Source organism: Camelus ferus, chromosome 3 (assembly GCF_009834535.1).
Source record: "Camelus ferus isolate YT-003-E chromosome 3, BCGSAC_Cfer_1.0, whole genome shotgun sequence".
In the NCBI taxonomy this organism is placed as follows: Eukaryota; Metazoa; Chordata; class Mammalia; order Artiodactyla; family Camelidae; genus Camelus; species Camelus ferus.
Genome location: NC_045698.1, coordinates 106397825 through 106658238, shown reverse-complemented (window position 1 = coordinate 106658238; position 260414 = coordinate 106397825). Strand labels below are relative to the sequence as shown.

At 46.6% G+C, this 260414-nt stretch overlaps 6 protein-coding genes and 2 long non-coding RNA genes across 20 annotated transcripts in view; 5 read left to right on the top strand and 3 right to left on the bottom strand.

The window, feature by feature from the left end:
• Positions 1 to 17066: 17066 nt before the first annotated feature.
• CCDC69 (coiled-coil domain containing 69) lies at positions 17067 to 56116 on the top strand. The gene is made up of 10 exons (XM_032468730.1): positions 17067 to 17070; positions 18095 to 18333; positions 32947 to 33016; positions 35623 to 35729; positions 36240 to 36327; positions 44971 to 45044; positions 46060 to 46161; positions 46674 to 46793; positions 47674 to 47771; positions 48460 to 56116. The coding sequence occupies exons 1-10, from the start codon at positions 17067 to 17069 to the stop codon at positions 48635 to 48637; spliced, it is 1080 nt and encodes a 359-aa protein (XP_032324621.1). The 3' UTR covers positions 48638 to 56116.
• A 9079-nt stretch (positions 56117 to 65195) lies between these two features.
• ANXA6 (annexin A6) lies at positions 65196 to 112126 on the top strand. 3 transcript variants are annotated; one of them, XM_032477132.1, is made up of 26 exons: positions 65196 to 65350; positions 74158 to 74204; positions 79518 to 79608; positions 80316 to 80410; positions 80971 to 81084; positions 82053 to 82143; positions 83069 to 83148; positions 84977 to 85033; positions 85866 to 85959; positions 86383 to 86478; positions 87424 to 87482; positions 88502 to 88624; positions 89767 to 89825; positions 91157 to 91235; positions 92905 to 92986; positions 94240 to 94334; positions 94585 to 94698; positions 96010 to 96100; positions 96879 to 96958; positions 97564 to 97617; positions 102018 to 102035; positions 102793 to 102886; positions 104057 to 104152; positions 106828 to 106886; positions 108149 to 108271; positions 111345 to 112126. In XM_032477132.1, exons 2-26 carry the CDS (start codon positions 74187 to 74189, stop codon positions 111402 to 111404), a joined length of 2022 nt encoding a protein of 673 aa, XP_032333023.1. In that variant the 5' UTR covers positions 65196 to 65350; positions 74158 to 74186; the 3' UTR covers positions 111405 to 112126. The 3 variants fall into 3 exon arrangements, with proteins under 3 accessions (XP_032333023.1, XP_032333025.1, XP_032333024.1); XM_032477133.1 differs by lacking the exon at positions 65196 to 65350 and adding an exon at positions 65407 to 65425 and having other exon boundaries at positions 111345 to 111763; XM_032477134.1 differs by lacking the exon at positions 102018 to 102035.
• A 9615-nt stretch (positions 112127 to 121741) lies between these two features.
• Positions 121742 to 169207, top strand: TNIP1 (TNFAIP3 interacting protein 1). 8 transcript variants are annotated; one of them, XM_032477120.1, is made up of 18 exons: positions 121742 to 121760; positions 140454 to 140625; positions 141811 to 141945; positions 143325 to 143410; positions 144855 to 144935; positions 147290 to 147481; positions 151029 to 151123; positions 152735 to 152855; positions 156562 to 156651; positions 158313 to 158378; positions 158542 to 158673; positions 161004 to 161132; positions 163348 to 163479; positions 164686 to 164811; positions 165336 to 165401; positions 165742 to 165933; positions 166788 to 166878; positions 168430 to 169207. In XM_032477120.1, the coding sequence occupies exons 2-18, from the start codon at positions 140490 to 140492 to the stop codon at positions 168462 to 168464; spliced, it is 1905 nt and encodes a 634-aa protein (XP_032333011.1). In that variant the 5' UTR covers positions 121742 to 121760; positions 140454 to 140489; the 3' UTR covers positions 168465 to 169207. The 8 variants fall into 8 exon arrangements, with proteins under 8 accessions (XP_032333011.1, XP_032333015.1, XP_032333010.1 ...); XM_032477119.1 differs by lacking the exon at positions 121742 to 121760 and adding an exon at positions 127359 to 127509; XM_032477122.1 differs by lacking the exon at positions 121742 to 121760 and adding an exon at positions 127359 to 127509 and having other exon boundaries at positions 166792 to 166878; positions 168371 to 168646.
• A 517-nt stretch (positions 169208 to 169724) lies between these two features.
• GPX3 (glutathione peroxidase 3) lies at positions 169725 to 178051 on the bottom strand. Its single transcript, XM_006174625.3, has 5 exons — positions 177883 to 178051; positions 173026 to 173179; positions 171722 to 171839; positions 171180 to 171279; positions 169725 to 170781 (listed from the first exon to the last, which is right to left on the bottom strand). Exons 1-5 carry the CDS (start codon positions 177967 to 177969, stop codon positions 170560 to 170562), a joined length of 681 nt encoding a protein of 226 aa, XP_006174687.2. The 5' UTR covers positions 177970 to 178051; the 3' UTR covers positions 169725 to 170559.
• Positions 178052 to 199570: 21519 nt separating this feature from the next.
• Positions 199571 to 204464, bottom strand: LOC116662780. Its single transcript, XR_004318829.1, has 5 exons — positions 204335 to 204464; positions 202531 to 202575; positions 201671 to 201797; positions 201043 to 201127; positions 199571 to 199753 (listed from the first exon to the last, which is right to left on the bottom strand). It is a non-coding gene; the product is annotated as an uncharacterized LOC116662780 (long non-coding RNA).
• Positions 204465 to 204540: 76 nt separating this feature from the next.
• ZNF300 (zinc finger protein 300) lies at positions 204541 to 233474 on the top strand. Of its 4 annotated transcripts, none has more exons than XM_014567314.2 (8): positions 204541 to 204673; positions 219479 to 219629; positions 223070 to 223365; positions 224121 to 224247; positions 224811 to 224985; positions 229475 to 229601; positions 229832 to 229927; positions 231124 to 233474. In XM_014567314.2, exons 5-8 carry the CDS (start codon positions 224971 to 224973, stop codon positions 232680 to 232682), a joined length of 1797 nt encoding a protein of 598 aa, XP_014422800.1. In that variant the 5' UTR covers positions 204541 to 204673; positions 219479 to 219629; positions 223070 to 223365; positions 224121 to 224247; positions 224811 to 224970; the 3' UTR covers positions 232683 to 233474. The 4 variants fall into 4 exon arrangements, with proteins under 4 accessions (XP_014422800.1, XP_014422802.1, XP_032333016.1 ...); XM_014567316.2 differs by having other exon boundaries at positions 229832 to 229954; XM_032477125.1 differs by having other exon boundaries at positions 223070 to 223430; positions 229832 to 229954.
• Positions 233475 to 248812: 15338 nt separating this feature from the next.
• LOC102514673 (cytochrome b-c1 complex subunit 8-like) lies at positions 248813 to 249085 on the bottom strand (the record flags this gene model as incomplete). Its single annotated transcript, XM_032477131.1, has 1 exon — positions 248813 to 249085. A coding segment is annotated over one exon (273 nt), but the record flags the coding sequence as incomplete, so codon positions are not given.
• A 9008-nt stretch (positions 249086 to 258093) lies between these two features.
• LOC116662779 overlaps positions 258094 to 260414 on the top strand; it is a 15079-nt gene continuing 12758 nt past the window's right edge. Inside the window, exon 1 of the long non-coding RNA XR_004318828.1 lies at positions 258094 to 258947. This is a non-coding gene — a long non-coding RNA (uncharacterized LOC116662779). The remainder of the gene's footprint in view (positions 258948 to 260414) is intronic.

The window sequence follows — 260414 nt, the reverse complement described above, 5'->3', positions numbered from 1 at the left end:
CAAGGAGAAACTGGCATTGATATATTACTATTAACCAAGCTCCAGACTTTACCTGATCTTTTATTTGCACACCTTCCTCCCATACTGATCACCCCCTCTCTCATCTAGTGCAGCCTCTTCATTATACACAAGTGCAGTTTCAGGCCTTGCAAGGCAAAGGACTCGTCCAGTGTCACACAACAGAAGCAAAACTAGAACTCACTTCTCCCAAGGCTGACCCCGCAGAGGTATGAGAGGTATCCTTTTGGCTGTGTTCTTTGGTCAGCGTGTCAGTGGGGAAACTGGATGCTGACACCCGTGTGCTCCGGAGCCTCACTGGAAAATAGGAAGGGGGCTGCACAGCTCCCTTCTAGCATCGTTCCTGCTTCATCTTTGCACCTGCCAAGGCCTCTCTACCCTATTACCCACATGTATGCTCAGGCCCATAAGATGGCAGCTCTCTTGCTCTCCATACATCCCCTGCCGAAACTGGCCCTGCCTCACCCGGCCCTGCCTCACCCCTACCTTACACTCATGATTGCCTCCCCTACAAGCTGAAAGTTTAATGAGAAACTACCTGCATGCCTGGCCCCCAGCTATGGATTTTTATAGCCCTCAGACGAGAATGGCTCCATTATGTTTGTTCATCAACAGGAAACTGCCCCCTCGTGAGGGTTACTAACCCAAAGATCTAGGGGTGGGGGATGCATTCCAGCTGTGTCCCTGGCAACCAAGGAGCCCTTGTGGCATCATGGCCCTGTAACTAATAACCTCCTCCTCCCCTGTGTGGCAGAGATGGCAGCACAGTCCGGTCTGCCTCCATCAGTCTACATGGCAGGGAGTCAGGAGTCCCTTCAGGACTTTTGCCTCTGACTTTTCAGATTTCCTGTTCAGTTGTTGAGGTCTCTGTCACTGACTCCTTCTGGGTTCTCTTCAGTCTTACAGCTGGGCAATCACAAGAACTGCAGGACTGAGGGGCGCAGCCCAACACCATTTCCTCCCAGTTTCTAAATACTCCATTCTCTCAGCCTCAGGCACACTTCTTTACACGAGAAGGATTTGATTTTAGGCAGTAAAAGATTAAAGCTCCTCGGGACCTTGGAGAAACTCTTACTGTGTGGGCACATTCCTTGGAGATTATAGTGTGTAACACTCTCCCTGAAGGGCTTTGGAGGTGATTCTGGAAGGTCATAGATACCATGACCTGGAAACCAAAACCGTGAAATTGCCAGGTAGAAGAGGAGAGTGGCGTGTTCAGACCACTTGCTTCCACTCACGCAGGCCCAGGCTTGTGTCCTATGACAGCCTGGGGAGGCAGAGGCAGAGGTGGGGGCTGCTTAACCTATCTGGGCTCAGTTTCCTCATTTGCAAAACAAGGATATAATAATAATAATAATAATAATAATAATAATAATAATAATAATAATAATAATAATAATAAACTACCTCCCAGGCTAAGCTGTTCACTCATTCGACAAATACTTACGGACTCAACAGTTAGACAAAATAAAGGCCCTGATCCCATCCCTGTAATCCCACCCCCAGCCCCACAAAGACTAGGGTCTATTCAAGAAAAGCCATCAGCAAGTAAAGACTAAAACAAAGGATGTTGCCTACTTTCCAGTCATACCTACAGTACAGCCTGATAGGAGTTCAGGGCAGAGATCAGGATGAGGCACTCTGTGCTTTGGGAAAACTGACAGAATAAGCCTTCAGATAGTTAGATATTTTCAGGAAAAATTTTTATGAAAGTGGATTCTTACATCTTCCCATACTTAAAAAAGCACAGAAATCATTAAGTTATCTGTTCCTCATGACTAGCAGCAACCTTCTACCAAGAACCGTGTTTGATTGCGTGGACCCCTTGGCCAGAATTACCTCCCCCACCGACCACTTCGGAGCAGCTCCTCAGAGCTACCTGAGGAATTGTCTCCTGGGTTAAAGTTCTTCTCTACGTCCTCAAGTAAAAGTGTAACTCACAGCTCTCACATTGTGCTTTTTGTTGTTGTTGTTGTTGTTGTTGTTAACAAGACATAAACATGATATTATCCAAGAGTATTATTACCAAAAGACAAGAAGTCAGGTTAAACTCATACAAAGTGCAAGTGGGCTACATTTTTGACTCTGAGAACTCTCAGAAGAGGTGGACTTTGACCATCTTTGGCAGAAACGGAAATAGTTGGGAGAAGAGCCCGTGTGAAGTGTTAAGCGGTCAAGACCATCAGGGCTGCACAGTGCGGTTCTCTGGGGAGCTTTTAAAATTCCCAACCCTCAGGTCACGCTCCAGGCCAACTCATCTAAATCTCTGGAGGTAGGACCCAAGGCTGGTAGGTTTTTTTAATCCCATGTACTTCAAATATGCAACCAAGGTTGATATCCAGCCACGTAAAGCGCCTGGCACACAACAGGTGCGCACAGACATAAAGGGGACAGTTACTAAAACAAGGCCCTTGTCCTTGAAGATCCCACATGCTAGGAGTGACGGTTTGCAACTTTGGAAATTGTTGTCACTCTAACATATATCACCATGGACTTCCTGGAGGAGTCACTGGGTCTGAGCCCCGGAACAACAGAGCCCAGGATGACCTCTCAGCCGTGCTTGTACTTGGTGGTTGGAAACCCAGTGTATATGGGATTAAAGGCTGGTGTGAGAAGTGCCCTTGTACCCAAGGCCATGTACCTGACTCACAGTGAGGCCAAACAAGCCCAGCCATTGGAGTTGGGAGCAGAGAAAGGTTTATTGCAGGGGCCGAGCAAGAAAAGCGGGCTGCTCCTGCTCAAAAGACCAGAACTCCCCAACGGTTTTGGGTGAATAGTTTTTAGAGGCAACATTTGGGGGTGCTGGCCGCAGGGTGCATGACCTTCTTCCGATTGGTTGGTGGTGAGGAATCCGGGTGGTGTTTCAGGAATCTCAGTCATCAACTTTCTGATTCTGGCCGGCCTGGGGTCTCAGCAAGTAGTTACCACCCTCCACCTGGGTAGGGGCTTTCAGTTCTGGGAGAACAACTCAAAGGTATGTATCAGATTGTTATATACATCCCCGAGGAGCTAGGACTCTTGTTTCACCGCTGAACTACTGCTTTTTGGCTGCTTTTCCTTTGTTTCTGCATTTCCTCAGTTCCCTAATTACTAACTGATTGAATTCTTTGGAATTCAGGGAAAGTCTAGAAGACTAAAACTCTTTTCCAACGAACAAGAAACTGGGGGACATGGAAAAGTTTTCGTATCCAAGAAATTCCCACAGGGCCCTGCTCAGTTTTGCCCTCAGTATAGTGAGGAATGTTTAGCACCTGAGTGTGAAGAGGTCACAGGCAGCGACAGAGGCCTCCAACATCATTTGTTGGTCTACATGGTGTTTCTTAGAATGTTTGCTTGGGTTTTTTGTTTGTTTGTTTTTTATTGAAGTATAGTTGGTTTACAATGTTGCATTAGTTTCTAGTGTACAGCAAAGTGTTTCAGTTATACATACATATATTCTTTTTCATATTCTTTTTCCCTGTAGGTTATTATAAGATATTGAATATAGTTCTCTGTGCTATATATTAGGACCTTGTTTATTTTATATATAGTCATGTATATACTTGGTTTTTACTTGGTTGCCAGTGTATACTGGCAGGTGGCTTCTCATCAAATTATGGATTTCCAGCTTTCCTGAAAAAAAAATCAGAGAATCTGGAGACACTGGCCTGAATTCCCACCGGACAGCAGTCTGTTGAAGCTGCTGAGGGTTTGCTGCCGGGGATCTGGGCTCTGCACTCCCCACAGCCCCTGTGGGCCATGCGCCTGTCACTTCTGTTACCGCCTGGTTTCTGTGGGTTTCAATCCCAAGTTTAGCCTGGACTTCTGCTTTTAAATCTTGACTATTCTTGTTATTAAAGGGTAATTTTCAAAAAGAAGGCCAAATCATAACCCGTGGTGAGATGAAATGAGCACGCAATAGCAATTTCCTTGTTAACTCCTTCAATTAGGGAAACGGTGAGATGTTACAACCAGCACAAAGGAGAGTCCAAAGAATGGATCAGGAATGTGGAGGTGAGTGTATCATTGGAGGCAAATGGGCCTCTCCCATTGTCAGGGAAGGAAATCAATCCTTTAACCTCCACAGGAATTACACGTCTATAGGCAAAGATTATTTTCCATAGTTCTGAGTTATCTAACACTTCAGAGGCAATGACAGGAACAGAGTGCCCAGAGAAGCATAAGCAGATACGTAGAAGGGTATGCTGTGGATGCCAAAGAGTTTTCCACTGATGCAAAAATTGTTCTCTAAATCGGAATGGTATTTATGACTTTGAACAATGCCTGTAATCTCACTGTGCCTCAGGGGCCCCTGTCTGTAAGAATGTAGAATCAAAATAGATGATCTCCAAGATTCCAAGTCTTTCAACTTTCTGTCTGTATGTGCAGAAAACTAAAAGGGACACTGGAAGTTATTTCAACTAGCCCATTGTAGAGAGCAAGAAACTGAAGCCCAGAGCGGGACAGACATTGCCCAAGGCCACCCAGCAGAAGAGGGATAAGAATCCAGGTGTCTGTCCTCCCAACTCAGAGCCACAGCCCTAAGCAGCATTGTGGAGTAATAGGAGCTGCTACCCTTTTTCACCTCTCTGAAACCAGAGAGCAGCTGGACACCCAACAGTGCCTTGGGGAGCAGGGGTTGGACTGGTCAGACGGGCCCGGCAAGGCTGGGGAAGGTGCCTTGGGAGGAGCCTCCCCGATCAACCTGAGTCCCGAGGGCCCAGGATAGGAAGCCCTGTCCAAGTCTGCGTTGCTTTGATTTCCCCTAAATTTTCATCTCATTAGAGCCCTCACCTAGAGCTGTGATTTCTCAATGCTGGCTACTCACACTGGAATTACCTGGAGAGCTTTAAACAAATCACCTGGGAACCCAGGCCCAGACTGCACCCCAGGGTGGAACCCGGGCATCAACATTTTTTAAAGTACCCCCCCCCCCCAGAAGATTCCAAGGTGCAGCCAGCTTGGAGAACTACTGGACCAAACAGCTTTACTCTAACTGGAATATGCATACAAAACACCTGGGATCTCGTTAAAATGCAGATTATGATTCAGCAGGGCTAGGTTGGAGCCCTAAAATTTGCATTTTCAAGAAGCTCCTGATGTGGCTGAGGCTGTTACCCAGAGGACAACAGAGTAGCAAGAATCCAGACCGGACACTTTCTCCACCACTGAGTGGCAGGGGTGGGATACAGATGGAGTCACTATTTCCTCCCAAGGAAGGCATCTGGTGAGCTCTCCCCTCTACCTCTGTTTACTGAAACAGAGCAGGAAGGACAAAGCCTCAGCTGTTCCCAGGTTGTCACTCTATACCTCATCACCCTACTGCATGTAGGGGCGGGATGGAATCCATGATGTCTGAGGGTCAGTCCAGATGCAGCATCCTTTGATTCTGTGAAGCGTCTAGCTTCAAGGAGCTGCCCAAGGGGAGCTGGGTGACAGCTGTCGTGAAGTCTGTTCTTTGAACAGCTCTGCTCAACCTCTCCTGTCCTTCTTCCCTCCTGCTTCCTTCCCTGCCCCTTTGCTGGCCTCCAAAGTGACTCAAGAATAATTTTAGTTTAACAGACCTTGGCTGTTTCTGCCAATAATTGTCCAATCTTGGACAATCCCACTGACTTATCAGGAAGGAGGTCCAGCAATGCCTACTTAATTGTCTAATGACTCCCAGCGAGGGTGGAGTCGAGGGGAAGGGAATGAGGATCTTGTCCTTTCTGGGAGCTTGGAACCTCAACTCCAGGACAGGGGTGTTGACTGAAAAACAATACACAACCTACAAGTTGAGAGTTATGTTTTATTTGACGGACTTTCTGAGGACTCGAGCCAGGGAAAAATCCTCTTAGATCTCTCTGAAGGACTGCTCCAAAGATGTAGGGAGGAGCTAGGATATTGGGGAGTTTTTGCAACAAAGGCCAGGTAGTCAGAATATCAAAAGATTACTGTTAGACTGTTGATTAAAGAAAACCAGATATCTCAAGTTCAGGACTTTAGCGCTTTTCTATGTATAGGAAGATGCAAAAGTCTGGGCTCTTTGAAATCATTCCTTTGATATTCACCTTTGGTATCTAAGGATGGTGTCCTGTTCTTTCCCATCCTGAGCCCCCTCTGGGGGACACTGTTGGGCGTGCCTGCAGAGGCTGAGGACTTGGCAGCAGGCAGCCTGCTTGTCTCCATCCTGAGTTCCCTCCAGTTTACCATGGGGCGGTGGTAGTGGCTGATGACTTGGTGGCCACAGCGTCCTTTGTTGGCAGGCAGCATTTTTTATTCACAGGGGCTAGCAATGCACTGGAAACACATTTCAGATGGGCAGCATCATTGTCAGAACTCCATCACGGGTCCTTTAGAGTTGAAACCGAGTTCCCCTAAATCTGAGTTCCCTTTCTGGCCAAAACTTTATTCCCTTTCTTGTCCCCTCTGACCTCTATCCTGTGCTAACTGAAAACTAATCAACCAGAGTCAGATAAGTAAAATTGCTGTTGCCGGTAACATCGTTAACGTAATAAAATTGCTATTATAGCTATCATCGTTAATGTACAAACACAGGTTGTTTCTCCAGGGCAAGATGAGCTAACAGACCCCTGAGCCATGGACCACCTGGCCAGATAATCGTAAGCCAGAGACATCCTAATTCCCAAAACTATGATTAAGAAATGTCACAAGAGGATGATTAATCCCAGCCTCCTTGTTCCTCCCCTTACAAAAATCCCTAACTCAAAACCAAGTGGAGTGGATCTGAGGCTTGTCTCCCACTCCCTACCTTGGTATCCTGCAATTAATGCTGTTCTTTCCTTCACCACAACCTGATGTCACAGTATTGGCTTTCCTGTACTTTGGGTGAGCAGACCCGAGTTCAGTTTGGTAATACAGTTTCCAAAGCATTCTGTTAGCTGTCTCATTCATTCATTCAAAAAGCATTTGCTGGGCAGAGCAATGCCAATGTCCTGGCCCTGGGAGGCAAACTGAATCTGCCTGCACTCAAGAGTACTCACTCCTCTTGCTCCTTGTGCCTCTCACCCTGCAGCCCACAGAGCTGGGCGGAAATGTGCCACCTGTAGTACGTTCATACCGCCGGCAGGGGGCGACCACTACCCAATTCGGGCTCCTAGTTTGACAAACCGCTTATGTACAGACCTGATTGTTCAAGAAAAGCTGGAAATCCAGACTTTTATGTAAATTTTTCAAATCGTTAAGGATGGGCAGCTAATTCAGATCCTAATAAAGACCGCGTGAGTTAAAAATGAGTCTGCAGGACAGACATACTCTACAGAACCCCAGTGGGTACATTCTAAAGTTTGACCCCAGAGTGTGGGATCCTGATTTCATTCAAAATGCCAGCGGTTTACATCATTCGTCTAACACCTGCATTTCACATGTGGAGAGACTGAGGGTCAGAGAAATGAGGAACTTGCCCAGGTTTGTTAGGTCAGAGCCAAGACCGGGGAGTTCTGGTCCAGGTCTTCCTGCGGTGGGGAAGCATTTCCACCAGAACCCTGGGGTCCTCAACGAGCCGTGCGTGAATCGTGATTCTACAGCTCCGGGGAGGGCGTGCTCCAAGAGCTGGTCCTGCCAAGGGGAGCCCTGACGGGGCTGGGGAGGTCGCCAGAGCCCAAGGGCAGGAGGGGGAGCCGGAGTTTATTTTTAGCTCCCAGAATGTGCCTCTAAGCCTTATTTAGACATCAGGCGACAGGGTGAGCTGGAGGCAGCAGGGGCGGGGGAGGAGATAGCCCCCTCCCCCTCCCGGGGCTCCTCTTACAACTGCTCTTCCCTGCCCGCCCCCTTACCGTCCCTTCTGGGGGCTCTGGGGCTGCTCGAAATAGCAGCCCTTGCGGCGTGGGCGCTGTCCTGCTTCGGCTGGCTTGCTTCCTCCTCCACCTCCACTGCTTTCTCCCCATTCCCCACAGTCCCACAGAGAGACAGAACTCTAGGACCCTGGAATATTTTCTCTTCACCTCCTGGGGTCACATCTCTTTGAGAGGCTATAGTCATTTACGACGGTGGTTTAGAGCTCAGGTTGTGAAGTCTGATGGACCTGGGTTCAACTCCAGCATATGACCCTAAGCAAGTCCTTACACTCCCAACCTGATTTTCCACTTTAGTACAGTAGAACTAGTAACCCCTCCAATCTCTCTCATGGTTCCTGAAGATCAAGTGTGATAAAGTATGTATAGACCTTGTCATATAATAACAAATCCTCAATGAATGATGGCAATGGTGATTAAAGCTACAGATGCTCTACGGAGAAAAAACTGAATCGCTCACACATGTGCACAGTTGTGACTGTACTTCCAGAAGGTTCACGTAGCCTCTGAAGCCTGCTGATCCAAGTCCACCATCACACCCAATCCAACCAATTCATCCATTCATGCGTTTGTGCAACAAATCTTTGCTAGAGCTTATTCCATGCCAGGCACTGGGTAAAGTGTGGGGTGGGGATGTGAGGCCAGAGAAGTGAACATATGTGAAATATTCAGGGTCAAAATGCAAATCAGTAGCAAGCCAAGGATCAGAGTGAAAGTCTTTCTCTTTTCTAAAACAACTTTCTTAAGATATAATTGATATACAAATAACTGTGCATACTTAATGTGGATTGGATGAGTTGGGACATATGCAAGCACCTCTAAAACCATCACCACGGTCAAGGTTATAGACATGTCCATCATTTCCAAAAGTTTCCTTGTGCCCCTTTGTTTTTTGTTTTTGTTTTGTTTGTGTGTGTTTGTGTGGTAGGAACACTTAACATGGGATCCACTCTCTTAACAAATGTTTAACTGCACAATAAAGTATTGTTGACTGTAGTCAAGATGTTATACTGCAGAGTTCTAGAACAACTTTTCTATTCTCTGCTTCTAAAAGACTATTTGTGATATCTCATATAAATGGGAAAATGTAGTATTTGTCCTTCTGTGATTGGTTAGTATAATGTCCTCCAGGTTCAAACATGTCACGAGTGGCAGAACTTATTATTATTATTATTATTATTATTATTATTATTATTATTATTATTATTATTATTAATTATTTTAAATGGAGGTACTAGGGATTGAATCCAGGACCTCATGCATACTAAGCATGAGCAATACCACTGAGCTATACCTACCCTCCATCTCTCTTTTTAAAGGCTAAATAAAATTTGGTCATATGCATACACCACATTATCTTTAGCCGCCTATCTGTCAGTGGACAGGTGGCTGTTTCCATATCTTGGCTATTGTTAATAATGTTGCAATAAACATGAGAATACTGCTGTCTCTTCAGGATCCTGATTTCAATTCTTTTGGATAAATACCCAGAAGTGAGATTGCTGGATCAGATCACCGTATTTTTAATTTTTTGAGAAACATCCACACTGTTTTCCATGCAACTGCATCATTTTACATTCCCACCGACATGTACCAGAATGAAAGTCTCTTGAATCCCAATCTCGATGCCTTTGAGGAATAACTTCAGTCTCGGAAAAAGGACCACAACAAAGATCCTTTCCAGTCACAATCAAAATGGATCTGAGTATCCATTCCCTCAGGACCCCTCCCCCAGCAGGCCCTTGTATGCTTTCCCCAGCATGCCCTACCAGTGTTAGCCTCTGCAGTGTTATACCTCCTGCAATGGGGCACTCACTCCCTGTCAAACTGGACTCTGAATCTTGGACCAGTTAAAAGATCTTTTCTCCCAAGGAACTGGCCCCCACATTCGTGGGCTATGCTACCCACTGCTTCTAGTTTTCCCGGACAGCTCAGAAGATTGATATCTCCAAGTGCCCCGGATGCAAAAGTGCCCTAGGAAGGAAAAGGGGGAATGGAGTGAACTGGAGATCTGCTATCCTTTCAGCCTTGCCCATCATCCAAGCCCTTCCTGAACTCAGGCTCTCCCGGCAATCCACCTTTCTGTGGCTCCTTCCCTCTGCAGCTGCTTCTTTAAGAAGCACCATAGGGGCTGGTCCTCGCTACAGTCCTTGGATCCTGTCCAGGGCCCAGATTTAAAAGGTATTGCAACGTTTAAAAAAAAAAAAAACCAAACAAACATGTGTTGTAACCCAAGGCCCTGGTAACCACAACACTGCCGGCTGCTAGTTGCCACCTCCCAGGCCGAGGAGAGGACACTGCTCTCCGCCTACCCTACCCGGGGGCACCCACACTGTGCCGTGCAGTGCTCGCTGCAGTTACCATATTCTTTCAGGCTGGGGGCTCAGTGGGGCCAGGGCCTGAGCTGTACCAGGGGCTGCAGGCCTTCAGGACCCAAGTGCCTCTGGGACCCACAGTGGTTCCCCCTGAACCCTTGCTGGAGATGTTTGATGGCTCCGGGATAGCGCTTTCTGTCCACCCTCCACCTAAGCCCCAGAGTGACCGTGAAGCATGCCAGTCTGACGGTGCCACTCCCACTGCCCACAGGAGAAGGTAAAAAATGTCTTGGCCAAGTCTTCAAGGTTCTCCTGTCTACCTGCATCTCCTCCCTCCCTGCGTTCACCCAGCCCTCCAGCCACACAGAGGCGCTGAGCCCCCTGAAAACCCATGCAGTGCTGGGCACTAGGCAGAAATGTTCTCCCACACTTTCTTTTTTTAGTTTGAATTCTATACATGTATATGTTGCAAAATGATCCCCACAATAAGGTTAGTTAACACATCCATCCCCTCCCTGAGTTACACTTCCCCATGTTCTTGACAAGAAGAATCCCTGCTTAATCTACACAACCCAGGTCGAACATCACATTCCTGGGGAAACCTGCCAGTCCCTTTCCTCCCGGATAGAATTTGTGGCTCCTTTTCTGCCGTGGTATTTTTCCATACCCCTTGTTATATTGTCTACCTTGACCAGTGGCGACATAACCTCCTGCAAATATTTTGTTTAGCTTGCATGATGGTGTGTGTATGTGTGTGTGTGTGAGAGAGAGAAATTATACATTAAAAAAAAAAAAAAGATTTCCAGTTTCTCTTCAAAAATTAGAAGATCAGGCCAGCTTGTGGTTTCAGGCCAGCTTGGGGTTTCATTTCCTTCTCGTGCTCATCCAGAGCATCACATCCGCTTGTGCTCCTTTTAGATGACTTTGTGGTCCCCAGTTTAGACCCAGCCCTATCTCATGCCCTCTCCTCCTTTGTGTACCTACGCAGCCTTGCAGGCATTTAGGTTTCAAGCCTTGGACTTAGACCATACCTCTTATGTGTTCTGGGTTGCTCCCATTTACAAATATTCTGCCTCCTTGTCCCCACAAACCATTTAGATGCCCCAGAAATTCCAGTATGTTGGCAAAGAGTCAATGAGTAGAATCTGGTCAACAAAAATATAAACGTCACAGATTCCTCTGCTAAATCATTTGTTCCAGTTTTTGACTCAGAAAATAACAGTCCCTGCCTCACTGTCTTCCAACTCCCACTCCAGCTAGTTCCCTGTGAGACTCTCCCAATGGAGCAGAGCAAGGATGGCAGCATCAGGGTGGGAAATATCAGATTTTCTAGAAAGGAGGGATTTAGGGACGCTTTCTGTTAGAAAAGTGTTGTTTAAATTTTGATTACATATCAGGTAACATTGTTAGGAAAATACTCATTTTTCAAATCAAAGAGTGAGGCTGGCTGCTGGAAACTGAGATCACACTGGGCGTATACAGTAAATATGTTTGGAACTGAATGGAATAGGGAACATGATGTCTGGTGGGAACATGCAGAAGGTGCCAAAGGTCCTCTGATAAGGGATGGGGGGGGCATTTGGAGAGGACAGGGAGATGGCTGACTTAGGTGCAGCCAGACAAGTCGGTATCCAACCCTGATCTGGGCCTGGGAAACCCCCAGCTAGTGTTGAAGTTCTGTTCATTGATTAAACCAACAAGCTGCTCTTCAGAGGACTCTGTCCAGAAGGACTCAGCCTTAGCTCCCAGATGTGAGACAGCTCAGGGCCTGGCTCAGAACCCACGGAACAGTCCCCTGTGTTTCATGCGGAAGGCACAGTAGGAGTGGCCTAGACACGGGACACTTGGCTGCCAAGGATGTCTCAGGCGTGGATAATGGGGCTCACCTGTAGACTCACTGAACCCTGGACCGCACTCTATCCCTCTTCTCTGTGCCCGTTAAAACATGGCTGCCAAGAGGACATAAAGGTTGAAAGCAGCCCAAATGTAAGCACAACTCAGAATTACCTGGAGGACTTATAAAACAGATTCCCGGGCCCCACACCCAGCATTTCTGAGGGAGCTGGTCTGGGGTGGAGCCCAGTCATTTGCATGTCTAACCATTTCCCAAGAGATGCTGATGCTGCTGATCCCCTGACGTAAAGAAATGTTGGCTCCTGTCCATTCCTAGCAGCCTCCAGACCCTAGAGCCCACTTAGAGAGATGATGTGCAGTGTCCCCTGGAATCCTTAGGAGATACTCTGTACCCTCGTACTCTGCATCACTGTAGAAGCTCCTTGAGAAACTCCTCAGACCTTGAAGGACCTGAACATCATTGAGCAGAGAAAGCATTAACCAAAGATTATTGACATGAATCTACTCTTGGTATAAAGAAAGTGATTAAGTGAATCTTGTCGCCTCTCCCAAGGCAGCCCCAAGTCCCAAACCGCAAGTCTTCTGGGAAAATAGTAAGGGATGTCTTCTTGCTAATTAGCAATTCTCAAACTCAATGCACCTTTCCAGGGACTTCCCCATTAATTCAGTTCAACACAATGCAACATAATTAGTGTAGCCATTTGATTCCCCGGTGAAATGGCCCACCACAACCATTGGAGCAATAAGGCTAAAATTTTAATGTGAAAATTGCTCAGACTCAGTCCTCCAGGGCTGATCCAAAAAGTGAAAAAGGAGAGAGGACTCCAGCTGATTCTATAGCAAATGAGCCTGCAAACTCTTTGAGAAACACTCCCATAGACGCTCAAGATTCAACGACTTTATGTTACTTCTCATTTCCTTCTCTCTTCCTTCCAAGAGGAAGCTGTCAAAACCAACATTTCCATCAAGAGTCCGGTGAAACCAGGGTATCTTTCTCAGCAGAGCCCTGTGTCTCACCTCCAGAACTGAAGCTGGGGTGAACATAGTGTCTCCAAGAGTAAATTATTCTAACTAAATGCAGTAGAACAAACCTTAATTAGTGGCCTAGGAGGTGGTTAGATATTGTGCTCTGCTGCTAGTGACAGAATTTCAGTGGCAGGGTCTTAAACAAATTTGTTTGCTACGTGAAAATACTAGGAAGTAGTTGACCAGAGCCGGTATGGAGTAGGTGGGTACAGCTCAGTGGTAGAGCACCCGCTAAGCAAGCATGGGGTCCTGGGTTGAATCCCCAGTATCTCTATTAAAAAAATTTTTTTAAGCTGATACTGGGGCTCCATAAATTCATCAGAAACCAAGGCTCCTTCCATATTTTTGCTCAGGGTAATAAAATGGCTACTAGAATTCAACCATCATGTATGTATTCCAGGCATGAAAAGCAGGGGCAAGGAAAGGAGGAACCCTGCTCCCAGCTGAGTCATTCTTCTGCTGAATGTTTTCCTGGAAGCCCCAGTGCGTAATTTCCCCTTCCACATCCCCGGCCACCCCCGATTCAAGTGAAGCTGAGTAAGTAGCCTGTTAGCCCACCACCCTGCTGTCCCAGAGAAGATCAGGATTCTGTTACTAAGGAAGAATGGAAGTTGAGTAAGATGACTGGAAGCCTCTGCCACAACCTCCTACAACCTACTAAGGACCAGGTGGGGTGAGGAGGGAGGAGGCAGAGCTATGTAACCCTTAGTCCACTGGGGAGGACTCACAGAGCGCACAAACAAGTAAGAGAGCTGAAGAACAGGCACTGCAGGGCTTTGGAAGGAGAGGGCACATGATTGCTTCTTGATGTACAGGTAGAATTACAATCCACAGAGATGGATGGTGAAGAAAGTCACTCTGGGCAGACAACATGTTTGGGGAACGACTGGGCTAAATCAGGACCCGAATGGAGAAAGCTCTCAGGGCTAGAAAGATGTTCAGTGCCCACTGAGTTGACAGGTTTTTTTTAAACTTTATTTTATTATTATTTTTTAATCTATTTTTATACATAGTGGCTAACATTTGCAAATCTCAAACTCCCAAATTTATCCCTTCCCACTCCCTTTTCCCCAGTAACCATAAGATTGTTTACTATGTCTGCAAGTCTATTTCTGTTTTATAGATGAGTTCATTAGTGTCCTCTTTTTTTTTTTTAGATTCTACATATGAGTGATATCATATGGTATTTTTCTTTCTCTTTCTGGCTTCATTTAGAATGATGATCTCCATCCATGTTGCTACAAACAGCATTATTTATTCTTTTTTATGGCTGAGTAGTATTCCACTACATAAATATACCACAACTTTTTTATCCAGTCATCTGTTGATGGACATTTAGGTTGTTTCCAGGTCTTGGCTATTGTATATAGTGCTGCTATGAATATTGGGGTGCAGGTATCTTTTTGAATTAGAGTTCCCTCCAGATATATGCCCAGAGTACGATTGTTGAATCATATGGTAAGTCTATTTTTAGTTTTTGGGGTTTTTTAAATTATTGAAGTATAGTTAATTTACAATGTTGTGTTGGTTTCTGGTGTACAGCTAAGTGATTCAGTTATATATATGTATGTATATTCTTTTTCATATTCTTTATCATTATAGGTTATTACAAGGTATTAAATATAGTTCCCTGTGCTATACAGTAGGACCTTGTTTATTTTATAAATAGTAGTTAGTATCTGCAAATCCCCAACTCCCAACTTATCCCTCTTTCCCCCCAGTAACCATAAGATTGTTTTCTACGTCTATGAGTCTGTTTCTGTTTTGTAAATAAGTTCATTTTTGTCTTTTTTAAGATTCCACGTATAAGTGATATCATATGGTATTTGTCTTTATCTATCTGACTTCACTTTGAGTTGAGAGGTTCTTAACCTGAGATCAACACACAGCCTCATTTCATGGGCAGCAGGGGACTTCCTGAAATTCTAGGCAAAACTTTTATGTATGAGTATATTGTACTTTTCATATGAGAGATGTTCAGGATAATTCCCATATTTCTTTCCAGTCTTTTCCCAAAAAGCCCACCTCATCCTCCACTTTTGTCCCTTTACACACAGCCTAGTCACCAACACTAATTCCTCACTCCCCAACGTTCCAGCCTCCACACTCTCCCCTGGCTTGGCCCATGCTGTTCCCCACTCTGATGATTACTCCTCCCTGTTTCTCCTCTTCCTCCTAGATCTGGAAAGGCAGGTAGTGATTTCCCCACTACTGGAAGTAGTCATACATAGACTGCACAAGCAGAGTAGGAAGGGGAATTATAGAAGGGAAATTACAAAAGCGATTTACCTTAGTTGCAAGCAACAGACGCTAAACATCAGATCCCACCCCAAACTGAGATTCTCAGATTCCTTTGGTCGTGAATGGCCTTTGGTTTTAGTATTTCTCCAGGAAGTCCTCCCTCCCCACCCCCATCCACCATGGCCTCTCGTATCCTTTTAATACTAATACTTGCCACATGGAATACACAACTTGACATTAGCTTTATAACCTGTTTTTGTAAGTTTTGCATCTTTTCCGATGTATAGGTCTAACAGCAAAAAAAAAACAGATTATAGCCAATTCAAGACAAGAACTGAGTCTTCACTATGCCTTGCCCATAGTGGCCAATCATCCCAGTGAGTCTAGGAGTTTCCCGGGACATGGGACCATCAGCGCTGAAAGTGGGGAAATCCTGAGCAGACCGGGATGAGTTAGTCACTCTACTTGCCCAAGAAATGGGCACATCATAGCACCTGCTTGTTGATTGCTAACTATGGTAGACATGTCTGCTGTTCACCAGTACTTCTGCTTCTCCTCTCCTTCTGGGTACACAATGCACTTCTCCGTCCCCTTGAACTTGGGCATGACAATGTGAGTTGCTTTGGCCAATAAATGTGAGTGGACTTGCGCAAGGACCTAAGGCCCCATGCACCATTCTCTGTACGCTGTCTTCTCTTGACCCGGCGAACTCCAAAGCCATGGTGTTGGGATGGCAGCATCATAGGGTGGTGTAGAACGTCTCTGTGAAACGGAGCCCTCAGCCTCCCTGTGCTGGACAGACACATAGTGTGAGCAAAACTTATCTTCCCTCATGATAAGTTGCTGAGATTTTTAGGTTTTTCATTTCATAGAAAAAACTCACCTAACCTGACTGGCACATCAAGTACCAAAAATCTCATTAACAACTTATTCACAATCAAATTCCTAAAGCAAAAACAAAACAAAACAAAACAAAAACCTCCTTAGGTTTTTTTCCCCCCCTCAGGCAGAAACTTCAAAGCACATAACCAAAAAGCCAGTTGTGTGAAAGTAGGAAACCTGAGCCCCGTCTCCCAGGAAGCTTAAAGAAGCTGGAGACAAGAGCTCCTAAGACCGGAGGCTCCGGGAACAGAATTTGCCTGCCTGGTTCCTACTCCCAAGGCTAAATGATTGATTTGAACTGCTGACATTAAAATTCGAGATCAATTTTAGTTCTTCAGTATTCAGATGGGAAACCCTCCAGAAGGAGAGACAGCAGGTTGAAGATCACACAGGGCATTACTGGCTATGATCCCCCCACACTATTTTTGGCCATGTTTACCTGTTAAGTTGCTTTTCTATTTAGTTAATTCTCATTGTCTATTTCTTTAGGATTTAATATACTTACCCACTTGATGCTGAAAAACTAGTCTCAATGTACGGGTTTAAAAACTTTTTTTAGAAAACTTATTCTTATTACAACAGTTATTTTCTTATTACAATAGTATAGACTCATTTTTTAAATATAAGAAAATGAAGAATAGCTTTAAGTGGCCAAAATCTCACTCATCCAGAAGTAATCACTATTAATACTTTTTTTTTTTTACATTTTATAACATTTTGAAACTTCATTTTCATCAGTATTTTTACTGATTATATGACATTCTAATTTTACGGATATAGCATAATTTATTTAAACAAAAATCATTTTTTGGGGTATTTAGGTTGATTTTTTAAAATTGGTGGTTTGGGTTTTTATTCAATCTTGAGCACTGTTTCATAATCGTAATCAGTTTAAGCAGACACTCTTTCCTTGTTACCTGTTCAGCATAACCTACAGCAGTGGTTCTCAAACTTGAGCATGGGTCAGAATCACTTACGGGGGCTTGGAAATTTGAGATTCCTGAGCCCCACCCCCAGAGTTTAGGATCTGTCGGTTTGGGTGGGGTGTGATAATTTGTCTTTCTAACAAAGCTCTCCGGTAGCGCTGACGCTGCTGATTTGGGACCACACTTTGTGAGCTACCTTCTTATATTATGCTTCTTTCCAAGAACCTAAGATCACCTGTGTCCTCAGTTTCCTTTCTTAGAACCTGTTGTAATTGGTCTTCTACTCTGTGAAGGGGGAAGTTCTTTTGTGGTCTCACAGTCTTTTTCCATTCGCGCGCGCGCACACACACACACACACACACACACACACGGATAGCACACTGATTTTTCAAAGTTAGTGTCCCAGAAACTTCAGCCAGTAGCAAAGCGAGGGTAACTAAAAGTTCTTTTTCCCAGGCACTGATGTTTTATGTCCCTTGTTCTCCCTGCATCTGCCTGTCTGCCTGATACAGTTGTTGTGATGGGTAACATCTATTCAAGATGAACAGAATAGAATATTACAGATGCTTGTGAGCTGGAAAGAGCTATGGACCCAGAAGTGAGGAGGCATTACAATTAAACTTCTCATTGTTACGAATTTGTAGGGAAGTGGATGGAATCTTATTTGTAGGGAAGTTGATGGAGTCAGAACTGAATTTTATCTGGTCTCTGGTACTTACTAGCTATGTGAGCTTAGGGAAATCACATCTCTGAGCCTCATTTTCCTTACCTGTAAAATGGAGGCAATAATACTTTTGTTGCAAGGAGATGGCAAGAAATAGATATAATATGTGCAAAGAAGCTGGGACAGAAACAACTCTCAATAAGTGGTAGCTGTTGTGTTTATTAAAGAATTGTTTTAATATTTTTTTCTTCTAGCCTTTTGTCTGCTGAGGGCCTGGAAAAGCATCCATTGTTCCTAGGCATCTTTTCTGCCATGGCTCGAGGTTCCTATCATTTACAAAAATTCTGGTCACCTGCCTCAGGCGGCGGCGCCCAAAGCCCCACGGGCATCGCTGAGGCCCTGCTTTTCGGGTATTTACGGCGCGCGGCTGCCCCAGCTCCGGCTCTAGTCTGCGCTTCCAGGTTCAGTTTCAGGGTCTCGCCCGCGGCCCCGACCGGCGGGCGCGGAGCGGGCAGCGCGGCCCGGACAGCACAGTCCGCTGGGGGCCGCGGAGTTGGGAGGCGGCGTCCGGGAGCCCCCGGAGGAGGATGGGCTGCGGACACAGCAGGCTGAGCTGCTGCAAACCCCCCAAAAAGGTAAAGGGCGCCGGCGGAGAAGTTTGCCTTCTCAAGGGAAGAGGGGCGCGGAACGGCTCCGCCGCAGGGCACCCTAGGCGCCCCGGCTTGTCCCGGGTTGGCCGGGGACGCCGGGCGGAGGACGCCGGGCTAGAGGCAGGCACGGAGGGACGCGAGGGAGGCTCGGCCGGGCGGCGCTCCCTCCCCCGGCCCTGGGCTGAGCCGCGCGGGGCAGCCGAGTTTACCAGCACGGCCCCAGGGCCGGGAAAGGGCAGCTAATTCTGGCTGGCGGACTGGGGAAATGTCTAGTGTCTATGGCAGGTGCCCTTTTCCGTCGGTCTGGGGCTGCTGGCTGTATGGCCTTGGACATGTGACTTGAACTCTCTGGGCCTTGGGCTTTCCCACCAGTAAGGGGCAGATAATCTCTGGGGCTGCTACTCGCAGAGTGGTCCACGGATTTACATCATTGGCGTCACCTGGGACCTGTTAGAAAAGCAGAATTTCCGGCCGGCCGTGCCGCAGACTTGCTAAAACAGAACCTCCCTTTTAACAAGATGCCCAGGTGATTACAATACTCTTCAAAGTTTGAGAAGCTCTGGTCTAGAGCCTTTTCAGGCCCCAGAGCCGGTGCATTTGGGCTGTCCTGGGGGTAGCTGGGAGGGGCCGATGAGGGAGGAGACCTACCGCCTTCTGCTGCCCTTCCCTCCCTTCCTGTCCCTCCCTCAAGGGGCCTCTGAGCTGGGTTAGGGCCCAAGAGACGCTAGCTACTCGGGTTTCTTGCAGTGGGACCAGCTGCCCCTTGGGGTCTGACTTCCTCACAAGGTCAGAGCCTGGAGCCGGAGGACAACCTCCTCAGGGAACAATCTAAGGCACAGAGAGGGCAGGGAGGACTCTCAAGTCCTGACCCTTTTCCTACTACTGCCTGCTCTCCAGCAGGGTGAAAATAGGTGGTCCTATAAACTTGATGACTGGTCCCCTGGAGATGCTACACTGTGACACTAGTGATTTTTCAGTGGACTTGAGTGCCTGTCTCTCTGCTGCTTTGCTTGTGCCTGTGTACAAGCTTTTCTGCCTGTTGAGTATGGAGTTCTGTCCCCAAGCTGGGTGATTCTATTCCATGCCCTGTGCCTAGTCCAGGGAGACGAGTGTGGGTCCCAAGTTCAATGCTCCCCACTTTCCTTGCTCCTCCTTCACTCTCCATTCAAAAAAACTTCACCAAGCTCTGATCTAGAAACCCTTGCGTGTTCCCTGGCTCCAACAGGGAAACTGAGGCTTGCCTCTCAGCGGAAGCAGAGTGCTGGCTGTTGGGATGATGCACAGGTGAACCTGTGCCTGGCTGGAGCCTTACAGCGAAGCTGGTGATAGTCAGACATCGATCCTCGGTGTTAATCCTGGCTCTGCCACAAACATGTTGTGTGACCCCAAGCAAGCCCTTACCGCTCTCTGGACCTCAGTTTCTCCCTCTTGTGTGGAGAGGGAGGGGGCTGAGCAGGACGATTGCTAAGAGTCTGAGAGTCTGTGTTCTCTGCACCTGTGTCAACCTCTCAGCCTGCAAAGTGGGCCAAGGGTGAATTCCATCTATGCAGTGGCAGGAGGAGAGTGGAGGAGGAGCCCTGTTCCAGGCCTTGACTCTCCCGTAGTCTGGAAGAGGAGACCACAGTGAGCATGGGTTCCCCTGCCTCCTGGCTTTTCTGAGAGCCTCGCCAGCTGTCTCTGTCTGTCCCTGGCACAGCCTGAAATGGACCACCAGTCCCAAGCTGTGAAAGGCAGGTTAAGTCAGCACAGACTCTCCCATTGGGAAAGGGCCTTCGGTACCACCTGGGCTGATGCACCAACATATAGGTGGGAGGTTAAAGCCCGGAGAGGGAAGGGTCTTGACTGAGGTCACAGAGCAACTTGGAGCAGAACACAGGCACCCAGTCCCCGAGCCCAGTGTTCTTTGCTCTGCCCCTACTCAGTGCTTCCAGCGGCTTCTTGCTGATTTCAAAGCCCTTTGGCGTTAACGCCTTCACTCTGTTGCCTCAGAGCAGTCCGGCCTGCCTTCCTTTCCCAGCAGCACCAGGCCCTTGCCCCTGTGTGGAAGGATTTATAAGCTGGTTTTGTTTAAAGCTCATGCCTGTTTCCATCCCTCTGGGCTGTGCTTCTGCCCAGGTGTTCATCCAGATGCCAACCCCTGGAAGGTGTGAGCTTCCAAGCCCATCCTCAGGAGACTCTCAGCCCCTGGGGGCCTCTGAGGATGGGATGTACAAAAGTGAGCTCACCCCGCGGGAGCCTCCGGTCACAACAATGACTCACCCTGAGTGGCAGTTGACAGAGTACTTTCACATCCTGCTGACCTCACAGAAGCCTGGAAGCCAGGCTGAGCTGCTGAATCTCCCCCACTCTACAGGCAAGGAGACTGAGGTTCAGGAAGGAGTGATGTGTCCAAAATCATAGAGCCAGTTGATGGCCAAGCTGTGCAGCGAAGCCAGGATTTCTGCCCTCCCCAGCTAGCGCTCACCGCCTCACGCAGAGCCCAGAGCAGATGCCTCATGCATATTTGAGGGCGTGAAGGAGGGCCCCAGGAGAGCCAGAGCAGGGGTCAGCCCAGGATGCAGCATGGTGCCTCAGCCAGCCTTGAGAGATACAGGGAGGCTTCTCGGGTGAGGAATGGGCATGCCTCAGCTAAGTGTTGTGGGTTTGGTGGGAGTTACCCAGTTGAGGCAGAGAGGACAGCCTGTGCGGAGGCTGAGCCTGAGAAAACACAGACTGACAGTGCTTGCCGTGGAGGGAGAGGTGGCTGGCAGTGAGGAATGGGGCCAAGACTGCCCTGCCTAGGGACAGTGGCTTGACCACTAGGGCTTTTCAAGGTCCCTCCAAAGGCCAGGACCTAAGGGTTTGCTGAGTCCTGCAGGTGACAGTGCCTGGTGGCCTTACAGAGAGGCCTGACTGGGACCAAGTGTTATTGGAACTTTTGGGGACAGTTTGAAACCCCAGTAAATGAATGAGTGGGGATCCCTAGCAGACTGGGCATGAATGCTGACAGGCCACCTGCATGGTGTGGTTCTTCCTAAATGCTTTTTGGCAGAGACTGTGGCTGATGTGACCACATCCCCTGGGAGGACTTGGGAGAAGGCCAGACAGAAAGGGAAGGGGCCAAGGAAACAAATTTAAGGCAAAGTTCCATTTGGATTCCTCTGGAGCCAAGGCCTGTAGGGTGACGTGGGAGTCCACAGGGCCTTCCGTCCCTTATAGGTTACCAGCTCCCTCTGGGCAGTGATGGGGAGGGACAGCAGTGCCTCATGGTCACCCCCCGTGCGTGTGCCTGGTGTAACACCTGGACCCCCAGTCCCCAGGGCTTCCACTCTGGCCACAGCACTCAGCCCTGAGCAGGGCGTCTGAGAACCTGGCTCAGCACTGCTCCTGCTGGGCCTCAGGCAACAGGTTCTCACCCGTCAGTCTCTCAGTAGCCCTTCAGGAACACGTCCAGGTGGCAGGCCAGGTGAGAGAGAGGTAGAGATGCAGAAGTAAATGGCATGGAAGAGCCTGGCATGGGCATGACTAATTCTAATACAAAACCATAGACCCTAAGGGCATGGCCTTTAAAACTGGATTCACACACTCATTTATGAACTCAGCTCACCAGACTCTGGGCCAGGTGCCACTTCAGTCCTGGCTCCATTGTGGATCCATTAAGTGACCATGGAAGGGACTTGGCTTTTCCGGGCATCAGTTTCCAAATCTATAAAATAGGTGTGATGTTAGCTCCTGGGCCACAGGGTGGTTCTAAGATGAGACGAAAGAATGCATGTAACAGAATCCCTGATCCACTGGCTGGCAAGTGGCACACACTTGATAAGAAGGCATGTGGGGGAGGATATCGCAGCCTGGATGTACCCCAGGAAAGCAAACAGGGATGCAGGGGACAGGAGGCATTCATGTCCTTGGAATGCTGTCAGGGTTGGGAAGATGAAGCCTGGAGCCTGGCCGCTGCTTTTGACCTTCTGAAGTGTTGTCAAGCAGCATCGGTGTGGGGAGCAGCCTTGTCCTCTGTTGTTCCAGAAAGCAGAAGTGTGGCCAGTGAAGGGACACTAAGGGAGCCAGAGCCTACTTCTCATGAGGAAGAAGGGTTGTGAGTTCCCATCCTGGAGGAGTTCAAGCAGAGGTCAGGTGAGATTTTGGCAAAAACAGAAGAGGAGGGGGTGCAGACCTAGGACTAGCCAATATTTAGGATCCCAATTAAACCATCTAATTATTCTGATTATTACAGTGTTGGAGGCAAAAATCTCAAAATTTGGAAAAGTATAAAGAATTTAAAAATGACTTTTAATCCGATCATGAATGTGCATGTACATTCCGGTGTACATTTCAGTGTCATTCCTTCTATTCTTTGTCTGTGTATGTGAGTGTGACTGTTTATACAGAAGTGGGAATATATTCTAAGTGGTTATATTCTAGTTACTTAATATTTTGCTGGGAGCGTTCTCCCGAGTTGGGTAATCCCCGGAAATGTGATTTTTAATGGCCACCTAGTGTTCTGCGGACTTTCTGTGACTCACTTAACCAGGCTGGGTACGACTGATTATGCTCCCCACGCCTACCCTTGTTATTCCGGAAAACCCTGTGTTTTCATCCTTACCCAGGAAGCGCGTGCCTTAGAGTCCAGAGGGGACCGGAGGGTGGAAGGAAGGCCTTCAGAGAGAGGTGGCACCTTGGCTGGGTTTTGAAGGTGGGTAGGGGCCAGACACTTGTGTCAGGGTGAGTGGGGTACAGGAGGCAGGGCCCCTGACACCCGGTCGGTAGGAGGGAGGTAAATTTGACCTTTTAACTCGCTTTGCTGAGATAGAGACAGAGGGACTGTGAAAAGAGGCTGCCTTTCTTGGGCACTGAGCCCTCCGTCCCAAACATTGTGGGGACGTTGGTGCGTATATGGCCTCTGAGCCTCTGGTTTTTGCTCAACCCACAAAATAATGCCTGCCCCTCACCAAAAAGAATCATCCCAGTTAAAGCCAACACAGGGGGCCATACATAGGCCCTCTGAAAACCTCGTGAGGTTGAGCGCCAGATTTCTACGGTATAAAGGGACATCTGTGCCCTGTGACCTAAAACCCATCAGAAGAATTTTTAATAATCCTTGCCTTGGAGACACATCCCTTGGTAACACATTTTCTGCACATGTATAAGTCTTTAATTCTGTTCCTTTGTAGTGGAATGCCCAGGTGACTTGCGGTGTTCCCCAGCCACCTCAGGATGGCCTTCGTTGCCTCAACTGGGTCTTGAGTTTGGGGCCCATCTTCACATAAGCACTTGTATTTTTTTTTTTTTTTTTGGTTATAAAAAGGGCCAGAAAGGATAAAACTTCAAATTAGTGGTCCACAAGCAGACTGCTGAAAAAGTCAAGATGGTGACACTCCTGGTAGGGAGGGCTGCCATCTGACAGCTCAGTGTTGATAGGTTGGTTAGTAAGCAAAAGTCTGATATCTGCCTGAAAAAGAGCTCCAAGGGGCCTCAGTATAAAATTCATGAACATTCATGTTCAAAAAATAAACTTGGAAAAAGTAGGGTCGCCTCTCATGAAAGGAAGAGTCTAACAGATGGCTGAGTTCTGGCTCTGACATCTCAGGGTGCTCTTGGGTTTCCATCCTCAAGGCCCGTACCTTGTCCTCAGCGTCCACCACCTTCAGAGCCTTGTGAGCCACCTCAGATGGAACAGGACCAGCAAGAGGGGGCAGGAGGAGCTCCTGGGATCCCCCCCCCACCGCGGGCAGAGAGAAGGAGAGAGAGGAAATCCATCCATCTTGAGCGCAGAGAGGTCTAAATCTGTCCATTACCTGGAGACAGGCTTCCCGACTTCTCTCACCAGGTTGGATCTGAATCCCTAAAAATCATTTATCTTGTGTCACTTTGTTTTCAAACCTGAACCCTCCAGAGCATCTAGGCCAAACGCCTCACGATACTGCAAACGCCCATCCCACATCCATGCTCTGCCCCCGAGATAAGTGTTGTACAAACTGACCTACTTGCAGTTTGCCCTGCTCCCCAGCAGTGAAGCTCTTCTTCAGAACGTCCAGCAGACCTCGTAGACCTCCTTGTTGTTTCTCCTGCTGCCCCGTGCCACCCCATCCCTGCCCTCTCCTTGAGGAGACAGCCCCAACAACAGAACAGTCACCTGTAATGGGTTGAATAGTGTCCCCCCAAAACTCACGTACACCCACAACCTATGGATATGACCTTGTCTGAAGCAGGGGTTTTGCGGATGTAATCTGGTTGAGCTGAGGTCATGCTGGAAGACAGTGGGCCGTAATCCGATGGTGTGTCCTTGTAAGAAGAGGGGAAGTGGACAGATGCAGAGGGAGGAGGCCATGGGATGGCAGAAGCAGAGACTGGAGTGATGGAGCTGCAGGCCCAGGAACACCGAGGGTTGCTGGTGGATGGAACAGAACCCGAAGGACCCGACCCAGCTGATACCCTGATTTTGGACTTCTAGCCTCCATAACTGTAAAAAAAATAATTTTCTGTTGTTGTAAGTCACCAATTTTGTGGTGATTTGTTACAACAGTCCTAGGAAATGTATGTTTTAAGCTTAGCGACTCCCCACCCTCTCTGGCTCCTCCCCTACCTTGCCACTGGTTGAAATGGGCCAGAAGAGCTCAGGGCCTCCCCTGTGGAGCTGGGGCTTGGCGGACGAGTGGGGAGCCCTGCAGACGAGGAGGTGCTGGGACAAGGCCCACATGCTTTTGGACACCAGCTGCCGCATCTGCAGAGGAAAGAGCGCTGGACCCGGGGGCAAGAGTGGGCCCTGCTCCCGCCTTTTTCACTAGCTTGCTGTTTGATCTCAGATTGCTGGTTCTCGCCCTGGGCCTTGATTTCCCCACCTGTAAAATGCCTGCCTTGGCTGCTTTTAGGTCCCAAGAAAGGTATTTGTTCTTCCTGTTGGTGTGAATTTCTGGGTACACGAATCAAATTTGAATACACCGTTGTTTTAAAATGTCTAAGAATTTAGGTAAAATTGAACATTCCCCTCCTTGACCACAACAATTCTAGTGTCTTCTCTAGAGATGACAACTGACTGCCATCAACGTGTGCTTTTCTAGATAGCTTTTCCTGTGCGTTTATATACCAACTGAAACAGTTTCTTTTGCATATCGATATTCTACCAAATGCCTTTCCACCTGTGTATGTAAATGTCTACTTTGTTGTTTTAAACATTGAAGTCGCATTGCCTGTTGTTATATGTCCCTTAGTGTATCAAGCCAGTTCCCGGTTGTGGACATGAAGCTGGTTTCCATCGTTTCCCTGTTCCAAGTGATCCCGCCCTGAGCACCCTGGAGATGCCCACGCCTGTCCTTACTAATGGTGCCTCTCTGCGGGCAGTGCCATTGCGGGGCGGGGAAGCCCATGCTGTGTGTACCTTGGGAGGTGGCTGCTGGGCTCTGTCATTCTCTGCTCCAGGCAGTCCTGCCCTGCCTTTTACGCCCTCCACACAGGGGCAGCTCAGGAACGGAGGGTGGTGTGAAGGGATCAGGACCGCACCCCCCCTCCCACCGACCCCAGCCCCTCCTGAGCAAGGATCCCTCCTTTCTTGTCCTCCCCAGAAGCCCTCTTCCTGCGGAGCTGACAGCTGAGTGTGTCCAGCCGCCAGCCCTGCCCTGCCTGGAGCGTGACAGGACTGATAGCAGATGAGGTGTCAGGATGACCTCACCCTGCCTGTTCTTTTGCATCCACAGCATACCAAAACCAGAAGGGCCCTGATGGATCCCGTTGCCCAACTCCATGCCCTAGAGAGGAGGAAACAGAAGCCCAGAGAGGGGAGGGCACTTCCCCAAAGTCACACAGCAAGCAAGTAGCAAGCCTGAGCCCCAACTCTGGACTCCCCCTGGGGCTTTTGCCTGGGTTGGGGAGACAGGTGGTTATCTGGTCGTGTATCTGTGCCCTCAGCCTATCTCTTCCCTCACCATGGTCGCTGACACCATTTTCTGTTCCATTCCTTCAGGGTCTTTCTGCCTGACAGGCTGACCCAAATGCCGGAAATGGTGCCGAGGGCCTCTGCCAGCTCTGGGCCCTCTAAGGCAGACCCCCTGGGAAGCTGATATGGAGCAGGAGAAGGTGGGCTGTAGGGAGGAAGGAAGGAAATCTGGTATATTGGAAACTCTTTCACAGGCTCAGCCTCTCCATCTGTACCCAAGGGGTCGGACCCGGCACTTGAGGCCTTCCCTACTGCCATGGTCGGGCCCAGCAGGTGCATAGGAAGGAAATTGGTTCTGTCCTCTGCTGAGATCTTTCATTGAGTGGTCGGATAGGAGAGATGGAGACCACATCCGCCCCTGCCTTGGGGTGCTCTGGGGACATTGCAGGTGTTCAGGGACTTGGCGGGGCCCCCCTTACACAGCTGAGTGGTGCCGGCTGGCGCGCCTACCTTTCACTGGGTTACATTGGTGTAACCTCCGGCAGGCACTGGATGATGTTGAGGCCACTCTGTAAAATGAACGAGTTGAACTAAATCTTCAATGTCCTTAGCAGTGTGAAAATAAAATTGAATTCAGCCATTGATTTGGCAGAATACTCTGCCCATCCTAGAGATGGAGAAGCTGAGGTTTGTGATTATGGTGTTCTTACATCTGAGCCTCTGTAGTCTGGGTATGAATGCTAACATTTCTCCATGGCCCTGACCATGGAGGCCCTGCCTTTCCTCTCTGTGAGGCCCCGGAGGGCCCCTTGGGCCTCCGCCCCCACCTCCTTCCTGTCTCTACCCTCAGCCAATGGGCTCTGCCTGTGGTTGTTCATGTCCCAAAACTGCTGGTGCCGGGGCCCCACCCACGCTGAGTCCAGACACCAGAAACACAGCTCTGATACTGCAGAGGGGTGTGACTGCGTCCCTTGAGGCTGCAAATCCTCTAACCATTCAGCCATTTGGATCAATCTGGTGTCCGCACAAAGGAAGCAGAAGGGACTCTAGTCTCTGCCTTCAATCTGGATTCCCCAGTGGAATCTCTGCTCCCCTGCTCTGTGGCCTCGGACAGGCACCATCCATCCCACCTCTGGGCCTTGGTTTCTCCATCTGGAAGTAGGAGGTGGGAATTAGAATAAACTGTCAGCAGGGGCCCTTCCAACTCTGTCTTCTGGGTCCCAGTAAACCCTCCTCAGCCACAGTGGGTGTGACAGAACTATATGGCCAAGAGAAGCCAAGGCTGTGGTCGATGGGGGCAGTGGAGGGGCTAGGTGAACTCTTAAGGGTCCTTTGGTTACTAAATATTCAAAGCAAAGCAGGAATAATAAGGATAGAAGTCACACCATTCAGAAATACACAGAGCCCGAAGGCCCATGAAAAGGATGGAGTGATGGTCTCTAAAGCGAGGTTAGACCAAGTGTCTTCAGGAAAGGCTGAGCCATCCTCAGGGCTACTCTTGGCTTCCGTCCTAGTAGGATTCCCAAGGGGAGGAATAGCTGGGCAACCTCTATCCAAGTTGCTTCTGCCTTCCTCATTCTTTCCTGGTGAGGCTCGGAACTTGAGGGAAGTCAAGGAGTCGATCCCAGATGCATTAGTATGAGACTATGAAAATTCACTGCAAAGTATTACAACTTGAATAATACTCAGCAGAGCCCCCGAAACTGTTAATGTTGGTGGGTTTTACATAGCACCTGCACTAGCTGAACACTTGATGCTTCCTGGAGGTCTTGCTGGGCATCAAGGATACTTCATAGAGCGACTGACTGTTGGAGTTGAGGGTCCTCTGAGATCATTCAATCCAACCTGCAAAATGAAGTCTGCCTCTTCTTGCCTGCTACCAGTGACGGAAAGCTCACTACCACCACCCCATCCCACTCTCCAGTAAGGCAGCCTGTCTCTGTTAGGGGCAGTTCTGAAATTCTTTATGTTGCCCTGAAAACTTCTGGAGACTTCTAGTCTTTAGCCACCATCCTGCCCTCCAAGACTGTGGACCACACACATGCACCTTCTACTTCATGGCAGGGATTTGAAGACGGAGCCCAGGTGTGTTTTGTTTTGTTTTTTGGCCTGTTCTCAAGGCTGACCAACTGTTGGTGACAGTCCCTCCTGTAATTTGGTTTGAGTCTCCTACAGCATCCTGTTGGTTCCTTCCAGGTGGCCAGTTTCCCCTCCAACATGCGAGTACAGTCGAAGGGATCTCCCCGGGACTAGTCTGGGCTTGTCTGCCTTCCCCACAGCTCTGGCTCTGTCCTCCCCTCTGCCGAGACTCTGTCTGCTTTTGGTGGCCCGGTTCTACCAAAGACCAGGTTTGCTTCTTCTGGCTGATCTCGTAACAGGGCTCTGGTCGGCTTGACGAGGAGTTGGGCCCTAGAACTATGCGTGTTACCAAGATATTGGGGCCCTGTTTCTGGCCTTCTTAGTTGAAGGGCTGCCCTGGAGTCCAGAAAGACTGAGGAGAATGTCTGTTCTCACCCTGACCCATCAGGGATAGGGAAACTGAGGTCCAGAGAGGGGCAGGACTGCCCTAAGGTCACACAGTAAAGCTGGAGCCTCGGTCTCCCGGCCTCCCCTCCCAGTCCTGGTTCCCCCTCCATCTGGTGCTGCTAGCTCCCGCCTCATGGCTTGCTTCTCCCAAGTTTCCGTTGACACAGGAAGCTGCCATCCCTCTTCCAGAGTTCAGTCCGGATGCCCCTCCCAGCCCGAGGCCTCCCCACTCCACTTTTGGAAGGGGAAATTCTTGTGGCCCCTCCTGGCTCCTGTCCTCTCCCGCTGCAGGGTGGACTCTGTGCCATGACCTCTGAGGAGGAAGCAGCCAAGGCCCCAGCACGGGAATTTTCCATACAGTGGTTGCTTATCAATTCCTGCTCAGCTCTGGACTGTGTGTCCCCAGGCTTTGGTGCGCCTCCAGGTCAGCTGGTTGGATTGGTAGATTGGAGGTTGGCGCTTCCCAGCACACACACACCCGCCTTGGATTCCGGAGCTCTAGGACTCGGCCTGCGAGCTATGCTAAGTAAGCGCTCCAGGTGGTTCCGATACAGGAGGCCCTATCTTAGGCCAAGAAATACCTAGAAAGACTGTTCTGGGCATCATCACAGACACTGGGGCAAATCCAAAGTGGATTTCAAAAATAGTCCCTATCATCAAGGAGCCCCCTTGGAGCAGCAGGAGAAACACAGGTGACCAGGTCCCTGCTTGCATAGGTGTCTGAATAGGCCCCAGAGTGTAGAGCTGACAGGAGCCCTGGGACAAGACCAAGTAGAAATCATACATGAGCCGGGCCTGGAGCCTGAGAAATGTTGACCGAATGCCATGTCGGGGTGCTCTTGAGCTCATGGATGTGCGTGTTGGGGCCAGGAGTCCAGCAGGTTGTTTTGGTTTGGTTTCGGCCTAGCCAATTTGGCAACATTAAAATAATAATAATAATAATAATAATAATAATAATAATAATGATAATAATAATGATAATAATAATAATAATAATAATAATACTGCTGCTGCTGCTGCTGCTGCTGCTGCCAGTCCAGGTTGGCAAGGCTGCAGTCAAACTCGCCTTCTTGTGTGCTGTTAGTGGGAGAGTTAATTGGTAGAAACTTTCTAGAGGGCAGGACCAGTAATTTCAGATGTGTAAAAAAAATCTTGTAAATCAGTATGTTCACTGAAGCATGATTTGAAAATTAAAATGGAAATAACGTAAACATTCCACAGTGGATTACTGATTAAGTGGTGAAATTCATCTAAAATATTTAATGTCATGTAGCATTTGCTCATATTTGAAAAAAGTAAGATATACAGAAGTATATATTATTCCAATAATAAATAAATATATATTAGTCACTACCGCTATAATTGGAAAAAGGTGTTTGCAAATATTTAAACATTAAGAAAATGGAGAGGAGGCTGTTAGAGTGAGGACAGACTCTGATGGGTCTTGAATGTCATTCTGAGGAGTTATCCTGGGTAGGGAGTGGGTCTGTCAGGATCTGGAGACTCAAGCCCATGGCCGTGTCCTGCTAAAGGTCTGGAAGCTGTTAGTGGAGAAGTTTTTCACTTTCTGGGATTGTTAGTTGGGAGAAGTCAATTTCACATGAGTTTTATGATCTTATTTCAGGCAACATGAGGCCGATGGCAGCCTAAGAAATCTAGCAAAGCACTGTGGGTCTTTGTTCTTGCCAGATTTTTCAAATATAAATTAATAAATGTGTACTATGTTTGAGCCCTAGAGTGTGCCAGACTTTATAGATGCCTGATCTCACCTGCATCCTTAAAACAGTCTCAGGAGGAAACCAAGGCTCGGGGAGGCCGTGTAGTCACGTGGTGTTGGATTTAGGATTTGAATCCAGATCTGGGGGATTTTAGAATCCCAAACTTCGTAACCATACTGTTCCAGTCTCTAACCTGCTGAGACCTGGTTCTTACACTGATGTTGACGTCGAGGCACCACGTGACCGTGTCTCACCTCCCCGACCTCCAGTTTCCTCCCTTGTAATAACCCTCACCTCACAGTGTGGCTGAGAGAGGCTGAGATCACACAGAGTTGGAACGCCATGAGCCTTGTTGGGTGAAGCCAAGACCTCCTCGCCTCCACTGCACAAAGGAGGAAGCAGGAGCCCCAAGGAGGGAAGAGATTTGTCCAAGTCGGTGGAAAAGCTGTGACTGGAATTCAGGACATCTCACTCCCATAAAAATGTTGCTCAGATGAGTGTAACCAGTGGTGATAGCAGGGACAAGACGACCACTGACGTTTATCTCCCTCCTTCCTCCCACCCCGAGGGGGAGAGGCTGGCTCCTGTCACTTCCCAGAGGTCTGTGTTGACAGCTTGCGCCTGGGCCAAGCATCCCCTGCCCCCCTGGGCAGGAGGGCTGAGGCTTCCCAGGGCGGGTAGAGGGAGGGCTCAGTTGTCAGGTGTGCCCGGGGGAGGCGCTGGGCCTCGCTCAGGTCTCCAGGGTTCACGCTGCACCGGGCTCTGTGCCGGGCACTTTGAGACAGGAGCACGATGTTCTGGAAGCCTTCCCTTCTCTTCCCTCCTCAGCCAGAAGTGTGCCTTCCAGCAGCATGTCAGTCGTTCTCGAGTTCAGGAAATTGTTAATTTTTATTCTAATAATTACTTAATCTGTTATCATAATAAAAAGTGAAGTTTTTCTTTTACAATGATAATTTACAATTGAACACTTTCATAGCCTTTTCATAGGCTGACTTAAGTGCTTTTTAAAAAAAATGGAGCCTAGAATACCTTTTTTTTTAAAGAACACTATTTTGAGGTATAATTGACATAAAACATTATACTAGTTTTACACATACAACCTAATGAGTCAATACTTGTGGACATTGTTAAAGTCTAATTACAATAAGTCTAGTTAATATCTGAGAATGTTTTGAAAAGTATGCAGAACGGCTTAAATATTTTTTTCTACCCTGGATGCTGGTCCAGTGGCCAGTGCCAGACTTTGGCCAACTTCTCACCTCTCTGGGGTGAAATAAGAAAATTAAAGGTGTGAGTGTGTGTGGAACATCAAGTAAGGATTTCAGTTCCCCTTTCCTGGAAGAAGCATCTTGAGCTCCCTCAATGTATTTTGGAAAGTTAAGGTGTCTTCTATTTTATGAAATGTTAGTTAACAGTCTATAAATAAATTTTTTCAGCATCCTTGCTTGTCAGCCCATATCAACTCTCCTCTTTAAAAATATTATTTATAAAAACTGAAATGTGGGAGCCACTGACACTGCTTTGGGGGATAGAAGCCCTTTTGCCTCAGTTCTCTCCTTTGATCAGATTCAACCTACCCTGGCCAAGGATGGTTAAAGCACCTACTAGGTGTGGCTCAAATATCTGCCAATTGTCCCCTGATCTTGTTTTTGATTGAACCCTAACCTGCCTCATCCTTCTCATCTTTAAATTGGGGGATAATCATATTTCCCAGGGTCCTTCTTTTTTAAAATTTATTTTTTATTATTTGGGGGTGGAGGTTTATGTTTAGAGGAGGTACTGGGGATTGAACTCAGGACCTTGTGAGTGCTAAGCATGTGCTCTACCACTTGAGCTATACCCTCCCGCAGGGTCTTTCTGAAGATCAGCTAAGATAGTGTAGATTAGACAGCACAGTGCCTGGCACATCTTCATTATATTATCTCAGCCCCATTTGTCACGGTAAGTACTACTGCCTCCTTGTAGGTGGGGGACAGCGCCTCGCAGCAGGAAATCAGCACAGTAAAACCATGACTCGAACTTCTGATGCTCTGCCTTCATTGTAGGGAGCTTGGCTGGAAGTTGTGGTAGATGCAGGCCCTGAGAAAAAAGGAGAATTGTCTCTGAACTGGGGGGTGGGAAGTTTTAGGACACTTGAAGGCCATAACAGGGGGGAAGGTGATAGCAGAAGGTCTGGCCAAGTCCGTGGAGAAGGAAGAGGTGGCCGTGGTTGGTGGCAGGAGCCAAAACACAAGAATCTAAGGAGAGGTCACCCAGCATCAAACTCCCCGCCAAGGGTTTCCCTGGCCAGGATGAGAAATCCTGCTCTGGGAACCCCTTCCCTGCAGAGAGAGTGCTGCCTTGGGACGGTGAGGGAAGGAGCCTAAGCAAACTGGGCACAGGGTAGGGGCTGGCACAACTGGAATTCCTGTCTTGCCTTTGGAAGAATCCTGCCCTAGCATCCATCCTCATGCTGACCTCCTACTTTCTTTTCTTTCATCCTCACTGTTGTTTCATTTCTTCCAGAGGTGCCAAGGACCGGATCAGCCACCCAGACCAGAGCCGCAGGAGCTAGGTCCCCTCAATGGTGACACAGGTGAGTAGCCAGCCCTATAAATGCCCTCCATGACATCTGTGAAGTTTCCTATTTTATAATCAACAGATGAGATATAGCTATTTAACTATCTCACAAGATCTCAGTTGGGTTACATTAATAGGAGTGTTACGTCTAAAATCAGGGAGGTGATAGTTCTTCCCTGTTCCCAGCTATTGATACCACACCTGGAGTGCTGAGTTTATTTCTGGAAAGTACATTTTCAGAGGAATCCAGAAACACTGGAGGGAATAGAGTGGAGAAAAATCAGGCTGGTAGGGAATCTGGAAACCATATCCTTTAAGCAGCAGTTAGAGAAACAAAGGATGTTCTACCTGGAAATGTTGCAGGAAAACACATCAGTTTTCTCCAAGTGACTGAAGTGCCCTCATGGAGAAGACAGATGAGCCTTGTTAATTGTGACTCAGAGGTCAGTACTAGGGCACAAGATGGCAAGAACAGGCAGGCAGAATTCAGTTCAATCTCAAAAGATTTTTTTACTGTGCTTGTTGGTTTAAAATCATCCGAGCTACCTCGTAAATAGAATGAGCGCTCCATCTCCAGAAGTGTTTAATTACCACCTGGGGGCTGTCAGGGAGATTGTATATGAAGTTCCACTGGGCCAGAATTCAGAGGTTCTCCAGTCTGGCTTACATAAGAATTTCCCGGGGGTTGGGAGGTAGGATTTCAAAGATACACACTCTAGGGCTCCACCACAGACCAAATAAATAAGAATCTCCAGGAGTGGGAGTGAAGGCTCTGCCTTGTAAGTGATGACAAATTTTTTTAATAAGCTCCTCCCCAGCTGGGGTCAGGCTGGTACTGTGCTTGTGGACCAATGTTTGGGACCTTGAGCCTGGAACTCTCTGATTGTGACCACTGCATCCCCTGAGGACCCAGAGCACTGACTCAGTCCTCCCATCCTGATGGGCTGGCCACAGCCTCTGTCCTCACATTTCTCATCATACCCTGTGCCCGGCCCGGCCTGTGGAGTTCTGTAATATTATCACTACTACAGTTATAATAATACTAACAATGCAAGGAATTAGCCTCTAATGCTTGTCACAGGTAGTGAACAATGAAGAGCATTTACTGAGTACCTCCAAATGCCTGGCACTACACTTACTGCTTTTTAAATTCATTTGTTTGTTTTCTTTTTTAGATTCCACATAAACATGATAATGTACAGTATTTGTCTTTGTCTGACTTATTGCATTTCACGTAATACCCTCTAGGTCCATCCACATTGTTGCAAATGGCAGAATGTCATTCTTTTTTATGGCAGAGTAGTATTCCATTGTCTATGTATACCACATCTGCATCCATTCATCTGTCGATGGACACTGAGGTTGCTTCCATATGTTGGCTGTTGTACACTTACTGTCTTTTGTGTGTAAGCAGGCAGGACAAGTTGGTAGTTCAGAGTGTTTGCCATGGAATTAGGTGATATAGGTTGACAACCCTTTCCCTGCATTGTGCACTGGATAATCTTGGGCAACTTGAATAATTTCTGTGTCCCTCAGTTCCCTCATCTGTGAAATGGGGGTAGTCATAGTGCCCACTGCACTGGGCTGTGGTGAGGATGAAGACACTTGGAACAGAGCTGGGCATGTCCCTGAGCCATGGTAAGCACTCAGTATTCCTCACCTGCGGCTATGATTTTGATTGCCATTGTTTTCTGATAAAATCATCTCAACAGCCCCATGAGGTAGGTGTTATTATCCTCCCAATTTCACATATTGGGTAACTGAGGCACAGAGAGGGTGGGTCCCTGCCTAGGTCAGACCCAGAGCCTGTTGGACTCAGAGTGGCATCACCTGGCCTGTTTTGGAGTTTCCCTAAACAGGGGCTAGACTTCCTGCTGGCCCCTCCTCCCCACTCACAGCAGCCCCTCTGCCTTCAGCTGGAGAGATGCTAACAGTGAGGGATCACACACTCAGACACAGGACCCAGCAGGTAAAGGATGTGACAAAATGGCCCATAACCATATCCTCTGTAGGGAGAGATGAGAACTGTGGCAAACAGCAGAGCCACGTCCTGGATGGATGGGGAGACACCTGCTCCTCAGCTCAGCTCCTGGTTGACACTAAGGCACAGACTGCCATTTCTTTGACTTCTTCAAGAAAAGTTTGGGGGAGGGTAGGACAACTCAGTGGTAGAGTGCGTGCTTAGCATGCATGCAGTCCTGGGTTCAAATCCCCAGTGCCTCCATTAAAAATAATAAAATTAAAATTTGAAAAAAGAAAAGTTGGAAATCAATGTATTAAGTAAAAGCTGTCCAAGTTATTAAGGTCACAACTTTTTTTTTTTTTTAATTTAGATCCTGGGATAGAGCAGACAGACCTTTATGGGCCGAATCTGTCCTGTGAGTTACCTGCTCTGCTGTAGATCCGGGGGCACAGTGAGACCACTGGCCCCTGCACTTCATGAAGGAGGGTCTCCAAAGCCAGGGAGATTTAAGGGGCTGCCTCTGGAGGCTGCCCTAACTGAAACCATGCTCCAGCTGGAGACCAGGCCCCCCACTGCTTAGCTCCAGCCTCCCACACCCTCTTTGCTGGGCCGTGACCCAACCTCCGCTCTGAGATTGCTTTTCTCTTTCTCCCCTGTAGCCACCGCTGTCCACCTCTGTGCATCTGAGGAGGTTGAGCAAGACCAGAAGGCTATAACCAGAATTCTCCAGCAACATGAAGAGGACAAGAAGAAATGGGCGCAGCAGGTAAGTCCCAGCCCCTCTCTTTCCGTCTGCTTAGTTAACCTTATTAAATCCCAGACCGAGGGCCAACTTTCGGTTTTATTGTTGTTGTAAATATCTGTCGACTCCCTTTGCCAAGAAAGGGGCCCTTTATCTATTAAGCAAATACTTGAAACTGCTGGCATGTGATTCATTATATTCATTCCAGGCAATAAAAGGTGGGGAAACAGTAACACAGCAGAGGGGCCTCCAGCCGGGAGTGGCATCAGGATTGAAAGATTCTGAAATCCTTTTCTACCTGATAATTCTCTGGGAACCTCCCCCTAAGCCCTAAAGAGGGCCAAGTTGGCCACACCTGCTGTGTCTTGGAGGCCTTGTGCCCTCTCCGGGCCACTGTCATTCTCATCACTCAGATAAGTGGGTGGGACTCTGATCACCAACCTCTGCAAAGCTCCAAGGGTCAGTGAGCGGATAAGAGAGGCTGCCCTCCTGAACCTACTCAATCTCATCCCGCCCGGGACACTCCGCCCCCAGGTGGAGAAGGAGAGGGAGCTAGAGCTCGGAGAGAAACTGGATGAGCAGCGAAGAGTCCTGGAGGGAGAGCACAAGGAGGCCCTGCGAGGTAAGGACGAGGTGCACCGGGGAGGGAGTGGAACAGGCTCTTTCTGTTCCACCTGCTGCGTTCACTCGGGGACGCCCATGGGCCCCTCCCTCCCACCTCTGGTCCACGCGCAGTTGGTCACTCAGGGCTGGAGTCTTCAGGTCCTTGGATTTGTCCTTTCAGGCATGTAAAAATCTGACCCCACGTTTTGTTTTGTCTTAGTTGAGAGCTACTTTTTTCTTTCCATTTTAAAAGCAGTTCGTATCCATTATAGGAAATTTGGAAAACCTAGCCAAATAGGAGAAGTTTTAAGTGTCTGTTTTGTTTTCCTTTCCGACTGTGATGACATCTCTTAAAATTTATGGTCAGGTTGATTTTTTTTTTTTTAAGTAAGTTTCTTTCCTTTTAAAAGAGAATTTAGAATGTATGGATTAAACAAAAAGATATTGTAGCACAGTGGTTGGATCTTGACTCTGCAGCCACAGTCCCTGGATCTGAATCCCAGCTCCACCAGGTACCAGCTACGTAACCTTGAAGAAGTTAGTTACCCCTTGTTCATAGGGTCTTTATGAAAATTAAATGATTTAATTTAATGGATAGACTCTAGAACAGTCCCTGATATTTCACAAGATACTTAGCAAGTAATTATTAGCACTTATTATTTTATTACTGAGAAAATTTAAATTGTGTGTAATTCCACCCAGAACTAGTCACTGTTACCCCTTTGATACAGGTCCCTGTCATTTCTTTTTTGTGTGCTTGTGTGCATACCTAGGATATACGTCTATACACACTCACACACACTTTGAGGGGAGGAGATAAATTGATTTTTCCCTTTGAATTGTATTAACACCTTGTCATTGAACTCCTGTAGCACAGGTTTAGTAACAACGTGGCATTCCACTGGGTACCTTGTTCATTTAATTGAGCCCCTTTGGTTAGGCATTTCAGTAATTTCAGACTTTTGCCCTTGTTTATAACAGCAATGATACATACACAGTGAACCTCATTTTGTACAATCTGTGCCATATTCATGATTTTACCATTAAAATAACATCCTAATAGAGTTGGTATAATAGAGTCTATGAACATCTATCTTTTATTTTGGTAGAATACACACAAGATTTACTTGTAGTGACATTTACTCCATTCACGGTGTTGTGTGACCATTACCACTGTCCACTTCCAGAACACTCCCATTGCCCTAAAAGCAAACCCCATACCCGCTAAGCAGTTCCCCCCTATACTCCTCACCTTCCAGGACCTGGGAGCCACCAGTCTGCTCTGTGTCTCAAGGCTTTGTCCACTCTGGACACTCATGTAAGTGAAATCATACAACCTATGGCCCCCACATCTGGCTTCCTTCCTCCAGCACGACATTTCCAAGGCTCATCCATGCTGCAGGGAATATTTGCACTCCATTCCTCCCACCCCCTGCCCATTTAAAAAATTACTCCATTCCTTTTTATTTATCCATAATATTCGTGCATGGACACCTCGTGCATTGTTATTCATTCAATTGATGGACACCCAGGCTGCCTCCACTTTTTGGCCACTGTCAACAATGGCACCAGTATAAACACCTGAATGAACATCTGCTTTCAGTTCCCCTGGGCTGTACGCCCAGGACTGGAATGGCTGGGTCACGTGGTAATTCTATGCTTAACCTTCTGAGAAACCGCCAAGCTGTTTTCTACAGTGGCTGCACCACTTTTTAGTCCCACCAGCAGTACATGAGGGTTCCAACTACACCACATCCTTGACAACACTTGTTATTTACCCTTGTTGTTGCTGTTATTATTATTGCCCTCCTAGTGAGTGCAAAGTGATATCTCATTGTGGTTTTGATTCACATTTCCTTAATGACTAATTTTGCTTCGCATCTTTTCATGTGCATATTGGCCATTTGTATCGCTTCTTTTGGGAAAGTTATCTATATTTTTGATGCTATGAAAATTCACCTTGAAAATGTCATATCAATTTCGCCTTAATCATCAGTATTTGCATGACTTTTCCCCAGAATTTTACATCTTTTTTTTTTTTCAGAATTTTACATCTTTTAAAACAGCTAAGGTTATTTTATATCCTGTTCTTTTTATTTAATATTGTATCAAACATGTTTCCAAGTAGTTCTTCTGCTACTAAAGTGTTTATGAAGGCTGGACAATTACGTACATGGTTTTCCTTATTTCCTGTGAATCTAGACATGGAGATTTTAATTATTGTAAGAAAAATTGCACTAAAGTTTTTTTACATAAAGATGTGTCCACATTTTACAAAATATCCTTAGATTCCCAGAAATGAAATAACTAGAACAGGGGTCTAAACAGTGTTAAGAATCTCGATACATATTGCAACATTAGCACAAAACATTTTGAAATAGAACTGAAGCCCTTGCCCTGGAAATTTGAAGGGTTGCATTTTAATACTAATACACCCTGAGAAAGTGGGCCTGTTACTTGACCTTAGTTAACTTGCTGTATGTTTAAAATCTACCTTGAATCTCAGTTCAATATCTATATCTCTAAAATCTACCTTCCCTCCCTCACAAGGCTTTCATGGGAAAACAGCTTTCTTCTCCAAGGAAAGCGTAGCTTTGATATTTTTAGTACTGTAAATATATTGATGAGAAAATTTTCCTGTTGTGTAAACTCCGGAGGTGAAGGGACTGCCTTCACCTTGAGTTCTTCCCATCTGTCAGAATTCTTCCATAGTTATTTTTAAATTGCCTGGCATGTATTGAGTGCTGCATGTATTCAATGAATGAATGAAAGCATAGCATAGGAGGAAGTCTACGGGCTTTTATTTGTTTGGGGGAAAGTACACAAATAACTGGGAGAGGCTAGTGGTGATTTTTCATGTTTGATGACGCTTTCTTTTCTTTTTTTTTTCATTTTTAAATTATACATTAACATTGACTTTTTTTGTCTCTTTAAAATATTTTGGGGGGGTAGGTAATTAGGTTTATTTATTTATTTTTTTAATGAAGGTACTGGGGACTGAACCCAGGACCTCGTGCATGCTAAGCACACACTCTACCACTGAGCTATACCCTCCTCCGCTAAAATGGACCCTTTTGGATGTACTGTTTTATAAATTCTAACACAGGTATGGATTCATGAAACCATCACTGTAATCTAATACAAAATAGTTCCATCACCCGCGTAAGACTCTCTCAGGCTGCCCATTTGTGCTCACATCCTCCCCTACCCCAACCCCTGGAACTGATCTGTTCTCCACCACCGTGGTTTTGTCTTTGGGACTGCTATGCAAAACAATGATACAATATAGCTTTTGATATCTGCTTCGCTCCCTCAGCACGATGCCTTTGAGAGTCATCCAGGTGGCTGGGTGTGTCACGAGTGCTTTCTTTTTCACGGCTGAATTGTAATCCAGTGTTTACTCATCCCCTTGTCCCAGGACATTCAGATCATTTCCAGCTTGAGGCAGTCAGGAACAGAGCTCTTCTAAACGTTTGTGTACACGTTTCTGTGTGTGTTCATAAATTTCTTGGGTAAACACCTAGGAGTGGAATGAATGGGTCATATGAGAAACGTTCAGCTCTATAAGAAATGACTAAATTGCTTTTCTGGGGGACCGTCATTTTACATTCCCATCAGCGATGGACGAGTTCCACTGTTGCTTCTCGCCAGCACTTGTCAGTAATTTTTATTTTAGCTCTTCTAATAAATAGGCAGTGATATCTCATTGTGGGTGTAATTTGTGTTTCAATAATGACTAATCATGTTGAACATCTTTTGTTTCTTTGCTGTCTGTATATCCTCTTTGGTCAAATGTCTATTCAAAGCTTTTGCCCATTTTAATTAACTTGTTTGTTCTTACTCTTGCATTTTGAGAGATCTTTATATATTTTGGATTCAAGTCCTTTGTATTTGCAAATATTGTCTCCCTAGTCTGTTTGGGTTTCCCCAGCCCCATATTTCCTTATTGTCTTTCACAAAGTGAAGTCTTCAATTTGGTAAATAATGAGTTTTTAAATTTTATTTATTTATTTATTTATTTTATTTGGGGGGGGGTGGATAATTAGATTTTTAAAAATGTGTTTATCTTTAATGGAGGTACTGGAGATTGAATCCGGGACCTGGTGCATGCTAGGCACGCACTCTACCACTGAGCTATACCCTTCTCCACCTGGTTATTTTTTCTTTTATAATTGTGCTTTTGGTGTCATGTCTCAGAACTCTTTGCTGAACCCCAGGTAACAAAGATCTTCTATATTTTCTTCCACATGTTTTATGGTTTTAAGTTTTACATTTAGATCTATGATCCATATAATCATGTAATTTTTCTTTAGACTGTTAACATGGTAGATTACATTGAATTTTCAAATTTCAAATTTTGAGTTTCAAAATTCAAATTTTGAACTAGCCTTACATTCCTGGCAAAACCTCCACTTGGTCTTTTTATATATAGCTGAATTTGATTTACTAATATTTTACTGAAGATGTATATATTTGTGTTCATAACGGCTACTGGTTTGTATTTTTCTTCTACCATCTGGTTTTCATATCAGGGTAAAGCTGGCCTCATGAGATGAGCTGGGAAATGTCCCTTCCTCTTCTGTTTCTGGAACACATTGTAAAGGGATGGTACCATATCATTTTAAAATATTCAGTAGAATTTGTCAGCGAAACAGAAAGATTTGAACAGACATTTGACCAAGGGGGATATACAGAAAGCAAATAAACAAAGAAAAGATGTGCTTGCACATTTCTTTTCCAGGAAGTACTTAAGTACAAATTCAACTTCTTTAATAGTTACAGGATTTCCTTGGATAAGTCTTGGAGTTTAGTTTTTCAGGAATTGGTACATTTCATCTAAGTTTTCAGGTTTTATGTGCATAGAATTGTTCATAGTGGTCCCTTACTACTGTTTAAAGTATCTTCTGTGTCTATAATATCCTCTCTTAAGTTTCTGTGATTGGTAACCTGTGCATTTTTTTTCTTTGTCAAGCTTGCTTGAGGTTTATTGATTTTATTAATCTTTTCTAAGAAGCAGCTTTAGGTTTCATTGATTTTTCCCCCTACTTTTCTATTTTCAATCTCATTGATTTCTGCTCTTATTTCCTTTCTTCTGCTTGCTTGCTGTATATTTTGTTAGCCCTTTTTTTTTTCTAACTTCTTAAACCGGAAGTTTATTGGTTTGAGATCTTTCTCCTTTTCTGACAGAAGCTGTTAGTGTATAAATTTCCCCCTCAGCTCTGCATTATCTTCCTCCTACAAATTGATGTTTTATATTTTAATTTTTGTTCAGTTCAAAATATCTTCTGATTTCCCTTAAGACGTCCTTTTTGGCTCATTGAATACTTAGAAGTGTATTTCCTTCTAAGTGTTTGGAGATTTTCCAGTTCCCTTTTTGTTATTGATTTCCAGTTTGATTCTGTTATGGTCAGAGAACATAGTTTATATTTTGTTCCTTTTATAATTTGTTAAGCTTGTTTTATGATTCAGGATATGGTCTATCTTGTGATTTTCCTGTACACTTGAAAAGAAGGTTTATTCTGCTTTTGTAAGGTTGAGTATTTTATGCATGTGTCAATTAAAGCAAGTTGTTGATGGTTTTGTTTAGTTCCTCTGTATTCTTGCTGATTTTCTGCTTACTTTTTCTCTTGAATACTGAGGAGTCTTGAAATCTTCAGCTGTAACTGTCTATATCTCCTTTCAGTTCTGCCAGTTTTTGCTTCATATGCTTTAAAGAATGATTGGAGGTTGTGACGTCTTCCTGGAGGACTGACCCCTTTGTCATTATGCAGTGCACATCTTCATTCCTGAGAATCTTCTTTCTTCTGAAATGTTACTTTTCCACTCATACACTTGTAACCTACCTCTGACATATTTAAAGTGGGTGTCTCATAAATAGCACATAGCTGGGGTTTTCTTTTAAAACCTATTCTGACATTGTCTTTTATTAGGAGTGTTTAAACAATTTAATGTTATTGATATGGTTCAATTTAGGTCTATCATTTGTATTTGTTCTCTTTCTGCTTTTTATCCTCTATTTACCCTAACCTGCTTTCTTTTGGAGTATTTGAACATTTTTAGTATTCATTTTAGCTGTTGTCTCTTTTAATTACCATATCTCTTTGTGTACATATATATGTATGGGTGTGTGTTTATATATATATGCATGTATGTCTGTATATATATCAGTGATTGCTCTAAGAATTACAATATGCATAATAGTCTACCTAGAATTTGTATCTCTTCCCTTCAAGTGAAATGTATGACCCTTACTATCATACAGGTCTCTATCCTCTCCTCTTTCTGTTGTGCTTAGTCTTATGTATTACCTCTACGTATATTGAATACTCCATGCACCCCATGAGACAATGTTATAATTTTTGCTTTTAACCATCATGTTTTAAAGAGCTCAAGGGAAGAAGAGCAGTCTTATATTTACCCAGGTATTTACCAGCTCTGTTGCTCTCCCCATATTCCTGAAGTTCCAAGTTCCTCTCTGGTGTCGCTTGGCTTCTGTTCACAGTTTCCTTGAGTAATTCTTTTAGGGCAGGTCTGTTGGTGATGAATTATTTGATTGGTTCTTCATCTAGAATGTCTTTACTTCACCTTCTTTCCTGAATGATATTTTTACTGGATATGGGAGTCTGGATTTACAGTTCATTTCAGCAGTTCTAAAATGTACTTCTAGTCTCCAAGGTTTCTAGTGAGAAATCCACACTAATTCAAACTGTTACTTCCTCTATGTAATGCATCATTTTTCATCAGTTCTGTCCCGGATTTTTTCTTTGTCATTAGTTTTTTTAATGATGTGTCTGGGTATAGACTTCTTTGGGTTTACTTTGTTTGGGGTTCAGTGAACATCTTTAATCTATAGGATTACGTTTGCCAAATCTGGGGAGTAGTCAATTCTTTAAATATTTTGCAATGCATCCTTTCTGAGATTCCCATGACACAAAAGTTAGACATTCTGGAATTATCTTATGGGTCTCTGAGGCTCTGTCCCATATGTTTTCTCTGTTGTTCAGATTGGATAATTTCTGTTGATCTTTCTTCAAGTTTACTAGCTCTTTTCTATGTCATGTCTATTTTGCTATTGAGCCTATCAGGTGAATTTCTTACTTCATGTAATTTTTCCCCCAAATTTCACCTTGGTTCTTAATATTTATTTATTTACTAAGACTTTTTGCTTTTCCATTCTTTTCAAGAGGATTCACCCTTCAGAGCATTTTTATAGTGGCTTCCTTAAAAGTCTCTTAATAATTACAACATCTGTGGCATCTTAGTGTTAGCATCTGTTGAATGTCTTTTCTCAGGATAGTTGAGATTTTCCCCCTTCTTTGGATGCTGAGAAACTTTGGATTTGTATGCCGAGCATTTTAATTAATTTATTTACTTATTTATTTGCCTCCTGGACATTTTGAATATTTGGATACGAGATTAAAGTTCTTGTTTAAATATAGTGATTCAGTGGTACTTCGAATTCTGGTCTTCTTGCCCAGTCTGCCTGTTACCATTTCTCTTTCAGAGTTTGAAAATAGTTGTTCCATTCATGCTGTCCAGGTTTTATAGCTATATATTCAGTAGGAGAGACTGGATGGAGTGTGCTTCTTCCATCTTACCTGGAACCGAACCTTCCTTGATAGGCAAATTCATTCAGAAAATTAGGCTCATAGTTTATAAAAATCAAACCTGCAATTTTTCAACTTGTGACAGCTCTATCACATTTCCATCACTGAATATTATTTCCCTGTGTCACTGCCCACTGGGACACAAGCCCACCGTACGTCTGCGCCTTTGGCTGCATTACACTCTCCTGTCCTCTGTCTCATTTCCCATCCCATCCACTGGTCCATCATTTCCCTGTTATCTCCTTTCAGCTGAGACAAGGTTGGAATTTTCCAAAAAGAACTTAGTAGACGAGGCGGGATGAAAAACCTAACTCTGTGGATTAGGGGGATGGTAACAAGTCCAGCTCTGCACAGCACTGCCCAGCCTGGAGAGCCCTGCCGTGTCTTTTTCTCATCTCTTACAGACAGCTAGGCCTGGCTTGTTTTTGACACTTTTCACAGTGGAGGCACTAGGGCCTTTTAGGTATTTCAGATGATCTCCTCCTGGTTTCCCAGTTTCACAGAAGCAGAATTAGGACCAGGTAGATGCTCTGGCTCCAAATCTTAAGTACTTGCCTCATTTATTTTTTTATTTATTTATTTTTTTATTTATTTATTTATTTATTTATTTATTTATTTATTTATTTATTTATTTATTTATTTATTTTTGGGCCACATTTTGACAACTCACGATTTAATGATTCCATGATTTGGCTAACCCAACTGACAAAACACGGGATCTGGGCCTTTTCCACGGCATGCTGTGATCTGAGATGAACCAGCTTGCTGCAAGATGTTGGGATCTCAGCCTTAACAAGGTGTGGATGGCACCTACAATTTCCTAGGGTTCATGGCTCTTCCCAGAATGTAGTTTGTTGCCATTTGTATGAGCTTTTATTAAATATTTCTGGCACAGCCCCAATTCCATAACGCACAAGGATAAATAAAAGCCTCCTCCTCAGACTCCTGGCCCCTGTGGGCGCCACCTGGGCAGTCTGGTCTTCACGGGTCCTGTCAGAAGGCTTGAGGGGGTGTATCTGGGTGTCTGAGCTCACAGAGGCCTCCTTTCCCTGCAGTCCTCCAGGCCTCCTATGAGCAGGAGAAGGAAGCCCTTTCCCACTCCTTCCAGGAGGCCAAGGCAGCCCTGCAGGTAAGAAGCTCTGGGCCAGGTCGGCCTCTCTGAGAGGAGGGGCGGACCTGCAGGAAAGCAGCATGGAGCCCCAAAGCAAACAAACCTGAGGGCTCTACCTGGGTGGGAGGGACAGAGGTGATTGTCTTCCATGGGTCCCTGTCCCTCGATGTGACAACCAGACGGTTAGCTCAAGAGGAACTGGTTTGAGATGAGAGTTGGCCTACTTTTCCCAGGAGTGTTGGGAGGATCTTGGAGACTCCATGGCCTGGTGCCATCGTGTGATTAGAAGGATGGATGGATGCACAGGGACCTGTGGAAGCAAAAAAGAAGGCATCTGACCCGATGTGGCCGGTTAGGGATTTCCTAGAGGGTGTGAGATCTAAGATGGGCCCTCTGGGTGTGTTAGCATTTTTCAGATGAAATAGAGTAGAAAGGGTGCCCTAGGTAGGGGGGGAAAACTGTTAAAAGCATGGAGAAAAGGAGGGAAAACAGAATACCTGTGGAACTGAAAGAAATCCAAGATGCCTGGATATAGAGTATGAGTGGGAGAGAGCTGAGGCTGGAGAGGCAGGCAAGACCAGATCGTGGGAGCCTGGGAGCCACCATAAGGGGTTCCGCTATCCTGAAGGCAATGACAAGGTTTAGATGGAAGAAATCGTTGGCAGGGGACAAGTATGGAGACAAGAATGCACCTTGCATTTGAAGGAGTGATAACGATGTTTGGTTGCAGGAAGAGGCATGTAGCGGGCAGCAGCAGGGAGAGATGAGACTGGGAAAGACACTGAGCCTAGTTGGTGTATATTTTGAATGTCGGGGTGATGCCGGCCTGGAACACCCTGACTTTGTCCCCACAGGTATGGAGAGGTGGGGCTGTATGTTTCAAGCAGTAGCTGAAAGAGATTAAACCTGCGTTGTCGGGTAGAGCAAGGACAGACTGAAGAACCCAAAACTGATCCCTCCGTGGGATGTGGAGAGGTCCATACAGCATTTATGAGCCAGGCTTTCAACCCCTCCTTCCCACTCCCTTCTCCAGGAGACCATTGATGGGCTGACCGCACAGCTGGAGGTCTTCCAGGCCAAGATGAAGAGGGTAGAGGAGTCCATCCTGAGCCGAGACTATAAGAAGCACATCCAGGTAGGTGATAGAACACCTGGGGCCTCTTCTTCTTGAATCTCCAAGGAGGTCAGAGTCTAGGCAAAAGGAAAGGCCAATCCCTCCTCAAGGTCAGGGCTCAGACCTGACACTCTTACCATCATGAAGGCCTGGGATAAACAGTGTCCCCATGTCACTAAGGGGCGAAGTAAAGCCAAAAGAGAGACATGTGAGATGGTAAAGTTCTTAGGCTCTGGATTCAGAGAGAACTAGCTGCAAAGAGCAAACCTACCACTTAGCACAAGCGACTTAAACTCAACCGCTGTGAACCACAGGTTCCTCTGTGAGGTTACTAGCGTCTGCGATGGTACTAATGTCAAAGGGCGCTATTAGATTAAAATGAGGTAGAGCACACTATGCACTTGCCGTGGACCAAGAAGGGGAGGTGGCTTGGGAAAGTCAAACAGAGTTGGGGGCAGAATAGGGAGGAGGGAGGTAGCCCAGGCCCGCCTCTGCCTGCTGGTCTGCTGAGGTCACTCTGTGTCCCTGTCTAGGATTACGGGAGCCCCAGCCAGTTCTGGGAGCAGGAGCTGGAGAGCTTACACTTTGTCATCGAGATGAAGAACGAGCGAATTCACGAGCTGGACAAGCGGCTGATCGTCATGGAAACAGTGGTCTGTGGCTGGCAGCAGCTTGGGGGAGGCAGCCCCACCTACTTTCTGGGCATTTCCTCGGTCATGGGTGCAGGGGGAGGTACTGGAGGGGGGCCCAGCCTGGTCCCTTCTGGGCCTGTTCTGACCTGCCGCCCACGCTGGCCAAGCAGTGGCTCCTCTCATCCAGGTCCTGCACTTTTCTTGACTGCTCTTAGCTGTGATCTGGGTGACACTGGGGCAGGTGGCCTGGCCAGTCAGGAGGGGTGGGCAGATATCACATGTCAGGTGGGGGTTGAGGAAGAGGGCAAGGCTGAAAAAAAAAAAAATCAGACAGATACGGGAAGCCACAGTCAGCAAGGACAGGCCTGGGCCATGGTGAGTGTCGAGGGCACGGGTGGCTTTGTCTCCAGAAGGGCGGCCTTGGGAACCTCGGGTTGAATCCAAACAGATCATGTGATGTTGCCCGGGAAGACGTTCCCTGGCCTCCCGTGCACCACACCACCTAGTTTTTAAATCAGACCATCTCAGATGTTCCCTGTAAATTCTGTTCCAGCATTTTTGTGAAATGGGATAATAGAAACACTGAAACTTATATAGATTCTATCCTTGTGACTTTTGGAGAACTAAAAATTTCCTTTCTCTTGTGAACTGATGGAGAGCTGAGATGGTAGTGAGTGGCTGTCTTCTTTGTGTATTGTTCTCATCTGGCAAAGTGAGAAGTTGGCAGCCCTGTGTTCACTCCTTAGTTGTAATTTTCTAAGTAATCTTATTGCTCCATGAAATGTAGCATTTGGTCTAGAGTGATTCAGTGTTTTTGGTGACCACAGATAAGAGGGAGGGGATGGCACACATTGTGCCGGGTGAGCTGGGGGCTTTCTGAGCTCTCTCCTATTTGTTACAGAAGGAAAAAAACCTGCTGTTGGAGGAGAAAATCACTGCCCTGCAGCAGGAGTATGAGGACCTCCACGCCCGAGGCCGCAACCAGATGGCTGTGTCCAGGTAGCTGCCCCTACCCCATCTCCTCCCATCCCCACCCTTTTTTGCCAAAATCTCCATTTGGCAGAGAGACCCAGGGAATGGACTGACACATTCCCTGTCTGGGGAATGTGGCTCCTCCTTGCTTGGGAGTTGGGAATCCCAAGGCACCAGCTTGGCCCAGAAACCTACATCTCAGTGCTGATTAATATCTGTCTGTCCCCATCCTGGCTGTGTGGGCTCCATGGGACGGCCCAACCCAGGAAGAAGGAACAGGAAGCTTAGAGTTCAAGAGGCCAAATGAATGAATGAACATACACAAATAAATAAATCAGTTCTGAGGGCTCAGTAAATGAGAGCTAAGATCATGTGTCAGAGGTAATTGGTTAAATACCCATTACTTCATCTAATCCTCATAATTACTCTAAGAGCAGAGTCTTCTTGTCACTCCCATTTTACAAATTTGGCAATAGTGAAGACCTTTTCTGGAGTTACATCTAAGTGGCGGAGCAGGTCTGAACCCACAGCTGTCTGCCTGTGAGGGTGCACTCCTTGGTCAACAGCTAGAATTGCCTCTTGGGGACTGGGTGGCTGGGCCTGCTGGGGCGCATTGCAGGAAGGCTTCCTGGAGGAGTGGGTTGGTCTCTGCAGGGGCTGAAGGTCCGGAGGGACGGTTCCCCACAGGCAACCCTGGTCTCCTCTGCATCCACAGGCAGCTCTCGGAGGACCTGCTTATCACCCGCGAGGCCTTGGAGAAGGAGACGCAGTTACGGCGGCAGCTCCAGCAGAAGAAGGAGGAGCTGCTGTACCGGGTCCTCGGGGCCGACACCTCCCCCGCCTTCCCCCTGGCCTCCGTCACCCCCACTGAGGTCTCCTTCCTCGCCACCTAGGGCCTGGGCCGCCCTGACACCTGTGTTACAGCTTTTCTCTCTCCAGGACCGGGCAGAGAAGACAGCAGGAGCCCCTCGTCCTTTTCCCAGGAGGGGACGAGGGCAGGAGTGAGAGGGGGAGCCAGGATGTGTGCCCAGTGAGCCCTGGGGGCTTGGGCCACGTGGAATCACCTCCAGGGCTTCCAAGGGCCCGAGCAGCACCAACCCTCGAGGTGGCCCAGGCGACGAGCAAGAGGAGTCCTTTCCTCGTGCCCCCTTCTCTCTGTCCAACTAAGAGAGTTCTGGGGCTTTCCCCAGGGGCAGCCCGTGCCACATGGGTCATCTGACCAAGAGGAGACCACCCCCTGGTCCTCACATGTCAGCTTCGCTGCCAGCTCGTCAGTGACCTAACTTCCCCCAGACGCTCCCCCCACCCCCGCCCTGGCCTCCTCTCAGCCTCTAAATTGGTTGGAGGTACTGAACAACCAACCGGCCCTCAAGTCACTCGGTGTCCCATTCTAGGATTATCTGAAGGTCAGATAGGGGCTGGCAGACAGGGGCCAACCGTGTGAATCAAACTGGGAAAGGTGAACACTGAGAGGGCTGCTGGTGCCAGGAAGCCAGCTCAGCCATGGCCAGGGGGCTTGGCAGGGCATCGGGCATGCCACTGGTTCCCAGAGTCTGATCAGCCGAGGGGTTATGTCCGGAGCTGCTCCTCCTCCTGCACCTGGCACGGCTCACCCCTCAGCCCTCTGGTCCCTTAGTCTCTGTGCCATCTGGACCTGGGGGCCACATAGCAGGTCTGGGTACCCACAGCTGGAACCTCATCCCTGTACAGATGGGGGAACTGAGGTGGGGAGTGGGACCCACAGAGCCAGGACTAGGACCTCATCTGTCATCTAGGTCTCACCTTACTGTGCTTGTTCGTCCTTCCCAGGCTCTGGGAGAGCAGATCTGAGACTTCATCTTTCTCCTCCTTCCTCTATCTGGCCCCCACCCCTTGCCAGTGTCTCACTCCTGCTCGCCACTTAATTCCTTCTACCGCCCCTGACCCCAGGCCCCCAGTACCCGGCCCTCAGCCTCCATCAGTGCAGAGGGGCGGCTGGAGTCACTGAGCTCAGCAGGCCTGGCCAGTCCTGACTGACTGCGGACTCAAGATTCTTCTCAGGAAGCTTTCCGTCATCTGAAGACAGAAAGAATCCCGCCCCTGTATAAGCATTTTAATGAAATGCTTTCACATACACCTCCCTCCCTGGATCTGCATAAGTTCCTTAAAGCAGGTTCTTATCTGGCTTTAGCAGAGAGCAAACTGAGCTCAGAGGAGCCAGTGGGCCTTGCCTGAGGTCCCCCAGCCCTAGGGCCTGGGCCAGCATGGAGGAAAAGTCCTCACTGGAACTGAGGCTTCCTCCATCATCTGAGACTGCCTTCCTGAGGCCCCCAGATCTGGACTTCGTCCATTTCTAGTTCTAGGATTTCAGAGGTGGCGCTGCTTCTCCAGCCCTGGGCACACGGATTCTCCAGGAGCCTTGGGGACAGCTCTGGAGTGAAACACACACATACGTCAAGTTTTCTCAAAGCCTCTCTCTAGGATAGGGTAGTTCATTGGACGTTAATGGGCACGACCAAGAAAAGAATGGACGGTCAAGTAATCTGGGAAACTAGGTTCCCTCAAGTTCAACAGGTCTGCAACCTGCAAGACTTCTCTGAACCGTGAATATGCTGGTGTGCACTGCAGATTCCCAAGAAGGAAGCAAAGTGGCCAGCATCTCCTCAACATCTTGACCCAAGTTTCTACCCCAATCTGAGCACTTCAGACTGCAGATGCACTTTAGAAAACACCTTTTTAAATCAGAGGGGCTGGGCTGGAGAAGGGACAGGTTGTGGGAAGGGGCGTTTCCTGCATGTAGCCTGTGGGGCTGTGAGGAGAACTGTGGTCTCACCCGCACCTGGGGCATTCGAGCTCTGGGAACCGAAAAGAACACATTATTCCACGTTTATTTGGTCTCTCTGTTTTCCTGGGAGAGGGAGGGCTGGGTCCTCTCTCGGGGCTGGGATCCTGGAGCAGTAAGCAGTAAGAGGACTCACCAGCAGTTCGGGGCTCGTCCTCAGGTACTGGTGCCCCACGGGCCGTAGCTTTGCCCAGCCTTGATGAGGGGCCTGGGGTTGGAGTCAAGACTGGCTTGAAGGCTGGCAGAAGAGATCAAGACTCGGAGTGAGGCCGAATCAAGAGGTGAAAGCAGCGAGGAGCCGGCAGAGCGTAAGGGGTGAGTGCCAACATTCTTTCTGCTTTGTGGGGGCGCCTCCTGGCATCAAAATCAACGAGGCTCACACAGTTACCTACCCCTGCTTCTGCGCGTTGCTCCAAACCCAGACTCCAGGGAGCAGAGGAGGGGAGACACAAGGGCTTCAGGTCACAAGGACACAGGTGGTAGCTGTCCCCGTGCTCTGAAGGTTGATGACCCAACAGGTATAGCTGGCACCATCCCGGCCGGGGCCTCTTCCACTTACAGGCTGCTCCTTGTCTTCTGCTGTGCCTGGCTCTCCCGGCGCACCGTGTCCACATCTTGTCGGCCTGCTCGCTGACACCAAGGGGTGGGCCCAGCTGCAGGGACAAAAAATAACTGTCCATCAGCTGCCCCAGGTGTGGTCTCTGACTGGGGCACAAGTGGCAGGTAAGGGGCACAGCGTATCCCTTCAGGGAAAGAAGGAGTGTCTTGGCCAAGGCCACACCTGAGTATCAGAGCACCGGAAAGGCCAGGTTCTTTGAGGGGAAAAGATAAGCCCCTTTTCAAGTCCCGGGGGGGAGAAGCCGGGGTCTCCTCTACTCACGGAGAGGCAGCAATAACTCAGCATTTGCCAGTGTGGGTGTCGTGGCTCTCTGGTTCTGTGGGCATGTTAATGGGTGATCCCTCCCCAAAGGCAGCAAAGGTGTTTGGGAAACAGTCAAGCAGAGTTAAACTGGGGAGACACACCACCAAGTCTATCACGTGTGGATGTGCATTTTGAATCTCCAAAGCAGATGCTAATAAGAGGCAGTGTTTTCTTAAGAACCTGCTTTTTGGAGGAGGGGGTGGTGACATTGTTTGGTATTCTACCATTCCAAGGGGCATGTGGAGGAGAATGCTGGCCTAGCGGAGCCGGTGTCTCCCAGCCACCTGGGTGTTCTTTTCCCCCTTGTCGGGTCTCAAGTTGCCACTTTTGACAAGTGGGACAATGATCCCTCACTCTTTCTCCCTCCTAAGGCCTCTGGGAGGCTTACCTTCATCACGTCTTTGCTGGTCCAGCCCTTCCTACAAGGCTCTGGTCAAATCCCAGCCCCTCCAGCAAGTCCTTTGATGAATTCCTAAACTCGTCGGGGAGGGGGGTAGCCTACTGTTTCGCACAGCTGTTCTCCAGATGTTCAAGGTTATGGATTGTTTCACTGAGACGAAAGAACACGATGACCACCACCTGGGGAAGGTCTGGGACCACGGTGCGTGGCCAGGAGACACTTACTAATGCATTTGGTCCGTTTCCCATCACATACACACCTGGCCACTGGGCCTGAGCGTTTGTCCAAGCCCAGCTTCATGTGCTTTGGGCCAGTCTGGTCTCAGCTTGAATGTCACCTCAGAGAAGGCGCGGTCACTGCTCTATCTCAGACCCTATTACACTGCCTCATTTTATCCTCGATGGAGCACTTTGTATTGTCTAGATAATCGGGTCTGTTCATTCCCCCATCTTCCTCCCCATTCAGACTATGAGCTTTCAGAGAGGCAGAAGTCTCATCTCTTTTTAAATCACTGTAGTCTTGGTACCAAGTACAGTGTCTGGTATGTAGTGGGCACTCAATTATTGGACAAATGAAAAGGAACAAGTTACTCATTTTTATACACTAAACTGAGAAGTAGCTCTAACGGACATAGGAGAAAACTGAGGCCCAGAAAAGAGAGTGACTCACCTAAGATCACTCAAAAGCAGCATCAGAGTTTGGACTAGAGTCCAGGCTCCTCAGGTTCCCAGTCACCTAGTGGTCCCCTCTGCCGAGACGGCTCCTGGCCCTCGTGCTAATCCTTCCCTCCCATGGCCCCGCCCCAGCCCACCACCCCCGCTTACACACCCTGCCTCCTCTTGCCTTCTGCCCTGGGTGTTCCCGACGAGTCCACAGCCACCTCTGGCTCACCCAGAACCATGCACATCACACTGAAGTTCTCTCTCGGTAGGAGCAATGTTGCCAAAGCTTGTATGGTGGGACTAGGGGAGAAAGGAGGGTCTGCTGTGGAGGGGGGGGGGGGGACAAACATGGTGATTGGACTGTAAGAATGGTTGGGATAAGAATCTGGGTGGGAGCCAGATCAAGATGGTGGAATAAAAGGACGTGGAGCTCACCTCCCCCAAGAAACACATCAAAAATGCATCCACATGTGGAACAATTGTCACACAAAACTAATTGGGAACTGGAAGAATTCCTGTGTCACTAAGGGTGCAAGAAAGGTTGAGTAGGACTTGTTCCCCTGGGAGGGGACTAAGGGGAAAAGGGAGATTGCACAGGCAGGCGCTCACCCTGGGGAGTGAGTGGGTTGAACCACAGACTGGGTGTCTCAGGTTTGGGGTCCTGTGTGGAGGAGATAAGCCCCCTTGGCTGCTTAGAGAACTGCTGAGACAGACAGAAAGGCTGGAGAAGCCTTGACTCCACTGGTGAGGAGCGCACTGCTGCTGGCTTGCCACTGGACAGGGCAGACGAGTGTGCCCTAGTGGCTACTGCCTCACCACACTCCTCAATCCAGGAACACCCCAGCCCCACTCACTCCACACCACAGCCTGGCACTGGACCTGGGACAGCCAGGACCTGGGGAAAAACTTGCTCTGGGGATACAGAGGCAACCCAAATGCCTGGGGGGTGGTCAGCTTGTGATGATGACGATAATGATCACAACTAAAAACCACTGGGCACCCAGGCACTTTCCATGCACTATCTGATCTAACCCTCATAAAGCCCTACAGGAAGCATTCACTACTGCCCCATTTTACAGATGAGGAAACTGAGTGGCCCCTAAGTTACATAGCTTGCCCAAGATCACCAAATTAGAGGGGTCCTGTCTGATGCTACTTTGTATTCTTCACCTTGCTGTCCCTGGATCTCGGTTTTTGCATTTATAAAATGAAGAGGTTGGACTAAACCAAGATTTTCAAGTTTAAAAGCAAACCGATCAATACACAGAGTCTAGATAACAGAATCCTCTCTTGAAATGTTGAAAAATAATAGTTTTTGTTCTGGTTGAAGGGAACAGCGGGGCTGGAGACCCACCCACCTAGCTTTTCAATTGCTCCCCCTGCTCTCTCCTACCGCAGGGCAGGCAGTAAGGGCAATAGAATTAATTCCTCGGAGCATAGTTTTTAAATTCCTGGACTAGAAGAGCTCTCAAGGATCCTACTCAGTGCCTATGCTCTAAATGTGTGATCACATCACCCCAGTATCCCCCATCCTCCAACTCCTTCTCCTTCAAATCAACCCTCAATTTCAACCATCACTGCTGTGACAAACTGTTACCTTCTTATCAGGAAGGTGCCTGCCCCTTCCCTCCCATCTGAGGCTCCCTACAGAGATTCTAACAGCACCGAGTGGGAAAGTGAATTGCCAGTGGATGGACAGATCTGGAAGAGGGTGTCTGGGATGACATCAGATCTCTAAATCCTGCTTCAAGCACAGCTATTCTCTCGCAGACATTATTACAGCCCCAATTGCTTCCTGGGATGGATGGAAGAAGAGAGATGGAGAGTCTGTCTCCTCCAGGAATATATCTACTGTCTGGTTCTGGGCTAGAAATCCTTCAGGCTGGGCCCTTGATGGAACCCTACAGCTGCAGATCTTTGCAACAAAAACCGTAGATTCTTAGAGTCAAAGAATCCGGACATAAACACTCAGACTCTTGGAATTATATAATCTTGGTAGGATCAGGTATAGTCAGATTCTTTTAAATTAAAATAATAACATGATCACTTATTGTTAGTGAAGTAGGCTCCAAGCCAAGTGTCTATATGTATTACATCATTTAATTGTCAACCCCCCCCTATAATTTTAGGATTACTGTTATCCTCACTCTACTCCTAAGTAAACTGAGTCTTAGAGACTTAGTTTTATTAGATCTTGCCAGTCACTGGAGGAACCAGGACGTATGCTGTCAGATTTCAGAGTTCCACACACTGTACCATCCGGTGAATCCCAGATTGCTACACTTAAAATGATAGCCTCTGACTTTCAGATCACAGAGGCCTGTTGGGTCTGGAAAGGACTTGGGAGATAATGCACACTGTTTGTCCTTGTCATTGTAAGATGAGGAAGCTGAGCTCACAGAGGTGACAGGACCCAGCCACGGGGGGAACAATGAGTGGAGGAGCTGAGCTGAGTGCTCAGTTCCAGGGGTCACTCCCCGTCCCCCTGCAGGTGACAGGGCATTCCTGGGAAAGGCAGAGGCAAGGGGGGTTGGTCCAGGTGGACCCCAGGAATCCTAGAGGAGAAAAGAAGATGGAAGGAGATGTCCACACCTAACATGACACAGACGAGCAGGCACCAGGGCGGGAAGCACAGGGCTCTGGGGTCCATGGCAGAGCCACCTGGAGCCGAGATGCTGATGGCGGCAGAGTTGCAGGGGAGAGAGATTTGGGGCCATCAGGGTGTGACCAGGGAAGTCTCGAGGGACCCCTGGGAATGGGAGGGGAGGGGGCCTGATTTCAAAGGCAAATCAAAGTTCTGTCTTCTCCAGGATGCCAAACAAAATTCCTTTCTCTGGGTTCCCCCTGCCAAGGTGAATGGAGCCATTCAGAGCCCTGTTCAGGAAAATAGTCCTGCAGCCCAGAGTGGAGAATCCCCAGGGGCACACAGGTGGAGCTGGGAGGCAGCCAGAGGGGCCACTGCAGATCACAGGAGGCTCATGAGGGGGCCCTGCTCTGAAGGACAGAACACTTGAGGACCAGATAGGTGAGTGTGGCCAGGAGTGAGGGGCTTACATTGGACTTAAAGCAGGATTTGACTACTCCCTGGGGCCAGAGCTACCAGCTGCCTGCTTCTGGGGGGCCGGTGAGCTAAGAATGGTTTTCACATTTTTAAATGGGTAAAAAAAATTTGGTGACACAGGAAAATTATGTGAAACTCAAATTTCAGTGTCCATAAATAAAGTATTGGAAAAGGGCCCTTCTTGTATGTGCTGTCTAGGGCTGCATTTGTAACAGGACAGCCGACATGTGGCCCACGGGGCCTAAAATATTTACTGCTGCCCTTGGCAGGAAAACTTCATCGACCCTTGCTCTAAAGAATGGTGTTTCTACAAAATACTTTCACTTAAGTAAATAATACATAAATAAAATTTATTCTCCAAAAAAAAAATTAAACTGAAGTTCCATTTGACAGCCCCTCCCCCAATATATGGCACCATCCCGTTTCCTCAGAGGTTATTGCCTTGGTGTGTGTTTTTCCAGATTTTTCCCTGCATTTATATAAACACATGTGTATCCATAGAAAAATACAGCATTGTTTTGTGAGTTTTTTTTAAAGATGGTTTCACACTCTGCATATATTTCTTAAACTTGCTTTTTTTAAAAAACAAAAACAACTCAACAATGTGCCATGGCCCCCTATAGACCTGCTTTAAAAAAAAATTTTATTGAAATGTGGTTGATTTATAATGATAGTTTCAGGTGTACAGCAAAGTGATTCAGTTATACACATACATACATATATTTTTTTCTTTTCAGATTCTTTTCCATTATATGTTATTACAAGAAATGGAATATAGCCCCCTGTGCTGTACAGAAGATCCTTGTTGGTTTTCTATTTTATATACAGCAACGTGTTAGACCTACTTTTATACTTTCAGTTGCTCCATAGTGTCCTGTGGCTTGGCTCTGGGCTCTAGGCCCTTCATCCGTTCCCTGACCAAGGGACATTAATTAGGCTGTTTTGGTAAAGGTTGTTTTCATTTTTCACTATTGGAAACGATGCCACAATGGGCAAGAACTAGCATTTCAAGGCTCAAATACCTACATTTCCTTGAAGACAGTGTTTGTTAAATGAAAAGTATGGTTTCAGCGCAGGCATGGGTTTTCACTCATGTATGATTGTGACCTAAGTGAGCGCCGCAGCGCAAACCCCTCCGAACAGAGCCAGGAGCTCTTGCTCCCCCGCAGAGTTTGGTCAGCACCCTAGCTCTTGCTAGTAACAGATAGAAACCCTCCAGGCTCCTGGTTGCCACAGGATTCTCCCTGTATAAACCCTATGGTCATTCTTGGAGGGAGGGAGGGAGGGAGGGCAGAGGGTGGCGGGCAGCAGAGAACAGGGAGCCTGGGGGTTTGGGGTCTGGTCCTCGCTTTGCCACTCACTGTGTGGCCCCAGGCAGCCTCCTTTCATTGGGTCTCAGTTTCCCCATCTGTCCCAGGAGGGTGACGTACACCTAGAGCTCCAGCCTTCCGGAGCTTTAGCATTCTCTTTTCGGTGACCGAGTCCTGCAAAGAAGGGCAGGGCTCTGAGAGCTGATGGTTTAGCTTCCAGCCTCACAGGTGTTGTGTTCCCAAGGGAGGTGCTTGGGAGCTGGGCAGGTCACTTCTTTGGACCCAAGTTCTCACTGCATGTTCCCTAGGGGAGAGATTTCACCAGGAGAGCAGCCAGGTGTTCAAGACAATGGGTGTAGGGGGCCCATCCAAGGTCCTGGGTCTGGACTGTGGGCTGTTACACACCGAGAGCATCCTGTTCCTTTCAGTCCCACAGCACTTACCACCACTTGTAATTTTATGGGAATCTGTGTGATTGTGCCGTGAGCGTCCACCTCTGGCCCTCTAGGGTGTGAGCTCTGTGAAGGCTGGGACCAGCTCCTGCTTTGTTCCAGTCCCCTCGCACAGTGCCTGGCACTTGTGGGCACTAGGCAAACATTTGCTGAATGAATGAACTACTCCAGGCTGGTTTCAACAGCAGAGACATAGCCCAGACTTCTAATCCCAGAGCTCCTAAAGAGGCAAATAAATAATGGAAGGGAGGGGAGCGGAGGGAGACCAGACACAAAGGGTCCAGTCAACACCATGGAATTGGAAAGGTCACTCCCTTCCCGGGAGTCAGCCCTCAGGTGGGTGAGGGGGCAAGGAGTGTCTGGAATGGTAGACCTTGGGAATAAACACTCACGGAACCGTTGAACTGTAGAATTCATTCATTCAATTATTTTTCATTTATCAAATATTTATTGAGAATCTACTTTACCAAGCAATGGAGACACGAAGACAGGCATTAACCAAAAGCACACAAATAAATATAAAAATACCACCTGGGACCCGTGTTATGATGGAAAGACCAGCATTCCAGGAGAGGCCGTGGAGAGGGGTGTAAAAAGTGCACTAGAGGAAGGACTAGGAAGGAATTTCTGAAGAAGGGCTATTTAAGGAGAAACCCACAAGAATAGTAAGAGCTAGTCAGGCAGGCTTCTGCCAGGCTTAGAAGAAGAGCTCTCATTTCATGCAAATGGAATCTTTCAATAGAATTTTGAGTGAGTCATGGGATCTTGGAGTCCCAGAAAGGGGATCTCAAGGTTAGAGAATCTTAATCTCACAGAATATTGAAACAAACACAGATTCTTCGACAGCAAATGGGATCTTAGGATGTTAGAGACCAAAAGTCTTCATATAGGAAACAAAGAACAAAAGGAATCTTAGAGGATCATCTAATCCTATCCCCTTCTCTTTACTAACACACAGATAGGAACAAAACTACTGTGCAAAACCCCATGACCCAGCCAGCCTAGCTCTCGCCTCTTATTATTAATAGACCAGGACTCTATCCACGTAATAAATAATAACAATGCTTATGTTTATTATCTCATTACTAAGCACTAATTGCTGCCAAGTCATTTATATCATCATATCAGTAAATTCCAACAGCAAACTTGTGAGTACCCACGTATTATAACTGAGAAAACAGAATCTCAGAAAAATAAAGAAATGGTTCATGGTGACTCCACTAGAATGTGGTGAAACTAGCCCCTAGGGCTTATTTGCTTTTTAATGTAAAGACTGTGCTCTACAGCGCCGCACAACGCAGATTTTTCTAATTACAGTGGTTTTCAGACCTGCCCCTTTCACCATGACCCCTGCCTTCCTAGAACTTTCTCCTTGGGGATCTCAGCAATCTCTTCTTTGCCCTACTTTGCTGTGGGGTGATGAGCTGCCTGGAAGGTCCACAGTACACTCTGGTGTCCAAGAAGCCTTCTCATCTCTATATGCTGTTAAACCTAAAAGAAGTGAGTTTGTTTAGGAGACTCAGGAGACAGCTTGAGAAAACCTGAGTTCAGGTCAGACCCTAAATAGCTGTGTTATGCAGGCTCGGCCGTGGAACTTCCCTGGGTCCCAGGTTCCATGTCTTTTAAATGGGTTTATAGTGCCTGCTCCGTCTCTCTCAATTGCGAAGGGATAATGGATGAAAAAAACGTTTCATGATGTATGAAATATATGTCATGATTCTAAGGTTCAGTGGTTTCTCTTCTACCTTGCGAGTGGCAGCATGGATTGATTTCCTCTCAATGGAGGGCAACTTGGCAATATTTATCAGAAGCCTCAAAAAATACTCCTTACTCTTCTATCCGGAATTCAAGTTTCAGAAAACAATCTCAAAGCCTTGCTGAAAAAAATCAGAATCAACGAACATCCCAACAATAGGCAGTTAGATACATAAGCTGTACTATTACCATGTAATGGAATTTGATACAGTTACTTTCAATGTCTTGAATAAGGACATTTAATCATATTTAAAATGTTCACAATAAATTAAGTTTTATAAAAGATAAAATGATATTTGTAATAAGTTACAATTTTTTTGCAAAGAAAAGAAAATGCCCCATAAATGCTGCTATTATTATATTTGTTGTTGCTATTATATAATAAAGAATGAGTTGTTAATGTAGGCTCTCTTTGGCTTGTAAAATTATGGCTTTAAATTGTTTTTCCTTTTTCGATTATCTCTAATGAATACCCATTATTTTTACAATAAGAGAAACAAAGAAAATCATGAGAAAAGTAGTGTGATTTTTAAGCCTGCCCTTCGTTTGTACACTGCTTCTCCATCTTCCACCCTCTAAGTGACCTGCCTGCCCAAAACTAAGTGCCCTTATGTTGCTGAGAATTCATAGTAGAAAATAATCCACTTTGTGCCAAGTGGTTAGATTCTCCTTATGTGCCCTCCCATAGGCAGGAGCAATCCTCAAGTCTTAAGGAGAAATGCCAGGCACTGAAACTGAAACGGGCCCTAAGAGGGGTTGTGGTGGAGGAAAGGGGTCTTCCAGGTGGTCAGGCGAACTGTACAGCCTGAAGCTCCTTCCTCTAGTGAATTTGAAGTGAGACCCGTCTGGGACCGCCCAACACCAGGCACCCCATCCCCACAGGGGCCAGCAGAACTGGGGTCTGCCAGTAGGTGGCAGTATCTGACCATTTCCAGATTCCCATAGGGCAGCCTGGAGATTTTGAACTTCTCTTCTCTTAAATCAGAGAAACTACAGCCCAGAGGAGGGAAGTGAGAAAGTCTGGAATCCCAGTACATTGTTCTGGCCCGCGTCACAATAACACACTGTCTCTCTTATAAACTCTTTCAGAAGGGCCCCTCCATGGAGGACGGAGCTCGGGACAGCACCAAAAGGATGAAGTCACCTTAGCCTATTTCCATCCTGTTTGTCTCCTTCCAGGTTTTGTGTATCCTAGCCAGTGAGGCCGTGTGACATATGTTTACTTGCTATCCCACAGTCCCTGTATGTTCAGGTTGTTTCCTTTTTGCGTTTTAAAAAATACACTGTCAGGCCTGAAAAAGCTTTCTCTGTATTTCAATCTATTTTCTTAGGATGGATTCCCAGAAATGAGATGATCAGCTCAAAAAGAATAAGCAGTATATTAGACTTTTTTCTGTAGCTCAGGGAATAAGACCCTGGGCTCTGCAGTCAGGGGACTCAGCTTTCACTCCTGCCTTAGTCTCTTGGGCTGACTTCGGGCAAAGACCATAAAGTCTATGAATTCCAGTTAACTTTACCACAAATTAAGGATACTAACAACCCCTACACCTGCACATTAGATCCCACTCTTTCCCAACCTTCAGTGTTTCCCCTCTATCTGACCATTCCTATCAGCATACAAATATGCTGTGATGTCTCCAGTCTTGAAAAAACAAAAACAAAAACCAAAAAACAAAACCCTCCTCTCGACCTCAGTCCTCCTGCCAGACACTGCCCCATTTCTTTGCCGCCTTTTGCAGCAAAACTCCAGGAATAAGTAGTTGATGCTGGTTATGCTCAGCCCTTTCCTGTCAGGTCCTCACCCAAAACCCTCCACCGAGTGGGCCCTTCACAGCACAGAAAACAATGCTTCCTGTGTAATAGCACATATCATGTAAGTCTCATTGGTTTAACTCCTCCCTTTGGAAAGGAGCAAGAACACATCTTCGATAACTTCAGGGGCCCTTTGAAATATTTCAAATCTCAAAGTTAGTTCTGAGTTCAAAAAGACTTCATTTAGAATTTTTTTTTAGATAAAAGTTTTCACAACACTTGGTCAAATAGGGTCAGAGGTCACTGTGAAAATATGCTTAGTTTTCCATTTAAACAATATAACAAAGACTTTGTGAAAGAAAAATACCGCAAGTCATAGAAATGAACAAAGAATGCTGTGGCCATCAAGGCATCAGCCAACTTAGGATACAAATGCGCAGGGAGCTCGGCTTCTGCAGCCGCCCCCTATGGTGCCCCCTGAGGGACAGGAAAGAAAGGGACACTGGCCCTAGATAGCTAAGGTGCATATCAAAGGAATGATTTCCATGAGCCCAGACATTTGCTTCTTCCCATACATAGAAAAGCGCTAAATCCTTTAACTTGACATTGGTTTTCTTTAATTAACAGTAACATTGTAATGTTCTGACTACCTGCTCTTTGTTGTAAAACTCCTATGTGTCCTGGCTCCTCCCCTACCTCTTCGGAGCAGTCCCTCAGATCGACCTGAGAGGCTGCCATCCCAGGCTGAGTCCTCCGAAATTTCCACCGAATAAAACATAACTCTCAACTTTTAGGTTGTACATTTTATTTCAGTCAACAATCACATATATTAAAATTCCTAACCTTTAAAAACTTCAATTTCTAGTGAAAACTAAGAAGTAAGCAATTATGAGCTGTCTTTTACAATAGTTCTCTGTAGGATGGCAAACATACTTTTTTATAATTTCTAGAAACATGTGCTTTCTCATAGAAAATGTTCTCAGTGTAGCACCAAAGATATTTACTAATAGTCCCAAATATGTTAGTTTCTCTGTTAAAGGATGCCAGTGTTCAATAATTAACATCTCAGTATCTTATTTTATTTGGGATTGATCTAGATATTTAATACATTTCAATCATTTAACTTAATTTAGCAAAACCCTGTTTCAAGTTACCAAAAAGATATAAGAAAACAATTTAAGTAGACATATCATAAAACATAATTATTCTAAAGAGTTCACCTAAAAACTCTTGACATTTACATTTAATATGCTTATGAAAATTTTATCATACCAAGTTATTTTTCTTGCTGACAAATTTTGTAACAGAGATAACATGAACTTACTTGATTTTTAGTAAACGTATGAACGATTGAATTGGCCGATTTGGGTCTATGGGGCCATATTTTTTTTTCTTTTTCGTATTCTTTTTTATCATAGGTTACCACAGGCCATTGAGTATAGTTCCCTGTGCTATACACGAGGGTCCATCGTTTTTGTCAAAAACCCAATAGAAGCTGCAGAAGGAGGATGCTCTACAGCCTTACCCTTAGAAAGTGAATTTTCCGTTTTTCCAGGAGTAATTACTGTCCTGAAAACAGAAGCCAGCATAGACGACACCAAAATAAAGTATAACCTCTATCAAGGTGGGAGGTTCAGGAACAGGAGGACTTACCACCACCATCCAGGACCACCAAAGAAACACAGAGCAGGTATCTTACTGGAATCCATGGTTGTGCTGGAACGAGGGACGAGGCAGGTCACTCTGTATCCCATTCGTCTGACACCATGTAATGTCAACTAAAGAAATGCAGACAGCTGCAAATAAGAGTCTACTTGGGGTCTTAAGAATTGCAATTTGGGAGACACAGATTCTGATAAAACTGAAAGAGTGTTCCAGGGAAGAGAAAGAGCCAAGGGCTTTTAAAGGCAAAAGCCAGGAGGCTGGACTCTGACACAAGAAAGTAAAGTTTGTCCTTAAGGGATGGCTGTACAGGTTACTTTAGGGTAAGGGTCTGATAAATACCTTGAGGTTCTGGCAGGTGTTCTGGGTGACAATAGATGTTCTGGAGAACAATCAGTGCTCAAAAGGTCAGATTCCATCCAGGCTAAGACAGACACCAGTCACTCTTCCTCAGTGGCCTCCAGGCTCCATTTTAGAGAGCTCTCAACAATCCCAAATCCATTTTGGTTTTCCTTTCACAACGGGGCTGACCAGAGAGCTAGGTAAAACATGATTTCTGGGTGTATCTGTGACAGTAAGCATTTGATTAGCTATGAGATTAGCATCTGATTCAGTAGACTGAGCAAAGAGGCTGGTCCTCTGCAGTCCATTGAGGACCCAAATGGAGCAAAAGGCAAATGAAGGGCAAGTTCAGTCTCCCTCTTCTGGGGCTGGGACATCTATCTTTTCTTGCCTTCAGACCTTGGAGCTCCAGGTTCTTCCCACAACCCCACCCCCTCAACCTCCCCGCCCCCTTACTCTCCTCCCTGCTCACTGGACTCCAGCCACACTTTCTGCTGTTCCTCCAACACTGCAGGCCTGCTCCTGCCCCGGAGCATGTGCTCCAGCTGTTCCTCTGCCTGGAGCACTCTTCCCACAGGTCTCCCATCAGCTCCACTACTTGCCTCACCTGCTCCATGTCTTTGCTCAGATCTCACCCTCTCACTGAGGCCTCTGCCAAACACCCTCCATAACACTACAGTGTCCCCTGTCATCCTGGGACTCTTCATCTATTTTGTCCATGGCACTTGTCACCTACTAAATATTGTCATGGTTGCTTGTTGTGTGTCTCTCTCATTTCCTGATGGAAATGCGGACTCCATGAGGGCAGAGATCTGCATGTGGTTTGCTGACAAAGCGCCTAAAATAGTGCCTGGCACAGAGTAGGTGCTGAATAAATACTTATTAATGAGCTGTGAGGATTCAATGTGACATTGCAAGTAAAGCGCTTACAGCAATGCCTGGCTCCTAGAAAATGCTCAACACATAGCAGATACTGTAATGATGCTTGAGGGGACCCCCACCTCCTTCCTCCCTGGGGTCAGCCCTTCCATATTCTATCTCAGAAGGTATTGCTACCACTGACAGCACATCTTATCTTAAGGTAATTGTTTTAATTTCTTCTTAGTCTCCTACTAGATTCCATTCATCTTTTGTTTACAACTTAACATCACTCTCATCCAGAGGTCTAGGTTTGGCTGGGTCCATCTGCTGTGGCCATCAGAGCACTTTATAGTTTCCAGATTACAGCTGCCTAATTCTTATAACAATGACCTAAACATCTGTCTTCCACAAGAGTGGAAGCTCCATGAGGGCAGGTCAGGGCCTCATTTTCCATCTGCTCCCTTCAGCCTCCCAGCTCAGTGCCCAGCATGCAGCATATGCTCCATAAATGCTTGTTGGGAAATGAATAAATGAAACAACATACTTTCCAACCAGGTCCCCTTGTTAGAGGCTTAGAGTTCTCTAAACTAGTGACAGATTGAGGACAACCTTTGGAAGAAACTTTGATTATCCCTGTCTTTTGGATGAGCAAATTGAAAATCAGAGCGGTTAAGCGTCTTGCCCATGAAGACTCAGCAGCTGAGTGACAGCCCAGGGTTGCTATCTTTCCACCAAAGCAGAATTTCTAAGGGGTGGGAAAGTACTACTGAACTTACTGCAGCATCACCGCCTCCAGGAAGTCTTTACAAATCCTCTCTCATCCTCTGGATTCCCAAAGACATTATCAGTTTTTAAATAATTCTATGGTTTTACCCACAGCCCTAGATTATAACTGCTGGTCTCTTGGTCTCTCCCTTTTCCCTGGACTATGCACTCCCCAAAGTCAATCTAGAATAAACGCACTCCCTGGAGTCACCTGGCCCAGGTTCGAATCCCCGCTCCACGGCTTACCAGCTGTGTGATTGTGGTTAAAAAACAGAACTTCTCTAAGCTCTCCTCGGGAAAGTGGCTAAGACCTGATGGGGCTCTTAAGGGTTGGAATCTCATTAGGCAGATAAAGTGAGTGGCCTTAATTTGGTCAAATCTCAAGGTTCTATTTCCCAACAAAGCTTTGGGGAGCAGTAGGAATTTGGAGGAAAGTGTCCAGAATTGGGTGTCAGGCAGGAGCTTTGACTTCTAGCCCTGACTGGCCGATTGACCTTGGCCAAATTCTCCCTGCTTCTCCAGGTCTCAGATCTGGGGTCTGAGCACAGATGGCGGTTCTCCTGGCGAGGCCCCTCCCGACTGATGACATTCTAGGATTCCCGGAGCAAATGAACTTGGGAGGTGGGCAAGGGGGGGCGGGGAGGGGAGGCGGGGCGAGCCGGATTGGCCCCTGCGCGCCACGTGTCCCGCCCAGGAGCTGAGGACTGTCCTCCCAGCCCGCTCCAGCGCTGCGGCTGCTGCTGCTCTGCTAACGGGCTCCGACCCAGCGAGCGCCGCGTCTGCGCGTCCCTCCACCCGTCTGTCCGTCTGCTCATCTGCGCCAGGAGGCCTCCGCCGCGCGGTGAGTGGGTTGAGGCCATAGACAAGATCGCTCCATGGGACACCGCCCGCCCCGGGGGGCTGCAGGGACGCGGGGGTGAGCAATAATCGCCCCGTCATCGCTGAGCTACCCCTGCCGCCGCCTGCGGGGAGGGGCGCCCCGGAGCGGGAGGGGCGCGGGGGGTGGCGGCCGCGGGGACCGGGACCCCCGGGGCGCGGTAATCCGAGAGGGTCGCGGGCAGGGCGTGTCTGGGGCCGGGCGGTGGAGCGAATCCCCTGCCGCAGGCGGAGACGCGGAGGCGGACGGCGCGCGGGCTGCGGCCGTGGAGGGGGTCGGCGGGCGGGCGCTGCGGAGGGTGTGGTGGAGGGGCCCGGGGCGCCTGGCCCTGCTTTGCAGGGCTGGAAAGACTCGGAAGGCCCGGGGTTGGAGGCAGCTGGACGGAGGTCTAAGGACCCGCAGGGAAGGGTGTAGCTGAGGCCGAAGAATGAGGGTATAAAGAGTCAGACCCTCCGGCCGCACCTGAGACGGCTTGTGTGTGTGGTTGGGAGAGGGCTCTTTGTGTGCAATGCTGATGAGGGACAGGCTGTCCACACCTCGGGACCCCGATGGACCCTTCCGTCCTCTTGGGACCACTAAGGGAGACTCCCAGCTGGGCTCCAGGGGCCTTGTGGTGGGACAGAGGCCCCACCCTTCTTCCTGCTACGCCTCAGCCCAGTTTTGGCCTTTCCAAAGTTTGGAGGCTTCAGATGACTCCCCAAAAACTAGCATAAGAGTAGAATACCCTGAGTCCGAATCTCAGCGCCACCAGCAACTTGCAGTGTGACCTTGAATCAGTAGCTTTCCCTCTCTGAGCCTCAATTTCCTGCTCCAAGTCCAGAGCTGATAAACCCAGCCCCCTCAGAGGAAACAATGGCTGTAAAAATTGATTTATTTGCCAGCTGCAAGGAATGATTAAAGGCTTGAGGAGCGCGGTCTACCCTGGTAGTCCCTGCAAGGGAAGGGAGGGGGGTCCTTTGTGAGGATAATCCACCCGTTGCTTCCGCCCTCCCCCTCCTTTTCTCTAAACCCTGGTGGGTCTTCCCCGAAAATGCCAAATTTGGACATATGGTTCCTGGGTCAGTGAAAAAACTCTGGTTTCCCCCGAGTCCGCCCTTTCCCCTCACTTCTCCCTCCTCCTTGCCCAAAGCACACCTTAAATTGCTGGCCTCACTGCCCCAGATGGAATATCCTGACCTGCCTGGCCTCCCTTTTGAGGTGAATGACCGCCCAGCCTCAGCTCCCATGGACCCTGTCCTTCTGGCTGGCAAGGCTGCACCATTGCCAAGGGCACTGGCCTGGGGGTCAGTGGAAAGCTGGGTTACAGTTCCACGTGCTGAGGGTCCTTGGGCGGGGCCTTCCCTCTCTGGGCCTTAGTTATGGTCTCTAGCAAAGTGTGCTGAGCTGGCTGCTGCTTCTAGGATTCAACTGTTTTAGACTTAGAATTGTGGAAGTAGGGTGGGGTCGAGGCCTTCATCCCCCTTTGCAGCTGTGACAGCCACTCACCCATCTTCCTTTGTCTTCCTCCCTTTGTTCCCAAGGCCCAGGCTGCTGGGATACAGAAAATATTTGCGGTTTCAGGATAAGGGCCACAGCTGTTGGTGGGGCAGACTGCGAGTGTGCAGAGGAGGGGGCTGCCCCTGGGAAGTCGGGGCCCTGGCCTCTTGGGCTTATTTCAGGGACGGGGTCGGGGAGCTCTGCAGTACTGGGCAGCTGCCAGCGTCTGGAGCATCTGCACTGCGGCGCCACCCGGAGGGAGTCTGGGGCCACGAGGCTCTAGCCACACCCAGTCCCAGCCTCTGCCCTGCCACTAACCAGCTGGGGCCCTGGGCACAATCCTACCCCTCTGGGCCTTAGTGCCTTCCTCTCTAGAGGGATGCGAGTTGGTAAAATGGGGCTGCCTGGCTCTTCTTACTGTGCCATTCTAGGATTTTCTGGGGAGGTCTAGTAGTGTCACCAGCTTCACCCCACCCAGCCCCTCCAAGATGCTTCTTGGGTGGGGACAAAGCACAAGGTGTGGTCTCTACCCTGATTAGAGCATGCACTTCCCTCCACCTCCCTCTCAACCGAGGAGAGGAAGTCTTGGGTGGAGATGCCGTTATCTTTTTTAAACTTCTTGATTTGGAATCCAGCCACACTCCCTTTCCTCCTGGGGTTGAAAAGTGCCCACTGAGACTGGCTAAGGAGGAACACCTGTCCTTGGGTTCTTCGAGCCTCAGACCACCCCCACCCCCATGTGTAAGATGAGGATGAGGTTGATGTATATCCTCACAGGACTATAAGATGGCATTGTGAAAAAGTGCCTTGCAAACTATCGAGTGCCGTGCCCAGAGAATCAAGAGCTACTGCTGTAATCTCAGAAGGGTGTGGCGCTTGAAAAGGCAGGTGGCCTAAGCTTCAGGTTCCTCATCTGCAAAACAGTGTCCTGGTGAATAATAATGAAATAGTAAATTCTATTATTTGTTGAACCCCTCCAACTTACCAGGCCTTGGCTGAACCCTTGATATGTTAGATGCTGTTACCGTGCCCATTTTGCAGATGTGGAAACGCAGCCCTCAAGAGTTTAGGGAAGAAAGAATATTAACATTGACATCATGTGTCCGGTATGCCAGGGCATCTTCTAAGCACTAGGTGTGTCTTAAGTTTTTTTCATCCTCACCACAATTTCTCTGAGGTAGGTGCTATTTTCATCTCCCATCCTGTGAGGTTAAGTATGTGCCCGAGGCTACACAGCTTCTAAGTAGCAAGTCAGTCTTCAGTCTTGGGCATTCTGGCCCCTCCCTTTGCACTGGGGGACCCTTCGCTTTGCCGTGACCCGAGCTGGGATTCAAACCCAGGCCAGTCCAATTCCAAACCTGGGACGGCCTGATAATCTCCTGGGGCCTTGTCCAGTCTGAGGATCAATGGTTCTGCGTCAGGAGAGGGAAAGACACTGCTCTCCAAGAAACCGAGTGCTCAGAGCTGGGGGGTGTGCCCAGGCCCAGGGCCAAGAATGGCATTTCCTCTGGCTTCATTAAACGCAGACCCTGGAGGGCAGAGGGGCTGGTCCTGGGTGTTTCCCTGAGGGTTGGGGGAGGAGCCATCCCAATAGGGGAAAGGAAAGGATCTAGATTTTATGGGCCAGGGGCCTCCGAAGTGGGGTACACTCACCCTGGGAGGCACTAAAGATGATTTTCTGGGGTACAGGAAGAAGCTGTTAGACCTCTTATGTGTGCTTCTAATCTGCTTAGAAAGTATATTTTTGCTTATCATGATGAACGATCTTTTTTTCTCTTTTGTTACTGGTGGTATACAGGGTCAGAGAAATTTGCAGATCACTGCGCTAGACTGTCAGCTTTATGTGGGGGCGGGAGACTCGTCTGTCTCATTTTCTGTTCTGCCCCCAACTCCTGCCGGTGGGCATGCAGAAGACGCTCAATAAATATCTTTTAAAAAATGAGCTCCTGCTTAATCATTAATTTTCTTCATGAGTTGGGCAGGTTACTTAACCCGTCAAGTTACTTCCTCTCCTGGCTGTACAATGACTTTGAAAACCAGTAGGCCAGATGATTCTTTTTATTTTGCGATTTTTCAAGGGAGTCACTAAAGAAAACATGAAAACCATCCCATACCTTTCACCCAGCAATCCTTGCGGGTGCATCAGGGAAACACACAGTAATTTTCAAGAACAGGTAAAATCATGACCTACACAGATATAAAAATGATCATGTACTAAGCATTTTATTCTACTTATTCTATTCAGGCAGCTGTTAGAACCAGCTCAGAAGAGAGTCAGTTGCCGCCTTTACACTGAAAGGAACGGAACGTATACATGGAGGCAAACTGGTTTTTCCACCAGAGGTGGGGGAGGGAAGGGAAGTCCACTGGATCTTTATCAGATAGGGCAGAACAAGCATATCTCTAAGAATTATTGTGCATATTTAAAGATTTTTTTCCCTCAATACCTTGGAGACAAGCAGCCTCCATCTAACTGAGGAATGATATATCCACCGAAAGTTGACCCAAGCCTTGGAGAAGTCCCTCCTGGTTTCCTAGAAGAGTTAGCGGAATCACCTAGGAAAGTTTTTAAAAGTTACCAAAGCCCAGGCCTCATCCCAGAACCATTGAAATCAGAATCTCTGGGGGTTGGCCTTATGCTTTGGTAAGTTTGAAAAACTCCCCGGGTGGTATTAATGAAGCCAGAATTGAAAAAAGCACTGGTTTTGATGCTAGAAGGCTGGATAGAAAATGCTGGTGGAAGAGACTCCTGGTTTAGGGGGTTAGAGGGTGGGTGTGGTGGTGGGTGAAAAGGAGGGAGGGGAGGGCAGATACATAGCAAGGATGTCAGGGGCCTTGAGTGCTGAGCTCAGAGGGCCTGCATTGAAGTGAGTATTGTAGCTGAATGGGCACAGCAGTGACATCAGTCCCTCACTCCTGGGGCACCGAGGTCTGGGTGATTTTTTGCATAAATCTCCCAGATTGTGTTTTTTTTCTCTCAATTTGCCCTTCCTATACACATCTGCTTGTATTGTTTGTTTTATGGGGGGGGGGGTCGATATTTAGGTTTCTTCATTTATTTCTGCTTGGAGTGGGTACCGGGGATTGAACCCAGGACCTCTTGTGTGCTGAGCATGCGCCCTACCACTGGAGCTATAACCCTTCTCCACCATACACATCTGAACTCACTCCCTTATACTCAACATTCCCTCCATCCTCTCCAAAAGTGCTCTGCATTCCTCCAAAGCACACAGGCTGCCTTTTGAGGACAGAAATGCTTTTTTTTTCCCCCCCACTGGTGCTTCTTACCCCCTCTTTCTTTTCCTTCCTCTGCTTCATCCCATTGAGTCCAGACTCTTGATTGTGTACTTCTATCAGCCTGAACCCCTAATATGGTGTCTTTAACTTTATGTATGTGTAGCCAATATCAAAAATGGAACCGAAAAGGACAATTTAAGCAAATGTAGAAAGTTGTAATAATCTCATAGATTTCCGTGCCCAGTACCCCACGACCCCACGTTGGAGACCACGGCTCTAATAACGGTGATGGTGGTAACTGAAGTCACTAAGCATTTAATCTGTACCTGGCCCGGCTAAGTATTTTACCTGCTTTACGTCATTGAATTTTCACAAAAACTTTTTGAGATTGTCATTTCAGAGATGAAGAAACTGAGTCAGAGAGAAATGAGATAACTCACCCCAGGTGATGAGCCCTCAGGATTTGAACTCAGGCCATGACTGCAAAGCCTGCATTCTTTATTACGATGCCACGCTGCCTCCCTTGTGAATGCTTGGGACAATAAAAGCCACCATGTATTGAGCCGTTCCTGTGTGCCAGGCCCTGTGCTAAGGGCTCTTCATCCATTATTTCATTTATTTCTCAGTACACAGGGAGGTATTTTTTATATGCATTTTGCAGATGTGGAAATTGAGATTCATCATTTAGGTAACTTACAAAATCACAAATTGGTGAGGGGCAGAGCTGGGACTCTATCTGACCTCCAAGCCCGAGCCTTTTGCAGGACTGGGAAAAGACCCTTCTGTCCCGCTCTGAGTTTCCCCAACACTGCATTTGCGCCAGCCCTGGCATTCTCTACCCCGGAGCATTCTCCTAGAGTCAGTCCTGAGCTCCCAAAGGGGGAGGAAGGAATCATGATTGCTTGCAGCCTCAGGGACTGAGGTAGGAGGTGGCCACAGCAGCACAAGGCCACCAGGGAACTCTACCCTTGAATGGGTTTCTGGAATGATCAGCCACGGTGAGCCCGCCTAGAAATCCAGGTCAGAAGAGATCCAGGGTTCCTGGGAGGAGAGAGGCACTGGTCTAGAGCTACCATACCTGCCAGCCTTGAGAAGCTATTTCAACCAAGATGATGAAACTTGAATATTGAGGGTGGGGTGGGGATAGGGAGGAGTCCTGTGGCCTGGGGGCGAACTCTCCTAGGACTGATACTCTGTGATTTTGCTGTAAGAATCCCTAACTGATAGCTACAAAAGCCTCTCACATCCACTCTGGGCTTCCCTAAACAGGGAGTGATATTATCCACATTATGCAGATGAAGGAACTGAGGACCAGAGAGGGAATCTGGCTTGTCTGAGGTTACAGAGGGTAGGTTGGGAAGCAGAGCCTGGGTCTTTTCCTTTGACCTCTTCCTAGCGCCCCACTGCAGCCAGGGCCAATAGCGGTGTGGGGGCTTGTTATGACCGGGGGCTGGGAGGCAGGGACGTCGCCGTTGTCGGGGCCTGGCTCCCTGAGACGCCTTTACCCCGCCTAGAAAGTGAGGGGCTCGGAGTAGTGGAGCGTTAGGGCCCTCTGGGGTTCTGAAACATTGGATATAAAACATGTATTCAGGCAATTTGAGAAGTGGGGTCTGGATTGCTCTGGGAGGGATCAGAGCCCCTCGGAAAGCCAGGGTAGATGGCGCCTCTGTGATTCGCTCCAGAGCTTCCCCGTGTTCTCAGAGGGGGGTGCTGTTGGCGCTCAGCCCCCTGAACTGCAATCAGAACATCAAGTTCTGGAAGAAGTTTGCTTTCCATGTACACACGAGACGTGCACTCACAAGAGGCATACGTGAACTGCTCTCAGAGCTCAGAGCATTTTCCCGAAGACTTGGAGGCTCCTCCTCTGAGCCGTCCAGATGGGCCTGGGCTGCCGCCAGCAGCTGAAGTTTCCAGCAGCAAGGCCAAAGGAAAATGCTTCCAGGCCGCAAGTGCAGGTTGACGGGCTTCAGCTGACTTTCTGGGCCTCATGAGGTCCCTGTTTCTCTGCTGGCCTTGGAGCTCCCTCACCCTTTACCCACACTGGCCCCCAGGCCTGGGGAAACCCAGAGCTGGCTCCTGGCCAGAGCCGGGGGGAGCTGTGGGCGCCCTCTTGCCCCATGGGGGGGGGGTTTCCATTTCCTGAGGAGAGCTGCACATTCGTACCAAGGGCCCCTGGTTGTCAGGGAAACTGCAGGGTTTCCTCAAGCTCTGCAGTGAGCTCGCTGCAGTCTGCGCTTCACTCCCAGCCCATCTCGTGTCTGTCTGCTGACTGATTTGGGGGACCAGGCAGACACAACCAAGCCTGTGCCTCACAGCTTCCTGCTAGTGCCCTGAATGCTCCCACCTGCTGAGACCATGTCTCTGCCTGGCCTTGACCTAGTTAGGTCCTCTCCTCCAACATCCCTCCAAGGCAGGAAAGGGAAAGCCTCGGTCTTATACTTGAGATAACCTTGAATGCAGAGATGAGCAATATGCCCAAGGTCGCATAGCTAACCAGTGACAAAACCGACTTGAATCCAAGTCTCTCTGCCTGACTCCACACCTGTGTTCTCCCACCATGTCGCAGGGTCTTCAGTGGCCCCAGAGTGAGAGCAGGATTATGTGCTGAGGACAACAGGCGCTCATTTCCCCTTAGATTTTTATTTTTTGTAGGGGGATTGGTATTTGAAGAACTAGGAAGCGCTGAGGTTAAGTGTCTTCCTCGCTTCTACTCTCTTTTCTATCTAGTTCAGCAACTCGTAGGTCTTACTAAATATAAATCTGACAGAGTTTGTTATTTCTGCTTTTAAAAAGTAATACATAGACATGGTTAAAAAAGATCAAAGCGTGCAATCTGGACTAGAATGGGAGGTGCTGGTCCTTTTTCTCCTCTTATCCTGGGAAGATCTTTTCTCTTGCATCTCTGCCTTCCTGCCCGAGCGCTCAGTCACCCAGCCCCTCCCCCTTCTCTTCCCCTTTCCAAACCAGTGACATCCTTTTTTGCATGTCTTTTTAGGTAAGATATCTTTGCTTCTTACTCCTTTGCTGTAGACCCTGTCCCTGACACCTCTTTCAGTGAGGTCGTGTGTCCTCTGTTTGTTCAGTCCCCACCCTGACCCATGACCTCTGTCCCATCAGAGAAAAAAGACCCAGTCTTCCCAGTGGCCTTCGGCACTGGTCCCCGACCCCCTCATCCTGCCAGTGTCCCCTCCCCATTCCCGGCCGTCACGTCAGCCACACTGAACTCCTTGACCGCACCGCCCCCGGGATCCACATGTTTCACGGGACCCCTGACTACTCCATCTGGGGTCACGCCCCTTGTCATTCTCTCCCAACCAGGCTTCATCGTTTCTTCTTAGTACTTGTCGTATGCATTTGTTACTCTTCCTCATTGTAGAGTAAACTCCAGAGAAGCACCTATTTTAGAAAGTCTCTTTTATTCACTGTTGTATCCTCAGTGCCTAGAGCAGTGCCTAATCAGAGTAGATGCTAAAGAAAGCATAGCCCTTCAGATAATTGCAACAGGCAACCTGGAGCCCCTTGAGTGTGCTCGTCTGCAGACCTGGAACCGTTCTTGGTGACCTGGGATGAGAGCACGCCAGGTGCAGATGGCGTGGACTCCGGGATCTAGATGTTGAATTCAGTTTTAAGCTGCATGATCTTGGGCAAATTATTTAACCCCCCTGAGCTCCCATCCTCTGTTTCCTCCTCCAGAAAAGGGGAATCTGATTCTGGGAAGGATTGCTAAGAGGATTAAGCGAGACAGCATCTGGGAAAGCACGGCCTGGAGGGATGTCATGCTGGTCGGTGGTCGTGCTTTCTCTCCCTCTCAGTTCCAAGTCCCTTTCCCATCCTGGTGTGAGCGTCTGGACACCAGCTCGTCCTTCCATTGTCCTCCAAAAAAATCTGGCCCTGAGCCAGGTCTTTGGATGTGATTTAACCTGAAGGGCTGGCAGCAGCTAGAAAACAGCAGGGGTAGCAGACTCTCCCTTGGGAGGAAGGAAGGATGAAAGAATTGAGGGGAAAGTATGGAGGGGAGCAGAGTGCGGGGAAATCTCATGGCTTTCCTTTCTCCACAGTGTTTTGTGCTGCTGCAGAACCTGAGACCATGGCCAAACCAGCACAGGTAAGGAGCCTCTCCCCTCCTGAAGTACTTCTCTGGGACTGGGCTCCTCCTAGAGTCCCTGGGCCTGCTGTACAGATCCCTGATTCCTTCAGTATGAAAGGAGCTGGAGAGGTTCTCAGGCTTTGCTCATTCCTGTTACAAGTCACAGCTCTTTCAGGTGCAAGTGGCCAGTGACAACACACAACATCCTAAGCAGAAAGGATGTGTACTGGTGCACATGACTGAGAAGTTCAGGGCTTCAGGTCTGGCTGGATCCAGGGGCCCACAATGATATTGTCAGGATTCTGCTTGTATGAACTGGGCTTCCTCTGGGTGGCTTTATTCTTGGGCAAGTTCTTCCTTCATTTATCATGCTAGCTACCAGAATCTCCAGGCTTCCATTCTGTTTCTTGGGCAGCCTACAGAAAACAACATAATTTATTCCAAATGATTCCAGGAAAAGTCCTGGGTTTCGGTTTCACTGGCTGGGCCTGGGTAATTTGGATCCAGGCAGTGGAGTTGGTCCCACCTGAACTGCGTGGCTGAAGAGTTGTTGTCCCAGGAAGGGAGATGGATACTGAACAGGCAGAAGCAGTAGAGGGTCCTCTCTGCTCTGGAGGCAGAAATGTTCCCCGTCACATGCATTTGGGATTAAGTTTCCCAACTTGGGAGACCCCCACCCCCACCCCACAGCTTTCATGCTCTGTGAGCACTTTGCTGGGCTGTAGAACTTGAAGTGTATTGGAGCTTTTACTCCTGTGTGTGGCCAGGATTAGGTTCTGTCCTTGGTCAGAGCTGAGTGTCATTCTGTGCCAGGTGAGAATGATCCCTGTTGTCTGGCCTTAGAGAAACAGACGTGGTCACTGCAGTGATGGAGCTGAAAAGGGAAAGTAGAACTAAGGCGCGCCTGACTTGGCCCCTTTGGTCCCTCACGTCCGTCGCACAGCTGTTGTCCACAGATATAGTACAGGAGCTGTGTGATCTTGGGTGAGTTCTTTACCTTCTCTGGGGTCCCAGTTTCCATTACGAGGTGCTTGAGCTCAGTGATAACTAAGCTTTGTCCCCATCTTCATGACTTGACACCCTATGAACAAGAGCCTTAAGGACGTCTATTGACACTGTCTGAAGCGCACAGTGTGTTATGTGATACAGGGTCCATACTCAAGAGTCTTACCCATGGCCCCCTGTCAGCCTCTGAGGAGTGTACTTTGCGCCAGTGGCCTCTCTGACCAGGAGGAGAGTGCTAGTGCTTATAAGCAGAGAAGTAAGGCATAAATCTTGCTGCTCCCCATTTCCCATCTGTAATCATCCCAAAGCTACTTCTTGAGAGGCATTCGAATTGCAGGGTTCTGCATGACCCAGGTGGACAGATCAGGCTCTGGGAGACCAGAGTGGCCAGAACCTAGGGTGCAGACCTCTGGACTCCTACTCCAGTGCTCGCAGACCATGCTGTCTGCCTGGCTGACCTGTGGTTTCTTGTTGCCATAGACCAGAGGCCAGTAGATATCCTAAAAGCAAGAGTCCCGGGGTGTCAGGGCCTTAGGGGGTCCCTTGTCCGTAAGGCTGAGTTGGTTGAATTGGATCCTCCCCATTCCCAGTGCTGATGTTCTGGTGGGGCCAGTAAAGGAGCCCTGGGGGCACGCAGTTTGAGGGAACGGGGAAAGCTGCCTGGAGTGAGCGACTCCGGGAAGAGCAAGAGGGCTGAGAGTGGGCTAGGTAGAGGGAATGCTGGAACAGAGGGTCAGAGGAGAGAAAATGTAGTGTGTTCAGGGCAGTAAAAGCAGTTTGGATGCCTGGAGTGCAAGGGTTGGAGTGGGGAGGAGGATGCTGAAGACAATACAGATCTTCCTCGACTTACAATGGGGGTTACGTCCCCATAAACCAGTGAAGAAAACATCGTTAAGTCAAAATGTATTTAATAGACCTCACCTACTGAACAGCATAGCTCAGCTTCACTTTCCTTAAATGTGCTTAGAACACTTACAGTAGCCTGCCATTGTGCATGAAAAACAGAGTGGTTGTATGGGTACAGAATGGCTGTCAGTGTATCGGCTGTTCACCCTCACGATTACGTGGTTGAGCGGGAGCTGCAGCTCACTGCCCCTGCCCCTCACTGCCCCTGCCTAGCGTCCTGGGAGAGGATTGCACCGCGGATCGCTAGCCCAGGAAAAGGTCGAATTTCAAAACTAGAAGAACGGCTTCTGCTAAATATGTATTGCTTTTGCTCCATCATAAAGTTGAAAAATTATAAGTCAAACTATCACCAGTCGGGCTGTGCTAGAGAAGTGTGAGAAAGGTCTTCCTTCCCCTGAGGATGAAGTTTGTGATGAATGCTCCCAGTCATTAGCTTCCCACTTCTGCTCATAATGTGTCCCCTTCCAAACACACACACACACACACACACACACACACACACACACACACACACACACACACACACACACACACACACTATGAACAGAACAAGTCGCTCCCTCGTTTCTCTGGGCCAGATCACCCTCCACCTACTTCTACTGTGGTAACTGTGTTATTTTCCCTATCTTTCCCTCCAGAAGGGGGTAACTGGAGGCCCAAAGATGTAAAGAAATGGTGCAGTGTCATAGGATGGGCTGGAAGCATGGCTCTGCGGCCTCTGTTTCACAGGGATGTTCTGGGTTTGAACGTGAGGATGGGCATCAGAACACTTTAGGGATAGTGCAAGGAGGGCAGGTGCTGGTGCCTGGAACTCCAGGAGTGGCAGAGATGAGACCCTGGGTCTGGCCGGGCAGAGGCAGCTCTTTGGTAGAGTCCTGGCCAGGCAGCCATCTCTCTGGGTCATGTCGCTTCAGCTCCCAAGAGGCCTCAGGACTCCTGCTCTAGCAGCGGCCTGGGTGGGGCCCAAGACCTCGGAGCCCCGGGGTCCAGGCTGCTCACCAGCTGGCATCTGGACCTGCTGAATATTTCAGGGTGGAAAGTCCCTTCTCTGCTCACCCCTCCCCTCCATCACCAGTACTTGAGGCCAGGAACCTGTCTGCCAGGGGAGTGGCAAGCAGACGGGGTGAGGAGAAGTGGGGACAGCTGCACAGGTGGTGCTTGGAGATGCAAAATTCACTGATTTTGTGACACTGACCGATGATGGGAAACCTGGGTGATTTCAAGGACTGTCTCTACATCTCTAAATGTGACCAGTGCTGAGGCTCCCTGCACCCACTCCTCCTGTGCCTGTGATCCTGAAGCATCCTGGGATAACTAGTCTGTCAGGCAGCCTCCTAGAAGATTTTATTATCGTTGTGCTAAGACCAACGTAGTGGGGAGGTTGCCTTGCTGCTGGCCAAGCTGCTAAGGAAACGTTTTGATCGAGCATTGTGTCAGCAGTTAGACTTCCTTTCCTCCAGCATGGCTCTGCCTCATCTTTCAGCTGCAGCTTCTTCCCCCAACCCTGCCTCCACCCCTGCACTGGGTGAGGAGAGGGGAGGGTGTCAGCTTGCTGCTGGGACCTCTGCCCTTCCTCCTGGGGCTACGCTTTCATCTTCCCCTCCGCTCCTCCTGCCCTCCTGACCACTTACAATCCCACGATCTTGGCAACTTTGGGTGACTTTGGGCATCCGGATGAGCCCTGGAGAATCTGGGCTGGCTTCCCTGAATGTTCTTGCTTGCTCTTGGCTCCAGGCCTTGGCCATGCTGTGTGCTCTGTCTGAAGCCCTTTCCTTCCCTCTCCCACCCCTTGGGCCAGCTGTTACTCATCCCTTAGGACTCAGCTTAGACTTCCCCTCCAGGAAGTCTTCTTTGATACGCTCAGGGTATTCATAGTCCCGTCTCCGCCCATGCACCTGTCCACCCAGGAAACAGACAGTGAGTGCGTGTCTCACTGTCCCGAGCTCGGTGCTGGGAACGCAGCAGTGAACAAGACACACACTCATGGAGCTTTCTAAAGGGAGGATCTGTTTTCTGGTCCAAGTATTTGGCATGTGTTACTCTTTCCTTCTCTGCCCAGGCGTGTGATCAGGTTGCAGGGGATTCACTGGTGGCGGGAAGAGGGCCATGTCCCTTTCTGGTCACCCGCCCTGTTAGAACTTTAAATAGCAACGCGGCACCCACGCGTGCATACCTAGGAGGAGCCAGCAGTGGCGGACGTAAACCACAGAGCGTGCAGTGCGGGCCCTGGGAGACGTAGGAGATGGGCGGAGACTCATTTCACCTTTGCACTTCCTACTCCTTTACGGCACGGTGATGTGCGCCATCCCACCCCTTCCGTGAGGCCTTCCCTGGTTCCCTCATCCAGCTGGAATCACCCTCCACTGTTTTCCCTTGTTACTTTGCATGTTACGTGGGGTATTTATTACAAGCTCTATGCTAATTTGTATGCTAGTCTCTCCCCTTCGCTGGGTCAGGAAGCTCATGAAAGTCAGGCTCAGGTCCTCTTTGTTCCTGAGTCTTCAGCCCTTTGCACCAGGCCTGGCACAGGCTAAGTGCCCTGTCACTGTACTGTGCGCTCAGTGCCTTGGGCTCCAGCATCCTCAGCTCTCCTGGGCCCCATGCTTCTCCAGGCCATGCGGCTGACCCACATCTGACTTCTCTGTGAACCAGCCCATTGTGCATTCAGGTTTAATGTCTAAGATTCTCTGGCTCTGCCTCTCCCCGCCTTCACCTCAAGGACCCAGCCTGCTTGTCCTCAGATGCCAGTTCACGGCTCAGTTTACTGGCCCCAGAGGGGCAGCACCTTGTCTGGGCGTTGATTCTGAGGGTGGCTCTGGTCCCCTCCCAACTCCCGCCTCCCAGGCCAAGACTCCACCCTCGGAAACTGGCAGCTGCAAGGTTTCTGGAGCTGGAGAGCAAAGGGGAACAGGCCAGAGATCTGGGTTGTGTGTGACCCCAGCAAGAGGCGTCCCTTTGTGGGGCTTGGTTTCTTTATTTCTATGATAGAGATCATCTTAAGTGCTTTCTACAAGATGGTCAAGTAGTCGCATTTCATGGAGGTGAAAGGGCTTTGTGCTGGGGTGGCGGGGAGGTGAGGGTCGTTACTCTTGCAGGAATCGTTTCCACCCCTTGTGCTCCGTTTGGCCTTTGTCTCTCCTGAGTCCTCGGAAAGTGGTGCAGAACCATGGGCTTGGCTGAGCCACCCTCCCGCAGGGGAAGCGGCACCATCCTTGGGGCAGGTGGGGGCAGGAGGTCCAGGGAGAGTCCTCCGTATACCTGCCCGGGCTTCCTGTGGTCAGCGCTGCATGTTAGGGGCCGGGCTGCTCAGCATGGACTCAGCCTCCGGGCAGGGCTGGGGGTGTGAGCTGGGGCTGGGGCTGAGAGCCCCGTGCGTTCAGGGGCCAGGTCAGCAGCCCACCTGTGCTCTTCTCTCTGCAGGGTGCCAAGTACCGAGGCTCCATTCATGACTTCCCTGACTTTGACCCCAGCCAGGATGCCGAGACTCTGTACAACGCCATGAAGGGCTTCGGTGGGTGCCGGCGCCGGGGGTGGGGCCCGCGGAGCAGGATTCACTGGGGCTCGGGGGTGTCCCCACACGTGGGCCCAGCCCAGAGCCCTTTCGGTCACGGGGGATGAGATGGTGACACATACTCACTCATTCTTTAGTCTCCTCTTTTATTATTTTTCATAATCTTAAAATGAACTATTCCAGACCAATAAAAAAAGATCTAAAGAGCAGTAGAAGCTTCACCCGTAGACCTGCCGTCCATCTTAAGAAGTAGAACTTGCTTGCTCATAGAGTTGAAACCTCCGTGGTTGGTCTCCCTCCTGATAACATCATCCTGCCGTTGCTCCCGGGGGTAACCACTGCCTTGAACTTGCTGCTTATTATTCTCTTTTGTTTTCCTTGTCACTGAAAGAATCTCGTCCTGTGTGTTAGGACACCTGGCTTTTTCTAAGCCAGGCCCATTGGGATACCTCGGGTGAGTCCTGGCCCCCCTCTGCGCCTCATTTTTCTTACTCACGTGATGAGGAGCTGATTCATGGGCTCTCCGAGCTCAGATACTACATGTGCTAGGAACCCCTCAGCCGGGGCTTGTCAGATCCCTGTAGATCCTCCCCTCCCACGCCGCTGCCTCACATGCACAGAAGGCTGATGAGGACTGTAGGGAGCAGCCCTGGTGGGCTTCCTGGAGGCAGATTGGGAGGGGGTGACAGGTGCATCCCCTCTTCTAGGCAGTGACAAGGAGGCCATCTTGGAACTGATCACTTCCCGGAGCAACAGGCAGAGGCAGGAGATCTGCCAGAACTACAAGTCCCTCTATGGCAAGGTAACCATGGCAACCAGAGGATTGTGGGATGGGGACGGGGGAGTGATTGCATTCAACTGTGTGTTCATCCAGGGCCTTTCTTGGAAATTTTACCCCAGGTCAGCCTCTGTGCCTTCACTTCTGCCTTCCTTTTTCCTTCTCTCAGTCAGGCAGGGACCACTGAGCCACAGATAACATCTAGAGCACCGGCTACATGCTGGGCGCTCTGCTAGGTCTTAGGGCTACACAGGTGAATAATACACGGGTGGGTGTCAACTCTGCAGACTCACAGATGGTGCAAGAGATGCACAATAAACAAGCAAACAACAGTGAGGAGGAGGCACAATGCTGTGCACTTGGTCCTGCCATTTGCAAGCTGCATGCCTTTGGGCAAGTTACCTGGCATCTCTAAACCCATGTCTTAAGGGTGATGTTAATGCGTACCTCCAGGAGTGATGATTAAATGAGATTACTTAGCCCTAGTGCCTGTACAGAGTAAGTACTCGTTAAATGTAATTCTTATCATTATAACTGCTCTTCCCCATCCTCCTCCATCTCCTCCCCCCTGCTCCCCCCACCAGGACCTCATTGCTGACTTGAAGTATGAGCTGACGGGGAAGTTTGAACGACTGATTGTGGGTCTGATGAGGCCACCTGCCTATGGTGATGCCAAAGAAATGAAAGATGCCATCTCGGTAAGAGGCGTGGGTCTGCATGTGTGTTGGGGGTGGGGAAGTGGTTCATGGGGAGATTTCAGCCTCTACAGCAGGTCTTCAGTGAGCCCTACACACCCCTGGCACGTGTGCCCTGCCTCATGAGGCAGCTTGCCCGCATCCCATCCCAGAGGCGTGCAGTCTCCTCCAGGTGGACAGAGGTGGGGCAGATGTCAATGTGGGGCTCACACCCGCTCCCCCCAGCAGCTGACAGTCCTGAGGAAGCAGGATTCAGGGATGTGGAAACAGATTGTATCCAACACCCAAGGGCCAAGGGCATCCTAAAGGAATTTTGGAGAGCACTCCCTGGGCTAGGGTGGCTGGAAAGGGCGTCACAGAAGATAAGAGGATGGCTCTGGGCCCAAAGGCTGGAGATAATTTGGTTGGTCAGAGTGGGCAGGTCACTGCAGATTGGAGAGGAGATGGCAGGAGCTGGGGTGGGGGTGTGTTCAGGATACGAGCAGCCAGCTCAGTCTGGTGGAGTTGGAGAGTTGCTCCCTACAAAGCAGGGAGAGATTCAAAAGCCTTTGAGTGTACTGAGCACTTTACAGTTTCTAAAGTGCTATGACGCTTGCCTCAGATGAGCTATTAAACATGAATTTGTTTCATAAACTAATAAAATTAGCAGTGTTGGAGATGATTACCTTCTCAATCTTCATGTGAGTTCAGCAGAGCAACTAGTGTCATCTCCATTTTACAGATGTGAAAACTGAGGCCCAGAAAGATACAGTTTTTTATGAAAGGTTACAAAGCAAGCTGCAGGCAGAGGCGAACCTAGAATCCATGTCTTTTGATTCTCTGGGCAGCAGCTCCAGATCGGTGCCTGAGAGCTCTGGTCGGAGCCCCCTGTGTGCTGGGGATTTCCTAGCTTGGCCACCCCAGGTTCCCACCTTGCGGCAGGTGGCCTCCCATCCCAGCCCTTAACTCACATGGCCTTTCTTTTCTCTCAGGGCATTGGTACCGATGAGAAGTGCCTCATTGAGATCTTGGCTTCCCGGACCAATGAGCAGATCCACCAGCTGGTGGCAGCGTACAAAGATGGTAAGATGGGTGGGAGGGGCCATGCAGGTTTTTCACATACTGTATGAGGATGATTGCAAGAGTAGGGATCTTAAGACTCTATCCATCCATCTTTCCTTCTTCCCTCTGATCTGTCCTTCCATCCATCCGTCCATCCAGTAAGTTCCAGCTCTGTGCTGGGCAGTGTGCTAGGTTCTCAGGATATGATGGTCCCTGTGTAGTCCCTGCCTCTGAGAGCTTCTAGATTAATGAGGTAACGGGGGATATAGACAATTAAAGAGGCAAATAAAGAAACATGATGATGACACGTTGTGGTGAAGAGTTATGAAGGAAACAGATGAAAAAACAAACATCAGGTTTTAACTGGGGAGGACATGATTCAGACAGGTGATCGGGGAAGCCTGTCTTGGGAGGAAATGAGAAGGAGCCAGCTGTATAGAGTGGGGAGAAGACCCAGGCAGGAGAGGGAACAGCAAGTCCAGACGCCCTAGAGCACAGTGAGCCTGGTGTGCGGTGTGAAGCTAGAGCGGTAGAGGGTGAGGCCAGGTCACACGGGGCCTTGCAGACCAGGAGAAAGAGATGTGTATTCCAAGTCCCGCGCGAAGCAGGGGAGCCCGTGATCACTATGGGCTTTAAGACGGTCACTCTTGTTTCTGTGGATTGGAGAAGCAGAGAGAACGGTCAGAAGGCTGTAGCCACTGTCCACGTGAGCGATGGCCGTGTCCGGAGTCAGACGGCACAGGTGGGCATAGAGAGCGGTGGGCAGATTCCAGTTCAGTACAAAGAACTGTGAAAATACACCCTGGGTCTTGCCATGGCCGTCCTGGGGACTGGGTTTCGGGATTTGTAACAAATACCTGATCATTTTAGGGGCAGCAGGGACCTTTCTCCTGGGTCCCTGCGGCGTCCTGGGGATGAGACTAGAGGTTGTGTTCCTTCCCTGCAGCCTATGAGCGAGACCTGGAAGCTGACGTCATTGGAGACACCTCCGGCCACTTCCGGAAGATGCTCGTGGTCCTGCTGCAGGTTGGTCCACCCGTCCCCAAGCTCTCTGCTGGGTTACTGAAGGCTGTGGACACCTTCTCCCTGTTTCCCTAGACAAGGGTGGCTTCTTGGGAGTAAAGTCCTCATTGTTTTGGCTGTCCCTCCCTCTCTGCCCATTTGATTATCTTCAAACTTGAGATGGTTTCTCTCTGGCTCACCTGGGTGTAGAATCTGAGCATCCAGGGTCTCTTCTGTCCCCCATGGTTTGCACCAGCAGGTGACCGCGTTTCCTTCCACACACCTTGTCTCTCTGTGCCCAGGAATATCCTCTCCTGTGTCCTCTTCACATGCACCCCTTCCCCCTCCTCTCCAGCCTCCCTCCTGCCATGGCTTCCCCAGCCACTGCCTGTACCTGAGGACGCCAGCAGGGGCGCCAGCAGGGCCGTGGCATTTCTGGGGCTGCCTGCCTTCCATCTCCCGCAGCCGGGCCCTGCTGCTCCCTCCCACCCAAGGAGGACGTAGAAAAGAGCCAAAGAGGCTGCACACTGGTGTCCACGGCTGGATTCCACTTGCCAAGTTGGTTTTTTTTTTCCATTGTTCATTTCCCCTACAGTGTGTTTTTTAAAGAAACACTGAGTTCGTGGCTACCATTTAAAACGAGGGAGATTTTGTTCGAAAACCAGATCTCTGGATTCTTTTGAATAATCGAAAGTTCTGGCCAGAGCAGGCCTCCCTTCTGCAGTGGCCTGGAGCACACCTCCCACCCTGCCTCTTCCCCTCTACCTGCCCGGCCCCGCAGGAGCCTCTGTGACTGCGGGCCCCGTGGGAACAGGCACTGAGGTGTCTCAAGCCCAGCTCCAAGGACCAAACCTTTAGAAAGGTTTATATATGAATTAAGCCACCTCTTAATTTATGTATTCTTTCACTCCCTTCACCTCCCCCCACACACATGTGCCAGCAGCTGCTCCCAGTCCTCTTCCTCCCGTCACCATAACAATCCACATTCCACATTAAGCAGCCGGGGAGTGATCAGGAGAAACTTCAGGAGTGGGAAAGTGTGAACTTTGCCCCATTTTCAAAGCACATGTTCCAGACAGGAGTTCCAGCCCGTATCTTGGAGTCAGGATGTGGCCTCCTCAACATCTAACACCTTAGCGGGGACCGTAAGCGTGCAGGCTCTGTGACCTTAGGCTCAGTCCCAAAGAGAGGCGGGGTGGGATTGAGATCCTGGAAAGCACATCCTGGGGAAGAGGAGATACGCATAGGCTTGACCTCTTCTGCCCAGGTAACCTAGGAGCCCAGGACAGCTGGCGCCTGGCCCCTTGGGATTCGCCTCTATCAATGGGGCATCGGGTGTGGGTGGAGCGACAGGAACACCAGTAATAGGATTTGGTGCCTTCACAGTTTGTGAGCTCAGATCCCAGGGCCCAGTTCTCACTGGTGAATTCTTTGAGTTAAGGTACAGGAGCCCCTAAGAGAATGCAGATAAGCAGACTTTTTTATCTCTTATATTGTAGGGGGCTTCATGGGCCATGCCAGAACTTGTGCAGGAGTCCTGACCTCAGAGATGTTCTCAGTACAGGGCTCTGGGTCCTTTAGGATTGGGACACCTGGAAAGACCTTGGTTATTCTCAGGACTCCCCTGTTTGGTCCAGGCTCCAAGGATGAAGGGAGGAGCCAGTGGGAGGGACCCTATGGTTCCCTGCAGAATAGATGCTGCAGTCTTGATCCAGTAGCAGCTGAAAGTCACTCCTCCTGGATGCTTCTGGGCTACCACGGCTTTCCCAGTCTCCCTTGTCTCTACCACTGGCACCCAGGCTTTCCCCTGGCTCTGGCATCTGAACCACATGTCCCTTGTCTCTCCGCCCAGGGAACCAGGGAGGAGGACGATGTAGTGAGCGAGGACTTGGTGCAACAGGACGTCCAGGTAAACAAGCACGATGGAGGTCCCCAAGGCACAGCAAGGGAGCCCTGAGAGAGGGGAGAGGTTGGGCATCTGGGGAAGGGCTGGAGGCGAAGTAGTTCTCATCAGGTACCAGAAATAACTGACTCACGGCCATCATTTATACGGTGCTTTGTTGGAGAAAGGGCTTACATTATCTTTCAAAGGTACACGACATATGTAAAATTGATGAGATGTATTTTGGAGCTTTCATCATTTGTTCATTAGTTCATTCAGTTAGTTAATATTTATTGAACAATGACTATGTGTTGGGCACTCTGCCGAGCATTGGGGAATTACTATTGAACAAAGACGGTACTGGGAGAAATAGGCATGTATTAATCACACAAACGCCTTCTCTGTGGATATAGCATACCTTCCGGGTGTGTTGAGTCCCCACTATGTGCCAGTAACACAGCAGGGGTAGATACAGAGAATGTAAGACATAATTCCTGTTGTTTGTGGGGAATATAGTGGGGAGCCAAGCATAGAAACACTATAATACACAGTGGATCAAAGCCATAAAGAAATAGAAAGCTGTAGAAGCCTAGAAGAGGGAGGGAGGGAAAGAGAACTCTGCCTAGGGGCATCAGGAAGTGCTCTGAGAACAAATGGGACATTTAATCAAGGCGCTAAAGGTTGAATAGGAGTTTCCCCAGACAGAAAGGGAGAAGGCAATCAAGGTGTATGCAAAGGTCCTGAGGCTACCAGTTACTGGCAGGTTCAGGGAACCGGCAGCAGTTGGGAATAGCTTGGCCTGTGAGTTCTGTCTCCTGAGGTTTCCTCTTTTAGTTAAGTCCCACTTCTTCCCCTTCAGGACCTGTACGAGGCAGGGGAATTGAAATGGGGAACAGATGAAGCCCAGTTCATTTACATTTTGGGAAATCGCAGCAAGCAGCATCTTCGGTTGGGTAAGCCCCAGAGAAGACCTATAGCTGCCCCCTTGGGGTTGGGCCAAGCATCCCTCTCTCTTTTCCTTTTCTGCTAATGGAGCATGATAGCTGCTTCATCTACAACCCAAGCACTGGTCCTGATGTTATAAGACAGGGGTTTGTTTAGTCCCTCAGTGAGGCACTCACAGGGTGTTCGGCCCTTCTGTCTCAGCACCGGTCCCGTCTTCACGTTGGAGCGGGAGGCACACACAGCCCCTCAGCAGGCCCATCATGACTGCACAGTGGCTGTGACGCGCACGGCCTCCCTGCCACCTCCTAGGTGCCAGCCCTGCCTTCAGGGTGGCACTCCGGTCCTGGCCACTGTGCCTCCCCTTCTGCAGTCCCTCTTCCTTCCAGTGTTATGGGGGCATCTCGACACCCCTGTCTCTCTGTCTGGCCCAGTGTTTGATGAGTATCTGAAGACCACGGGGAAGCCGATCGAAGCCAGCATCCGAGGGGAGCTGTCCGGGGACTTTGAGAAGCTGATGCTGGCTGTGGGTACGTCCCGACGTTGCATTCCCAGGGCCTTCGAGGGATTCAGGGATTCTGGCCCAGGAGTAAGGGGCTGAGAATGGGTAAAGGGGGATTAAATGGTAGGGGGATGGGAGGAGGAAAACCAGATTGTTTGCCCTCAAGCCAGACATTCCAGGAGTCAGTATGTCTGAGCCTGGGGTAGGCTGTGTGTCTGTGCTTTGAGGGGAGAGCTGTGGTCCAGCCCTCATCTTCAAGCCCAGAACTGTCCCCCACCAAGACTATTTCAAGTAGCCAGGTCCTGGCCTGCTCTGCCAGCAGGATCCAGAGGTTCAGCCAGTATCTTTCTGTCGAAGCAGAATCTAGAGAAACAGCTTTCCCAGCCCCACCCCAGATGCTTCCTGGGCCCAGTTCCCTGTGAAACCCTAAAGGTCTAGGAAGATGAAGTGGGTCTTTGCAGTGCCCTGCCGCATTACAGTAGGCCCCCCTTCTGATTTCTCTAGCTGCTGGGTTTGTGATTAAAGTGGGTGGGTCTGAAAAAAATAGCAATTAAATTTGCTCTGGAGGAGGAGAAGGGATGGAAAAGTACCAGAAATAAATAAGGATAGGTTGAATAATAGGATTTTATAGAGAATCATTCAGGGATTTAAGGAAAAAGCTCTTATAGCTGAAACGGTAGATAATGAAGATAGCTTTAGAAGCCACACTTAAGAATGATTAAATTAACGCATAATTATAAAGAGATTCCTTGTTTTCCTTTTAGTTATTCTGTTTATTTTGTAAAGGAAATAAATATTTAAGGAAAAAAGTGGGTGGGTCTGGGGTGCTCTGGCCTGTGGGTTATCAGGAATTAAGGTTCTTCCCGGGTTTGAACTCGGTGGCCCCCAAGGAATAGAAACAAAGAAGGGTTCAGGCCACCTCGTCGTCCTTCCGAGGCAGCCGGAGTAACTACGTCTTCCTCCCTGTTCTCAGTGAAGTGCATCCGGAGCACCCCCGAGTACTTTGCTGAAAGGCTGTTCAAGGCCATGAAGGTGCGTGGTGGGGTTGATGTGAATGAGGTTGGGGGAGGGGGCTTGGCCCACCCCCACAGGCCTGCCGGGACTCTTTGGCAAATTCTTGGGGTCCATTAGCCAAAAGGAGCCCTCAAGGGATTGGCCACAGGACAGGGTGAGGGGACTTTGACCCCGGTGAGCTCCAGAGCCTGGGAGGCTGCCTGGTCACACACCTTCCCACCCAGATACCTGCCCTGACCTCACAGTTGATCAGAGCGTGCAGTGACAGCCAGCCAGGTGGGTTGGAAGCCCATGCACTTAAAAAATACTAATTAACCAGAATGTTTATATATAGTGTACGTAAGTAAGTAAAAAATTATTGGCGTTGTCTGCTAAGATTCGTGATGTTCATCCCTGGGACCCAGTGATTCCACTCTGGGCGTCGAGTGCTTCCCAGGGCTCGACACACACGACACCCAGGAACTCATGATGTTTCATAGCACCCCGGGGTAAACGAATGCAGTTCTTTGCTGCCAGAGGTCGTAGGCCCGAAGTCCCTGCGTGGCCATCCCACAAGGTCGAGCGGACCGCATGTAGCCCACTCCCCGTCTTCCAGTGCCAGTGTGCGCTGGACATCGTCCCTGCAGAGATGTCTGTTTGTATGATGTGTTCATAGGAACATTCCTAGCACCATTGTCCATATTATGAAAAAACTAGAAACAACCCAACATCCTTCAGGAGTAGCATGGAAAAATAAATGCATTGTGGTATATTTACAAAGTTCCAAAATGTGCAAATCTAAACGATATATTGCTTAGAGTTACAAAGTTAGGTAAAATTATAAAGGAAGTCAAGGATGGGAATGACATGAGCAGGGAGGAAGGAGATGAGAGCGGGAGGGCCCCACAGGGAGCTTCAGAGGGTTTGGCAACGTTCTGCCTCTTTTGTTCTTAATTTTAACATTTTATTACAAAAATTGTATTTGCAACTGAGCTCGGGGCTGTCAGTATTCCAGCCTCCTCTCAACTCCCTGTCCCCCAAACCTACTTGTCTTCCAGGGCCTGGGGACCCGGGACAACACTCTGATCCGCATCATGGTCTCCCGCAGTGAGCTGGACATGCTGGACATCCGGGAGATCTTCCGGACCAAGTATGAGAAGTCCCTGTACAGCATGATCAAGGTGAGGCGCTCACGGGGGGTGCTGAGAGGGCTGGGGAACCTTGAAGGAGAGAAGGCGCTGGCCTGGAACGCTGGGAGTCTCGTGGGAATTCCAGGAGCCTCTGCCTGTGGCACCTTCAGGGAATTTAAGGCAACTCAACAGAGAAGCTAGGGTCCAGGGTCCTGGTAAGACAGGAGGCACCTCTTGAGAGGAAGGCAGGGCTGGGTCATGACGAGCACGAAGCTGGATCCCGGACGAGGACTCCATCCCTAGGGCAGTGAGAGTTCAGTCTCCCAGAGGCAGCGGGAGGCATTGAAGACCACAAAGGAGGGTCCGCTTGGGACCCGTTGGCCCTGGGCCGGGCGATGACTCTGGGCGCTCCAGCCGATGCGGCTTGGTCAGAGACACACGTAGAGCTGCGTTGTTGCTCCTTGTTTTGGGTGACTGGGATAACGCTTTCTGAGTTCCTGCTGTGCTCCCCAAAGTGTGTTTCTAAAGAGGAGTTTTATAGGCATTACAAGCAAAAATGTCCCATGGGAAAGTGCTTGGAAAGAACTAGAATAAGCAAAGATAAGTCAGTTTCTTCAGCTCAGAACTTCTCACAGCCTCGACTAGGGCATGTCCATCACAAAGCTCCAAGAGGGACAGAGAGTGCGGCACGTCTGTGAAATGCACATTTGCTTGTTTGGTTTTGGCATTTCTCAGGGTTTTTGGTCATAGAGCCCTGTTTTCATGGACTGTTTCCCTTGGGAGGACTGGGCTGGGGATTATCTGGTGGCAGGGGTGTGCTGGGGCCAGCTCGCACTGGCTTGGGAAAGCATCTCTTCTTAATTCCACGTTCAGTGAGATGTTGGTAGCTTGGAATTGTCCATTGAAAGTTTTACACCATGGAAATTGGCAGGTGCTACAAATCCAGGCTGTTGGCTTGCTTGCTTTTCTTCTCTCTCTCTTTCTTTCTTCCTTTTTTTCCCAAAAAGCCAGTTGTTAAATAGTTACTGGCACACCATTGTTTGGTCTCAGTCGCCTCCAGACAGGGGAGAGTCGGGGCTGCTGTGAATACGTGGTCAGCCTCCCCCTATTTGGGGCTATGCAGAGCCTTCCCTCCTTGTCTGAGAATCTCGGCGCTGGGCGAGACGTGGTAACCTTTCTCTCTCTCTCCCCAGAATGACACCTCTGGCGAGTACAAGAAGGCTCTGCTGAAGCTGTGTGGGGGAGACGATGAGTAAGTGGCCGCTTGGCCCTGGGGGGCGGGGAGTGGCCTCAGGTGTGGCGGGCCGGATTCTCCTGGCCTCATCCTGGTGAATGGGTGGATGGACCGGATGGGCTTGGGGATTCCTCGGAGGCAGGAGCAGCGCAGGTGAAAGTGGGAGTGTGCGTATATGTGAGCGGGAGTGTGGTCTCCCTTACGTGGAGATGCCTGCTCTTGTGAACTTGGAAATCAGTCCGGAGGTGTGGACCAGGAATCAGAATATGAGGGTCTAGGCCCTGCTACTTACTGCATAGCTGCTTCTCACTTTTTCTCACCCAGTAAATGGATAAAATACAGATGGCTGCTCTGGCTACTCATTTATTCAGCCTGCCCGTATGAAGTGCTCCCCGAGTGCAGGCGTTGTGGGGAAGTCATGATGAAGCCCGCAGCCTAGAAAGGCGGACAGACCAGGGCGTGCATACAGGGCAGCCCTGTAACCAGGGAAGGTACACGTGCCTCTGAAAGCACATGCAGGTGGCAGGTGCACTATGCCAGACTCGGGGGAGGCTCCCAGAAATAATGAGGCTGAGGCGAGGAGGAGGTGAAGGCGGGGCCTGGAGGGAGAGTGTTTGGGGTGCAAAGAAGGCCTAGAGGTGAAAAGGCACAGCCTGGCTCATGCACGTGACTGAGGTCACACTTTTGTAGCATGCAGGGAGAGAAGAGGCCAAGAGGTACAGGGCCTGGGGCCCCTTCCTGGCATATGAACCTCACCTAAGTGCATCAGAGAGCCATTGGGGGATTAAATTGGGGCATGACTTGACCAGATCTGTGTGCTAGGAAGGGAATTTCAGGTACCCTGATTTCCCTTCTCTGAGGCTTGTAAGGATCCAGTGAAGTAGGAGATAGGAGAGCCTCCTGTTTACCTTTGGTAGATGCCTGGGGCTGGCTCAGCTCAGCAGAGAGTTCCCTAGGGACTAAAACACCCAGGTGCTTTGCAGGAAGACAAGGGGAGATAGCATGGCCATAAGCTGGTCTTGGTCATGTTTGAGAGGGGAGACTGGGATGGAAGTCACTCAAATTGTAAGGAAGAAAGGGGAGGTGGAAGGATTGGAGAAATCCTCTCCTGCGTGGGACCTGGGGTCAGGAAGACCGCTGGCTAGAGCCAGCATTGCAGAGGGTGGACGTTCCTCGGAAATGGAGGGAGGGCTCTGGTGAATGGGGGAGGCTCAGGCTGGAGAGAAGATAAAGCCAGATGGATTTACGTCAAGTGTGTGTTGGTGTGTGTGCGTATGTGGGTGTGTGTTGGTGTGGCGTGGCCCACGATGACCTTCCCTCCTGTCCTCTCCGTAACCCCTCCATTCCAGTGCTGCTGGCCAGTTCTTCCCGGAGGCAGCGCAGGTGGCCTATCAGATGTGGGAGCTTAGTGCAGTGGCCCGAGTAGAGGTCAGACCCTCCCCACCTCCTGCTTGACCTCTTGACTACAAGCTTCCACTCTTCTGCTCGCACCTTGCTGCTGCTCTGGTTGGCACCCAGCTGCCCCCTGGTGGCCAACCTGAGACACTGAGTCTCTCGTCTTGAAGCTTCCTGTTCTCCGTGGAGTGATGGATGGGTGGGCGGGCACTCTGGTGTCGGCATCCGATTCTGCATTAACCTCTAACACGCTGGGAAGGGTTCTGGCCCACTAACTACTAACAGGCCTTGCTGAATGGAGACCTGGGTTGGTTCTTTGCAGGGGCCTATCCCATCCTGGGTTTGGAGGCATGGAAGCTGAGAACAGATGGGCACCTCTGGGTGCACTGGATTCTGGGTCCCCCTGACCAGCCTCAGGCCCAGGGTCCACAAAGGGCAAGAATGAAAGTTTCACAGACGTACTCAGGGCAAACCAGTCCAGGGACGAATAGTACTTGGCCCCTACAAAAATGTTTGGTACCTCGGGCTGTGTCACTGACTCGCTGTGCCGCCTTTGGCCAGACTCCAGCTCTAAACTGAGGGAGTTAGACATGCCAGCCTGGATGGCCTCCAGGATGCTCTAGGATAGCGCTTCCCAAATCACAAGGCAAGGGCCGTCATTGCAGACCGTCTTAAGACACATGAGAAATGAATTGAGTTTTGGCGGGGGGACATCGATGGCATTAGGTAACACTGAACCTCACACAGAGAGAAAGCTACTCCTCGGGGATTCCATCAACCTTGCTGCTCATGTCAAAGAAGGAGGCTCAGTTTGGTGCCACATCCCTGCCACAGTTGCTGGTTTTCCTGTTTCACAAAGAGCTGAGAGAGCTAGCTTCAAGTTTAGAGCTTCTGGCTAGCAATGGTGTCTGTTAAATTTGATGATATTTTAAAATATGGATTTTTTTTTTTTGGTTTTATGACATTTAGTTTCATGGATTGTTGTCTGTTATGGTGCATGACACCAACTTTCTATTCATGATAGTGAAAGAAAGTTGTTTTCATTCATTAATTCATTGAATAAATATTTTTTGAGTGCTTACTCCTGTGTCGGGCACTGCTGTGGGCACTTGGGAAATACCAAAGAACAGGACAAAAATCCTTGCCCTTTAGGTGTATTTAAATGCACTTCAAAATGAATGCATTCAAGTAAAATAGAAAAGAAGTTGAATTAGCTGAATCAAGTTAAAATATTAGAAAACAGCATAGAGTGCACACAAATATGGAAAACTTTACAAAGATCATTCAGGAGTGATTGAAATTTGGGCAGCTCTGTTCTGGTATTTGAGAACATTTCAGTTGCCTTTTCAGGGAGAGTGTTTCTTTGAGAGTCAGGAGGGCCTTGGGGACAGGGCAGGGGTCTGAGGGGCTGGGAGCCAGTGGAGCCAGATGAGAGCTGACTCCTGGGGCAGGAGCCCGGCCACTCTTCCCTTGACAGTGCTTGCCCTGCTCCCAGGCCTGGGCCCGTCTCTCTCTCTCTCTCTCTCTCTCTCAGCTCTAGGCAGGGGTCTGTCTGCTGTGCCTTCACCCCCGCCTCTTTCCCCCCAAGCTGCTTGGTTTGGGGCTCATGGGGACAGCCCCCTCTCCCTCGCATGCTCCTCTCTTGGCCTGGCCCCCTGGGGGGCCCCCAGACACTTGCTGAGTCATCTTCTGCTTCTTGCAGCTGAAAGGAACCGTGCACCCAGCCAGGGACTTCAACCCCGATGCAGATGCCAAAGCATTGCGGAAAGCCATGAAGGGGCTTGGTAAGGGGCCCGTGAAAGGGGCCGGGCTGGCCTGTGGGGCAGCAGCTCTGGCAGTGGGCCCGACAGGGGCAAGAGCTGAGGCCTCAGACTGGGGTCTGCAGGATGGCGAGGACTTTTATTTGCTTTGAGTCTCCACCCTCCTGGAGCCTCCCACTCCCTGAGTATAGGGAGGAGGGGCATGAGGGGGTTTGTAAGGAAGTTGGCACCAGCCCTTCCTGGAGACCAGGGTGCTCCCAGGCTCTCAAGAGCATTGTCCTGGTGTAGAGGAAAGACTGGCTGATAAGGCCTGGGGTTTTGCTCGGGCTTTGCTGCTGACTCACTGTGTGACTTTGGGCAAGTCCCTTAACTCACCTGGGTCTCAGTATCCCCATGCATAAAATAAGGAATGTGGACCCTGAATCTTAAGATCTCAAATTCGGGGGGGGGGAGCGCCCCCTGCTGGTCACCCATTTCCAGGCCTCCATTTGTCCCTGGTGAGAAGACCTGCGTGTGGGTGGATGGCCGTCCTCAGGAAGGCCAGCGGGGACAGAGCATCTGGGGTTTGGCCTCCATTGCCGTCCCCGCTCCCCGCTCTGTCTAACAGCACCTCCCAGGGGGCCTTGGGTCAAGTCCTTTACCTTCCAGGCCTCATTTTCATTTGTCTCATGGGAATACTATTATCTACCAAGCACATCTGGGACTGTAAGGAGACAGGGCTAAAAATGCTCTTGACGCATCGAGTTCTGTGCCAGGTCTGAAGCTGATGGCATTAACCTGAGGGGCAGGGAGTGGTACCCTCATGCCTTCCAGAGTCAACCTGCTGTGGTTAGAGGGGCTTTCGAGGAGTTGCAGAGAAAGGACATAGGGTTCCCAAGGGGACTTAGGTTGTCTGGTTGGAAGAATTCCTTAATAACCCCCCAGCTCTTCACGATACAGGTGTGGAAATCGAGTCCCAGAAAGAGGAGGGGGCTTGCCCAAGGGGACAGCCATTTTCAGAGCCAGGACTAGAACTCAGAGGCCCTGACACTCAACCCAGTGGTCTCTGCTCCCCCAGGGGTCTTTTTTCTCAACCTGTGGCATGACAGAAGGAAGTACAGAAAGGAATCCAGGGGAAGTTAGTGGCTTGGGCCAGAAGCAAGGCTCTTGCAGGGGCTTGGGGACGAGGCTGCCTAGCCTGGTCTCTCCCCTGACAAAGGATGGATGGGGCCCATTCCTGGGGGAGATGGGGAAGCTGGGCCTAGGCCTTCCTCTGAGCTGTGGCTTTGGGGACTCAGGGACTGATGAGGACACCATCATCAACATCATCACGCACCGCAGCAACGCCCAGCGGCAGCAGATCCGGCAGGCCTTCAAGTCTCACTTTGGCCGGGTAAGGACCTCCAGCCCTGCATCCATGCTCCTCCTCTGGTGGGCTCAGCCTGTCACAGCTAGCTCTGCGCCTGCGCCTTCATGGCAGTGGGACCTCCTGTGGCCCTGTGTTCCTGGAGTGTGTCCAGTGCTGGATTTGGGCTGCCTGTACACCCATCTCCTCCCTCCTCGTTCCTTGTGATCAGCAGCAGCTGTGTGACTGGCTCCGCTTGGGGCTGATGTTGGCATGACTTTGGCTCCGCCCTTTACAGGACTTGATGGCTGACCTGAAGTCTGAGATCTCCGGAGACCTGGCGAGGCTGATTCTGGGACTGATGATGCCACCAGCCCATTACGAAGCCAAGCAGTTGAAGAAGGCCATGGAGGTAAGGTGTGGGCACCAAGGGCATGGGGTCCAGACTGTGCAGGTGCTGGGGAGGAACAGGCGTGCCTCCCAAGCCCAAGTGGGTTGGCTGTAACTCCTTGGTAGAGCCCCTTCCACATCTATCCTGGGTTGAGTTAGTTAGCTCAGTTACTTATCTCGTTAAGCCACCAGGCAGGACTTCTATTTTGTCCCCATTTTACTGAGCCTTGGGGCTTAAGTTACTTGGTCAAAGTCACAGCATTAGAAAGTAGCAAAGCTAGAATTTGGACCAAGTCTGTCTGACGCCAGAGACTGAGTTGACAACCACATGAAACTACTAGAACTTTTGGCTCCTAAAGGATTAAGAGGAGAACAGACGTTCCCTGGACAAAGCAAATTGAGACTGTTGTCCTTTTAAAGTTCCTGGACAAAAAAGTAAATGACTTAAAAACATGGAATTAGGAGAAGGATGGGGTAGACCGTGTGTCTCAGGACACTCTGAGGATAAGGCTGTCCTCACCACATGCCAGCTTTTAATAAAGAGACCATTGAAGATCTCCTTCAGATCGGAGAACCTAGGGACTGCTGAACACTGGGCAGTCACCTCCCAGGACAGAGAATGTGTCTTACTTTTTTTTTTATAGTCGTCAACCCAGCAGCTCGCAGAGACTGGCATGTAACGGGTGTTTAACAGATACGTGAATCTATGAATCAGTCAACCAGCCTTGTTCACCTCTCTCCCCTCCCACAAAGTGGGGACCTTAGAGTAATGGGTTCCCCAAGCTGCCTCAGTCCACATAGCATCCATTAAATCCAACAAATATCACTTGTTGTTTTCCTTAAAGCCCAGAACTTTGTTTCTTCCGACAAATACGTTTTTCACCAGGAAAATATACTCAAAGCAAAGAAGGAAATAGAAACCACCCGTGACCCTTCACCCACCCAGAGACCCCAGCCACTGTTACCTTGTGATGTGTGTCCTCTGTCCTTTTTATGCATTTATATATATAAGTGTTTATACTCAGATACATATATGTATATGCATTTTTATAAATGCATACTCATATACAATATATTTTTTTTAAATTTTTATTCCAAAGCATTTCTCATGGGAGGGTCTGGAAATCTTGACAAGCTGGCATGGTCAGCCTTGATTGTGCCAAGATCTGGTCTGGGGGCCGTGTCTAAGGGTAAAGAGAAAATCCAGGAAGGCTTGGCCTGAGTTTTCACCTGCGCAGTTTCTTGGAGCAGGGGTCTCCTTGGCCTGGGCCCCTCAGGCCTCTGCACGGGGATCAGGGCTGTGGTTCACATCCTCTGTACCGTGATCTTCTAGGGAGCTGGCACAGACGAACAGGCTCTCATCGAAATCCTAGCCACTCGGACCAATGCGGAAATCCGGGCCATCAACGAGGCCTATAAGGAGGGTGAGTGTTGGGGACAGTGCAAGAAGAGCCGGGCCCTGGCTCCTGACCTCACCCCACAGCCCTGCCCCGTCTCCCTTCTCCCAGGCCACGAGGCTTTGATAAGCCCCTTGGCTGTGTATCTGGGGTAAGGGTGCCCCAGACAGAGTCCCAGCAGGACAAAGGCCTGGAGGTAGATGAGGGTTTGGCTGGGAGTGAGGGAGAGAGCATCTGGGCTGCTGGAGAGGGAGGGCGGCTTCGTGGGCGCGCGGCCTGTGTGGTCACACAGGGCCCACGCTGGCAAAGCCCCATGCCTGGTTACGTGCTATGCTATAGCCATCTTGAAATTCTAAATAATTTTTTTAACGAGGAATCCCATATTATTCTGGAACACCTTAGTGTCAGTCAGAAACGTTTAAGCTCTTTCGTTTATAAGCAGCTTTAAAATGATAGAATCTCTGAGCAGGGCAGTGACATGATCAGAGCCGTGCTTCTGGGTCTAGTAACTTCCCTGCAGGAGGGAAGGTGGGAGAGGGAGTGAAGACAGGGAGGCTGTTGTATGGGAGGGGGGATTGCAGTGAGACTGAGCAGGGACAGGAGCTCAGGGAGGTGATGGACCGGTGGGCACCTCACCATCAAAACCAATAGCAAGATGGCTAGGTGCCCCCAAGAACCAGCTACAAACTCCTTCGTTCCCGCCACCCCAGCCAACACTGGTCTGGCTTAAGTCTGAGCTTCTAGGACCCCCTTTCCCCACGTCCTTCTTGACCAGCAGCTGCCCACACCCCTTTCTCTGTCTCAGACTATCACAAGTCCCTGGAGGATGCGCTGAGCTCAGACACATCCGGCCACTTCAAGAGGATCCTCATCTCTCTGGCTACGGTGGGTGAATCACGGCCCTGGGCCTGCCTGGCCCTCTGGGGCCCTGGGAGTAGGGGAAGGATTGCTGCAGGGAAGGACAGGGAGTTCAGAATCTACTTCTGATGAAGAGAGGATGTGTTGCCCTCCTGCCTCCTCAGAATCTCATCACTGAGACAGTTACTGCCTTGTGCAATGCCTTTTCCCTTGTTCACTTTTCAAAGCTGGCTTAGTGTCACCTTCTCCAGGCAGCCCTCCGTGATAGCCCTCAGCCTGACTTCTTTTGGCCCTCAGCTAAAGGGACAAAGCCACGTGGGTGGCTTTTCCCTGTGTCATCATCTGGGATCTTCTGTTACCATCTCTTGAATTCCTGCAACCCAGATGCTGGGCGCTAATGCACAGCTACTGCAAGCTCACTGTGTCTGAGTCGGGCCTTGGGCTAAATGCCTTCCCGGAGGTCGTGTTAATGCTCGTGACTGCCTACCCTATGGAGGCAGGATCCTTGTCCCCCTGTTACAGATGAGGGAGAGGGTTCAGAGAGGTGAGTGTCTGAGCAAGGTCCTATGGTTACTGAGAGACAGAGAGGTTGAGTGTTTTGGGGCTGACCTTTCTTCCTTGTCCTACTATAGGGGAACCGTGAGGAGGGAGGAGAAGACCGGGAACGGGCCCGGGAAGATGCGCAGGTGAGACCCCGGCCCCCCACCCTCTCCCCAGGGACTCCAGCTGACATCTGTCCTTGTGGGGCCCTGGCCTTTTCTGAGTGGGGAAGGCGTCTGGCAGGGGCGTGGCAGGTTTGACTGGCGGACACTTAGACTCTGGGCCCCTTGCACCTCTCTACCCTTAGAAGTGAGACGATGACGTTTTCCAGAGCTTTCAGAAAGATACTTGGGAGGGTGGCACTGATCCTACTGACATTTCCTGTGCAAAGAGCAGACCTTGAGCCCTAGACCCTCAGAGCTAGCAGGGACTGACGGATTGTCCAGGCCATGTTACATTTGGATAAAATGGAGGCCCAGAGAGGGTGAATGACTTCTGGACGTCACACAGCAAATCAGTGGGCCAGTTGGAATTGACCTAGAGGGAGCAGGTCGGGGAGCTTGCTGGGAAGGGAGTGAATGTTACAGCACCATTAGAGCTAAAGGATCCTTTGCTGTAACCTGACCACTACAAAACTGCTAGAGTGTCTGAGCACTGAGTATGATGCTGGGGCTTCTTCATACTTTGATATGCCCCCTTTTTCTTACTTCAGGAAAATGAAGCTCCTTACCTATCCAAGGGTACAGTTCCCACGTGGCCATGGTGTGATTTGAACCCAGGCCATACTTAATACCATTTAATATCCTCCGGGACCCAGTAGGCTAATTTCTCTGCGGCTTCCAAACAAGGTAGCTGCTGGTGTCTGGTTGTCCTGCCCCTGGTTTGACATATGGTTGTCAGAAACTGCAGGATTCCATTCAGATAAGGTGCTGCAGATGCGTTATAGTTATGTTTATGGGGGCTGGCCTGGGAACACAGCCCCCTGGAGTGGCTTGCTGAGGTCGCATTTCATTCACTCATTCAACAGATATTTTTTAAGTACTACTATGAGCGGCCCCATTGTGCTGTTGAGGGTCTTTGAACCTGGCTTCTTCCTTAGAGCTCACCCCAAATCCGTCCTGCACCCTGAAATTCATCCTCCAGGGAATTCTGCCTGGTGCCTGGTCTACCTATAAGGCGATGCTTCTAGTTGCTGCCAGCAGGGGGCAATGGTGGGCCTCGCTGGTGGCTGCTTTTCTCGAGAGAAGGGCAGAGAGAACCTGGGTGGAGTCAACCAAGGGAGCAAAGCCGCGCCCTGCCCAACTCGGCTGCTTCTCCAGATTCAGATACTAGACCCTGATTTTAGTGTGGACTCATTTTCTTATTAGAAATATTTTATTTCTCAATAATACATATTTTGTAGAAACTTTAGAAAATAGACAAGCACCCCCCCAAAAAAACCCTTAACCTACTAGTTGTAATTATTGGTACTATCTTAGAGTATATCATTCTAGTTGTCTTATTTACATATATAAAAATGGATTTCTGATTTGTGACAGGTAAAAATGAGTATTCAGTGAATACGGTTACATATCATTTAAAAAAAAATCAACAGCATCATTTAATGGCTAAATACTATTTCATTTAGAAATCTACCAAACTTTTATTTAACCAGCCCTCTCCCTAGTAACAAAGTCTTATCACATTCATGATTGTTTTTTTTTTCTTAGAATAAATTCCTAGAGGTGAATTGAGAATGCTGGAGGAGAATGTTTACAAAAATTGAAGACATTCGATGTGCAGAACTGAGTTCCCCCCTAAAAAAATACTGCACATTAGTGCTTGGCCATGCGTGTTTGCTGGTCTTACACCTCCTCCTTCCCATACTCTCACTCCGGCATCTAAACACCCTCAAGCTCTTGGAAGTCTGGGTCTGTTGTGAACAGGTGACATATATATGTTCAGTGTTCACCTGTTGTCCCACAGTACTTACAAATAGCTTCCCTTTCACTCTCAGTGTCCCAGTGTGAGTAATAAATAACATAGGTGATCTCATTATTATAGACCCAGAGTGAAATGAAGAATTGTGACCATTTATAGATATTTCAATTGCCAGATTATTTATTAACATAATGGCTTTACTGAAATATAATTCATATCCGTACTGTTGACCTACTTAAAGTATACAGTTCAGTGGTTGTTAGTGTCTTCACAGTCTTGTGCAACCATCACCATGATAATTTTAGAACATTTCATCACCCCAAGAAGAAACCCGTACATATTGTAGTTCCCTCTCGTTTCATCCCAACCCCCCCCCAGCCTTAGGCAACCACAAGTCTACTTTCTGCCTCTACAGATTTGCCTATTCTGGACATTTCATATAAATGGAACCTTATAATATGTAGCCTTTTGTGACCGGTTTCTTTCACTTAATATGTTTTCAAAGTTCGTCCATATCATAGCATATATCAGTACTTCATTCCTTTCCATTGCCAAATAATATTTCATTGTATGGATCTATCACTTTAAAAAAAAATCCATTCATCAACTAACAGACATTTGGGTTGTTTCTGCATTTTGGCTATTATGAATAATGCTGCTATAAACATTTGTGTACAAGTTTTTATATACACATATGTTTTCATTTCTCTTGGGTATATATCTGGGAATAGAATTGCTGGGTCAGATGATAACGCTATGTTTAACTTTTGGAGAAACTGCCCAGATTAATTTTGGCACGAAGTAGCAAAGCTAATAAAGGAAAGCTTTGAGTTGAACATCTGGAAAATTATTGTAGTAACCCACTCACTTTTCATATTACAAATACTATAAAGATGCTTTGAAAATAACAAATATATCTGGGGGTTCTCTGATCCAAATAAGTGAAAAATCTTTTTTTTGTTTAATTTTTAAAAACATCTCCTTTTTAAATAATAATACTAGACTTTTTAGCATAACAAGAAAAACGGTGGTAAAATACACATAACACATCATAAAATTTACCGTCTTAAGCTTTTTGTAGCGTACAGGTCATTAAGTACATTTATGCTGTTGTGCAACTGTCTCCACCATCCATCCACTAAAGTTGTTATCTTGCAAAACTGAAAGTCTGTGCCCATTAAACAGTAACCACCCATTCCTGTCCCCCCAGCCCCAGCCCCCGGCAGCCACCATTCTGCTTTCTGCCTCTAGGAAGCTGACTGCTCTGGGTATCTCCCATAGGTGCAATCGTGTAGTATTTGTCCTTTTGTAACTGGCCTATTTCACTTAGCATAATATCCTCAAGGTTCAACCAGGTTGTTTTTAATACGGAAAAGTATAAATAAGAAACAGAAGCATCCCATAATCCTAGTAGCCCTGATAATGCCTGCTGGGCTTCAAAACAAAAAATAAAAATAATGTAACTTAAAATTTCAGGAAAAATAAAATGCAAAAGCTCTTCCCCCGAGTCCTTCTCCTTAAAGGTGACCACTGCCAGCAGTATGTTGCCTGTCCCTCTCGTGCGACTTCCCAGCAAGTGTATAAGAGGAAGTGTGCACTTACCTTTTTTTTCTAGAAGGAGCACCGTTGTATACAACGTGCTGTGCTTGACTTTTCTGCTTAGTTTAAATGGACACTCTCTCCTTATGAGCCCTGTAACCCAGTCTAATTCTTCTTACTAGTTGTGTGGATTTCCATTACTAGACGAACCATAACCTGTTTAGCAAGTGTTTTCTCTATTACAAAGCATGACGCAGTGAACGCCCTGTAGTATATCTTGGAAGACTTTCGCCAGTTTATTTGTAAGGGAAATTCCTAGCAACATAGTTTCTTGATCAAGTGGCAAGTGCATTTTGAATTTTAATAGACACTAATTTATATAAGGAAAAAAAGATTTCTTAAGCATTCGCTTTTTGAGAAGTTTATAAAGAGGATGGTTTCGATCTGCCCAAGAGAACAAAGTGGTCGGCAGAATTTCAGGGAAAGAGGCAAAGGCGGGACTCAGTCCGGTGTGCGCAGGGCTGGCTACGTTTTATCCCCGGGCCCTCCAAGTCACAGCTATTTGCCTAACAAAATAGTGTTCTAACCTCAGAGTTCTGTGCTCGGCATAATGTGGTGATGAAAATCCACCCTTGTGAGATGTCTTGAACAGCTGGCACTTCCCCCCCTGATTGGCTGCATGTCCCATCCCCTCCAGGCCTCAGCTTTCCTGTCTCCCGTCTGTAACACAAGGGGGTCCGTGACAGGTCTCCTGAGGACCCTGCAACTCTGAACATGGTAAAGGGTGCAGGGAACTCGGCACGTCTCACATCCAACTTCTTGGCGGCTCTGAGGGGGTCTCCCTAGGTTGCTGGATGTGAGTGCTCTGTCCTGGGTCCTCTTCTTACCCCTCCCGTAGACACTTTCACCATTAAAACCCAGGCCTGTTCCCATTTTGAGCTCCAGCCCCGTCCCTGTCCCACATGGTGGGACCTCTGTACCCTGAGCCAGGCTCCGTTGCCTGTACCCCAGGGCCCCCAGACACCCCGTCTCCAGGCCTCCTCTGACTCTTGCCTTCCCCTCTCTCCTCTCTCCTCCCTGCTCTCAGGTGGCTGCTGAGATACTGGTGAGTGCCCTGTTCTGCACGGATGCTCACGGCCTGAGTGAAGTCTGAGCCTGGCTGTGCCTCTGGGCGGGGCTGAGCAGGCAGAGTCAGGCAGTGATTTGGGGGCGTCCCCCCCAGGTTCTCTCTCTCCCTTTCAGGGCTTCCAGAGAACCCTGCTGGGTAAAAAATGGGCCAGGCGAGTGTTTCCCAAACTTCACCACTCACCCTCTATATGACTTGTGCAAAATACGTAGTTTAACCCCAAATGAGTTATTTTAAAGGACATTTAGTATCTATGTGACTAGGACTGATAGCTTGCCAGAAGATCATTGCGGAAACATACATACGTGGTGTGTAAAAATATGTTAATTATGTTTGCCTGCTCACCACGCTGGGGGAAACGCCGGCCAGGCCATTTTTCCTTGCACATGTGCACAGACACACTTCCCCAGAGGGGCTTTCAGAGGGGTTTAAAGACCGAAGGAGAACTCCCAGTCCCCGTGCCCAGTGCCTGTTTGCCCCTCCCCTGGGCCCAGTCCCGTGACCCTGAGGCCAGGGTGGGAGTCCCCTGTGCTCAGCTCCTGGGGGTGAGTCCACAGGGTCCCTGGGAACTGGAGGGGGTGTGGGGCTGAGGCAGGGGCCAAGGTCAGCCTCCTCGTGTAGCTGGGTTAGCCCAGCTTCTAACTGCCCTCGGCCCAGGCAGACGTGAAAGTCAATAACGACCACGGCTTTCTTGTGTCTTCCCTCCCAAATCCTTGTCCCCACCCTTGGTCTGCAGGAAATAGCAGACACTTCCAGTGGCGACAAGTCTTCCCTGGAGACACGGTTCATGATGATCCTGTGCACGCGTAGCTATCAGCACCTCCGGAGAGGTGAGGCCTGACTCCCCCCCTTTCCCAAGGCAGCAGGAAGATCCCCAAGTCTTAACAAGAGTGGCTAATTGCCCACTCGCCCACTCCTTACCGCAGCAAGGGAGTATTGTGGCCCCTGGGGATGTAGGACCCCCAGCGCCTGGTCCTGGCTCTACTGCTAACACCTCATTCGGCCTCGGGCCAACTCCCTCACCTCTTTAGCAAGCATGTGGGGTGCCTGGGAGAAGGGATCAGGCGGCTTTTGCCTCTAAAGCCAACTGCAGTGGGTTGGTAGTGGCTGCCTAGAATGCTGTGTTGAGAAGGATTCGAAGATTCTGTGTCATGATTCTTTGGCGACGTCTGCCAGGAGCAAGGCAGTGAGGAGTGGATATGGCACAAGAACCACATACATGTCTCTGAGCCACAGGCTGCCACGTGCACAGGGCACGCCTGCATGCAGTGGCCCTGACACTAGGTGATGGTGAAGTGGCCTTACCACTCAGACAGTGACGTTTTAATAAGCATGTGCCTGGCACACTAAGGTGCTTTAAAAGAACCGTCTTGGGAGCTGGGCTGCCTTGATTCGATTCTCCCACTTATCAGTCGTGTGACCCTGAGCAAGTTACTAACTATCTGCGACTTCATTCCCTTACCTGCAATGTTGGGATGTTAAATCTACCTTACATGACTGTGTGAGGGTACAAAAAATAAATACACAAAAAGCACTTAGCACAGTGCCTGGCCCCTGGTAACTTCCTCAGTTTATCGTTGTGATTACTTAACGTTAATCTCTATCCCACCTTGACTCGGGAGGAAGGGGAGGCCCAGAAAGGGGAGGGGTTCACCCAAGGTCATTGGCTGAGCCTGGGGCAGAGCTGTGACTAGGACGCATGCTCCTACTCCCCCAGCCCGGGTCCCTGGAACTTGTCTGAAGCTCTGGGGCAGTGTATGACTTGATACAGGTTTGGCTCTGAGCCTAGGGAAGGCTTGAGGTCAGAATGTTCCTGTGACAATAGTCCTTCCTGCCCAATTAAAGCATTTAAGCCTGGGCTGTGGCCATACCTGTTGCCCCTTTCCACTTTTCCAGGGCACAGCCTCTGGGTAAAGCTGGGGGTGGGGGAGGGGAGAGCTACCCACACCACCTCAGAGTTGAAGCTCACCCCCCACCTCTGGGGCTTCTCTTGGGGACAGTCTTCCAGGAGTTCGTCAAGATGACCAACTATGACGTGGAGCACACCATCAAGAAAGAGATGTCTGGGGATGTCAGAGACGCTTTTGTGGCCATTGGTAACTGGCGGGGACCACAGGAAAGGGCTGGGGGGCACAGGGAACACGGCCACATTCCCTGGATGAGTGTGGCCTTTCTAGCATCCTAAGCTACTCTAGCACTGGAAGGTAAACACTGCCACTTCTCAGGGTCTGCCCGTGTGTGATTGGCGGAGTCACAGGAAGACTTGTTCCAGGCTCGGGGCAGGATGAGGAAATAGCTCTCTAGGGCAGTGGCTAGGGGGGTTGGCAGGGTTGGGTAGGGTGCAGTGTCCTGCAGGACTAGGGTGTGTACACACACACACACACACCCTTCCCTCCTCCCAGCACTTAGATCCCTCTGGTTACTCTCTTATTGCATAATTTGGGTTCTTGACTTTGAAAAAGTCTTTCTCCTTTTGGATCTCAATTTCTCCATGTGTACAAACGGATGAGTAGATATGAGCAGAGGTCGAACTGGTTTTGATTAGCATTAGTGATCAGCAGTATCTTATTTTATTACTATAAAATACATTGGATTGTTGCATATTTTTAAAAAATCTTATCTGGAGATGTCAGTGGAAGGTTTTCACATAACTGCTGTCAATTATAAGATGCATCTTGATTTCAGGGACTTCAAATGCGGGGAAAGGTGTTTTAGAACAGACGAATCAGTTGTTAATTGTTGTGATATTGCTGTTTAGCACTCAGTGCATCTTTACCACCTGGGGCAATACCCAGGAGGCAGAGTAGCATAGTGAATCTAGGTAGGATCCCTGCTCTCCCACTTACTAGCTGTACAGCTGTGTCCTTGGGCGAGGCACAGAAAGCTATGCCTCAGTTTCCTTCTCTGTAAAATGGACATAATAATAGTATCCAGATTTAAATGAGTTAGTTACACATAAAACAGAACACTGCCTCCTGGCGCATGGAGTGCACTGATAAATGTTGCCTTTTATTATTTCCTGCCAGGCCCTGTGTGAAGTCAGTTGCACGTGGCTTTGGTTGAATCCGTACCGGCTGATTTTATCAGTTTATTTTACACAGTGGGAGGCTGAGGTTTGAAGAGGTTACGTGTCTGTAGTGGGACAAGACTCACATCAGAGGCTGCCTGAGCCCAATTCTCTTGGGTGTATTAATCACCAGAATTATTGGTCTATGGAGACACATTCAGATCTTGCCATCCTTGTGTTCCTCCCTCTGTCCTCTCCCCTCCCACCTGAAACATGTACATGTGTGCTTGTACGCATGCGTACACACACGCACTCACACACACACACACCCCCCACTCCACCTCACTCCATCCTGTGGCAGGCCCCGGGGTCCTCTGAGGCAGTTGGGCGGCCTTCAGGTTCTGGGGAAGGTTTTCAGGGTTGGTTGCAATGGATGGAAATTTCTGCCCAGTCTGTTCCTTACCTAGACTGACCGAGCTCCAGGCTTGGAGTCAGGGCAGGCTCCTTGGAGGAGGTGACACAACTGGAGATGTGGATTTGGGGAGGTAAAGTAGTGGAGGGCAGACAGGAAACTTCTCCTTACTGGGAGGACAAAGGCACAAAAGAATTCATAGAATGTTAGGAGAATAGGGGAACAGAGGCAGTGAGAGAGCAGAGGGAGACAGGAGCTTTGATTTCCAGGCCAAAGAGCTTGGAGTTAGTTTGGGAGCTACAGCAGGAGGAGGGAAGGTTGGTGTACGGTGTGATCTTTCTCACGGGTTCCCAAGTCTGCCACAGGTGGGTTACATGCCTGTCACCTGTGTGGCTCTGCCCTTGGGATCCACAACGCCAGCCTCACCTGCTGCCCTCCTCATAGAGACACTTTTACATCCAGAGTCATTCTGGCTTCCGGGTCCTGGCGTCTAATTCCTCCTCCTGAAACTGTCTGAGACACCCCTACTTGAGGTCTGTAGCCTGGGAATCCAGCAGCTGCTGAGGGCTCAAATCCACATCCTTGAGAGCCCGGTGCTGGGGTTGGTACAGCCAGGCCGGCAGGATCTGATACGGGGCTGGGTGGTAAACAGGGGCTTCCAATGAGGGAGGAGTGTGCAGCCCAGGGATTGGCACAGTGCCCTAGGTTATACTGACAGACAGTCATTCTCTGGCAGAGTGTTTTTCTCAGTAGTTCTCAAATGTTAAGCTGCACCAGAGTGGGGTGGCCACCATCCAGGTTTGTACTAAAACCAACAGTGTCCCAGGCAAAGTGGGGTGAGTTGGTCACCCACCTTCAGAGTCACAGATTGAGCACACCCGGGGTGGGCCACGAGATTTTGCTTTTCTACCAAGTTCCCCAATGATACTGGTGCCTTCTAGGAACTATACTTTGAAAACTGCTGCTTGAAACATTTCTTGAATCTGAGTCTCTAGGGTGGAGCCTACAACCTGAGTTTTAAACAAGTTCTCCTTTGATTCTGGTGCACTTAGAAGTCTGAGGCCCTGTGCCTTGGCTTCACCGGCGGTTTCTTCCCTTTGAGTCCTCCACCAGCCTTGGTTAGCTGCAAGCACCGTAGCAGGAAGCGAGTCGCAACCCAGCGAGAGCCAGGCCTAGAGATGAGACAGAGGAGGCGGCATCAAGAAGGGGGAGTGAAGGCGTGGGACACGGGTGTGACCCTGGCCCAGGGTGCGGGGAGAGGGGGTCCTACCTTTGTAGCAGCAGCAGTTGCCCGTGGTCTAGGCACACCTCCTCTGACTGAGCTCCTTGCATCTCTTTCCTCTTCCTACCAGTTCAGAGTGTCAAGAACAAGCCGCTCTTCTTTGCTGACAAACTTTACAAATCCATGAAGGTAAGAAAACCTGCTTGCTTGTTCCTTTCCCTTTGAGCATTTCTGCCCCCACAAACAGATGTGCTCCATCCCCCAGATCAAGGCTTGTGGCTGCTTCCACCCATTTGATATTTACCAGCCTCCGCCCCACGTCTGGCTCTAGGGTAGTAGTTCTCAGTGGGGGGTGACATTACCTCTCTAGGGAACATTTGACTACGTTCAGACGCATCTTGGTTGTCACAGCTTGGGGAGTGTTGCTGCTGGCATCTATCTGGTGGGTGGAGAGCAGGGGTGCTGAGCATCCTGCAGTGCACAGGACAGAGCCCCACGCACAGGATGATCTGGCCCCAGATGCCAAGGTTAAGAAACTTGTTCTGGGGACGCAGAGCTGAGTAGGACAGTTTCTGCCCCCTTGGAGCTCACATCCTCCTCGGTGACACAGTGTCTCCTGTGACAGATGATCACAAAAGGAAGCAAGTGCTCAGCTCTGGGACTAGCCCTGGCTTCCTGAAAACCCAGGCCACTCTGGCCACCCTGCCAGCCCTGCAGGTGGAGTTCTAGCTGTTGAGAGAGCCCAGGCAGGCTGCCTGGGACCCCTCTCAGCCTGCTGTCCCCAAACATGACAGCCCTCACTGTGTGCTGGCTCTGACCCTTCAGCTGGTGTTCCAAGCCCCCTGGGGACAGAGGTGGGCCATGGCTGCCCGTATGTTCTTTGTCCCTGTATCTCCTTCTTGGGCCCTGTAGTAGTTTCCCAGAACTGCTGTCACAAATTGAGTGACAACAGAAATGTGTCCTCTCATGGGTCTACGGGCTGGAAGTCCAAAATGAAGGAATCAGCAGGATTGGGTCCTTCTGGAGGCTCTGAGGGAGCCTTTGTCCCAGGCTCGAGTGGTTGCCTGGAATCCTTGTGTTTCTTGGCTTGGATGCATCCCTCGGTCTCTGCCTTTGTCCTCACGTGGCCTTCTATTTGTGTGTGCCCTTGTGTCCTCTTCTTACACGGACCCCAGTCATTGGATCCAGTGCAGTATGACCTAAACTAATGACATGTGCAAAGACCCTGTTTCCAAATTAAGTCACATTGGAAGGTTCCAAGTGGCCATGAATTTGGGGGGCTGTTGTTGCCTTTCTTGCCCAGTCTTTGGGACAGGGGAGTTTGGGACAGGACTGTTTGTGGAAGATTGGTTTTGGAGGGAAAAGGGAGGGGGCAGATGGACACCCATGAGTTCCTGCCTGACCTGGTTCCTCCTCCTGCCCTGTGTCTTCCTCTCGGTTGGCACCACCAGGGTGCTGGCACGGATGAGAAGACCCTCACCAGGATCATGGTCTCCCGGAGTGAGATTGACCTGCTCAACATCCGGCGGGAGTTCATTGAGAAATACGACAAGTCTCTCCACCAAGCCATTGAGGTAAGGGGTGGGCTTAGAGGTGAGTGGGGGAGAGGTGAGTGAGAGAGAGATCCCTGAGTATAGGTTAGAAGTCTTTTCTATTCCCAGTGAGTCACCTCTTAGAACAGTCAGGATACTGCTAAGTAAGAGGAGGCCTGCCCCACTGCTTATACCAAGATAAATTCCAGATGGATCAAAGGTTTATAATGAAAGATTTCTAAGTAAAACAAGAGCCTTATTTTTTATTTTTATTTTTTTTTTTTTGCTTTTTAAAAGCAATTTTATTGAAGTATAATTTACATCTATAAAATTCACCTGTTTTAAGGGTATAAGTCAATGATTTTCAGTAAATTGAATGAGTTGTGCAGCCACCCCCACAAGCAGTGTTAGGACGTTTTTTCCGCCAAGATCCTTTATACTTGTCCACCTATTCACGCCCCCAGCCCTGGGCAACCTTCCGGTGGCTTTCTGTCTCTGTTGCCTTTTCTGATTATTTCATATAGATGGAATTATGAAATATGTGATCTTTTATGTCTGATTTTTTTCATTTGCAAAGCCCGTTTTATAGCTTTGAGACTGGCCAAGATCTTAAAAGTCTGGTGCTGTACGTGGATGGCAAGACCCTGGGAAATCTCACAGGCCGTCTCACACAGACTTGGTGGAGATGTAAACTGATAGCACATATTTATTGTTTTTCTCCAGTTTTATTGAAATATAACTGACACGTAGCACTATACAAGTTTAAGGTGTCCAGCATGGTCATTTGACTTCTATACATCATGAAGTGCTTATCACAGTTACATGAGTGAACATCCATCATCTCACGCAGACACAAAACTAAAGAAATAGATTTTGTGCGTGTGTGATGGGAATTCTTAGGATTTACTCTGTTAGCTTTCATTCACAACATACAGCAGTGTTAATTATAGTCGTCACGTTGTACATTACACCCCTAGTACTTACTCATTGTACAGCTGGAAGTTCATACCCTTTGACCACCTTCATCCTGTTCCTCCTCTCCCATCCCTCACCTTCTGGTGACCACATATCTGATCTCTGTTCCTTTGAGTTTCTATGTATGTTTGTTTGTTTGAAGTATAGTTGACCTACAACGCTATGTTAGTTCCTGTTACACAACATAGTGATCGTTTTCTATACATTTCAAAATGATCACCAGGATAAGTCTACTTATGCTATGTCACCAAAGAAAGGTATTAGTTATTGACTATATCCATACACTGTACATTTCATACCCATGACTTATTTATTTTGTAACTACAAGTTTGTAGCTCTTAATCTCCCTCACCTAGTTTCTTTCCTCCCCTCTCCCTCCTCTCCTCTGGCAACCACCTGTTTGCTTTCTGTATCTATAACTGTTTCTGTTTTGTTAGGTTTGTTCATTTATTTTGTTTCTTAGGTTCTCCTGTATAAGTGAAACCATACAATATTTATCTTTCTCTGTCTGACTTCGTTCACTTAGCAAAACACTCTCTAGGTCTATCTTTGTTGTTGCAAATGGCAAGATTTCATTCATTTTTTCGGGCTGAGAATATTCCATTATATATATATACCACACCTTCTTTATCCATTCATCTATTGATGGGCCCTTGGGTTGCTTCTGTATCTTGGCTATTGTAAATAATGCTGCAGTGAATATAGCGGTGCATATATCTTTTCTAATTAGTATTTTTGTTTTCTTTGAATAAACACCCAGGGGTGGAATTGCTCAGTCATAAGGTAGTTCTATTTTCAATTTTTTGAGGAATCTCCATTCTGTTTTCCGTAGGGGCTGCACCAATTTACATTCCCACCAAGAGTGCACGCAGGTTCTCTTTTCTCCACATCCTCACCAGCACTTGTTATTTGTTGTCGTTTTGATAATAGCCATTCTGACAGGTGTGAGGTGATACCTCCTTGTTGAGTTAAACTAGTAGCACATCTTTAAAGGGTAGTTTGGCAGTCTCAAAATTTTAAATGCATATACCTTGGACTTGATAAGTCTACTTACTAGGAATTTATCCTCGAGACATAGCCACATGTGTTCTCAAAGACATGTAAGAGAATATTTATGCCAGCATTTTTTATAGTAGCAAAAGATCGGAAGTCCTTCACACAAAACTGGTTAAATAAATTATGGTACATCTATATGATAGAATACAATACAGCCATGAAAAAGTGTGAGGAGGCTCTATGTGCTGATTTGGGATCTTCTCTAAGTGAAATTATGGCCCAGAATAATATGAATGCCATGCAGAGAAGGAATATTATATACATATACATATTTGTATATGCATATGGAAATTTACTGCTAGAAAATCATACAAGTAAATGTAACAGTGGCTACCTCATGATTTAGAGAATTAGGGGGTCAGGGGTGGGAGGGAGACTTTTATTCTATAATCCTTTGATTTGAATCATTTATAATGATTATATATTTTTTTAATCATATATCAAAAATTACAAAAACAAAAAAATAGAAAAAATATATGATAAAAATGACAGGTGCCCCTCTAAAAAGGAAGTCTGGTCCCCCCCAGCCCTGTTGTATATCAGACATTATGATATGTCATAAACCCAGTGATGTTCACATAAATTCCTGCAAAAGCCTGATACCTAGTAAGTGCTCGATGATGTTTCTCCAAATAAGGAATGTGTTACAACACATGTGTTAATGGGGAGGGTTTTAGAGTACAGGGGAGCCAAGGGAGGAGGGAATTCACCCTAGGTTGAGGCAAGAATAGAGCAGGAACACTTCACAGAGGAGGGGGCATCCGATGGCAGACAGGAATACAGGGCTGGTGCAGAGGGCGTGCTGGACGGAGGAATGGTTTGTATAGGCAGAAAGATGACCATGATGCTCCTGGAAGGAAAGGGGCAGATGAAGCCACAGAGCTTCACGAAGGTCAGACCACAAAAGGCCTTGAAGCCAGGCTGAGAGCTTGGACATTTTCCCTGGGGATAGCGAGAGCCACAGAAGGGACAGAGCCACAGTTATGTGTTAGGGAGATACCCAGGCTGACAGCAGCTGGGAGGAGGGGGAATTGAGGCCATCAGGATGGTTTCACTCACCCTGCTCTCCCTCTGCCCCTTCCAGGGCGACACCTCTGGGGACTTCCTGAAGGCCTTGCTGGCTATCTGTGGAGGCGAGGACTAGGACCACCGGCACTGGCGGGCACCTCTGCCGAGCGACGGTCAGCAGCACCACCCGCCACCACCCAGCCTGACTGCTCCGCTCCAGCTCCAGAGACTAAGGAAGGGATGGGGCGGGGGCGGGGTGGGCTCTCGTCTTCAACTGGGGTTTAGGAAAGGCTGCTGCTCCCATGAGCCACTGAGGGCCCAGCACAGTCGCTCTTGCTCACCTCTGAGCGGCTGAAGAACCGTAACCATTGATCCCGTCCGCCTCCGCTCCCCATCTTCCTCCTCACACCTTCCTAGCTTCTGTGCCTCATCACAGCCCCTGTCCTGGTTTGGGCTTTGTCAAATTCAAAACCATACTGAGCCTTTGTCTGTGAAGTGAGTGATGTGTGTGCTTCGCATGGTGGGGTGTGGTGGCAGGTGCCAGTGGAGTGTCCTGGGGGAAGGAGGGAAACAGTAAGTGTCTTCCAGCAGTTCCGCTGCCTCCGTCCTGGTTGCTAGAGCCCTGAACCCTGGGTCCAAATACCTGGGTTCAAATTTGCGTCCGCCACACACTTGCCTTATGACCTTGAGCCAATCTCTTTCCCTCCCTGAGTCTATTTTATTATCTACAAAATGAGAGAGTTTGACAAAACGATCCGGGCTTTCTCTTCTAACACTGACGTTCTAGGATATGCCTCCACACCATTCCCTTTCCATGTCTTCTCTCTGTAAATAAAAAGAGACATGCAGACACATAAATACATTTCTAAGGGGGATCTGTTTTTGTGACCTAGAGCCTGCAGCCTGGATTGTCCTCGTTAGACCCTGAGGTGTTAACCTGCCCAGGAGGGAGTTCTGTCTTCCTACCCCTTCTGGGAATCCCAAATGGGGGTCTGAGCTTGGGTCCAGCCTGGGAGGCCTGGCCCAGCCTGCTCTCTCCCCTCTGCTGCCTGGATGTTTCTCTGTGCACCCTGCGTCCATTACAACCGAACCTAGACTTCCTCTTTTGAACTCTTCAGGGGCGCCAGATGCGATTGTGATCTGGGGAGGCCTGTGGAAAGTTTCCACTTGGTGAAGATTGGTGATAAGCAGGCGATCAGCCGCAGTTTCTCTGTCTCCCTGGCCCCAGCTCTGTTTCTGCTTGAGACTCAGATCTAAAGTTCCCCAGCAACCACGGCACGTGGGTGCCTGCCGGCTGGAGGGCTGCGCTCCCCACCCTGGCTGACCTGCCCTCTTCTGCAATTCAGAGTGTGTTTATTGCAGTAGCTGAGCCGAGAATGAGGTGGGGAGGTTGGGAAACGTGCTGTGTCTGGCCTTGCATGACCTTGGGCCAGCCACTGCCCTCACTGGGCCTCAGTATCTCCATTGGTACAGTGAGGGCTTGGACCCAGGAGTTTTGAAATGCCTTCTCTTCATCTCTGACATAACGAGTCTGAAAGTAAGACAGTCACCTTGTGTCTTCCCCACTTCCTTCCCTCCACCAGGCCGTGAATTCAAACCCCGTGAGGGTCAGCTGAGAGCTAGTTTGGGTATTTGCCCAACTTGATTTAACTGTTACCAAAGATAAATTAACACCATGGTTCAGAGCTGTGGAGTCAGACCTTGGCCACTGACGGCCCGTGAGCGTGCCATCTCTCCGAGCCTCAGTTTCTTCATCTGTAAGACAAGGACCAGTTCCACCTAGCTCACAGCCTTCGTGGGGTACGGGAGATGACCCGTGGAAGTTTGCAGTGGGGGCCTGCCTGGCTTGGAGTCAGCTGCCAGCACCACCTGCCCTGAGCCAGGCCCAATTGTAGGAACCAGGAGGTGGCCCCCGAGATGTTTTCTTGAGCTTTGTTTTCAAGAATTTGTCAGCTGCAGATCACAGAAGCATCCAAAGACATATGAAAGTGCCTTAAAATATGCCCTGAGGGAAAAATAGGCTGGAATGGAAAGGAAAGTGATGGAATCCAAGGCAGTAGAAGTGGGGAGGCCCCATGAGGCCAAGGGGGAACATACAAGTGGAAAAACCAGGAATTTCTAGAATTCCGAGAAACCAGGAAAGAGGATAGTTCAAAGGGAGCACCACTGTGTATAAGACATCATTCTAATCCCTCAACATGTGGTTTTCTCTGAATTCTTAAAGTGTATTGTGTTCTGGGCTTGGTCAGTAATAGGAGGGAGATGAGATTAGAAAGGGGAGTTTGCATCCAATTATAGAGGACCTTGTATGTCAGGATTTTCTCTTATAACCCAGGGTGAGCCTTTGGAGGTTCTTGGGTGGGGAAGGTATACATCTAAGCATGCATTTAAGGCAAGCCCATGAAGGAAAGTGGCCAATTGGGAGGCTATTACAGTAATCCCACGGAGTCCCAGGTGCCTGCAGAACAAACCACATTTTTTTCTTGGAGCTGTGGCAGAGGAGGGACTAGCCACTATTCTGAATCCAAGCCCTCGCATTCATTCATTTATTCATCCATCCATCCACTCATGCAGCCCCTTGTTGAATGCCTTCTACGTGCTAGATGCTAAAGATATAAAAAGTTAGACCATCGTGGTCCTAATCCTTAAGAGCTTCTGTTCCAGTGTCCCTCCCACTCAGCTCTCTGCAAAACACATTAGATGACACTGGAGGTTGTTTCTGTGGCCAAAGTTCAACTGAGAAGTGGTGGGGACTAAATTAAAACTAAAAGGAAAGGGAAAGCAGAAGCCCAGACTGCCACTGTCTCAAAGAGGGAGGACAGGAGGATGGTCCCGATGCTCTAAGTGTCGACGGGGCTTCAGGAAGTCTCACCTCCCTCAGCCAGACTGACAACTGCCACCTCCCGAGAGAGGAAGCAACTGGCCCCAGGTCATAAAGCCTTTCAGCGGCAGACAGAACTGGAGCCCTGCAGTCCTGGCTTCGGTCCAATGCTTTTATAAACACCATGTACGTCGTTCCATTTTGTTCACTCCTCCCCTCTGAGAGGGCTTCAGCCCACAGTCAGCCTCCCTCCAGCTCCTCACTGCCCCCCTCCCGCCTGGAGCTGTGCCTCTCCCGTCGGGGCAAATGCTTTTCAGCAGCTCTGGACTGAGATGCACCCACCTTGGTTTTAGGGCCACGAGGACGTGTCTAAAGGAAGTGGCTGGTTGGGAAGAGGTTGCCCTTTTAAAACCCAAGCAGAGAGCAACTATTTGGGAATTGCCACTGTTACATTTCCTGCTGTTGGAGAGCATTGTGGGAACTGTGGGCTATTTAAAACACGCTGATGTATATACTGTGTCCCGGTTCTGCTGAGAACATGCGTCATCGCCAGAGTAATCCCGCAGGAGAAGCTCCCCCCCATGCTAATCCTCTGCTGCAGCGCAGGGGTAGCACCCTCTTCCTAACAACGAGGCAACTGAGGGTCCAAGTGGTGACACAGATGGCCCGAAGATAGAGGCAGCACATCATGGACTTACTGAGCTGGATGTGGTCTTAGAGGAAGTGGTCTTAGATCCCAGCCAACTCTCTTATTTCATAAATCTGGAAATTGAGGCTCACAGAGCAGGACCATGGCCGTGGTTTACTAAGGGCTAGATCTGTGACGAACATCTCGTCTCCTGATTCCTACTCTGCCGTCTCCGCTGACATATCCTCCTCTTCCCTCTGATGGCAGAAATCAGACTGAACGAACGGGAGGGAGAAGTGTCAAGTTGCCCAACCCGAATTTCAGAACCCAGAAGCGGTAAATCACCACTCCAACATGCCTCCCCACTCCCCTCAGACCTCAGGTTTCCTAAGGGCACTTCCCCACTTCACAGCTGGAGTTAGGCAAGCGGGAAATTCTGGTTCTATCACGGAGCCCTCTACTCAGTAGTTAGATCTATGGGAAGGAAGTGGGCAGGCCGCCCTGGATTTGAATCCCAGCCAAGCATGGGGTGAGTCACTGGCCTCTCAATGCCTTGACGTCTCCATCTGTAAAGTGAGGATGACAAAGGCTTCTATCTCACAGGGTTGTTGTGAAGACGAAATAAGGCAATGTGTGTGCATCTGTGTGGCACACTGTCCGGGATACAGCAAGGACTCAATACATATCAGCTTTGTTATTAATAAACAGGCTGGATTCCATTTCCCAGCAGACGAAGGCTTAGAGAGGTGGAGTCTTAACAGCCTCAGATGATTAACTGAGTCCCTCCCTACCCTCGAAAGCTAAGGGGGGAAAGATTAGAAAAATTCAAGCACACAGTAGCAAGGGGTACCAAGTGCAGAGGCCACAGATTAACCACAGAGAGGCCTGAAAAAGACTCCCTGGAAAGAGGGCACATGAGAGGCACCTCAAAAGATGGGTAGAGAAGCTCTCAACAGTGAAAGATGGAAGGACGAAGAGAGTTCCAGGCGGGGCCCAACTTGCGTAAAGGCACAGAGGTGGGAAGCGGAGGCAGTGGGATGTGCTCCTGGGGGCCCTGGGCCCCACATCCAGTGTGAGGACAACATCTGGGAATGCCACAGAGAGTCCAGGCTGGAGTGTGGCCTTTACCCTCGGGGTCCTGGCCAGCCCCTGAATGGGCTAGGGGTGGGAGTAGCACGAGCAGAGATGTCCTTTAGAAAGCCATCTCTGGGGCCCTTGGCAGAGGAGGAGACCAGCCCAGTGGCTGGGAGACCATTGGACAGGCTTGCAGCTCTTCCCCGGATGCGGAGGGATGGGGATGTGGGCCAGGGTGGGGGAAGCAGAGATAGAGAAAAGAGAAGAAAGACATCGGGGTGCAAGGGACCCAGGAAACTGCCTGACCTGCTGTGAAGAACAAGAAAGGGAGGCCACAGTGAAGTCAGGTGTCATCACCTTGGAACCGAGAGGTGAAAAGTGCTTTAGAGCAGGAAGAGGACCCCGGTGCGGGCCATCTCATCACCCACTTCCCTGCGTGGTGAGGACTGAGGAGGCCCTAAACCAGAGCCGCCTGGGAATGGGCCCTTCCCCCGGGCCCAGCTGTTGCAGCAGTTAACAGAACAAACAATTCCCCCTGTGGGATGGTCCCCCCGCCCCCCTGCCTGTTGTGCTGCTGGCTGCAGCCAGAACCCCCCCCCCCCTCCGCGGCTGCCCCACTGGGATGCCATGGACCTTGACCTGGAGACAGCCCTGGGCGGGGATGGGAGGGTGGGGGGTGACACAGAGATCCCAACCTGTGTAGGGCCAACCATTTCCACTCCCACTTTCCCACACATCTGGTATCCACTCAAAGCCCCTAAGCACTCCTTACCACACACACAGAATTCCAAGTCACCACCTGGCGTCCCCACAGAGACACACACACTGTGTACCCAGAACCAGAAGCACATGCTGACGCCAGAAAGAAGAATGATTAGGCCTACAAATACACTGGTCACAAACAGAAAGACAGACTGCTGGCCATAGACGCACTGCTGGCCACACAGGAAAGGCCTCACACAAGTACTCAAACTTGCTTTTCACACCCACTCCCTGGGGTGTGTTCACGTTCCTGCTTTTCTTGGCACACAGCCTTGGTGTGCAGCACACAGCTCCCGGGACCTGGGACCCGCCGGCCCTGTGTCCGTTCCTCCTTCTGTTCTTCCACAGGAAGAGACAGACTTTGAGCCTAACTGCCCTGATTTGAGCACTGGGGAAGCTAGACCAGCTCCCCGGAGAAGCAGAAGCGGGATCAGCCTTGCTTTGGAGCAGAATCCCCAGGGAAGGCTTCCGGGGAGGCAGTGAGGCTCACGGTGAGTGAAACATACAGATGCAGGAGGGAGAGAGCTTTTCCTCCAGAAGCCCCTGTCTCACCCTGTTCGCTTTTCTCGGAGTGCTCTAGAAGCTGGTGGTGGAAGCTGGTGGTGAAAGGGTTAACAGCGCCACCTGCCACCCCCAACCTCCCACCGTTGGGCCTGGGAAAACCTGAGCCCTGGGATTTGCCCATGGGGAGTCAGGGTAACTATCTCTCGATAACTTTTTGCTGTTCCAGGATAAAACTCCCCAGGTGAGTGAGATGGAAACCTAAAATGAAACTTTGCCAGGCTTCTCAGACGCAGGGCCCCTTACTGTCACCCTGGTCAGTAGCTGTAGCACCAGATCCATCATCATCATTGCCTCTGTGTGAGGCTGGCTCTCCACGTGGGGTGAATTTCTCATTCTCATGGGCAAATGCGCCTTCCTCTCCACTAGGCTTCAGGCTCTCAACTTTCCTACCTAGGAGGGTGTTCCCTGAACAAAATGAGATCAAGCAGCCAGAGATCCCAGCACAAAGCCTGGTACCCGGGAATTTCCTATCACCTGCCTTCCCCACCTCCTGCCTCTCCCAGGGTGCCCGGTCCCCCTGCCCCTCTCCCGTGCGGGGTCCAGGTTAATTGCAGTGCAGCATTTGCATAGACATGAGACCTCACCCGGGGAAATTCCCCCTGGTGACCAGGCTTCCTTTCTGAGGTCGGGCCTCAGACACTGCTCCTTCCTCTCCGGATCCCCCCCCCCACCGCCTCCCGCTGGCTCTGGTCCCTGTCATCCAGCTGGTGTAGATCCAGGCTCGCAGATCTAGTCCCATCCTTTGATCCTGGATGCTGACCAAGAGGGTGTGAGGGTGGAGGGTGGTCTGGGGATCTGGAACAAAAGCGGAAATGATGAGTTTGAGAAACAGAGGAAAGATCCGCAGGCGAGAGGTGAAGCCTGGGTTGTGATGTTAGCTCGTCAACAACTCCCTTTCCTTCCTTGGGCACATGCCTTCCCCTCCCTGGACTTTAGTCTCTCCTGTCCAGTCAAGGGGTGGGTCTGAAGAAGCTTTGTTCCAGGGCTGATAGGCCAAGAAGCCACTTCTTTTAGCAGCACAGTCTTGCAACACTTGTCCTTGGATCTTTTTCCTTTGACAAGGGTCTTGCAACATACCATCCTGTATCTGTTTCCTTGGAAAGCACAATTTTGCAAAATGCGTTCCTGAATTTCATTTTAAGATGTTGACAGAATTATATGTATCTCCTCTACTTGAAGTGAGCTGGTTTGAGTTTTAATTTTTCCTTTCACATTCACCATGTATGATGTCCTGGGACCCACAAAAAGTGGAATAGAGCTCTCTCCTCTCCAGATGCTAAGATCTGTTGTCTGCATGGTCTCTACCCTGGTACTGAGAAGGCACCTTCCCTGGTACAAAAAGGGAAAGAGCGAGGTCCTGGGACCACCTGCATCAGAACCAACTGTCAGAAAGGGCCTTTGAGAGCAGCAATCACAATGTGATTGGCTCAGTGCTGGTCACACAGTATCAACAAAACCAGAGATGTCAGGGTCGGAGGGTGCGGTTGGATAATTAAGTAGCAAAGGAGTGGGGCTGTGAGATTTACCCTATGTGTATCCCAATTTCACCCAGCTTTTGAAGTTCAGCATAGGTCTCATCTCCCCCAGGTGAGCTCTGAAGACATTTATTACCTGAGTTTGAACTCCAGCCATGCCTCTCAGTAGCCATTGGCTTAAACCACTATAAGCCTCCTCTATAAAATATCCTCATCTATAGAATAGCGGTACTGATATCATAAGGTCCTGATAAGGAAGGCATAAAATAATGCATTTAAGAGCACTTAGTCCAATGCTTGGTACATGTTAATTTTAAGAATTAGCTATTAGTGTTATTATTTCCTGACCATCTTGGCTTACTTTGATTTCTCAGACTGAGATGCTCTGAACTTTCGGACTTCCTTACAGTGTCAGCATGGAAGGTCCCTTAATGATCATCTAGCCTGATTCCTTCACATTATGGAAGGGGAAGCTGAGGGCCAGAGAGGGGAAGGGACTTGACCAGGGCCACACAGCAGAGCCAGAACTCAAACTCAAGTCTTTTGATATCCAGTCTTCTTTTTCCTTAATGTCTATGCCTTGGCCTGAACAAGGAAGGCATTTTCAGGGAATCCATGGCTCGAAGAAGGAAGAGGGGGAAGAGAAGGTGGGAGAAGCTGACTGCTCTCAGCATTTCAGCAGCTAAAGCTCAGAGCTAATCTTCCTCCAGGGTGCGCAAGCCAAGTGTTCTAACTGGAGATTCCAGCTCTTTGAGCCTCCTTAGCCCTTCAAGTTCTTTCTGCCATTTAAGACTCCATGAGCAGGAACCAGTCCAAGCTGTGCTTCGTGGATTCACAGAGGATCAATGACGATTGTGGCCTCTGGAGAGAAACTTTCATGTACAGGGGAAATATTGCAATCCAGGAGCAACAAGGCTGAATTACACATTCTACCGATGAGGAATCTGAAACTCCATTTCCTAAAGGAAGAGACATTGCTGAATTTCACTGGAAGGCTCTGGCTGACTCAGGGGGCTTATGCCAGGCTACCAAGAGGCTTCACAAAGGGAGACAGGGACTAGATCTCTCTCCCTGGTGCTGAGTCTTGCCACCATCCCAAATGCCTGTTACTGAGCTGTTGGAGACATGCGCGAGGGAGGCCTTGCAGCTTGCTACAGGAGGGCAGAAATGGCAGCATCTGACAGTGTGGGTGTGAGAAGGTATATTTTTACTCCCTGCAGAGAAAAGGGTTTCTGAGCAGGGAAGCGTATCGTCCTTTGAGCCTGGTCTAGCGCGAGGACCAGTGTCGTTAGTCCTGTAGAACTTTCTGTGCAGTTTGGTAAGGTAGCTGCTTGCCACGTGTGGCTGTTGAAACATTTAAAAAGTGGCCAGTCCAACCGGGGGACTGAGTGCGGTGTGAGAAAGAGCACTGGACTAGGAGTCAGGAAGTTCCTTGATTTACTCACTTGGAGAGTCATTTCCACTGTCTGGCCTTGACTTCCACATGCGTACAGTGAGGCTGTGGGGCCAGGACGTCTCTCTAGCATTGCCTGGGCAATCCCAATCTGAGGGACACAGAGGCAGTTGAGGGTCAGATTCAGTGGACTCCCCCTCTCTCACCCCCAGTCCACTGCCTCCCAATGCTCTGCCCAGGGCTGATGGGGCCCCTTGATATCTGACCCTGCTTATTTCTCCAGATCCACCTTTGTTACTTCCCCTTGCTTGCTTCAAACTCCATGGTCCTCTCAGAGTGAACAATTTTCAGTTCCCTGAATATACTCTCTCTTTGCATATTCTATTCCCCTTGCTGAGAATACCCTTCCTTATGCTCTTGCTTGGCTACTTCTGGGTCTCAGCTAAGGTGTCTCTTCCTATAGAAAGACTTCCCAGTCCCAAATCTTGGCCAGATGCTCCCTTGTCCAGGCTCCTATAGCTCCCTGTGTTTCTCCTGCCAAAATACATCTCTACCACACTTTACTGTAACTACCTAGTTAATTTGCCTACAGCCCCCAGAGCAATGCTATCCAATAGAACTTTCTGTGATGATGGAAATGTTCTATACATGTGCAATCTAATGTGGTAGCCACATGTGGCTACTGAGTACTTGAACTGTGGCTGGTGCTATTGGGGAACTGAATTATTAATTTTAACTGATTTGTATTTAAATAGCCACATGTGGCTAATAGCTACTGTGCTGGACAGGGCAGCATCAGAGTCTGTGAGCTCTGAGCGGGCAAGAAGTGGATCTGACTTGCCCATTCCTATGTCTTCAGTGGTCTATAATATTGTGTAAGAATGAAGAAACTCCAGAACTAGGAATGATGGAGAAAGGCCAGCTCATTCAGATGGTCCCCCTCCATCCCCTCCCTAGGCATCTTTTCAGCAGATGATGAACTGAGTGAGCCCTTATGTTTGTAAAGTGGTCAACAGTTTACAAAGGAAGTCTGTAAACTATCATTTTGTCTTAATCACTGTTGCAGGAGGTGTGCAAAGCAGGACTCCTGATCCCCACTCTACAGCTGGGGACCACTGAGGCTCAGGATGGCGAGGTGAGGTGCAGGAGCACTAGCTGGTTGGTGCCGAGCTGGGCTGCTCCGTGGTGGATAGGACTCTGAGGCCCCAAACTACATCCAAGAGACCCAGCACAGAGGGAAGGAGTGGGCTTTCCTCTTCCCTGTGGACAAGCCACAGAAACTAAGTGGAAACAGATGGGATAGGACTGGGGGCAGGAGGATGTGGGCTGGGTGTCTGGTGATTTCCTCAGGACCCTGGGCGCTGGAATCCCCCAGCTTGGGCAAAGGAAGAGATGGAGGTCCTCAGGAGAACCTGGGGGTGGGGTAGGGTGGGCTAGCTGGGTGGCCTCTGCCCCTGTGTCAGTTCCCAGCCCAGCCACAGAACCGTCAGGCTTCCGGCTCTTCCCCGGAGCCCCCTCCCCTCCCTGGAATTCACAGCAAGTGACAGCCAGTCTGGGAAGTGACAGGTGGGGAACTGACAAAGAAGGGCCCTGTGCTCTGCCAGGGGGCGGGATGGGGCCTCAGCTGAGTCTGCGGGGCTGCGTGCTCCTCCATCTCGGGGAATTCCCCTCCTGCCTAAAAGTCAGCCCAGCCCTCCCTCCCTCCTTCCTGCAGACAGTCAGCGGAGGAGCCTCGAGCTGGGGCACAGACCCTGTCTTCTCTTGCTCTTCCCCAGGTGAGTGAGCCGGCGGGGGACGGGAGCCAGGACAGGGAAGGGCTCACTGCACAGGACTGCGGGGCCACCAGGCCCTCCGGGCTCTGGGCCACGAGCTACCTGGCCTCCTGCCTCCCTGCTAGCTGGGATCGGGCTGCCAGGCCCAGCCCCCTGCCCCCAGGCTTGGGCTCCGGCCTCTCTCACTCCTTGCCTGGCCTCATTCTCCTCTTGCTTCTCTCCCTCTACTTCTGATTTTGTCTTCCTGCCCTCCTCTCCTTGCGCTGCCTTCTCAGCCAGGCCTTTTCTCTCTGGTGGCTGCTGGTTTTTCCAAAGAGAAGGAAAAGAAAGACCTATTTTTTGTTTTATCCTTTTCCCAAGACAAGGGAGTAGGTTCATGAGTTTGAACGCAGATATGTGTGTGTGTGTGTGTGTGTGTGTGTGTGTGGATGTGTGTCTCTGTGAGCGTGTGTCACACCTTACATCTCCTGACGTGACCGTGTGAGCGAAAAATGTGTGAGCATGTTTATGTGTTTGTGTGTGAGTGTGTCTGTGGGTGTCTTTGAGTGTCTGGGTCATTACGTGAATGTGTGTCGGTGACTCTTTGAGGGTGAGTGTGTGGGCGTGTGTTGGGCACTTTAGTGATCTAAAGCTAGACAGGAAGAGAGCAGGTGGGAGTCTGCCCCTGCCTCCCTTGGGAACACAGTGGAAGGCTGGGGCCCTCCCTAACCCTGGGGCAAAAGGACCTCTGGAGGGCCCTCCCACCTGCTCTCCTCCCAGGGCCAGCTGGACCTTTCTGTGGTTGAGCCTTTAACAGAGAGAGAGCCTGAGGCACTTGGAGTGGGTGACAGGCTGGCAGACAGTGGTGATGCGGTCTCCTCTTTGATCACAAACAGTCCAGATTTTCCAAAGCTCATCAGAGGCCCAGCCCAGGGAAGTCCCTGGCTAGGAGGGGCAAGGAATGGAGGCCAAGTCACTGTCACAGTGGCTCCTGGGCTGGAGAAGAATGGAGGGGGAAGCGGGAGGGGCCCTGGAAGAGGGAGCACAGGAGAGAACTTGGGGTGAGGCGGTAGGAGGGCTGCTCTCAGGGCCCTGAAGGGCTTCCCAGGATTAGGAAATGCTCTGGTTCCCACGGGTCTGCCTCCTTCAGGGGCTGGGCTGGGCCTGACTGACCTCTCCCCACTTCCAAGAGGATGACAAGAGGCAACTTTGGGTCCAAACCCAGATCAGCTTGACACTCTGAGCTGGAGACAGGGGGGCCAGAGGGAGAGGAGCTGGAGTAGGGGAGGCCTGGGCTCCTAGAGCTGTGGGAGGGGCCTGGCCAGGCCACGTATGCTACAGGCCAGGGCCGGGAATTTCCCCCAGTGTCACTTTGCCCTTTCCTCCCATGCAGCGGGGCCCTAGAAAGCTCAGAGTAACAGGCAGGCCCAGGGATGCAGGGGAAGCAGCTAGGATGGAGAAAGAGGAAAACAGGAAAGACCCTGGAGAAAAAGTCAGGAGGAATGCCTTCTAGGCCTGGTGTTTCCGAGGACGCTTTGCGATGTCTAGGGCTAGTTCCTCCACAGCTCTGGGCCCTGAGGTCCTCACTGGAAAGAGGAGATTACTGATCCCTGCCCACTGCATTGGGTGGATGATCACTGCCATTGCTGCCTCTCACTGATGCCAGGCTCTGGGGTGTCTCATTCTTTCTACCCTGTGCACTGGGCACAGTTCTAACCTTCATGTTACTAATGAGGAGGCCAGGAGGGGCATCGTGAGGGGTATGTGGCAGGGCTGTGATCTGAGCCCAGGCTGTCTGACTCAAGAGCCCACATCCTAACCCTTGGTATGACATGCCTCTTGGAAGTAGGGCAAATTGTGGATACGAAATGGTTTAATTCAGCTTAAGGTGCTGAAAAAGTCTGAAAAGTTATGCATCTCTTACCACTGTGGTATGCATCCCCTTATGCAGTTATTGGGAGGTAGATGGAATTAAAAATGCCTTCTCAGGCTGAGGGTGGGAAGCAGGGACCATAGTCTCTGCTCACTAATTTACTTCTTACCCCAAAATACGATTACCTAGTACAATTTAAGTCAACGGCATGTACTTGACATGCATTTCTCATTTATCACTGAAATCTCTCATATAGACACACACCCAACACCAAAAAAACACCCAGAATCCACCGTAGGGCTTTACATTCCTGAGATTGCCTCTGGCTATGGGGATGTGAGACTGCATCTGAGGAAGGGACCCAGACCCAGGACTGCTCTTTCCTCAGTTCATTAGCTGCTTGCCCTGAGTTTCATTCACCCCTAGCCAAGAACCCGACTTGACTAATTCACTACAAGTGGGGCATATGCTTGTTTGCTTTAGAAGCTCCATTTCCCATCACTAGGGTGTGTGACAGTAGCACTGCTCTGGGAGCAGGAGACTTAAGTACTATCACAAACTCGCTGGAAGACCTCTGGCAAGTCCCTGCCGTCAGTGGCTTCAACCCCATGAGAAAAAGGCTGGGTTTGATCCCTTCTAAGGACCCTTCAAGGACTGGCATTTTGAGTTCTATGCCTTGCCAAGCTGGCAAGATTCCATAGCATGTAGCTTAAGCGGGTTAAGAGTTTAAGAGCCTGGATCTTCACGTTCCAGTGACCTGGTGCTATTTAAGACCTTGAATAAGTCACCTAACACCTCAGAGCCCCAGTTTCATGTGTGAAGTGGGGAAGGGGATGGTACTGACCTCAGAGGTGGGTTGGGAGATACATTATGTGAAAGTGCAGACCTAGCACGCGGCAAATACCCCACAAACGTCACCTTCTGATGTTTGTCACATGCAGCCTCCACTCCTCTTCAGGCACTGGATTTAGAGCTCAATCATTTACACATGGAATTTGGGTTTTGTTGTTATGTTTTTTATTTCCCTCAAATGCGGATTTAGGTCTGACTTCCGAGCAGCCTTGGTGGAGTTGGTAGAGAGAGAAGGAAAGGTAGAAAAGATACTGGGAAGTTTTGTGTCTCAAAACAAAACAAAATGAAACAAAAACACAGGCCTTTTGATTCTCCTCCCAGGTAGGGCTTTGTGGGGTGCTTGTCGTCACCCTGGAAGAGCAAAAGTTTCCCGGTGCCTGAGTCACCCAGTTTCCAGTGTCAGTCCCAGCTTCTCAGCTTGGAAATCTCCTTCCAGCTATGGGCGTATCAGGGATGCCAGGCTCTAGGGGGGCTGTTTCCCACTCTGCCAGGCCCCCAGAGTCTAGGGTCCCACAGAGGATGTGGATGGTGGGATGGAACCTAGGGAGGCTGAATTCCTGGGTTTAACAGTGAAATTCTACTCAATGCATGCAATCCACATCTACAAACCACTACCATTTCTCCAATGCCTACTGTGTGCCAAACTTTGAGCTTTACTTGCATTATCTCATTTATCTTCATGATCACCTAAGAGGTAGGTAATTATTATCTCCATTTTTTCAGAGAGGAACAGAGGCTTAGAGAGGCCACCCAGGAAGTAAGCGGTTGAGTCAGGGTGAGAACCCCATTAGTTAGATCCATAGCCTATGTTCATCATGAGTGTTGAGTTTCTATAAGAAAGAAAGAAGAAAAACCAGGACATTGTAAAGACAACATGGTGCAGTGGAAAGAGCACATATGACTGGGAGCCAAGGTCCAGGGTTCCAACCCTGGCTGCATCACTCAACATGCTTGGCCTTGAGGAAGTCCTTTACTACACTGAGGACTCTGTCTACCAATCTGTCAAATAGAGGGTTGTAATCAGTGGTCTCCAGGGCCTCTATAACATGATGAAATGCTCTGAACTCAGACTGAAAACGATGAAACAGGTAGGTGTGGTCATGACTTTGAAGAGATGAGTGTTCTCACATACTGTAATTGTTAAGAAGAAGTATCCACAAGTAGGCAATCAGGCAAAAAGACAGCTATGTGAGCTTTTTATGCCATGCTAGACCATTGTTCAACAAGCCACCTCTAGGAGTCATCTGGCACTTTGGGGAATGAAGCTATTTGCCTAAGTCTCTAAGATCAGACCTTTACAAACACAGCTAAAACAGTTTGGGGAAAAAAATGCAAATAGTTGGAGACTTCATTTTTTAAAGTAAATTTCAGGCATGAGAAGAGTTGGGTTGGGATTAGAAAGAGAGCATTCTAGGAAGAAGCAAACTAGGAGTTTCGGACAAGAGCAGGAAGGAAACTGGACTGTGGGGCCTGATGGGTGAGGTGATACCTGAGAGCTGCGGTGAGAACCAGCCCGAGATTCTTATCTCCCCATACCTTCCACACTGGTAACGCTCAGTGTTGCTATGGTGTTCAAATCCCTTTCTCCCTCCCTCTCTTCAAAATCAGGGTATGTGTGTAATTATTTTCATAATTAAAATGAACTAGAATTGATACTGTTTTGAGAATTTGATAACTCCTTTGAAGTAAGTGAAGGCATCCCATGATGTCACAAAGCCTGAGAGTCCTTGGATTACGCATACACGTGGGTAGGGACGTGTGTGTGTTTTCATATAGTCACAGTAGATTGACAGATTTCTCCTGTGAAATGAGGACCTATGTCGAATAGGTCCCCAAATCCTTTCTGAGAATGAGGCCCTGTCAATGACTAAATTTTCAACAGTTCTAGTGAAACACCTCTTTTGGAGTAAGGTTTTCATAAAACTGTATTTACCCAATTTAAAGAGCTGTCCTTTAGTCCAAGGTTAGGCCTTTCCATTTTTTGAAATAAAAACTCAACCTCTTTCAAATAAAACGGTGAGGTTAAAAAAAAAAACCAAAAAACCAGTGTTCCCAACCTTAAATCAAGCTCCCGCTCCTTACTGGTCTCGAAAATCCCACAGTGTGTTTCCATGGTCTGGGCCACATATAAGTAGGCAGGGTAAGAGGTGGGCTCTAGATTTGCCTACTTAGGTTTGAATCTTAGCTCAGCCATTCACTAAGGTCATCTAGCTTCCTTGTGCCTTGCATATTAATTTATTTATAGTAAAAAAATGATAAAACCATCTCATTACGGTGGCTGTGTGGATTAAATAGCGCATGCAAAGTGTCTACCAAGTCTGGAGCAGTAAGTACGCAAAAAAAATGTTAGCAGTGACAGTAAGATTCTTTAAAGGTCCTTTCAATTCGGAATTTCCATGAGCTCTGATAAGTCCAGGAGCGCCGTGGAAGGAACCCTAGGGCCCTGCGCTCTAGCTCTGGCTCAGCTCCAAATGCTTACGTGCATTTTGTCAAGTCCTCTCCCCGCGCTCTAGCCTGCGTGCCCCTGGCCCAGAGAAGGGGTGGGTGGTCTCCGCGGCTCAACTCTGCTCTGAAACTCCGGCTTTTAGGGTGGCCCCAGCCTCATTCCGGCGCCTGGAGTTTCCGGAGTAACGAGTGCCGCGAGGGGCTGCCCGGACCCGGGAGGTCGCCGCCAGAGGCAAAGCCTACCGAGGGGCCGGCCTGCTGGACGGGACCCCGGCGGCCATTCCTCACACCCCTCTGCTCTCCAGGCCCCGGACCTCCGGCAGCTGCTGTTTACCTCCTCGCGTCCCACCCCAGCGGCCGCGAGCCCGACTAGACGGCGCGGCGTGATTGGGCGAGCTGCCTATCAATCACCTGGGACTTTCCCAGGGGTGGGGCTGTCCAGCCCCCGGCACTTCCTAGTCCCAGGCCTCTTCCCCCTGCCCTGGCCTGGGAACCCGCGGAGTGCTGCCGGGCCAGAGCCTTGCCTGGGCCTCTACCCCCGTCCCTGGACCAGGGGCTGGACGCGGAGAGCGGGGCATTATCCCCCAGGGCCCCCACCCTCGGGTAAGCCGGCCGGGCCGGAGCTGGGATGGAACGGGAAGAAGGGAGTCCGGTACTGGGCCGTTCGAGCCTCGGCAGTGACTGGCTGTGGCGGGGGGCGGGGTGGGGAGGGGAGAATCAGGCCCGGCCAGGTGGCCCAGGCTTCTTGGCTCCTGGGTTCTGGTACGCGAGTTCCCCGGGCACGGGGCGCCCCCAGGGGCGGCGGGGTCCGGCTGAGCGGGGAATCCCTGACCCGCGCGGAGGGTGGTGGGCGCGCGTGCGCACTGCGTGGGGGAGCCCGCCTGGGAACGGCGTGCATGTGTTGTGCACAGCGTGCAGACCAGCCAGGTGGGGGTGTGTGCGCGGGCGTTGGTCTGTTTACAGTGTGGGAGACCGGTTTTGGAAGCAGAGTGCGTGCATATGTAATGAAGAGGAAAATAACTCTTATTGGGCGCTTTCTAAGTGCTGATCTAAACCCCTTACATATATTAAACTCATTTAATGGTCACATATCCATACTCAAAATGAATATGATCATTATTATCCGCCTTTTACTATCCGCATTTTACAGTTTAGGAAACCGAGATACTTGGAGATTGGGGTCACACAGCTAGGGAGTTGCAAATTCAGGATGTGAACTCACGTTTGACTCCAGACTCCCTGCTGTGCTGTTGAACATATTTTGTCCGCTGTTAGAGACAACATTTGTGTGCATGTGCACGGTAGCTGTAGTGAGTTTGTTTTGTGGAGTTATTCTATATGTGGGTGAGTTTTCCACCGTATAACATTTGTCTACAAGAGTGTGTGAGGTTGTGTGTATGTGAAAGTGATTGTATTATGCATTCATTGTGTCTGGGAGTGGGTGGGAATTTTGTGTGACTGGGTGAGAAATTGTGTTTTGGTTGAGGGCAGGGGGACTTTTGTGGATGATGCAGAAGAACCAGCAACGTCCGTCCACGCCCCCTTGCAGAATGACAGTGCAGGGAAATCTGTAGATTCCTAATGCATCATTTTTATTTCACAGTATTGTCAAAATGGAATTTAATCAGCTCTTACTCATTTTCCAAACAATGGTGTATGGTAGAGGGGAATTTGGCATCTGATGCGAGGTCAGGAAAGGGGACTCTCAATTTTTTTTTTCATTCGTGACAATGGATATTGGATTTAGAGGCTGGAATATTTATTGGCACAAACTCATAGCAATCCTGTGATGTATTAATATCCCTATTTTACAGCAGAGAGAACTGAGTCAGTGAAAAGCCAATAATGGCAATAATAACATTTTAAATATGGTAGCTTACATTTATCAGCACTTACCGTGTGCCAGGCACAGTGCTTTACATTTTAGTATCTCATCTTTTCACCAACTCTAGGAGTTGTTAGTAGCCTCAATTTTCAGATGAGAAACCTGAGCCCCCAAAAGGTTAAGACTTGTCCAAGTCTAGTAAGCCTTGAACCCTGGGCCTTGTTTCCTTTCCACCATCCTGGCTGTGTCCTGGGAAAATAATGTGATCAAGGCTTGGCACTTCACAGAAGCACTTGATCCTGTGTCCCTCTAGAGGCTGCAGCCATGAGTGTCCTGTGTTCTGCATCCTTACATGACCCTGTTTTCCCCCACCCATGGGTACCCATAGGTAAGGCTCATGCTGAGGGTTGCTACCTGCCCCTATGCCCACACCAGGTCCTTTGGGGCCCCAGGAAGCTGTGGGGTCTGACTCATACCCTTACCCCCAGTGCTGCCTATAACTTGGGGCCCAGATGTCCTGATTTGGGTCTGCCGACCTGATTTGAGCACCTCAGTGTTGCAGAAGGTTGGCTGTCTGCCTCCCTCTCTGGGTACTATGGGGTACTACTTTTACTTCTGCACTCACTGCGATTTAACCACTGCAGTCTGCTTCTCTTCCCCCTCCAACATGCCAAGCTTATTCTTGCCTGAGGCCTTTGTACTGTTCCTTCTGCCCAGAACGTCTTTCCCCAGCTCTTTCCATGGCTGGTTCTTCCTTATCTGCCAAGTCGCAGCTCAAATGTCACCTCCTCAGAGGGGCCTTCCCTGACCTTTCTATGCAAAGTAGCCCCTTTTTTCACTTTCTATCATATTACTATTATATTTTTTTCATACATTCATCACGCTTTGCAATAATCTTGCTTATTTGCAAATGAGAAAGTGTATATGTATGGAGCTTAGTGTCTGGCATATGATAATTTTTAGTGTTTACCTGTTTGTTAGCTTTCTCTTTTCCTAGAATAGGAAGGTGAGAGCAAGGACCCCTTTAGTCTTCACAGGTGCATCCCTGATACTAGATAAGAGTATCTGGGGTCAGGGTCTGCTGGGTTTGTTCAATGAATGAATAGAATAGAAGAAACCAGGATGATGGTGCATTTCACAGATGAGAAAACTGAGGCCTAAAGATGGGAAGGCACTTGTCCCAGAGAGGTAGTGGCAGAGTCAGGGGGAATTGCTCCCTTGCATTTCCAGTAGTCAGCAAACATTTTTGGTCACGCTTGTGTCTGTTTCTCAGGGGAATAAGGTACTGGCTCTGTCCAGGAACTTGTAATAGAATGGGCAGAAATGTGCCATGGGCACTAGCTGGAGGGCATTGTGTGCCAGCAGGTGCTCGGCAGTGAGTCTCCCTGGGTGTGGAGCAATTTGAGGGTGCCAGATGGTCAGGGGGCTTCCAGAGGGAGCTGATTTCAAGGCTGGGCCCTCCAAGATGATGAGGTGCAGACTGGGGCCTAAGCCCCTTTTGGAACTTAGTAGGCCAGGTAGAGGATTTGGGGTAAGGCTCTGCTGGGTTGGGGGAGCTGACCAGCTGCACTAGGAAAAAACCCTAAGCTCTTGACTACCAGGCAGAGAAGTGTCAGCTGTTCCTGGTCAGTCGGCAAGACTTGGGAGTGATTAGAACAGTTGGTTTGCAAACCCGAGAGTGCATCAGAATCCCCTGGGTGGCTTGTTAAACAGATTGCAGGGTTGCACCCCCAGAGCATCTGATCCAGCTGGTGGTGGTGACGCTGCCAGCTGCTCTTTGAGAACCCCTGGTGTAGCACGTATGCTTTAAAGTTCGGCACACCTGGGTGGGTGCTGTGTCTGCTCCCTCATCTGTAAGATTCTGTGACGTAGGTGCTACTAACAGAGTGGTATGAATTAATGAGACGGTGTGTGTCAAGCACTCAGCACAGGGGTAAGCAATGAGTAAAAGCTGCTGAATATCATTAAGGTTAATGATGCTAATCATGAGGGTATTGAAGGAATTTCAGTAGATGATGGGGATGGTCTGATGTTCCATGCTTTGGAACAGCTTGCCTTTAACCCTCTGCCACCTCTGGACCAGGCTGTGCCTTCTCTGGACGGGTCATCCTTTACTTTGTCTTAGATTTCGTCTTGTCCCTAATTGGAATAATGAAAAGTATGCATGTGGGTGGGCCGCAGAGGAATCTGGCCCAGATTTCGTCAACAGCACGCAGCACCCCAGCAGGTGATCATCTAGCCCCTGCTTGACCCCCGCCCCAGGATCAGGGAGTGCGCGCCCTTGTAGGCAGCCCGTTCCAGTGTTCTTACAGGTGGCTTGCTCTTGTGGGCCCACCTCCTTCCTCACCCCCTCTTTTTTCCCCTCACTGCTCACCAGCCCACTTGGAGGGAGGGGTGGGGAGGGCAGTAGGAGGTGTGGAAGAAGAGCTCACAGCTGGCCACCAGAGGACTGAATTTGCCTCCCCTCTGTGTCACTACAGTCCTTGCAGCCTTGGGCAGGCCCTCTTCTCTGCTGGCTTTGGTGTCCCAGCTGCTAAACGAAGGGGTTGCACTGGCTGGTGTCTTAGGGTGTCCTCTTCCAGCCCTGATTGGGTGTCCTCTTCCAGCCCAGTGATTGGGCCGCCCTCTCTCCGGCTCCAGCAGTTTCTGAGTTCTTCCCGCTGGGCCAGGCCTTTCTGTGCCCACCCTCCCAGCTTCTCGCTGCTGCACCCCAGCCCCAGCACCGGCCTGTCCCTCCTTTTCCTGTTCCTCTTTGGAGAGAGGGTATCTGGGACCCCCGGAGAGTTGCCAGAAGGAAGGCACAGGGAAGCAGGGAGAAGCACCCCGTCTCCTGTGGGGAGCAGAGCCGCCGACCTGCAGAGACAAACCTTGGCAGGCACCGCAGCCTGGCCACTTGCAGGAAGTTCTGGGTGTATTTCCCCCATGACTGGCCTGGGACAGTCACCCTTCCGATAGGAACATAGGAACGGATGACTGGGCCGAGGAGCAGCTGTCTGTCTGTCTGAGGGCCGTCCCCAGGCGGGGCTGAACTCTTCTCTCCCCAAGGACCTCACCCAGAGGCTGTTCGCTGTGTCGTGAGCACCTGCTGCGTGGACAGACCGGGCGGCCCAGGCAGATGTGTGTGTGGGGGGGGAGGGCGGGGGGAGCTGTGGGAGTCATGCCACCAGAGACTCATGCTCAGAGGCCAGAGCTGGTATTTTTAGGGCGGGCGTGGGGGGGTGGCCCATGAGTCAGGGGCCCTTGGTTTGGTCTCCACCCACACTGGAGCCTGCTCACACCGCCCTCGGCTGGCCGGAGACCACGGTCTGCGCCTTCGTCACGGCCAGCCTCGTCAGTGGTCTGAGGAACCCTGGTCCCCCCGCCCCTCCACTTTTGCCTCTGCAGGTGCTCCCCCCATGCCGACCTCTGCAAAGAGGAACGGGGGTCTGAGGACAGCAGCGTTGACTTTTAGAAAGTCTGAGGGACTCTTTCAGACATAGAGGGGAATGTGCAGACAGTTGGGCACCCACCCACCCGACTTAAGAAATAACGTATTTTCTATACACCTGCAACTTCTCCCTGATCATCCCCACCCCTCCAGAGGGAACAAGCGTTCTGAGTTTATTCTCTTGTATCTCTCATTAGTTGTATTGTAAATGTATGCATCCCTAAGTAATATGCAGTATTGTTTCATATGTTTTAAAACGTTATTTAAATGCTGTCATACTCTGTTCTACAACTTGCTTGTTTTGCTTAATATTTGTGAGATTCATCCTCGTTTATATCTCTAGCTCTGGCTCATTTGTTTTTCACAGCTGTATAGTGTTCCCTGATGTGAAATGGCCCTGGTGGATTTATTCATTTTCCTCTTCATTAGGGTGTTTCTAGCCTTTGCTGTTGAAACAAGACATCTTTGGCTTTTATTCCCTAGAATAAGGAACAAGATGCCCCTCTTCTCCACTTCAGCTCAGAGGAGATTTGGAACCTGCAGTGTTCTCTTGGAGCGGCTCAGCCCGTGTTGCCTGCATTGTTCCTTATAGGGATTGACTTCCAGACCCCTCCCGACTCACCCCCCCCCAACCCTCCACCCCTACCCTATCTGTAGCTGGTCTTGAAATTGGACACCACACCCCAGGTGTGGTCTGTCTCACCCAGCAGAGGACCTTTCACCTCCACCCTTTTAGGAATCATGTTTCTATTGATATAGCCTTGTGTACATTTGCTTTTCTTATGGTTAGGTTTCCCATAGTAAAGAATGTCCTTTCTCGATGATGTCAGCAATCAGGCTTTTATGCCTGGCTGGCCGAGAACAAAGTTCTCTTGTAGAAGAGCATGCCTGAGGAGGTTTCAATTATCTCCAAGGCCAGAGGTAACTGATTCGGTAATCCCCTATTTAAGAAGCTAGAATCTTTGTATCACTACACACAGGGGCTAGACAAAGATGTGCACTGCCACATGCTTTGTAACAGCAAAAAAAATGTCCTGAATGTTCATCAGGAGGGGACTAGTTTCATAAACTAAGGGACCCCAGATGATGGAGTAAGGGCCAGTGGGAGCAGAACTGGGAGTAGCTGAGCGACAGTCAATGCTGGCTGCCTAGTGAGGCTCCTTGAGGAGGAAGTTGGTCTGGGTCACCAAAGGTGGTCAGCTGGAGTCCGTTGACTCTCCAGGGACTGGATAAGCACAGGACTGAATTTCCCGAGATTCTAAGCCCTGGTGACTTCAGACAGTCAGGGGCAGACTGGTACCTGACAGCATGCAAAGGTAGAGACACATAGAGGCAGGGGCTGGGAACCTGGGGGCTTGTTCCAAGTAGTGGGACAGTAGGACGAGTTTCCTCCCCTTGAGCCTCAGCTGAGTCCCTCTCAGGCAGTGGAGGCCACTGGAAAGGGCAGCAGTGTTGGAGTCTCACAGATCGAGGCTGGATTCTTTGTTCTGCCACTAACCAGCTGTGTGTCCTTAGACCAGTGACTTAACCTCTCTGAGTCAGCTTCCTCATCTGAAAAATAAAGAGTGTGCTACACAGCTGAGAGAATTGGTTTTCTTGCTGGAAAACAGGGATAATAATTTTTATCTCTGTGTGGTGAGAAGAAAATGAGGTAATTGTGTAATGATACAGCCTGGTATACGGTAGCATGCAACTGTTAGGCCCTCTCCCAGCTCTAGTTAGTTGGTCCTTGGTCTTCTTTTGCAGCGTTTCCAGCCAGCTGATGGTCCTGGTCCTCCCGACTATCCCTAGTCTGATGGTGTGGAGCCTGGGTCTTGGAGGCTAAGTGGAAGGAATGGGGCTCCCTCTGGGGGTGAATCAGTGGAGGGGAGGGGAGGAAGAAGGACACAGGAGATGCATGCTGTCTTTGAGGGACACAGTCCTCATGCTGAGCTGAAGCCTAGGTGCAGGCCAGGGAGGAGGGGGGTACCTGGGGAAAGACTGCAGACATCATCTAGGGGTTTCTGCTTACTCTTGGGGAGGTGATAGAGCTTATGGGAGGACCGCTTGGGCGTTAGGAGGGATTGGAGCTGGGGAGAGTAGCCTTTTCAAGGTCAGAGGGTTTTAGAAACTGTTGATAATAAATTGCAAATTCTGGGGGAAGGGTATATATAGCTCAAGTGGTAGATCTCATGCTTGACATGCAGGAGATCCCAGGTTCAATCCCCAGCACCTCCTCCAAATAGAAATAAATGAATAACCCAATTACCACCCCCTCTTAAACAACCAAAAGAAGCCAAACATGTGCTTTGGTATAAAAAATAAAAAATAAATTGCAAGTTCTGGAATGTTCGAACTAGAAGGGGCCTTGAAGATTGTCCAGTCTACCCCGTTATGTTGTATTATTGCTATTGTTGCCAACCCCTCCCTTTAGAAAACTGAGGCCCTGTGGTGGAAGATGTTTGCCCTGGTGTACCTTGACTTGATCCCCCGATTCCAGTTCCTCATCTTACACCCCAGGCCTGCAGCCTCTTTATTACGGAATTGGTTGGAAAGACTGATTAAATCTTTGGCTCCTCACTGGTGTGGATGCCAGGACGGGCTCCCTGAGTACACACCCTCTAAAGTAGGTGCTGTGTCTTTGCTGACAGTCATCGAGAGGGCACCTTTGGCGGGTGGACCAGGAGCCACAGTTTCCCTGATGGTGAAATGGGCGGGGTGGACTGGAGGTCATCACAAAGTGCAGATGCGGACAGATTTTTTTTCTTTAGTTTGCGAGGTGCTTTTGATGCCTCACTTCCAGTCATCTCTCAGGGGAATTGCTGGATATTCCCATTTACAACTGAGAAAAATGAGATTCAGATGATTCTTAATCTCTCATGAGCGTGGGCTTCTCGTAGCTACAGCTTCACCAGCTGTGGTGTTGTCCCAGTGTCCCTTCTTAATGGTTGTTTGCAGATACCAGAAATTGAGTAGATGCCACGGCCAGTCAGCTGGGCACAGTTACGGGGCTGTGTCAGCCTTTTAGTAAGAACCTACTACGTTCGGGGACTTAGTGATGTACTATTATTATTGTTGTTTACTATTATTATTGTTTTGGAAATTTTATTACAAAATGAGTACATTTCTTTGTTAAATAGATCAAAAATCAAGAAGTAGAAAGTGAGGACTCCCAACTGTACATATATTGTTTCATTTCATGTCTTTAATCTGACATCCAGTGGATTCTATTATTATTCCTATTTTGCAGATGAGGCAGCGGAGGCTCAGAAAAGGAGAGGGGCTGGTCCAGTATCATACAGCCCGCGGGGGTGGGCAGAGCTGAGACCAGGGCGAGGCAGGCGCTGGTGAGGCCCCAGGTGCAGCAGGTGAGGCAGGCCCCCATCAGGGTCATGTGCATGCACTTGGGTGCCCGCTTCAGTGTGGCACCCTGTCTGCCTCACCTGCTTCACCCCGGATCCTTTTTTTCTTGACTCCAAGGCTGTATTATCTCCAGTGTGCTGGGTCCTCTGTCTTTCCTTGCTTTGCTGCTGGCTCCCAAGTCTTGGGTCTCTGTCGATCCTTAGGCCAGCTTTAAAACATCACCCAGTTTCTCTCTAGTCCAGGCTCCTTCCTGTGCCCATGAGAGAACTGAGGTGCAGGGAGTGGACAGCTTGCCCATGGCCATGAGAGTGGGCATCAGAGTAGATGCTTGAACCTCTGACTTTCTGTCCTGTGCCTTCTTCCCAGAGACCCTGTCCCTTCACCACACTGCATTCCCCACCCACCGGCGTCCCTGGCGGCCCCTGCCTCTGCCTGAAAAGGTGACCACTGGCCATCATGACCTCCCAACTCCCAGGATCAGAGATCTGCTCGGGCTTTTCCCTCTGGGCCATGGAGAACATCACTCCCCAGAGTTGCAGGGTCTAGCTGACCCCAGGGTGCAGCCAGTGCCCAGCAGCATTAGATCCAACGGATTAAATTCCCAAGTAGGCCTGAGTTTCCTCATCTGTCCAACAGATATCAGCCCTGCCTTCCTCCCAAGGCTGTTGTGACAATCCGATGGGGAAACAATGCTCAGAAAATGCTAGGTATTTTGTAGATGTTCCTGGCTATGCAAATTTATATCATCTAGGGGACCCAAGAGCCCCCACTCCTGGCACCAGAACATGGGCTAATTGCAGGACAGTCTCAGATGGGCAGCATTTCAGCACAGAAGTTGAAATAGAATATAATTCTGAATCTGGCCTTTTTCAACCTTCTTCTTGGGGAGAGGCTGCAACTTGGGCCACGGTCCCAACACCCCCCCACCTCCTTAGCTGCTTGTCTGTCATCCTGTCTCACCACCTTCTTCTCCTCTTTCTGCTGGCGCCTCCTTCAATTTCAACAGCATCACCTCCATCTTTACTTAACGCTCTATGGTCGCTGCCTGGCCTGCCATCTGTCTGATACCTTTTCTGCCCCCAAGCTGGGCCTTTCTGGTTCCAGCAGGCATCCCCAGGCCTCTCAGGGTGTGCTGTGGGACCCCACCCCCATCCCCATGGAGCCAAGATCTTGTTTTGGAACAAGGTCTGAGCTGGTGGCCTCTTCCCCACCGGTTGTTCTGTTTTTGGAAGGCAGGTTGGTGTCCATTGCTTGTAGGTCACCTGATCTGCAGCTGCTGGAACCAGGCCCAGGTGGATATGGAATTCAGGCCAGACTTGGCAGGAACATGGATGGGACCTCTGCTTGTGGTGTGATTGCAGCACAGGAGCAGAAATGGGGGTGAGGACAGTGGCAGCCTGGAGAGAGAGCTGGGACCTTCTGGTCCAACTCCATCCTACATTTTGTGTAACCTTGGTTTCCATGCTCTGGGCCCTGACTGCTGTCCTCAGACTGTAACAGAGAGTCAGATGAGCTCATGCCCCAGGATGCCCAGGCACTGAGCTCTGGTACTGCCCCGTGCGGGGGTGCGCTCAGCGCCTTCTTCCCCTCTCCACACCCACTTGCCGTCTGTGACGTCTGTGACTTGGGGGAGACGTGCCATCAGCCCGGGAGGCAGGTCAGTGATGCAGCCCCTCATTCAGAGAGCCTTGGGAGCGCTTGGTAATGGGGTTGGCCTCATTGCCCTTGGAGATTCCTATCCAGCTTTGTCATCCTGGGAACGAGAACCCTCTCCAGGAAAGGAACTGATGCTGACCATCTGGGCATGAGGTCAGCAGGACTTGGAAACTCCCTGTTCCTCTCTTTGTGTTTCTTTCCTCCGAAGTCCAGGCCTTCCCTTGGGTGGCTCCTCTCGTCTCCAGAGAGACTTTCTCATAGTAGACTGTTGGGTCTGGTCTCCCTCTGCCTGCAGCCCATTCTCTCTCCGTGTCCTCAAGCTCTGCCTGCCGAGGCTGGAGTCGGGAGAAGAGCCCTGCCTGTCCCTCCGCTGCTTGCCCGTTGGCTGCCCCGTGCTGAGCAAGAGCATGTGTGGCATGGAGGGCATGGGGATGGGGTTTCATTTCCTGTATCCTGTGTTCTGCTCTGTCGCTTGGGCTTACCTCCGGGCATCTCTGAGGGAGCATGGCTGTGCCAGCCCCGATTCTACAACCGTATGGCTATCAGGTGCCTCTGGTCAGTGGGTCTCAGTCAGGCATTAGGGATGTTTGCACTTGGCCTCTCAGGAGGCAGAGTCAGGGTCAAAAAAAAGTAGATAGAGAGAGATGAAAGGCCCCTCTGGTTCTTTCAGCCTCTCTGCTCTGTTTGGAGGTTTATTGGGGCTTTATTCTGGACCACACTGAAGATACCCTGGTAGACCAGATGGACTCAGCCCCTGCTCTCACGGAGCTTCTAATCTACTGGGCAAGCCAGATGTGGAGTAAAAACCTACTCAAATCATCACATAGCGTCAACTGTGTGTTCTGTGTAGGGTGAGTGTGGACTGGTGAGCAGGAACTTGGACACCTCCTGTCACTTTGCCTGGGAGTGGCTATAGCCCCTTCCAGCTCTCCATCTCCCGGTTTGTAAACTCCATTCAGCTCTCAGTCATGGCTCACCCGCCAGGTGCCAGGCCTGTGTTGGCAGCAGAGATGAGGAAAACACGCTCCCGCCTCCAGAAATTCTCAGTCAGATGCGCCAGTGCTCGTACCAGTCATATCCACGCCTTACTGGGCGGTGAGTGCTTGCTGGAGAGGCACAGGAGGAGATGGGGAGCACAGAGGAAGGACCCCCCGCCCACGTCTGCTAACATTTCGAGCTCCTTGCTATATGCGAGTCGTTGTGCCCAGTGCCCTACCCACACTATCTTTTATTTCAATTCCGTGAATACATCAGTGCTTTGTTGCTCTGTAGTGTAAAGTTGACCTTTCAAGTTAAAAACAACCAAAGCTGACTGGTGACTTTTGTGTTGAGAGTGTGGGCGACTGTCCTTTGCCTCCGTGGGGCTCAGCAGGGCGTGGGTGCCTCTCGAAGCATGTGTTTATCTTGTTTGTCAGTCTTTGAGGGAGAGGTCCCACTCACTAGAACTTTGTTTTTGTTTCTGGCCCGTGGCATCCCAGGGTAATGTAGACCCTCTAGACGAAATCTTTGTTATCTCCTATGCTACAAGGCAGGGGAATCAGCCCAGCGGGTACCCAATACCTAGCGTCATGTTACCTTGCAAACAGGCTTGAACTTGCATTCTGCCTCTCTGGCCTGAGTCTTGTTGGGGAGCTGTGTGAGGATAGCAGGGATTTAGCTCAGCCTTCTTAGTCAGGTGGAACTGGATTTGCATTTCGGCCCTTACTTGCTGGCTGTGTAATCCCGGCTGAGTTACTTAACCTCTCTGAGCCTCTCTTATAAAATGAAGATAATTTAGCACGTATCTTAGGGTTGTTGTGCAGCTTCACTGAGATAATGCAGCTGAAGCGTTTAATGCAGTGCCTGGTGAGTAGGTTAATGAATGGTGGTTGTTATTATTAGTTCTTTTTCACACTTGCTTTCAGCAAGCACTGTATGGGTGATCAAAGGGCCTTTGAGAACTTGTAACTGAAATGGTGATCCTGGGAGGGAGGTTTCAGGGTTCCAAGTCCTTCCGAGGTCCCCAGTGGGGGCTTTTGGAGATCTTTGCTGGTTGATGAGCTCTTGGTAGGGCTGGGGGCTGAATCATTTCTTCAGCCTCAGGGCCTTTGCACTTACTGTTCTCTCTGCCTGAAATATCTATTCCCCTAGATGTCCGCGTGGCTAGTTCCCTCACCTCCTTCAGGTCTCTGTTAAAAATAACTCCTCTGTGAGGCCTTTCCTGACAGCTCCATTGAAAATTGAAGTCCCTGCCTCACATTTCCCTGCTTAATTTTTGTCCATAGATGTTTTCATCATCCCTAATACTGTGTTCATCTCTCTCTATCTACTTTATCTGCCTCCACCACTAGAATGTAAGCTCCATGAGGGATTTTTGTCTATTTTGTTTGCTGATAATTTCCTAGCACCTAGACTAGTACCCAGCACAGAGTAGATACTCAGTAAATAATTGTTGAATGAATGCAAGAAGGAAGTTTCTCTACTAAGTCACAGAACTGGGATTCTGAAACCACTTTGCAGTGCGGTTTCAAGTGAAATAAAGTAGGGGAAATTGAACAGAGTAATGCAGAGCACTTGCTGCATAAGTAGATGGTGGTTTGATGGAAAATCCATCTGTTCATTAGAACTGGAAGGGACAGACCATACATGACACGAGACTGAAGGAGGAGGTTGACAGTGTCAATTCGTATATTAAATATTAGTCAGGGGGTTTTCTTCTTGGTCTTTCTTTTTTAAAAGATAACATACATATAAATGGAGCTTTGGATTGGATTGACTTGCTTATCCCTCTGGGCACAAGTATTTCACTTTAAAGATCACTGATTTAGTGTAAGACTTTCATTTCCCCTCCTCAGAGAGGGGAGGGGACTGCCCATGATCCCGCAGTGAGTTAATAGCTAGATCATGTATTCATTCAGTGTTTGTTGGGTATTCACGTCATAGCTGATACCGTGCTTGGCACTGGGGGTGCAGTGATGCAGGGTCCCTCTCCTTCTGGACCCGGTCAACAGGCCACGAGCTCAAGTTTTTTGACTCCAAGGCCAGTGCTCTCAAGTACTCCCCATGGCACCTCGCAACTGGCTGCTGTTCCAAATGAACCAGCAATGCAGTGAGCTGCTGAAAGAAACTGATGTCATTCGTAGGTTGCGTTAATAAAGGCAAAGTGTCCAGATCAAAGGAGGTGACTGTCTTGCTCTCCTGTACCACGGCCAGACCAGCCCGAAGTGCTGTGTTCTCTTTTGGGTTATGGGGCCTTGACTGACTAGGATGCCTCAGTGGCTTGGCCAGCCCCCTGACATACTGCTGTTGTCCTTACAGCCAGGCGGGCACCACGGCAGGGGCTGAGCCACCCTCATGGAAGGGAGAGGACCATACCGGATCTACGACCCTGGGGGCGGCGTGCCTCTGGGAGAGGCATCCGCAGCTTTTGAGCGCCTAGTGGAGGAGAATTCCCGACTGAAGGAAAAAATGCAAGGGATAAAGATGTTAGGTAAAGCAGACTCTGTGCTCTCCCTGCAAGCCTCTTCCCTGCAGCCTGCTGTGCCAGCTGGCATGTGCCTCTGCCCGAGACATCCCTCTCCCTCCTGGTCCACAGCTGTATCTTCATGCACTTCTGTACATGGTGGCTGCACTCCCAGCCCCAAGTCCCTAGCACCCCAGAACCATGATGACAGACTCAGAAAGCCTTGGGGGACTGAGAAGGAGGCATGGGGTGGGGGAGAGGGAGCTGAAAGGCCCAATTTGTGGGCATGGAAGTAGAATGGTCTGTCTTCCAGAAGCGCCAGAAATGGGGAGAGCTGGCATCACCAGGGCAACCCAAGAACGGTCCCCAAGTGTTGGAGCAGGGAGCCGAGCTTGGCTTGAAGCAAGGTGGGAGGAGGCCCCTGGATTTCTCTGTTCCTGGCTTTTGCTCAGTCTGCCACCACTGCCTAGAACAAGCCCGCTGACCTCCACATGACTTAACAGTCCCTGTCCATCAGCCGCCAGCTCAGGTGCCCTCTCCTCCTCCAGGCGAGGCATTCACTGACTTCCTCGTCCAGAGGGGGTCTCTCTTTCCTCCATACTCCTAAAACTCTTCCTTTGCCTTGCTGCCATCTTCTCAGGGCTTATTAATCTTTAGGGGCGAGCACAACTCCCAATTTTCCGAATGCTTTTTCCTTGCTTGGCGAGTCTCTGCTTAGAATGGCAGATTGGGGAAGGAGGACTGGAGTTTCCCTGTCTCCACCTGTAAGAGAAGGAAAATTGAGGCCCAGAGGGGTGGTTGATGTTACAAGGGTCTCCTCCCTTCAAGCAGGCCCTGACTGTGGGCCGTAGGCTGTGGGGAGCCCCCCGGGGACCATGATGGTGGGCTAAGAGAGCCCCTGGCTCTGTGCAGTTTCCAGCCTGTTGTGTCAGGAGTGAGGAAGGAAGCAGGGGCCAGGGGCCAGGAGTTTGTTCTAGACTCCCCTCTGCTCCTTTTTCGTGATTGCAAGACCTCTTCCTTCTCAGGCCAGTTTCGGGTTGTGGGCTAGAATGATGTGTGCCCCACTCAGCCCACAAGGCGATGGGGGAGTGAAGCCCAGGGCCTGGAGCATCAGAAGCCAGGCAGAAGCAGGCTTAGGAGCCTAGGGCAGGAGAACCAGCGTACTGAGCTGAATAATTCCTTTTGCTCCTCCCTTCCTCATTGTCCCCCCAGGGGAGCTTTTGGAAGAGTCCCAGATGGAAGCGTCCAGGCTGCGGCAGAAGGCAGAGGAGCTGGTCAAGGACAGTGAGCTTCTCCCACCGCCGTCTCCCTCTTTGGCCTCCTTCGACCACCTGGCCGAGCTCACAGGTACACAGAGAACCCAGGTTGTCCTCTGCCTTCCCTGATCTTCTACCTCTCTAATCCCTTAACCGTGGACTCCCTCCTCAGTCACAAATCCACATCTCCTTCATTCATCCCTAGGCCGCAGGCCATCTTCCCAGTCATGTTTTAGCTAAACCATCCCCCAAAAAGTCAGATGTGCAAGGGACTTCAGAATAATCTTGTCCCAAAGTGGCTGGTGATTCAGCACCCCTGAGGCCCTGGCAGATGTTAGAAATGGATCACCACACACTGCACTCAGAATATGGACTCAGGATCTTTACCAGCACACTTAGCAAATTTTTAATGAGCAGCTACTATGTGCCAGACATCATGCTCCAGGAAGCTACTTTGGGTCGCTCGAGTTGGCATCTGAGTCAAAAGCTCTGTGGTCTGGCCCCCTCCTTCCATTTTACAGCTGGGGAGGCTGAGGCCCTTGGAAGAACTGGACTTGCCCATCAGCCTGCTGCAGTGTCTGTCAGATGTCAGGTTTCACATGCTACCTAGTAAAGGAAAGCGTTGACTGTGACTAAGGGTTGAAGTCCTGTGTGTGGTCACCGTGCATTCCTCTGGCATGTCTCCAAGTCCAGAGCAAGGTCTGGGACTCAGGAGGAGAAGGTTCCCACGCATGGGGCTCACATGCCCCCTGCTACGGCTCTGCCTTATGGTCTCAGCCCAGGCCGATGTGCCTGCCTTCTCTTTGGCTGCTGGTTACATTTGCTGAATGGACACATGGAGGAAAGCGATGATCTCAGAGTCTGCTGGGCTGCCGGCAGTGGGCATTTCCAGCCTCCACTTGTCCATTGACCAATGTTTCCTGAGTCCTGGGTGGGTGTTGAGCCCACCCCCAGAGGCAGACGTGCAACTACCCTCGAGGGGCTCCCTGTGGCAAGAGCTGCAGGAGGTCATGGAGGGAGAGCCAAGTTCAAGTTCTGGTTCTGCATTTGCTGGCTGTGTGACCATGGGCAGGTTGTGACCTTTGTATGTCTCAGTTTCCTTACCTTTAAAATGGGGTACAAAGCTGTCCTGTGAGTTGGCTGAGATGATAAATATAAAAACATTTCATTAATTGTAAATTGTCGTACTTGTCACATTGAGGCAGGTCCAGGGTAGCAAGGAGCAGTGACCACCTTGGGATTTTCCCAGCAAGTCCAGGGAAGATGGTCTCTCTCTGCCCAGGTTCCACCCCATCATTCCTGAGCCAGTTGTTTTCCCAGGCCCCCTGGCCATGCTGGGACCCCCTCCCAGTTTCCTGGACTCGTGTAGTGAACTCTGAGAACTCCCCTGGCCAAGGCTATCCTTAAGAAGGTGGCATCTGGGCTTTTCTCTTTTCCCTGCTGCTTATCCACGTTTTCTCAATTCTCCAGGAAAGGATGCAGATGTCCCAGCACCTCCCGCTGACCCTGCACACCCCTGCGACAAGCCAGAGCCAATCCCCAAACCTCCATCCAGTGTAAGTTGTATTTGGAGTCATGGCTGAAAGTCGCCTGGATTTCAAGGTCCCATGGGCAGAAACATGATGAGAGAGGGCTGGGGTCAGGAAACCTAGCTTCTTACTTGCTGGGTGATATTGGCAAGTTGATCTCAGTCTGTCTGGGGCCTCGGGTTCCCCATTTTCAAGTGAAGGTTGAAGTTAAATCTTACCAGGAGGACCCTGATATGCACAAGGAGTGCCTCCCATTTGCTAGGTTGCATGTTGTTCTGCAGGAATGGACTGCACAGTGCTAGGAAAGCAGACAGATGCGACATGGAACTCACATTCTCAGCAGGGGCTCAGCAACTATCTTCTGCAGATTTGCCTTGAGAAGTTTTGCTTGGTATCGTAGGACTGGAGGGGACCCAAGTGGTCATATCATTTAGAGTCTCCATCCCACAGATCAGATCCAGAGAAAGAAGAGCATTTTCCAGGGTCACGCAGACAACTAGCAAAATGGAGAGGTGAAAGGGAAACTTTCTAGGGTGGTGCCGAGATCCAGAGCTGGGTTCTTGGTGGCCATGAGGCTCAGCAGAGGCTGAGCACAGAGATCCTCCCACCCCTGCCCTTTCCTGGGACCAGGGAAGGCTGAATTAGCCTTTGTTAGGTTTAGGAGCAAGTCCAGAGCCAGTTGCTGTTCAGAGGGACCATCGGCCCATCTGTTGGTTGCACAGCCAGTACCTTCTACTTGGAGTGGCTGGGAGGCGTGGGAAAGCCTGGAGTCCTTAGCCACTCTGGATTTGGGTGTGTCTTGAAAAAGTCTCTTCAGGTTTGTCAGCACCTCTCTGGGACTTATCACAGATCAGTCCTCTCCTCTGGGATCCCTGGGACTGGGCTGGGAAGGCTAGCACGGGACCATCGTGGCAATGGCCATGCTAACTGCTGTCTGTGACCAGTTGGAGACACCCGGGCCTAGGCGATAGCCCTGGTGCCACAGCAGGAGTGCTGGATTTGCAGTCCTTACTTTTGCATTCAGTAATGATATATCCTCAGTTTCCTCCTCTGTCCAAAGGGGATGCAACCTTCTGACCACTCCATGGGTTGCTTTAAGAAAAACTGGAGTTCAGGAAGACATTTTAAAAGTGCAAGGCATTTAAAAAAGATACGATCCTGAAGTGCTAAAGCGATCTGAAGTCAGGTAGTCCAGTATCCCTGTTTTACCGATGAGGAAACGGGCAACAGAGGGATGTGACCTCGACCCACACTGTGGGTTGCGGGCGGACTTCCCGGGATTCCCGCTTCACGGTCTCTGAGCTTTTCCTGGGCTGGCTGCCCTCACACGGAGGGGCGCCCAGGGGACTTGGACATGATAAGGGATTTTGTCCTTCCATGTCTACCCCTCGATGCTCTCAGCCTCGGGGCCCAAGAGGTGGGGTGAGGTGCTTTTCTCTCAGGCAGCCCCTGGCTCCCTTCTTCTGCACAGGGCACCTCCTCTGAATTTGAAGTGGTCCCCACCGAGGGGCATTCTCCACCAGAGAGCAGTGGCCGCACCAGAGACCCGACGGTGAGTAGACGGCAGGTCCCCTGGGCATGTCCCCCGTCTCCTCTCTGTTTCAATCACCTGGCTCCGGGGAAGAGGCATAGGACCTGCTCTCGTCCCCTGGGCACCTTGGAGTCACCTGGGGACACGTGAGGGGCCAGAGCAGGCGGGGTGGCGTGTTGAGGGGGGTGCTTCCTGCTCACACATGCAAATGCCTGGCTGGTGACTTTCCCATGGGCCGCACAAGCAGACAACATTGTGAAATCCTGGGCACCTTGCCAACCCCGCTGATTTCTGCCGAGCACCGGGCACCTCCACGTTATGACTCAGCCTTTGGGCCTGTGGGCTCCTAGCCCGGGCAGAGTAGAAAGGGTCAGAGAGGCCCAGACTGGCTTACAGCAGGTGATTGGCCCTTCTGTGCAGGCTCCCAGTCCCCCCCCCCCCAGGCTCCCCTTCGGGGCACACAGGGAGGAGGGTAGACCTTCCACTTCCACACACACATGCGCACACACACGCACATACACACATACGCACACACGCACACACAGCCCCCCGGCCCTGGGGTGTCCACCCAGCATCCTCATCCTGTACCTTATCCTACTTGCTGCCTTTACTCCAGCTCTGTCCTCCTGCTCTCTCTTAAAATGGCAGTCTTTTGGAGAACCATTGCAAAGGTCTTAAAGACCTTCAAAAGTCTTTAAGTCTTAAAATAGTCTTAAAGACCTATTCTCCTCCCTCCCTCCTCACTTTGAGATTTTTTTGGCTGTTACACAGGCAGTTTGTGGTCTAATCCTTCACTGTTAACCTCGGTCTCCACTGCCTCCTTCCACCAAGGATTTGGGACATAAATGTTGCTCTTTAGTTCACTGATTGCCTCTGTGCAATCAGTGCAGTCCCCATGCAAGGTCGTCCCCATCACATGGTCCTCCAGCTTGCACTGGCATACCTTCAGTGACGAGGGGCTCACAACCACATCAGGCAGCTCTGAGTATTAGAAGGGTCTGTGTTTCGTCTCCTGGAAACTTCAGTCCCTTGTCCTGTTGTGTCCCTGAGAGCTCTGCGGAGCTGGTCGAGGACCGCTGCTCAGAAAGTATTTCACTCTTATAACCTTGGGCCAGTAACTTCATCTCATTAATAGGTTCCTGCTTAGCACTATGTGCGTAATCTGTGCTGAGCAAAGACAAGACAGCCTCCATGCCCTCTGGGGGCTTGTAGGCCAGTCAGAGAGGTCAGAGGGATGAGGCAATTTATGAGGCTTAAATAGAGCATCATTTGCCACCTCAGATCCTTCGTGGAAAGAGGCAGTGGGGAAGGAAGGCAGAATTGAGGAAGCAGCGGTATCTGTTAGAATAAGGCGCTAACAATATTATCTAGGCATTCACTGAACACCACTGTGGCTGTCAGGGCATTTCCACTGCTGCAGAGCTCAGATGCGGGAAGTCACTATGAGACAGGGAGTCAGGAAGCCCAAGTTCCAGTCCTGACTGACTCACCGGGCGACGTTGGACAAGTTCCTTCTCCATGTACATTGGTTTCCAAGCCTGAAAGCGGAGGCTCCCCATGGCTCTCACTTCCTGTGGCTCCCATATATGTTTAGGGGAGGCCTGCTGAGCAGCTGAAACGGGCAGGGCTGGGAAAGACGAGCAGATGGGACACAGTGGGAATGAAGCACAAGGAGGTGTGGGGGCTCCTGCAGGGGAAGGTGGGGCCTCGGACGCCTGGGAGGTGAACTGAGCTCGATGCCATCAGCTTCAGGTGCCCCTGTGGAACCTTGGGCCCTGTCTATGGTGAGAGTGTTCTAGAAAGAGGAGAGATGGAAAGGAGAGAGACAGGGAGAGAGAGAATGAATTCTGACTGGACTATCTGGCCCAGGGTTTGCTTCTTTTCTTCTATTTTCTACTAGTTTGGGGTCCTTTGAGCTATCTAGAGCTAGGATTCTTAACCTGGCCCGCAATCCCTGAGCCAAAGGAGCAGGGCTGCACGTGGAGGGGTACCCTTTCCTGGGCCCCTGCTTTCTCATGTCAGTTCACCTGCATGAGGACCCTGTGTGGTCAGAGGGCAGAAAGGGGGCGTGGACATTTAGTAACTGAGGATTCTGAGGCCCAGTGGACAAGTGATCTACCCACAGGCACTCGGCAAGGCCTGAATGTGGGAGGCAGGTGGCTCCACGACTGGTAAGCCAGCCAGTGGCCTGGGAGTCCCAGGTCCTGCCCTGTGACTCAGCCCCAGACAGGGAACCTGCGTAACTGGAGAATTTCCCCGGGCTGAGCTGGGATGGGGGGAAACTGAGTCATGAGGAACGGGGAAGTGGAGGGGGAATGGCTGGTGTCACCTACTCAGATGGTGCTGAAGAGCAGTCTGCATTCCCCACCCCGCAGTACCTGGGCCCCCTGCCCCACGAGGACAGCAACCTAATGCTGCACCTGCAGCGCCTGGAGACCACCCTGAGCGTGTGTGCTGAGGAGCCGGACCGCAGCCAGCTCTTCACGCACCTGAGCCGCATGGCCCTCGAGTTCAACCGGCTGGCCTCCAAGGTGCACAAGAACGAGCAGCGCACCTCCATCCTGCAGGTGAGGCCGGGCCGGGGAGGGTGGCCTGGGCTGCGCTGGGCTGTGTGGTTCCCCTTCCGCTTCCTCCAGCTCTGCTGGGGAGTCCAGGGTTCCTCGGGGAGTTCTGAGGGTGAGGTTGGGGGCCCGACCTGGGCTTCTTGTTCAAGATGGTGAGCAGGGTAAGGAAGTTGTGGGAAGGGACAAGGAAGAGGAAGGAAATTGGGAAATAATGGGGTGGACGATGCAAATTTCATGGTTGGGTTTACCCGTGAGGCTCTGGCTGTGGGTAGGTCGGCAGCAGCTCGGCCCTTCTTGTTCTTCACATACAGGTGGGGAGAGAGGGGACAGAGGATGGCCTCTCGTATGTCTGCCTCACCCCTGAGGTAGGACCATCATTATTCCCACCATAGCTCTCAGAGGTGATTTTTTTTTTTTTGCCTGAGGTCACCCAGCTAGTAGATGGTGCAGCTGGGATTTGAACTTTGATCTGTCATGTCCCAAAGCCCATGCTCTCAACTCCCATCCCAACCTGCCTCCCCAAGAGAGGGAGCTTTCTTTCATAACCCTCCCTGTTACGAAAATGGGAATGAAGTCAGATTTTCTTCCTAGACCAGGCCAGGCCTTGGGCCATTTGGTCCTTGGTTCCAGCAGTGACTCTTTGTTGCTCTCTGACCTTAAACAAGTCACTTATCCTCTCTGTCCCTCAATGTCCTCATCGGTAACATGGGTCTGGAGCTTCCTCCCTCAGGGAACTGCAGTGAGTATTAAATGAAGCCTCTAGTAGCGTTGAGAACATAGTAAGTGCTTGAAAAGTGGTCAGTGATATTGTGGTGATTGGGCATCCACACTGGGAAGGGGATCTGAGCCTCGAGGGCTTGGGAGTAGGGAAAGGTTCACAGGTGGTGAAACTGAGGCTCCAAGAGGGCCTGCTTAGGCCCTGAGCACTTGTCCCCTTAGTGACAGAGCTGTAACTGGAAGCCTTCCTCCCTCCTCTGTGCCAGTCACCGCCCTGTGGTCTCACTCATGTCTGTAACATTGGAGTGACCAGTTGATGGGTGGTGGGAGGTGTTAGCTGTGTGCAGCCTTGGGAAGGGCCTGGGTCGGCAAGAGCAGGAGGGGTGTCCAGGCGGAAGACAGATGAGGGGCTACGCTGGGAGTGGTGACTGGAGCCTGGAGGGCCAGGCTGAGGGAGACAGCCTTCAGTTGTCTGTCGGCGAGGCTCGGGGATGTCAAGGCTGAGCTTTGGGCAGGTGAACCTGGTGCACTGCCCAGACTTTGAGTGTCTCCTTTTCAGCTTTGAAATGAGGACTGATACCAGGCCTCATACAAGGGGTCCTGCCAACCCGTTATTTTTATACCAGACTCCCGTTTGTTTCCTTCTTAGCTCTTCTCATAGTTTGTAATAATTTTATTTTATTAAGCGGTTTACTTACTTTGTGTTTTTCCCCTTGTGCTCCCTGCTAGAATGTAAGCTCACAAGAGGGGCAGGTACCTTGTCTGTGTATTCACCACTGTACCCCAGCGTCTGGCACTTAATACGTGCTGAGTGTGCATTTGGTGAATGAACGAATGAATGAATGTGAACAAAGGAACTCACAGAGGAGCTCTCTTAGCCCCTTTGGTGGAAAGTGATGACCTTTGTGATGTATTCTGTCTATCAGCTGCTTTGTGCCCAGGACATTTGCCCAGAGACTCGGAGGAAGTAGCCCTCTAGCCTGGAAGGGCAGAGAGCATGTGAGGCCTTGTCCTGGCCTCCTGTAGTGACCACAGCAGGGCGTTCTGTTCCCTGGAGGCCCTGCCCAGGGCCATGGCATCCTGGGTATTTGCCCAACCTGTGGGTGGAGGCAGATTAATCCGGTTCCCCCTCATTCATACACTGATTGGTTTCTTGGTTCACTCAGCACTTCCAAGGCCAGGTTTGGCACAAGGCCTCTGCTGGGCACTGCAGCCAGTCACAGTGGTTTTCTCTTCCTTCGTGTCTGAGTCCCCACCAGTTCCAGGCTGTCTCCTTCATTCAGCCTTCCCAGGTCTCTCCTGTGTTGGTCAGGAGGGGCTCGGTTTTACTGTGGAAACAAACAACTCTGAAATCTCCCTGGGTAACATAAAAGTTTTCCCTCACGTTCTGTGTGGCTGGGGCTTGTTTCTGCTCCACAGTCACATAGAGGCCCACTGTCCTGTGCCCTTTGGAATATGAGGCAGCCTCTGGGAAAAAGAGACCAGAGGACTGTGCATGGCCAAGCCCAGAAGTGACACTTGTCCCTTCCACTCACCTTTCATTGGCCAGAACTAGTCACACGATCACGGCGAGCCTGGGAAATAGATGTGGGAGAATGTCTGTGCCCCCAGCCCAGCTTACAGGCTGCCGTCTCCCTTCCCTGCTCCTTCGTCACAGGGGAAGGAGGCACTGTTCAGGGTCTGCCAGATGGAGTTTAAGCCCAGTGGTGATTCTTAATAGCGGTACAACCTCCTGCAAATTATTTCACCTGCATTTAGCCTCCCTTTAAAACAGAGTCAAGTGTGTAGCTTTGGTCCCTGTCTTCCATGCCCCCCACCTCGTTGCACTCAGGCGCGAGTCCTCAGGTGTTACCAAGTGCCTGGCAGCTCACAAGTCACTTGCACTCCTCCTGTCTTCTTCGTCCTCACAGCTCCTGAAAGGGGGGAGGGAAGGAGCAGGTGTTCCATTTTGCAGGGGAGGGAACTGTGACTCAGAAGCGAGGGAACCCTGAGCCACACCGAGGAACTGGTGAGGTTTTGACCAAGTGCCCTGTCTTCCGACTTGCCGTCTGACAACCTCTCACCCCGGAAGCCTCGCACGCTCTCCAAATTCACTAGGCTTTAGGCCTCCTAGGACTCGGGTTTTCCTGTTTCATTTATTCATTTAGCCATTTAGCCATTCAGTCTTCCTGCAGTGGAGTTAAATGACAAGCTGTGCTGGGCCCTGGGCTGGGGATCTGGCAGAAATCCCTAGGACAAGAGAGTGGTGAGGGGGTCCCAGCCCTCTGGGAGTTCATGGACTAGCAGTGGGTGGGGGGTGGGCATTAAGAAAGTAGCACCACCACTGGTTCTTTAGCTCTAATTATCACAGGTACAGAGAAGGGTGAGAGCAGGGGCTGTGAGTGAGGACAGTGGAGGTGACCTGACTCACTTGAGATGTGGGAGTCAGGGAGGACTTCTCTGAGGAGGTGACATTTAGGCAGAGACTTGAAGTAGGAGTAGAAGTCAGTCAGGGGAAGGCTGGTGGGGAAGGGCATTTCAGGCTGTGGGAACAGCAGTGAAGGAGGAGGAGGGTTGATGCTTTTTGCCTTGGGAGTCCAGAAGGCCCCTAGGCTGATTCTTGATCAGGCATCCTCACGGCTAGCTCCTGACGGAGAGGATGCATAGAGGAGCCTGGATGGGCCTCATGGTATGGCTCCTGCTGTCCCACGAGGGATTGGCTGAGGCCATGCAAAGGGGATGCTGTGTTGGGACCTGGTGTAGCTATGATTCCTCCCCTGCCCTCCAGTACCAAGCTGGATTTGGGATGCACCCCTTCCCTTACCTTACCCCCGTCTCCCTCTCTGCCCCGCAGACCCTGTGTGAGCAGCTTCGGAAGGAGAATGAGGCCCTGAAGGCCAAGCTGGACAAGGGCCTGGAACAGCGGGATCAGGCTGCTGAGAGGCTGCGGTGAGTCCAGGCTCCTCAGGGAAGGGGTGAGGAGCGGATGGGCAGGAGGAGGGCGGTGGTGCGTGGCTCTGGTTTCTGGGCTGAGAGCTCTGAGGTCTGTGCCCAGGGCCCTGCTTTGGATGTCAGGTCTCTTGTTCCTTCTCCTTGGGTACCTTGGTGTTTCGTCTCTGGCTCTTTTAATACCTTGGAGAGTACCTGTTTATAAAGTGCCTTGAGAGTTTTAGAAGGTCTATACAAGGTACACTCCATCCTTGGGAACTTGCGCCCTCAGCCTGTTAACCGGGCGGGCTGGCTGTTGGAGAGAGGGCGCAGGACTTTGCTGCCCCCTGCCGGTCACCATCCTGTCTTGCTGTTTTCCTGAGAACAGTCAGGGGTTGCTCATCTAGGCTACTGGGTCTTAATTGTGCATCAAGACCACCGAGGGTCCGGGAAGGCATTACAAGTTTGCCCTCCCCGCCCCTTCCTCCTGTGCTGAGATTCTCGTTCAGTGAGCCTGCGGAGAAGCCTGGGCATCTGCATTTTCCAGTGGGCCTCCGTGATTATGATGTGGGTGGGCCCAGGATGGCACTTGAGAAGCACTGATCTTGACTGTCAGAGCTCGGAGGGCCGTTTGAGATTATGTGGGCCAAACCCTTCATCATGCAGAGGGAGACCGAGGCCAAGGGAGGTCCAGAGGGAGTCGTGTGAGACTACCACTGTGCGGTTTCCAGGCCATATGTGTTGATTGACTCCTGGATGGCCAAGCAGTTGGAGTTTTATAGCCATAATGACTCCACCAAAAACCAGGGCTGGAGAAAAGACTCATGGTTAGGAGGCAAGAGGGCCAGTCCCCACTGTTTGACCTTGGGAAAGCCACTTTACTTCTCTGTTTTCCTTTTATTGTGTGGGAACCCAGCTGACAAATAGAATATGAAGAAATAGTTTCTATATTTCAATCGTACCTGAATCCACATCACCGTTTTTCTTATGCCTTGTATCACCCACCCTATTATTTACTCAAGAATTCACGTTAATTTGGATCATGCTTTTACTTAAAATTATTATAAAGAAAGCTTGCACTAGAGTAAATGAAAACCAGCATGACCTGCAGTAAATAGAAGATAACTCCAACAACAAATGCAGTGAAGTTGGAGGGATGGTGGTTAGTTCTGGCTGATTGCCCACTGAAGTCTCTGAGCCTGAAACCTGCGCTTTCTCTGTTAACGCAGGAGACTAGCAGGTACCGGAGAGGTGCTCCAAACCTGCAGCACCAAACTGAGACTTGGCCTCGCGTGCTCTACACAGGGAGTCTGAGGATCGTTGGAAAGGGTGTCACTTCTTCAAGGAGTGTGGTCCAGGGTTATTTAATGCAGCGTGGGTGCATCCTGAAGATCTCACGTGTTCAGACATCCCACAGTTGGGGAAACCCTGTGGTGAGAATCAGAGGCTTCTAGGGAAGCCCTGCAAAGTGGCTTAAGGATGCCCTTTGTGGTTGCGCCTAAGGGGCAGATTTCAGGCACTTGCCTTCCTCCCCAGGACTCACCTGCAACTGAGATGAGTAGTAGGTCCGAGGCCCCCAGCCCCCTCAACTCAGGGCCAGCAGTGTGACCTCTCTGTCTGCCTCCAACCCAGGGAGGAAAACCTGGAGCTCAAGAAGTTGTTGACGAGCAGCGGCAAAGATGGTGCCTCCGGGCGGCCAGGCTCACCAAAGCTGGAAGGTGCGGGCAAGAAGGAGGTAGCCCCACAGCCACAGGTATGTAGGTCAGCAGCTCCTTCCTCAGCACCCCGACTGCCCAGCCTCCAGCCACGTGAGCTCACCTCCTCCTGCTGCAGCCACTTCCACTGTTAAAAGGTTCTGGTCATTAGTCAGCCTGACAGTCTGCCTCCCTAGGTCTTACACTCCTCGGCCCTTATTCTGCCATCAGCCACACAGAGCATCCCATCCCCTGGGGCACGCGCCCAGGCTGCTGGGGACTGTGGCTCCGTGGCCCCCACAAGCCTTTTCTTCTCCAGGCTGAGTAGCTGCAGTTCCTTTGGTCATTGCTCATAAAGACACGTCATTTGTGCGATCTGGGCATATCCCCTAAACTCATTCCAGTTTGTCAAGATCTCTTACAGGGTGGCTGTAAATAACAGTTTAACTCTGATTCTCCTGGTGGAATTAGGGTGTTAGGTTGAGAAAGCCCCTGAGGGGACTCTGTTAAGCTCCTGTGATTGCGCCCTGGGGCCTCTGACATGCAGGGAGGAGGGTGTGGGCCAACTTGCAGGGCCTGTTAATGCCTTGGGCTGGCTGACTTGCCCCCTCTGCGTGGCTGCTCCCAGCACTGGCTCACATCCAGTTCCTGAGCAGGAGGGAGCTGGCTGTCCCCTTGCCAAGTCTGTGCCTTTCCCCTTCCAGAGCTGAATCTCAGCCTTTTCACTGATATGTTTTCCCCCTTTAATGAGGTTTAACGGCTGCACAGCAGGATTCAGCGTCTTTAACAAACCCCACATCTATGTAATACTAACAATTATCCTAATAACTTAATTATCCATGGCTATGTGGCAATGGAGAGTTTACTTAGGATTTGCAAATCCATTATCTGATTTGGACCTCCTTCTGCATGTCAGGAAGGCAGGGCTGGGACTCTTGCTCCATGGCAGGAGCTTTGGAAAGGGCCTGTGACATCACATCATCAAGATTCCCATATCCACCTGCTCTCAGGCAGACTGGGGGTGGGTGGGCAACATGCTGATGAATGGCCTCCTGAATCCCAGCCCATGAAGCCCCTCTCCTCTTTCATTTACCCCTCAACTCAGAGCCTGCTTTGCCTGCCTTCTTGTGGAGGTGACTTGCCGACTCTCCTAATCACCCCTGGCTTCTCGGAAGTCTGTGGGCAGGCCCCTTCTCTCACCCAAAGCCCTCAACATCAGCTCATCTCACTGGACTCCTTGGAAAGGCCAGATGCTCTTATCGCCCTGCCAGGGAGGAAGGCCCCATAGGGGGCGTGCATTGTGGGCGGTGGTGAAGCCCATACCCTGGAGTGTCATGAGTTGAATGCTGGCTCTCCCTCTTGTTGGTGCGTCTGTCTTGGACAAGTTGCATAAACCCTCTGGCCTCAGTTTCCTCCTCTGTAAAATGAGATAATAACACCTACCCCAGAGGGTGATTAGAGGATTCAGCGATGTGACATTTGTAAAGTAGATCTAACACTTGGCATGTGGTGGACAGTGAGCATTGGCCATTGCTTTTAATGGCAGCTTTGGTGCCGGCAGCCAGGTTGGCAGACTCCTCTTTTTTGTGGAGGTTAGGGATGCATCCCCAGGAGCATGACACACCTTCTTCCTCCTCCTCCAGTAAGGCTAAGCACAGCTCTCCTCCAGGAGGCAGCTGGCTTCTCGGGGCAGGCCCATCTCTCACTTTCTTTAAAAGAGGTAATGATCCCTGGAGGGCGTCCCCCAGCCCTCCCTCTCCCCCTACTCCCTGGTTCTGTGATGTGCTTACAGACCTTAGCCTGTAGGGGGCACTTGAGCCCCACAAGTTCTGCACTCAGGCCCCACCAAAGCCACAGAGGAGTGTGGAGGAGGTTGGGAAGGCAGGACATAGAATGTGGGCAGTGACTCTGGGACAGATGCTGTCAGGCCCTCAGGCTGTCAGAGGTTGGGGCCTTCAGAGCCCATCCTGACTGGTCTTCCTTGTGCCTGAGGCCCAGAGAAGGTGTGAGTCTTGGCCTACATCATGCAGGGCCTTGGAGGTAGAGCTGGTGCTTAATGTCTGGATTGCTAGCTTCGTTCTGCCATTTCACCTCAATAGTTCTTATTTTAAAAAATATTTTTTAAACTTTGTATTTTGAGATAACTTTAAACTTACTGAAGAGAGGCAAAAATAGTCCAGAGGGTGCCCATATCCCCATCCCCTTAACATCTTACGTAACCGTGGTTCAGTTAATCAAAACCAGGAAAGGAACACGGATGCAGGACTGTGAACTGAGCTACAGACTTCATTCGAGTTCACCAGTTTTTACTCATGTCCTTTTTCTGTACCAGGATTGAATCCAGGACCCCCCATTGCATTTAGTTGTCATGTGTATCTTTGGCCTCCTCTGTCTGTGACAGTCCCCAGTGGTTCTTATCTCTCACGTGCTTGAGGCTTTTGAGTTACACCGGTCAGTTACTTTGTGGGATGTCCCTCAGTCTGAGGACCACCTGATGTTTTCTCATGCTGAGGCTGATGTTTTGGACTTGGACGAGCAGACTGTGGGAGTGACATCTTGCATCATGTCAAGGGTACATGACGTCACTGTGTCTATTTACTGTTAATCTTGGTCGTTAGACTAAAGGAGTGTCTTGTCAGTTTTCTCTGTAATAAAGGGATCGATTTCCCCTTTATAATGAACAGATACTTACTCTTTTAAAACAAATACTTATCTTTGAGGAGAAACTTGGAGGCTGCAGGTGTCCTCTGTTTCCGTACACTAATTTTGGCATCCCCTGGGGGATCTCACTGGCGGTGATTTTTATTACGAACTATTCTAATGGCGATTTTGTATTTCCCTCATTCCTTCTGTTTATTCATTGGAACTCTCCTGTAAAGAGGAGTTGTTCCTTCTCCCCCATTTATTTATTTATTCATCTATTTCTTTCTATTAATACGGACTCAAGGATATTTATTTTGTTCTTTGGTTTATAATCCAACACAATCGCGATTTATTTTCTCGTTCACGTTTTTCCAGCTTTGGTGATACGAAGCTTTTTCAGGTTGTCCCCTTTGCCCATGTGACACGCCCATCTCCTTCTTAATATTATTCTGATGACCAAGCACATCCTTACTTTCTGGCCCTGTAAGGTGTTTCCTACTCACTGTATTTTCCCTGCCCCAACCCTGAAATAGACCACTTCTCCAGGGAGCCCTGTTTCTTTTAGTTGGAGAATGGCATTTAGAAACCAAGATCTGTGCTCACTGCCATTGCAGTGACGTTGCTTTGGGTCCTCTGAGAGGTCAGAGCCAGGAAATCCATGTATTCATCACCCATGCACACACATCTTTATTTGTGTATCTTTTTAAAAAAAAATTAAAGAGCAAACATTTTGTAAAATGTTTAAAAAAAAAAAAAACATGTAACACTGGCCTCCTTGGCCAGAGGATTTTTGGCTGATGGGAGTGGAAGGGGAGGGCAGCTGGCAGTGCTTAGAAGCTAGAGCCTGGGCAGGGAAAGAAGTGGCCATCAGGGGGGAGGGGGGAGGGGGAGGGAAGAGCCTAGGCGGCCCTGCCATCAGGGGTGGGGAATAGTGATCTCCATGTCTTCTGGAGGCACTCAGTCATGGCTGGGATGTGTAGCAGTGTCCTGATGGGTGGGAGGGTACAGAGGCAGGAGACAGAGGGCTGGGTCTCAGGGCTGGGCAGCCTTAAAGGAGCACTGAATGGGTGAGAGAATTGTTATTTGAGGCTTTGCTGAAGGCGCCTCTGTGCTTCTCCTCAGGCTAGTGTGACAGCAGGTAAAATCTCAGAGGTGGGGGCCTTGGGTGCGGCTGAGAAGAAGGTGAGGATGCTGGAGCAGCAGCGCACTGAGGTAGGTGGCTGGACGGGGTGGTGGTGGTCAGGAAACACCCTTCCTGCCTCCTGGGACCAGCGGGGCAAAGGCCTTCCTTGGCCTCCTGGCTCCAGCTAGTTCCAGGTCACCATGACCGGTTGCCATGGTGACCGCTGAGCCATCTGCCCACAGGTGAGACATGCTGCCTTGCCCTGGGCTCTTGTCTCTTGATAAGTCCCCCTGCCTACAGGAGTCACTCTGAGGAGGAGGCATTTGGGACATGGTCTAAAATTGTTGAGGGGGTAATTTAGAAAGGCTCCTGTGGTAAACCCTGGATGGTGGAAAGAGGTTGTGATAAGAGGCAAGTTTCTGCATCAGGAAAGGGGAGTCTGGGGTTCATCTGTCACCACACAGCTGGTTCAGGGAGAGACTGTCACAGACAGAGAGAGCCCATGCCTACTTGTAGCACTGCTTCTAATCAGCTGGGAGTCTGCAGAAGTTGGGGCTCTTCCCTTGTATCTCCTGCCTGTTCCTCCTCCGTCTCCCAGCACTGGTATTTCTGGATCAGGGTGGAGGCCTGGTCATCTCTGTTCCCTGAGCCCCTCCTCTCCACACGGCTCAGGAGCTTGTCCAGTCCCTGGGCCTTTCTGCCCTCCCTGGTCCTCCAGCACATTTGAGAGTCAGGTTCTGTTGGTCTTTTGTTTATGTGCATATTTATTTTTATTTTATTTTTGTATTGCTGTTAAGATATTTTTTTCTGATTACTAAAGTAATATAATGCTCATTATAAAAAGATCGAGAATCTCACCTGCTGGGGATGACCACAGTTGAAAAAGTTAACTGCATATGCCTCAATTTTGGCTATGTACTTACTAGTGTATAATGTTTGTAAAAATGATATCACACCTACTGCATTACAGATTGCTTTTTCCTTTCTTTTCTTAGAATTAACTCTATCTTTGAGGATATTTATATATAAAACATACTCTCTGTTCCTTTAATTCTGAATACTTTATATCATATATTAACGTTTCTGAAATTGGAATACCCTTTCCCATTATTTTATCTATTTAATGATGTTAGGTTCTTTTTTCTTCCCTGAAGGATTGTTGTTATATCAAGATTATGGCAAATACTTAGTGTCATCCTAGAACAGAGGCAATGTATTAGACACTTGACTTTCTGAAGAGCTCCCCAGTCCTCCCTTCTCTGTTTATTCTATAATTTCCTTAACTTATTTCCAATGCTCACGTTGGCCTCTAGGTTTTCTTGTTTTTTGCAATATAAACATTGCTGAGATGATCAGCAATGCCCGTATTTTTTACACACCTGTGCAAGTGCTTCTCTTGGTTACGTTTTTCAGAGTGGAATTATTTGGCTAAATAGAAGCAGAACTTGATGTTTTAATACATGGTCCCATATTACCCTGTACATGAGTGTGTGTTCCATAATTCTACACCAAAATTGTGTACTGCTTCTGTGCCTTGGTGCTAGTCTTCCTTTCCTGGCAGTGGTAGAATGTGGTGGTTGATAAAAGTGACTCCCTTTGAGGCAGGTTTTTGAGAAGCGCAGGATGGAGGCAGTGTGCATAGCCACCGTCCACACACGCTCCATGCACCTGGGAAGCTGGTGTGGGTGGAGTTGGCTCTCTTTGGTCCTTCTCTGCTCACCTCCTGCGCACCCCAATGTCTTCCCCGCAGCTGCTGGAAGTGAACAAGCAGTGGGACCAGCATTTCCGGTCCATGAAGCAGCAGTACGAGCAGAAGGTAGTGTGGGGGTGACGGGAACTCAAGGCTTGGCCCCCTGCTTCTCAGCTGGGCTCTCGGGGCCTCCCCAGCGTTCTGCATGCTGCTTCCCTCACAGCAGCCATTGAACCTTGGACATTCACCCCGGCCCTCACACGCTCTGTCTCTCTGCCTCTGAACCCAGATCACCGAGCTGCGCCAGAAGCTGGCGGACCTGCAGAAGCAGGTGACTGACCTGGAGGCTGAGCGGGAGCAGAAGCAGCGTGACTTTGACCGCAAGCTCCTCCTGGCCAAGTCCAAGATTGAAATGGAGGAGGCAAGTGTGACTGCTGGCCCCGCAGGTTCAGCTCCGGGGGCCTGCTGTCCCCTCCTTGTCATCCTGGAGCTCAGTGGAGTCAACAAGCAGGGATGGGAGGCGGGGACCGGGCTTCCGGCTCTGGCTCTCGTGCTCAAGGGCTGTGTGGCCCAAGGCAAAAGCATGTCCCTTCCCTGTGCCTCAGTTTCCCATCTGAAAACTGAGGGGGTTCAATTAGCTATTCTTTTTTTTTTTTCTTGTTTTCATACAGAAGAGCTCTTTGTTCGATTACAATCTTTAGGGAACTCTAGAGGGAAACACGAATGTAAAAGGGATTCAGCTGTTACACTTGATGGGGTGGGTGCTCTGGGTGTTTTCTGTGGGGTCTGCTGTTTGTGGGGGAGGGGCTCCAGCACTAGACAAGCTCCCTTTCATCATTCAGCAGATCATGCACCGGCGCTGTGCTGGGCACAGAGACTCAGCGGTGAGCAGTTCAGCCCCGCTCTCAGGGGAAGAGATGTGGAACGTTTAATTACAGAAGCAAATGAATAGAAGTGTGTTAACTATGACACAGGAGAAGTTACAGGGATCAGGGAGAGGGCATAAAGGGGGACCGGATTCATTCTGGGGGGGTGCCCAGGAGCAGGTCCCCTGAAGAAGTAGCATCTGACCTGTCCTGTGAGTAACTGACACCAGCCAAGGCCCTTCAGGAAAAGCCATTTGGCCTCCAGACTCTCTGGAGATTTTATTTATGTCACGATGTCTTCTCCTTCATGAGAACTGGGCACCGGCCGGGCTTTTCCCTGACTTAGAAATGGCCGTTTCCAACATAGGTTGCATTTCAGAGTTCCCTCCCGTCAGCATGTGACACCCAGGGGCCTTATCACCCAGCCTGCCTTGATGACCGCCCCGTCCCTTGGAGAAGCATGTTCGGGAGGACACTCCCTGTCTTTTCTCACGAGTATACAGTCACACCTTGGCCTGTCAGCCGGGCTCTGGCTCACGCCGGGTGTGAGACAAGTCCCTGGCACCGACACTTCCCTGTCAGCTGGGGGAAAGGTGGGATGTTTCACGACAAAGTGTGGCCCTGTGGATAAGGATACATGGTGACAGAGGCCACATTGACCCGAGAGCCTCTTAACTGGGGAGTCAGCAACGACTCCCACAAGATGGGACCAAGTCTGCCCTGAGTGATCTCTGGCTGGAAGCACATCACCAGCTAGCTTGCAGAATATTGACTAAAAGTCACAGAAGGCTGGGATGAAAACAAACCCCTGTGGCCACCTCCTAGTCCACATGCTGTGAATACATAGGTATGAAATGTCCACATGATACAGGTACAGTGAGAGGTTCCCTGGGCCATCTCCTCTCATCACCTCCATCCCCCAGTTCCAGGCCCTCCCCAGTGGTAACCACTGTACCATTTCGGTGTCTTTCTTGGCCTCTTATCTCATATACACACAAAAGTAGACGGTTTAGTGTGGGGGTGCAGCGTGCTGCCCTCTTCTATTTTAAACAATTCCTTTGGCTTGCAAGGGGGGAGAGAGCCCCGGAATTAGGAGACCTGGGTTCTTGCCTAGCCCCAGCTACTGTGTGGCTTGAGTAAGTCACTGCCCCTCTCATTTCCTGTTGTATAAAAGGGCTAGGACTTGATGCCCTCTAAGGGCCATTCCAGCTGTGGCTCTTTGCAGTGAAGCACTTTGATTGTTCCATAGTAGGTATGGAGTCAATGCTTCCACCTTGAAGCCTGCCCTGGTTTCTTTTCAGCTTAGTGTTCTCTCTGTAACCTCACGGTACTTTGCTTCTCTGTGGAGGAACCCTTTTTGCCTTATGCTGTGTTTATTTCTTTGAGGGCCTTTTCTCCTCTGGGCTCAGAGACCGTAAGAGCTGAAAGGACCTTTGGAGACCTTCGGTTTATCACTTTCTGTGCATCATAGAAGACCCCTGTGTTAATCTGGTGGAAAGTATGGCTTTTTTCTCTAGAAAGTTGCACAAAATTTTGTTCTTAGTTTGGGAGCTCACGGACCTCCTGAAGCCCATCCATGACTCATGTTATGAGCCCCTTGTCCATGGCAGATAGGTGAGCTTAGGCCAGAAAGGGCTGTGACAGTGCCTGAGGGCTCAACTCGCTGTGAGAGGAGCCAGTGGCGGAACCCAGGGCCTTTCACTCAGCTGAGCGGCCTCTTCCTTGAAGACAGGACTGTGCGGACATTACCGCTCTCACCAGAGCCTTGTGCGTGAAATCTTGGGGACTGTGGGGTGAGAGCGAGGAGAGGCATGGCTGCATTTTGGGGTGAGGCAGGCAGTCAAGAGCCCAGGGCCGCTGCTTACCAGCCCTGTGTTCCCTGCAGACTGACAAGGAGCAGCTGACAGCAGAGGCCAAGGAGCTGCGCCAGAAGGTCAAGTACCTGCAGGATCAGCTGAGCCCACTCACCCGGCAGCGGGAGTACCAGGAGAAGGAGATCCAGCGGCTCAACAGGGTGGGCACCTCGGCCCTGCTCCGTGAGGCAGGCAGGGCTTCCCCAAGCCCCGCTGCAATGCCCGCCCTATGGCGGTGTCCCCGGACCCTCAGCTCAGGAGGGCTGATTCCTGGGTCAGGGCGCGGGCACTGAGGGCCTCGTTGCAGCCCTGCGGTCCTCACCATCTGTCTTCCCCCTCCCGCATGCTGAGCCTGGTGCTCGCTCCCCTGCAGGCCTTGGACGTGCTATTCACCCCCAACGTGCCGCCTGCTCATCGTTCAGGTTTCACTTTGGTGCTGCTTCCGCTGTGAGGCCTCCCTCCCCACCGAGTCTCCTTCGGGTCCCCCCGCCTCCCTGTTCCATGTGCCTAAAGCACCAGCAGCTCCTTTCACACCCCTTCCAGCACTTCCTTGTGATGGTGTCTTGATGGTCTGTCTGCCCGTCCAGCACTGGGAGGTGTGCTTCTTCACCAGGGCACCGCCCCGGCGTGTGCTCAGGAAAAGCTTGCTGAAGGGGACGGATGAGCACAGGCTGGGGTTCCTGCCCTTGAGAAGGGGGATCCAGGGTTGGTGTGGGGGGGAGCCCGGTAAAGCAGAAACCCTCTGCTCTGAGCCAAGGCAAAGGGCGGAAAGGCCGGGCCAGGCTGGGGCTGGTTCTGGTCCCAGCTTATAGCCCCTCAAACCTCTCTGGGCCTCAGTTTTGCCATCTGAACCCTAGTTGGGATCAGGCTAGTCCTGCCCACCTTCCATTGCAGGGGTTAAAGAAGCGAGCTGACAGGAGGGGCTTTAAAAGGAAACATTCTCCAAAGGCTCAGCTTTTCCTCCTTTGAGTCGGTGTTCAGCTTTTCCTCCCTTCCTGTGTGTCTTACCTTTCCCCTCTGCCTCCTCATTTGCATTCACTGGGCCCCAGCCGTGCTGGCGTAACCCTCTCTGTTTGGTCTTGGTGTTTGATAAGCATTGATGATGCCAAGTCTGGGGCCTTGGGACCTGTTTTCAAGAGAAAAGAGTGACCTGTCCCAAGCTGGGGGATTTAGGGGTGTAAATCCAGGCAGAGTATTGTACGTGGTGCTGGTTGTAGAGATGCCCCAGGCAGGTTTGCTGCCCTCCAGGTTTCTGTGGCGTATCTGGGGCAGATGCCGGTGGGGATGATTAATGCAAGGCTTTCCCTGTCCTTGGACCTCAGTCTTCTCATCTAAAAAACAGGGCAGATGGAGGAGGAGGAGGATAACGTGGAGCCATCGCCTCCCCTCACAGCATCCTGAATTTACTCTTGGCTCAGCAATTTCCTCGTGTTTCTGGGGACGTTGAGGGACCAAGTGGGGCCCAAGTCCAAGTTGGGGAGGATTTCCTTTATCTCCCCCACGGTCCAGGGAGGCACTGTGAGCAACGCTGACGCGTGGCCAGCAGAGTCCCCTGTCCAGGGAGTAAAGTCCAGGTGGTGATGAGGGTGGCCGGTCTGTAGAGGTGTTCCAGAGTTCTCAAGCACCATGTTAACAGGGTTGAGGGAGAAACCCAGTTAATGGAAAACTTTTAAGAGGACGTGAGCACACTGTTTACGTAAGGAAAAGTATTTTGTGAACATGATAAAATAGGGGTCCTTTTTAAATTTTCAAAATGTTATTTAGTGATGTTTCAGGCCATTTTCAGGGTTGGAAAGGTAAAATATTAAGTCAAAATTAAAATCCATTCTAATCTAACCACAGAAGAGGTGGAGATGGAGGGGTTGGCTTGATGGGAATGGGTTGCAGAAGCTGAAGAATCTCAGGGCAGGCAGTTGTCAAGGCGACTGACACTTCTGCCCCCAAAGGACTTAGTATTCTTTCTAGGTCTGGATGCTGAGAATTGAATCACACCTTTTCAGAGAGGGGGAGATTCTCCTTTCCACATAAAGACCCCAGTTCAGACTGCTGGTTAAGAGCACATGCTGGCTTTGAATCCATGCTTTGCCACTTACTGCTCTATGACTTTGAACAAATCACTTGAAGTCTCTGAACCTCACTTATCACATCCATAAAATGGGGATGATGGTCACAATCTTTTCTTTAGAGGACTATGGAGAGGATTCAATGAAATGATGTGTGTGTACAAACAAGGTAGCACTTACTAAATAGTGGTGGTTATTGTTATTGTTATTGTTATTGTTATGAGGAAGGGGGCCCAGAGGATGACCCTGCCAGTGGGGCCTGACTTCTAGGGGCTTCTGGTGATGAGTTCATCTCCTCTCTTCCTGATCCCAGGCCCTGGAGGAAGCACTGAGCATGCAGGCTTCCCCAGCATCTCCACCAACAGCATTTGGGAGCCCGGAAGGAGCTGGAGGCCTGCTGAGGAAGCAGGAGCTGGTCACACAGAACGAATTGCTGAAACAGCAGGTGAGGCTTAGGGAAGAGGGCAGGCAGGAGGTGCTCAGTGGAGCTGGAGCATTCCTGAGGGCCCAGGATGGGCCTTGAATCACGTGGAAGCTGTAATCTGTAGTCCACTTTCTGGCCATCGGCCAGGACCCCTGTCTGGTTATAGGTTTACCCTTCTCATCATTTAGATCATTTCCCTACCACCTTCATGATTTAACCATCTCTGTGTTCCAGCTGTGCTGTTATTTACCTAGTATTTTAAAAACAATTTTTAAAATAAATTTATTAAATATATTTAAAAGGGAACTTCAGATTTCTTCTATAAATGGGAAAACCTGTTTATTATCTGTCATAAATAGACAGTAACTGGGAGGAGGGTAATAGCACAGTGGAAGAGTAGAGCGCATGCTTGGCAAGCGTAGGGTCCTGGGTTCAATCCCCAGTACCTCCATTAAAAAAAAAGAAAAAAAGTAACTACAAGCAGTAAATGCAGTAAAGACAAAATAGTGCTATTAAACTCTAACTGGATACTCTTGCCTGATGAAGACTCTGAACTTGAGTCTTCTTTCCCTTCATTTAAGGGAAATTAACAAGTACTAGAAAGCTGTCAAAGACATAGTAGCATAAAATGGAGACTTTGTCCTTGAGGGACACTGAGGATTGAAAGGAAATGGAAGAGGTCTTGGCTCCCTCATGTGTTTCTGTGCTATTTGGTGCCATGCTTTGGGTCCTTTTAAATCATCTCGAACCTGGTTAGCATCTCCCTGATCTGCAGTAAAAAGTGAAACTGCAGAAGCGGAGACGGGGCTCCGCGCCAGGGCACCCCTCAAGCCTTAGGACAGGTGTGTGGGTCCCCTGCTCTCGGAGCCAGGATGCCAGTCCTCCGCTCATACCTGTTTCTGTGGCCTCCACCTCACTGTGGGCCTCGGCAGAGTGAGAGGATTGGACTGGTTGATGGCTATCAACCTTTTTTTTTTTTTGTAAGCCATGGATCCTTTTTTCCAATAGAGCCCCATGTTGAAGCCCAGAACATAAAATAGAGGTACCCAGAACTACTGTCTAAAGTTGAGAGTGGGGGGCTGGAGGTGCGCCTGTTCCCCTCCCCACAGGGATTTTTGAGATGGGGTGAAGCCAGCTCTGATGTCTGACACCCATCAGGAGGCTTGGGGTTCCGGGCCTTCACCCAGAGCTGCCCCTCCTCCCCACCCCCCACCCCCGCCCCTTCAGGTGAAGATCTTTGAGGAGGACTTCCAGAGGGAGCGCAGTGACCGGGAGCGCATGAACGAGGAGAAGGAAGAGCTGAAGAAGCAGGTGGAGAAGCTGCAGGCCCAGGTCACCCTGTCGAACGCCCAGGTGAGAGCAGCTGGACCACAGAAGGGGCAGCTGGCTGTCCTCGTGGGGCGGGGGCCCTGGATTGGAAGGTCCCTGGTGAGACTGGATGTCAGGACACTCACTCATTCTCCTTCCAGCTCTGCTGCCACATTTCTCTGTCCCTCATAGAGGCCCTTCCTTTCTCTGACCTCTAGCTCTGATTTTCCATCATCAGTTTTGATGCCTCAAAAGAGCAAATTTAGGAATTAACTCCAAGCCACCCACTCTCTCCCAGATTGGAACCAAAAGGTATTAATATGGAAGCACAGGAAGCCCTCCTGACCTGTGTTCAGACCACGTACAAGGAGCAGGCCTTACCTGCAGCCCCCAGCCTGGGCTGCACTCCGCCCCCCTGGGCCCTTTCCCAGGGCTGGGCCAGGCAGGACAGCCCAGAGTGGAGGCCTCGTGCATTGGCCGGTCAACCCTGGGGCTGGCTAGGCCTGGATCCAGGCCTGGCTAGGAAGTGCCTGTGCCAACAGTCTTCTCCCCTTCCCTCCTTGTCTCAGCTAAAAGCCTTCAAAGATGAAGAAAAGGCAAAAGAAGCCCTCAGACAGCAGAAGAGGAAAGCAAAGGTGAGGAGGCTTGAGGGAGAAAGCAGCATTTAGCTTGTCTTACCTTCTCCTGGAAGCTACAGTCTGATGGGAGAGGTGTTGTTTGCACAGGTATCCAGCTCACTAACGAGGTAATGCAGGCAGAGCTTTTAGAACAGTGCTTGGTACAGAGTAAGTGCTCAGGACGCATTAACTGTCATCATGGTTGATGCTCTGTACCGTGTGCCAGCCTTCCATGCCCACGTGCCAGTCTTCAGAGAACTGAGATTCTAAGTAGAGGTGGGGAGGTGGGATGGGTGTCACTGGGGATGGCTTGTACAGCCTGTCACAGCCCAGAACCAGATGTCAGTCTTTCTTGCAGACCTCAGCAGACCGCTACCACGTGGAGCCCCACCCGGAGCACCTCTGCGGGGCCTACCCCTACGCCTACCCGCCCATGCCCCCCATGATGCCGCACCACGGCTTTGAGGACTGGTCCCAGATCCGCTACCCTCCTCCCCCCACGGCCATGGAGCACCCGCCCCCACATCCCAACTCGCGCCTCTTCCATCTGGTGAGTCTGTGCCCCTCCCTCACTGCAGGATACACACAGACCACCCAGACACACTCCAGAGGGAAAGGGCAAGTGCCGGGTCAGAAAGCGCATCCTTGGCCCGGCCCATCTGAACATCACTGTGGGGTGCGGCCTGCTGTGCAGGGGCAGGACTTCCAGCCCTGGGCTGCTCTGGGTCACTGGTGTGGGACAGAAGAGGTCGAGGAAGGGAGCGGGGCAGGAAGGAGGGCTCCCTCCAACCAGCCAGGCCCGGGGCACCAGAGCACGTGACCTCCACCTGTGACCAGGTGCCAGGCCCCCACCAGCCATTCTCTCCCTTTGCTTCTCCTTCTCTTTTCCCTTCTCAGTTTCCTTTCCTTTTCTCTTTTCTTCTATTTTTTTTTTTGCTTTTTTCCCCCTTGCTTATCATTCTGTCCCCAGTGAGCTGCTGTCACACATCCCATCCTCTCTGGTGCCTCTGCCACAGCCCCTTCAGGCTTTCCCACTCTTACCCGGACAACAACCACTGCCTCCAATCCGGCCTCTCCCCCAGCTTCTCACCCACGGCCATTCCTTCCACGCATCTTCTTTAAACACTGGAGTATCGTGTGGAACTTAAGCGATCTGCTCCGGGGTTATGAAGACCTGGACTCAAATCAGAGCTTGGCTACTTGCCTAGCTGGACAAACTTCTTCAAGTTACTCAACCCCTCTGAGCCTCAGCTTCCTTTCCTGTAAAGTGGGGATGGCAGCCTGGGTTGTTGTAAGGACTCAGTGATACTTGATTAATGTGGACTTAGCACTGTTCCCGCACGGTGGCTGCTACCATACTTTTCCAGTATGGTTTTTGATTACTAAGTGCTGGTTTTGTTGCAGCCAGAATACACCTGGCGGCTGCCCTGTGGAGGGATACGGAATCAGAGCTCCCAAGTGATGGACTCGCCCGCAGCCAGGCCTGCGGAGCCAGGTGAGCCGGATCCCCTGGCCCTGGGTCTTGTCTTCCACCCGGGGAGATCATTCTTATCTGCCAGGGTCGCCCCGGTTTGGGGACGCTGTTGCTACCTCCTGATCTGGGTGGAGGATAGGCCCAGCTTTCTGAAGCAGTCTTCTCAGAAGGGGATGGTGACTGCAGGGCGAAGGGATTGAAACCATTCCTTCATTCATTATAGCTTACCGTCCACCTGCCAAGCACTGTGCTGGCCAGGACAGAGCAGAAGCAGATACGGTCCCTGCCCTTATGACCTTACTGTCTACTGAGGAGGGCAGAAATGAACAGTAAAGGTCACACCAGTGGGCGTACAATTGCACTTGAGCACCCTGGGGGAGGAAGAGCAGGTTTCTGTGAGAGCAAACAGCAGGGGAACCCGGCCCAGCCTGGAGGCAGTGGCATTTGTGTTGAGACCCTCGGAATGAGCAGCATTAACGAGTGAAGAAGGAGAAGCAGAGGATGTTCTTGCAGAGAAAGGACAAATGCAAAGGCCTCAGTGGGAGGGAGTGAGGAAGTGTGGCCGACTTGAGGCTGGAGAGAAGGCCGGTGTGGCTGGAGCCGGGAACAAGGTCGGGGAGGAGATAGGGGCAAGGCGAGGAGGTCAGGGAGGTCGGCGGGTCCCGGCCGTGAGGGCCTTGCAGGCCACGACAGAAGGCTGGTCATTATCCTAAAGAGGATGTGCAGGCCTTGGGTATTTTAAAATCAGAGTGGCATGACAGGTTAAATTTGCATTTTAAAAAGCTCCCTTTGGTCATGGTATCCACCATAAACAGTTGGGGACTGGAGGTCTGTTCGCTAGTCATGAAAGGACCCCGGCCCCTTAGCCGCTCTGTTCACTTTCTGCGAGGCTCTTGTGGGGCAGAAGGCACTGCCTGGCCTGTGGGGCTTCTGGGAACAGGATTGCGTCTAGCGGGTAGGCGATAGGGAGGCCAAGTCCATCTCAGCAGAAAGAGGAGTTTTGAAAGCTGTGCAGAAATGAAGCCAGCTCTGCCAGGAGGTGGAGGGCCTGCCACAGGAGGGGTGTGAGCAGAGGCTGCAGGGCGACTTGGAGGGAGCGTGGTTTGGAGGAGCCAGTGGTTGGAAGGGGGTGTTGGGTTGATCAGTCATTTTTCTAATGGTTCCTCGCAAAGTCCTGGAGGTTCTGTGGCGCCCCTCGGAGGCTGCTTTGATGAGGACACAGGGTGGCCAGATGGGCAGGGCAGTCCCCTCCCTAGAACTGCTCCGCTTCTAGGGTCCAGAACTGACTGACTAGGCTCCAGCACTTCCTAGACCTGGGGCTTCAGGCAAGTTCTTTAAACCCTCTCTGTGTCCCAGTTCCCTCCCCCATAAAGGGATGACAGTCTGCCTGCTTCCTAGGGCCAGGGCAAGGACTGAATGGCAAACGTACCTATGGCACTTTGCCCAGAGCCTGGCACTCGGTGACACCCAACAACCCTGTTTTTCTCCACTCTTACTCTGTTGGTTTCCACAGGACTTTGAAACCTACTGCACCACATCATCTTTAAGTCCTCAAAATTTTTGTTTATTTAGAGTCTACCAAAAATGACCGCGAGGGGCCTCAGTGAGACCAGATTACGTCACTTGGCTCCACCTTCGTCTTACAGAGCCAGCTGACTTCAGACTACCGAAAAACTAGAGGCCACGTGCTCTGTGTGGCCAGAGCCTCAGCCATCCAGGAGGCTGAGATGGATGGCCAGCTTGTGCTCCGGCCCCAACCCGAACTGTTTCCAGACTGGGGAGGCTCCATCCAGAAGGCATCCATATGGGCCTCTCCTTTGGAGTGATTGGGAAAAACTCACTACTCTGCCACTGAGTGGAGAGAAGCGTCATGCGGCCTTGGCCTGCCATCCTCTGCAGGAGCTGCGGGGGGATGTCAGTCTTCAGTGGGGTGCAGTCAAGACCCCTTCGTTTCAAAACTTCCCCAGAAGTGTTTCAGCAGCGCCTCTGGGGACCACATTCAATTCACGTGTTTTATTTTTGCTTCAAGCTCTGCTGTAGCAGGACCTGCCCCATGCACACCCTCTCTACTCCGAGGGGCTGCGGGAAGAGCAGGTTTGCCTCCAGGAGCAGAAGAAAACCACAAGTCATCCTGCTGCTGGGCCCCCGCCCATGGCAGCCTCACCAGTGCCACTGCAGCCCGGGATGAAGGCCATGCCAGCCACATCTGCCAACGGCCCCAGCCTGAAGCTGCCAGGCCCTCGGCCTGTAGCTGGAGGCCTGTGGTCCCAGAGGCCTGGCCTGGGGTGGCTCTTGATCCCTGGGCAGCTGTTTGCACGAATCTTGGACATAAATCCAAGTTGAAGATCAACATTTTGTGACTGGTGTTCTTTGATGCCCTGGCTAATGTTCCCCTCCCAGTCAACCAGAGTGTGGCTTTCCTGTTGCCTCCCTCGGTGCTCTGTTCCTTCCAGACCCCCTGAGAGCATCACCATTACTCTTGGCAGATGTCTCCTGGGGCCCTGCTCAGAGCCGCCATGAGCGTGGGGCGTCCAGGGCCTGGGGCAACCTGGATTTATATTTGGTCCTTCCCCTCACTTGTCAGGAGACCTTGGACAAGGCCTGGCCCTTCTCTGAGCCTCAGTTTCCTCATCTGTCGAACGAAACCACCCCATCTCAGCCCTAGCTGCCTTAGAGAACGGTGGGATGAGAGGAGACATGGACTGGTCTTATAAACTCCAAATGCTGACCGAGGAAGCAGAGCAGGCCTAGGTAGAAACCAAAAACCAAGGGTCCAAAGCACTGCCTTCATTTTGTTTTCTCTTCTCCTCCCTGCCTCCTGTCCCCGCTGGGGCGGCCGCTTGAGGAAGCACCACAGGAGGCTGAGCTGCTGCAGAAAGGCCTTTACTAGGCACACAGGGGTGAGTCTAACGCCAGTGGGGCAGGGTGAGGGGAGAGGGCACGTCCTCCGAAGGAGCGGGGGTGGCATCCCTGCCCGGGGGCTTCAGCCTGAATGCACTAAGGGCTGGCCCCTCAGACAGGCTCAAGGGAGGCCCGCCCACTAGGGCTTCGGGCCCCTCCTTCATTCAGATGCCGCCTCTGACCCGGCGAACGTGGTCCTTGCTCTCACAGCTGCCTTGGCCACTCTCAGGGAACACTGTGGGGTGGGTAGGGGGCTTGGGAGGGCCCTCAGGAAGGAGAGGAGGGAGGTTGGGCAGTGTGGCAGACCCAGAAGCTTCCAGGCACTTCAGTGTTGGTGTTTAGAGGCAGTGGGGGATGCTGGCGCCAAGGGTTGACGTTTAGGTAGGAACAGAACAATTGAATCTAGAGCTGGTTTTTTCCTTTGGGCTCAGCTGAAAGTGAATTGGTATCATTGGAACAGAGAGCCGGAGAGAAAAGGGAGTCATTCTCTGGTACTCTCCACGGCATACAGCTGTGGGCACACAGACAGTACACATTCCTGGATATTCGTGCAGGTCAACACATATGGCTGTACACTCACATGTGTGCACACACGGTCACACACACCCATAGGCATAGAATGCAGACACCCACGTGCACAGCAGTACAGACACAAATCGTATGCGCACGTTCGTGTCAGGCTGGGGCTTTGTGTAACAGGGTCTAGAGTGGGAGTGTGGTGTGGTTGGAGAAATGGATTCCTTCCTGCACAGGGTCCTCCCCAGCCCCTGCACGGTGGACATAGGTTGGGGTGGGCCTCAGTTACTTCCCCTTGGCCTCCAGGGCCGCCCGCCGCCGCATGTAGGCCAGGATGTCCATCTTGACAGTGTTGACCGTGGTCCGGTGGTACCAGCGCATGATGGGTATACCGTCTGGCCCCACCAGGAACTTCTCAAAGTTCCAGCGGATGTCGTGGACCTTCATGGGTTCCCAGAAGAGGCGGCCAGGTGAGCCTAGGAGCTCCGAGGTGGGAGGACAGGAGTTCTGGAGCGGGCATGAGAGTAACGTTAGCCTTGCTTAGGGCCCCTCCCACTGCCTCCCTAGGCCTTTTTGTGGGTAGGGGAATAGCCTGGCACTGGGAAAAGAACACCAGTTTGAGAGTTAGAAAACTGAATCCCAGCCTTGGCTCTAGCAGATTGTGAGACCCTAAGCTTGTCCCTTTTGGGGCCCACCTGTAAAACGGGCTGGTGAGACCCTAAGATCTGCAAAGCTTTCTAGCTGGAATAACAATCAGATGCCAAGAAGTTCCCCAGGAGCCCAGGAGCAGAGGAGGTTGGCACGGCCCTTGCCTACATGGGCTGGAGCCAGGAGCAGCTGCAGCCCCGTCCAGAGCCAGCATCCACCGGGCAGAGAGGCTCCTGCAGAGCTGGCTGTGAACTCACCTTCAGGAATGTGTAGAACTTCTGCTCTTTCTCCCCGTTCACATCCCCTTTCTCAAAGAGTTGGAAGTTCGGAACGAAGCCCCCACCTGGTCGGACATACCTACAAGGAATGTTCTTATGTGGGTCCCGGGAAGATGGGCACAGGGCTCAGAAACGAGAGGAAGGGCTAGAACAGGGGAGGGGTGTTGGGAATCCGTGGAGTTTGCTCTATAGTGGGCAGTGGGAGCTGATGAATATTGAGTGGGCAGAGGCATAATGTGGGTCTGCAGTCTTTTTCCAGTTTGGTACCGTCTCAGTCACCCCTGGCCCTCACTGTCCTCCCTGATCCTGGTCATGCAGTCACAACCAGTCATCCCTGACCCTGTCCCTCTCCTGTCCCTCTTCCACTCATTCCACTAATCGGGGTTCCTGGAAGGGGACAGTAGTTCTTGGTGGCTTTCATCATGAGTAGGGGTCAGTGTAAGAGATGCCTGGAGCCTGGGCTGGGGGGCAGGGTGGGATGTGCTAGCGGAGCCTTCTCCAGACACCGAGCGAGCACTCACTTGAGGCTGGATAGGATCTCCGAGTTCTCTCCTGGTTCCTGTTTTCCGAATTGGTTGCAGGGGAAGCCCAGAATGACCAGACCAAATGGCCCCAGCTCTTCCTGTAGTGCATTCAGTTCTGGGCCAGGGAGGGAGAGAGCAGAGATGAGGGGGTAGCCTGGCACGGAGCCCTGCCTGCCGTGTACCACTCCACCTGCTCACCCACTGTACAGATGACGTCACTGAGGCCTGACGGGAAGAGACTTGCCCAAGATCACCCAGTGAGTGTGGCAATGCAGGGACTCAAGTCCCAACCTCCTGGTTCCAACGTGGATGGGCTGGAGGTTGGGGGTAAACAGCAATACGCTTCCTCATGTCAGTAGTCAGTCACCCACCCACGGCCAAGGTCCACCCCCTAGGCCCGCAGGCTGAGGGCTCCTTCAGGCCCCTCAGGATTGAGTTTCCTGGAGCAGGAACCATCCACCCCTGGGCAGAAGGCAGACAACTTCCCTGGGGTGGGGTGGAGTGGGGCCCTCACAACTCTCCTCTACTCAGAATTCAGGAATCCCAGGGAGGTCGTGCCCAGCTCCCCAGATCACTTTGCCTGCGATTCTCAACATTCTGGGTCAGACTGCCTTTGCCTGTCCCCCACTCCCCACTAGCAGACTGTGTGCTCAACCCCAAAGCACTTTCTTGTGGGTGCTGTCAGGTGCCTTTGGCCTGGCTATTCCCTCAGGCTTTTAACTCTGCCCCAGCTAGGGAGAAAGGAGTGAGGACTAGGGATCGTGAAACCTGGGGGAAATGCCCGGTTCTGCCATGAACACACATACTCTCAGGCCCCTGCGGGGGCGGGAGGCAGGGGGAGAAGAGAAAACAAAATGAAGGGAGTGCTTTGGATCCTTGGTTTTTGGTTTCTACCTAGGCCTGCTTTCCAGGGTCCAAGAGAAGCACTAAGGCAGATGGGGCCGAGGGCAGGTGAGAAATTCTCAGCAAGCTAACGCTATTATTTCTTACTCCAGTGAAAGGACGCTTAAGGCACAAACCCAGTCTCCCCCACCCCTCTGCTTTTAGGGCTATTGAGGTGCCCAGGGATGAAGGGTAACTGGGAATCTTCTAGTACACGTTTGAAGGCGATCAGACTTCAGGCTTATATAATAATCATTTTCACAGAACCGTGGAACACTGCGGAATTGGGATACAGGGTTTGGAATCTCATGATCACCTTCCCCCTTCCCCCTTGCACCAGAAAATCTCCTGTGATTGGAATGTACCCAACTGGCAGAAACAGCCCCAAATAAAGCAGGGGAGGAGGGATGGGCTCTTACCAATGTACTGGCTTGTCAGGCCTCAGTAGCTGGCCACGTTGACAAAGAGGATGTATTTGCCAGCATACTTCTTAAAGGGGATGTACTCCTCCCCGTCGATGGTGAGGGCTCCGTACTCGTAGATGGTGCCGCTCGCTCCAGCGTGGCAGTCCATCTGGAACAGAAGCCAGGGAGCGGTCAGAGCTGGAAGGGAACTTGGATGCCAGTTTTCAAGATAACAGGGAGAGGTGGAACTGACTTTCCCAAATGGTCTTGACTCGCCCAAGACCACTCCAAGAATTAGAGCTGGACTAGCACTGAGGTCTCCTAATTCCTCGTATAAGATAATAATTTTGAAAGCACTTAATAAGCTGGTGAGTGCTATGGAAACTTGGAGAATTACTCACTACGGCCATTATACTTCTGGGTTACACGTCAATTAATCAGCATTCAGCAGGCAGGTTCTGAGGGAGACGACCGTGATGCTGGTGGTTGTGTTGTTGGATGGGCTGGTGGAGACTGCCTGGGGGGCTGTTGCAATGACGCAGGCAGGTGATGATGGGAGCCTGAACTACAGCATTGTGAGGAAGAACCGAACCGAAAGTGGTGATTCAGAGGTTCCAAATCTGGAGGACTGGAAAGCTGAGGCTGTTGGTGTAAAATAGGGAAGTAGGACCGGGGCCAGGACTGGGGCCAGGACCCGGGCGAGGCCTGCCGTAAGGATTTGCTGATGGTCACGGTGAAGCCCCAGTGCCCAGCAGGTGTTCCCGGTAGGTGAGTAATTGTGACGATGACCATGATGCCTCTTCTTTGCCTAACTGCTGCTCCAGAACTCGTCCGGATGGTGTACAATGGACTGCGTGTTAGGGGACCTGGATTCCACGTCAGCTCTGCCACTAAGTTCCTGTGTGGTCTTGGCTAGCCCTTGCTCTTCCCTGGGTCTAAGTTTTCTCATTTATAAAGTGAGCACCTTGAACGGGACCAGCTATTCTCCACGATGGCTGGACAGCTTCCCTCTCAGGGGAAGAGGAGGAGATGGATTACTGCTAGCAGGCGGGATACTGCCTTTGCCCCTACTCAACCTCTGCCTCGTCTCTACCATTTTTGGTACAGACTCCAAAAATCTGGGTCTACTCTTGAAAGGGTCTCATGGCATCAGTACCACAATCAGCAGGTGGGTCGGTTGTGATGAGGAGGGAAAAAGCTTGCCACCCCGGTATCAGAGGATCTCTAAGGTCCTTTCTGGCCCTGCCATCCGATGACAGGTAGAAAAACAGTGAACAAATCGAGTGCAAACTAGCATTATAGCCCAGGAAAGGCAGAGACAGGTGGTTGGAATTAGAGAAGCAAATTGACGCCCTCTCTTCCCATCAAGTCGGGAAATCCTGTTATCGAGGCAGGACACCTGGGCCCAACTATGTGAAGCGTGAAGCGTGAAGCAGGCTGGCAGGGCGGGGCCCCAGGAGGGTGTAGAAAAGCAGCCTCTGTCTTAAAGATGCTGCAGGCCTGTTGAGCCAGAAGAGGCTGGGCTCCCTCAACAAGGCCATTCCCTGACAGCCGCAAGCTCTCCTCTTGGCTCAGGTACATAGTCCCTGCTTTACGTGAGTAATACTCCATGCCCCATGACTTGTGGTGGGTGCTGGAGGCAGGCCTGAGCCCGAAGCTCAACATTCCTCCAGCCCCTGAGCCTCCTTGGCCCCGGCGGCAGGGGTCAGTTCCACCTCCACATACAACCGGGACACAACAAACACACCCCAGCTGGCCACAGACGTCTAGCAGCCAGAAAGCAAGGCCTTTTGCATGCCTCTCCACCCCCTCCACTCTGCCCCACCCGAAAACTGTGAAATGGGGATAAAAAAGCCAAGAGGTTGCTCAAGTAACAGAAGCTCAGAAGCTTGTAAACAGCAGGAGGATCAGCTTCTGAGCAGTTTCAGGGGGAGTGGCGGGGGTGGGGGGGTCAGGGGAATCTCCTCATTAGATTTGAGCCTCTGCTGGCTGTGCGGCCCTGGGCAGTCGTTCTCTGAGCCTCCATCTGCTGACAGGTGAGGATAATATCACCTGCCTCCCAAAATGGCTGTGAGAATTAGCTAACAGATCAAAACTGTCTTGAAAGCCTCCTGGAAACAAATCCCCCCATTAAGGGATAGTGAGGATTCTGCCTGCGGCCAGGATAAAGGGTCCTGACGTCCCTACCTTGTTGTGATAGAGGAGAGGTGATACTCTTTGATGTTCCCCAGCCAGTATGAAGAAGATGATGCTCTGGGCAGGGTGTCTTCAGGAGGAGACGTGTGACAAAGCCTCCACACTTTCTACTGGGGCCAGTGCTGTGAGTTCAGACCGAGGTGGGTCAGAGGGTACCCAAGGTGGGGGAAGCCATGGCCTGCGTTCACCACCGAGCATGCAGCCCAGTCCTTATGGGAGTCCGCTTCCCTCTCCTGGGCCCATGGAGTCCCAGAGCCATTGCACCTTAACCAGGAGGCCAGAGGGGGAGGAAGGGACAGGCAGTGAGGGTGCCTCAGTCCTCCCACAATTAGGCAAGATAGGTGAGTTCTGATGGCTTAAGAGTGGGAATGGGGACACAGCCAGGACCCCGGCTTGAGTTGCTGGTCCTGTCTCTTTCTCCTCACCCACCCTACCCCTCCCATCAACGTGAAGGTGTGAAAGGAGAGCTAGACTTGGGGCAGGAGCCCTGAGTTCTGGGTCTCTGATCCTGTGTGACCACTCCTGTCCCCTCTTTGGGGCTCTGGTTCCCCACTGTGAGATGGCGTCAGATTCAGTGCTGTCTTAAGGGCTCCTCAGCTCTGTCAGCATGTGGTTCCATGATTCTCTCTGCCTGGTTTAGTCACCTAGAAACCAGCAGTTACTAGGATCCCACGCACGTCAGCAGTTGTTACTCTCTCTAGCCTCCGCAAAGTCCTTTTGTAGAGGAAGGACAGGGAGGCCGGGCAGCCTTAAGCTGGACTGGAGAGCAGACGCAGCAAGGAAAGGATTCCTTTTGTCTCCCAGCCCCTCCCTTTGAATTGAGAGGAGACAAACATCCCTCTGGGGCTGTTACCCTTTGTCCATCCCATTTTGCACCTGCCCCTTGCCCCACCCCAAGTTGCTGGAGTTGGGGATAAGGGGTTGAGTCCTAGAACCCAGGGCTATGACATTTCGACTCTCTAAGGACCTGGGAGGAGACATGGGCATGCCCAGGCTGACATTAGCTAGCAGGTCCTACTGGTTGCAACTGATAGGATCATACCTCACTCTAAGGCTTTTCTAGACTATACCCATTCTGTTTTCTCTGAATCCATCTGTTCCTCCCCAGAGTTCTACAGAGAACACACAATGATGATGAGTTATTCATGGGATCCATGTTCTTATGTCCAGCCTTTTTGAAGCAGGGCCCAATCTTCCCTTCTCCGCATCTCCCAAAACTGAGGTTACAGGACTGACTCCATGATAACTGGCCTGCCTATGGTATACCCCTACTTCCTGAAACTCACTCCCATCCCTGAGCTGGAAGATGCCTTCTGAGTTGGAAATAATGAACAGGACTGGATACAAAGCCAGAGGCTTGAAGGAAGTGGCCTCATAACCATCCAGTCTCTAGGCTGACTTCAAGGAGGGGCAGACTGAATGGAATTTAGGCTGAGGACAGGATGGAGGATAGAAACAGACAGAAGGAACCTTGCATTTGGAATGGGTTTCCTGTGCAGTAGATAGGATTTGGAAACAAAATCATGGAGTCTAAGATCTTAGAATTAGAACCTGGAAGATTTGAGAAACACAAAACTCAAAGCTGCTTCTTGAGCTAATATAAGCGTGGTGTATGTGCATGGGTGTGTTGGGAAGCTGGAGACAAAAATCTCTCTCTTTGGGTATATTCTGTGCCTGGCTTCTGCCTCCCCACCTGGGGAAGAGGCGAAGCCTGCATGGCCCACCTTGGCATATTTGTCCAGGAGATCAGCATGCTGGGTCACCCCTGTTCCTGGCTCAGTATCCCTGCTCTAGCTCAGGGGCACACACTCTGCTGGAGGGAGACTAGGGCTCAGGAGAACTCTGCCCCTCCTATTGAGCTGTCAGTCCCCACTTTCCATAACTACCAGGTGTGCTCAGGCCAATATGGGCAGTGGGTGGTGGGTAGGGAGGCTGCCCCCAAACAGGAAAGCCTTCTGAGAACGGCATCTGGGTTTTGCTGCTTCTCCATGCATCCCCTCTGCCATCATCAGCTGCATTGTGTCCTGTCCTCCCACCCCCTGCAGATGGGGGAACTGACACTCAGACAGGCTTAGGGAACTAGTGAGCATCCTGGGTGTTCTGCGCTGCCAGCTCAGAGCTCTTTCTGTCACAGACCTCTGCCTCTTCTGCCAGTGTCCCAGAATCCAAGTGGGCATTTCCACCCGTATTTCTGCTTCGGTTAGACGAGGACCACTCAGCTGCATTGTCCTTCCCTTGCATCTTGCCTGCCAGTCCCCATGGAAACCTCTGCGGCCAACCCAGACGTGGAGTCTGCAGGCCTTTTTCTGTGCCCCCACCCCCTTCAGGCCCCACTGGACGGGAGTATCCAGAAACAGACGGTGGCGTGGATGCAGAAAGGCGACCCTGAGGTAGCTGTGGGGAAGAAAGCGTGAACTCGGGGGAGAAGGACCTTCCTCCCCAATTCATTCTGCCCACCCGGCACACCCAGGTCTCCAACAGATGGAAATACGAAGAGTCTGAGGAAGGTCCGGGTGCGCCGCAGAGGGAGGCAACGGGAGTTAAAGGCGTCTCACGCACCTAGGTGTCACCCTTCTGGAGGGGAGCCCGGGAAGAGGGGTGCCTGGCCACTCACTGAGAGATGGACACCTGCGGGCTAGGTTAGTTCACCAGTCCCCCACCCCAAGGCTCACTCACCTTCAACTTCTCCTGTCCCCGGCTCGGCGGGACGAAGCCGGCCAGGAGCAGGGAGAGAAGGCAGGATGCCCGGAAGAGCCGGGCCATGGCGGGCTGGGGGCGCGTCTCGGGCTCGCCGGAGACGCTGTCTGATCCCAGGTCACCGTCCGTCTGAGGTGTCGGCCGCTCTCAGCCACCTTTCAAGCCCTCAGCGATGACCAATCCGCGGCCGGGCCCGAGTCCTTGTAGCCAATCGCAGAGCGGCTGGCATTTCAGGGGCGGGCACTACTTACCCTCCGCTTCTCCCCCTCCCCAGCCCCTGAGCTGCAGTGACATAAGCAAGTCTGGGAAGAGAGATGGGAGCCAGGTCCCAATGAACCCGTGAGGCGGCCCCCTCTTCCTTCGACTCCATAAAGTGCAGGGAGAGGCTGGCACAATGTCCTCCAGCACAGCCAGGGAAAGAGCTTTAAACCAAGAAAACTGATGGAACACCCACCCCATGGGGTTCCCTGCTCCCTCCCGCCTCCATTCTGGTTGAAGGGATGTTGAGGACTTAAAGTGTCAGCAAGATTTGAAGTGAGACATCCAGGAAAATTTACTCTAGGTAGGTTTAGTGCTTAAGAAGCGAAGAGTAAGTGCCCCAGGACTTTGGATGCAGCCTAGTCCTGGGAAGAACATTGAGACTCCTCACCTGGTTTGGGAGCAGAAAATACATTTGCTCCCTGTGTAGTCTTGAACATGTTGCTCCCCCTCTCTGGGCCTCACTTTCCCTCACTGTGTAATGATGGCGTTGGTTGATCTCTAAGGCCCTTCTAGTTCTGGCTTGATGACTTCCTTCTAAAATAAGTGTGAGACCTAGACCAGGAGTCCCCTGGGAGTAGGGACCATAATCACCAGCTGGCACAGGGCCTAGAACACAACAGGTGCTTAATATTTGCAGCGTTAGTCAACCAATGAATTCATTTCTCTGCCTGGAGATGCTGATGATCAAGTAAGGCAGCTCTAGGTCTGGGCTGTCTATGTAAGTTTCTGTCCACAGACAGGGGAATGCGCTGGGATCATTGCTTCCCAAATCTGACCATCAGAGTCACCTGAGAAGCTTTTCATACAGATTCCCAGGCCCCGTTCAGAATCACTGCATTAGAATCTCTAGTCTGTCTTCAGACATGTTCCAAAGGTGATTCCCTGTCTTCTGATGAAGAAGTACCTTGAGATAACATGCTTTTACTATGATTTAAGGGAGTATTGTCCCCGTGGGAATTTGGAAGTTCTCTCTCAAGTCCCACATTCTCTGTGATGCCTCCCTTACCTCAAACCACAGCCCGTTGAAGTAAAGGGAGTCTTGAAGGCCAGGAATTCTTTAAATGAGTTAAAACTTGGAAATATTTGAATAGTGGCTGACACAGAATATGTGCTCAATAAATATTATTCATTCAACCACTCCATTTCACTGAAGCCTAGAGATGGGGAACAATTCACCCAAGTTCCCAAAGCAAATCAGTGGTAGAGAGGAGACTAGAATCCAGGTCTCTGGACTCCATTCTTGGGCCCTCTTGACTTTATTTTGTTGTCATTTGAAGGTCATATTTACCAAAAGATACAAACACCTGTATGCTTATCAGTCTGTCAGGAATCCATTGTTCATTAGCATCAGTAGGCATCTAGTGACCCTCAAAATAGTGACCGAACATCATGTCAACACCGTGAGAGATGTCAAAGCATTTTCCGGCAGTAACAATCCCTGCCCTTGAAGCATGTCCAGCAGAGCCAGGGCTACGGTGAGGCGAGGGCAGAGCTGGCACCTAAGGGTGAGCACCTCCTCAAATTTTGCACCCCATGTGCCTGACTTGCCCCACCCTAGTCCCAGCCCTGGTGTTCATTTTCTCTGGGGGGTGACAAGAAGGAGCCAGAGCCCGAGGCCTGCTGTGGGGACACAGACAAATTACTTTCCTTCTCTGGGCCTCAGTTGGTCCACCTGTTAAACAAGGGTCTTTGACAGTCTCTCCGTGGTGGTCTCTGTGGCTCCACAGAGCCAAGGGTCTAAGAAGGCCAGTGCCACACCAGACTCAGTACTGGCTCCGTGGACAACGGGGTGGGCGGCTGGGGGAGCACGGTGCAGCATGGGGCTGGGCCTTCATGCTACGGGCTGCTTTCAGAGGAGGTCTGAGCCTCAGTACAAAGATCATGAAGACAAGGATAAAAACAGTACTTGCCCGTCTTTTCACCATCAGCCTTTTTAGCGCACTTGGTTGATGTGTTCCCAGGAAGCCTATGTTTTGAAAGATGTTGTTCTTCACCAGGCTGATTCCTCTTGCCCTCGGGTTAAAGTCCAAATTCCTTAGCGCTTCAGACAGTATCCTCCAAATCCAGCTGCTTCTTCATCTTTTGCCACACTTTTCTTCTCTCTGCCCCAGCTGTACTGGACTTTTCTTCAGTTCTTCCAACATGCGGTTGCCTCTTACCTCCAGGTCTTGTCTGTGTTGTTGCCTCTGCCTGGAGCTCCCCACGTTCCCTCTCTTTTACTGGTTCTCTCCTACCTTTCTCAGGTCTCCATGTAAATGTCACTTCTTAAGGGAAGAGTTTTGCTCAGGTCCCTTTGCTTTATTCTAGTTCCTAGAGTATTTGACATTTTCTACATCAACCCTTTGCTGTACTTTACCATCATTTCTTTTTTCTTTTTTGGTGGGGGAGGTAATTAGGTTTATTTATTTATCCTTGGGGGAGGTACTGGGGCTTGAACCCAGGACCTCATGCATGCTAAACATGCGCTCTACCACTTGAGCTCTACCCTCCCCCTCTACCATCATTTCTTGTTTGTCCATTTTCTACGCTAAAACATAAGGGCCAAAAAGGCTTCATTCTCACCACTTTGCATGGGGTTTAATACACAGTAGTTGCTCAATAACTATTAAATAAGCAAAGATCAAATAAAACACTATTTGGCAAACAATAAGCAGGGCTTCAGGTCAGCAAGTGCTAACAGGCTTGAGCCCATGAAACTGGTCTGATTCCAGCTGCTGACAAGATTTGCGACATGTCAGCTATGCTGAGTGAGCTTGTCAGGGACAGAGGATGATTTGCACTGGGTTTCAGGAAAGGAAGTGTGGAGATAGATGCTATAAAGGAATCAAAAGCCAGTTTTGTTTCCAGCCTGAGAATGTGCCCTACTGCATCCCAGATGAGTGGGCACCCAGGACCTCTTCACTCTTTTCTCGACACACAAGGAGCTCACTACTTGCCTGCTTGGTGGGTGAATGGGGAGTGCAGATGACTTAGAAGGAGATTTTTTTTTTTTAAAGTGCTGATGCTCGGTGTCTTCAAGGAAGAGGGAACATGAGTTAATAAATAAGATCTATAAAAAGCCCAAACAATGGACGCTAGCCCTGTCATTGCTGAGTAAGCGCTGGACTCAGTGCTGGGGGCCAGCCAGTCCAACTGATGGGTCCTGGTGAGGACAGCGGAATGGAGGCCCAGCCCCCATCACTTCAGTGCCAACCTCAAACCATGCTCCTGTTTCACAATCAAGAAGGGACTGCAGAATCCAGGTGGAGCCCTGAAGCTAATGGTTTCCTAAATAATTGGCAGATCCAGTCTCAGAGCCAGCCAGCAGACAGGGGGTCCATCAGGAGGAGACATGGCTAGAAACTTTGCCTTCGAAACCAATGCCTTGCCAACTCTGGGCCTCAGTTTCCTCATCTGTGGAGTGAGGAGTTGGATAAATTCATCTCAAAGGCCAAACTTTCGGATGATAAGAGTGATAGCCAACATTCACCCAACATTCTATGTAGAATCGTTTTGTTATTCTTTTATTACTTTTCACAATTTTAAATGCTCTCATTCATTTATTTATCTACCTACAGTGGTTGCTCCCATTCTCCTCCCACCTAGAATGTAAACAGCATGACGTCAGAGACCATGTCTTATTCTCTGCTGTAACTCCAGCCCTACCAGAGTACCAGGCACACACACAGAGGGTATTTAATAAGTCGTTGTTTAAGAACAAACGAATGAATGAGTAAATGAATGAATGAGATAAAAACAAAAGGGGGAGACATAGATTTGGGAGAGTCCCTAAATCCTTGTACTTTGCCTTTATTTAGAGACAAGCCCTGCCCCTCCCCACAATCCTAGGCAGGGAGGGGTGCCACTCAGAAAGTTTCATCTCTTCAGGAAGTGAGGTGCAGGTGAGGGTGAGAGACGGGCTATGGAGAAGGATCAGGGTGAGTGGATCCTGAAGCTGAAAGCCTGAAAGAGATCTGGGCATCAACTTCCTTTTCCTTAAGGCTCTGTGGTCCACGGGAAATAACCTGGCCAAACACTGAACTCCAAAATATTTTAGGGCATCTAGTCAGAATCAGGTCCTGTCCTACTTCTCAGGCTTTGGGCTGTCAACCTCATAGGGACTATCAGCCCACAGGGGTCGTTGGGGATGATCGAGCTCCTCGCTGCTCCAAGTGTGGTCCTTAGACTCCACTGACAGACGTCCCCACGGCTGTCAGCCCTGCTCCCAAGTTTCTTACACCGCATTAAATGGACAAATTCATATCAGCTATAAAGTTTATGCTTTTGAGAGGTAGAAGTTCTTTTTCAGGTCACCCATCCCTTGCTTTTCCTCCCGCTTTCCATCTATTCCTGGTCCTCCCAAGTCAAGGCCCTGGATGAATTGTGGGCAAGTCAGGTCCTTAAGCTTCACCCCAGGCTCTAAGCCCTACCTACTTCCTTGCCTTTTCCAAAACCAGCCTCTGCGTCTACCCCAACTCTAGCCAGCAGGACCATACCCGTCGTGGTCAAAGCTATCATCAGGCCTGGCATGCAGCAAAAAGTGCCTGGAGAAGGGCTCCCCCTCCCCCAAATGCCCATGAAATGTGGGGACCTCATTATTGAGTTTGAAGTGACCTTCCCCTCAGAATCCCCCAGACATCAAATACTGCACTCAAGCAGGGTCTTCTTCTATAGCCGCCCATTGTCCCCAAGGACTGACCAGGGGCCTTTCCAGGGCTCCAGGATTTCTGGATCATCCACCACCTGTGGACCTGTGAGAAGATGGGAGGGCCCAGGGTGGACTTTTGTACTGCTTAACGTTTTCCAGAGAATGTATTACAATCTTTCAAAGTCGTGAAAAAAAAAAAAAATGAGCGGGGACAGACAGCATCGAGGCAGGGCCCCTGAAGGAAAGGGCCTGCTCTCCTACACAGGGTCTGGTCTCTCACGGTGGCTTGTGGGTCCGGGTAGACAGGGTCAGAGAGACGGCTGGAAGTCCAGGCTCATCCATGGCTATGATCTGCTTGGCCACCAGCTCAGTCAGACAGGGGAAAGATCCTTGTTCTGGGGGCTATTAGGCACTGGGAAGCGTCTAGCTGGCTTTGGCATCAGAGAAACTTGTATTTATACCCCAGATCTGGCCCCTTCTTGGGCAAGGCATCTTTCCTCATTTGTAAAGTGGAGATTTTGTGTGGACTCAGAGAACACATGGGAAAACATTTGGTGCCGCACACGTGGGATATATTCCCTCCTCATTACGTGGTTGTTATTGTTGGTGGTACCAGTGATGACCCCAAGTATCTTAGCCGTGCAGTGGGTGCTTGAACCCAGCATCCTCAAGCCCCAGAGCCTGGGGCTCTGATCCTTAGCATCCGATCATCCCATTGCCCCCTCGAATCCCTCCCTGCCCTGCGTATCGCCACCTGGAATTCCACAACCCCTCCCAGCTCTGTGATCTCAGACGAGTCCTTGCAGTCTCTCTGGTCCTCCCTGCCCTTTCTGCACTGGGAGAAACTGGACCAGATAACCTCTAAGGGTTCCATCTGACTTGGAAAGCCTTTTGACTAGTTTCCTGCGGTCTCTCTGGGACAGCCAAGTACTTTGTGTACAAGATTCTGACCTCTGACCAGAGGTCAGCAAAGAGGAGGAATGTGGGGTTTCAGGACTCTGGGATACCCTGAGAGGATGTCCAGCTCTCCCGCGTGTGCACAGACCCCTGCTCTGCCTCTCCATTGACATTTAATAGCTAAGATGAACCGAGTGCCTTGTATGGGCTAGGCTCTGCTCTAAGTGTTTTAACAGACAAATTTATTTAACCCTCATAACAGCCCTGTAAAATACATATAAATTCCATATTAAAATGGAGGAAACTGGGGTATAGAATGGTTCGTAACCCAAGCTAGTAAGTGGTGGAGATGGAGTTCCATCTCAGACAACCTGGCTCCAGGGCCCTGCACTCAGAGAGTGAAGGGGACGTGCCCAAAGTCACACAGCAATGTACACAATGATCTCCAGCCATTAAGCCACCAGAAGAGTCATACTGAGGGCAAAAATGAGCCAAAGGGTAAAATATCTTGGCCTCTCCCTTTCTATTTCCTCCCTCCACCCCCAAATCCTGTGAGAATTTTTTTGTTTTACTAAAAGCAGAGAGACGAGGGTGTGGCCTTATGGGTTAGTGCCAAGGCTGGGCTGGCTGGGCTGGCCCCACAGTGGTCAGCCCTCCTCAGAGCTAGGCCTGGCTGCCCGTCCCACCCTTCCAGTTAGCAGAAGCACAGTCAGAGGGGGTGGACGTGCCCTGGGTGGAGGTGGGGGCAGGACTGGAGCAGAAAAATAGAAACGGAAAAGGGCAGGGCCAACATTAGGGACAAGGGATGGAGTGGAGTGGGTACAGGGAAAGACAAAAACATTTTAAATATGCACCTGCCTGTACACCCTGCAGGGAGGGCCCTGTCATTACCCCGTATTACAAGGGAGGGAACTGGGACTCAGAGGCATGGATTACCTGCCCAAAGTTATCAAGTGTGTCTACTGTGAAAATGTCTCCTCCTTCCATTATAGAAGAAAAGAAAGGAGCGACAGGAGAAAGGAAAGAGGAGAGTGGGGAGAAAGGAGGAGGACACAAGGGGCGGGGGCCCGGCCCAGAGTTGTGCCTGCGTCCCAGAAGGCTCCTTGGGGGAATGTTTATGAGAAACCTCAACATTCAGAAGGAGTGTGACCTCCTAGCCTGTGTGTTCCTGCCCCATGACTGCTTCTGGCTATAAACAGCCTGTTTATTAACCCCAGGAAGCTGGCTCCTCTGCCAGCCACTTAGTTTATCTCCTGGGATGGGCAGGCTAGGAGAACAGGGGGTGTTTGGCCAAGAGTTCCCAGCCTGGGAGGAGTGGACTGCTAGGAATTTGGCAATCCTTAAAGAGCTGGGCCAAGAGAAGCCACAGCCAGCATGCATTCTGTCTGCGTCCACCCCCTGCAGACTTGCTCAAGGCCGCAGGATGGGTTAATAGGCCCTGGGAGCCCTTGACCCAAGGGTCGCCACTTTAAGGGAATTAAAGCTTGACTCATCTCACTATTTTCCTTAATGACCCCCATCATTAGATCACTGTGGTGACACCGAATGAAATCATGGCTATAAATGCACTTGGCAAATTGGAACCCCCACCTCAGCACCTGGAAGTTATTCCTTTGTCCAGTCCCTTACACCCCCCCAGTCTCCCTGCCCCCCATTCATTCACTCAGGACAAACTCGCATAGTGAGACCCCCACACACTCACCCACCAGCTCCTTACCACCACACGCCAAGCCTGAAATGAGGGTTATAATCGTATTGACCTACTAGGTTGTTGGAAGGCTTTCTATGAAGTTTAGCACCGTGCCTGGCCCCTCTATCCTGCTCGGTGTTAGCGACACCTACGCTGGCTGTGTCTTGAGAAATTCCGTAAATGTTCTTACAAGGGACCTGAAGAGGGAATGTTTTTGAATGGGAGACAAGAGATGAGGCAGGAATTGGCTGGGACTGGAATGAGAGGAAGTGGATTTCACGGGCAGCTTGAAGGACTGGAATGAAAACACCAAGAACGCTGGAATTTCTGGGAAAGGGAGGGCATGTGCAAACAAGAGTTGGATGAAAAGTCACAGGATATTTACAACTCAGAAAAAGAACAGAACAAACACCGCCTCATTCCAAGGCTACTGGTGGGACATGGTGACCTTTCAAGGACACAGAGGCTTGTGGCTATAATTGAAAGGTGCTGAAAACTAGCTGAGCTCACAAGGCTCATCCTGCGGGCTGCCTCTGCAGGGCTGGGGAGTGTTGTGATCCCCCCTCCGCTTTGCACTTCCAGAAACTTCTCCCAGGGTTCCCAATGATACTGCCCTACCTGGAGCCTTGGAATATGTCCCTGTCTCTTCCATCCTCTCTTATTCCCATTGAATCTCTGTACTTTTTTTTTAATAGTTTGGAAATTTTTATCCACATAAGTAATTATGATTACATTCTTCTTACAAAATTAAAACTTGGCATCTAAGGCTAAAATCCCATTTCATCCCTTCTGCTCTTCATATTTGTCACAGCTCTTCTCCAGCATAATTAACAGTATGTTTATCCTCCCAGAAGTTTCTCTGTGCACACATACACCCACACCCACATCATGTAAAATATATGTGATGGCATTTTTTTGTTTGGCTTTTTTCCTTCTTTTTTTCGTAAGTAGTGTTGCACATTATCATTGTGCTACAACATGCTTTTCTCACCCACTATATATGTTGGAGATCTGTCCATGTTAGCTTTTTAAAATCTACTTAATTTTTAACCACTGCACAATGTGGATGTTTTATGGTTTATTTACTCACTCCTCCTCTCAGCCTGACTTGCTGCTACAAACAATGCTTCTGTGAACATCCTTTACACACTTTCTTGTGCACATGTGAATTTATTTTTCTACAACAGAAACCTGGTGATGGAATTACAGGCTATCAGGGTATGAACATCTCCTGTTGAATCTTAAGTAGAGATTCTCCCTGGCCAGCTCCTAGTCATTTCTTCTGATTCTCGGGTACCACCTCTAAATCACCAGCTTCCTTCAGAACATCTCTATCCAGCGGTCCCTCAGGTTCCTCAGTCTCATATAAGAAAAGTGACCTTGTCTCTCCCCTCCCTGCAGCCCCTTTCCTGGGTGTACACACTCAAATTCTCCCAGTTGCCCAAACGTGGAAACCATAATCATCATTCTGTCCTCTCTCCCCAGCATCTAATGAGATGTCAGATCTTGCGGTGTTCATCTCAATAATGTTTGCAGCTCTCATTTTTTTCTCTGGTTATCTTTTACCAGGATTATTTGAACAATCCCCTAATAGTCTCTTTGTTCCCTCATGCAACACACCCAATTAATCGTCATAAAGTACCGGTGATGTCACTTTCTTTGGTTGGCTTCTTCCCTGAATATAAAACACAGGCTCTCATTGGCTTACTCTTTCACAGACTTCTCCAGTCTGGCTCAGTTTTCTCCCTCTAGTTCTTATCTCATCAGATCCCTCCTCTTTCACACTCCAGGCACACCGACTCCCTTGCATTCCCCAATGTGCCTGTATTTCTTGCCTCCAAAACTTTGTTTCTGTGCTTCCTCTCCTAGACGTCTCTCTGCTAGCTCTGCCCGTGGGGGCTCTAGGTCCTGCCGAAGAGACATTAAGGATGTGGGTTCCAGTGTTCTGTCACAAATAGCAGTTTCTTAACCTTTCTGGCCATCAGTTTTCTTCCCTGTAAAAGGACAGAACACCTTCCAGGTCTATGGGGACCTTTTAATGAGATTATGCGTATAAAGCACTGAGTACAGTGCCTCCTACAGAGTGAATGCTAAATAGACCTTAGTGCTTATTGGCATCATTCATGCTTCTCTTCTAAAGCCATGCCCAGTCTCAGTGTCAAAGGGACTTTCCTGCCTTCCTGGGCACTCTCTGTTCTAGTGGGCATTTACTTAGTCATTCAGTTACTTATGTTTGTCCTCACACCTCACACAGGGATAATGAACCCTCAGGGTCACTTCTGCATGTCGCACAGGATCCCCAGCACAGTGCCTGGAACGGAATGGAATGTAAAAAGAATGCTGCACTGCTTGTCAACCCGGAAGTGCTGTGAAGAGAAGAGAGCCAGCTGCCTGGTGTCTGAAGACAGATTCAGTTCCACCTTGGCCCTCCCTGGTGGGTGTCTCTGTACATGTCACTTAGTCTCCCCATTCCCAGTTTCCTTATCCATCAAATGGGGACAACAGTGCTCCCCACCTCACAAGTTTGGCATGAGCTTATGTATGCCAAAGAACTTTCTAGTTGTTTTCTTTTTTTTTAATCTTAGATTGTCTTCTCACAGTAGCCTGCTTCCCCCTTGTGGTAAAATTCAAATTGCATATTAAAATCAGTCCATATAAATAATCGAGGAGCCAGAGGTTTATCTCAGCATTATTTATATTACAGAAAAACTGAAAACAAACCAAGCCTTCAAATAAGAGTTTGGGTATACATAGATGCACACAGGCGGAAATCATCGAGCCATTTGAATATAATGAAACAGATGTCTGTGGTGTAGAGCTAAGTAAAACCTTAGTTATAAACATGCACACTATGTGCCATTTTTGTAAGTGTCTATACACATATACATTAATGTTACATTAAATGTTAATGGTGCTTATGTTGGTAGTGAAATTCAGTTGCTTTTCACCTTCTCTATAGTTGTATGTCTGAGTTTTTAACATTGAACATTATTGCAATTAGAAATTGCAAATTTAATTGTGGGGGCAATTAGCTGTGAAATAAGAAACTCCTTAGTCACCTGTTGTGACAGGCCAGCCTGAGTCAGGGAGTAGTCTGAGTCATGCGTTCTAAAAATACTTCATGCTCCACGCAATGCACGGTAGCACATGTTGAAGTCAGCCCCAGATATGTGGACCCCACTGAGAGGCAGTGTCAACAGTCAAATGATAACAGACAAATATCTGCTCCTTGGGTCTGCTGCATGCACAGAGCCTGGGCAGGAGAAGGTGGGAATAGCAAGCCAATGGGAATAAAGCATCCGGGGCTGGCGTTCTGGGAGCCTCTCAGAAGTGGGCTGATGGGAGTTGTGCACCCACTGTTCCTGTACAGGCTGATCTGAAGTCCTGAACCTGACCTTTTTTTTCCCAGGCCTAGGCAGGACCACAGCCTAGACAAAATCCTAGAACTGTCCAGGCCTAGATGGATACGAGGACCGACAAGTCTCTCCTCGAGGGCTCACAGTCTAGGCTGGAGGAGCACGGGAGTATGAAGAGGATAAGTGTGGTAAGCATTGAAGCCCAGGGGTGCCTTTGGAGCTGAGGGGACAGAAAGAACCTCCTAGGGGTCAGGGGGTTGGGAAAGTTCCTGGAGGGGGTGGCAAATGAGTTGGATGCACATTTGTTCAGTGTTTACCCAGCATTTCTCAAAGATCCAGCACTCAAGGGCCACTTAATGGATGGCAGAGCATGAAGACTATACATTTCAAGATTTCTGCTAATTGCTACTTAAAACAAAATTTAAATTATATAAAAATAATACTCTCAGATCAATGAGAGGGACGATCCTGTTTTCAGTCTCTAACAGGAGTATGTGTATCTGGCTCCACAAGGGAAGGTCCGTTCTACTTCTGGTTGTTTTCTTTTTCTTTCTGCTATATTAGAAAGTCTGAACTTAAAACTGTAGGTCATCAGTCACTATGGAAAACAGTACAGTAGTTCCTCAAAAAATTAAACATAGAATTACCATGTGATCCAGCAATCCCACTTCTAGGTATATACCTAGAAGAACTGGAAGCCAGAACTGAGTCTTGCAATTTGAACCACTGAGCTATACAACTTCCCCAGGTGTCCAGAGAGCTTTTAAAACTTGAATGACAAAAACTGATTCCCGTAGTACCAGAGGGCAACTGGTCCTAACTGACAGTTATATTCAGTGGCTCTGGGGAGAACAGCCATTTATAGAGCCATGAATATATGAGGCAAGCTTAAGTATAGCTGCTTGGTGCCTTCACTGCAAACAGAAGCTCATTCCTCGTTAAACAGGGAGTGTGATCTCAGAGTTCTAAGTCACAGACTTGTACAAGCAGCAGAGTTAGCCTGCTCTCCAGAGTTTACGACACAGTGTCCTCCTGCCCTTTCCTTCTGTCCAGAACACTGAGAAGTCGAGATAATATCTGCAAGCCAGAATACAAGGCTGACTCAACATTCATAAATCAGTGTAATTCATCCTCTTAACAGACTGAGTCAGAAAAAGCAAGAGGTCATATCTATAGATGCACAAAATGTATTCAACAAAATTCAGCCCCTATGCATGATAAACGATCTAGAAATTGAAGAGAACTGGTACATCAAGACACTGGAATATTATTTAGCACTAAAAAGAAATGACCCATCAAGCCATGAAAAGACACAGGAACTTGAAATGCACACAACTAAGTGAAAGAAGCCAGTCTGAAAAGACAATATGATTCCAACTATATGACATTATGGAAAGGGTGAAAATGAGGAGACAGGGGTTGCCAGGGGTTAGGGGGAGGGAAAGATGCATTGGCAGAGCATAGAGAATTTTTAGGGCAGTAAAACTGTTCTGTGTGATACCATAATGGTGGATACATGTTATTACACATTTGTAAAAACCTGTAGAATATACAGCATCAAGAGTAAACCATAATGTAAACTATGGACCTTGAGTGATTATGATGTGTCCATGTAGGTTCATCAGTTGTAACAAATGTACCGCTCTGGTAGGATATTAGTAGCAGAGGAGGCTACGTGTGTAGGGGAGCTCTGTACTTTCTGTTCAGTTTTGCTGTGAACCTGAAATTGATCTAAAGAGTTGTCTATTAAAAATAACTGGTACAGCCATACAATGAAATAATGTCCGGTGACACAATAAATGAGCCATCAAGCCACACAAAAAGATGGATGACTCTTGAATGCATATTGCTAAATAAAAAGAGCCAATCTGAAAAGGCTACATGCTGTATGATTCCATTTATATGACATCATGGAAAAGGAAAAGCTATACAGACAGTAAAACTGTCAGTTTTCAGGGGTTTGTTGGGGAAGGGAGAGTTGAATAAGCGAAGCACAGGTGATTTTTAGGGTGTGAAACTTCTGTGTGATGCTATAATGATGGATATACATTATCCTATGACATTGTCAAAGCCCATAGAACTTTACAGCACAAACTTTGAACCTTATGTTCCATTTTTTAAATGTATCAATTAAAATGTAATTTATGCAGTAGGGGGATCTCAAGATGGAATTTAAACTTTGATAAAAGGATTGGACCATGCTACACATGTATGAAACAACCTCACTGCAGGGGGTGAGAGGAAAAGGTGTTGACCTGATGATCTTGGAAATGAGTGGAGAAGACAGACTAGAGGCAAATAAACTATACATAAACACTGTACTCTAGTTACAAAGGTTATTTTCCATGGGGCTTATAATTCTGAAGCCATTATACACATATACGGGAACTGAACAATTAAATAAATGAATGGCAGATGGTGGGAGCCCGGTTTCTCACTGTCAGAGTGAGAGGTTACCATTAAACAAATGGGGAAGGCTAGAATGACCTACATGACATTGAATTAGAGTTGGAGACATCAGTATGAAATCATGGTTAGCTTAATGTTCTTACCGATGGGTATATATATCTAGATATTTACAGGCATGTGTATATACATAGATTAGTATAAACACATCTATTTCTTTGCTCTTTCCGCTGGGAGAGCCTAGAAGCTGTGAAACTCCGAAAGCAATAGTAAGCACACCCAACACCCAGATCTTGGTTTCATTTTTGTATAACAGCTTTGTTGAGATTTAATTCAGACATAATTCACCCACTTAAAGTATACATTTCAATGGTTTTAGTATACATATTTAGTATATTTTAATATATTATTGGTTTAACTATCACCATAATCAATTTTAGAACATTTTCATCACCCCCAAAGAAACTCTGTCCCCATTATCAGTCACTCTCCATACCACCCCAGCCCTCCCATCCCTAGGCAACCACCAATATACTTAGACTCTGGATTTGCCTAGTCTAGTAAATGGAACATTACAGCATGTGGTCCTTGTGGCTGGTTTGTTTCACTTAGCGTAGTGTTTCAGGGTTCATCCCTGTTGTAATATGTATTAGTGTGTCACTTCTCTTCATAGCCAAATAATATTCTGTTGTATGGATATGCCAGATTTTATTTATCTATTCATCAGTTTATGGACAGTTAAGTTCTTTCCACATTTTGGCTACTATGAATAATGCTGCTATAAACATTTGTGTACAAGTTTTTGGGTGGATATATGTTTCCATTTCTCTCAGATGTATACCTAGAAGTGAATTAATCTTTTGAGGAGCTGTCAGACTGTTTACTAAAGCAGCTGCGCTTTTTCGCATTTCTATCAGGGAAAGTAGTGTGTGAAGCTTCCAATTTCTATACAGCCTTTCCAATAGTTCCTGTGGTCCTTCTTTTCAGTTATAGCCATCTTTGTGGATATGAGATGGTTACCTCACTGTGATCTTGATTTGCATTTCCCTGATGGCTTATGATGTTCAGCACATTTTCATGTGCTTCTTGGTCATTTGTCTTCTTTAGAAAAGTGTTTGGCCAGATCCTAGATCTATTTTTAAATTGGGTTATTTTTCTTTTCAATTGGAGTTCTTTACATATTCTTTATATATTCCTTATCATATATAATTTACAAAAAATTTTCTCCCTTTCTTTTCATCCATATTTATTCACTTTCTTGATGGTGTCCTTTGAAGCACAAAATATAAAATTTTTGATAAAATCCAATTTATCTATTTTTTCATTTTGTTGCTTGTGCTTTGGGTGTCATATTTAGGTATGTATTGTCTTTGCAAAGTCATGAAGATATACAAGGCAAGCTGTTGCTAGACTGGGGATTATGAGAACTTGATTTCAGAAGTAGTAGCTGTGTTAAGATAAAGTTCATACCTTGTATGTTAAATTCAAAGGCAAATTAATGAAAGTCTGAATTATGAAGAAATTTCAAGGGAAGTGATAAAGGAAGGAGCCGTGTTGATCTCCTTAACCCGCCTCAATCACCTGCAATTATCCACTTTCAGCGTCTCCAAATCCTGATCCAGTAAATGCTTCTGATCCTCATGATCAAAGAATTTTCCTTTTTACCCACAGCTTCTGGTATGTCAGGGTTTCAGGTTTATTTTATGCTTTTACCAGGCAACCAAACAAGGTATTTCCACTCTTATCCCGTTGTTTAAGTTCAAACAATCTACATGGGTAAAAACTTCTAATCAGTAAATAAGGATTTTTTTTTTTTTTAGTAAATAAGGATTTTGTTGTTGTTGTTAAGGTGTTAGATTATGTGAGCTTTCTAGTGGCACCCAGACCCAAAATTCTGTGATTCTGTCTCCATGGTGCTATGATTTTTAAGATTCTAATCCACTGGTGGTTTAGTTGTCAAGGCAGTTATAGGCAGCCTCACCCTGTTCTCTGGGCTCTCTTGTGTCTGGAATTTCAGACATGGTTGTCTGGTATTCACAAGCCAACAGACATCTTAGAGAAACACAGCCCCTCTGTGGGTCTGTGTGACCTACTTGGTAAGGAGGAGACCACAAAGACCATCCTTGTGCTCCATAAGGCAGGTAAGTTCCAGTGAGAAGGAGGACAGACATGAAAAAAGTACCCTGGGTAAGGTTTTTTGTTTTTGTTTTTTTCTTGAGAAAGAGAAACAGTCATAGGCCACTAGACTCAGATGGCTTTGTGAGGAGAAATGTAAGCATGAATGGAGTGGTCAACACGGCCTTATAAGGGACCCATCTTAGAACACAAGATGTTGACTCTTTCCAAGGGCCAAGTCTGCATGATAATATGAATCCGTGGAAGAGGATAAGACTCAGCTGAATTTTGCCCTACAGCAGTCCAGGGCCGGAAGGAAAAGTGGTCACCTGGGAGCCAGAGCAATGGAGCTCTGGGTCTTCCATCATGGTTTTTCTTATTCAAGGGATTTTGTTGTTCTATGAGGTGAACAGAGGGTAAGACTTGGGGCTTCAAATTGTTTCTAAAATCACTCTAACCCCAGATTCATAGCGCCCACTCTGCCACACGCTTCCCTGTCCCCTCTTCACGTGTGCATTCCATCTGCTAACCTAACAGAAATATGCTGTGGAACGCCTTTCCCCATCAAATGTCTCCCCTAGACACATCAGCTCACCCTTTCAACATCCCCCCTTCAGAGTGTTACTCAGTCTTCACGCCATTCTTCATACCACCTCCTCCAGGTGTCTCATGCTTTCATCTTCACACACGTAGGTCTCCCCAGTCCTGCCAACTCTCTTTCCATCGTGCTCGGTATGTGGGCAGTGTCAGTATGCTCCACAGGCATTTTCTGTTAAAGAAAAAAGGAAGAGGGCCAGCAGCCTCCTACCCTGCCTCTTTTGTTCAACTCCACAGGGCTTTCTCTGAAACTTCCAGAGAATGATTCCATTTGTTGGGGACTCCACTTATAGATTCTCTGGCATGTAGATCAAGAGTCAAGAGTTTATATACTATTGATTCCATTATTTGAAGCAGTTTCCCTGCTATTAACATATTATATTACTGTGCTATATTTGGTACAATAAATGAGCCAGTGGTGATACATCATTATTAACTAAAGTCCATACTTTATTCAGATTCCTTTAGTTTTTATCTGATGTCCTTTTTCGGTTCCAGGATTCCATCCAGGATACTACATTATTTTTAGCCATCATGTCTCCTTAGGCTCCTCTTGGCTGAAGCAGTTTCTCTGGCTTCCCTTGTTTTCATAACTTCAACAGTTTTGAGAGGTACTGGTCAGGTATTCTGTGAAATGTTCCCCTATTGGGATTTTCCTGTTGTTTTTCTCATGCTTAGACTGCAGTTATGTGTTCTGGGGAGGGAGACCACAGAGGCAAAGTACCATTTCATCATATTATATCAAGGGTTCATGCTATGAACGTGACTTATCGGTGTTGACATTGATGTTGGTCCTCTGTCTGAGGTAGTGTTTGTCAGCATTTCTCCACTGTAAAGCTGCTTTTCCCACCCTCTCTTTCCACATTATTCACTTTAGAGTCACTGTGCATAGCACAAACTTAAGGACTGAGAAGTTATGCTCTCCATTCTTGAAGACTGAGTATCTACTGATTTTTAAACTATTTGTTATGTTGCTCTAGGGTTTAGACAGTCTCTCTCAATTAATCATAATCTCCTTCAGATTAGTACAAATTTAATTCTGGTGATATATAGAAAACTTGCTTCATTCTGCCTACCTTTGGGCTATTATTGTCATATATATAATGTCTCTAAACATTAAAATCCAAAGTACAGTGTTGTAACTGTTGCTTTATATAATTTTATGTCTTTTGAAGAAACTAAGAGAAGAAAGGACACACATACATAATTTGTTAAAAAATGATCATTTCTGGCACTCTTCAGTTTTTTCTGTGGTTTCAAGTTACCATCTGATGTCACATCTTTATTCCGCTAGAACTTCTCTGTTTCTCCCCTCCTTTGCACTGTAAAATATATTATACCTCTCTATATAGGTATATATAGGTCCAACAATTCACTTTTTAAAAACATTTATAGAGATACTGTTCACATACCATACAATTCACCTACTGAATGTGTACAATTCAGTGGCTTCAGAATATTTACAGACATGTGCAACCATCACCACAGTCAATGTTAGAACATTTTCCTTTAGCCATCATCCCCCTATCTCCACTTCCCCTCCTCTAGCCCTAAGCAACCACTAGTCTACCCCTTGTCTCTAGAGAATTGTGTATTCTGGACATTTCATATAACTTGAATCATACAATATGTGGTCTTTTGTGACTGACTTCAATTCACTTAGCATAACGTTTTCAAGTTTCATCTATGTTGTACTGTGTAATTCGTTCTTTTTTGTGGCTGAATAATGTTCCATTATATAGATATACCACATTTTGCTTATTCATTCCTCAGTTAGTGGACATTTGGGTGGTTTATACCTTTTAGCTATTGTGAATAGTGGTGCTTTGAACATTTATGTACAAGGTTTTGCATGGACATATATTTTCATTCCTCTTGGGTGTATACCTGGGAGTGGAGTTGCAGGGTTCTATGGTAGCCCTGTGTTCAGTCATTTGAGGAATTTGGGTGTTTTCCAAGTCGGCTGCATCATTTTACATTCCTACCAGCAGTGTATATTGTCTACGAGAAACTCACTGAAATATAAAGACAGATTAAAAGACAGTTCCTCCCACCGATCCCTATGACATTACTGTCATTCCTTCCACTTACCCATAGGCTATAATCAACCAATATATTACCATTAATCTTTTGAACAAACTTATTAGTTAGATCACTTAAGACTAAAAAAAAAAAATTAAAGCTTGTATTTTGCCTTCACTTATTCCTTTTCTAACACTCTTCCTTCCCTTATTATTATTTTTCATTATTATTTTTCCTTCCTTTATTTTGATTTTCTGACCTAGATTGTTTTCCTTCTTTCTGTGAAGATCTTTTAACATTTCTTGCAAGGCAGGTCTACTGGCAACAAAGTCCCTCAATTTTTGTATGTCTGAGGGGGCATTTCTCCTTAAACTTTTGAAGGGTCCAGTCTTTTTCTTTTTTTTCAGACACCACTTCTGACACCAAATATGGTTTTTCCGTACCAATTCTCCAACACTAATTTTAGGTTTACCTGGCTAGGAGTTTGGCTGAGGTTTATGTTTGCTGTAGATGTAAGAGGCTAAAATTTCCTCTAGTGCCCTTGTTTTTGTCTCCTCTGTTATCTTTAGTTTTCTCTTGAAACTCCTGCTCAAAGAGCATCTGAGCTTACAGTTATCTTAGCTATGCTTACACAGGCTGACTGATGCGATGGTACGATGTGGAGGGAGGGGAGCATCCTATAATCCTCTGATGAGGTACCAGTCTTAGTGAGGCTGTGCTCCTGGGCTGGGACTTAAAAGCGCTCTCAGCGTCTCCCACCCACCAGGTAAGACACTAAGTTTAAAGGGAGCTGGAGTTGGATATTTCTTTCCCTCCATGTACGTAAAAGGCTAGAGAGGAGTGGAACTGAATTATTTTCCTTCCCTCAAGTTAAAATAGCTTCTTTTGAGGCAAGCCCTTTCTTAAAACAGTTTCTTCCCTTAGGCTCTGGTTAAAAGTTTCTTCTGTTGCAAGTCCTATCTTAAAAAGAACAGAATGCTCTGGGGTATATTTCAAAATGGTTACTTTTCTGCTCCCTCTGCCAGAATTTTTCTCTGATTTTCACCAAAAGAACCTGGTAGGATTTCTGGAGGTAGGATTCATAAAAGTGTGGTGGTCCCCCTAAGACTGAACCCCGAGTTTTTAACTCTCAACGCTAGTTCGCCTTGAGTCTCCAGCAATTCATCAGTTACAATCTAAGTGTTCCTGCCGATACTGGCTCCACTGGTGAGCTTCTGTTCCTAGTAACCTCTCCCTATTTGCCTTTCTCTCTAGTTTTCAGGAAAGCAGTTTGTCCTGTGACCTAAATTCTCTGCAGGAAACAAGAAGAATTAGTTGTTGATTTCCACTTTGTTCAGATTTTTTTTTTATATATTGAAGATGAGAGTGGCAAGTTCTAAGATTTTCCTGTGTTGGATAAGAAACCAGAAGTCTGGTCAGTTTATTTTTCTTCGATCTTTTTTTCTTTCTGTTCTCAGATTCCATCATCTCTAATGATCTTATTTTCAAATTTACTAATTCTTCTGCCAACTTAAATCTACTGTTGATCCCTACAGTGAATTTTATTTCAGGCATTGTACTTTTCAACTCCAGAATTCATTTGGTTCTTTCAAATAATCTTATGTATTGGTATTCTCTATTTGACGAGTTACTTTCATGAGCATAGTTTCCTTTTACTTGGTTGCCATAGACTGGTTGGCTTACAAAACGGAAATTTATTTTCTCACAGTTCTGGAGGTTGGAAGTCCAAGATCAAGGTGCAGGCAGGGCTGGTTTCCTCTGAGGCCTCCCTCTGTGTAACTGCATCACTGGTATCCTAGTCCCTTATAAGGACAGCAGTCAGACCTAATGGCCTCATTTAAATTTAATTACTCTTTTTATGGGGGAGGGGTGGGTAACTAGGTTTACTTATTTATTTATTCTTAGAGTAAGTAATGGGGATTGAACCCAGGACCTCATGCATGCTAAGCATGCACTCCACCACTTGAGCTATACCCTCCCCTCTAAACTTAATTACACTTTAAAAGCCCTATCTCCAAATACAGTCACATTATGAGGCACTGGGGGTTAGGACCTCAACATACGGATTTGGGGGGACAATAATAATATGTAAGAAGGGGGTAATTTAGTCACCAAAAACAACTATTTAAATTGTAGTGAGTGTTGTAAGAGGCTATGGCCATTTTCTTTTGCTCACTCTCATATAATATCTAGCTCATATTTATGCACATTATGTAAATAACAACACCTTTACATGCTCTATCACTGAACAAGAAGTAGCAGAAGTCTTTTATATATACCAAAAAGCAACAGGAAAAAAGTCCATTTTACACTTTAGAATTGTATAGTATTCAGAATACAATTCATGTAAAAGAAAAAAGTCTTATTTAATGCGGAAAATCTTGATAGATAGCATTCTACATATAATACTTGTTTTACATTCACAATTGTTAGCTTCACATGTGCAATTCCAACATGTATATGATTATGTAAAGTGCGTAACATAATTTAGTACAGCTAGGAATATAATGCCCCCATATTTTGCAGATTTTCCATATGATTTTCCAATTTTGTTCTGATTAGTGCACTTATTAATATTTCAAAAGTCTTTGTAATCCACAGTGAGCATTTATCATTTAACAAGGAGGTGTACTTTCTGTAATGTTTTCTAGAAATACTTTGGCATCACATCTGAAATACGATTGCCACAGAAACAGAGCTATACATTTTTCTAAATATGTTGAATTCATAGGAGTCTTCTTATTAGGACATCTTGGTATCTAATAAGGTTTGATTCCTAGTGAAGGCTGTCACTGTAGTTTTTAGTTGAACATATTCCCATATTAGTTTCTCTTTTAGGGAACTCTTCCTTTGTGAGTCCTCTTATGGCGACAAGAGGGCTGAGCTATGTCGGAAGGCCTTCCCACACTGATCGCATTCATAGCGTTTTTCTCCTGTGTGAGTTCTGTGATGTATAATGAGGTCAGACTTTTCAGAAAAGGCTTTTTTATGTTAATTACATTCATAAGGTTTCTCCCCAGTATGGATTTTCTTATGTCTCATGAGGCCAGATACTTCACTGAAAGCTTTCTCATACTTGATACACATGCAAGGCTTCTCTCCTGTGTGTATCCTCTGACGTACAAAGAGGTGGGACTTCATGCTGAAGGCTCTCCTACATTAATCACACACATAGGGCTTCTCCCCAGTATGGATTCTCCAATGGATACTGAGGTGTGATTTTGGAGAAAGGCCTTCCCACACTCATTACATTCATAGGGTTTCTCCCCAGTGTGAATTCTCTGATGTTCAATGAGGTGTGACTTATGGGAGAAAGCTTTTCTACATTCAGTACACTCATAAGGCTTCTCTTGGGTATGGATTCTCAGATGTATAATGAGATCTGATTTCCTGCTGAAGGCTTTTCCACAGTCAGTACATACAAAGGGCTTTTCTCCTGAATGAGTTCTCTGATGTATAATAAGGTCTGACTTCTGGAAGAAGGCTTTCCCACACTCACTACATTCATTTTTTTCTTGCGTATTTTCTATTGCCACTAAATAAGTCTAAATAGTTCAAACTTTTACCATAATATGAGTCATATCTCTGGAGTCTTTGTTTTGAAGAAACAAAATCTGTGCTCAGATGACATCTATTTTCAAGTGCATTACAACTGTTACCCTTTTCTTTAGTCACAGTTTCCTGGTCAGTGAACACAACATGCCTCAAAAGTGCTTCTTGGTCCTCTTGGTGCCTCTCCATGCGGTCATCAACCTGCCAGACTTCTTCTAGAGTGAAGCATAATAAACTATATGTTGGTGAGTATTTCTGCTAATGTGGCTCATGACTTTTTGCTCTGTTGTGAGACTGAAGCTTTACTTTGACGCCAAATGTCCATATCTAAAAGAAATACCAAGGCTAAGTGGAATCTGTACCCCTGAGCTTAGCAGGAAAGCCACATTAAAAAAAATTGTACTAGTAGAAACAGAACCAGATAATATGACAATGAACATAACTATATCTGGCTATATGCAAACAAGACTTTGCAAACTGGGGAGAAAGATGGAAATAATGCCAAGGAGTAGTAAAAAGGAACAAAGACGAACAGCTGCGACTGGGTCAATGAGAAGGTCCATCTAGGAGAATTAAAAGTGACGAGGGTAAAATGGTGATTAGAGGAATAAAGGAAGGACTGGATGAGGAACAGAGAGATGTGAGCTAGTGTCTCAGCAACTCACTGTTGGATTGCTGTAGTTTAACCTTCACTTGTCTCTGCTTCCAGTGTCTTTGAGCTCTTGTCTATTCATCTATCAGTATGAAACTGATTTTTATGAAACCATCAATTCCAGTTGCAAACAGGAATATTTTTGTAGCCAGTGCTTCAAAAAGCCGTATAACAGTAATTCATTCCTCTATGGGTATGAGGGCCCAGGAACTCATGTTCAGTGAGAGGAAAACAGGCCATAGGATAAACCAAATACTACTTGACTCAGAATTAGATTTACTGCTGAATTCCGATTGCTGAGTGTACCATCTTATTCTATAATAGTTCACAAATACTGCATTGATCCTGATTTTTAACTGCTCTCTACCTACCATATATGGAAAAGACGTGAGGACAAATATTGTATGATTCTACTTATGTGAGGTACCTAGAATAGTCAAAGCATAGTTTAGGAAGTAGAATATTGGTTACAAGTGCCTGGGGGAAGGTAGAACAGAGAGTTATTTTTTAATGGGTACAGAGTTTCAGTTTGTGGTGATGGAGAGTTTTCTGGAGATGGTTGGTGGTGATGGTTGCAACAATACGAATGTACTTAATACTACTAAACTGTACACTTAAAAATGGTTAAAATGGTAAATTTTGTTATCTATATTTTGCCACAATTTAAAAAAAGAGAAAAATATCTCCTCAAGATCCTTAATGAAGTTGATAGGAATGACAGGCAGAATACACCTAAAAGGGAAAATGTAAGTCTCTAACAGTCATGCAAAAAAAGCACATTAATATGGGAAAATGGTACAGAGAAATGGTGTTAACTTATGTTAACTGTCGCCAGTTATTTCCAAAGGTTCAAGGCCTTTAGAAGAGCGTCTGAAGCATGTTTCTCAAAGACACCAGCCCTCATTGACCAGATGTGACCGTCATTTCATTCACTTCTATCTGCACAACTCTTCACCTAACTCACCTGGGTATCTCTCACTTGGGATTTTTCTTTTCACCATCCATGGTTCTTCTCCTTGTTCCAACAGCAGGCTTGGTGGTTTGACATCCTGTCAATGGAAAATGATATGGGATTTGGACCTAGCTGCCTGGGCTTCAGGTCTTTTGAACTCTTAACTTCATCAGGGACTGCCTGATAAAGGTGCCCATTTGTACCTAAAAAAGAGAAGTTCTTTTGTTTTTTGTTTTTGTTTTTTCGTTTTTGAAGAGAGGTTTTTTGCTTGTTTGTTTTGTTTTTCACATTTTTAACACTTTATTTTTTTTCTTGTGCTTTTTTTTAGTGGGGGAAGGGAGGCAATTAGGTTTATTTGTTTATTTATTATTATTTATTTTAATGGAGGTACTGGGGATTGAATCCAGGACCTTGTGCATGCTAAGCACATGCTCTACCACTGAGCTATACCCTCCCCTCTAAAGAGAGGATTTTAAACAAACATGTAGCCATGCCTCTTAAGAGATTGTCAGTCTTAGTCTACTGAGACTCAGAGTCACACTTTTAAAAGTGTTTCAAAGGACTGGCAATTTGGGGCAACTGAGAAAGGAATAGCAGTCAGCCAGGCACATGCCAATCAACACTGGGAAATGGTCCTCACCCACTGAGATGAGGTTGATACAGTTCTCCAGCATCACATCCCTGTACAGATCCCTCTTGGGAGGGTCCAGGTACTGCCATTCCTCCTGGGTGAAATCCACAGCCATAACCTTGAATGATCCTGGTCCCTGTAACAACACATTCGTATTCCAACTAAAATGATCTATATTGCATAAAATGTAAAACAAATTGCATGGCAACTTGTTCCTAAGCATGTTCATTAGTTGGTCATGCTTCCTGAAATTTAGCCCCATTTCATTTTGGGTGATATTACACTAAAGTGGTCACACCCTGTTTCTCTAGCACTGAGCTTTGATGCCTATTTGTCTAGTTTATATTCCATTTTGTGGGTGTTACAGAACTCATATCTGAAATACTTTATACTTGTAAAGTAATTACCCATTCATTTAGTAAGTCATTAAACATTTACTGAGTACCCACTACATGTACAGAACTGGTTGTCTTAGACACAAAGGATCAAATATTGGAAGCTGATCCAATTTGCAAATATGCCAAGCCATAGAAAAAATGCTTATTCAGTATCAAAAGTTATAGAATGAGAAGACACTGTTCAGACTGCTCCCATAAGCTTTTAAGCAAAGAATAAAATACTTTAATTCTCAATATTTCAAATTACAGTGTACTAAATATTTATCTTTACTATTTTTCATTTCCCTAGACTTGTATAACCAACAGTAAGAGATGATTTAATGTTTTGAAAAAATTTTTTAAAGTGACAGAACAGTAGTAACCAATGGGGAAAATCTCATTGGTTATTACAATTGCTTTGCACTATTTCAGGTCATGTGGTCATTTTTCACAATCTTGCATTACTCTTCCTGTATAGCAAAACTAACTTACCTGGGACTTTGTCATTTTCTGTAGCCCTTAGGTGAAGGCAGAGATCTATGAAGACAAAGACAGGATAAGAGACTGAGCCATGAGAGACCAGGTATGACTTGAAGATTCCAGAATCACTGGTGTAATAAACCCCAACAGAGGTACCCATACAAACCCATACACAGGGGCTTCGATAGTTGGGCTGAAGAAGCCACTCTGTGAGAGAATGTCCCTTGGGTCCTCTAACATTCATTGAGAGAAAACCACAGATTTTCACTAAAATTTAGATACAGGATATCTGTTGTAGTACTTTTTCACATACTGAAAGTTGAAACAAATTAAGGAACTGGTTAAACAAATAGATATATACCCCAGAGATAAATCTGCAGTCATCAAAAATGATATTGCTAAATATTTATCAGAATGTAAATGGTAGTTGATGCACACCCTTCTGAATCTCTAGCCATGACTTCTGTCGACCAGGGCTATAGGAACAGAGACAGTCTGGAGTCTGAAAGTAGGGTGTAGCAGTATGGAGTCCTCAGTGGGACACAGGAACTAGGCAGAAGCATCAACAGACTTGAAAATAGTGTCCACATGGTGAGATTCATTCCACAGTCCCTCTGGAATCTTCCCCAGGGGAACTGAGATGCAGGTGCCTGTGGTTTAAGCTGAAGAGCAGCAGAGTTCAGTCAAATGCTGTGCTTTAGGTTGGGAGACACGCTGTAAGGAGGAGGTGATCTGGAGACAAATATCTGGGCTTGAATTTACCTGATGGCTATTTGACCTTGGGCAAGTCACTTCACTCTTCTGAGCCTCAGTAAAATTGGAAATAATACCTGTGTTGTACCAGTGACTTTTATCTTTTTAAAAAAAATTAATGTAACAAATATATTTACAAAACAACCTAATGTTAATGTAAGTGTGTGTGGATGTGTGTGTGATGTGCATGCATCCATGCTAGCTGTTCCCTCTGCCTGGCACACACATCCACTATGTCATCAAGACTTTGCTCAGATGTCAAGGATGTCTCCCTGTCTACCTAATTTAAACTTAACCCTTTCTCCATTTCCCTTATCCTGATCTACTTTTTCTTTGTGTATAACACGTTACCTTCTAGTATACTATACAATTTACTGATTTATTATGCTTATTGTTTATTGACTGTCTCTACTCGCTAAAACTAAAATTTCATGAAGGCAGGGAATTTTGTCTGAATGGTGGTGTATCCCCAGCACCAGGGGACAGTGTTTGGCTCATAGATGCTCAATAGTCATTGGAAAAAATACGTATGTAGCAGTAGCAAGTTTCATAAAACAATGCTTGTCATATGGATAGGTATGTGATAGTTTACAGACTTTATTTCATTTTTTTAAAGGCTCACATACAAGTGTACATACTATAGTATTCCATTTATATGATCTAGAAAGGCAAAATTAACCTACAGAAATAGAAATTGGAAAACTGGTTGTTTCTTGAGCATGTGGCGAGAAGGACTGTGGAAAGGGCAGGACTTTCTAGGGGATTAAAATGTTCTGTATTTTGATGGAACGGTAGTCAAAAGGGTGTATACAACAAATTTTACATTTTTATTCTCTGTAAGTTATGTGCAAGTCATTCTATGTAAATTATAACCCAACTTTAAAAAAGTACTGGCAAATAAAAATACTAGTCTTGACTCACTAAAGAGATTTCATCACTCATACTCACTACTATACTGGGCTTCAGCCCATAGTTTGAAAAACTGACTTTCAGAATTGCTGTGGGGTTAAAGTTAAGACACCTTTGGAAAAGCAGAGAGCACTCGACGGACAACATTTCAGACCTTCAGTAAAGCTTGGTTCTCTTTCCACACTTTGTAGGGCGCTGCTCACTGAGGTGTCAGCCACTTGCGCGCTCAGGACACTGCTGGATGCGCTCCGGGCCGTGACACCTGCAGCACCCGCGCTCCGCGCCGGGTCCCCGAACCCGCAAGCACGCAGGCCCGGGAGTCTGCCCATCCGGGGCTCACGTACTCGGGCAGGGAAAGGCCACTGCAGCTTTTGACACACGCCGGTCTACGCCTATACTCCAAAGTCTGGCTGCGCCCTACTGTTTTCCTCCCTCATACCCGCGCCATCTTCCTTCCCACGGCGCACCTCCAGTCCCCACCAAGGCGAAACAGGTGAGGAGCTTAACCTTTCAGGACTCATCCCAGTCTGGGGGCACCGCCCTGAGGAGTTGGGGGGGGGCACACATGCGCAGAAGAAGTCGCCAGGGGTAGGCTCGCCCTAGCGTGTTCCCTCCGAGTGCAAACTACATTTCCCACAATGCCCGCGCTGCGCTGCTGCACATGCGCAGCGAGAGGCCAGGTGCGCGCGAGGTGGAGTCCCGGCGCATTCTGCCTGATTGGAGCGCTGCCAATCCCCTTCCCCTCCAAAGTCCGTATGCGGCTGACGCGCAAGCTCCGTGCGCCACGAACGTAGCGGTGGGGTGCGCGCGTACTTCGTTTGGAGAATTCTCCCCGTTGGATCGCGTTTGGCTAAAAATTTGGGGACTTAACTCTGGAGTTTGAGTTGGAGCTCAAGGCCTTTTGAGTTTCTTGCCGTCACCCTTTGCACTTCTCTGAGTGGGCCTGTGAGTATAAAGTTATGACAAAAAAGGGGACTATATCGCAGAGATTTCAGTAAAATGCCTACAAATTGAAGCTAACAATGGTTGAAGTTAGTATTCTGTGACCAAGTGGGATAATTCCTAAGAACACAGACACAAGTTTATATTGATTACACCAAGTTAATGACCAATAGCAAACTCATCTGAGTAATATTTAAAAAGAAAAATCTGAAAAAGCTTGGAGACGTTTTCCTCCACGTGGCAGTTCAGTATTAAGGAGATGTGTTATCAACCCTTTCAAATTGGGCCTCAACAAGGGTCCTCCTCAGAAGCAAATGAAAGCTTTATTCTTCTGTCAAAAGAGAGGTGCCAGCTCACGCTGTGGGTCACGTGCTCTCCTGAAATGTCACTAGCAGGCTGCTTTATAGGGTATTTGCCTGCAGGAGGAGGGCAAATTGTTCCCAGTGGGCGCAGGTGCGTCTGAGCCCGGTATCTCTGCACAGGTGCGCTGCTGCCATCTTGAACTGAGGTGGAATTGAGAAGCGTTTCTGCACACTCCAAGCCAAGCTGGGGTGCCGAGCACAGCGGCTCTGCATTGGGAACTCTAACCTGACGTGTTAGGTGCAAGGCCTCTGCGTGCAGCCCTCTACAGGCAAGTGAAACTAGACTAAGCGCTAAAGACGAGGTTAGACCTTGTCATGTAGATTCCATCTTATTTTTCCCGGAGACCCCAGTGACTTTTGCCAGTGACAAATCCCTCTTCTGTCTTTTGTCCTGTCCGTCGTTCTTGAGGGGCGCAAAAGGGCGGTGGTCTGTCTTCTGTAACTGCTTCCTGCTGAGTTTGGGCATCATCATAACTGGGAGTAGAGAAGCAGAGCTTTTCCCTAGCTGCCTTAGGGCGTGTTTAATTGTCAACAGGCCTCAGCGCTGACTGTATCCCGGAGCAATCACCATTTGAAGTTTTATAGATGCTAACCTTTTGGAGACTAAGGACACCAGACAGTTTAAGACACATAGCCCAAAGGTTAGCAAGAGGAGAGGGGTTATTAAGGGGAGGGGGAGGGCTTGTTTTACCCCTTCTCCAGGTTTGTTTGGCCAAATTAGGCTGGCTTGCTTCTGTTAGCCAAGTTGCTTTTTCTTGTAGCCTGGTTGCACTTTCTTCAATCAGGCCACTGTGGGTTCTGTTTGTTGTGGGTTTTGTCCAGCAAAAGTACCACTGCGGAAGAATGAAATTACTCAGACTTTATCAAGTCAAGAGAGTGAGGAGCCAGAGACCAACTCCCCAGGTTCCTCCAAAGCTCTTGTATTTATTGAGAATAGTTAAACAAAGAATCAAAGTAAAATATGTCATAGAGTGAGTAAGGGGCATGGTGTATGTACAGAGATGTACATCAGCAGTTTCAGTTCGTGAAAAATGGAAACATTATAATCTCTCAGGAAGTAGGCAATTGATAGTACAAATGGTTATTTTAAACCTCAAACTATCATGAGCAAGGTTATAGTGTCCCGAATGGAAACATTATAATCTCTCAGGAAGTAGACAGTTGATAGTACAAATGGTTATTTTAAACCTCAAACTATCATGAGCAAGGTTATAGTGTTCCGAACAATTGACAGTGAAAACCAGACCATCAGAGAATCTCCACACAATGATCAAAAGTTGTCTAAGCATGCGAAGCAGCCCAGCTATTCCCTGCTAAGGGCTAAGTCACAGTTTTCTGTGAGCAAGAGCAGCCTACTCTATCCACCTACGCCTGATTAGTGAAGCATGTCCTGCCAATAAGGGCAAGGGACGAGTTACAATTTTCCATAAGCACAAGCAGCCCTGAACCTATGACCTAGAGATAAGCAAAGCAAGCAAAGCATGTCTCTGCTTTTTGCGGCAATGAGACAGATTGTAGCAGATTCCTGCGAGCAAAGCAGCTTTAAGGCAACTAAGCTAAATTTCATAGATAAGGTGATGACTGGTACTGAGAGATCGGTCTTTTGTGCGCTTAGACATTTTGCTTTGAAGTAGCAGGATAAAGACAAATATAGAAAGCATTGGTTTTGATTATACATTTCTTATGTGCTTACATAAAGGTGAGAATATGATTTGGTAAAAACAATCGTTAACAATATCGAAGTTTGTTAACCCAAGTTTGCGCTCCCACAGGCCACTAGTACTGATGTAAAAGCAACATGACTTATTGACCAGCATACAGACCCCCTCCCTGGGCAGCTAGCAGATAATCTAGGACAGTCTGGTTACCCTAAAATCCCTACTGCTGGGCAAGGCATATACAGCTGCTTATCTTTCGCCATTTCTCAAGAAAGGAGTTTTAGGTCGGAGAGAGGTTCACAAGTGTAGTCGGGGTGGGGCGGGGCAGTGCAGTCTGTTGTCTCAGGTTGTTTCTCTGGAGGTTGGGGCTCAGGAGCCCACTTCACTTGAGTGTCATGTACACACGGAGTAATCCTGTGCAACTTCAGGGCAGAATGGATGTTTAGGATCACTAAGTGGGTTCCTGTCCCCTTAGGAGTGATCTGATCTTGTGGCCGTCCTGTTTTCCAGGCTTTTGGGTACACTCAGTGTCCTGGCTGGAAGGGATGTAGGGCCAGGTCAGCAGGTTTGGGCAGCACCTGGTTACCATGTTTTGTGAGACCTTTAATGCTTTCTCCTACCTGGAGAGCATACGTGAGTTGTTCCATTTCAAGGGGTTTAAGGAATCCCTTCTTTGAGGCTTGGGGAATGGGTCTACCACACAAGTTCAAATATACTTAAACTTATCCCTTGGGGCTAACCATACGTGAAGCAGAGCAATCAGAAGCAACTTAATCCTTTTTTTTTTTTTTTAATTTCCTAACATAGCTTGGCTAAGCACCATTTCAAGGTCTGATTGGATTGCTCTACTTTCCCCAGTGATTGCGGTCTCTAGGCTGAGTGTAAGTTCCATTTTATGCCCAGGGCACTCGTTATCCCCTTTGTCACTTGAGACACAAATGCTGGGCCATTATTGCTTTGTAGGGATCCTGGGAGCCCAAACCTGGGGATTATGTCTTTTAGCCTTAGCCACTTCAGCTGCTGTTTCAGTTCTAGAAGTGACTGCTGATACATGTAATTTCCTGATACTCTCAACGTTAACAGTGAAATCAGTCTGCCAGCCTTCTCCAGATTATATCCCACTGGTCTCAGTGGGTCTTATCTGGGGGCCTCTGGGCAGTCTGGTGTTGGGTTATTATTGCACAAATGGGGCAGGTCTCAACTACCCAACTGATGATGTTTTTGGATGCTCGGGTTATAGGGAAGCCAGTTTTATAAGGCTTCCTGCCCATAGTGAGTTCCTTAATGGGCCTCCCCACTGGCTTGGCAAGCTACAGTTTGGGGCATTAAGAAGCTACTCATGGCTCCCCAAATCCCTGTTGAAGCCCCATTTTTGGGCATTGTCTAATTCTTCCTTTGTGTAGGTTGGGGAATAACTGGATGCATCTGTGCTACACAGTATAAACTTGTTGTTTATCTATTTTATACATGGTAGTTAGTATCTGCAAATCTTGAACTCCCAATTTATCCCTTCCCCACTGGTAATCATAAGTTTGTTTTCTATGTCTGTGAGGCTGTTCCTGTTTTCTAAATAAGTTCATCTTTTTTTTTTTTTTAAGATTCTATATAAAAGTGATATCATATGGTATTTTTCTTCCTCTTTCTGGCTTACTTCACTTACTGGCTTACTCCAGGTCCATCCGTGTTGCTGCAAATGGCATTATTTTATTCTTTTTTATGGCTGAGTAATATTCTATTGTATAAATATACCACAGCTTCTTTATCCAGTCATCTGTTGATGGACATTTAGGTTGTTTCCATGTCTTGGCTATTGTAAATAGTGTTGCTATGAGCATTGGGTTGCATATATCTTTTTGAATTAAGGTTCTCTCTGGGTATATGCCCAGGAGTGGGATTGCTGGAGCATATGGTAAGTCTATTTTTAGGTTTTGTGTGTGTGGTTTTTTTTTTTTAAACATCACTGATACGTATATGGTAGTCTGGACCTGCTCGTGGTATCAAAATCAGTGCCTCTTCATATGGCAATAACAATGCATTTAATATTAACTCACAGATTAAGTCTGCAAATGACCTCATAACATTACTTTGGCTAAACTTAAAATTACACAGCAATTTTAGACAACACTCAGATAAACATAGATACTGTGAAGTGTGAAGCATTTATTTTATGGAGCTTAAATTATGGTAAAAACTATTAAGTGAAAACTGAAAATAAAAGTAAAAGCACTTTACAGTATAAAACTTTTGTTAAGGGTACCTTTTAAAGTCTTTATAGCACACTGTTAGTAAATTTTGTTTTTAGCACTATTATGGAATACCCTACTTTGTGTTAAAAGATTTTTGAAATAAGAAGATAGTGAAGTTTGCCATGTGGTTGTCTAAAAATCGAATAACACACATTTATATGTACAGCATCCTTAGTAGCTGCTAAAACGAATGTGAAGTTTACAGGATCTAACATCGTATACAGCGATAAACAGTAGAAAATACAGTTCTCCCAATGAAGGCAAAAATAGGACTTAAAAGAATCTAGTCTCAGTTGACTTTAAAGCATTCCTATAAGAAATACATGCATATTACACAAACAGTAAGAGCAAGTGTTCTACTAAGAAATTCATTTCCAGCTGGGAGATAACACAGCATTAGCCTGTAAATGGCAATGATCTCAGAAAAGCATATGTTCTTTTCTGTAAATGATAGAGATGTAAAAACAGAGAAGTGTCTGCCATGTGAAGAGTTAGAAAAAACACAAACCCTAACTTAGATATAAAGCTAAAAACTGAATGTTGGAAAACTGAAAACTGTGGCAGACCCAAAAATGTTGAATAACTGTCTTTCATGAGAGCTGAAAGTCTTTGCTGACACAAAAGTATTTATGTACAACTAAGGCTTACTGGTTAAATATCTGAGGCATATCTGTCCTTAAACATTTTATATACTGGAGGTGGGTAGGTGTCTGAGGTGTATTTAAAACAATAAGAATAATAGGTAATTTAGGTTGCAACCGGTGTAAAAACTGACAATTTAAAGCTTTATTAAGCTTTTTAAATTTTTTGATAGCTTCAGGGGTTAATGTACGTAATGAGGCAGGTTTTTTATCTCCTTTTAACAATCGAAATAAATGATGTAATTGGACTGTATATTTCTAAAAAAGGTCTGATCCAGTTAATGTGTCCTAGCAATTGTTGTAATTGAATTAATGTTATATAAGGCTTGATATCTAATTTTATATTGTGTGGCCTAATAGTTGGTGTGTTAATAGTTACCCCAAGAAACTCTCAAGGTTGCATTTTTTTGTACTTTATCTTGAGCAACAAAAAGGCCCTTAGTTTGTAAAAATATAACAGTTTTTTGAAATAATAGAAGGATATTAGGTTTGTCTTTCATAGCCAGTAAAATGTCATCCACATAATGAAAACAGCTTTGTGCAACGGTAATGAGAAAAAACAATTTTTTATGTCAATAACAATTAAGGGCCAAGAGTCAGGAATAAGTGAAGGATTGGGTAGCCCCTTCTGTAAGGGTCCCATAGGTTGCATTATAGCATTTATAGCATGCAAATCTTGCAATAACCTCCATTTAAAAAAATTTTTTTTCTTGATTACAAAAACAGGTGTGTTTCAAGGACTAGTAGAAGGTTTTAAATGACCCAACTTTTGTTGTTTTGCAACCAGTTTTTGTAATGCTTGTAGTTTTTCTTTAGAAAGGGGCCATTGCTCCATCCAAATAGGTTGTTGCTGGGTCCATGTTAGAGCAATGGGAATAATATTTGGGATAGTAGCAGCAGTCCCTATTAAAAAGGATCAATCTTTAAGATTAGGTTTTACTGAGCAAGAAGGTCCTTGCCCCACAGAGTGCAGGGTATTGGTACTATAAAAGGAGTTACAAAGGCCATTTTATTTTTAGGCCCTCGGACCTTTAGTGGGTGAGAACTTATTTTAGGTGCCATTAGTCTATAAACTCTTTGTACAGTAACATCAAATTTGTGTTTTTGCCAATCAGAAGGCCGATGAAAACTAGAAATAATAGTTTTGTCTGCTCCTGTGTCCAATAACCCCGTAAATTGCTTTTCTTGTATTGAAAGCCCTTATCTCCTCTATTATTTTTAGCAAATTTTTGAGCTGGTAAATAAGGTATTAAAATAATTTGAGCAATTTGAGACTGCTTAGGAATAATGTAATAAGAGGCATGAACAATAATTTTAATTTCTCCAGTATAATCATTATCAATAACACCAGGTAAAACTGTTAACCCTTTTAAGCCCACAGATGATCTCCCTATTAACACTCGAAAATACCCAGAAAGTAAAGGTCCCCAAACTCCAGTAGAGATTAAATAGGTTTTATTGCTGTTACTTATCAACTCATTATCAATAGTATCTAAACTTGTGCTCCCGGGGGAAGCTGCGATGAGGTCAGAAATGGTGGGATGGGACTTTGGCTGACAGTGATTTCCTATATTTGTTTTTGAGGGACACCTGGGAGGGTTCCCCACTTTGAAATAGCCTTTAAATAAATCCTCTGTTGTACTGTCAGCTGCTGTCCCATGGTTAGTTCGTGGCGCGCCTGATAGGCTGAAAGTCCCCGATATAAATTTTTCCCCTTACTTACATGTAGTCGCCGCGCTGATATCACGTCGGGGTTCACCAAATGTTGGTGTCGCGATATTATGTACACATAGACACTGTATGCGGAGAGAGCTGATGGCTACTCTGAAGCTTTATTAAGCTACACAGCCTTATATAGCAAAGAAGAACGACAAGGGAGATGGTTAACAGGCAGTGTCTGGCTCAAGGTCAGAAGACCCTTTATGTTTTGGTAAATCACGTTCGTGTTGGCACCAGCGAGCCTTACAGCTTATCAGGGCAGAACATATGAGAAATGGCTGCTTCACAACATTCTTCTTGGACTCAGGCGGCTGTGCCTGCCTTAGGTTGCTCCCCTCTGGGGATCTTACCCGTCCTTGGCTAACCAGTCTTTTCTGAGTCTGCAGCTTTTTATAACTTGTTTACCATTCTGGCCCAAGGCTCGTTCCTTTGTTCCCACAGTCAGGGGCCTACAGAGGTGTAAACTATTTCTCAGCTATTTTTGAAAAATCATACAACCCACTTCTCAGCACCTGCCTTAACATGAAACAATGGCCTTGATACAAGAAAAAAAATTAAGCAAGTGAAAGAAAAATCCCAGATAAGTGGGCATTTGGCAGGATATCCCAAAAGTGGTCGTCTCCAGAAATTCTTCCCAGGTTTCCAGTGACTTTGAGTTATGGTACCCTGGGTTACAAATATGTGAAATTCCATTACTTGCTGCTTCTGAGTTAATTTGTTAAGTTTGCAATGACTCTGATCAAGGCCCCATTTTCATCCTTTAGGCTCTGGTTTTCTGCGTTAGATCTGGTAACATGTTGAGCTCGTCTTTCGATTCAGATATTCTCCTTTTTAGAGCTTATTTCCCTTTCCCCCCATTTCCATTAATAACCTATCTGCAAATCTTTCTTGTCGCTGGGTGGTCTTTTCCATTGGAAATTTAAGACCTGTCCGTTTTTTAAGGTCAGTGGAGTCACCCCTTTCTAGCCTACTACTTTTAAATCTTTCTTTTTTCTAAGTAATGGTATGATCCAGAGCAACCCGGCAAGGAATCACACCAATCACGAGCTGACATGAAACCTGTTTTACATCTAGAAATGGAATCCGAGTTTCTTTCTTATTGGAATCCTCTTCTGCATCTGATTGTTGTTCTTTTTTATTCTCATTGCTGTCTTCTGTCCCAAATGAAACTCCCGCGGATCTTTTGTTTCTTGATCACGGTCCTTCTCTGATTGATTTAGGCTGTGATTTATTTTCTCCTTTCCTCTCTACTCTCTTCTCTCTCTCTTTTTCCTTTGTTAATCTTCTGGAATAAGCAGAAATTATACCTACAAGATTATTTGGCCTGTTTAGTTGACTTGAACCGTAGAGTGAACTGCTCATGGTAGAAGGTGAATAGGGTGGAGTGGAACTTGAGGTTGATTCTGGTCTATTAAGGCTGATAAGTCTCATCGTATATTATATCCTGGAGTACTTTTGCTTATATTCATCTTCTCTAGATGTTTCTGATTCCTTCTTTTCTTCTTGCTTCTCTTTATCTTGTTTCTCTTTTTCTCCATTTTCTTGTTCTCTAATTTGGGTATAATGATTCTTGCTATTGTTTTTTTCAGCTTCCTGAAGATCAGTCATTGTCACCCCCCTGAGTTGATCTTCTAGACTGTCCTGCTTGTGTAGATCTTGCTTTCCTTTGAGATTCAAACTCTTCATCTTGAACAGGAGTGAAGTATGACCTGCGTGTCTCCCTAAGCTCTGATGTGGAGGAAGCAGTGCCAGCAGCAGTTGTAGTCAGGGTTATTTGCTGGGGGAGTTTTGATTACTTATTCAGTCTCCTTACTGGCTTTAAATCTATTCAGATTTTCTATTTCTTCATTATTTAGTCTTGCTAAGTTTTGAGTTTCCAGGAATTTGTTTATTTCATCTGGATTATTCAATTTGTTGGTGTACACTTGTTCATCATAGTCTCTTACAGTCTTTTTTAATTCTGTAAAATCAGTTGTAATGCCCCCTCTTTCATTTCTGATTTTAGTTATTTGAATATTTTCTCTTTTTCTTAAGTCAGTTTAGTTAAAGGTTTGCCAATTTTGTTGATCTTTTTGAAGAACTAACTCCTGGTTTCATTGATTTTCTCTGTTGGTTTTTATTGTCTATTTTGTTTATGTCTGCTCTAATCTTTATTATTCTCTTTCTTCTGGTAGCCTGGAGGAGCAGACACTCTTAATTATCATCATACAGTATTTTATCACATTAGAATTACATTGTATTATGACACCGTGTTCTTAGATGACTGATTAGATCACAGTTCTCTAAGACTAGCAGACCTCCATGTGTGACACCCCCAAGTATTCCTAGTTATCCTTGCTTTATTTTATTTTTTAAATGTCACTTTTGTAGCATTGTAGTTTATTTTGCTTATTGTCTGTCCATCTTGGTAGCATTTAAGCATGACTGGGGCAGGAATATTTAGCTATATTAAAATGATATAGCTCAAGTTCTAGAAGAGTGCATGACACATAGTAGATGCTCGCTAAAAATTTGCTGAATGACTAAATGACAGTGTGAATGAACAGTTTTACTGGTTTAACAACCTGTGTGGAATTACATTCCAAAATTTTATAGATCAGAAAGCTTATAACATGTGGATAAACTGGGATTAAGAATGACCAGAATAGAAATGAAGACCAGAAGAAAAAGGTATTTTCGTTTTGGGGAGATAATCTAAATCTTTCTTATTTGCTCTGGTACTTGGTGAGAGTAGGGATAAATCTGTATGCTAGTAAGAGGAGTGTTCTCAAAAGCCCTGAGGTGAAGGTGAATTGGGGAAGAACAAGAATCTCTGAAGTGAAATGAACGAGGGGAAGTGGTTTATAATGATGTCAAAAAAATGAGGAAGAAGCAGTTAACGTAGGGCATCTTAAGGCATGGTATAGAGGTTTTGTTTTTTTTTTTTAAGCAGATTTATTAAAGTTTAATAGAGAAACAATAAATCACACAGTTTGATAGCATTGGCATATGTATACACCAGTGAAACTGTCAACACAATCAGGATAATGAAAATGTCCATCATCTCCCAAAATGTCTTCTTATCCCTTGGACATTTCTCTTCCCCTACTGGCTCTCCGCCTTGTCCCCCCAGGCAACCACTGACCTGTTTTCTGCCACTATATAGTCATTTGCATTTTCTAGAATTTGATATAAGTAGAATCATAAAGTGCATACTCTTATTTTTACTGATTTTTTTCACTCAGCATACTTATTTTGAATTTAATGTAATTTTCTGTGTGTATCAAGAGTTCATTCCTTTATTTTTCATTTAAAAAAATTTATTTTTGGTGGGAGGAGGTAATTAGGTATATTTATTTGATTTTTGTCTTTTAAATGGAGGTACTGGGGATTGACCCCATGGCCTCAGGCATGCTAAGCTTGTGCTCTACCACTTGAGCTCTACCCTCCCCTCTAAGAGTTCATTCCTTTCTATTGCTGATTAGTATTACATTGTATGGATAGTTTATCTAATTGTCTCTGATGGACATTTAAGTTAACTTTCAGTTTTTGGCTTTTACAAATAAAGCTGCTATGAGCATTCCTGTGCAAATGTTCATGTGCACACGTTTTGGTTATTGTATGTTGTATGCACGCATGCCTAATACTTATTCTCTTGGACAAATATTAGGAATGGGATGGCTGGATCATCTAGTTAGTGAATATTTGACCTGAGAAATTGCCTGTTTTCCTAAGGGATTGCACCATTTTACAGTCCTACTAGCTGTGTGTAAAAGTTCACTTCTCTACATCCTTGCCAGTACTTGGTAATAGTAGTTTTTAAAATTTTAGTCATTTTAGTAAGTGATTAATGGTATCTCATTGTGATTTAAATTAGCATTTCCCTGAGGACTAATGACATTGGATATCTTTTCATGTTCTCATTTGCCGTCAGTATATCTTTGGTGAAATGTCTGTTTAAATCTTTGGCTCAGTTTTTAATAGTAGTTAGAGGTAGTTAGAGGTCTTCATATTTTCTGGCTGATGTTTCTTTATTAGATATATGATTTGGAAACACTTTCTCCTAGTCTGTGGCTTGTCTTTTCATTCTCTTAAGTGGTGTCTTTTGAAGACCAGAAGTCCAATTTATCATTTTTTCTTTTATGGTTCATGCTTTTCTTGTCAACTAGGAACCATTTGCCTAATCCTAAGTCACATAGGATTTCTCCTACATTTTATTCTGGGAGTTTTATAGTTTCAGATTTTATATTTAGGGCTATGATCCACTTTGAGTTAATTTCTTTGTATATATTATGAAGAATGGATTGAGATTCTGTTTAAAACATAGATATCCCATTATTCCAGCACTGTTTTTTGAAAAGGCTATTCTTTCCCCAACAGAATTGCTTTTGTTGTCATTATATCAGTTGGCTGTATTTCTGAACTATGTATTCTGTTTCATTTATCCATTTTTTTAGTCTTTACACCAATACCACACTCTCTTATTATTGTAATGTGTGTATAGTAAGTCTTGAGATCAGGTAGTGTTAAGCCTCAAACTTCTTTTTTTTTTTTTTTTTTTTTTTTTTTTGCAAAGTTGCTTTGGCAATTCTTGGTTCTTTTCCCTTTTATATGAATATAAAACTGTCCTTTGCATATAGGGACAGTTTTATTTCTTTCCCTGTCAGTTTCTTCTCCAAAGTTTGCTGCAGTTTTGAATGGATTGCGCTGAACCTGTAAATCAATTTGCAGAATTTGACATTACAATAGTAATGAGGCTCTGAAACCTGAACATGACATAGCTCCTTTTATTTAAGTCTTCTTTCATTTCTATTAGCATCATTCTATAGTTTTCAGTGTACAGGTGTTTCACATCTTTTGTCAGATTTGCCCCCAAACCATTTGTATTTAAAAATTCTACTGAAGATGTTTTAAATTTTAATTTCTAATTATTTATTAATAGTATATGGAAGTACAACTAATTATTGTATATTGATCTAGTATACTTCAACCTTCCTAAGCTTACTAATTAGTTCTAGTACTTTTTTTTTGTAGGATACCTTGGATTTTTCTATATAGATCATGTTATCTACAAATGAATATGATTTTTTTCCTTTCCAAACCAGGCATTTTAAATTTCTTTTTTTTTTTTTTTACCTTATTGCACTAAGTAGAACCTCCAATACAATGTTGAATAGAAGTTGTCTGAGTAATTCCTTCCACCTTATTCTTCATTGTTAAGATTGTTTTAGCTATTCTAGGGCCTGTTCCTTTCCATGTAAATTTTAAAATAGTTTCGTCTAAGTCTATAAAAAAGAAAACTTGCTGTGATTTTTAAAAGAAATTCCTTTAAAGCTAGAGATTAACTTGAAGATAATTTAAATCTATATTATTTATAGTCTTCAAATCTGTGACCATGGTCTGTCTCTCCAATTACTTGATTTCTTTCAATGGCATTTAGTAGTTTTCTTCTTAAAGATCCTACATGTTTTGATAAGTGTAAGCCTTTCAGTTTCTTTGGAGTGATTAAAAATGGTTTTATGTTTTATTTCCATTTCCATGTTTTTAGTATTAGTATATAAAATATGATTGATTTTTGTGTTGATCATGTATTCTGTTACTTTGCTGAACTCAGTTGTTAGTTTTAGGCATAATTTTGGTAAATGCCTTTGGATTTCCTACATAGACAATCATTTATGTCATTTGCCTTTGGGAACAGTTTTCTTTCTTTCCTTTTTGATCTATATGCTTCTAATTTTGCTTTTTTCTATTTTTATTTTTATCTTATGTATTTTTTATTGAAGTATTGTTGATTTACAGTGTTGTGATAACCTTACTTTCTTGTGTTATTTTAGTGGGTAGAATTTCCAGTACTATGTTGAATTTCAAGTGGTGAAAGCAAACATCATGGTCTTGTTCCTGACCTAAGAGACGACTTGTTCAGTCTGTCTTCATTAAGTATTACATTTTCTGTGTGTGGTTTTTTTTTTTTTTTTAATTTTGGAGATGGTCTTTATTATAATGAGGAATTCCTCTCTGTTACTATTTTGCTGAGAGTTTTATTCATGCATGAGTGTTGGATTTTTGTCAAATGCCTATTCTTTGTCAATTGATACGGTTGTATACTTTTTCTTTCTATCTTGTTGGCTCATAGGTTAACTGATTAATTTTTAATTTTGAGCCAGCTATGAGTACTTGGAATACATTTCACTTGGTCATAGCGTATAATTCTTTTAATAGATTGTTAGGTTTGGTTTGCTAATATTTTGTTGAGGGTTTTTCTGTGTAAGTTCATGGGTGACAATGGTCTGCAGTTTTGATTCATCGTACTATTTTGGTAATAATTTCCCTATAAACTAATTTGGGAAATACTCCCTTCTCTTCTATTTTCTGAAAGAGATTGTGTAAAATCAATGTTAATTCTTTAAATTTTGGTAGGCATCACCAGTGAAATCATCTTTTCTTTTTTGCAAGGTCTTTAAGAATCAGCTTTTTACATAGTTATAGGACTCTACAGATGAGTCCTTTTTCATCTTGGTTGAGTTTTGGTGTTTGAAGAAATGGTTCATTTTTCTACCTTGTCAAATTTATGAGGCTAAAGTTGTTCATAATATTCTCATATTATCCTTTTAATGACTATAAAATCTATATTAATTTGTTACTATTCAGGTCTACAATTTCCAACATCTTTTTTCATTCTGATCTGTTTTTTTTCCTTTGATTGACTTTGCTCTTCATTATGAGTATCATTTTCCAGTTTCTATAATAATAGATTTATTATTGTTATAATAGGTCAGGAACAAGACATGATAATTCTTGATTTGATGGCAGACGTAAATTTTACCTTGTGGGTGCTAAATACTTTTGTGTTCCGATAAATATTTTTGAAGCCTTTTTCTGTAGTTCAGTTAAGTTACTTGGAAACAGTTGTTAGGCGGCACCAGAGCAAGATTTGAATGTAGAGCTAATAGTTTCCCACTATTGAGGCAAGGCCCTTCTGTGTATTATTCCCAATGCCCCATGAATTATAAAGTGTTCCAGTCTGGCTGGTGGGAGCAGGCATTAATCTTGGCTTTTTGTGAGCTCCAGTTACTGTTTACTCCTTCCTTTCTGGTGTCTCTTTTCCCAGACTCTGCTTTTCCTTACATACATGCACTGACCATTACTCAGCTGAATATCTGAAGTGGACCCTCTGCAAGTCTCTGGAGCTCTCTTTCTGTGCAGTGTTCTCTTTGGTCCTCTGCTCTCTGAATACAGCTGCCTTGGTCTCTCTGTACTGTTAGTTCTTTCTCTTCCACTATGGAAGTCCGCTGGCTCCTGCGTGGGTTCCCTTTTGCTGTGTTAGGTAAAAAGGATTAGGTATTCTCCCTATCCCTTCTATCTTATTTCCTTTCTGCCTCGGGTAGAAAGTATCTAAGATAGCTACCAGTGATTCCCATCTTCTGGTATTCGTGGTCTTTTGTAATAATACCCTCCGCATAGAAGCAGCTTCTAATCAATAGAATATGGTAAAATTGAGGGGATGTCACATATGTCATAAGGTTATGAAAGACTGTGACTTCCATCTTGCCTACAGACTCTTCCTCTTGTCTCCTTAAATAAGCAAGTTGCAAGTTGAAGAGTCCTACGTGGCAAAGTACTGTGGGTGGCTTCCATCTAAAAACCAGCAAGGACACAAATGCCCTTAGTTCAGCATTCCTTGAGGCACTGAATTCTGCTAACGATCATGTAATTGAGCTTGCAAGTGAGTATTTTCCCATTTGTATCTTCAGGTGAGAGAGACTGCAGCCTGGGCCAATACCTTGATTATAGATTTGTGGAAGACCCTGAAGCAGAGGACCCAGATAATCCATGTCCTGATTCCTGACCCACAGAAAGTGTGGAACAATAGATGTGTGCTGTTTTAAGCCACTAAATTTCGGGGTAAGTTGCCACTTTTCAATAGATAACTAATAGTACCTTTTGGAGATTAGATTTTATTTGATGGCTTATTCTTCCATCATTTGCTTTTTATTTTTATGGTAAGCATATATACAGTTGATATTTATTATTCACAGATACTGTATCTGCAAATTCACCTACTTACTAAAATGTATTTCTAACCCCAAAATCAACGCTCACAGTGCTTCTGCAGTCATTAACAGACATGTGCAGAGCAGCAAAAAATTTGACTTGCCCCTTGCGCACATTCCCAGCTGAGGTTAAACAAGGGGATACTTGGCCTTGTACCAGCTCTCATACAGAAATGACTAGAGGATGGAGACGGTAGGGGCAGTGCAGCATAGGTGCAAGGAACTCCAGCTCTGAGGCCAGTTGGACAGGTTTTAAATCTAACTCTGGCCCTAGTTGTTGGAGTGACCTCAGGCAAATCACTTAACTCTTCTGAACCTTGTTTTTTCTTTTGTAAAAAAAAAAAAAAAAAAAAAAGGAATCCACCAAGATGAGTTGTTTTTAAGATTATAATCTTCAGTTACACAAAGCTGTAATTGAAGATTATAATGTATTTTGTTTTTATTTATTTCCCTTTGGAGAAGTTGTTCAGTATTCACTAATTATGTGTTTGCAGCAACTTAATAGAACATAGCTACCGTGGATAACAAGAATTAACTGTATACATACTCATTTTTACATTTTTAAAAACTAAATGGTAACAGCAAACTATTTTCATTTTTTCCCTACTTTTTTTTCTCATATAACATTATATCCTAAAGTTACCTCCATATTAGTGTGTAGAGTCATTTCTCTCTGTCTCTCTCTTATAGCTGAATAATACTGTTTCATATGTATACCGTAATGTAAACCAACAAGACCTCTGTTAGTAGATGTTCAGGTTGACTGCTGTCTTTTGGTATTAAAAATAGTACTGCAATAAGTAACCTGTGTATATGTATATGTGTGTGTGTGTGTGTGTGTATTTTTTTTTTCCGGTGTATCTCTGAGTTATATTCGTGGAAGTGGAATTTCTGAATTAAAGGGCAAAAGCTTATATGTAGTGTTGTAGTTTTAGAGATATGTCCATACATTCTTTGATAATCCTCCTGTTAAGAAGTGAAACTTATTTCCTATCCCTTTGATTGTGGGTATCCTTAGCGACTCACTTGTAGCAAATATAGAAATAATGAGATGTCATTTCCAATTTAGGGTATAAGAAGACTGTGGCTTCCATCTTAAGTGTACTCTCTCACTCTCTTTCCCTTGACTCACTTGATCTGGACAGAAGCCAGCTACCATACTATGAGGCAGGCTTGGGAGAGGGAAGACCCCTACTGTGACATGAAGATAATCATGTAGCCTAAGAAGTGTCCCCACGGAGAGGAACTAAGCTTGAAATTGAAATTCTGAGGCTTGTCATCAGCCACTAACTGAGTTTAGAAGCATAACCTCCTCCATCTGAGCCTTGAAATAACTGCAATCCTGGCTGACAGCTTGACTGCAACCTCATGAGAGACGAGACCTGAACCACCCTGCTAAACTATTCCTAGATTCTTAATTCCCAGAAACTATGAAGAAAATAATTACATTTATACTTTCAAACTGCTAAATTTCAGGTAATTTGTTATAAAGCAACAGATAGCAAATACATATAGTTTTGCTAACTGTTGCCCAATCTCCTATATAAGGGCTATACCATGTGTCTGTCCCATTAGTAATATAAGAAAAGTTCCAGATTCCCATGGCCTTACTAACACTATGTATTTCTAGACTTAGAATCCTTTTTTTAACAAGCTAATAGATGGAAAATAGTACCTTACCATGACTTTAATTTTTCTTTCATTATGAAAGAGGCTTTCTCTCCCTTCAACTTCTTTTTAAATGAAATATTAGCTTATGCTTCTCATCAGTCTTAGGATAAAGAACTAATGTTTTCACAATTTCTTCCTGGTTCTCCATGATTTGGCCCTTTCCCGTATCAACTTCCACTGGCATCACTGCTTGAGGATTCTGAATTAATCGTTACCGTACCCTTAGTGTGTAATATACAGTGAGTGACTACACTGTCTTAAGCACAAGACATGCAATAAAGATTGATGTAACTGTGGAAGTTTAAACTGGAGTGATGATAGTTGCCCATTTCTTACCCTTATCTTTGTCTTGACCAAATGTTAAGCCTCTTTCCTCCCCACATACCCTAAATTTTGGCTTGCCCCCAAGTTTAAACATACACTAAAGAACTAAGGATATGCGGAACATCCTTCCTCAACGGGTTTTTCTCAGAATCTGAAGGCCGTAGAAACATTTCCTGTTGAAGTGCCCTGGTTTTGCCACTTGCACACCTCCACCTCTTGAAAGTACATGTTAACTCTTCTTACCCCTCCCTGTTAAATAAAAAGCCTTTTTCTGTTTGATTCTGTGAGATGCTCGCAGATTTCTGAGATTAGTGCATTCTCCCTATTGCAATCTTTCTGAATAAAATCTCTTCATATCTAAATCCAGATGTTCTTTTATTTGCACGGAAGACATAACTGCTAATATAAAATTGATGCTCATTTAATTACACACAAGCCAAAAATAAATCATGGGTCTTGTAAAATCTGTGATGATTCAAAATTGTATCTGTTCATGCACATGAAGATCAGTTTGTTAGTGTGCATTTTAAAAAAAAGTATAAAAGGTTGATGTAAGGTAAAGGTTATGTTAACAAGTGTTGTAATGGTTCATTTTTTTAAGCAAGCGATCTTTTTTCCTGAAATCTCTAACTACCTCACGCTCTTCCTCTCCTTTTCTCCTTCTGTTGTTTTGGTGTCCTCTGTCTCAGCCTGCCTCTGAGTCTCCCGTGTTGTGTCCTGTCCCGTAGCTTCCCACTTTTGTTTCTGTACTTCCATTTTTCACCTTTCAGTCTCTCATCTCTCTTCCTACACAGGCCTCTCCTCTGCCTCCGTTATCTTTCTCCTAGTCTCTTGATTCTCTGCATCTCCGCTTCCCTGTCTCTCAGTTTTACTTTTTTTCTTCAGTCCGCCTCTGCAGCTTGCTACTGCAGTAGTAATTTCCCCTACAGAATTCCTTATAACTGTTTTTTGCGTAAAGTTCATCATTATTGTGGATTCTCGCATCTCTTTGCCCCCTTTTCCCCACAGTGGAAGCTCCCGGGAGAGGACCGTACTATTTCGTGTTTCCACCTGTCTCGGCAAGTAGAATCTCCCGATATAGGGCTGTACCTTTTACACTTTTAAGTAAAGTCTCCAGAGAGAATATTTTACCACTTCATATTCTTGCTCTGTCACCAAATGCAGTTTTCTAATAGATGACGTTATCTGTCAAATTTCCTGCCCAATCCTCCTGTAAAGGCTTTCTGCAAAATTTTACACATTACTGGTTTGTATAATCCTCCTTTTTGTCACCTTTCCCCCACCCCGCTGCCACAGTGGTACAGCCCAGCCTCGGGTTCAGCGTAAACCTGGCTCCTCCGCTTGTACGGAACTGGCCGGCCTCTCAAGATGGCGGCTCCCTGTGAGGCACAGCGCACGGGGGCGGCCATGTTGCCTCCTGAACAAAGCACCGGAGGATGCGGAGTGGGCAAAACCGCCCGGTAGGCCTGGGAGCGCCGCGCTTTGCTCACCCAGACAGGAAGCGGGAGAGTTTGCCACTATGGATGTGACAGCCGTCCCGGGTTAAGCTGCGACGGGCGTTTCTGGATCTGGATCTGATAAATGAACCGCAGGTCAGAGGGCGGATATGTGTAGTGATGAATGAGTCTTTCGGATTGTAATGGAACGACAGGGGTCCGTGAGTGTCATTGATTGGATGTTTATGAAGTTCCTGGCGGGGGTGGGGGAAGGTATGTGGGAATAGGGTTGGGTTTATTTGAGAGTCAGAGATTGGGTGAGCTGCCAGATTAGTAACTGGATAATGTTGTGTCAGTGACGGGGTTGTCTGTGGGATCAGAAATGGCATGAAGGGGAACTGACTGGTGGAGATGACTGTGTCGGGGATTTATGAGACTGAGGAATCAGTGATTGGTGAAGGGGGCTGTGGACTAAATGACGGGGCATCCATGTGATTGTCAGTGATGTGGTGAGCTTGGGGGAGTTCTGAGGGATGTATGATCGGTAGGCCGAGGATGCAGAGGTTTGGAGGGAGCAGTAACGGGATCAGGGTGTCATGCTGATCAGCCCTAATATTTTAACGTACATTACATTTACACAGGTAATAAATAAGCAGCCTTATAGGTCAAATCCCTCCTCAATCCACCATTATGCCCCTAGCCTGGTGCCCCATCCTCCACAAAAATGATAATTTTGAAACAAGACCAAACAAATCAAAAAAGATAGGATTATTACGAAAAGTGTAATTTTAGTCCCTCTTCTTTCTAAGTTTATTGAAATCATTTTATATCTTATTCAAAAAACATTTATTGAGCAACTGCTGGGTGTTCAGAGATGAGTATGACTATTTTTCCTGATTGTTTCCTTCCAGATCTAATTTGACAGAGCTTGGAATACCCCATATAAAACGGCCTCCGTGGCATGGGAGCACTCACTTCCTCTGAACAAGTTCAGTCATGTCTGCATGACTTCTTCTGGGACTGAGAAAGATTTACCAGGTATGTACCTTCCTGCATTACGGTATATTCCCTTGTTGGTATCGATGGTTCCAACATATCTCCACTTTTATATGCATTTGACCATACTGTTGAAAATCAGCAATAAAAGTTTAAACAGAAAATATCTTAAAATTAACAGTTTGGTCCATGAAAATTGATTGGTAGGAAGGTTTGCTCTGTTTGCTAAGAAAGAGGGGAAAAAATACAAGAGCTCTTGGGAGATTATCAGAATTCAGCTGCTGATTCTTTTGGGGGAACAAAGGAATAATACAGACCTCGGTTTTCCATTTGGTCATTGGCCATTCTTATTGCCTGGGAACTTTATCTTTTTATATCTCTATCTGTCCATGTTTATTGCCTTATGAAAACATCAGAATGGATTTGCTGGTTCATAGAGGGGGAAAATAAGTTGTCAATAAATCAATATGAAACATATCTTCACATCTATACAATTAAAAAACTTCGTCCAGGTTCCATGTGATCATCATATGTAGTCATAAGAGGACTTCCTTCACATGACACTTGCTGATCCTCTGTAAGGACCACACAATCTTCTCCCACAGGTTGGCCTATCATCTACCTGACTTCTGTGGTAGTTGTTTCTACACCGGTGAACATGGAAGCTGCAGTCTGGATCTGGTCTATGAAAACATCCTTCTGATTGCCAGAATTTTGAAAAATTTTGTTTTTTCAGGCATCTGCCCTTTTAGAAGAGAGCAGAAAATGATGAAGTCCCACGTGAGTTGCTTTGAGTTTTAATTTTTAAAATTTCCTTTTTTGGTTTTCCAAACAATCAAGTGGAAAAGTGAAGACAGCTAAAATTTGGATCAGGGAAAAGGTAGCCAAAGTAAATATCCAGACCTAGAAAGAGTTGCAAGGTAATATGTAGATAAACCATTTTTAAAAATTGATGTACCAATTTTTCTTATCTTTCTTGCAAGTGTCATCAGTTACATGATTTGTAGTGCTCTAAAGAGAAGCAGATAGATTTCCCACGGGAAGATGTTATTTCTTTCCAGATAAGACTAGAACAGATTTCCTTTTGGGGTCTTTCTCTAGGTGATAGAGTCCACAGTGTTCTCACTAACACTTCTGTAGTAAATGCAATAATAAATTTCTTGTAGCTGTATCCATAAAGTGATTTCTTTTAGAGGGAGGTTATCATAATGTCATAGCCAAACTCTTTAAACTTTATCCTTTATGGCTGGAGTCATCAAACTATTGCCTGTGGGCCAAGTTCAGTTCTCCAGCTGTTTTTATAAATGAAGTTTTATTGGCAGTACAGCCATGCCATTTGTTTACATATTGTCTGTGACTATTTTTGTGCTACAAGGGCAGAGTTGGATAAGTACTATATGGCCTGCAATGCTGAAAATATATACTTTACTGAAAATGTCTGTTGACCTCTGCTTTAAAGGACTAGATTGATTATAGAGGCTTCTTATTGTCCAACTTTATCCACTGATAAAATCTGGATAATGGGTACATTTTGAATGGTCTTCCAAAATATATATTTTTCTCAAAAGGCAGTTCTTAAAATATAATTATTTGACAAAACTTTGGAGAGTAAGGGTCCGTGCTGCTCTGTACCCTTTACTATGGTTTCAAAGTTTGTAGGATTACTGCCCAACTTGAGGCCAGTTTCTTCTCTGCATTTCCGTTTTTAAAAGTCTATTTTTTTCTCCCTGCCAGTGTTCACTATTTATATGGTATAAAGATTTTAACCAAATAAAAAGATAAAAATTTAAAAACTGAGAGATCCTTTTAAGTTCAGCTCTTTTCCTCTGAGATGATTAGTGTTAACCATTTGTCTCTAACCTTCCAAACCTTTTTCACTGTAAGTATAACTGTGATTAAGTGTGTATATGTGGTAGTACAAAGGGTGTACTTTATTTTCTCATCCTTTTCTTTTGAGAAAATAATGTTACAGTTTTGTCTTGCAACTTGATTTTTAATTTTACTGGCTAGTACAAAGGTTTTTGTATACATTTTGACTATCTTCCCATGTCAGTACATAGATTCTCCTTTATTGTTTTAGCAGATGCGTAATATATCCTTGTGGCCCAGTTGACTGAGGTTGTTTCCTAATCTTAAAATGGAGATTATAATCCCCATAGGGTTGTTGTGAGGATTAAGTGAGTAAAAACCATGCTTAGAACTATAACTGGGGATGATTTGTTATATATATAAGTATTAGCTATTATTATTATTATTATTATACGAAAATTATTGTCAAATCTTGGAATCAGCTTTTGCATTAGGAGTTCTTTGGTATATTTGACAGTAGAACTTAGCAGAGTTCTGTTGTAAAAAGGCAGATTTTTTTCCTTCTTTGGGTCTTAGTAGCTTTAGAGTTGTGCTGTCCAATACAAAGCCACCAGCCACATGTGGTTATTGAGCACTTGAAATTGGTTGCTCTGAATTAAAGTGTGCTGTAAGTGTAACGTACTTACTGGATTTTGAAGATTTAATTCCCAAAAGCTCCTTAACAATTTTTAAAGATTGATCACATATTAAGATGATATTTTGGATGTATTAAGATAAATATATATTATTGAAAAAATAATTTTTTGAACATTGCTACTCAAAAATTTAAAATTACTTATTTGGTTGACTTTATATTTCTATTAGAGCTGCTTTAAAGAATGAAAATGGATTTTTTATTAGCCCAATAAATCTAGCTGTCATGGCCAATTAACTGATTATATGCTCATTCCTTCAGGAAGAAGGATTTAAATTTTTTCCTTAAGGTGCAGTAGCACAGTTGTCATTTTCAGACCTGTCTATCCTACCTTTCTTCCTCTAACACCTGCTGACTGCCCGTCCATCTCCTCCATCTTTTCCATTTTCCCATTCACCCAAGTTGTACAAATTGCATGTAGCAGATACAAAAGTACAATCTTCCACTGATTATGTACTACATTTTACTCAAAATTAACAACATTTATACATATTTAGTATATTAAAGTATTCTAATATCATTCTTAAAGCAGAAGTAGAATGTTAGCATTACATCTCTTTTCTTACCAGATTTCCTCTACATTCTACATTTATTATCTTTCTTGTGTTACTGTTCTTTAGACAACAAGAGTATTATTGACTAGTTCAGAAAACCATTTTTAACTAAACATGAACTTTATTTTCCTCTCTATAATTTTCATTCATTCCTTTTTAGCAAACATTTCTTGAGTACCAAATATATGTCATAGGCACTGGCTAGCTGTGGGATATCTCAAGATTTAGGCATGGTGCGTTCCTGAAAAGAATGAATAGAAAAACGGGGTAAACAGATGTGTAAAGTAACATTAACACATAAAAGTTCTATAATAGGGATGGGGAGCCAGCAGAGAATGGGGAGCAAACAGCTTTATAAGGAAGTTGAGAACAGGCAGCTTAAAACATTATTGAACTTTCGATCATGTAGGGGAGTAGGATGAGGGTGGAAAACAGCATTTGCAAAAGTAGAAAAGGCTGAGAATTTGAGGAAAACTAAAGTGGAGGGTGTTTCATGGAAATTTTGACCAAAGTTGGTATTAAGGCAATAAAATATGGAGGATCTTGTTTACAATATCAAGGAAAGCATTGTGTACAGTGGTCAAGAACACAAGCTACTGAGTCAGAATATGTGCTTTTAAATCTGGCAGTTAGTTAATTAGTCCTATATTCAGTGTGTAACCTCTGGCAAGAGGTTAAGTATCCACTGTAATAGCCTCAGTTTTCTCATATGTAAAGTAGTTTGTTATGAGAACAAAGTAAATGCTTATTTAGCAGCTTGATGATGTGAATAGGAGACTTGGTGTGGGATGAGAGAAACCCTAAGACTGAGATGAAACCAGATATATGTGCAAAGATGGAACCAAAGAGTCTTTTAGGTTGGGGAATGTTGATATTTCAAACAATATTTATCTTCTTTCTGAAAGCAATATTTGATAATAAGGGAATTACTGGGAAAAAAACTCAAAAACAGTTTAAAATAATAACAGATCACTAAGATTCCACTATTAGGTGACAACTCTTATGAACGTAATGGTGACATAATTAAAACAGTCAGTTTACCCTCCAGAAACATCATATGGCTTTACAGTTGTACCCAAATCCTTTACTTCAATGTCACATTAATAATTTGTTGTGTTTTTTTCATGAATGTTTCCTATGTATTTCTTGTTGTGTTTTTCAATATTGCTGTTATAATTGATGTATCTCATTATATTCTTAGCTATTGTGTATATATAGAACTGTAAGATTTAGGGGAAGCTAAGATTTTTTACCTATGATATAAGGCAATTGGATTATAATCTTCAAGAACTCTGACATTCTCTGATTCTCTAAAAGTGGCTTTTCTTTTTTTTAAATGTTATACTTTAAAAAGCCTTCTTTATAATTATTAATAAAAATCCTCCCAGGTTTTGTTTTGCTATTTTATAGTTTTTGGTATTTTTAGAGTTTAAATTTTTGCTCAATCCAGAATATATTTTTTCTATTTTTCCAAAACATAAGATATTGTTGTATTCATTTGCTAAGGCTGCCATACATAACAAAATACCACAAACTGAGTGGATTAAACAACAGAAATTTTTGTGTCATGGTTCTGGAGACTGGAAGTCAAAATTCAGGGTATCAGCAGGGTTGGTTCCTTCTGAGGGCTGTGACGAACGATCCGTTTCAAGTCTCTTTGGCTTGTAGATGATTATCTTCTCATGTCTCTTCATACCATCTTCCCTCTTTGTGTACTTCTCTCTGTTCAGATTCCTCCTTTAATATGGACATCAGTCATATTGGATTAGGGTCCACCCTAATGACCTTAATTAACCAGTTACAACTACAGTTACCCTGTTTCCAAATAAGGTTACTTTGTCAGGTATACTAACGATTAGGAGTTCAGCCTATGAATTTTAGGGTATACAGTTCAGCCTTTAACATGTGGGTTCAACATTATTCTTTTTCTGTTAACTGTCCAGTTGTTTCAGTAGTATTCATCGAATAATCTGTCTTCCTCAGTTCTTTGAATGCTGCCTTTATCACTTATTAATTTACCATTTGTATTAGATAGGCATTTTACAGTTTCCCTTTCAGTTTCCTGTTCTGTCTGGCTCTTCTTGCTGAAGGCAGGATTTTACATCATTTATCCCAAACACTCTGATACAAAACTAGATGTAGGTATAGTTTTGCATACTGTAGAAATGATGAGAATGATCACTTTAGATTGAACAGGAATATACTCTTACAGGGGTTAGTATCATTCAAGGACGTGGCTGTGGATTTCACCCAGGAGGAGTGGCAGCAATTGGATCCTGCTCAGAGGACCCTGTACAGGGATGTGATGCTGGAGAACTACAGCCACCTGCTCTCAGTGGGTAAGGGTGGCTTCCCTGGTAACTCAAACTTGTCCAGTAAAGTGCCTTTCCTTATCAGTCGCCATGCTTAGGTGGTTCCTGAGTATATGATCTTCATACCTTCCCAAATGGAGGTCATTAGTTTGCTGAGGGCCAAATGGACTACTTCAGTGTAGACCTCCTTAAACTGCACCTTCTCTTTTGCCTTCTGTGCAGTCTATCCCAATTCCTCTGTGATTTCCATTTAATAGGGCATCCAGTTTCCAAACCAGATGTCATTTCCAAGTTGGAACAAGGAGAAGATCCGTGGATCATAAAGAGAAACATGCCAAATTGGGTCTATCCAGGTGAAAATCAGGCAGATGGGAGACAAGGGAAGTGAAATATCAGTTTGTTTGTTTGTTTGTTTTACTTCATTGGTGTCTGATGCTTATGTTTGTCTCCTTAGTGAATTCTCTTATTCTTTGTTTCTGTGCTGAGAATTTAGTAGACACTCAACAAATAATTCATCAATTAAATAATTGTAAGCCTTTATAGGGGATAGCTATTTCTTATTGATCCTCCATGTATATAATATTTATTATATTTTTTATTAAATATTTATTACATTTATTTACTGTATATGTAACGCCTTTTATGAAAAGGTTTAATAGGCAATAGAAGGCAAATTCCTTCCAAGAGCATACATTGTACTTTAGAAGATAAGACCTCCAAATACATGGCTATACAAAAAAAAAAAGGTCAAATGGTGTTATTGGTTTTAAAATTTCAGAGAAAATTAGAATCTACAGAGATGCGATGGAATTTAGAAGGCATTTTCCAGAGCATGCAGCTGTAGCTGCTTTGAAGATATATTAAGTTGATGATGCTGAGGGAGGGGCTGAAGACAAACTGTAGTAGGGGTGGACGTGAAGAGTATATGAATAAAACCTTGTAGTTACAGACATATGGCTTTTCTTGGAGATCTTTGCCAGTTTTATTTGATAACATATAGAAGGAATTTATAGGGAATAGTAGGATTCAAGCTTGGATCCTCGGTGTGAATCTGATACTGAATCAATAGCAGGATCTTGGATTTTTCTGTTGTTTGTATTAGTTGTTAATTAGGAAAGTAGACTGAGGAGAGTTAAAGTATTGTGAATGCAGAAGGGACCTGTTTCTTTGGATAGTGGTGGCAGGGTCACCTAGTAGGTCAAGTATATATGTAGCAAATGGTTTGTAAAATGAATTCAAAAGGTGAAGAGCATTTCCATTCAGAAAGCAGGAGAAATGGGCAAAATCTAGAAGAGTAATCCAAAATTAGAGTGATAATAATTCAGGCACTTCTCTGTCTCTTTCAGGTCTAGTTTTTCATGAGTATTTCTCTTTAACATCCTTGTCTATCCATTCCCCTGATCATACTCTATACTGTACTGTCTTATGAAGTGGCTTGCCTCCATCCCTGGTTTCTGAATTCATCAGCTTCATTGGATCAATCTTTTGTTCCACTCCTCTGCATTGTTAATTGTTCTTAATGACTTTTATTTTATCTTCTTTCCTTTAGACAGGAAGAGTAACTTTGACAACCCTCAATCATGTATTTTGGGGTCTGTTTCCTTCCATAATAAGATACTGAAAGGAGTCACGAAGGATGGTTCATTGTACTCCATTTTAAAAGTCTGTCAAGGTGATGGCCAGTTGCAGAGATGTCAGAAAAACCAAGACAAACTTTTCAGGCAAGTAACGGTCATCAACAACCAAACAGTGACTTTGGATTCAGATCATACATATAACGCATTGGGGAAAATATTGCAAGAGTGCATAGAGTCAGATACTTCAAGACAAAGACCCCATGACTATTATACATTTAAAAAGAACTTGAAATCTAATACTGGCTTGCCTAGTTGTAATAAGAGCAGTTCAAGAAAAATCCCTGATGACAGCTTTGGATGTGGGAAGTCATCTATCCGTGGTGTGTCCAGTTCTGATCTTGAGAAAAGTCACAATGGAGTAATTCCCTATGATGGTAATGAGTGTGGAAACATTTTCAGCAATAAACAATCTGATACTCAGTATCAGAATGTTGAGATTAGGGAGAAAACCTGTGTATGTGTTACATGTGGAAAAGCCTTTGCTAAGAAGTCGCAGCTGATTGTACATCAACGAATTCATACCGGGAAGAAGCCATATGATTGTGGTGCATGTGGGAAAGCCTTCAGTGAGAAGTTTCATCTCATTGTACATCAGAGAACTCATACTGGGGAGAAACCTTATGAATGTTCTGAATGTGGGAAAGCCTTCTCTCAGAAATCATCCCTCATTATACATCAGAGAGTTCATACTGGGGAAAAACCGTATGAATGTAGCGAATGTGGGAAAGCCTTCTCCCAGAAATCACCCCTCATTATACATCAGAGAATCCACACTGGAGAGAAACCTTATGAATGTAGAGAATGTGGTAAGGCCTTCTCCCAGAAGTCACAGCTGATTATACATCACAGAGCTCATACAGGAGAGAAGCCGTATGAGTGTACTGAATGTGGGAAAGCCTTCTGTGAGAAGTCTCACCTCATTATACATAAAAGAATTCACACTGGGGAGAAACCCTACAAGTGTGCTCAGTGTGAGGAAGCCTTCAGCAGAAAGACAGAGCTCATTACGCACCAGCTAATTCATACTGGGGAGAAGCCTTACGAATGCACCGCATGTGGGAAGACCTTCTCCCGAAAGTCACAGCTCATCATACATCAGAGAACACATACTGGAGAGAAACCCTATAAATGCAGTGAATGTGGGAAAGCCTTCTGTCAGAAGTCACACCTCATTGGACATCAGAGAATTCACACAGGGGAAAAACCTTATGTTTGTACTGAATGTGGGAAAGCCTTCTCTCAAAAGTCTCACCTCCCAGGACATCAGCGGATTCATACAGGAGAGAAACCTTACATGTGTGCTGAATGTGGAAAAGCCTTTTCCCAGAAGTCAGACCTTGTTTTACATCGGAGAATTCATACTGGGGAAAGGCCCTACCGGTGTGCTGTGTGTGGGAAAGCATTCATCCAGAAGTCACAGCTCACTGTACATCAGAAGATTCATACCAGTGGTAAAATCATAATGAACTAAGCACAGACAAGCCTTTAGTATTAGCTCAAGCCTTAATAAATAACAGGAACTGGATTAATTTGATAAATTTGTGGAAGACATCTTTTTTATTTTTATTTTTATTTTTGTGGAAGACATCTTTATAGAGAAAAATTTTACAATTCATGTCTGTAGTATGATACCTAACTCAGCAAAAATGATGGAAAGTATTTACATAAATGAAGGACATTTTCACCATGGCATGTAAGACTTTCAGAGTTAAGAACTGAGTGGTCAGTAGAACAAATTGTATGTATAGAGTATTGTCAAGTTACATATTCCTTATTATACCACATAACAATAAACAGATTGTGAAATTGCTTGGCATAATTTAGGCTTTATACAGTAATTTGCCATAAAGGACATGAAGAAATCCTAAGTTAAAAAAATCAGTTCCTAGAAGTTGCATTATAAAGAGGGGCTTAGCATGACCCCTGAAGTTTCATGTCAAATTCTTGGACAGAGATGGAGAGATAGGTTCAGTATTGATCAGATCAATAAAGGTGGTAATTATGCATTTTCCCATCTCAAGCATATAAGTTGACCTCTATCTCTGGAAGGATCCTGGACCTTGAAATTGATGCTTCTTGACCAGGTCTCCCCTTTACTCTGCCTTACTGGGAATATGGTATGATGAAAAGACTTTGATACTGAACCAGATGGTCTGGGTTTTAATCCTGGCTCAACTACTCAAAAGACTGTGTGACTTCAGGCAAGCCTACTTTACCCACCTGAATATTCTTATTGATAAATAAAAGTGCAATGTAGAGCACATTTTCAGTTAATATTAGTCATTTTTGTCTTCCCTCTCTATCCTCCTGTAACAGGATGCTAAGACTAATGTGTAAAAGCCACAACTTGCTTTGCAGTCCAGACATTCTGCTTTTATATCTTATTCCTATGACTGATTCATTTTACTGTCTTTGACCCTGGTGGCCTTGATTCTTGGTATGTTAAAGTGACATTTTATTATACTTTTATTATTTTTTAGATTTATATAAACTGTGGTGATTGCATATAAAGACCTTGTCTAATGTCTCTTCATTTCCTTTTTGAACCCTGCCCTGCAGCCCCAACTGTTTTCCCTGGGAACCGAGGATACTTACAGAGGAAAACCCTTGGGGTAAGAATTGATGCCTGCCATAGATCTGAGAACTTAATATGTCTAAAATATCTCCTGTCCTTCCTGTGGTCCCACCTATTCCTCTATGAATGACTTGAAATGACTCCTGCTGGAGGTACCCTGCAGGAGACCATACCTGGCAAGGAGGAGGGTGTCTGTATAGTTAAACATGGTTCACCCATGTTCAGATTGTCCTTTTCTTGTATAGTTTTAATATTAAGAAATGAACTAATTCTACATACAGCAACAAAGAGAAAATTTAAAGATACCATTTACATCAAAAATATAAAACACCTAAAATAAGTCTAATCATGAAGTGTGGGACCTTTACATAGAAAATTATAAGACATCACTGAATAGAATTAAAGAAGGCTTAAATAAATTGAGGAACTTGTCAAGTTTGTTGGCTGGAAGACTCAGTATTAAAGATCCCAGATTTCCCCAAGGTGATTTATATATTGCTGGGGAGATGAGGAAAAAAATAGAAATCTGAGGGAACAAGCACATTCACAAATATAAAGTAAGTGCATTTTATTACTGAACAGCAACAACAACAAAACACCACGTAGCATGCAGGTAGCCAGCAACAGGCTGCAAATTTCTGGTGGATTTTTAGCTCCATTTATATGGAATTAAAGCTACAGTTGTTTTAAATCATCCTGTCAATAAATGACAGCTATTTATTCATTTTTCATCCACAGTTACATTGAGCTTGCTCTGATGTCCTGATTTGCATAATTCTTTTTTTAATTGAAGTACAGGCATTTTACAATGTTGTGTCAGTTTCTGGTGTACAGTCATACATATGTTTTGCACAATTCTTTATCAAATTTACCCTGATACTCTGTTCATAATTCTCTATCAGTACCTCCTCCTGTAGTTGCCCGTGACACTGTATCTAGCACATGTGATTAGTCATATTCTTTGGCATTCCTCAGTAAAGTTAGATCAATTCAGTTTCCCACAATATTAAATACATCCCTTATCAAAACCCCAGTAACTTAAAAAAAAATGTGACAATGAGTGTGTATATGTCCATGAATGACTGAAAAATTGTGCTGAACACTGGAATTTGACACAACATTGTAAAATGATTATAAATCAATAAAAAAAAAAAGAAAATTTTCCCCTTAAAAAAAAAAAATCCCAGTAACTTAAAAAAAACCTTACAATTTAATTACAAAGTTACATGTGGAGATGCTAAAAAGCAAGAATAGCCAAGACACTTCGAAGAGCAAGTTTGGGGAATTTGTCAGACTGAGAGTTCCTGTAAAGCAGTAGTAATTAAGCCAATGTGGTATTGCACATGGGAAGTCAACTAGACCATCCAGACAATGGTAAAAGACAATCCAGACAAAGAAAATTACCTATAGACCCCTGAACTATGACAAAAATGGCACAGTAGAGCACTAGGAGAAACGTAGTAACTTGCTGGCTCAGTTAAACATCCATGTTGGTAAAATAAAAAATGAAAACAAATTTACCGCTTACCGTTCACAGAATCATTTCCACCTAATAGATGGCAATAAGTAGAGACCACGTAGGAAGAAAGCCTGAAAATAAGCATCTGTCTCAGTAGGTTAAATAAAAAATACTGTGAATTAAACAACAAGAAAAAGGAAGTGATAAAAATAAGACAAAAATAGAGGGAAAAGCCATAAAATAGGAACAACAGAACAAAAACATTGTTGATTGAAAAGATTAATGCTGATGACAAATTGAAACTATAATGGAGTAATCACACTTCAGGGGTACAAAAATGGTATCAGGCTGCCACTGAGGATCTGCACCACGGAGAACTTGAACTTTCTTTGAATTGTACCTGACCCCAGGATGCCACCAGCTGTATTTAGAACAACACCTGCCAGCAACCTTATGGTGTCAACGTCTCCTCTTGTAACTATGCAGCCATTTCAGATTCCAATCAGTTCTCGCTTAACAAGCACCTTCTTGCCAGCTTCAGTTACAATTCTTGATAAACAACTCATGGAAATAACTGTCACTTTGTGGCTTTTTGCCTTTATAAGCCTCCCTCACTTTGTAACCTAGCACAACACAATTCAAGTGCTTCTTGAATCTGTATCTCCTGGGCTGAAGTCCCAGAAACTCAAAATAGACATCTTTTTATTTCAATCAAGTCATCATTTCTGAAATTTTGGTTAACAGTGCCATTGGTAATCCCATGGCAATACAGATAAGAAGACATAAATATCCGTTATAAGCAGTGGAAGGGAACAGCCTCACTTCAGAATCTACAGATACTTAAAAGGTTTTGAAAAGATTTGAATATAACCAAATAAGAAAAAAATGACAATTCTACAATATCTATTTCAGAAAAGAGAAGAGGAAGGATCCCTGACATACTTTATGAGGCTAGCATTATCCTGATGCTAAAGCCATAGAGAGACATAAGAAAAAAAAAATAGTGACCAGTGTTTCTCCTGAACATAGGCACGGCCATCAACAGCATATTTGCAAATCCAATCTGGAAATATTTTGAAAAGAAAGTACATCATGGCCAAGTAGAGTTTAATTCAATAATGCAAGTTTGGTTCAACATACAAAAAAAATAATTGGTATAATTCATCATATCAGTAACCTAAAAAGAATGACCATATGATCATTTCTATAGATGCAGGAAGTTTTTTTTGACAGAAGTTCCACATCCATTTAGAACAAAAACTCAGCAACTTGCAGTAAAGGGCAGCTTCCTCAAATTGTTAAAGGACATCTATGGAAAATCTATTTAATGTCATATTTAATGGTGAAAGACTAAACGCTTGCCCCAGGATTGGGAAAATGTTTAAGATGTCTGCTCTGCTCTTCCTAGTGAATATTTTACTGGTGATCTTAGCCAGTGCAATAGGAAAAACAAAAAAAGTGGTGATAGTGATGGTGGAGCATAGTCAGGAAAAGAAGAAATAAAATTGTCTTTATTTGCAGACAGTGTAGTCTTCTACACAGGAGATTTCAAAAACCACAAACGAAAATTACTAGACCTAATAAGTGGGTTTCACAAAACATCTAAATAAATGAGGAGGTGTACTGTGTTTAGAAAGTTTCAGTATTGATTAAGATACCAATTTTCCTCAAATTCATCTATATATTCAATACAATCACCCACAAAAAATATCTCAGGAGACATTTGTGTAGATTTGACAAGCTGATTCAAAAATTTATAGGGGAATGCAAGAGACCTAAAATAAACAGAACACCTTTGAAAAGAAAGAACAAGAAGACTCACATTACCTGATTTCAAGGCTTATTATAAAGCTGGAGTAATCAAGGATATGGTATTGGCGTAAGAATAGACTGTCAGTGGAACAGTGTAGTCTAGAAATCAAACCACACGTATGGGTAACAAATCTTTAACAAAGTTGTGAAGGTAACAGACAAAAGGTAGTCTTTCAACAGACAATGCTGGAACATTTGGAAATCCATATGCAAAAACAAACAAAACCCCTTGATTCTTAGCTCAGACTCATACCATAAATAAAAATCAACATGAAATAGGTCATGAACATAAATGTAAACATAGAAATTATAAAGAAGAAAACAAAATAACTGACTTTCATTATGCGAAGATTTTTCAAACGACAAAAACCCCACAAAACATAAAATTAAAAATGAATAGAGTTCATCATAATGATAACTCCAAAATACACTGTCAGGAAAATGCCCTAGTTACAACCCCCTAGATTCGTCTTGCATATTTCCTCGACCAGACCTAGAGTCAGCTGTTGCTCCAAAGAGCACTGATTTCTCATAGTGGAGAATGGGATTGGAAAACCCAAATCTGCCTGCTTCATTCAGGTGCTCATGACCAATTGGATGTCACTGAGTCTAGATGACCTTCGGTGGACTTGGCAAGAGATCAGAACATACTGTTTTAAATTATGAGTTTGTGCTGATCTGTTCATATTTTTCATAAAATCCTTGATACTATACTAGTGTTTCTTTCATCTTACACTGAAAATAATCATTCCTAACTATATTAACAGAATTACTTAATTATTTTATCTTACAGTATGCCTAAACAAATTTTAAATTTTCAACACCAGTATTACTATAGCAATAAATGAATAAAAACAAAGCAGATGAACAAAATTTGTCCTTACGTTGATACCTTAGTTTTAATACTTTTCCATTTCAATGGCTATAAAAATTCAACCAAGGTAGAAATAATTACATTAATAAGGGAAAAATGGAAACCTGGTAAGTATTCAAGGAAGTATAGTCATATATTAGATGATCTGTGAAAGCTCAACCTCTCGTTTCTACCCACAAAATTCTCTTTTAAAATCATCTTTACGGATGACTCCTTGACACAGTTGTCCACGCTGGTTCTTAATTCTGGGTGTCATTTTTGTTTTCTCATTGCCAGCTCATAATGCTTACATACCAGGCATAGCCAGGTTAACATTATTTCTTTTCATGCAGTTATATCTAGGAATTTCACCTTCCTGTCATGCCAGTAACAGTCTGGATGTTTGAGTCCTTACCTGCAGTAGCCCCAGAGGAACCTGTTCAGTCTTAATGAAGACTTCCTGTGGTGCATCCTAATACTGAAGATTCCACATTCTAATGGCATGTGCTCTAACTGGATTACAGAGGTTTTGATACATTCCTCCCATAGGGAAATAACTATTTCTGACTTGGTGAGGAGACTGAAAGTTCACAGAACTCTCTAGGAAATCATTTAGTTACTGTCCAGCAGCTAGTTTTGCAAATCTGGAGCTGTGAGGCATCTCAGGTAATTCTTGAGATGGTTACCTGGGATTATCTGCAGTCTCCTAAAGGACTGTACCTCATTCACACCACCAGGAGCTTCATAACCTTGCTGGTAACAGGAAGCACACCCCTCCAAGCCTGTCTCTTCACCATATCAGTGCCATGCCGTGCATGCCACTGTCACCACACCCTCCTCTTGGAATCTTTTCACCGGATGGAACAAGAAAGCATCTTTATGCAATGGCTGATATCAATATTTTAAAGCCAGGAAGCTGCTTTGAAGAGGGTTCACGTTTTCTATTACCAAGACAAAACAAAACAAAAAACTAACTCCTTTCTTTTATACTTAAAAGGGAATCAATATATCAAAAACAAAGCAAAACAAAACAAAAAGTAACTTAGTTTCCATTCTTCAGAAATCATAGTTCAAGATTAGATTTTTTTTTCCAGATAGTTAACATGCTGGTTATTTAATAGGAAATTGATTGGATGAGTTATTATGAATTATTATGTAGCTATCTTTAGCAGTTCTTTTTTTTTAAATTAAAGTGTGGTTGATTTACAATGTGTTAGTTTCTCGTATACAGCGAAGTGATTCAATTATATATAAGTGATCCAGTTTTATATACATAAATATATTCACACTCATATATTTATATTTATATATTCTTTTCAGATTATTTTCCATTATAGGTTATTATAAAATGTTAAATATATTTCTCTGTGCTATACAGTAGGACCTTGTTATTTTATGTAGGGTCTGTTCATCCAGAACTCCTAATTTATCCCTCCATCTTCTTTCCCCTTTTGTAACAATAAGTTTGTTTTCTGTATCTGTGAATCTGTTTCTATTTTGTAAATAAGTTCATTTGTGTAATTCTTTCAGATTCTGCATATAAGTGATATCATATGGTATTTATCTTTCTCTGACTTACTTCAGTTAGTATTATAATCTCTGAGTCCATCCATGTTGCTGTAAATGGCATTGTTTTATTCTTTATATGGCTGAGTAATAATCCATTGTGTGTGTGTGTGTGTGTATATATGTATATGTATATATATATATATGTATATATATATCTCTCACATCTTCTTTGTCCATCTGTCAATGGACACTTAGATTGCTTCTATGTCTTGGCTTTTGTAAATGGTGCTGCTGTGAACATTCAGGTAAATATATCTTTTTGAGTTAGAGTTTTCTCTGGATATGCCCAGGAGTGGGATTGCTGGATCATATGATAACTCCATTTTTAGTTTTTTAAGGAATCTCCATACTATTTTCCATAGTGGCTGCACCAAATTACATTCCCACCAAAGTATAGGAGGGTTCCCATTTCTCCACACCCTCTCCAGCGTTTATTATTTGTAGACTTTTTAATGATGGCCATTCTGACTGGTGTGAGATGATACCTCATTGTAGTTTTGATTTGCATTTCTCTAGTAATTAGTGATGTTGAGCATCTTTTCATGTGCCTGTGTGCCATCTGCATGTCTTCTTTGGAGAAATGTCTATTTAAGTCTTCTGCCCATTTTTTGATTGCCCAGGTATTCTGATTCCACCATTCATACTCTTAAGCACTGTGTTGTGCTGCCTCTCTTGCGGACTGTTTTTTGAACTAGTTCATGATTTGTGATACCCGCACAGAGTTTCTCCTGTTTAGCCAAGACTTATTATTGAAAAAAGTCTCCGTTAAAAAAGCCTTTAAAAATCGCTATTTTAATCAATTTAAAGATTTAATCTTAATCCTTAAGTTTTGGTGTTCAAAAAGTACCTCTTCTGGGACCTGGAAATGAGATAACTTGTTGAGAACACATCTCCATGGAAATCAAGCTGGATTTTTAAATGTGCTAAGAGAATCAATATCTAAAGAACATTAGGGAGGCCATTGATGCCACACTTTCAATGAACCCTGTATGCTCTGGCTCTAAGAACTAAACCATCTAGAAATATAGTCCTTCTGGAGGTATGTCCTGATTGATGATACTCTTTTTTGCCAACAGACATTGACTCCATATTTTGTTGAGATGATCAAGAGGAAGTCTAATCTAGTGCCTCATACTGCTTTGGGATTCCTTACCTAAGGAGATCCTTGGAGAGCTCCCATACGGCTGTCTGAAGAGTGTCATACCATCCATAATTACACCTGACCGAGGTAAGCCAAGCCAATCCTTGGAGGGGCCATGTGTTTATATAGTGGCAGAACATGACCATGAACATACTGTAAGGCTCTTACACTATAAATGAAGTGGTATATTACTTGCAGGTAGATTGGGATGGGCTAAAGGTGCATAGTGCAAATGGTAAATAAACCACTAAAATAACAAAACAGAGTTAGTTATAGCTAATAATCCAAAAGGGGATCAAAAGGAATCACAACAAACATTCAGCTAATCCAACAGAAGCCAGAAAAAAGAAAAGAGCAGATAGGACAGATAGAAAACAAAATAGAGACGATAGATTTAATCTAACAATTTAAATTATTATGTTACATATAAGTCCAAACACACCAATTGAAGGAAGACATTGTCATATTGACTAAAAAAGCATAGCTCAACTGTATGCTGCCTACAAAAAATACACCTCATTTTTATGTAAAGACACAAATAGGTTAAAACTAAAAGGATAGAAAGATATACTAGGCTAACACAAGTCAAAAGAGAGATGAAGGAGCTGTATTAATGCCAGACAAAATATATTTCAGAAAAAAGATACTCAGGGATAAAGAAGACCATTTCATAATGAAGAGGTCAATTTATCGAGAGGATATAACCCTAAAAGTTTATGTACCTAATAGATGAGCTTTAAAATACACAAAGCAAAAACTCATGGAACAGCAAGGAAAAATAGACAAATTCGTAGTTGTAGTTGGACCTTTCAGTCCCCTCTCAATAATTATTAGAACAAGGAAATAAACAAGTAGCAAAGATATAGTAGATAGACTTGAACATCACTGGCAACCAACTTGACTTAATTGAACATTCCACCCTAAAACAGCTGAGTGCACTTCTGGATGCAGAACATTTACCAAGGCAGGTCACATTCTGAGGTCATAAAGCAAGTCTCAACAAATTTAAAAGGTAAAGTATATTCTCTGACAACAGCAGAATTAAGTTAGAAACAATAATAGAAAAGCACCTGTACAATCCTCAAATACTTGGAAACTAAATAGCATCCTTTTAAATAATACATTGGTCAAAGAAAAAATAAAAAAGGAAATGAATTATTGTGAACTGAATGAAATGAAAACACAAGGTATCTAAATTTGTGAGATGCCTCTAAAGCAGTCATGTTAAATTCTGGCATCACATTTCTTGAGCACATCTTCCTACATTTCCACCTGTCTCAATAACCTACTCCCATCATACTTCCTCTGCAATGTAAGTTCTAAGATATCATTTTTACCTCATCCAGCAGATGGCCTCATTTGTTTCTTCATGAAGAAAATAGAGGTTTTCAGGTATGAAATTCATCAACTTCATGACTTCTCACATGCAAAATTGCAAACCAGTCATATTTTGCTCTCCAAAATTATCCAAAGGTGATCCTTACATCTCTTCCCATGTTATTATAGACCTAATTTTATATACAGATCCACTTCTCTCCTGTATCATCAGTCCCCAGTAGAACATTTTCATTGAACTAATTTAAAAAATTTCAAAACTCTTATTTGTTAAAACGAGCCCCTCTTTGAGCTCACCTCTCCCTTAGCTACTTTCTTATTACTTATCTCCTCCTTAGAACCAAATGTCTTTAAAAGGTGGTCTCGAACTCCTTTATACATCTTTACTTTCTATTGACTAGTCATTTCAGTACATCATACTCGCATGCTCTGTCCTGTGCCAATTTCACGTCTCTCTTTCTGTGTCACATGTGAGATTCTATTTTCCAAATCTGAAAGACACTAAGCTTAAATTAGTGCAACTCTGAGAAGAATCTTTCAGTGTGACCGCTTGGCCATTATCTCTCTCTTCCATCTCACCGCTGTTTTCTTTTCCTTTTCCCTCTCTGGCTATTTCCCCTCAGGTCCCTCATAACTTTTTCTTCCTTCCTTTATCTGTTCCAGAAAGGTTAGCATTTTCTACGATCTGACTTTCAGCCCCCTTCTTTCTGCCAAGAGGCAGCAGCAGTTCAAGGTCAGAGACTGGAGAGTGAGGCCAGTGTTTTCATTCCTTAGGTCCCTTCCTGTTTCCCACAACCCTCCTGGTCTAGGGAAGTAGTAGCTCTGCATTGTTGCTAGCCTCAGGATGCTTCACCCCAGAATATATCTCTTTGATCAGCTATGTCAGTCAGCTTCAGCTAAGTTATGCTGCAGTTAAAAACCTCCCCACAATCTCAGTGACTTTCAACAAAGAGTTTATTTCTTACTCCTCTTACGTACCTAGAGTGCCTCAGCTCCAGGATTCAGGCTGATGAGTTATCTGGGATATTGCTAGTCTGGGGGGAAGAAAAAAAGGTGGCAGAACACGTGATGATTTTTAAAGCTCCTTCTTAAAAGAAGCACATATCACTCTTACGTTCATCCATTGGCTGAAATAAGTCATATGTTCATGTCTGAAGTTTATGGTGCAAAAAGTCTAACTGTCCCTCAGTGAAGGGCCTAGGGTAGCAGACAGACTCAAAGATAGTCCCCACTTACATCCACATCTTGATAGTCACCCCTTGTGCAGTTCTCTTGAGTGTGGATGGGCCTGTGACTTGTCTCTGACATAGACTATAGCAAAGATGATGGGGTGTTACTTCTGCTATTATGTAACAAAGATGAAAATCTCTTACTAGTAGCTGTTCTCCCTTGCTGGTTTTGCTGAAGCACTCCACTCCTGTTGAGAGCTGTGCTGTGGAGAGAGTGCCCCATGACAGGGAACTGAGGGTGGCTCTAGCTGGCAGCCAACAAGAGAAAAGCCCATAAGAAAATGAATTCTGCCAACAACCTGAGTGAGTTTGGAAGCATATCCTTGTCCACTTGAAAATTCAAATTGAGACCCCAGCCCTGGCTGACAACTTCATTACAACCTGTGAGAAACACTGAAGCAAAGGACCCAGTTTAAGTTGTTCCTGGATTCCTGATCCACCCAATCTATAAAATAATATACATTAATTTTTTCAAAGCCAGTAGTTTGTGGAAATTTGTTGTACAGCAACTGGTAACTAATACAGCCATGTTCGAAGGTTCTGATAGGAAAGAATAGAAAATGTTTTTGAACAATAATTCAACTTGCCCGGTCCACTTTTATGACCACAGATATTTACCTCCTCTAAGTTAGCATGCAAAAATCCTCACCCACCTCCCAAAAGGAGGCAACCAAAATTTCTATCATTTTGGCCTATGGCCAGGAACTCATCATAGTTTCTGTTTAAGTTTCAGAGACCTGTGAACTAAAAAATCACATTTTCTGCCCCCCCCAAATCCAAAATTCAGTGAAAGGAGAGAGAGAGGATAACCACAATGAACGTTTCCATTTGGAAAGAGGAAGAGCGGGAGGCTATGGTAGTCTCTTACATCGATGGCCACTAAGGGACAACTCTTTCTGATGTGTCCCTAATTTAGTCCTCTCCTGTTGAATTTAAGCTGGCCTTGTGATTTAGTTAAACGGTGTAATGCTGCAGAAGTAAGTTTGTGTTAAGTCCTGTCCTAAGCCTTAAAAAGGCCTGACAGCTTCCAGTTTTGAACTTCTAGGATCCAGCCACCATGGAGAAGACGTATGATTATCCTGAAACTGCAATACTTCTAAGGAAGCCTGTGCGAGCCGCCTGGAGAGACCACATGGAGGAGGACCAAAGTGCTCCAAGTGATAGCCTCACGTGAGATTCCAACCTCAGCAAACACCAACTGCCACCATCCTGGACGTTCCAAACCAGTCGAGACTTGAGATGACTGCAGCCACAGCTCACATCATGTAGAGAAAAACTATTCAGGTGAGCCCAACGAACCCACAGACTTATGAGCAGCAGTGAATGGTCGTTGCTGACTGAAGCCAGTGAGCAAGGTCGGTAGCACAGGCCCTGACTAACTGGCTTGTTAGTTGTGTCCGTGTGTGCACAGGGGCACTAAGATGGGAGGCCCCAGAGCAGCAGCAGAAGCAACAGTGGGGGCAGCAGTGGGCACAGCTTCCCCATGGGACAGCACAGGAACCTGGTGGTAGACTGGCTTGCTCCCAGACCTTGTCCCTACAGTGTCTGTAACTATTAACTCTTCGTGCTGAGCCCCGGGGCAGGTACTGCGGATGGCAAGGCAGTAAGCTTTGTCAATACATTATTACAAAATAATATCATACACAGGGACATTGAAATAAAGCATATCAGGAAGTTGTTAGAACTTGTCAGAGTACAGAATCTCTGGTTTTGAAAACTGCTGGGTCATTGCAGAGCAAATACCCATAGGCTTAAAAATAGAAATTAAATTTAAAGATCACCCAGTTTAACAGAAAAAAAAAACCCCACTATTTTGATATGAAGCTTTACATAAACCAATTACTAACAAGATAATTTGAAAATTAATTTTTCCTTGTAATTGAATGTACAGTGAGACAATGCATAAACAGGCATTTTGCACTATATCATGAAGGTAGTTTTGGTTTCTTGCATGACCTCTGCAAGTTACAGAAAATGTTATGGGAAACATTAAATTGCCATTGCATAATCTTTAAAATTAAATTCAAAGAGGAAATTCACTTGTATGGAAAGTTAAATCTTTCCAGAAAAAAATATTGTGTCAGACTCATCAACTTTACATGTATTATCATTTATACTTCAAAATAGTTTATCAGAAATATGTTCCAGAATTGTTACAGCCTATAAAATACTCCTCACAGCTCCAGTAATAGTTGCATCGGCAGAAGGATTATTCTCCAAATTAAAAATTATCAAAAATTGGTTACAATCTTGCATTTGCCAAGAGCAACTCATATTGCTTTCAGTTACATCAGTATGAAAATAAAGTTGCTAAAAATATAAATTGGGATGACATAATGAGTTTACAGAAAGACAAGCCAAAAGCAATCTATGATAATCAAGATATCACAATAATATAGTATTTTACTCGTTATTTTATACAAATTATGACAACAAAATAGTATTTTTTTGCAGTTTAAAAATTTATGTTCTTAAATATCACTATTACCTCTGTTTTATAAGTAATAAAATATTTTAAAGGTAAAATTTTTTTATTTTAGTATCTTTAGTAGTCCTTTTTTGATTTTCGAACAAGGGTCCCCATATTTCCATTTTGCAATGGAACCTAAGATGATGCAATATATTACACACAATCGTGTTTACTCAATGGTTTTATTTTGTAATTAAAATTTTTATTTGCAGTTCATATATAGTTTGCTTTAAAATTTTTCACTTAGTTTACATGTTGATGCATTTTTATAAAATTACATACCTTTAAGAAAATCCTAAAATTTAACATTACGCCCAGAGTGCACTGCAGTTGTATCACAGCTGTATCTGAAGAAACACTAACAGTGATTTGTTTTATCTGAAGGAAAAGTAACAGGAATATCACTACCCTGGGTTTGCTCCAGTGCTCCAGCCACTCTCTCCTCATTACTCTTCCTGGAAATGTCCCGAAAGCTTAGAACAATGTCTGTCACAGAAACATCTGCTGAATGAGTTGAATAAAAAAATTTCTTTATTCTGTGCTTGGGAAAATGGAGATTTAGGTAGCTGCAGCTCTTTGGTGTATTAAGTGTTAGTTAACATATGTTCTGTAGGGGCAGAGAACATGACCTAGGATTGCCTATAGCTGAAACGGTGGTTGTTGGAAGAAAGTTTGGCCTGGATGCTTAGAGAAGACAATGTAAGGGTCAGTGAGCATCAGTTGAGATTGGGAGAAATGAAGTGGGTTCTATGACAAGATAGCAGCAACTGTGGAAAGACTAAATCGCCCACTAATTATGACAAGTTAACTTAAATGTATGATGACTTCTTTGTGTTCATGGTTCCTCCCTCCTTAACTGGCCAGAAAGCTCCATGAATCAGACCTGTTGCTGCTGGCCTGAGTATGGTGGCTGTTGTTCTGTTGGTAGCCGTATCCCAGGGAGTGGGGTCATGAGAGGATTTGTTTGGCATCTGATTCAAGTGACAGAGTCTGTAGAGAAATGTCCAGATAAGTTTGTAAGCTGTCATTGCCATGATTAAGATACTGGGCTGGATGCCTTGAAAAACAAATATCAAAGCTCTCAAAAATTATAGTAACAATGTAATTTTACTATTTAGGCTTGAGGATAAAGACTGACAAGAAAAATTTACGTAACAATATAAATGACCTCATTGACAACTCGTTCTTCTACATTTGGGTTAGTTTTTTTGGATATGTGTTGACCTCATATTATTTTTAAAGTATTTATATAGAATAAAAAATTTAAATGCATTTCTCTAAAATGTTTATAAACTCACTGTAAATATGTATACTATATACAGATATAGACGATTCATACTAATTGAATTATTTGCTTTGTCCCAAATATTCTTTCTAATGCTGAATCCTCTTAGGTTTTAAATTCAAAATCTGAATGATGTCACATGACGTTTGACACATAAGTTGGATTTCCATGGAAAATTAAGCCAGGTGTCATGGGATCCATGATAAAATTTCTAGTTCATACACAAGAACCAAATTAATCATAATATATAGTAATTTTGTTTTCTAGTTATTATGAAATTGAGATTATCATTTAGACATATAATTCTCAAAGTTTAGTGTTCATTATAATTATTAGAGTCACTCCAGTGCAGCTGAATTCTCAGAGTTGTTCAAACATGAATTCAGAATCCACAAATGGTTTCTAAGCTCTGGCTAATGGAAAAGAAGCTTGAAATATGGTAATGTGGAGATGTTTTCTGGAAATATTAAGTGATAACTCTTCCTAGTTATACTGATTCCAACAAGTACCAAGAGTTTTGACTATTGTCCCCAGGCTGTTTGTACACCACTTAGACATTGAGAATAGTATGCACATGTACTCTTCAGATTTTGAGTATTGAGTAAATAGAATTTCCTGAAATGAACATGAGAGAAACAGAAGGCTTCTAATTGCTTAATGATTTTTAGCCCAATCTAACTGGAGTGATGGAATTGACATTCACTGAGTCTGGGATAACTGTTGATGAAACAAATTTTGGAGGGAAATTAATAGTTCTATGTATAATGTTCATCTGTTCATCAATATGTTAGATCTCCTTAATGGTAGGGAAATATAGCATTCACTTGATATGAATTATAATTACTATAAATTCTTAGACTCAGCTTCTCATTATTATCTTCCTTTCTTCAATATTTTCAGTTATCTCAGTCCTTAAAAATTTCTTGTTCTTGCCTTTTTCTGCTACTTTGATTCCCTAGGATAATCACTTATTTTGATGAAACTTTCATTGTTTTCTACCTCAGTTATACAGGAGATGGACTACCCTTCCATTTGGTCCATCATATTCAAACTACTCAAACTAGAATCAACCACTTGTTGATTTCTTAATTGAACTGCTTGTTCCCTTCTCATTTTACAGAAATTGGAAGTTCGACACGTGTTCTCATCAAGAACAGTGATGCCAGAGTGGTCCACCTGGTATGTAAAGATGCAGGATGGTACCCAGAGCCTGAAGCAAGCTGGAGAGACCTCCAAAGACATAGTTTAAAGCCACACTCTGAAAATAACAGAGTAAATGAGAGAGGCCTGTTCTCCATTGAGTTTTCAGTCCTGGTAACTGAACTCAAAAAGATTGTGCCTGGTTCCAACCTCAGTTCCAGGCTCAACCAGAAAAGGAAACCACTGTTTCTGTTTCAGGTTAGTTTGTCTATAATTGTATCTCATTGCCTGGAGAAATGCTTTAAGACTGAGTACATATTGTAGAGTTTCTAATTGAAAGGGAAATGATATTGAGTTCCTGCACTGTAATTTACAGGCAACCTTCCCTAATCTATATTACTTCCTCCTCTTTGTTAGTTTTGGGTTTAGGTTGTTCTTCTTTTTCTATTTCTTTATGGTGTAGAGTTAGGTTTTTGAATTGAAATCTTCTTTTTAAATGTAAGAGTTTACAGCTATAAATTATCCTTCTATTGCACTGCTTTGACTATTTCTCATAAGTTTTAGCATACTATGTTTTGTTTTTATTTGAAGATATTTTCTAATTTTCCTTGTAATTTGTTTGTTTGTTTGTAGCTCACAGTAAGTTTATTGTGTCTTCAGGATACTTCAATGTAGACTCCTCTCCCAGAGATGGGTCTTTCAGAGACAATGAACCATTGTCCAGATGAGCTGCTCATTTGTCATTTTCACAGGTAGCTGGATTCTTCCTTTTGGATCTCGCAAACTCTTGGATTCCCCACGTGTAGACAAGATAAAATGCTACAAATGGTGGCGCGACATGAAGGATGCATGCCTGAGTGCAGCATAGCACATTGGGGGTGCCCTTGCTGAAGTAGTTCGGGAAGGTGCACTGCTCGAAGGGCGACAAGCTGTAGGTGATCACATGCCACATCCGCTTCAGGTGCCCAAACTCGCGGCCCGTGGTCGCAGCAGCGCCGAGGTCACCTCACCCTCCACAGTACGGGATCCACCGGCCTCCATCTCCTTGTAACTTCTTCTTTGACCCATTGGTTGTTTTAGAGTATGTTGTTTAATTTTCACAAATTTGTGAATTTTTCAGTTTTTCTTTTGATACTAATTTTTAGTTTCTTTCCACTGTGATTTGAAAGCTACTTTGTGTAATTCCAATCTTTTAAAATTTATTAGCAGTTGTTTTGTGGTCTAACATATGGTCTATCCTGAAGAGTGTTCCATGTGCAGTTGAGAAAAATGTATATTTTGTTGTGGAGAGAAGTGTATGTGTCTTTTAGGTCCATTTGGTCCATAGTGTTGTTCAAGTCCTCTATTTCCTTATTGATATTCTGTCTGGTTGTATTACACATTGTTGAAAGTGGGTTATTGAAGTCTACTATTATTGTAGATCTGTCTCCTTCTCTTGCCAATTCTAACAATGTTTGCTTCATGTAGTTTGGAGATGTGATATTTGGTGCATATATATATTTAGTTATTATATCTAGTGAATTGACGTTTTATCAATATGTAATGTTCTTCTTTGTCTCATGTAACAGTTTTTGAGTTAAAGTCTATTTTGTCTGATGTTAGTAATAGCCACCCTTATTCTCTTTTAATTACTGTTTACATGAAATATCTTTTCCCCATCCTTCTGCTTACAAACTATGGTGTCCTTCGCCTAAAGTGAGTCTCTTGTGGACAGCATATAGTTGGATCATTTTTTTAAGCCATTGTACCAATCTCTACCTTTTGACTGGGGAGTTTAATCCATTTCTAGGTAGGTAATTACTGATAAGGCAGGACTTACTCCTACCATTTTGATATTTGTTTTCTCTGTGTCTTACAGGGTTTTTTTTTTTTTGTCCTTCATTTCCTCCATTACTACCTTTCTTTCTTTGTGTTTAGTTAATTTTTTATATTGACACATTTTGATTCCTTTCTCATTTTCTTTTATATATATTTTTAGATATATTTTTGTGTTTACCATGGGGATTACATATAACATCATAAATTATCTTGAATCTATTTTGAATTGATTCCAACTTAACTTCAGTCGTATACAAAAACTCTGCTTCTTTAAAGCTCTATTCCCTCCTTTATGTTATTGATGTCAAAAATTTAAACCTTATATATTACATAACTATTAACATAAATTTATAATTTTTATAAGTTTATCTTTTAAACTACTCAAAATGTCCAGGGAACAGTTCAAAATTACACAACACGAGGAACAAAGGAAGTCTTGACATCTCACAAGGGAAAAGACAATCAACAGACTTTATTAATATTGAAAACTTTGCTCTGCAAAATACATTGCTAATAAAATTGAAATATAAGCTACGGATTGGGAAATAATGCTTGGAAATTGCATGTTAGACAAAGAACTTTCATCTGTAATAAATAAAAAACTCTTAGAATTCAACAATAAGGAAACAACAAAATTTTTAAATGGGCAGGAGACTTATACACTTCATCCGGAAGGTATACAGATGCCAAATAAGTACATGAAAATATGATCATTATTTTTAGCCATTAAGGAAAACAAAATGAAAACCACATGTGCTATCACTATACACTTATTAGATAGAATGGGGGAAAATGACAATTCCAGCTGCTGGTAGGAATGCCAAGCAAGTGGAACTCTTACACATCACTGATTTGGGAATGCAAAATTATTGTGCCTCTCTAGAAAATATTTTGGTGGTCTTACAACATATCATATTGCCCATCATTCCCATGAAAATGTATGTTCATAATAACAACCTGTGTGCTCTTATTCATAGCAGCTTTATTTATAATAGTAAAAGATCGGAAACAACCCCAATGTCCTTCAACTAGTAAAGAGATAAACAACATGTGGGACTACTCTAGTGAAAGGAATGAATCATTGACACACAGGGAAGGGTATGTTAAATGTATTATGCTGTGAAAGAACCAGTCTCCAAAGCTTACATACTGTGTGATTTCATCTATATGACAGCTGCTAAGGATAAAACTAGAGCAGCAGAGGACGTAATAGTGGTTACCAGGGGTTAGGACAGGCAGGAAGTTTGACTAAAAAGGGACTTTCCAAGAGAAGTTTTTTGAGTGATAGAACAGTTCTGTATTCTGATTGTGGTGGTGGCTCCATTAATCTATACGTATGTCAAAACTCATAAAATTGTACACCAAAAAGATCAATTTTGATGTATGTCAATTCAAGAAAAAAATTTAGTATGGTAACAAAATTAGAAGATTCAGAAAAAAATTTAAGAGCCATTCAACAATAGTGTCAATAAACTGAGCTAGCTTTCTTCTAGCTTACTTCTCTGATTGCATGAAGACTCTAAGAAGCCAAAGCTATGAGGGTCCTGCTCCCAATAAAATTGTCTGTTAGGAGGGAAAGCAAGAATGGGTGTTGAGCAGTCAACCAGCAGTCTGTCTCTGCCATAATTTCCTGTATTTTCCACTTACATAATACTAAATTAGCGGTATTTGTGGCTTTTCTTGCCCCTGTGCAATATAGAGAAATGATGAAAGACAATACATTTTTATTGTAAAATATGCCATACTTCTAAAACTATACATGCAATATACATGATTAAAAATTTAGTATTCCATTAAAAACAATATGTCATCAAGCATAACATATATTATATGTACTACTAAGAAAGAAAATTATACCACTTAAACTGACACAATGATTTCTTGTCACTTGGAATTTTTTACATTTATTTTAAAAAATCTTTCAGACTTTGACATTTATCACCCTTGTGAATACATAAAAAGTAAACTGTATTAAAAGAAACTGGTTAAGATATATTCATGATAATGACAGCTACATCTCAAGACCATCCAGATTTCAGAAATGTGAAAATATTAGAAAATTAATATCTGTGTACCCACCACCTTATTTATGAAATAGAACAATTGCCAACACATTGAGGCTCTTGTGTGTACTTCCCTGGCAACGTCTCCCTCCTTTACACCCTATGGATACTTGCTGTTTCCTAATTTTGCCACATATATACCCTAAATAATTTATTGTTTGGAATTATTATTAACTTTTATATGTTGAGCTAAAGAATACATGTCCTGTGACTTACTGTTATTACCCTACTGTATATGAAATTGATCCTGTGCCAATGTGTCGAGCTGTCGCTGCTGTGTAGTATCCCATATATTCCACATATTCCATCATTTATCAGTTCCCCAGTTGAAGGACATTTGGGGCTGTTTCCAATATTTTGCTCTTGCAGTGTATTACTTTTTATGGTTGTCACTGGTACATGTGTGTTAGAGTTTCTCTTGGGTATATACTCAGGAGTGGAATTGCTAAGTCTGGATGATAGCCGACAAAAATTTATGTTCCCCTCCTCCCTCCCATGAGTATCCTGAGAAAACGTGAGTCCTGTCCTTCTTTGAGCAGACTTACTATCTATGTTCAGGGGCCTTCAAAGGGAAGACTAGCAAGAGAAGGAGGTGGTGGTGCTTCCCAGCCCACAGAAGGTGACTTTGAGCATAACCTCGAGGAACCAAAGGCAGGCAGTGTTTAAGGCAAGGTGGAGTGCCTCTGTCAGCTCCACTGAGCATGGGTGTGAGGTGTGACTCTGCTTGACTGGAGGCTAGGGTCTAAGGCCACAGTTTGGTTGATGTCACAGAATTCACTGTGAGCTCACTATGGTGCATAACGCATAAATTCAAAAGGAAGATAGTAATTCATTATGAAAATGTATTTAAAACAAAGGGAAACTAAACTGAAAACAGCTTCAGCTTGGTCTCATGTTCTGGCTCTTCTGATGGGCTCTAAAGATTAGTCTCCTTTCTTTAGATATGATGGCACCAGCGACCTGCAGCCCTTCCCCATGCTCTGCTGCCTGTGTGATGGGCTCCCTGCTACTCTCCTCCACAGCTTGGGACCTGAAGTTGTCCACCTCTGTATCATGCGCGGTACAGCAGACATTGAGATTCTTACCTCTAGAACCCAGGACCACTGTGCAATAAGGCAGGCTGAGCCATGTCAGCAATGAGCCAGTCCTTCTGGGTCTCTCATTTATTTTCAGAACCTGGGGCCACTGTGTAGTAGTGTGGGATTTGAGTTTTTTTAAACAATGAGCCGAAACTGCTGGATTTCTTACTTAGAACCTGGGACTGCTGTTTGTGTAATAGGGCATAGCTCAGTGGTAGAGAGTTTGCTTGGCATGCACGAGGTCCTGGGTTCAATCCTCAGTCCCTCCGTTAAGGGAAAATAAAAAAGTTTTTTAAGAAGAGTTCGCACTTTCTTCATTGTCCCTGTAAGTCCTTTATTGCTTATGATTCTGCTCTTTTTTCTAGGGCTTCAAGTAAGAGCCCCAATACATTGTTGTTGCAAATGACAAAATTTCATTCTTTTTATGCCTGAGTAATATTCCACAGTATGTGTATGCATATATACACACATTTTTTTTATCCATTCATCTATTGATGGACATTTAGGTTGCTTTCATATCTTGACTATGGTAAATAATGCTGCTGTGAACATTGGGGTACATGTAGCTTTTCAAATTAGTGTTTTTATTTTCTTCAAATATATGCCCTGGAATGGAATTACTGGATCATATGGTAGTTCTATTTTTAGTTTTTTGAGGAACCTCTGTACAGTTTTCCATAATGGCTGTACCAATTTACATTCCAAGAGTGTACCACATCCTTGCCAACTTTTGTTATTTGCAGTCTTTTTAACAGCAGCCATTCTGACAGGTATGAAGTGATATCCTATTGTGGTTTTTATCTGCATTTCTCTGTTGATTAGTGACGTTGAGCATCTTTTCTTGTGCCTGTTGGCTATCTGAAAGTCTTCTTTGGAAAATGTCTATTCAGCTCCTCTGCTCATTTTTTTTAATAGGGTTGTTTACTTTTTGTTGTTGAGTTGTATGAGTTATTTATACATTTTGGGTATTAACCCCTTATTAGATACATGATGTGCAGTTAGACTGTGGGAAAGCAGATTTGAGCAAAGATCTTGCTCTGAGAATTGAAAGCCACAGAAGTGATAGGAGTAGATGACATTCTGCCACCTGCAGAGGGGGAGGGGGGGGGGTTGTTTCTGTACCGTGTCAGAGCCACTGCAATAGCTGCACTGATGGTTGTGCCTACATGTTCTGATTATGTTATATGACGAAGTTTTAGTTTTTGCAGGAAAAGATCACAGAAATAAGCAATATGTTTTTCCTAAGAAAGCCAGTAAGTCATGGGGTATTTTATAAAAGCAAGCTAAAGCTGGCCAAAAAAAAATGTGACTGTGTCTTTGAAAACTGCTTTTGTTTTTCAAGTAGAGTGAATAAGAAAGCCCTGTTTACTTTGTGATCTCAGTTATTGAGTCAGTGGATAAAAGTCCAATAAGTCTCTATACAGCAAAGACAGCAGAGAGTGCAGTAACTGCTTCAAAGTATTTCCAGAGAAACACCAGAAAGCAGAATGACGCAATAAAAAAGAAAGAAAAAGTGACCAGAAGCAAATGAACTAGATAGTTCAGTAAATCAGATGTTAAATATATAACTCTGCTACTCTGACAGATTTTGGTAAATGTTATTGGTGCCAGAGAACTTCCTAGCCTACAGAACAAAATAGACTGAACTGGAAGAGCTGAGGTAGCATGAAGAATTTTAGGCATATTTTAAGTAATCCTACTGTCTAGAGATCAGGGAACCTAATTCTATGACTTGTAAAGCTTTCTGCTTAATTCATGATGACAACTTCATAAACTGAACTGAGAGTGGAATAGTTTTTGATATAGAGAAGGAGTCCCAGGCTTTCATGAGATGATTTTCTTTTCTTTTCTTTTTGCCTTTTTAAAAAATTGAAGTATAATCAGTTTTAAATGTTGTGTCAATTCTTGGCATACAGCGTAATGTTTTAGTCATACATGTACATACATATGTTCCTTTTCATATTCTTTTTCATTGTAGATTTCTACAAGATATTGAATATAGTTCCCTGTCCTATACAGTAGAAACTTTTTGTTTATTTTATATATAGTAATTAGTATCTGCAAATCTTGAACTACCAATTTATCCCTTCCTACCCTCTTTCCCCCTGGTAACCATAAGTTTGGTCTCTATGTCTGTGAATCTGTTTCTGTTTTGTAAATAAGTTCATTTGTGTCATTTTCTTAAATTCCACATATAAGTGATATCATATGGTATTTTTCTTTCTCTTTCTGGCTTATTCACTTAGAATGACAATCTCCAGGTCTATCCATGTTGCTGCAAATGACATTATTTTATATATATACATATACATATACATATACATATATACACATACATATATAAAATCTCAAGATACATGTATCACAGCTTCTTTATCTGGTCATCCGTCGATGGACATTTAGGTTGTTTCCTTGTCTTGGCTATTGTAAATAGTGCTGCTATGAACATGTAGGGTACATGTATCATTTCAAATTAGAACTTCCTCCAGATATATGCCCAGGAGTGGGATTGCTGGATTATATGGTAAGTCTACTTTCAGTTTTTTAAGGAATCTCCATACTATTTTCCATAATGGCTGCACCAAATTACCTTCCCACTGTAGTGAGAGGAGGGTTCCCTTTTCTCCACACCCTCTCCAGCACTTATCGTTTGTGGACTTTTTAGTGATGGCCATTCTGACTGGTGTGAGGTGATACTTCATTGCAGTTTTGATTTGCATTTCTCTGATAATTAGCAATATTGAGCATTTTTTCTTGTGCCTATTGAACATTTGTATGTCTTCATTGGAGAATTGCTTATTTACGTCTTCTGCCCATTTTTGGATTGGGTTGTTCATTTTTCTGTTAGTAAGTTGTATGAGCTGTTTGCATATTCTGGAAATTAAGCCCTTGTCAGTCACATAATTTGCAAATATTATTTCCATTCCTTAGGTTGTCTTTTTTTGTTGTTTATAGTTTCCTTTGCTATGTAAAACCTTATAGTTTAATTAGGTCCCATTTGTTTATTTTTGCTTTTATTTCCATTGTCTGGGTAGACTGCCCTAGAAGAACATTGCTAAGATTTATATCAGAGAATGTTTTACCTATGTTTTCTCCTAGGAGGTTTATAATGCCTTGTCTTATGTTTAAGTCATGGGTTTATTTCTAGACTCTGTTCTGTTCCACTGATCCTTATGTCTGTTTTTGTGCCAGTACCACACTATTTTGATTACTTTAGCTCTGTAGTACTGTCTGAAATCTGGGAGGGTTATTTCTCCAGCCTTGTTCTTTTTCTTTAGTATTGTTTTGGCAATTTTGAGTCTTTTGTGATTAAATATAAATTTTAGGGTTATTCCAGTTCTGTGAAAAATGTTATGGGAAATTTGATACAGATTTCATGAAATCTGTGGATTGCTTTGGGTAGTATGGCCATTTTAACAGTGTTATTTCTTCCAACTCAAGAGCATGGGGTATGTTTCCATTTCTTTAAATCATCTTTAATTTCCTTAATCAGTGTTTTGTAGTTCTCATGAGATGGTTTTGATCATTAGTTTTAGATAATGAAAGTAAGTAGCTTCTGTTTTAAACTAGAGAATTTTCAAGAAAAAAGAGAAATAGTCACAGTGGTATAATTGTGTTGTACTAGAATTATATAAATATTTTGTGAAAATTAAGTGTTCCTTCTGCTCTCTTAATAGACCCCTTGATGTAAGAATCTTTCAAACAATAGTTAAAATTCAGGCACAATTAGCATTTAATTTACTCCAATTAAAAATTGGTTAAATTGGTGTCTTATAAATACTCACCTCTGTGAGCATGCAATTCTAATTTGTCAGTGTGTGTGAAAATAGGGTATGTCCACATAATCACATGTATCTTATTATATTTCTTATAATTTTCCTTCTTCCTCAAGGCCCTTGTGTCCTGAAAATTTCTCTCCTCACATTGGCTGATTCTGATGGTGCTGACTACGACCAGGAGCCTCTGGCAGCTGAGGGCAATGCCCCCCACCCCGACCCCGCTCCTGCCATGCCTGTGCTGGGTTCTGGCCTGCCTGCACTCCTTGCCTTCCTCTGGTGCTTCCCTGGCTCAGGTAAGTGCAATATTGCACAGTGTGGTTCTCTCCCATTGTGAATCATCAGTGCTCCTAATAAGTCTGGCAGGTGACTTTGCTTCCTTTACTCAGACTCATCTGCCCAACCCAGGAAAATGGCTCAGGTTAAGTTCCAGGATCGAATGTCAATTAGAATTTAATTAGTAATGAGTCAATAAGGAAGATGGAGGTGAATGCAACTAACCTTCTAACCTCCACTGACTTCCCAGTGACTTTCATCCTCTAATTTGTATTTGTATGTGTATTGTTATAGGAGAATTCATTCTTCTTTGAAATTTTTAAGGCTTATGTAGCGTTCCCAATAATCCATATGGCTAATTTTTCCTCCAATTTTATTTATTCTATATGGAATTATTTTACTTCGTACAAGTATTTTTACTCCTAAATATAAATGTTCTAATATTTTAGATTGAAAAAGTGAAATAGAACATTCTCTAAGATAGACCACATCGTAGGACACAAAACAAGCCTCAACAAATTTAAGAAGATGGAAATGATTTCAAGGGTCTTTTCTGACTACAATGGCATGAGACTAGAAGTCAGCCACAGAATGGGAAACAAGGGAAAAAACAATTATATGGAGACTAAGCAACATGCTTTCAAAATAAAACAGTGGGTCAACAATTAAAAGAGGAAATTAAAAATATCTCAAGACAAATGACAGTGAAAACACAACCATACAAAATCTGTGGAATGCAGCAAAGGCAGTCCTATGAGGGAAGTTTGTAGCAATACAAGCCTTCCTAAACAAAACAAGAAAAAATCCCAGATAAACAACCTAAACTACCACCTAAAGGAATTAGAAAAAGAAGAAGAACAACAACAACAAAAAGCCCCTAAAGTCAGCAGAAGGAAGGAAATGATAAGGATCAGAGAGGAAATAAAATAGAGATTTTAAAAAATAGAAAAAAATTAATAAAACCAAGAGCTGGTTTTTTGAAAGGATAAATAAAATCAGCAAACCTCTGGCAAGGCTCATTAAGAAGAAAAGAGACAAGACCCAAATAAACAAAATAAGAAATAAAGAGGAGAAATAACTGATGGTGCAGAAACACAAAAAAGAACTATAAAAAACTGTTACAAACAGTTATATGTCAACAAAATGGACAACCTAGAATAAATGGACAAATTTCTAGAAACATACAATCTGCCAAAACTGAATCAACAAGAAGAAACCGAATTTGAACATACCAATCATTAGAAGTGAAGTGGAATCCGTTAAAAAAAAAAAAAAATCCTGCAAACAAATCCAGAACTGGATTGCTTCCCTGAGAAATTCTACCAAACATACAAAGAACTTATACCTAGCCTTCTCAGACTCTTCCAAAAGACTTAAGAAAAGTGAACACTCCCAAAGTCATTCCATGAAGCCACCATCACTCAGATACCAAAACTAGACAGAGTACCAGAAAAGAAAATTACAGGCCAGTATCACTGATGAATATAGATTTAAAAATCCTGAACAAAATATTAGCAAACTCAGCCCAACAACACCTCTGACAGGGGCAGTGGAGTGTGAAAGAGCGGGCTCTCAAATATAATCAGAAGCAGCTCCAGGGAAAGAAACCAAAAACTTGTGCTAGTTCTAGCGCCACCCACTGGACATCAAAAGAAAGGCCTCTAATTTCTAAATTATTGAATCATTAGAATCAAGTTCTAATGTTGTTGCCTACTTCAGTGCACTGGCAGAGGAACAAGTCATCAAGCACCATGAAGAACCAGAGGAACACTGTAGCTCAAAAAGGAGATGACACATGTACAGAAATCAAGCTTAAATTCAGGAAATACTGTGATCGAACAGTTGGAAGATTCAAAGTAAGTGTCATAAAAAAAAAACTCAACAAGCTACAATAAAACTCAGACAGGCAGTTCAATAAGCTCAGGAATAAAGTTAATGAAGAATACTTTACCGAAGAGATTGGAACTTTAAAAAAGAACCGAATTGATATTCTGGAGCTGAAAGCTCGTGTATGGGAAAGCCAGAGGGCTGTAGGAAACAGAGACTCCACTCTTAAAGGGCTCATGCAAAATTGTACGTTCTCCAAGGCCCAGTGCAGAGGGATTAAATTTGAAAGGACCCTGGGTCAGGCCTACTTACTGATCTTGAAGAGCTTCCCAGAGAGGTAGGAGGCAACTGGAACTCCGCCTGGGGGCATAGACGCTGGCGGAAGCCGTTTTGGCAAGCTCGTTCTACCACGAGGACAGTTGTGCTGGCAACTGCCATTTTGCAGTCTTCCCTCTAGCCTCTTAGGACCAACGGCTTACCTGCATACCAGGCCGTGGCAGCAGTCCTGAGCTCCCCCAACCAAGCAGTCACCATCCTGGGGCCCAGCCCTGCCCACCAGTGGGCTGCATCAGCCGCTGGACCCCCTGGTTCACACAACCAACTGTGCCAACATCTGGCTGCACTCACCAGTGGGCTGACCGCCTCCGCACAAGGCAGAGCCTGACAGCCAACCAGGCTCGGGGCCAGCCCCTACCTGCATGCCCAGAGTAGTCCACCCCACCAAAACAGAAGGGCCCACACAGCCCACCTAGGGGACACCCCTAGAACATATAGACCTGGTGACTGGAGGGGAGTGTGCTGCTGGGCCCCACAGGATGTGTTTACAATGTCTATGAGAAGTGTTTTAAAGCCCTTGTCTGCTCACTCCATTGTTGGTTTTTCTCCTGTGTTTGTTTCTCCTGGTTACCAGTCACATTTCTGTACTTCTTCCCATGTCTGCTTGTTTTAATTGGACATGGGATGTGTGATTTTTTCATTGTTGGGTGACAGATTTTGTTTAATTCCGGTAAAGAGTTTTGGACACAATTCAGTGAGAATGGTGGCAGGGTATCTATCGATTCCCACTTTTTGTGCAGGTGACTGGAAATCACCAGGTAGGAAGCGGGGGTGATTTCAGGTCTCTATTTATTTGTTTCCCTTCCTCAGGGATCACAATTCTGTATTACCTGTTTCATATTTTATTATTTACTTATTTATGATGGGAGAACTTCTTGTGTAGCTGTTACCTTTTCATGGATGGAAGTCAAAGTCCATTAAATGACCTTCCTTGTCAAAATCTATGTGACTTTGGATCCAAACATAGCTAATCCCTACTTTATTATGTTTAATGAGAGGAAACTGGTTTTCTCCAGTTTCAAAAAGCATCATTCTTCAGAGAACAGGAAGCACTTTGAAACTCTGATGTCTATGTTGGGAGAAGAGATGTTTTCTGATGGTGATCACTGCTGGGAGGTGAGGGTCCCAAGGCAGTCCACTGGACCTTCGTTTGGACTCAG

Excerpts from the sequence above, each read along its gene's own strand:
- CCDC69 (XM_032468730.1), top strand. Across the intron at positions 45,045-46,059 it reads AGGCCAAGGCAGCCCTGCAG|GAGACCATTGATGGGCTGAC; the intron begins GTAAGAAGCTCT and ends TCCCTTCTCCAG. Across the intron at positions 46,162-46,673 it reads ACTATAAGAAGCACATCCAG|GATTACGGGAGCCCCAGCCA; the intron begins GTAGGTGATAGA and ends GTCCCTGTCTAG.
- ANXA6 (XM_032477132.1), top strand. Across the intron at positions 89,826-91,156 it reads CTGTGTGGGGGAGACGATGA|TGCTGCTGGCCAGTTCTTCC; the intron begins GTAAGTGGCCGC and ends CCTCCATTCCAG. Across the intron at positions 94,335-94,584 it reads TCAAGTCTCACTTTGGCCGG|GACTTGATGGCTGACCTGAA; the intron begins GTAAGGACCTCC and ends CGCCCTTTACAG.
- ZNF300 (XM_014567316.2), top strand. Across the intron at positions 229,602-229,831 it reads CAGCCACCTGCTCTCAGTGG|GGCATCCAGTTTCCAAACCA; the intron begins GTAAGGGTGGCT and ends TCCATTTAATAG. Across the intron at positions 229,955-231,123 it reads TCAGGCAGATGGGAGACAAG|ACAGGAAGAGTAACTTTGAC; the intron begins GGAAGTGAAATA and ends TCTTTCCTTTAG.
- TNIP1 (XM_032477120.1), top strand. The coding sequence starts at position 140,490 with ATGGAAGGGAGAGGACCATACCGGATCTACGACCCTGGGGGCGGCGTG. Across the intron at positions 152,856-156,561 it reads AGGTAGCCCCACAGCCACAG|GCTAGTGTGACAGCAGGTAA; the intron begins GTATGTAGGTCA and ends GCTTCTCCTCAG. Across the intron at positions 165,934-166,787 it reads ACTCGCGCCTCTTCCATCTG|CCAGAATACACCTGGCGGCT; the intron begins GTGAGTCTGTGC and ends GTTTTGTTGCAG.